At 37.8% G+C, this 288358-nt stretch overlaps 8 protein-coding genes and 1 long non-coding RNA gene across 10 annotated transcripts; 3 read left to right on the forward strand and 6 right to left on the reverse strand.

The window, feature by feature from the left end:
- Nucleotides 1-18554: 18554 nt before the first annotated feature.
- LOC119767130 lies at nt 18555-19085 on the reverse strand. Its single transcript, XR_005277342.1, has 2 exons — nt 19024-19085; nt 18555-18967 (listed from the first exon to the last, which is right to left on the reverse strand). It is a non-coding gene; the product is annotated as an uncharacterized LOC119767130 (long non-coding RNA).
- An 8181-nt stretch (nt 19086-27266) lies between these two features.
- Nucleotides 27267-88648, forward strand: LOC6036904 (calpain-C). The gene is made up of 11 exons (XM_038254857.1): nt 27267-27386; nt 27547-28310; nt 64470-64509; nt 85276-85932; nt 85988-86255; nt 86312-86795; nt 86854-87235; nt 87743-87854; nt 87918-88108; nt 88170-88302; nt 88359-88648. The coding sequence occupies exons 4-11, from the start codon at nt 85469-85471 to the stop codon at nt 88383-88385; spliced, it is 2061 nt and encodes a 686-aa protein (XP_038110785.1). The 5' UTR covers nt 27267-27386; nt 27547-28310; nt 64470-64509; nt 85276-85468; the 3' UTR covers nt 88386-88648.
- Nucleotides 88649-97833: 9185 nt separating this feature from the next.
- Nucleotides 97834-122364, reverse strand: LOC6036903 (glycosyltransferase 25 family member). The gene is made up of 5 exons (XM_038254646.1): nt 122045-122364; nt 121759-121987; nt 99035-99564; nt 98777-98980; nt 97834-98726 (listed from the first exon to the last, which is right to left on the reverse strand). Exons 1-5 carry the CDS (start codon nt 122230-122232, stop codon nt 98048-98050), a joined length of 1830 nt encoding a protein of 609 aa, XP_038110574.1. The 5' UTR covers nt 122233-122364; the 3' UTR covers nt 97834-98047.
- On the reverse strand, nt 105480-107156 carry LOC6036902 (zinc finger protein 675). The gene has a single exon (XM_001846826.2). The coding sequence runs from the start codon at nt 107038-107040 to the stop codon at nt 105658-105660; it is 1383 nt and encodes a 460-aa protein (XP_001846878.2). The 5' UTR covers nt 107041-107156; the 3' UTR covers nt 105480-105657.
- Nucleotides 122365-122561: 197 nt separating the features above from the next.
- On the reverse strand, nt 122562-123443 carry LOC6036900 (uncharacterized protein C16orf52 homolog A). Its single transcript, XM_001846824.2, has 3 exons — nt 123234-123443; nt 122966-123178; nt 122562-122908 (listed from the first exon to the last, which is right to left on the reverse strand). Exons 1-3 carry the CDS (start codon nt 123334-123336, stop codon nt 122721-122723), a joined length of 504 nt encoding a protein of 167 aa, XP_001846876.1. The 5' UTR covers nt 123337-123443; the 3' UTR covers nt 122562-122720.
- Nucleotides 123444-123568: 125 nt separating this feature from the next.
- Nucleotides 123569-126923, forward strand: LOC6036899. Its single transcript, XM_001846823.2, has 2 exons — nt 123569-125136; nt 126110-126923. The coding sequence occupies exons 1-2, from the start codon at nt 123796-123798 to the stop codon at nt 126308-126310; spliced, it is 1542 nt and encodes a 513-aa protein (XP_001846875.2). The 5' UTR covers nt 123569-123795; the 3' UTR covers nt 126311-126923.
- A 35-nt stretch (nt 126924-126958) lies between these two features.
- Nucleotides 126959-133277, reverse strand: LOC6036898 (H/ACA ribonucleoprotein complex subunit 2-like protein). The gene is made up of 3 exons (XM_001846822.2): nt 133013-133277; nt 132874-132946; nt 126959-127363 (listed from the first exon to the last, which is right to left on the reverse strand). Exons 1-3 carry the CDS (start codon nt 133173-133175, stop codon nt 127132-127134), a joined length of 468 nt encoding a protein of 155 aa, XP_001846874.1. The 5' UTR covers nt 133176-133277; the 3' UTR covers nt 126959-127131.
- Nucleotides 133278-137775: 4498 nt separating this feature from the next.
- LOC6036897 (membrane-bound transcription factor site-1 protease) lies at nt 137776-150546 on the forward strand. 2 transcript variants are annotated; one of them, XM_038253675.1, is made up of 4 exons: nt 137776-138590; nt 144423-147402; nt 147465-147755; nt 149811-150546. In XM_038253675.1, the coding sequence occupies exons 1-4, from the start codon at nt 138219-138221 to the stop codon at nt 150233-150235; spliced, it is 4068 nt and encodes a 1355-aa protein (XP_038109603.1). In that variant the 5' UTR covers nt 137776-138218; the 3' UTR covers nt 150236-150546. The 2 variants fall into 2 exon arrangements, with proteins under 2 accessions (XP_038109603.1, XP_038109604.1); XM_038253676.1 differs by having other exon boundaries at nt 147465-147760; nt 149811-149954.
- Nucleotides 150547-150600: 54 nt separating this feature from the next.
- On the reverse strand, nt 150601-181598 carry LOC6053225 (sodium channel protein Nach). Its single transcript, XM_038250500.1, has 7 exons — nt 181449-181598; nt 176611-177071; nt 176121-176556; nt 175288-175639; nt 175115-175229; nt 174946-175055; nt 150601-150794 (listed from the first exon to the last, which is right to left on the reverse strand). The coding sequence occupies exons 1-7, from the start codon at nt 181596-181598 to the stop codon at nt 150601-150603; spliced, it is 1818 nt and encodes a 605-aa protein (XP_038106428.1).
- Nucleotides 181599-288358: the final 106760 nt, after the last annotated feature.

Raw genomic sequence — 288358 nt, forward strand, 5'->3', positions numbered from 1 at the left:
TTCATACGCAAATCGACTGATAATGGGTCTGACTTGTGCGCCATTATTTATCATCACGACGTCGGCTGCTATTTGCAAATTGTGGAAGGAAACAACAAGACGGCAAAAAAAGTGCATTCCATTGTCATCAGGAATGTTTCCGAGACATTCCTCGGTCGGAACGGAATTGACGACTCCGATAGTAGCAGGTACATAAGGAAGTGGGACCCTTAATTCGCTTAGGGTTTGTTAGGAGATATCTAAAGAGGAATCTCGTTAAGGTTTGTCAGACATAAAAAATGCCTGCAATTTGCAAACTAACCCAAATTAGGCCCCTCCACCCTATGATTGCCTCAAAGGAGCTGCAAAACCACGAGAAGGACTCATGAATGTCAAGTATTCATTCTCGATTCTATCGGGGGAATTGAATGGTGACGAGTTGTGTGGAGCTAGTGGTTCTGCCATAGAAGGGAGATTGATGGAGATTAGTATCGCTTCATGCGGCTTTGAGGAGCTCCGAGAGGGACGATCTTTTATTTATTTTTTCGCGCTTTGTGTGTAACGAAATGGGTGGACCTGGCTGGACGTGTGCGCTCAAGTGCAGGTTTTGGAATGTGCGCGATGCGATTATGCAAATATTTGACTGGTGTGAAGAATTAGTAATTAGTTGATTGGCACCTCCCAGTGCACATTTTTACACATTATTAATTTGAGCACTTTCTAATCAATCAGTTAGGTTTGAACAATAAGATGAATCATATTGAAAATTCAATAAAACATCTTTTTGTTCAATGCACTACAATTGCACTAAACTTTTATATGATTTGCTAGCGGAATTAATGTAAATTTTCTATTTATAGTTGAAACTAGAGTAATGCATATGACCTTTTAGCTGTACAATGATTTTTTTTTGTATTTGTGGAATAATAAATAAACGTTACCGTTAGTTGGTGCCTTCCTCACGTTCTTATATTACATTTCTGGCTTATTGGGTGTAAAACTAGCATCTGGCCAAAATATGAGCACTCTAGGTCAACGGGAAGTGGTTTTTGAAGGTTCAAAAACGTCAAAAATCTTAAAAAGGCTAGAACTCAGGCAAAATTCAATTTAATTTCAAAATTCAAAATGCATCTGAAAGGGCTTAAAAAAGACGAGATTTGTCTGATCACGCCTTCCGTCGGACAGGAAAGTAAATGTTGGCCCCGGTCTAACCTAGAGGTTAGGTCGTTAGCTCGGTGGAGTCGCTGGTAGGCAGTTGGACTAACAATCCAAAGGTCGTCAGTTCGAATCCCGGAGTGGATGAAAGCGAAGGTGTAAAAAGAGGATTGCAATTGTCTCAACAATCAAGCCTTCGGACACTTAGTTTCGAGTAGGAATCTCGCAATCGAGAACGCCAAGGCAATGCTGTAGAGCGAACATTTGATTTTTTTTTGGTGAGGTCCAAACGACGTCCCATACAAAGGGGTATGCCCTGTTCGTGGACTCGCTCTTAACAATAAAGTGCCAATAACTGTTGGTAGGGTTGTCAAATCATCAATCTTTCTGTCTTATCGAAAAACTCTTTTAATTACCCATTAGGGTGCCAAGAAAAAATAAAAAAATTGGAAAATCATTAGAGATACCCCTGGCTCTATTCTTTAGGTAAAAATAAGTAATTTGCAAATTTAGAGCCAAATCGGTTAAGGCATAAGGGTCGCTTATGTGCTTAAAATCGCTTAAAAATGTATGGGGAAAAGCAAAAATTACAAAATTCCACCAAAAGGTGGCGTTTAATGTGAGAGATTCTTGTGTAAAATTTTACAACAAACAACTTTGTCGGAGACCGCAAAACGTTCCGAGTTATCCCTGTGCACCATGAAAAATTCATAACTTTTGACAGATTTTTCAGACCTTTAACCCTTTACAACCCAACCCCGCCTCTAGACGGGCTCACGGTGCTCAAAATACCGTTATTATTAGGGCTAGTGATTTTACGCGGTCTCAGCTACCGGTCCCTCTTTTTCTTATCGAAGCGTGCTAGAGAGAGAAAGTGATGACAACACGACGCCGCGTAAAATCACTAGCCCTAGTTATTATGAAAATAAATACCGTAAACCGGGGTGACTTTGATAGGATTTCAATTTGTTTTTAGAATATTTTCCAACAGGTAAGATTTTTCTCAAGATTATTATTTTTAAAACATGTACTGGGGTAGGCCACACAAAGTCCATGCACTATTTTAGAAAAAAAAGTTTTTTCAATAGTGTTTAGAAAAAAAGTTACGTTGAAAATTCTTAGTTTTAATTCCGGGGTGACTTTGATAGTCATAGTTTTTCTTGTTAAAATCATATTTAAGATGTTCAAACTTTATTTGTACGTTAAATGAACCATCACTAAAGTAGCTGATATAGTTTTTTAAGAAAAAAATCAATGTTTATATTTAGTGAACTAAGTTTATAAGCTTTTTAACAAAATAAATATAAATTTTAGGTAAAATTGTTAAAAAGTCGAAATTTTGCCTGAAATTTGTTATAACTGGTTTAGTTTATAAAATTATCGATTTATATTGCATTTTATACTGAACTGCCGTTCTACGCATAATTGTCCCATGTCAGTTTTGGACAATTTTGACTTTATGACATTTTTAAGTTAAGTGTGATGTGTACTTTAAGAAAAACACATAAAATCTGGTACTTTGTTCGGAAACTCATTAAAAACAACACCAAGTCTGTTTGTCCCATCGTTAAACTTCTACGCATAATTGTCCCACCAAGTATTTTCTTACACGGAATCATTAGTTTTACGAAGCATTATGTCTTGTTTACCTGTTGTATAGCAAGAGAATCACAAATAAGGACGATAGAATGCTAACTGGGACGATTAGGGACACATAGGGCGAATAGGAACCCACGGGACAATTATGCGTAGAAACACAAAAATCGATCGAAAAATTTCAATCGCGTTTTTCTCAGTTGCACTTTTTTGAACATGGGACAATTATGCGTAGAACGGCAGTGAATTCAAAGCACGAATCACAAGTTTTCACATTTTACATGAAATTTGTTCAACTGAAATTGCCTTTAAATTTGGAGATTTTTTTGAATTGTGTTTCAAAAACACATATTATTTATTATTTACAAACTTATTTAACCTTCTCCTAGTGGAAAATTGTCCAAAGAATCCGAAAATGCATTCCGTTTTCCGATTAAAAATCATGTTCATTGAGAAAATCATGACACTTTGAGAAGTTTAAAATAATGACTTCCATCAACATTTCCTTTACCTATGGTTAACTAACTTTATAAACCTTTCAAAAATTTATGAAAAGTTCTTCTTGAGGTACTTCGAACATCTCTACCATGGTCAGTATGTTTCTGAACCATTCCTTACGAATTTTAATTGTAATCTTCATTTTGCGGAAAAATCGCAAACCTATCAAAGTCACCCCGGCTATCAAAGTCACCCCGTTTTACGGTATGCAATCCGAGATTTTGGGGTCTATCGATTCCTTACACCATAGGGCACCTCTGTGCAAAAAAAAAAAAAAAACATTCGCTGATGTAGTTTTCGAGAGCCCTTTTAAGATGTAACATCCGATATTCAATAAGAAAACCAAAACAATCTATACAATTTTAGCACATTAAAGAATTTCAATTTAGAGATAATGATGAATTTTGCTCCATATGACTGTCAAGTATCTCTGGGCAAAGTTTCAGAAAGTTTGCTGATATAGTTCTCAAGATACAGCCATTTTAAAATGTTATTTCCGACTTTTTCTAAGAAAATCTATAGAATCAATACAATTTCAGCACTTTAAAGGATATGCATTTCGAGATAATGATGAATTTTGCTTCATATGACTGTCAAGTATCTCAAGTATCTAGCCCGGGCTACGATCTAAAAATTCGCCAAAAACCCATTTTCAACCAATTTTTTGATCTCTAAAAATTATGGGAAATTAGAACTCTTAAATTTTTTGAAAATTTTAGGGTTGGAGGTTTGACTTGTTTTACGCGACTATGCCAATGTTTTTAAAATTGTAGTTTTTTTTTTTGGTTAACTTTGACTGTATTTTTTTACTAACATTTCCTAAATTTTAAGTAAAAAGCAGTATGCAGTAATTTTTGTAGTGTCCCAGACTATGCCTAATGGTGCCATTCTATAGAAAAACAAGCAAAAAATTGAAAAAGTTACTGTAAAAATATAAAGGCAAATTGTAATGATAGGAGGTAGTAGAATAGGCCAAATACTACCAAAAACAAACATAAGCTAAACATGATAAAAGCAAATTAAAATACTAAAAATAAAACAAGAAAACATAAAACAAGGAAAGTAAAGTTTTTCGTAGAACAAAAGTTGCTTAAATCGACCTGCTGAACACGGGTCTGATGGGGTCCTAAATTGGACTGGGGGTAATTTTAGATGATTTTTGCAAAAAATACATTTGTCTAAAAATACATAACTCAGCCCTATTGCGAATGATTTCAGCTATCTTCGACGCTTATGATAATTTCACGTTTCAAATTAATCACGATATTGTACACTTTGCACCAAATTTTCCACCCTTGCAAATAATATCTGCACACCAAATATTTGCACACTTGAAGTGTTACCCCTTTCCCCCCCCCCCCCTCTCGCCTAGAGTGCTGCGTGTCTCGATTGAGCTTTGTTTCTTTCGACCACTTTAGAACAGTTTGAAACTAGGGTGTGTGTCTTGAATAGTTTTTTTCTGCTGTAGTTTGAGGTGTGCACTTTGTTGGAGAGCTTTCCACAAATTGCACGATTGTCTAAAAATCTCTGAAATCCGCAATAGGCTTTTAGAGAAAAATAGTTCAAAGTTTCAAAAATATAGACTAATATTTGAAAAGGTCGCATGAAAACTAAAAATGCGATAGTGGAGGACGTGGGAGCAAAGAGTTCAAATATACTTGAGAATATTTTTATCATATTATTTACAAAAAATAGGTACACAAAACCTATTTTTAAGTACAGTCCAAACTCGATTATCCGAAGGCATTGGAAAATTTTCACTTCGGGTAATCAAAACTTCGGATAGTCGAATCATTGAAAAAAATATTTGTCTTATTTTTGATTGTCAAACTTAAATCAGATCTTCAGAATTTTGCACTCGTTAAGAATCGTTTTCGATTACCTATCCCACGAAAGTTCGGATGATGGATCCGGACATGGTTTTTTTTTTATACAGATAAGTTAGATCCGGCTTCATAAAAGTACATAAAATATCACTGAAGTGGTCATAGCTTGAGACAGGGTTGCCAGTTCATAGAAATTTCATACTAATCTAGTTTATCTTGAAAAAAAAATTAACAATAGTCCTACGAAAAATTCAATATACAATAATTCTTTTTTTATTTTCTGAAAGGCATACTCTATTTCCATGCTTTTTTATGGTATACGAAATGAATCATGCAAACAGCAGACTTAAAATTGTATCGCATTGCTATGCTATGACTTCCAAGAAACATCGAAACGTTAAAGCTGTCGTGCCATAATATTATAGCCCCAACCCGCGGGCGAGCTTTCAAGGCATGAAACATTCAGTAAAGCTTTCAAAGCTTGTTTCAGAGAGGAATTTTGTTCTCTCTGCAAGCTCTCTCCCATCTCTAGTTGCGTTAATTTGATAGCTTTTTATGTTACGCGAGGATTAATGTCGTTTTTTAGCAATGAGCAGTTCTCTCAGATTTTTTTTTTCAACCTCATTTTTCGATGTAAAATCAAATTTGCAATCAAAAAGTACTTTAGTGAAATTTTGATAAAGTGCACCGTTTTCAAGTAAAATCCATATTAAGGTGACTTTTTTGAAAATAGTCGCAGTTATTAATTTTTTAAATTTAGTGCATATGTTTGCCCACTTTTGAAAAAAATATTTTTTATTCTCTATATTTTGCTTTTTTGAACTTTGTTGATACGACCCTTAGTTGCTGAGATATAGCATGCAAAGGTTTAAAAACATGAAAATTGATTTTTTCACCGTGTATCATTTTTTTCCAGTGTAGTCCGTATCCATACCTACAACTTTGCCGAAGACACCAAATCGATCAAAAAATTCCTTCAAAAGATACAGATTTTTGAATTTTCATACATCATTTTTGTATGGACAGCTGCCAAATTTGTATGGAAAATTATATGGACAAACTAATGATGCAAAATAGCTTCTTTGGGAATACCGAAGGCACCAAAAAAGTTTTGATCGGATTAAAAAATACAAAAATTAAAATTCTAAAAAAAGACCGATTTCGTAGAGAATTGCTCCAATATAGACTATTCAGTGTGAAGATAATCTTAAATTTTGTGAAAACGCCATAAAACGGAATTTCGAATCAAATTTGAATCGAATATGAATCCAATACGAAAAAATATTTAACTTATTAGGAAAACAGAAGGTATGTTTGGCTATTTATTCCTATTTCCATCTTTTAAGCATATTGACAAATAATTATGTGCTTACGAGTCAGCATAAGATTTTAGATATCTGATTAGATGACTGTTAAGTTAAATTATATTGCAAAAACTTTTGAAAAAAAAAAACAAAACGTTTACCGTGCCCAAGTTTTTTCTACAAAAAATAATTTGCAGGTGATTTTGAATATGCTGTTTCAAAAATTTACATAAATAAGCATTTTTGTTCAATATTTGCCTTAAAAAAAAGTCAATTCCAATTGATGTGAACAAAGCCATCAAAATATATCCAAAAACCTTGACCGACGACTTTCTAACGCACAACATAACTGCGTAACTTTGCCAAAATTCCTCAAAATGCGCTCACTACGGGAAAGGAGATAAAAGAAGCCAATTTGTCATATCCGGTAAAGAAAGACGAAAAAAAACTTCTTTTTATCCATTTCTGTTTCTGCTCTGGAATGTTGAAAACGAAAGTGGCCCCCAAACAGGACCGACCACCTTTCGCAAAGCCACGGTCTAAACCTGGCCCAGCCTGGCCAGATCGCGTATCAGATGTCAGCCGTCTAACACTATATTAATTTAGTATTAATATTTCGCTGATTTGGGTACACCGCGGCCACGCTCATCTGCATATTACGTAAAACGAAAGGTGGAGGCCGATGCCGAAGGGGGTCGGGTTGATTTTCCTCTTAATTATCCATTTGGTGAATGGGTTTCGCTTTGAAAGCTTACGAAGGTGTTTTCAAGCTTACGCTATGTTTGACTAATATCTAACTTTCATATTAGCTATCTTGATGTCTCTGTTTGTTGAATGTTTGTTATCTGAAAACAAACCTGCTTCATGCGGCTTGCACAACAACAAGTTAAAACTTATTCAATCACGGAATACTTTGTCTAAATAACGACTAAGTTATTTATTTCAAATTCATAGCCTACTAACTTTGTTTATGCCCAACTTAAACTATTAATAGCGATTTAAAAGAAAATCTGGAAATGCCTTGAGGGTTTTAATAACTTTGAATGCAATTATTTTAATTTAGAATTTAAAACGAACTGATCATGCAAATTATGGCTTTTGCTTTGCTCACTTTACCAATAATGCTCGTTTATGCAATCCAAACAAAACTGAACCATGCTTCTAGACCAAGACGCGCATGAGTGAGATATAAATGTTAAGTAATGGTCAATTCACGATATAAACGCTTCCATCGCGTCAATTATCATTAAATGCTGAAGCCGAAAGCAATTGTATCGATCGGAGGTTCAAAAAATCATTCAAACTCGATTCGTTGATTCGATCTGGTTGCTCGAGAAACTCCGAACATTTCGATGGACAAGTGATCCGATCCTCAAATCTCTTCATCACGACACACTATATCAACCGTTTAAGATCTGGGTGATGTCTCATGTGAGCACGCAATCTCAAAGCGGAACACAGTTTGTCGCCATTTCACCTACTTAGTCGCAGAACCTTGCCAAACCTCATTCACCAGCCAACATAACCTGAATCTAGAGCGTCCAATTTCCCGGGGTTACAAAATTCCCGGGAAACGGGAAATTTTTAACAAATTTCCCGGGAAATCCCGGGAATTCCCGGGAAATTTGAAATTTATCGAAAATTGATCATATCCTGCTTCTGATTGATATTTTGCAACAAAATTGTATAGAACTGCAACTTTAATGTTCAAAATGAGTGTAGGGGTCAATTAATGGCTTGACTGCTTATAAAAATCATACAAAAGCATGCAGAAATTGTGTTTTTCATGGCAAATAACTTGTTCTAGACCGTAATTTTATCAACAAAACTCATTTTAAGGACTTTTAGGCAAAATTTTGACTTTTTATCAATTTCACCAAAAATTTATAGGTATATTGTTAAAAAACTTATAAGGCCGATGCAAATATTTAAAAAAGTTTTTGTCCCTCGGCCCTGGCCGAGGTCAAGGGGGCAAAAAAATAAAAACATATAAAAATTTAAATAACGAGCCATAGTCTTCACATTTAAATGAAAAAAGTGTTTTAAAATGCATTTTACACTAGTTCAGTTGTTTTGCAATAATTAGTTTTCAAAAAATCTAAGATCTGACAAAAACAAAAATTGTATCGAAAAAAAAAGATTTTGCATCGAAAATTTTCAAAAAATCTTAAGATGTTTTAATAAACCCAAAAATGCTAAAAATGATTTTAAACGCAGGAGAATGTATTTTAATTTGATTTCAGCTGGTTGCACTTGAATTTTCATTGAAATTTTGAAGTTTATTGTAAAAAATTTTTTTTTGCCTCCTGATTTTTCGGGCCAATTTTGAAGGGGGGGGGGGGGTGACAAATACTTTTAAAAATATTTGTACCAGCCTAAACTATGTTAAGTAAAATTTTCACATTGATTTTCTTTTTCTTCTTAAAAACTTATCAGCAACCTTAGTGATTGTGTAAAATTTGAACACATCAAATCTGATTTAAACAACAAATATTTTGTACAAAGTCACCCCAATATGCTAAATACAATTTTCATCGCCACTAGTTTTCAAATACTATTGAAAAACATTTTTTTCCAACAATAGTGCGTGGCCTACCCCAGTACATGTTTTACAAAATAATAATCTTGAGACAAACCTTACCAGTTGGAAAAAAAATATAAAAACAGAATGAAATCCTATCATTGATACCCCGTTTTTCTTATAAGTTCAATATGCACAGTAGATTAAAATGAATAAAATTAAGTTAGGTTCTCTTATCAATATTTTTTCAAATTAAAAAAAAATTAGGACCAAAAAGTTAGGAAAATGCATACTTCCGCTTGAATTTCGGGAATTCCCGGGAAATTAAAAAAATTCCCGGGAAACGGGAAATATTATTTTTCGGGAAATCCCGGGAATTCCCGGGAAATTTTTTCCCGGGACGGGAAATTGGACGCTCTACCTGAATCTCTTTTCATCGATGTTGTAGGCATCGCGACAACACCAATTACCTTCGAATGGAATAGAAAGATTCGCGCCAAAAAAACCGTTCGTCGCGGTTCCATGCGTCACGATAATTACTAAATAACACCACGGTGATCTAATTTTGTAACTTCCGCGTATGTGTGTGTGCGTTTGTGTGGCGCAGATCTAAGATCGTAGATCGTTGTCATAGTTTTGTCTTGTGGTGGAGCAGCAAGCTCACGTGTGGCTGAAACATGATGAAGGAATTAGGCTTCTTTCTCGGTGTCTAGAAAAAACTTAATTTCTTGGTGTTTCTGCATATAATTGGTTTGACAGCATGGTTTAGGGCGGTTCATCGATTTCAAGGCAAAGTTAAAAAAAATAAGTTCTAAGTTTAAAAAAAATGGGGACGGTAATGAAAAAATATTTGTGAAGATGATTAAATGTTTGTATTAGGGTGGTCCGAATCCGGGCTTACTTGGGACTGCCCCCTTGAAATCGCAAATTGACTCTGACCACGGGAACCCCTCCATGAAGTTTGTATGGGAAAAATTGTCAAAATGTATGGAGAAAAACAACTGTTTAAGTTTTTTACCTGTGGATGGCGCAATGGTTTACCAAACTTTATCATTTCTCAGATGTAGGTCCTTAATTAAATTTTGATCAACTTTTATGATTTTTTGATGAAAATTCATTAGCTTCTGAAAATGATCATTTTTGCGTAGCCGGCTCGTTTCATAGCCCGTTTGCTTTCTAAATTTTTAAGGAGAATTGAGCTGACATCCTAAAAATTGACAATGTTGGTTAAATTCGTATGAACCCCAATGTATTATTTGTTTCCAGAAAAAATATTTGTAAGATTGTCTTTTTTGTGTGACCAATAGTTTTTTATTATTTAACTAAAGTATTTATCTGAATTCAAAGAGCAATGTTAAACATCTTTGAGATGCTACTTTACAAGGTTCTTTCTAAAACTTTTTGGCAATAAAAGATAGCTCGAATAACCACCGATATCTGGATGCATCCAGAAATATTCAATTGATATTTGAAACAAAAAAAAAACAAATTACCATGTATTATGGCTCCCTTTAAAATAGGCTTGAAAAATCAAAGGACACTTTTTCAAAAATACATTAAAAAATCATTGAAAAACAACTGAAAACAATTTAAAATGAAATAATTCCTGCGTGGTTATCATTTTTTACACGTTTGAATTATGGTGAATGTAATTTACAGAACTTTAAAAGTTTTTTTCGCAAAAAAAATCTAATTAAAACTTTTTTGTGAGACAAATTATTGCAAAACAACTGTATACAATGCATTTTACAACATTTTTTCCATCAACATGCTGTTTTTTTTTATGTGTAACTGAACCGGTCTATGTTTCGCAGTCTTTCTTTTGTACCATCGAAAAGGGCATGAAACATCAAAATTACTAAACTAATAATCTAACATGAACATCTGAGTAAAAATGTTTTTATGGTTACGATTTTACAAACCCGCCAAAAATGCAAAAAAAAGGATGAGACACATTCACTGGGCTAATCTACCTTCATAGTTTCAGGCATCTAAAACCAACTTTTACAAACTTTAAAAGATTTATAAACTCGATTATCCGAAGGCCTCGGAAAAATTACACTTCGGATTATCAAAACTTCGGATAATCGAATCACGAAAAAAATTATTCGTTGTCTAATTTTTGATTGTCGAGCTTAGGTATGACCCCTCAGCTACGCTTAAATGATTTACAATTTTTAAATCCACGATGGCGGCCAAAATGGCAGAGATGCAATATTGAAAAAAAAAACTCAAAGCATCGGATTTTTTGCTGTGTGGGGTCGTAGAACTAAAATTTTATGTTAAAAACAAGAAAATGAAAAAATACGAAAACCTTTTTTTTTTGTTTGTGATTCGATTATCCGAAGTCCCATACAAACCTTCGGAAACCTTTGGATAATCGAGGCTTCGGATAATCGAGTCTGGACTGTCTAGTAACTTTATTCATGCTTGAATCTTGATGTTAAGTATCAATGTTAAGCAAACTTCATGTGGATTTTTTTTAAATTTTATTTAAAATAAATTTTTTCCCTGACAACACTCGCCCTAAAACAGTCACTCACACGCCTCAGCGTTCAACCTCCAAAAGGGCGAACCTAAAATGCACGCGTCAGCAGCAGTGCCGAGGCGGCATAATTCGCTTCGCATTGATTTATCGCGGACTGTTGGCTGTCGGGAAACAGGTTCTGCTTCCTTTGGCGTGGACACACAACACAAGTACACAAGTGCATAGCATGTTGGTAGCACTGTTTATTTTTTTTTTCTTTTCAGCAATTGGCAGTTGGTAGCTCGCTTTCATGACCCATATAGGATGATTTTGTTGTGTTTTGTTCCACGGTGTTTAACGACACAAGAGAAATAATGTGAAGAAATTGCGCAAATTCCTGCAGAGAATTGCATTTAAATCACAGTAAAAATAACATGTTTTTTACCTACAAAATCAATACAAAACAATCAAGGCACTTCGATAAATGGATTTTAAATAAGTTTTACTCGTTTTTTTTCTGTGAACTGCGAATTCAAAACGGCCTCACAATCACCGCCGTAAGGTCTCTTGGACTCTGGAAAGCAACCGCGCCACCTGCCTCGAAACCTCGGCCATGGCTGGACAAAATTAAAATGCGCCGCCTTTCTAAATAAATATTTGGCATTTTGATTGACACAATAGGCATCGCGGACGATTTTGGATATTCGTTTCGCGGTTTTTTTTCTTTTTCGATCCAAAACCCGTTATAAGTTTATACTTGTCGACTGCGCATATTATTTTTCGATTTTGTCGATGCTTGTTTTAAATATTTTCTTCATAAATGGACAACGAGGTGTGGATAAGCAAAAATAATAAGAAAATGGCCGACGGCGACTAAAGGCACGTTCCGCCGCCACATTCCGGTTCGCACATTGGCCGCCTCTTCTTGGGTCGCGCAGTCAGGTCCACGAATGGTGAACTTTCATTTGGACATCATGCCACCACATTGTCGTCATCGCGGTCGTTGGAGCGTAGATTAATATTCCAAGCATATGTGCATACGGGAATTCCATTTTTGGGCTGGAAGATATGAATTGGAAATTTCACCTTGATCATTTTTTTTAAATAAATGTTATTAATAAAGATTGTCGAGAACTTATACCGTCATCAGGGGTGACATTGGGTCGGGGGTGAGATTGGGTCATACAAAAATGCTGAAATTTGTATGACCCAATCTCACCCCCAGACCCAATGTCACCCCTGATGACGGTACCTCCTAAAATTATGGTCATTTCGATTCAAAAATGATTCGGTTGTGAGTGAGGTTTTCGAAATATCCACGAATCTAACAAATAAAAGAGATACTTTTTTGCAAATCGACTTTTCTTAGTATTTTTGAATTGGATGAAACTTTGTCCATGCATTTCCTATGTCAAAGATAGGAATATATCATATCATTATCAGCGATGGAAAAATCTTCATCAAAAGACAATCTTCTGACGCTCACCGAGAGAAAAAATCAGAAGGGAACTTGGCTCTCCTTTCTGGCACACGAAAAATCGGTAAAATAAAACATAAAAATCATCATCAGGATTATTCGCCGGAACATCGATTTCACTACTACATTTGCAGGTGTAATGTCACACGTCCAAAAATTACCTGACACTCTTCGTAGATGAACAATGTTTGTAAACAAAACGAAATAAATGGATTAAAGTGGTGCTAACAACGAGAATCACAAAAAAAAATCATCTACTGATTGATTTTTCCAAAAGTTCGGGAGCGATTTTCTTTTGCGTGTTTTGTCTCCTAGTGGGTGAAAAAAGTTTTTTTGTGATCACTCCATCCCTGATCATTAGTTTTTGTATACAAATATCTTTTGAATATTGTGGGTTGAAACATTCAAAATGGGCAAAAACTTATTTGAAAATCTGTACCTTTAGACGGTAATTTCGGATTGATTTGGTGTCTCCGGCAAAGTTGTAGGTTATGATTTCAAACCAGGGCTGCGGAGTCGGGTCATATTTCAAGCGACTCCGACTCCGGCTTTCTGAGATTAGCCGACTCCGGCTCCGACTCCGACTTTCTGTTTCAACCGACTCCGACTCCGACTCAAACTCCGGCCTACCAACTCTAGCCGACTCCATGGGTTAATCACATCGAGTATACTACATACGCGTGTCAAACGCACATAATATTCTCATTGTCTGCATGCCGTATTGACGATATAGACCCCATATTCGTCGCATATGAGGTCATATCTACCCAAATATCAGCGTGAATATCATACGCGCATAATACTCGCGCAGTATTCCTAGGTTGCATACCGTATCGACTCCAATATTGGCTTCATATTGGTGCAGTATCAGAAGTGAATTGCCCTTTGAGCCGACTCCGACTCCGACTCCTCGTAACTTTTTTCCTGAAAATTGATTTACTTAAAACCTCCAAGACATTCGCAATCGGGGTATAAGATGATTTTTTCAGAAAGAACTGTATTAAATTTTGTCAAATTTGAATTAAAGGAAACATAAATATAGGCAGTTAAGAATCAATTAAATATTTCTGACTACAAAACTAATAAAAAAAAAATCAAATTATTCGCTCTACAGCATTGCCTTGGTGTTCTCGATTGCGAGATTCCTACTCGAAACTAGGTGTTGTTGAGGCAATTGCAAACCTCTTTTTACACCTTAGCTTCCATCCACCCCGGGATTCGAACTGACGACCTTTGGATTATTAGTCCAACTGCCTACAAGCGACTCCACCGAGACAGGACCGAGGGAGACGACTCCTACACCTGGACTGAGCTAACGACCTAACCTTTAGGTTAGTCCGGGGCCAACATTTACTTCCCTTCCGACGGAAGGCGTGATCAGACAAATCTCGTCTCGAAAAATGCCACCGGGACCGTCTGGGATAGAACCCAAGCCGACTGGGTGAGAGGCAATCACGCTTACCCCTACACCACGGTGCCAGGAGAAAAAACTAATATTGTTTAATTTTTTTGAATTATGATGATACTACATACTTAGGTAAGAGTGGATTAACAGGTTATCATTTAGTGATCATAGATCTCTAAAAAATTAAAAATGTCAACGCAGCGCATGCGACTTGAAAAACAATTCAAAATATAAGAAGTTTTGTAAATTAAGCTGTTTTATAGCAAATACTGAAAAATGAAATAATTTTTTTTTTGTTGAATTTACGATAACTCCGACTCCGACTCCAACTCCGGGTTATCAGAAATTTTCGGCTCCGACTCCGACTCCAGCTAATAAAATTTAGCCGACTCCGGCTCCGACTCCGACTCCAGCTCTTCGAGTTTTGACGACTCCGACTCCGATTCCAGGTCCCCAAAAAGACCCGACTCCACCGACTCCGGCTCCGACTCCGACTCCACAGCCCTGGTTCAAACATTACTATTAGTTATTCTTTTTAAATTCCTTACAAAACAATTTATCCAATAAAATATCAAAGAGCTTTCAAAAGCTTGTGAAAACCTGTGTAAATCTGAATTAACAATTTTTCTCGTATACACACTCAGAGCAATACTACTCGCAAAAGCAAACTTGACAATTCGTGAACTTTGAAATGTTTAACAATCCTATTTTAGCTGTCTTAGACGCAAAAAAAGGTGGTTAGTTTGGCATTTTGGGAAAAATAGTAAGAAGATTTAAAAATATAGCTTAACATTTCAAAAGTTTGTATGAAAACTTAAAATGCTGTTTTGAAGGTCTCGGGACCAAAGAGCCTATGTCTGAAAATATGTTTACCTGATTTCTCGGAAAATTTTACATAACATATCAAAAAATGGTGTAGTTATGTTTTCAATTTTCTGAAATACGATTTTTTTAAATAAAAAAAATCGACGCGCCACGCGCAAAAATGGGAAAATGACGAAAACGGCAAAAAACAGCTGTTTTCACTAAAACTGCGACAACTAGAAAATTTTAGCGATGACCTATACATGTTAGGGTACCAACAGTTGCGTATTTCAATTACGGCCAAGGAACCCCCAGAAAAATTTTGAACCCAATCGGAGAACTTTTTTTTTCGAATCATGCTGTTTCAGTGGGTAATTGCTGAAAAAGTTAAATTTGATCAACTTTAAAAAACTTCGATAATCTCAGTTCCATAGCGCTACAAAAAAGTCGTGGGAGAAGTTATTGCTTCCCATGGTCGCAAATAATTCGCAAACACGTTTGCACTCTGTATCACTCTCGGCAAATGAGTGCGGAGCAGCAGCATACAGAGGAAATGGAAAGAATTTGTAGCATGAAAAAAAAATGATTGCATTGCAGCTGCGTACACCTTTTACAGTTAGGAGAATTGCCATTACTTCTCAGTGTTGCTGACTGCGGTTTGTGTTGGTTTGTATTTCATACTTTTCAAATTAATATGATTATTTTCAATGCACTTGATATTTTCAGAATTATAATCCAATTTTCTGAACATTTAAAAAAATGCAAGTTCATCGTCAGATTCCCACACTGAAAACCACACTCCAGTCTAATCTACAGAAATATGCAACACATTCAAACATTAATTATGCTCTCATTTTCTGCGGGACTCGATCGTGCACTCAACCACCAGCGCGATCCGCGATCCGACGTGAGTTGGGAGAGCGAGAAACAACTTGAACTAAATTGGGCTTAAGTGAGAGCGGCTCTTTTTTTGTGCTCTTTGGTCTTAAAAATTTAAAAAGTCGCGACCAAAAGCGAACGCGTTTTCATTTTGCCTCCCAGCGATAATCTGTGAATGAAGGCTGAGCGCGCGGTTATTAATGCTACTATTGTGTGGTTGTTGCTTTAGTTGTTGTTGTTGTTGAGGTGTAGTAAGTAGCAAACAGGCAGAGCGATCAATAAATTTAAATACATTCTTCAGCAACATGTTGGTGGTTGGAATTCGCAATGGTACTTAAATTTTATTGCCGGTAAAGTTTGAGCTTGGTACTCAATTACTGATATTGCACTAATAATTTTAAATTACAGTTATTTATGAAGATGTAGAACCAATTTCACTTAGCTGAGAATTTTCCTAAACTAGAACTAGAATGACTCTTTTCAAGTATCAACATGATTTCAAATTATTCTGATTTATGCTTGCTTACATAAATAACATTGTATGAAAAATCAGTACTGAATAAGTCAATCAAAATTTGAACTTTTTACCAACACAGCAACTAAAACAAGCCGTCCGTCACAACTTTCTTACACTCCTTGTGCTCTCCCCAAGTGTGGCTCCCCAAGCCAAATCAAAAGAGAGAAGAGAAAAAAGAATCCGCTACGGGTGTAGTTAGTCACTTACAATACAGAAATGTGTGCGCGCGCCCGCGATCAGCCACCAAGTCCAAGCAAAAGCAAAGGCCAGCAAAAACGCGAAGGAGAAAAAAAAACGTCGACTTCCAACTCTTTGCGATATGAAAGTTGCGGCTCTCACGTGAACGATCGCGAGTCAGGCTATCGCTCGCGCTCTCAGGGTGAATTTTGAAGAAGGGGGAAGTCGAAAAATTACGTTCAAACGCTAGAAAAAATTGGCATATTTTTAGAAAATTATTTGACTTCAAGGCTTCAAGTTGAATATCTGACGAATGGGAAGAAAAAAAAATTTCTGAGGTACATGATGGCGAGGTCAAATCTTAAAATTGAATGTCAATGTGAAAATTAAGCAACAAGGTTTCAATTGCACAACATAAATGAACCTATGAGAATAACTCTTCCGTTATCTCTGTTATGTCAAATAACTAGATTTTTTGGTTTTTTTTTTTAGTTTGTAATAAGTTTGAAAAATTTAGTTCAACAATTATTTTATCATAAAATTCTTAAATACACATGTTGTCAAACCTTTTCCTAAATCTATTCAGGGTTTCTTTCCATAGCAACAAAACTAAAATTTTCAAAATTCAGTGCTAATCACTTCGAGTACAGACTTGTTTAGTTCGGATCAGTGTTGAGCAATTCTCTGAGATTTCGGTCATTCGATTTTTTTTTTTGATTTTTTAATCCGGCTGAAACTGTTTTGGTACCTTCGGTATGCACAAAGAAGCCATTTTGCATCATTAGTTTGTCCATATAATTTTCCATACAAATTTGGCAGTTTTCCATACAAAAATGATATGTGAAAATTCAAAAATCTGTATCTTTTGAAGCAATTTTCTGATTGATTTGGTATCTTCGGCAAAGTTGTAGGTATGGATATGGACTACACTGAAAAAATGATACACGGTAAAATTTCTTTTGGTGATTTTTAATTTCACTTTTTGTCACTAAAACTTGATTTGCAAAAAAAAAACACTTTTTGCCTTCCTCACCTTACTGAGGAAAGGCTTTAAAATCACTCGAAAAATGAACTTCTTAATTAGACCTCGTAGACCCACCTTCATGTATACCTATCGACTCAGAATCAAATTCTGAGCAAATGTCTGTGCGTGTGTCTGGATGTGAGTCCGTGCACCGAAAAATATGCACTCGATTATCTCGGCACTGGCTGAACCGATTTGGACCGTTTTGGTCTCATTCGATTCGTCTTGGGGTCCCATAAGACCCTAGTTAATATCATAATGTTTAGTAAAGTACTTCAAAAGTTATGCTAAAAAAACGATTCTGGCTAAAGTTTGAAAGATTGTAAAAAGGGTGGTTTTTGTAAGAAAACCCGTCTGATCATACATTTTTAGAAAGGTATTTCAAAGACCTTTCTAATGAGCCCAAAACATTGAGGATCTGATATCCCTATGAAAAGTTATGAGCACTTAAGTGTCATTTGTACACATTTCAGAGGCCGGACCTCAAATATTTTGAAGAAAAAGTTGTCTAGCATGCGACTCGTCGTTAGTTGGATAATTGAAAGACCTTTCTAAAGAGCCCAATACATTGAAGATCTGATAACCCTATCAAAAGTTATGAGCACTTAAGTGTTATTTATACACTTTTTTGAGGCCGGATCTCAAATATTTTGATGAAAACGATGTCCGGATCCATCATGCGACCTGTCGTTGGATAGGTAATTGAAATATAAATCGAAAATATTGAAGATCTGATAACCCTATCAAAAGTTATGAGCACTTATGTGTTATTTATACAATTTTTGGAGGCTCAGATCTTAGATATTTAGATGAAAATGATAACCGGATCCATCATGAGCCCCTTAGTTAGTTGGATATTTTAACTCACCAAAAAACGTGTTATTTTGTGTCTTATCATTCTACAATTTATTTAAAATACAGCAAATGTTGTTGAAAATCTTTATTATGCATTAACCTTAACCTGATAAAAAGTTGTAATCTAACAGGCTCTCGTCACAAATAATCAATCAATTGTACATTAAAACTTTCTTCACAAAATTGCTCAAAATCCAATTTTTCACAAAATAACCACAAAGCAATTACTTTGTCCGAGTAAAATTCATTCTCCTGAAGGCAAATTCCTTTCACGATCCGGAACAACCTGGTTTTTTTCCGGAAATATTGCTGATAGATTCTAAAACTCCAGATGCCGACGAAGTCTTCACTCTGGCTCCAGCGTATTGTCACTGGGTTACATCTCTTCAGTGCGGATTGCACCAGGGCCTTCCGGATACCATATTCCTGAAGGTGACTGCGGACGGTGTTTCCCGGATCCTGCAGGGATTTGCATTTCTGAAACTAAAGAGAAACGTTTTTTTTAGATCGAAATTCCACCAACAAACACCTACACATACCTCTGTTCGAACTCTGCTCCGTGGTTCTGGCAAATTCCAGTATTTTTCGTTTGAACTTGCAACATTTTTTTTTTTTTTTTTTTTTTTTTTTGTTTCTGTCATACGACTGCTGAGACCATAGTTGGTCCATCTCGCAATGTCGGTTTTCACATGTTGCTGTTTTGTTTCCTTTTTTATATTTGTATTTTTGCTTCTTCCAGGAACTGTGCTATCTGCGACATACTCATGTCGCATTCTTGCTCGAAAATTTCCTTGAGTGGTTTGCAGTATTCTAACGCGTCGAATTTGCTTCTTAAATTGTTGAATCGGGGACATACATATAAAATGTGCTCGATGTTCTCCGTTTCTTCGCACACCTCACATAGTCCGCTTTCCTCCCACCTCCAACTAGCTCTGCGGTCCTTGGTTAGCATGTGTCCAGATCTTATCCTGTTTAGTGTTCTTATCTCCTTTACCGTCAGAATCAGGTTTTTGAACCAGATCTTTTTTCTTGGCTGTTGTTGTATGTGTTTGTACCACTTTCCTTTTTCCTCACTAGTTTTTTCGAACTCTCTCTCCCATTCATCCCATGACTCATTTTCTGCTACTTTGATTGCGTCGTCCATCGTCAAGGTGTTAAATATGTTCTGCGGTCCACTCGCACATTCTTTAGCTTTCTCGTCTGCCTTCTCGTTTCCTTTTATCCCTTGGTGGCTTGGTATCCATTGGATCCTTGTGTGTTTGTGTTCTTCTTTGGATAGCACTTTGTAAATCTCACTTGCCACACTGTTGTTCACTATCTTCTTGGTGTTTCTTAGTATCGCGCATCCACTCGCCGAGTCCGTTAGGATTAGTGTTTTGTCATATTTCTGCTTGCTGGACCAGTCTACTGCCTCCTTGATCGCCATGAGTTCTGCGTTCGTGATGGTCGTGTTGTTGTTGACTTTTCCTCCTTGGCTTAAATCCTTCCTTTCGTCGTAAAAAGCTAAAGCTGTCCCTTCTGCGATCTTGCTGCCATCCGTGTAGATCTTCGTGTACTCCCTGTACTTGTTGTTCGTTAATTCCGCTACCACTGCTCGCCATTGTTCCGCCGCCATGTCCTCTTTCCGTTGGTCCATTCCTTCGAGCTTAGCTTTGATTACCTGATGTAGATCGATTCCTCCAAACCTTCTTCTCCTTAGTAGCTCCGCCATGCTCTTGTCTTTTGGATACGTTTGCGCTACTATGTCAGCATTTTCCCAGGCTGTTGTCGAAAGAAATGAACCGTTGCTTTCGTCCGTGTCCAGAGTTTTTTGGATGAACCTTGCCAAAGGATCTTGGTGAAACACGCTTTTGATCATCTCTCGCTTCGTCAGCGCTTTCCTTCGCACGGCCATCGAGACCTGGCCCGTCTCGGAGATCATCACGTGCACCGGTGTTGTTTTCAGGTACCCCATTGCTGCTCTAATCGCTGCGTTTTGGACAACTTGGATTTTCCGTAGGTTTGTTTCTGCTGCACTGCCGTACACTGTTGCCCCGTAGTCCAGTCTGCTCCTCACAATGGCGTTTCCGATTTTCATTACCGTGAGTGGATTTGCTTCGCTTCGTTTCCCCGCAAGCATCTTGAGAAGAGGGATCTTCTTAGCTGCTTGCCTCACCACTTCCTCGATGTGTTTCCTGTGAGTCAGTTCTCTGTCCAGCGTAAATCCGAGGTATTTGTGCGTGTTGACCAGCTCCAGCTTGTGACCTTTCAGCTTGATTCTAAGGTGGTCAGTCCTCTTTCTGGTGAACGGTATCACCGCGCATTTCGCTGGGTTCACCTTCAGCTCGAGTTCTTCCAGCAGCAAGACCAACTTGTCCAAGAAGGCGTTGAGGTTGGCTTCGGCTTCTTCCAGTGATCTTCCGGTAGCTATAACTGCAAGATCATCCGCGAACTGAACCATTTCGCAATTTTCATTGTTCAGAGTGTGCAGTCCCGCCGTGTAGCAGTTGAAGAAGGTGGGGGATGTTGAACAGCCTTGCGCGAGCCCTTCGCTGACTTCCATCTCGATCTGCCCATCTTGTGTGTCCAGCACCAGTACTCTCCTCTTAAGAAAGGTATGGCACCAGCTCACGAGTTTTTGTGGGAAACCCATTTTGGCTAGAATCTCCAGCAGTTTGGTCGTGTTAACGCAGTCAAAGGCTTTGGAAATGTCCAGAAAGGTTACCAAACACTCCAGTTTTGCAGCCTTAGCTTCTTTAACTGAGTTAACTACGTAGTTCACGCAAGTCGAAGCTGATCTGTTCTTCCTGAAACCGAAGGAGCCTTCAGGAAGCACTCCCTTGATTTCCACAATTTCCTCCATCCTCTCCTTAACTACTGCGTTGATGATCTTGAGATTAACGTTCATCAGGCTGATCGGACGTTTTGCGCTTACCAACTCTGGATCCGCGTTCTGCTTGGGGATAGGTTTTATCCTCGTTTTCCGCCACCTTTCCGGGATCTCCTCCGTCAGGAACACTTCGTTGAGCATTTCTGCAACTTTGGCCTTCATGTCCAGATTTAGTCCCTTCAATATTCTGTAAGACATTCCGTCTTCCCCGGGAGCCGAGTGCAGCTTTTTCTTCTTTAGGACCTTGAACACCTCCGCCTCCTGAATCGCCTCTCCGTACGCCTCGAACTCCTCCGCCATGCTGGTTTCCGGACAGTTGACCTCTTTTTTCTTGTCTCCAAAGTAGAAGTCCATGAACTCTTGACCTTTCTCCGTTGACAACGAAATGTTTATTCGGCTTTCTCCAGATAGCGCAGTGTCTATCCCCTTGACAATGTTCCACATGTGTTTTGCAGGGGTGTTTTCATCTATGTTTCTGCTGAGCTCCGTAGTGTATCTCCTCTTCTCTTTCCTAGCCTCTCTCTTGTAGATCGCTCTTTTCTTTTTCCACTCCAGCTGCGCCGATCTTGACTTGTGCGCGTTGAAATTTCTCAGTGCTTCCCTTTTTTCATCGTACAGCTCTCCGATCTTGGGTGTCCACCATTTCTTCAGATAGTTCGCCTTCTTGTTCTTCACCACGTAGCTTGCCTCCTCTAACGCTCCCTCGAAGATTTCCTGCATTTCTTGCGGATTGTACAGAAACTGTGGCCTGATGTCGTTGAGCGCTTCGATCACTTTTTCACTATTTATCATCTTCTTTTTACTTAACACCACTGGGATCTTCGTATCAACATCAATTTCCACTGTTAGATGTGCACTTCCAAATTCTTCTTGTACCACTTTCCACTTTGTTTTCCTTGCTATTCCGCTCGTAGCCAGTGTTAGGTCGATGGCTGATCTTCTCTCGTCTACCCTTGCCACCATCGTGGGACTCCCGTCGTTCAGCAGTATCAGCTTCGAATCCATAATCAGCTCAAGAAGTCGCCGCCCCCTCGCGCAGTCCTTGAATTCTGGACTCCAGCTAGTGTTGTGTGCGTTGAAGTCGCCTCCCACAACAATTTCGCCGTTGACCTGATCCAACCACCCGAAAAGGGTTTCCAGCTCCGCGATTGCCGTTCTGTTGTTCTTGTCGGGGATGTACACCGAGAAAATCGACACTGGAACAGAACCGTCCACAATCCTCACTCCTACCGCTTCGATCCATTCCAAATCCGGCATCTTTATCTGCTTTCCTTTGAGGTCTGCTCTCACCAACACTCCTACTCCACCGTGACCTTCTGCTCTTCTCTTTGAAAACATTGAAAAGTTTTTCAATTTGAACGTTTCCTTCTCCTTCAGCCAAATTTCTTGCAAAATCGCTACTTGTATGTTCTGGGTCGCCATGTAATATTGTAATCCTTCCCTGGTATCGCTTGGTCTGATACTCTGAATGTTGTGCTGCATCATTTTCAGATGTTTACTGGCCATTTTGAGGTCCTTCTTCTATTCTGGGGTGTTGTGTTCTTTTTTTTGCGGCGGTGTTTTGTATGATGTTCTTGATTTCGTCGTAAACCTGTAGAATCAGCTGATCGGAGTCAATCTCGGAGCCCGACCCACTCAGCTTGCGTTCAATCTCCTCCTTCAGATCGGTCAGCGGCTTGAGCCACGTTTTTTCTCTCAGCTGCCTCAGCAGATCCTGCCGGAACTGAGACACAATCTCTTCTACCACCTTCACGCTCAGCATACACTCCGACCGTCCTCCTTCCTGTGTCATGCCCTCCGATTCCTCATTCCTCCGCTTGCTCCCATCCGCTAGCACATCCGAGTAGCTCGTCCTTCTCCTGTTACTGCTTCCGCTTGCCTCCTTGTCATCGTCACGTAGGCCTCCGTTCATCTCCGGAAAATCCTCCTGCGACAGCAGCTCGAATCTGTTCCCGGATGATCTAGGAAATTGCTCCGCCGCCTCCTTGAAGGACTGTCCCTTTTCCATCATTGTTTGTCTTATCTTCATTCTCCTCTTCCGCTCCGGACAATCCATGCTTCCTGCCACATGATCCTTCTTGCAGTTCGGACACTTTGGTTGATCCTCGCACTCCTCTTCCTTGTGTCCTCCTCCGCAGCGTTTGCATTTGGGCTTACCTCGGCAGCTCTTGGTACCATGCCCGTATTTCCAACACTTTGTGCAGAGCTTCACCGGAAACACATACATCTCGGCTTTGAACGGACATCCATAGATTTTCAAGGACTGCGGCACCAGGGTTCCTTTGACCGTAACTTTGATGTTGTTCGTATCGATCAACTCGTCCTCTCCTGGGCCTCGCCGCTTGATCCTCTCCACCTTCAGTACTTCCGTTCCAGCCTGGATGTTGAGCTTGATTTCCTTCTCGTTGTACTCCTTGGGGACACCTTTCACGAAGCAGATAGTCTCCGTGCTACTTTTCGGCATGAAGACCTTGAGGTTGTGCGGCTCGAAGTTGATCTTCGTGAATTCAGCGTAGTTCTCCTTCTTCTCCAACTCAATCTTGTACCGCATCCTTCCGACCATCGTGATCTCCTTAGCCTTTGCGAACTTGGCATCCTTCAGGATTTTCCCAACCGCCACGGGCTGTTTCGGGAATTCCTTTTCGAAGTCGATCGGTTCCAAAAAAGCCGTCAGGAAACACTCTTTCTGCTTCCTGTTCTGTTCGCTGCTTCTTCCTGTTCCGCTGCCTCCAGCAGTCACTCCCCCAGCTGCAGCACTTCCGGTCGCCGAACCTCCTCTTCCTCTTAATCGCATGTTACTCATCTCTTCTTACTCTACAGAAATCACTTATCACTTAAAATTTTTCTCTTTCCTTAAAACTATATTTACAACTTAAACATATTTTTTCTCTATGGTTTTCTTATACAATATTTAATCTTCTTCTTTTCCAAATGGCGGATCACGATTCCCAACTTCCTCTTGCACTCAGTTTCTCGTAGAACTTCCCAACGCCAAATGCTGCAACTTCCGGCCAACTGTCGGTTTCGGCACCGTTCTCTGCCACTCGCGCCGGATTTTCACTCCGAAAACGGTTTTTCTTGCGACAATTTTTGCTCCGAAAAAAAGCACGCGTCGTCTCACGTCGAGTTTCCCGCTGCGAGTGAAATCTGGAAATTTCCCGAAGAGCTGCACAAAAGTAACTTGAGCTGTGGATGCGAAAAAGTTGTTGTGTCAACAGAGCAAGGAAGGTGCAATGCTTGCAACATTTTAGTGCACTTGCAAGTTATTTAAATTTTTAGGTGACACCCCCTGATGACACATCAACAATTAATGACAACAAAACAGTTTGGATCATATTTCCAATACGTTCCCTTTCCGCTCGTTCCTGCATGCACTTTGTGGGTCGTATTTTTTACACTGAGAAAAAAAGAACACTTCTTGGACAACAAAATATACTATATCTATTCGTACCCATTATTGGGTAACTATTGAGTTACGCGTGTTACGTAATAAAATAATAATTAACCCACCGGAGGTCGCGTACGTGTACTTTGTACACAGTTTGTAAGGGCACTTGTAAGAAAGGCGAAAACACGCGACTTCCCGAAGGTTAAGGGAGCGAACAGATGTTTTGACAGACAGTTTAATTAATTAAATAGTAGTAAATTAACAAATAGTGAAGAAAAATTGGTGTGCATTGCTTTTATTTTCATGGATGCTTGTGAACACAAACCACACGCTTTAGTCGGTATTCTCGGTTTGGCATTCGATCACAATATTTACCTTTGATGATAGCAGTGGCTGTGTGTCAACCCATTTGCCTACGGCAATACAACACCGCTACTATAGTAAAAGCGGATTAATAATATTATTTTGTTCGGATTAGTAGACGATTAGCCGATTTTCAAATTAAGAGCAGTAAAGATCTCAGATATTTTGGTAAAATGTTGTCCAGTTCTATCACGTGACCCTTCGATGAGCCTGAAAATTCAAGATATTGCTGTCTTTATCAAAACTTATGAGTAAAGTAAAACATAAGAGATCATTAAACGGTGGACGATGCTATTTAGATGAATAATTCATCTAAATTATTCCACCTATAAAGGTGGATTAAGAAATGTTTTTTATATATGTTTTAGAGGACATCAAATGCCAACTTTTCAGATATTTCCAGAATGGGCTAAAAATCTTAGACCGAGTTATGATTTTTTGAATCAATATCAAAAAATCGAAATATTGGTAGTCAATCAAAAAATCGGATAATCGAAAAATCGAAATATTGGTCGCAAATTTTTCAATTTCATTTTTCGATGTAAAATCGAATTTGCAATCAAAAAGTACTTCAGTGAAATTTGGATAAACTGCGCCGTTTCCAAGTTATAGCCATGTTTGCCCACTTTTGAAAAACAATATTTTTGAAAAGCTGTTTACAATGTTAAAATATGAAACATTCGGGAAATTTTTCGATCTTTTCGAAAACAATATTTTCAAAAATGTGAAATCAAGACTAACATTTCAAAAGGACCAAACATTCAATATTACGCTCTTTTGAAATGTCGATTTCACATTTTTGAAAATATTGTTTTCGAATAGATCGGAAATTTCACGAATTTTTCATATTTTAACATTGTAAATCGGACTATTTATTGCTCATAACTGAAAACATAATATTTTTTCAGTGTTACTATACTACCTGGATAGTAAATTAGCTTATATCTGTAAGCCCATACATCTAATTGAAATGTGGTCAGAGCCAAACTAATGGGAAATTGGACGAGCTTTCCGGTAAAAATATTTTTGAGACTGAAAAATCAAGTCTGTCATATAGAAATTGCCAAAAACCATAAAAAAAAACAATTTTTTCAACATTTTTATTTTTAAAACAGCTGTAACTTCACAATTGTCTGGAGAATCGATTCCCGTATTCGGCTTTTGAAAATGTTGACGTTTAGAGCACTTAAAAAAAAAACAGTTTCAGTAAATGATTTTTGTTTTTTTAGGTGAGTTGCTCCATCCTGTATCCATCCCGTGAGTCTTTTTGTAACATCTAAGGCTATTTTCACAAAATTTTTGAACGAAAAAAATCGTGGGCTCACCTTTAAATTTGACTTTTAAACTTAAAAACCAAAAAATATCATGAATGTAGAGTGTTTTTTTTGTTTAAGTGTATTTTTTTCGGAAAGCCCGTCAAATTTTCTACAAGTTTGTCTTTGACCACTTTTTGATACGTTGCAACGGCTTCGAGATACAGCAATATTTAAATTACGAAATACAAAAATATTTAAAACACTTACGCCCTTCTCAAATGTCATTATCGAGTGTAACTGGCTCCATATACACAAAAATGGCTTATATATGCCTGGGATAACATGTCTACAAAGTTTCATTGAAATCGGAGAGGGTCGGGTACAACCGATTCCCTATTTGGCATGGAATTGCTCTATACTTATAACTATTGAATAGACAAGAGTAAGAAAAAGTTTTCAAAAAACTTACAGAAGTGCAATGAGGAAAGGATAGATAAAGAGAAAGCTTAACACTAGATCACAAAAAAGATGTTCATTTTTCGAGTGATTTTATAGCCTTTCAGTCACACAGTCAGTCAGGAAGGCAAAACATTGTTATAAGGCTAGGTTGAAACTTGAAACTTGAAACTGAAATTATTGGTAAAAAAAAGTTCATTAGATCGAGAAAATTAAAACCACATGAATTTGCTCAGTGATCATCATTTCCGTACGACCCCCAACCAAACCCCACAACTCTCAGTTCAAATCTTGAGAGCGCACGGCGGCCGCACCAGCAAGTTCCTCGGCAAAGCTCTCAATGTCTTGCACTTGGCCAGCCAACAGACCCGGTTTACCGCAGCCGCTCCTCACATCGGTAGCCCCCCAAGAGTCGCGATCGTACGGGGGTACGGTTTCTCCTCGAAACGGCATTCACTCAGTTCGCTGGGAACGTTCGTCGGGGACCGTCGCAGACCTTTTCGTAGAGTGCCGTTTCGTTTCGGATTTCTTTGTTGGTGGACACTTCAGTGGTTGGAATCGGTTCACCAGGTGGATGCCAAGGGCACAAACAGCAGTCGGAATTCCTGGCGGTTTCAGTCGCGCTGGCTCGTGGGCATTTTTGTGGCTTGCGAGGGAACTTCGTGTGAAATCGATAGCTGTTTGAGCTTTTGGAGGAACAGGAAAATTTAACGGATACTTTATAATTAAGCTGCGAGCGCGAGAAAAGCGGTCAAATCGGCGCTGTTCAACGGTGCACGAAAGATTCCAGGAAGAAGGCTAGGAAAACAACAAAAAACGGCAAGTGACGAACCCGCAAACCCCGTTGGCAAACACAGTGAATTCGAGTGTGACCGGAAGAAAGGTTTCCCAGAGTTGCCAAATTGGGCGAAATTTATGCGTCGCGACAAAGTGCGAAAAAAAAGAGTGGCGGTGACATCATCTACAACCTGTTTAACCAGAAGTGTTGAAAAATCGACAGTCGAAGCTTAGAAGTGTGTCCAAACTAACTTGTTTAAATCTCAGTGGGTGAAAGATAACGCATCGTTGAGCTTTCAAAGTGAAAATTTTCCTCCCCCACTCGTCAATTCTGTTGAAAGCTTAGCAAAAAAAGTAAAATTGTTGTGAAGGTGTTCATCAGTTTTTTGCAACTACTGAAAACAGAAAGTATTAGTGCAGTGAAATTCGTTCGCAATCGGTGAGAATTGATAACAAGATTTTTTGCTGAAACAAAAAAAGAAGAAAAAGTTTTGACGACTTGTGAAGCTGCCAGCATAAAAAAGTGTCGAAAAACCTGTTTTATTAAATCTGCCAACGGAAAAGAAGAAAAGATTTTAAAAAGTGCAGCAATCGAGCTTCTCTTCTCTGTGGCGTGGAATTTCTTTGGCTGAACGGATTTTATTCATCGGTAGGAGTGGAAGTGGGAGAGCCTGGCGATCGATTCACGCACACATTTTTTAACCGTTTTATTCATTGGTAAGTACACAACGGGAGGAGGAGCAGATCTCATAACCGATTTGCATCTTTTGATGTTTGCCTCCCACGTACAGCTGCCCGTGGTGGGCGATGTTCTTGAGAGAGGGATTTTCAAGGCAATCGTGATCTTCTTTCAATTATTGATCTGTTAAATTCGGATTGAATGTGGGTTATTGCTTGCTGAAGCAAATTCAATGAGTTCATAGCAATATCGACGTCGTCGTGCATGTCACACCCGCCATTTTGACGTTCCGAGAAAAACGCGTTTTAATGTTTGACCTTGAATAAACAAAAACGAAAGCACGCAATGTAAACAATAACAAACACGTTTTGTTTGGCTGACCATTCTGTGCATTGTCCCAAAGTTTGGTTGAATTTTGGTCGCTGGAGTCCCGAGTTATAATTACAAATGTTTACGGTAGTCTTACTTGTACGTGCGGCAAACGCATCCTGACTTTCTTGGCCTGAAATCCCTTTGGCCTTTTGTCGCACTTACATCAATTTTCAGGGAGCGACAAGATAGCACGACAAGATTGAAACTACTTTCATATGTAAAGTGACAAAAATGCACGGAGTTTTTTCGGTTTTTGTTGAATATCTCAGGATTGAAATCGAATTTTGGGGATCTGTGAAGGTCAAAAGGTGATGCATTGTGAGCTGCACAAAATGGCGTTCTTAACTCAATTTGGCCCAAAATGCACGTACGACAAGTTAGCACGACGGCGACGATATGGGAAATCGATTCAGCTGAGATTAAATAATGACTTGAACTTTTGTCCCTCGGCCATTGTCAGAAATTAGCTGGAACAAAAATCAAATTTTTAGACTTATTTAAAAAAAAATAAGCAAAAAGCATCACATAACTGATAAGGTATGATGATAGCTATACTCCCGCAATAAATTTGAAATACCGTCATCTGGGGTTTATCGGGACTACAGTTTGAAAAAAAAACAGCAGTTTTTGGAGCACTTAAAAGCCTGACATTTGGAAAAAGATGCTCTATTTTTGTTGTTCTGTGTCTGTTTTACTTAGTTTTAAGTCTATTTCCGATCTGTAATCACAAAATTGATATTTATTTTTTAACTTAAAATAGTCTCATGGGATTGAAATTTTAAATATAACCGATTTCAAATGTACTCTTAATAGTTTACAATTAATTGTACAAGTTTTCCCAATGTAAATTCACATGTTTAGCGAAAATTTATACTTTTTGTTTGTTTTTTTTTTTTGCAGAAGGAGGAGAAAAATACAATTTTGTATTACAAACAAATATTGACGTTTCAAATAAACATGTTAGAATTCGTATGAATTTGGTTGCCAGAGTAAAGAAATTCATAAAAACTGCCTTTGATGTAATCACCTTAAGGTGAAGCCGTTGATCATTTTCGATGAAAATTGATCATCACTATAAAATATTCTGTATTAAATTCAATTTAACGAATTTCAGCACCAAAATGAATCAGCATGTGCCGGTTGTTGCCTACTTGAAGCCACAGAAAGAATTTTTGATCTAAATCATTTGTGCTTCAAAATTTATATAATTTTGTGGCACAGTCATTGAAGTCCTAATTGGCAATCATTGATTGATGACGATTTCCATAACTTCACAAGGAATGGGATAATCGTTACCAAAAGGAATCAGCATGTGTAGGGCACTATTCTAAACAACTTGTTGAAGGAATTTTGTCAAAATATTGAAAGCGACGCAAAATTTATATCTTTGAACGAAAAATCATGACAATGATGGAAGTCTTCACGTTAAAGAAATGTCAAACAATTGTCTCGTGTGACAAGGAAGCAAAAGCGATTTCGATTCATGAAAAAAAAATTACGAGAAAGTTAACTAAAAAGTTAAACTATTTGGGATTTTTTTATTACCAAAATCACTTATTAAGTAATGTTCTAACTTACCTCGCAGATCTCAAATTCCATTGAATATTTTTTAGATTCATTTAATTACAAATGGCATGAAAGTTTTTTTTATAACTCTTTACGAACAATTTAATATTACTGAAAAGTAAACCGGACATAGTTTTCATAAAGTTAAGTGAGATCCGACTTTGAAAAAAGTACATAAATATCTCTTTAGTGGTCATATTATGTGACAGGGTTGCCAGATCGTCAACATTTTGGACTCGTTAGAAAAGTCTTTCAATTACCCTTTCAATCTATAGATAAATCAACAAAATTTTACGTTGAATCAAACTTAATTCTTCTCAATTACACAAAGGTGCCTGGACGTTTAGCGTTGATTCGACACAAATCTTGTTTTTTTTCTATCATAACACGTTTTAATAATTCAAATATGCCTTCATTTTCTGCGTAATCAAGTCTAACCCAGGGCCAATGTGTCGACTCGAAAAATGAGGTAAACGGAAAAATATCAACTCCCGAAATAGTGAATTGTGTTCACGAATTTGAGAACCACTAAGAAATATAATTACGTTTATAGTGCAAATGCACCATATTCAAGAATAAATCTCTTCTTGGTTCTCAAATTCATGAACACAATTCACGATTACGGGAATTGTTTTTTATTCTGTTTAGAAGAATGCATTCTAATTTTGTAGTAAACAGTTTCAGATTACAGTTGATATCACTTCCATCAAAATCTTTAAATTTTGTTTTTTTGTATTGTACTCTGTTTGTTTTTTTATTTTGTTGAATTTAAGTTTTGCTATAAATCTTTTTTCTTGTTTCAAAAGATGAATACAATCTCTTGTTTGTAAAAGACTCATGTTTAATGAAACAGGTTAAATCTGAAGTTTTTTTAAAGGTCCAATAAACCAAATTTCCAGTTTTTTGGGTGTTTTTGAAGCCGCTTTTAATCGGGGTATGAAAAAAACACCCAAAAAATAAAAAAAAACTGAAAATTTGGTTTATTAGACCTTTTAAAAAAAGTCCAGAAATAAACTTCAACAACTTAAAAATCCTGTTTACTATAAAATAAACAATTTTAAGCTGAAACTGCTTCTAACATTTTTCCAATTTAAATTAAAGCAGATAAGAAAAAACCAGCAACTCACACATTTTATTTCCTGCTCAAATTCCACCCACATTTAAATAACCACACACCCACTCACTCCAGTTAAGCATAAACGGGTGCATGGGTATGCCGGTCGAAAAGATTAGCAACGTGACGTCTTCCCCAACCCCACCAACCGAGCAGAGCAGAGCAGAGGTCAACAACAACAAGTAATAAAAGAAGAAGAAACCCTCCACAATCCCGGCAGTTATAAGTTATAAGATTGTTGCCAGTGCGAGCATCATCAACACATGGATAGAAAAGAGAGCGAGAGCTGTACAGTTATGTTGCTACATTTCTTTGTGGCTCCCCTCGCCAACCCAACTCCGATTACACACCACCAAGGCGGGTGAGCTTTATATCTGCAGAGTTTTTTTTTGTAGAAAAAAGCGAATAAAATATAAAAGTGTACGAGATACCGGGTTTTGGTCGTTTGTTGTGAATTGCTTGAAGTTGAGAAGCTTCAAATGTTTTGCGTTTATTTTTTTTCGGATTTTTTTTTGTTTTAATAATTTTTCATAACTATTTTCTTCAGTGTAACAATTTTCTTAAAAGTTGTAGAGAAAATAGAGCAAAAATAAGATATGAAGATTTGCTTGCATTTTTAATCCAACTCAGCAAGTCTTGTTTTGAAAAATGACTCTTCATTTTCAAAATTTTCAAAAAATCATCAATTCATTTGGTGCCTGAAAAGGGCATCGTTTTCTTCAACAACTGTGGCTTTTTCTAATTCAAAAATCATTCATTTCTTGCACGTGATTGCAACACACACATTCCAACCTTCAAAAACAAACGTGAGATTGAGATGTGCGCTCACGAATCTTGCAGGGCGGCACCCAAGGCCTGCGCACAAAAAGTTAAATTGAATATTTTGCAATCAACGCCCCCTCCCAGACCCAAAAGGAAGGTAGCAACTTGCGATTCTCAATTACGGTACCAGCAATTTCACACCTTAATTGCTGCTACTCTGCTGCTTCAGCTAAGTTGAGCCAAAGTGAACGCATATACGTGTGGACCTAATACAAACCAATCGCGGGGTTTTGCCCTTCAACCTTTCAATACCACCACGAGTGGTTGCCTTTTTGTTCGTGAAAAGCTCGTTCTTGCCGCGCTGTCAAATAGTTTTACGAGCCTGTCAGCATCTCAACACCAGCCGCGGATTGCCTTTCGTAATGGAAATGCCAATATTTGCCAAGTGGCCAGCTCTGGGTTGAAAAGAGAAGAGTTGAAAAAAAAACCTTTTCAAGGTTGATGAAACCACTTAACAAACTAGCCAAGGAAAAGTACCTACTAAGTGACCTGCCTCCTTTGGCTGGTGGTTTGCGAGGAATCCTGACATTCCATTAACAAGTTGCGGGTTATAACAGCTTGCATTTTTGTTGCATAAGGTCAGCTGAGATTTAATCTCTTGTAACAATGCAGGTGATAGTAGATCGTTTTAAGCTGAATTAGAGCTAATTTAAAGTTGACTCAACTTTAGTCATTGAGTAATTTGGCCAGATTAAAGATCACTACCATGTTACTGTCATTCTAATTAAAGTCACTGTGCTAAGTATTATTATTATTTTTTGCTCAGCTGTAGTAACTCTTCACTTGAAAGAGGTTTGTCAATGCAGAAAAATGTTAATGATCGCGTGCCCCCTTCCCCCTTCGTCAATGAGTGTTTCAGTTAACCCTGCAACGGTTTATGCTGAGTCACGCGCGTTGTCTCGATAACTTGGTCACCTGTGCCGTCCGTGTCGAAGTTGAAGTGTGTGCGATCGCATCGTTGACGAGCTGCCAATCGGAAAGTGACACCATTTGGACTCCCCCCCCCACACGTTCAACGAGTGGAGCTTACTTGTAATGACTGGTGATTATTTTCTTGCGTTTAAAAATTTGTATTAATTAAAAAACAAACTTGTTAACTATCAAGAATTTTTGTAAATTATAAATTTCCACCGATTGGTAAAAGACGAAAAACTTTAGGAAATAAGAATTTTTCATCAATTCATTGAAACTGTAAAACTAAATATAGCAAAGCTTACTTTTCAATTATTTTTATATTGGGCTTGACTTTTTAAATTTAATTTTTGTACTAACTTTGACTTTAACTTAAATTCAATTTTGTACTAAGGTTTGATACATTGCTTTATTTTAGGTGAATCACATTGAAGACTATAAAATGTGTTTTTTTTTGCCTTTCTAACTAAAGAAAAGTATAGGGTATGTTTTTTGTTTTAAAGTTAAACATTTAGTTAAATTTAGTTATTCAAAAAATGTGCATTCAAATCATATGCATTTTTCACGGTACTATTTTTTGCAACGGCCTTAGCAAATATTTTTCAAAGATTATGTCGCCCCCCCTTCAAAATTGGTCCGAAATATCAGGGGGCAAAAAAAATATTTTTTCAAAAATCTTCAAAATTTTAATGAAACTAGAATTAAAATCAACTTAAACAATCTAAAACGCATTTTTCTGCATTGATAATCATATTAATCATGTTTGGGTTGGATTAAAAATATTTTGAATTTTTATGAAATTCCAATGTACAGCACCGCAAAAACTTTTTTTTTGCAAAAAAAATAAATTTTCGTCAATACTTAGGTATTTTGAAAACAAATGATTGCAAAACAACTGGCCAGGTGTAAAATGCATTTTTAAACACTTTTTTCATTCAAGTGTTGAAACCATGACTTGTAAATTCAATTTTTAAAGTTTTTTATTTTTTTGCCCCCCCCCCCCCCTCGACTTTGGTCAGAGTCGAGGGTAGAGCGTCCAATTTCCCGGGGTCACACAATTCCCGGGAAACGGGAAATTTTCAACAAATTTCCCGGGAAATCCCGGGAATTCCCGGGAAATTTAAAATTTATCGAAAATTGTTCTGATCTTGGTTCTGATTATTATTTTGCAATCTAATTGAACAGACTAGCAACTTAAGTATTGAAAATAAGAGTTGGGATCAATTAATGCTTTCACTGCTTTAAAAAAACATATAACTTAAAGAAAATACAGAAATTTTCTAAATTTATAAGCTGTTTTGAAAATTCGCACAAAATATCAAAAAATAATCAGTCGTGTTTTTTGTGTTAAGAAGTATTATTTTTCTAATCACAGTGAATAGTATGAGAGAATTTGGTCAAGCATAATATTGACACATTAAGTTGAAATAAAAACAAAAACCATGCAAAAAATATGTTTTTCTTTGCAAATCTTTTTTCCAGAACAAATCTTACTTGTTTAAGTTCAAGCTCATCATTCATAGATTAGCATTGAATTTACATTAAAAATCTGCTTTTTCACTTGAAATACCATTTTTATTAAATCACATCTCAAAGTTTTCATAAATTTGGAGCGAGTTTCTGAAACATGAATTCATTTTTGGGCACCATTCTTTTCTTAGGCTTGGTAGCTCCATGGCCCTTAAAATTTCCAACTTTAAACTGTAATTTATTGAACACATTTAATCAAATTAAAAAAAAATTCTTGCGCAACCTTTTTTGAGACATTTTATGATACCAATTTAATTTTCATCCAATTTGGTCATGGTAAACAAAAACGTAAAAAAAACTCAATTTTGATCTTGGCGGTAAGGGGTACCTTATTTTCAAATCAAATAAAAACAATTTTCGTTTAAAATCTTACCAAAATTATAAAAGTTTAGTTTCATTCAATCAAATCGTAATTTTTGTTGCCCACAAATAAACAAGAAATATTCCCAGTTGTGAATAGTTCACAAATTAATATTATTTGAAATAAACCTTGACAGGAAATTTTAAGTAGAATTGATAAGTTCAATAATTACACAAAATAAAATAAAATTGAGCTCTTTAATTATTTTTTGATAAATTTGAAAAAGTGCCAAAAAGTTTAGAAAATGTAAATTCCGCTTGAATTTCGGGAATTCCCGGGAAATTTACAAATTTCCCGGGAAACGGGAAATATTTTTTTTTCGGGAAATCCCGGGAATTCCCGGGATTTTTTTTCCCGGGACGGGAAATTGGACGCTCTAGTCGAGGGACATAAACTTAAAAAAATATTTGCAACGGCCTAATTGAAAAAAAAACTGAATTAAGGAGGATTAAATCAAAAGATTTATTATGTAGGTGATGGCAATCGGTTTTCAATGTGTAGAAAATTATTTAAAACTCATAAAGCTAATTGCCGGTTCCACTACGTAAACAAATAAAACAATAATCTCTACACCAAACGATATGCACCATGGTTTCAAATTGCGTCGTTCAAAAAGCCCTTATTGCGTACATCATTTTACGTGATTTGACAATTAAAACGTAAGTGTCTGTGCACGTTAATTTTCGCAAAATGGCGCAAAAATTACATCGAAACGGTTCGACACACTTTGGGCACGGCTGGTGTACATTTGCACACCAATGCTCCACATAAACACACGTTCACTGTCGCACAATCTCTTTCCAGTTCTTTTTTTTTTTTTTCAATTCGCCAAAGTGCCTTTTCAGCAAAAAGCCACCGCGAAAAAAGAACACGTGTAACGTGTACAAAAATATAACGTTTTATAACCGACGTAATTGCTTTATTTACATTTTTGCCGAGAAGTTTGTGTGTTTTCTAACCAGCAAGCGACACGCACTCACAATAAGCGACGAACCCCCCTCGAGTTTCGATTGAGTGCAATTGAAAGAAGCTTGGCATTAAGGACAGGAATGCCATTAGCACGTAACGCGCCGGTGATGGCAGCCCTCGGTCGTTGTAACGCGCGACTTATGTAAATCAGGTGTGTGTGTGTGTTCAAAGTCGTCGGCGATGAATTTCGAACCGTTCCTCGTTCAAGTCTAGGTCTAGTCGATTAAAACCATGCCATTATCGCATGCCATCGCGCAGCAGGGCTTCGATATGTTGTCAGTGCAGTGTCAAATTGAGGATGCCGAACGTGACACATTTGTTTGTGGGTCACACAGTATTGAGCTGGTCTTGTTTGGGGAATACTTCTTTAATCAGGTTTTGTAAAATTTTATCACGAATTCAATTTTGAACATAATCAAGAAACCCGGTTTGAAATAATTTTAATTTAACAGCTGATTGTTGACAAATTTGGAATACTATTCATCTTTTTTAAAACGTTTGAGAATGAGTTTATATAATAGGCATTAGGTCATTATTTAACTAAGCTTTGAAAAATCTGATTAAAACGAATTGATGTCAGCAAACATCAATTTAACTCAACTTCAATTTCCTTTTTTCTCTGATTTTGTCAGGCTCCCAGTTTTAAAATATTTTAGAATGTTTTGCCATGCCTGACAATATCGAAAATGATTTTTTCAAAAATAATCGATTAAAACGCAATTGATAAAACGTAACGTTCTACACAGTAATAAAATGTTTAAATTTGGAAGTTGAGCAATTCTCCACCAATTTTTAAATTGACTCAAACCTTTTGGGAGTCTTTCCTGTGACCAAAGAAATCATTTTGTGTCATTGGTTCACCCATACAAGAATCGATACAATTTTGGCAGCTGTACATACAAAAATAGTTCATAAATATTGGAAAATCTGTATCTTTTGAAAGATTTTTTTAATCGGTTTGGTGTTTCGGTATTGAAGGTATTGAAGAGGAACTTTCAGGCAACTACAACTTTGCCGAAGACACCAAATCGATTAGAAAGTTCTTACAAAAGATACAGATTTTCGTACCATTTTTGCACCCCAATGGACAGCTGCCAAAATTGTTTGGAGACTTTTATGAGTAAAAAATAACCTTCGAAATAGCTAATTGATGAAAGATAGTTTTAGTAAAGGAGGATAAATATACAATTAATAAAAACGTACGAAATTGGCCGATTTCGTAGCAAATTGCTTAGTTGTCATATTGGTTGGTGTAATATTATCTCTTTAACAGAGTAATGTTATATCAATTATGCTTGAAAAAGAGGCATAACACCCAACAACATTTATATTAAGGCAATTTTTAGATAAAAATTGCACTTTTTCAAATTAAAAAAACGTGCCCATTTTCTGGTGCAATATTACCATGAATGTATATGTAAATTTGGTTGATGTAAACTTGACACACGGCACAATTGTCTGAAACACACTTATAATCATTCACAGTAAAAAAATGTGTAAAATTGGAAGGTGTAATTTTGGAAGGTTCAATATTACCTTTTTTATGATGTAATTTTACCTTAATTTAGACTGAAAAAGAGACATTACACCAGAAAAGTGGTAAAATCACACATTTTCAGAGGTAAAATTACACATTATTTCTGACTTAAAAGATGCATTCCTTTCCAGAAGTAATATTGCCACGATTTTTTTTATTGTGTTGTTACATTTATTGATAAATTATATCACAATGTATTTGAATTTAAATCACATTATTAATTATTCTTGTGGCAGTGCGTTGATTTTTTTTTATTTTGATTAATTATTAAAACATAAAGACTTGTACACAGGAAATATATGAGCAATTCTCTACGAAATCGGTCTTTTTTCTTCAATTTTAATTTTTGTGTTTTTTAATCCGACTGAAACTTTTTTGGTGCTTTGGTGCCATTTTGCATCATTAGTTTGTCCATATAATTTTCCATACAAATTTGGCAGCTGTCCATACAAAAATGATGTATGAAAATTAAAAAATCTGTATCTTTTGAAGGAATTTTTTGATCGATTTGGTGTCTTCGGCAAAGTTATGAATACACCGGAAAAAATGATACACGGTAAAAAAAATCTTGGTGATTTTTTATCTAACTTTTTGTCACTAAAACTTGATTTGCAAAAAAAACTATTATTTTAAAACTAATTTAATAAAATGAAAACTGCTACTATTTTCAAAAAAGTCACCTAAAAATGGATTTAACTTGAAAACGGTGCACTTTATCAAAATTTCACTAAAGTACTTTTTGATTGCAAATTTGATTTTACATCGCAAAATTAAGCTCAAAAATTTTTGCGACCAATATTTCGATTTTTTGAAAAAATCAGTATTGATTCAAAAATTCATAACACGGTTAAAGATTTTTTGCACAACCTGGAATTTCTGAAAAGTTGGCATTTGATGTCCTCTAAAACATATCAAAAAATAAAAAAAATTAAAAATAGTGTTTTTTTGCAAATCAAGTTTTAGTGACAAAAAGTTAAATAAAAAATCACCAAAAAATTTTTTACAGTGCATCATTTTTTTCTAGTATAGAATTTTGTGATTTTTTTATGTTTTTGTATGTAATTTATTTATATTGTTTAAAAAAAAAAAGATAAATTTACGCTTTAAAAATTTCAACTCGCAGTTTTTCCACAATTTTTCTTTTTTAGTAATTTTAAAGCATTAAAATGCATTTGAGCAAATGTTTTTATTATTTAAAATCTCAATAAATCACATGTCAGCAATACTGGTATAGATTTAAAGCAAATTTTGGCTTCGAATCAAATCCAAAAATTTCTAGGGTAATGTAATTAGAACGCTTTTTAAACATTGTTCAAGCTTATGAAAACAGAGGGTGAAGTTTTTTCTAACAAAATTCTGAGTTAGTCTGTAATCGAGAAAAATGTTACAATACTGGTTCAAATTCATGGAAAATTTAGAACTATCAATTAAGATTTTTTATAATTTTCGCATCCCTCGTGCCTTAAACCAACAATCTCCTCAAGAAAAAAAAAATATTGCGAATTTCCAATCCCCTATTCGCAGTGAGAAACTTGCCTGTGGGAAATTCATTCACGAAATATCCAAAATAGAGCCTTCCGATTGCAACTCATTCGCAAAATAGCAAAAGCTGTGTAAATTCCTTTATTGATCCCATCAGCAGGAAAAAAAAACACACTAAAATACCGGTGAAAACGAAATCGCCAACAGCAGCTGTTGGCTGCATTTGTTTTACCAATCTCAAGAGATCTATCGACTCCACTACCTTCACCACAACGCTCCATCCGTTCATTGGCGTATGGATGGATCGCGCGGATGGTACTTTCCTTGAGCGCCAAGAGCGCTGCTAAGCCATCGACTTTATCCAGTCTCGCCAATCCGGCAGAGGAAAAGCTTCATAAAGGCACGAGAGACTAAGTGATCTCAGGTATTTCCACTAGAGGAGCCAAAGTCGTCGACGACGTTCGAAGTGAAAACTGGAAATTGATGTCAGATTTCAAGGTTGAGATCACGGGAAGAGATGCCATCAACACGCCGATCGATTGAGCTTTCTTCACCTCGGCCTGTTTTGTTCGGATCAGGGTTTATTGCGTTTGGAAAAAAGCTAATTTGAGGTCAATCAATTAAACCACTAAACGACACACACTGATTGTTGAAATCGATAAGGCACTGATTGTTTCGGAAAACGAAAGCCCCTCGCTTAAAATAACCCCAAAACGACTTGCAGCAACAACTTCAAACGGTTGCTCAGTGATATGAATAAAAGATTTCCCCCCGAAAAAACGAGGTTAAACGACTTGGGCCCAAAATTGAGTGGCCCAACCTGGGTTGAGCTGCGCATCAGGTCGTCGCGGTCTTCGGTCTGGTGGTGACATTGAAACGTGAAGAAGAAAGACGATCCACGGAGTTGACGGAGCGTGTAGCGTTGAGTCTCTAGAGGTTGAGGGCACTTTAGGACGGGACCGACTACCAGATTGACGCACGTCGCCGTGGCCAGTTTGGCCGCCATGTTAGAATGAAACGGGGAGGGGGGGTTGGGCCTGCGCAGGGAAAACGAGACTTTGTGTGTTTTTCGTTTTTTTTCAGCTGGTCATACAAGGTGTGGAATGTTGTCTCTTTTCGAGGAAGAACAATGGCCAATTGTTGCGGATGCAATAACAACCTGAATTACCTGAGCTGAGGGGATGGGTAAGCAGTACAATTTTGGAGGTTACCTTAAACAATTTAAACCACCACACCAGGAAAGTGGAATTTAATTAGCCTATTACTAAACCAAGTCAGAATAATTAACTCAGCAAACTGTACTCACGAGTCACATGGGCCATTTGGCCAGTACTCAGAACTCCAACTCCAACGCATTCTTCTGGACCTGCAGAACTAGTTGCGAAGTTGAGTCATTTCCTCCACAACTTGTGTGCTAGTTGAGTGTATTGCAAACTCATGTGGGAGAGTCACAAATCAATTCCAGTTGAGCGTACAAATCTGTGTGATCTACAACTTTGAGACTTGAACTATTCCAATTTTTATTTCACCGAAAAAAAAAAACAGATGGAGTTTTGTCGCGTAGAAAACCGGTCTTCCTTTGTATGTCTTTACCTAAAAATAGAAACATCCGACAGTGTTGCAAAAAAAAAAAAAGAAGTGGATCGTGTCATTGGCATTATAACCAGATCCAACAGAGCAATAAAGTTTTCAGCAAAGCCTTGGTCAGCCCACTTCTGCTCTGCTCTAGTCGTAGGGGGGACTGAATCATCACTAAGACCTCCAAGAACTATACTCAGGCACATGAAAGCTGTGATAATCTCCCTAATAGTAGTTTATGCAACAAGTTGCAAAAAGAGGAATTTTTTCAGCACGAGTCATACATTTATCCAACGAGGTTCACCTCGTTGGATAAATACGAAGAGTGCTGAAAAAATCAAGTTTTGCAACGAGTTCCATACAACATTTTTTGCAATTCCGAAAAACACCCATTGAGTGAAATTGTAAGTCAAATTTTCATGTATTTTGTCAATAAATTTCTTAAATCAAAAAAAGGTTGAAAAGTGTTACTTTTCGAAACAAGTGCTGAAAAGTTCAACTTTTCAGCACTCATTTCAGTGTTGAAAAGTAGAACTTTTCAGCATTTATTTTGAAAAGTGTTGCTATTCGATTCTGTTATTTTTGGTACAGAAAAGTAGGCTTTTTCGTCGTTCAAGAACGACAGGAAAAGTAAGTAGTTACACGACGGAATTGCAAAAAATAGATTTTTGACAAACTTTATGCCTAATAATGAGAATAATGTGCTTTTCGAGCTAAAATTTTCGTTAGCTTATTCTTGTTTATGTTTATTGTTTTTTTTATTGTTTATGTTTATGAAGTATGATATTTTAACATGAATTTAAAATCTTCTTATATTTGGAATGGCAAGAATCCCACATTTTTTAAATCCAAGAGGGCTTTGTTTTTTTTATATTCAGATAAATTTAATTGTGGACTTTCACTTATTTTCGTTACGAAATTTAAAAAAATATTTCTTCAAATTTCAAGGTTAATATTAGGATGTAACAAAAACTGACTTTTTGGCGGGCATTCAGGGGTTTGTTCCGGTGGGCATACTAAGCCCAAATCCAAAATATGAGCTTGCTTTGACGTAACAGGAGCTGGCGCTCCGCCCTTCAATTTTAAATGGGATTTAACCCGTAAAAAACGATTTTTTCAAAAATGTCACTTTTTGAGGCATTTTGGCCACTGAAGCGTTTATTTTCAACATCATTGGCGTGTAGGCCAGATCCTTGCGCATCTTTTGGTATATATAACATTGCAATTTGGAGCACCCTGGAGCTCGGTACAGACCTTCAAAGTTTGGCATTTTTTCGAAAAATCGGCCCCGGCAAAATCAAATGGCGTCTAGGGCGTCGCGAGGCGCGACGCATATCTTTTATGCCAAACTTTGAAGGCCTGTACCGAGCTCCAGGGTGCTCCAAATTTCAATGTTATATATACCAAAAGATGCGCAAGGATCTGGCCTACACGCCAATGATGTTGAAAATAAACGCTTCAGTGGCCAAAATGCCTCAAAAAGTGACATTTTTGAAAAAATCTTGTTTTACGGGTTAAATCCCATTTAAAATTGAAGGGCGGAGCGCCAGCTCCTGTTACGTCCAATCAAGCTCATATTTTGAATTTGGGCTTAGTATGCCCACCGGAACAAACCCCTGAATGCCCGCCAAAAAGTCATTTTTGTTACATCCTAGTTAATATATTGTAAAAAAAATGGATTTGTAAAACATTTGCTAAGCAATGCAGGACTTTCCAACTTAGAAACGTGATATATCGAGAATTATTCAATTCACTCTGAGTTTTTAATAAATTTATTGTAAAAATCTCTCAGCTATCGAACAAAATTGTCAGTTTTCCCGTTAGTGCTGGTTCAAATGGTTAAAAATACATTAAAAACTTAAAACGCAAAATTTTCATATCTGGCAACACTGTACGCAAATTTTGAGTATGCCATTGGATTCTACGTCAAAAATCCATTCAATTTGCTTACCCAAAGTTGACATTTTGTTAACTTTTCTCGTAATAAAATGCATTAATAATGTTTTTCAAAAATCAAAAACAAAAAAGAGGAGGTTGCCCGGGCGCGGAGGTGGACCAAATGTCACCAAACATTGGATTCTTTGTTTTGAGGCAATAACAACCCCCAAGCCAATATGAGCAGATTTGAAGGTCGACGTCGGATGCGGGTCACTTGGGAAAGAATATGTATGTAAATTATATTTTTTCATGAAAAAGCGGTTTTCAACCATTTTTTTTAAATTAAAGTGTGGTTTTAGTGTAAATGTTTTTCTTCCTCGTGGCGCTAACATCACATAGTTAAATCAATGAAAATGGTTATTTATGCATTGTAAATTATTGTAGCTGTAAAACAATTCAAATAGTTTAGAAATATAAACCTTTTGGCATTAGCTGAAACTGTGATGTAAGTGATAAAATTGAGGTTTCATAAGGACTTTAGAATATTCCCCATTTTTATTTTACAAAAAGCTAAATTATGGCAAAATGTGTTTAGTTGGTTTTCAGAGAAAAAATCGTAAAAAGTTTAGGCAAAAGATATAATGTTTTCATTTTTTTAACAAGTTGCTAATGAAAAATGACGACTTTCTGGACCAATATGAATACAATACATGATTTAGAACAAAATATCATATTTGCTAATAAAACAGGCAATTATTCAGTAAATCGCAAATCGCGAGTTCTTAACGATTTTTTGGAATCCGGTTGAGCCTGAAGGTTTTCGAAACATGGCGATTTATTGGGTCACACTAATAGTCACAGTAAATTTGGACATTTTGTTATAGAAAAAGCGTTTTTTTTTAAATTAGAATTGTTTTTTTTTTTTTCATAGAGTTCAACGAAAGACTTTGTTTCATTCGTTTATGTTATTTGTTTAAAATAATAAATTACAAAATATTTTTCGTTATCTTTAAAAACTTCAAAACAAACCTTTTAAGATGTCCACAAACCTATTATAAGCCTTTCTTTCAAAACTAAAGTCAGCAATGCGAGATAAATCTAAAGAACTGAATAAATTATAGTTGGTGAAGCTCAGTGCCACATTGTAATCCCAACAGAATTGAGAAACACCTCTCCACTGTGATATTGTCCAACGTGATGCTTCTCGCGCGATTATCCCAACCTCCCTCCGTTCATTTATTCAGCCACCAGAAGCAGCAGAAGAAAAATATAAAATCTTGCGCAATGACAACTATTCTTACAGAGTTGACCCACCCTAACAGAGGGTAAAGGTGGTCCGCAGAGGTGGGGCAATTATTCAGATCACGAAGACTGTTGGCAATGATGATGGTGGCGGCGGTGGCGATGCCATCTCACAGGTCGCTGAGCACAATTTGTCGAACCCTCTCCACAGAAGAGACCCCTTGCGAGGAACAATGCCAATGATTTTCCGAGGAACTTCACCAGCCGCACAAGTGACAAACCTTGGTCGCGTGCAGGCCACTTGCCACACCGTGGGCCAATTTAAATGGCATCGCACTCACTGGATTTAATGCACTTTAGTAAAGGGTAAGTGCAGGTAAAATTGGATTGGTTATTGAACATTTTCATGTTTAGAATTGTTTTTGATGCAATTTTCAGAATTGTTGTCAAAAATGACAAATTATTTTTCCTTAAAATTCAAAACAATGATTAACCTAAACCAAACTTAGGTCTCATGACCATAAAGCTCCACCAGAAACGCAAAGAAGCTACACATAGTGAAATAACATAGAGAAATAAAGATCAAACCACACAGAGATTCATCGATAAGCTCGCGTGCGCACAAGTGACTGCTTACACTTTTGGCGGGAAGAGAAATTATTTTAATTGCGGAAAATGCCGCAACCTCAAAAAAGTTAACCACTTAATGGATTAAGACAGGGGTTTTCAAATGAATCAAATATTTTTAAAATGTTATCTTAAGCTTGGTTTAACCAAAATCAATAGAATCTTTAACAAAAGTTTTCATTTACACAGACAACCAGTCGTATTTTGTTATCGATCCATCAGCAATTCAACGACCAATTTGAATAATCAAAAACTCACCACGATAAATCTGAATTCACCACTGCTTATTTACACGAGTTTGACAGTTTATGTTGAAATTCTCAAAGACTAACTTCTGTTCGCAAGTGACTCTACGTTTGAAGTCTTGAAAAAATAAAAAAAATAGCTTTGGCACCCCTGACCACGGTGCTGGCACTGAGAAAAACGAAACAAAACGATGTCACTTGGATAACCGTAATTTTCGCATAAGAGTTCCTGTTCGGCAAAAAAAGAGAAGGAAACCCGCTCGAAAGATGTGGCTCAGATAAGCTCGCCGGGGACGTCGTTCCAAGGCGGTGTCATATAAGGTCTGGAAGAGGCTTAGAACGCCGCGCTCAGTTCAACGATCTCCGGACCCACAACAGCAGCAGCCGGTAGCCACAAACCGGGGAATATTTCATAGCAACATCACGCCCGAGCCACACAGAGTGAACGTTACGGGACTGTTGATGAGCGAAGTGAGATACCAACCTCGGTCGGTCGTAGTTATATGGGGGGATCTGCCAGAAGCAGCGCGATTACAACCGATATCACATTATGCTTTTGTATTATTCACGTCACGACGACGGTGTAAATTTATGTGCAAATGTCTGGTTTTGCCTGGAGGGTTCAGTTTGTATGCTTGTGGTGAAGATATGTCGTCAGGTTTAGACTCTTGACAAAGAATTTCAGATATAAAGATTGAATACCTACTCAAAATTGTGCTGATCTGAAGATATGAGACTTGAATACTTAGAGACTAGAAGACGAGAAGACTAGAAGAGTTGAAGACTTGAAGACGTTTGAAGACGATTGAAGACCTTGAAGACTTTCAAGAGTTTTCAAGACTTTTGTAGACTTTTGAAGACTTTTGAAGACTTTTGAAGACTTTTTAAGACATTTGAAGACTTTTGTAGACTTCTGAAGACTTTGGAAGCACTTTGAAGACTTTTTTAAGACGTTTGAAGACTTTATTAAGACTTTTGAAGACTTTTGAAGACTTTTGAAGTCTTTGGAAGACTTTTGAAGACTTTTGAAGACTTTTGAAAATTTTTGAAGACTTGAAGATTTTTGGAGATTTTTGAAGACCTTTGAAGACTTTTGAAGACCTTTGAATACTTTTGAAGACTTTTGAAGGCTTTTGAAGGTTTTTGAAGACTTTTGAAGACTTTTGAAGACGTTTGAAGATGTTTGAAGACGTTTACTTTTGAAGACTGTTGAATACTTTCGAAAACTTTTGAAGATTTTTGAAGACCTTTGAAGACTTTTGGAGACTTTTGAAGACTTACGAAGGCTTTTCTTTGAAGACTTTTGAAGACTTTTGAAATTTTTTGAAAGCTTGAAGACTTTTGAAGCCATTTGAAACCTTTTAAAGACTTTTGAAGACTTTTGGAGACTTTTGAAGACTTTTGAAGAGTTTTGAAGACGTTTGAAGATGTTTGAAGACGTTTACTTTTGAAGACTGTTGAATACTTTCGAAAACTTTTGAAGATTTTTGAAGACCTTTGAAGACTTTTGGAGACTTTTGAAGACCTTTGAAGACTTTTGAAGACTTTCGAAGACTTTTCTTTGAAGACTTTTGAAGACTTTTGAAAACTTGAAGACTTTTAAAGCCCTTTGAAACCTTTTAAAGACTTTGAAGACTTTTGAAGTCTTTTCTTTGAAGACTTTTGAAGACTTTTGAAGAACTTTGAAGACTTTTTTAAGACTTTTGAAACCTTTTGAAACCTTTTGAAGACTTTTGAAGCCTTTGGGAGACTTTTTAAGACTTTTGTAGACTTCTGAAGACTTTTGAAGACTTCTGAAGACTTCTGAAGACTTTTGAAGACTTTTGAAGACTTTTGAAGAACTTTGAAGACTTTTGAAAACTGTTGAAAACTATTGAAGACTTTTGAAGACTTGCGATTTTTTTTTTTAAATTTTTGAAGACCTTTGAAGACTTTTGACGACTTTAAGACTTTTAAAGATACGAAGACTGGAAGAGTTGAAGAGTTCAAGACATCAACTGAAATCAATCCTCAAACATTCTTTCAAGTTCAAACGACCAGGTGTTTGCAACGAAGGTTGTAGCCGCGCAGTTTGGCGCGTTGGCGATTAAAAAATTCGATTGCAAAAGCAGCCAGCATATAATGGCTCCCCCGGACTGGTTACACAGTGCCGCACAGAGAAACCAGTTTCGAACGCTTTCTTCTATTTACGGTATGCAAAAATCATTGTTATCCGAGCATTCGTTGGAGAAGGTTGTCTGATTCAACATGACTCGTCGCGTTCCGGCGCAAAACGCCGGCAATATCGCCCTACCTGCGGCTCAAGCAGGCAAAAAAGTGGGAATTTCCAAAAGGAAGGTTGAGGCCTCAACTGATGGCCAAAAACCGGGGAAAAAGAGCGAACAGGACGAAAAAGAGCGACGGTACTGTACCGATGGATGAGGAGGAGGAGAACTCTTCGTCGCACGAGGAGCAGCTATTGAAGAACAACAAGTTTGCTGGACTGCCTGACGAGGACCAGGTAGCGGAAGCAAAGGAGAATGAAGTGAAACAGCGAAAGGAGAAACTGCCTCCTTTTTATGTGCGGCAATCAGCAGCAACGATCGACTTTCGAGCGGGGCTGGTTGAACTCATCAAGTCTGGGAAAGTCCTAGGCAACATTCGTCTGTGTCAGGACGGATTTAAGGTGCTGGTGCAATCCAGGCAGCACTATCAACTGGTCAAGGATTACTTGACCGAAAACGAGGCGGAGTACTTTACCCATGATGTCGTCATGGATAAGCCGTACAAAATCGTCGTCAGAGGTCTGTACGACATGCCAGTGGAGGAATTAGCTGCCGAGCTAAAAGTTTTGAAACTGGATGTGTTGGCCGTGCACAAAATGAGCCGACGCAACAAAGACATCAAGTACCGTGACCAGCTCTACCTGCTGCATTTGGCTAAGGGATCGACGACGCTTCCTGAGCTGAAGGCAATCCGAGCGGTTTTCAACATTATCGTGTCGTGGGAGCGATACCGACCAGTGCATCGTGACGTCACACAATGCTTCAACTGCCTGGGCTTCGGGCACGGAGGTAAGAACTGCCACCTGAAGCGTCGTTGCGCCAAATGTGGTACCGATGCGCACATCACATCCCAGTGCATCCAAGATTCGCTGGTGAAGTGCCTCAACTGCAACGGTGAGCACTCGTCAACCGACCGAAAGTGCCCCAAGAGAGCTGAGTTCGTGAAAATTCGGCAGCAAGCATCGACGAAGAATCAGCCTCAGCGTCGTAGAACTCCTCCAGCCCTGGTGGAGCAAAATTTTCCACCTCTTCAACCGCGACGCCAGGTCCCGAACTTGGCACCGTTGCCGTTGGATCCCAGGAAGAGAGCTGAGATGAATCATCCACGGCCGGGTTCCAGCCAGGAGCCGAGACCGCCACCACCGGGCTTCAGCCAGGAGCCAAGACCAACCCAAGAACCAGCAGTTGAGGAAAATGGTAATGATCTTTACACCTCAACCGAACTCCTCAATATTTTCAAACAGATGTCCGCTGCACTGCGTGGATGCAAAACCAAGACCCAGCAGATTGAAGTGCTGACCTCGTTCGTCATCCAGTATGGATCGTAGGTCCCTCAAGCTGCTGAATTGGAACGCTTGCTCCATTAGGAGGAAGAACTTAGAGCTGGTGGATTTTCTTCGCGAGAAGGAGATCGACGTAGCTGCCATCACGGAAACTCATCTGAAGCCCGGTGAAAAAGTTTATCTGCAAAACTACAAGATCGCGACGCAGCTCGATAGGACCACCTCTGGAGGAGGAGGTGTGCTTGTCGCTGTTCATCGTGATCTCAAGCCACGCCGGCTGCCACACTTCAAGCTGGACATCATCGAGGCCGTTGGGGTGGAAATTCCCACTTCGGTTGGCCCAGTACTCTTCATTGCTGCATACTGCCCACGTCAGGTGAATGCCAGAGATGGTTCAGCAGCAAAACTGAAGAGCGATATCCAGAAGCTGACACGGCGGAGCGCAAAGTACATCATCGCTGGTGACCTCAACGCGAAGCATGAAGTTTGGGGCAACAGCAGGAGGAATCGGAACGGAGTGATTCTGCACAACGATCTGCAAAACGGATACTACAACGTTGTGAGTCCGGATCGTCCAACGAGGGTGGCTCGGTCTGGGAATCACTCAATCATCGACTTCTTCATTACCAATATGGCTGAGAACGTGGCTCATCCTGAGGTGTTTGAAGAGTTGAGTTCTGATCACTATCCGGTGGTTGTGGAGGTTGGAGCTTCCGTTACTCCGCAGCGGCAACCAACCCGGAAAGATTACCACAACGTTGACTGGCAGCAGTTTCAGCAAGTGGTCGACAGCAACATCGACTATGATCAACACCCGGAAACTTCTGCCGATATTGATCGTTCGCTGGAGGTGATCCAGCAGGCTATCAACCAAGCAGAGGCTGCCAACGTTCGGGAGGTTCCTGTTAATTTTAAGGTAACTGATATTGACGTAGATACTAAACACTTGATTAGACTTAGGAATGTTTATAGGAGACAATATCAACGGACTGGGGACTATGACAAAAGATTTCAGTGAACAATTTGAACAAAATCATACAAGACCGACTTGACAATATCAGAAATCAAGAATTTTCAAAACATGTAAGCCAGCTTGGGAATTATTCAAAACCATTTTGGAAACTTTCAAAAGTTCTTAAAAACAAACCAAAGCCTATTCCTCCTCTTATTGTTGAGGATTCTCCTTTGATTACATCCGAGGAAAAGGCAAATGCACTTGGGCTTCATTTTGTTAGTTCTCATAATCTTGGCGCTTCCATGACCAGCCGTAAAGAAACATCAGTTGCCAATAGTATTTCAACAATCAATGACTCTACCTTTGAATTTCCTGCAGATTCCCATGTTTCTGGTGAGGAAGTCAAAGTTGCAGTTAAACAAATGAAAAATATGAAAGCTCCTGGCTTTGATAACATTTTAATCTAGTGTTGAAAAAACAGAGTGATCAGTTCTTTCAACATCTAGCCAATATTTTCAATAAATGTTTGCAACTTGGTTACTTCCCCACCAATTGGAAACTGGGCAAAGTCATACCAATTTTGAAGCCTCAAAAGATCCAACATCGCCAACAAGTTATCGTCCCATTAGTCTTTTGAGTAGTCTGTCCAAACTCTTTGAGAAGGTCATCTATTCAAGGCTTTTGGATTTTACCAACGATAATAATATAATTTTGAATGAGCAGTTTGGCTTCCGAAAGGGACATAATACTGCTCATCAGCTTACGAGAGTAACTAAAATCATCAAGCAGAACAAGCTTGAGTCTAAATCAACTGCTATGGCTTTGTTGGATGTTGAGAAGGCTTTTGACAATGTTTGGCATGATGGTTTGATACATAAACTGTATTTATACGGTTTTCCAATGTATCTTATCAAAATTATCCAGCACTATCTTTCGGAGAGATCGTTCAGGGTTTTTCTGAATGGGATTGCTTCTGGATTATTCAACATTGATGCTGGGGTTCCCAAGGAAGTATTCTTGGCCCACTTCTGTACAATATTTTTACATCTGATTTGCCTACTCTTCCTGGTAATGGTGTGTTGTCACTTTTGCTGATGACACTGCCGTTATTTATAAGGGTAAAATAACCAGATATTTAGTTGGCCGTCTTCAGAAGGGTCTTGACGTTCTTTCCGAATACTTTGGCGACTGGAAAATTCGCATAAATGCAGCCAAAACTCAAACCATCATTTTTCCACTTTCCAAATCGGCCAGATTTGTCCCAAAGGATGATGTTTTGATTAAAATGAATGATGTTTCGATACCCTGGTCAAAGGAAGTTGTCTATTTAGGTCTCATACTTGACTCGAAACTTTGTTTCGGCAGCATGTAGACAAAATATTGAACAAGTGCAGCATTCTCATCAGGTGTTTGTATCCTTTAATTAACAGAAAATCAAAGCTATCTTTGAAAAATAAGCTAGCAGTTTACAAACAAATAATTTACCCCGTTATTGAGTATGCAGTACCTGTTTGGGAGTGTTGCGCTAGAACTCATAAATTGAAGCTCCAGCGTGTCCAAAACAAGGTACTCAAAATGGTTTTGAATGTTCCTGGCTGGACAAGATCAAGTGAGGTTCATGAATTAGCAGAAGTAAAAATGTTGGATCAGAAGATTCAAGAAAAATGTTTGAAATTCAGGGAAAAATGTGCTATTTCTGAATACCCCTTGATTCAAGGATTGGTTTAGTTTATTGTAAGTTTAAGTTAGTTTTAGGTTAGGTTATGTTTTCTTAACATTTTTTTTTTCCTCATTGTACCTAGTGTTACAAAAATGATAAATCATATATTTTTAAAGTTATGGAAATGAACAGTGTTTAAATCACGAAAAGCAAATTAAAGCTGAAGAGCCACAGCTGATCACTTATTATGTAAACCAAATGTAATTATTATAAGAAAGATTCAATAAAGTATATTTAATTCAAAAAAAAAAATACGGTATGCAAAAATCAGCTACTTAATTTCGACAGCCCGCCTCGGTTCGAACGCTCACACGTTGTTGTTCCAATCGAGCCACTAATTCCGTTCGCTAGTAAAGCCTCGTACGAGAGTATGTGTCTGGTAAATCCCAGGGCAAAATGGATTACTCAAAGTGTCGGTGGACTGGCAACAATGGGACATTTCTCACCAAATTTGGCAAAAATAGAATTACTCATTTTGTGAAGTTAAACTTTGAAATACGAAAAAAATTTATTCAAATATAAAAAAACAATTTTGCCTAGATTTTCCCGCAAATCTTACCCACTGTGCGACGGCGCGACACCCAGCAAGTTGAGAGCGACGAAATTAGCATTCATGCCCGTAATAAAGCTAAATTATGACCTTGCCTGTCTGTTGCTCTGTGAAGTTGCAGCAGCAGCAGGTTTATTCTGCACTGAACTGCGGGAAAATAACACCCACGCCGCAAACACCTGGGATCGCGAGACTGCAGTCTTCTGGTGGGTTTATAGATCTGTGTTCTACAGATTTGCACAAGAATGCAGCACTTTGTTACGATAATTGGGCTCACCTAGGGATATAGCTAGGAGAGCTGGTGAGGTTAGGAAGTTCTAGAAACGGTTGTTTAGAACTTTTTTTTATTTTACAAATATTTTCAATCTTGATAGAAATAGAAATTATATTTAAACGTTTGGTACAGCATTGTTCCGAAGTTTCCAAAAGAATCGACAACATTTTTGTTTCTTTTGGAAGTAGACCGGTCAAAAAATCAAACAGTTCCGGCAAACAACCGAAATTCTTTTAAAACATAAATGCTGAAACAGATAACGATAGCCATTACCTGACTCAGTTATTAATGTGGGTCGTCCGGGGCAAACCCGTCACACCGGATAACCCACTCTCTATTGGTCACGGTTATAACCGATGATCTTCTTCCCCATAAAGACACACACACACACACACCGGATGTCATTTCTCGTCACCATTACGAAACCCAGCCATCCTGCGAGGTCTACCCCTAATGTGGACCATGACCACAACAGCCGTTTATCGTAACCAGATCTCGCGCGATGTTACTCAACTTGTTTTAGCAGACCTGCCCTCTCTCGCGAGGTGGACTAATTACCGAGTGTAACACAACAGCAGGGCTGCTTAACGCTCACTTTTATTCAAAGTTCCACGAATCTGACTTAATCTTGACCACGTGGAAAGGGTTGAGCGGGGTTAACCCTCTTCAAGCCATCTGAATCAAAATTTTTGTACCAAAAAGTTTTTTCGAACAAAACATGGCAACCGAGGGTTAACCTACCATCTGCTACGAAAAAAAAGACGGAAATCAATGCGATAAGACCTTCCTCCAACGAGGCAAAACAAAAAATGCATTTCAACCCTTAATTTCCATTTGCAACGAAAACCGTGGAGAAAGTTGTACAACATTTCCCGAAAGTTCGTGACCACGCGCGGCCAAGGCACTACCGTCACTCTTTTAATGTTTAAATCGCACCTCATCAACGCATCACCGAAAACGGTTTAGCCGTTTCATTAGACATATTTGGATTCACTCGCGATGCGCGCAAATTAAGGTGACAAATTTTGGACCAGTGTGCCCAAAAAAAAAGTGAAAGGAAATTACTTATTTGCGCCCTGAAAGCTAATGAGCTTTTGATGAGTCACTTTGGGGGTTTCATTTGGGCGCCAAATTTGGTGGTAATTAATCGTTGGCGGATTTTGGAGCTTTGAATTGATTGGATTGGTGCCAGCTTGCAAGCTGATCTATGCAATTGTTTTAAATTGATGCGTTATAACTTATGCTTAGTTAACAACAGTCCCGTCCCGTCCGTGTGGATCAATCGGACCGCGCACTTGACTCACAATCCAGAGGTCGCCGGATCGAATCCCGCGGCGGGCGCTCTAAAATTCTTTGTGTAAATATGGGTATTCGGCGCCGTCGCTCCGTGCCATACTTTCATACACTGAGGAGCCCAGGGCGGCGAAGTCCTTGTAGATCAAAAGGAAGACACTAGTGGTTGATACTAGCAATGGTGGCCGACAGCTATAAAGTCAACTTCGTTTTAGTTAACAACACCCGGATAAAAAATTACCATTTGATGACCATATTGGATCATACAATGACACTTTGAGAAATGGTAACTATTTGTGAAATCGTTTTTTCAATTTCCCAAAATTAAAATTTAACTATATTAAACTATTTGTGAACTATTTGATTTAAGGTTACTTTTTGCCAAATAGTACTTAAACCATTTATTTACCATACAACAAACAGTTTTTTGACGAAAATAGTACTGAGTTTTTTAAGGTTACCATTGCTAACCACCCTTATGCCAGATGGTTAAACCATTTGTGAGATAGTAAAAATTCATGCCAACCATATAATTACCATTTTTAAAATAGTAGTCAAACATTTTTGGAAATGGTAGTAACAATATAGTTTAAAGTTCAATTACCATATGAAAAAAAGTTTTTATATGGTACTTTTTTATGCGGGCAGTTAACAGTTGAATTCTGACCCAATTTGTATTTCAAAAGGCTGTTGTCAGATTTCCATAATGTCTTTCAAATATCTATAATCTGATATCTAATAAGGTCTAAATTTGACTACATTAAAGGTCAAAGATTCATAAATTCGATTGAACTGGCAATATATAAGAAAAGGGTTGCAAGATCTCCAAACATCACAATAAACTGTATATTGATTGGGGAAACATTTTTAATTTCAGTGTACTATATCTGGAAGAACTAATCATGTTTGATAGATTTGTAAAGTGGCGCTATTTCATGACAGGGTTGCAATATCTTTCAAGCTTATGATAAATCAACACTTTTCCACTGATGACAGTACAATGGTTCTAAGAGTCATGGTCTTTAAATTTTATCAAATTCGACATTGAACAACTTCTACTAAGTTAAGATTTCTCATGGCATCCTGCCGTCAGATTTTCGAAGTTTCTGAATTTTTGGATAAATATTTCAAATGCATTCCAACAAATAGAATTATTGAAGCTCGGTATTTTTAGTAAGATAATAAAGATACAAAAACTAATTTTTAAATGCAGATCTCTGTGTTCATAAAAAAATCTTTTATGTATGGTAGAGCGTCCAATTTCCCGGGGTTACAAATTTCACGGGAAACGGGAAATTTTCTACCAATTTCCCGGGAAATCCTGGGAATTCCTGGGAAATTTTTAATTTATTGAAAATTGTTCTGATCTTGGCTCTGATTGATACTGTGCAACAAAACTATATTAGACAGCGACTTTTATAAATGTGAAGATCAATTGATAGCTTGACTGCATGGAAAAAATCATGCAACAACAATTAAATGTATATTTTTTCTAATTTTATTAGCTCAAATCTTACAATAAATAAAAAAATAGCTTTTTGTTGAGAAGTATTTTTTTATCAAAGCAGTAGTAGTAATAGTAAAATGTGTTTGTTTTACAACTCGCAGTTTTCAAATATTTGGATTAAGTTTTTAAAATATGTTTGCAATTTTTGGGCAGTTTTTAGGTTTATATTTGGCTTTGGTTGAATGTTTTTTCATAGCACAAAAAAATGATTTAAATAATTCGATAAATTAACATCATTTCACAATCAGTCTTCCATTTTTTCACATTTAACCCGCTCACACCCATTATTACACCGGTGCTCCATAATTCTTTTACTTAAAATTTAAAATTTGGTTAACATTTTAGTTTCATAGTTATGTTACCGTTGCGGGTAATCGCTCGATTTTGCCATTTAACTTCGCCCATGGCAAATAGGAGCACGTCTATTAATTTGAAGTTTAATTTAATTTTGTAGGGAATAAGGCTTTTGTTTTGTATTGTTTTCATTTATTGTATTAATGTTTAAATGTAACTTAGACAGAGCACAGTTAGGAAATAAATAATAAACTACACTTAACGAACCGTAGGCCCAATATCTGTCCACACACTTTACCTACTAACCCAGCGGTTGTGGTGCTATACAACGGAGATCATTGGGATCGTTACTTGCAAAGAGAACAGCTAGAGAACCACGAAAGGGAATAAAAGAGAATACGATTACGCGGATGAGAGGGTTAGATTGACCATGAAAACGACTGATAAGATCTTTCCTACAAGTACAGTCAAACAAGCCAGATCGTCCAGCAACACAAAGACAGTGCAAGAATTTGACCGAAGGTCACGGTCAGCCAAAGTGATACCACGTTGTGGTAATTTGTGGGAAAGTACAGATTGGATCAAGAATCGTCACATCAGGTAGCATTGTGGTTAAAATTTGGATATGCTGAGAGCCAACGGCGATACGTGATCTGTCTAACCTTATCGTTTCCCCAAATTGTGTTTATTCACCCGGAAGGACCCGTAATTACCAACTAAGATCGCTTCCGGACGATCGCCAGTCTGGTGGCCAAGATGTGTCCATCCTGGAGAGGACAACCCGCCCACCGGCGCACTTCGGTGGTTTGGCACGTGGTTGGAGTCCACGAAGCCGGGTTTCTACCGCAGCAAGTTCGAGAAGCACGTGTGTCCAGGATCGCCGCACGAGTTTCGGAGGTGAATCCGAAATCGGGCACGCGCACGGGAGCCCCCAAGGAGTAGGCCGAGAACGGCCACGTATGGCCCGGTGGCCCCCTGTGCCTCACCGGCCGTCCAGCACCCGTAGCAGCCCAAGCAGCGAGAACAACTCCTAGCAGCAGCACCAGCAGCAAGGCCGGCCCACCGCACTAACCACACACACACTCACACACCGTAAGTTTAAATACAAAAAGTTAAAAAGTAATTCCTAGGTCTTGTGTCCTTGATTCGGCTTCGAGCCGACCTTGATGAGAAGGCTCTTTGCTTTAGCTAGTCCCGCCAGCGCGCAAAAGAGGCCCAGAGCCCACCCCAGTCGGCCGTGGCTCTAAGACCAACCGGCTGGGGCGTCTTAAGGCCTCCTGGCCTAGAGGGTACGATGTCCCGACCAGTAACAAATGGCGCCCAACTTAAAGTGTAATTAACAAAGCTAATCAAGGATACAAGTTCTGTTTGATTAAGTGTGGTTTTGGTAGTTAGGGAAGTTTTGCGAAGTCTCTGTACGAGTTTTTTAGCCAAGACAGTGCACAACTCTCATTTTTTCTAAAAAGGCAAAAATCAATTGAACGCTCGCTTGGTGCGCGAACGTATTTGAAGACTAGCATTCTGCTTTGATGAAAAAGCAAATGGCGGGAGAAATTAACAGAAGCAAGATGGCGAATTTTCAATAACTGGGTCTTGATGTGACTAACCATTCCGAACAATTCAATTGTTCAGGATTTTACTGAATTTTAAAGATATTTGTGATTAAATGTTTTCAAATTTTTAGATTTCAAGCACTTTACTAATGAGAAGTTTCTTTCCTTTTTTCTAGGTAAAAATTTAATCAAATATGATGAATAATCAAAAGAACATAAAGTTCATTAAGGTAATCAGTGAAAAAAAAGTGATATTATGTTGTTAAATTGTAAAAAAAAGCAATTTGTGTGCAATCTCTGCATTAAATGAAATAAAATTTATTCTTCAAGTGAAATTAATCCCGTACTACAGTTCTTTTGATTTGAAATGCGATAATTGTAGTTTATTGCGTCTATTTTCTTTATATTTCACGGTTTTGAAACGTGAATAGTATTCGTGAATAATCCCCTCAAACTGTGACCAGCAAAGTGGAAAAAACGTTTAGTATTGGTGAAAATTGGCAAACGAATTGCGAGTACAAAGAAGAGAAAAGAAGGAGGGAAGAAAGGGGAAAATTTGGAAGATTTCCAAAAGAAAGTGATGATTTTAGCAGTGCTTATTCGAGAATTTCTCTACATCGCATGCAACTTATTTATTTTCATGAAATTATTCCAAGAAAGTGCTACAAATTCGAGATTTGGCGAGAATTTTGGGAAGTTTTCTCGACTCTGATAACGTTGAATATTTGAGAGGGATATTGAAACCCGATATCAAGCTGAAAATGAATTTGTATAGTTTGCATGCCATAGATTCAAAGAGTTTAGAATTTGTTTGTGTTATTTATTTATTTATTTTTTATTTTAAAGTGTTTTTGTAAGTGTAATATGCATTATTAGGGAAATTTCCACTACAATCAAGTTGTTTGATCCAACTGTTCAAAGTTTAGGATACAATAAAGCCAGTTTTACGACAGCTAAGCAATTTTTTTTCTAGTCATGTGTTGTTTCAGTTGTACTTAGCCAAATATTTACAAATTTGTTAAACTTTAGTTCACTCCGTACTTCAATCAAATCATTTAAGTTTAGCAAAGTGCTTTTCAGGAAGTTCTCACACAAATCAATTAAATTTCACAAAACTGAACAACAAATTTGGCAGAACTGAGATGATCCTTTTTTCAAATCTTGTCTCGATATCCAGCTGTTTTGTGCGTCCAATTCGGTCAGCAAGTAATAAATGAATAAAGAATAGCATGCTTTGATATAAGCTACTGCTCGTAGTAGCTTATACATAGAAAAACTGTGATAGAATTTGTGATAACAAGTGATTACAAATATTAACAAAATATTTTAATGTAGTGGTGTTTGTAAACCTATTTATATCTGGATGATAAGAAGAATTTAGAAGAGATCGAGAGAGCGATGAAGAGCAACCACAGACTCAGGTTATTTTTTCCAATGCGAATACAATTTGTTATTGTTTTCAGGGCATCCAAGACAAGACTAGTGCATGATAAGTTTTACCAAGTTTAAGCATGATTGAAGGAAAAAAAATTGGAAATTGGTTTTTGGCAAGCTGACATGAAAATTAATCAAGGAGTTTGGATAGATTCCCAGTGTTTCTACTGATCGGTTGTTTTGTTGATGTAGAATCATAGAATGTGTTCAGGAAAAGTAGTGGTGAGATTCTCTGGTCAAAACACACAATAATTTTCATCTATAGATACGAATTATGACTGTGAAACTAATAAAAAAAGAGTTTTGGTAGTGGTGATTCTTCTGTTCTCATCAATACCAAAGTCGTTGAATGTTTTGTTGTTTAAAACTTTATTGTGGTGATCGTTAGCATAGTACGAAAATATTAGAAGAATAATTTAAACAAGAGAAAAGCCGAAATAACAACCACAAATTTTGTTATGTATAGCTGATAAAGGTGCCTGTGCATAAATGTTAATACACAGTATTTTAACGTGTTTACGTGTATTGTGCAGAGTCAACAATATTTATTAAAATTTTATGAGTGTTGTAATCAACTTGTAAAAATTATGTGAATTTGTAATCAGGAAAAAGAACAGCAAGGCAATGCAAAGAATGATTTTTACCCAAATTAATGCAAAGAGGGAAAATATCCAGTACAGTACCGAGTTTTCTAGAGAACGAGCATGTTGTAGGTCATGAAAAGAGTAAGCGAGAGGGTTGTACTGTTTCGAAAACTTACTAACATATTGTAGGTGGAACAGTTACAAAAGGGACAAGAGGAAAAGTGATTTCCACGATCAACAGCTGAGTTTTAGATGTATTTGTATACTTCTTCAGATGTTTTGGTCTGTGCAGCAGGAAGAGAATGGGTTAGATGATTTGTAGCAAGAAAAATACTTTAGGTACGAAGGCATGACGAGCAAGAGAACTTTAATAACCAATATTATGAACTTTCAGTGCATTCATCTTTATAACAATTTAAAACAGAGTTTTCATTGAGAAAGTAGAGCAGGAGTAAACCAGAGCGAGATTGGCGAGTGAAAATTTGAGAACCTACCACACAGAACTGATATCTGGGCAATTGTTGTTCCTAGATAATCAGGTGATTTGTTCAAAACAAGAAAATCGAAAAATGAAACGTAAAAGTTTCGGCATTTTGTAAACAAGATTGGTTTGTTTCGCTTACAAAATGTCCAGCCAAGAGAATTGTATACACAAACTGTTTAATGTTTGTGGTTTTGTCTAGAAAAGTGTACACAAATACAAGAGCAGTCTTTTCAAACTATTGTTCTGTACCGTTGTGTCAGACATAGTATTTGTACAATATGATCATGTCCAAGATGAGTAAATAATGTCCAGTGCGAGTCTGAAGATGTTGTCGTGTGTTAGCCTGTTTTTTTGTACGAAAGAGAAGAGGGTTAAAATAACTGGAAAGAGAACTAGCCTCAAATATTTTGGCAAAGTGGTCGCGAAAGAGGGATTAAACAGATTAAGGAAAACTAAAATGAAAAATGAAAAATTCTGAATCGCAATGAGTGGATGGTATGACGTCACCATCTACCCTGCGGAGTTGATTTATTTTTGAAAGCTTGATTTTCACCAGAAAATTTGCCCGATTCCTATTTGCTGAATTTATTTCAGGGGCTTTGGAAACATTCGATCTGCATCATCAGGAAAATTCGCGGTTATTCCAGAGAGAGAAAATCTTCTCTCCCTATGAACAAGGTTTGTTCGGAAATGTTGGGAGCAGAAAGATTGAGTAATTGATTTGAAGTAGCTCGTTGTAAACAGACTTCTCATTATGAGGAGCAACTGTTTGGTTCTTCAACGGGAGGATGGTAGTTTTCAAATGAGCCCGTCCTAATTCCTGGGCAAGTTTTGATTTGATCTAGCCTGAACAAAAAAATTAATAAATGTTTCACATTTTTAATTTTTTCAGGAGGGAGTGAGAGGTAGTGTTACCGTTGCGGGTAATCGCTCGATTTTGCCATTTAACTTCGCCCATGGCAAATAGGAGCACGTCTATTAATTTGAAGTTTAATTTAATTTTGTAGGGAATAAGGCTTTTGTTTTGTATTGTTTTCATTTATTGTATTAATGTTTAAATGTAACTTAGACAGAGCACAGTTAGGGAAATAAATAATAAACTACACTTAACGAACCGTAGGCCCAATATCTGTCCACACACTTTACCTACTAACCCAGCGGTTGTGGTGCTATACAACGGAGATCATTGGGATCGTTACTTGCAAAGAGAACAGCTAGAGAACCACGAAAGGGAATAAAAGAGAATACGATTACGCGGATGAGAGGGTTAGATTGACCATGAAAACGACTGATAAGATCTTTCCTACAAGTACAGTCAAACAAGCCAGATCGTCCAGCAACACAAAGACAGTGCAAGAATTTGACCGAAGGTCACGGTCAGCCCAAAAGTGATACCACGTTGTGGTAATTTGTGGGAAAGTACAGATTGGATCAAGAATCGTCACATCAGGTAGCATTGTGGTTAAAATTTGGATATGCTGAGAGCCAACGGCGATACGTGATCTGTCTAACCTTATCGTTTCCCCAAATTGTGTTTATTCACCCGGAAGGACCCGTAATTACCAACTAAGATCGCTTCCGGACGATCGCCAGTCTGGTGGCCAAGATGTGTCCATCCTGGAGAGGACAACCCGCCCACCGGCGCACTTCGGTGGTTTGGCACGTGGTTGGAGTCCACGAAGCCGGGTTTCTACCGCAGCAAGTTCGAGAAGCACGTGTGTCCAGGATCGCCGCACGAGTTTCGGAGGTGAATCCGAAATCGGGCACGCGCACGGGAGCCCCCAAGGAGTAGGCCGAGAACGGCCACGTATGGCCCGGTGGCCCCCTGTGCCTCACCGGCCGTCCAGCACCCCGTAGCAGCCCAAGCAGCGAGAACAACTCCTAGCAGCAGCACCAGCAGCAAGGCCGGCCCACCGCACTAACCACACACACACTCACACACCGTAAGTTTAAATACAAAAAGTTAAAAAGTAATTCCTAGGTCTTGTGTCCTTGATTCGGCTTCGAGCCGACCTTGATGAGAAGGCTCTTTGCTTTAGCTAGTCCCGCCAGCGCGCAAAAGAGGCCCAGAGCCCACCCCAGTCGGCCGTGGCTCTAAGACCAACCGGCTGGGGCGTCTTAAGGCCTCCTGGCCTAGAGGGTACGATGTCCCAACAAGTAACAGTTACTAAATTAATTTAAATAGTTATTCTTGCACAAACCTATTTGCAGTATTTAATAATACCAATTCAATTTTCATTTCGTTTGATCATGGTAATCAAAAACGTAAAAAATACTAAATTTTCTTTTGGTTGGAAAGGGTTAATTTTTTTTAAATAAAATAGTACCAATTATTCCTTTAAAAGCTGTAATAGTAATAGTTTATTTTCATGAGGATAGATCTATTCCCAGATGCTTCAGAAATTAATCATGAAAAATCTTGATTTTAACATTTTTGATCATCTGATTAATTAAAAAAAAATAAAAAATAAATGCTCTAAAGTGATTTATAATTTTTAAATTCAAAATGGCGGTCAAAATGGTGGTAGTAGAATATTAAGAGGCAATCAACCACTCACATTTGGAATCGCAGAACTAAAATTTAATATTAAAAATTAGAAAATTGAAAACATATTTATTTTTGTTCATGATTTGATTATTTAATGTCCCATACAACATTCAGATAATCGAGGCTTCTGATAATCGATTCTGGACTGTAATACCAATCTAAAAATGCACAGAATGACGATTCCGAAAGTTATTTTTCAATCATAGTCAATGTCTTCAGTCTTTTAAACAACGGATAAAATTTTTACAAAAGTTGAAGGGTGTGAAAATGATTGATTTCTCGAAAATTTTAGTCTTTAATAATAATTTATGTTGATCATAAAATAGTTTTAATTTATTGAAAAGAACAAGAGTCTAAACCGTATTTAGACTATGACAAACAAAAAAAACTCACACTTTTTTGTTTTTGACAAATTGCCAAACTCGCAGACAAACTGTCAAGTTTGTTTGTTGGTTTGCCGTAGTCTAATACATCCTTTACACATTTGTTATGTATTTTTAGTGAATTGGGCTGCGTTTTTAACAAACTCGACATTTATGACTGAAAAACGGTCACCATAAGATAAGATACCAAGTTATGGGCTATCTACAACCACTTCAATTAGAAAATAGCACTTAGCTTAGGAATTTGAATCAATGGAAATGAATCTGATCTTCTACAATGAAAGCGTAATCAATTTAGAAACTTGACATCAAAATTTCAAAATCTACGGTAAGTTGACGTTTCCATATCAAAGGTAAACAAACAACTACATAGCAAGGTATATTAGCCAAGCAAGTTTTCTAAGTTAATTGTGGATGACAGCCGTAAGTTTCGTACATTCCTGAATCTAATCTAATCTAACACAAACGCAGCCAGTCCGATGAAAGCATGCTGGAAAGTCTTGTGATTAGATTACGTCCCAAGCACTTTTCTTGTCAATATTAATAATTGCGGTACATCCGAGAACACTCGAAAATGAATTGCAAAAATTAAAAAAATTACTGCGTTGTGTTTACCGCAGAAAGGATTCTGTGAACGGATCACATTTCACAGAATCTACAGAGGAGGAAGGATGCGTAGACATACCGTACCAAACGCTCCGAATCAATTGTGGTTGGGTGTGTAAGTGTAAATTAGTAAAATGGAAGATGGAGAAGGGATAGGAATGATAGTTCATTGAATCAATAGAATATAATTTATATTGGTATGGTATGGAAAAAATAGAAAGATCTCACAAAAACCTGGATATCTTCAATAAGCAGCTTCAATCTTTATTTTCCTGCAACCGGAATTGGACACAGCCTGACGGCGTGACGATCGTCACCTTCTCTAGGTTCTTGATAGTTTTAGGTCGACGAACCGAATCAAATAGAATCTGCTTCCATTTAGGGGCTGTTTAAGTGAAGGGACAGGCTCCGCAGGTTGCAAACAGCTTCTGGCTTTGCCGGAAAGACTCTAACCATCAGGAAATCTTCACCGTTCCGCCATACGAAAAGGTTCACGGAGAGCTTCACTTTTGTCTTCAGCCACAGACAGATTCTCTTACAGAATAAAGTCATCCGAAGAACAAATACGAAACAGTCGTGGAATTTTGTAAAAATTGGCCAAAAGATGCAAACGAGAAATAACTTGAAAACAAAACCGGAGAAAACGTCAAATTTACGGCACCGAACAAATTTTACGTCCATGGCTACTTCGATCTTTTCCAATCCTCACCTTGAGTTTCGTACTTTCCCGAGTAACTTATCTATTTTACTTTACTCAGATGTTCTAAACTAAGTGATTGTAGATAGCCCATTAACCCCATAGTATTAAGTTTAAGGAGAATTGGATAGTCATCAGACCAATCAGGTGAAAATGAAATTACTCATTCATATATTTCTACTAAATTGATTGAAGCGATAATAAACGCGACCAAATCACACAAAAGACCCACTTAAGGTGACATTTTCACAGCTCCCATTGCGTAACGCTAATTTCCCGCCATTTTCCAAAATTAAACGCCATTAGTTGCGACTTGAAAACAATGGCCGTCATCTCCCCCACGTTATGCCCACCTTACGTAATCCGTCATCTTGGGCTCCACCGAAATTAGTGGCGCCATTATTTCAAGCCGGCAAAATTTTAATCAATTAATCAGCGAATAATTATCCAAAGTGTACCTTAAATTCATAATTATCATCGCCGAAAAGTGGCGGTTTGAACACTTCCGAGAGAGAGAGAGAGCACGCCGTCGGTAAACAAAAAGTCGTTTGATTATTTGGTGGGGTAGGTGAAGAAAATCATTGCTGATTACAGAGCGCAGCTGAAAAAGTGGCGATCAAAATTGACGGAATGTAAATTTGTTGGTAGGCACACTCAACGCGGTGAAAATGACGAATAATTATGGTAAACGTTGGAGGAAATTCAATTTTGAGTGAATTTTTGTTTTGGTCTATGAGATGAGAATGAGATGAGAATGAGATGAGAATGAGATGAGACTTAGATGAAAATGAGACGAGAATGTTTGAAGATTCAAATTTGAAATTCAAATGAAGACTCAATCAACTTACATCATGCATCAGTTTAAGTGTCAACAATGTAGCACTTGATGAATGTCCACTGCGTAAAAAATTCGTTCAACTCACTTTTCACTCTCAACTTATTCCAAACCTGGGAACTTAATTGCCGTACCTTTCCCGGCAAAATCGATGCTGCCGTTGCCTTTGTAGAAATGATCAAAACTCGTTCGAGGAAGACAGTCGTCGTCGTTTTACACATTTTTCAACAAGTGACCACAACATGCTCGATCTCTCGCTGTGGCAACATAAAAAAATGGCCATCAAGGAGAAAGTGAAAATTCAACATTGGAAGACTCGTGTCGACAACAAAAAATGCCCACGTTTTGTCGTTTCTCGTGCTATTGGACATGATTTATTTATCTTGTTTTGGACCTGGGCCCGGGGGAACCGGCCTCGGCGGCGATGACGAAATCGGACGAAGCCCAGCCTATACAGCCGGTGTCGTCGTTTTGTGTGCAAAAGTGGCAGCAGATAAAAGTTCAAGTGCCCCTTGGGCAGTGCTTTTGCCCACCTTGGCATATCTGGTGATGGTCACTTCAGGTGGGGGGTTTATCTGAGGGGAACAACACATAACATGTATTTCGAGAAAGTTTTCTCCAAAGTTCGCCTGGATTGATGGGTTTTGAGGCTCGAAATTATGCTTATCATATTTTTTGTTTTCTTTGTTTCCTTTCAGGATTTGGGACGACACGTGATGGATCTTTTGCACGAATAACGTAAGTAGTTGAATGAGTTGAATCTTTAATAAAATGTTGTTAAAGTATTTGTATTTTACACTCCAAACAACAGAACAAAATTCAATTTCAACCTTCCGTTCGTTACTTCCTGCCTTTCATTTTTTTTTTGTTTGCCGTGCCCAGTTCGCATCAATTGGAGCTTTCTTATGTTTTAATTTCCGGAACGTACTGTTCAAGTATTGAACCTTCAACGTAAGTCTCATGACAAACCTGTAAATTGAATTAAATCTTCAGACTCTTAATGAAAATGATTGATAGAAACAAATATCATCTTATAATTCCTACACCAAAATATCAGAGAGTATTGCAACTGTCACAGTAGCTTGCGAGATCTCTTCCAAGCAAAGGAATTCTCTATCTATCACGCCTACTCTTTTCTTCGACCACACGCTGATTCTTTCATTCTCTCAGAAAATCGAAATGAAAGAGCGCGGAAGGACCATGGAATCTTGTGTATTTTCACTCTTAGCTAGAGCGTCCAATTTCCCGGGGTTACAATATTCCCGGGAAACGGGAAATTTTCAACAAATTTCCCGGGAAATCCCGGGAATTCCCGGGAAATCTGAAATTTTACGAAAATTATTCTGATCCTGTTTCTGATCAATAAATGGCTTGACTACTTGTAAATAAATCATCCAACTTTGAGAAAATATATAAATTATCTAATTTTTTATGCTGTCATAAACATAATAAGTGTTTTTTGTTGCGAAGTATTTTTTCAATCAAAGTCTTTGAACAGTGAAAATCTATGCTCCACAACCATAAAAGTGCTTTTAAATTTGTCACAGTGACCATAAAGTTGAAATGAAAAAAAAAGTCATGCTGAAATCATGTTTGCCATGGCAAATAACTTATACAAGAACAAAAATTTCAAACATGTGAATAAATAGATAATCAAAATAATCGCTTTTTTACTTGAAACACTATTTCATGAAATCACAACTCAAAGTTTTCAAATAAATGATGCGAGTTTGCGAAATATGGTTGCATTCATTGGGAAAATTTTATATTATACGAAGTTGTTTTTAACGATTTTTCATGGTTTCATTTATAGTATGATTTTAGTTAAGTTAAGTAATTTTCATAGTGTAGAAGTGGTTGAAATTAAACGATATTTTTTTCATATTTAACCCTCTTACGCCCATGGTTGCTCACGTGCTTTATAAATTTATAACTTCAAACTGTAATTTCACGAATACTTCAAAACAAATTTCCATCCAATTTGGTCAACGTAATCAAAATGGTTGAACAAATCTCAAATTTAATCTTAGCCGGAAGAGGTAAATATCATATTTTAAAATTATAAAACAAAAAAAAATCGTTAGAATAGGTTATCAAAAATAAATTAGTTAATATTCATTCCGTAAAAGCGTAATCAATATTCTTAATTGTGAAAGCTTCAAAAATATATATTAAATAAACATGAAATTAACAGACAAGCTGATTAGTTCATTATGAACAGTAGATTGAAATGAATAAGATAAGTCAGGTTTTCAAATTATTATTTTTTGTATAATTTCAAAACTAAAACTTGCTTGTAAACTTGTAAAATATGTAGGAAAATGTATACTTCCGCTTGTATTTCGGGAATTCCCGGAAAAGTATCCAAAATACTTGGCAAATTTTGTAAAGATTTTGAAGAACTGATATATTTTTTTGATTGTAATTATAAGCAATTGAGAGAAATAACCATGACCTCTTTTGACAGGTTAAGGCTTTTAGGATGAGTCAAAAAGCAAATCTGTTAGAAAATTCATGCGAAATTTTTTGATTGAAATTAATATAAAATATGAAGAAAGCTCAACCAATCCTTCCAGCCAGAGTCAATGTTCCCTAATGAAATGTTTGACTTGATTTATTGAAAACACTGTAATTTTAAACTCCACTGAACTCCACTGTGATGATATTAGTAAAACACACCTGCCAAACATCTTGAGGCAATCTGTTCACGGCCCCCGTAGATCATCGAATCACTGTATCTCTCAATGGCAATATTTCAAGACCATATTTCATCTGGTTGCTGTTGCTGTTGAAAGCTCTTCTTCGTCCATCCATCCAGCAAACGTGGTGAGCCTTCATCGCCGCTGATCCGCCACCAACCGTGGTGTGTAAACAGTATCCGCGATCGTCAGATGTTCACAAAAGTGGAAGTTATGATAAATAACTGCATTTCATTAACCCACTTAACGGATGTTGGAGTTCTGCACTGCACTGCTCCACACTCGGCTCAGCTGGTGATGATGTTAGTTTTTTTTTTTAGTTTTTGCTTCAACTTGTGTTTGCTCGAAAGGAAATCGACAGGTTGCGAGAAATCATAAACCAACACACACACTTGTAGGCAATAGCTTATTTGTACGCTAAGAGCTCTGTTTATCAAATCGGAAAGGCCTTCGAAAACTGAAGGTTGCACTTTATCACGGCACGTTTTCTTCAGGCGCTGCAAGGTCGATCCGCAGAGATGAATTGGTGGTGGTTTTATAGCTGGGGTCATAATTATATTTTATGGTGGGTATTGTTTCTCGCACCTCGGCGCTGTTTGTCGAGGCTCTTCTGGTGGAATTTTAGGACCGTACCGTAGGTACCAAATGAAAAATCGAAAGTTGCTGTCAAGCTGACTGATTTCCTCTGAGGATGTTGAAATCGGTCGACTGTGTGTTACGAAATTAAACTGTAGTCATAACTCAATCTTATCCTTATCCTATTTAACTGGAATAGACTTAAACAACTGAATTAAACTACACCTAAAGTTAAAGAACGAGGGGATAGTATTTTGCGAGAGTATAGTCCTCTCGCGTGTTCATTCACGGATAGAAATCCTGTCCGGGAAATCGACAACATTGTTCTCGATTCGTTCTGAAATTCGTTTCAGAATGTTATCGACCAGTCGTCCGGTAACATTTGCAACAAAATCGAGAACAATGTTGTTGATTTTGAGTCGTCACGGTTGGTGACGCCTGGCAAAACAAAAAGCACGCAGCCATCCTGAACGAAGGGTGGCGGTTTAATCGATTTTTGAATTGACCGTTGCTTTTGGTTTTTGAATTGACCGTTGGATATTTCTTTTGGTTCAGTAAAACAGTTGATTCGTTTTTTTTTATTTATTGAGGCAAAAAATACATCATTAATTATAAAACTAATCTTTGTGTGAGTGTGTGTGTGTGTGTGTGTGTGTGTGTGTGTGTGTGTGTTTGGAATATGGGAATACAAGAAATTAGTGTTATGACAATCAAAAAATATGGGAATCTGGGGATTAAAGAATGTGGAGTTTTTGGGAATTTGGGATTTTCTGAATCTGGGAATCCCGAATCAAAATTAGGAATTTGGGAATTTGAGAATGTAAGAATTTGGGAATTTGTGAATTTGGGAATTAAGGAATTTGAGAATATAAGAATTTTGGAATTTGTGAATTTGGGATTTTGGGAATTTGAGAATTTTGGAATATGAGAATTTGGGAATTTAAGAATTTGGGAATTTTGGAATTTAGGAATTTAGGAATATAAGAATTTAGGAATTAAGGAATTTGAGAATTTGGGAATTTGGAAATTTGGAAATTTGGGAATTTCGGAATTTGGGAATTTGAGAAATTGGGAATTTTGGAATTTGGGAATTTAAGAATTTGTGAATTTGTGAATTTGGGATTTTGGTAATTTAAGAATTTGGGAATTTGGGATTTTGGGAATTTGGGAATTTGGGAATTTGGGAATTTGGGAATTTAGGAATTTAGGAATTTGGGAATTTAAGAATATGGGAATTTAAGAATTTGGGAATTTAAGAATTTTAAATTTAAGAATTAAGGAATTTGAGAATTTAGGAATTTGGGAATTCGGGAATTTTAGAATTTGGTTATTTGGGAATTTAAGAATTTGGGAATTTAAGAACATGGGAATTTTAGAATTGGGGAATTTTAGAATTTGGTTATTTGGGAATTTAAGAATTTGGGAATTTAAGAACATGGGAATTTTAGAATTGGGGAATTTGGGAATTTGGGAATTTGTGAATTTGGGAATTTGTGAATTTGGGAATTTAAGAATTTGGGAATTTGAGAATTTGGGAATTTAGGAATTATGGAATATGGGAATTTAAGAATTTGGGAATTTGTGAATTTGTGAATTTGAGATTTTGAGAATTTGGGAATTTGTGAATTAAAGAATTTGTGAATTTAGGAATTTGCGAATTAAAGAATTTGGAAATTTGTGAATTTGGGAATTTGAGAATTTAGGAATTTGGCAATTCGGGAATTTGGGAATTTAAGAATTTGGGAATTTGGGATTTTAGGAATTTGGGAATTTAAGAATTTGGGAATTTAAGAATTTGTGAATTTGGGAATTTGGGATTTTGAGAATTTGGGAATTTGGGAATTAAAGAATTTGTGAATTTAGGAATTTGGGAATTTAAGAATTTGGAAATTTGTGAATTTGGGAATTTGTGAATTTAGGAATTTAGGAATTTGTGAATTTGTGAATTTGTGAATTTGTGAATTTGGGAATTTAAGAATTTGGGAATTATTGGGAATTTAGGAATTAAGGAATATGGGAATTTGGGAATTAAAGAATTTGTGAATTTAGGATTTTGAGAATTTGGGAATTTGGGAATTTAGAAATTTAGGAAATTGGGAAATTAAGAATTTGGGAATTTGGGAATTTGTGAATTTGTGAATTTGGGAATTTAGAAATTTGAGAATTTAGGAATTTGGCAATTCGGGAATTTGGGAATTTTAGAATTTGGGAATTTGGTTATTTGGGAATTTAAGAATTTAAGAATTTAAGAATTTGGGAATTTGGGAATTTGAGAATTTGGGAATTTGGGAATTTAAGAATTTAGGAATTTGGAAATTTAAGAATTTGGGAATTGGAGTATTTGGGAATTTGGGAATAATTGGGAATTTTGGAATTTAGGAACATGGGAATTTGGAAATTATTAGGATTTTGGAATTTAGGAATATGGGAATTTGGGAATTTAGGAATTTAGGAATAAAGGAATTAAGGAATTAAGGAATTAAGGAATTAAGGAATTAAGGAATTAAGGAATTAAGGAATTAAGGAATTAAGGAATTAAGGAATTAAGGAATTAAGGAATTAAGGAATTAAGGAATTAAGGAATTAAGGAATTAGGAATTAGGAATTAAGGAATTAAGGAATTAAGGAATTAAGGAATTAAGGAATTAAGAATTAAGGAATTAAGAATTAAGAAATTAAGAAATTAGGAATTAAGGAATTAGGAATTAAGGAATTAGGAATTAGGAATTAGGAATTAAGGAATTAAGGAATTAAGGAATTAAGGAATTAAGGAATTAAGGAATTAAGGAATTAAGGAATTAAGGAATTAAGGAATTAAGGAATTAAGGAATTAAGGAATTAAGGAATTAAGGAATTAAGGAATTAAGGAATTAAGGAATTAAGGAATTAAGGAATTAAGGAATTAAGGAATTAAGGAATTAAGGAATTAAGGAATTGAGGAATTGAAGAATTGAGGAAATAAGGAATTAAGGAATTAAGGAATTTTGGAATTTAGGAATTCAGGAATTTGGGAATTTAGGAATTTAGGAATATAGGAATTTAGGAATTTAAGAATTTAGGAATTTAGGAATTTAGGAATTTAGGAATTTAGGAATTTAGGAATTTAGGAATTTAGGAATTTAGGAATTTAGGAATTTAGGAATTTAAGAATTTAGGAATTTAAAAATTTTTAGAATTTTTGAATTTTAGAATTTTAGAATTTTAGAATTTTAGAATTTTAGAATTTTAGAATTTTAGAATTTTTGAATTTTTGAATTTTAGAATTTTAGAATTTTAGAATTTTAGAATTTTAGAATTTTAGAATTTTAGAATTTTAGAATTTTAGAATTTTAGAATTTTAGAATTTTAATTTTAGAATTTTAAAGAATTTTAGAATTTTAGAATTTTAAATTTTAGAATTTTAGAAATTTTGAATTTTTGAATTTTAGAATTTTAGAATTTTAGAATTTTAGAATTTTAGAATTTTAGAATTTTAGAATTTTAGAATTTTAGAATTTTAGAATTTTAGAATTTTAGAATTTTAGAATTTTAGAATTTTAGAATTTTAGAATTTTAGAATTTTAGAATTTTAGAATTTTAAATTTTAAATTTTGATTTTTGAATTTTTGAATTTTTGAATTTTGAATTTTTGAATTTTGAATTTTGAATTTTAGAATTTTAAATTTTAGAATTTTAGAATCTTAGAATTTTAGAATTTTAGAATTTTCGAATTTTAGAATTTTAGAATTTTAGAATTTTAGAATTTTAGAATTTTAGAATTTTGAATTTTGAATTTTGAATTTTGAATTTTAGAATTTTAGAATTTTAGAATTTTAGAATTTTAGAATTTTAAATTTTAGAATTTTAGAATTTTAGAATTTTAGAATTTTAAATTTTAGAATTTTAGAATTTTAGAATTTTAAATTTTAAATTTTAGAATTTTAGAATTTTAGAATTTTGAATTTTGAATTTTAGAATTTTAGAATTTTAGAATTTTAGAATTTTAGAATTTTAAATTTTAGAATTTTAGAATTTTAGAATTTTAGAATTTTAGAATTTTAGAATTTTAGAATTTTAGAATTTTAGAATTTTAGAATTTTAGAATTTTAGAATTTTAGAATTTTAGAATTTTAGAATTTTAGAATTTTAGAATTTTAGAATTTTAGAATTTTAGAATTTTAGAATTTTAGAATTTTAGAATTTTAGAATTTTAGAATTTTAGAATTTTAGAATTTTAGAATTTTAGAATTTTAGAAAGATCGGAAGAGCACACGTCTGAATTTTAGAATTTTAAATTTTAGAATTTTAAATTTTAGAATTTTAAATTTTAGAATTTTAGAATTTTAGAATTTTAGAATTTTAGAATTTTAGAATTTTAGAATTTTAGAATTTTAGAATTTTAGAATTTTAGAATTTTAGAATTTTAGAATTTTAGAATTTTAGAATTTTAGAATTTTAGAATTTTAGAATTTTAGAATTTTAGAATTTTAGAATTTTAGAATTTTAGAATTTTTGAATATTAGAATTTTTGAATTTTTGAATTTTAGAATTTTAGAAGTTTAGAATTTTAGAATTTTAGAATTTTAGAATTTTAGAATTTTAGAATTTTAGAATTTTTAAATTTTTGATTTTTTGAATTTTTGAATTTTTGAATTTTTGAATTTATGAATTTTAGAATTTTAGAATTTTAGAATTTTTAAATTTTGAATTTTAGAATTTTAGAATTTTAGAATTTTAGAATTTTAGAATTTTAGAATTTTAGAATTTTAGAATTTTAGAATTTTAGAATTTTAGAATTTTAGAATTTTAGAATTTTAGAATTTTAGAATTTTAGAATTTTAGAAATTTTAAATTTTTGATTTTTTGAATTTTTAAATTTTTGAATTTTTGAATTTTTGAATTTTTGAATTTTTGAATTTTAGAATTTTAGAATTTTAGAATTTTAGAATTTTAGAATTTTAGAATTTTAGAATTTTAGAATTTTAGAATTTTAGAATTTTAGAATTTTAGAACTTTAGAATTTTAGAATTTTAGAATTTTAGAATTTTTGAATTTTTGAATTTTAGAATTTTAGAATTTTAAAACTTTAGAATTTTAGAATTTTGAATTTAAGAATCTTTGAATAGTTGAATTTAGAATTTTACAATTTAATAAATTTAAAGTTTTTGAATTTTTGAATTTTAGAATTTTAGAATTTTAGAACTTTAGAATTTTAGAATTTTAGAATTTTAGAATTTTAGAATTTTAGAATTTTAGAATTTTAGAATTTTTGAATTTTAGAATTTTAGAATTTTTGAATTTTAAAATTTTAGAATTTTAGAATTTTACAACTCAAGAATTTTGAATTTTAGAATCTTTGAATTGTTGAATTTAGAATTTTACAATTTAATAAATTTAAAATTTCAGAAGTTTTGAATCTCAGAATTTTGAATTTTAGAATTGTAGAATTTTTGGAATTTTTATATTTAATAAATTTGAAATTTCAGAATTTTAGATTATAAAAATTTTGAATTGCAGAATTTGAAATTTTATAAAGCAATAAATAAATTTGAAATTTTTAGAATTTTAGAGTTTTAGAACTTTAAAATTTCAAAATTTTTGAATTCAAGAATTTTGAATTAAATTTTAAATTTCAGAATTTTAGAATATAAGAATTTTAGAATTTAACTATTTCAAAATTTTAAAATTTATTTAGAAGTTTTAAATTTTTGGATTCCAATTTAACTTAAGAATCCTAGAATTTTTGAATTAAAGGTATTGTGTGTTTAAAAATTTAGAACTTTAGATTTTAAGAATTTTTTGAATTAGAATTGTAGAATTGAAGAATGTAAGATTACAGTTTTGTGGTGGTAGAGTGTAATGTAGTGTGTGATTGTGGGTATTCAGCGCCTTCTGCACAACCGAAGCTTGACCGCGATCGGCTCCAGGATGCCGACGGAGCCCGAGTTCGGTTGATGCGCCTTGTCCCGGGTCGCTTTTGTTGTCGTCGTGGTTCAATTTGAGGTGGCTGCAGATCTGGAAGAGGACGGCGTCGCAGCCTATGGAGGGAGGAAGGTCGATTAGATCGATCTATTGCGAGTTTGGGGAAAATTATTCATTCAAATCTTATCAAGTTTCTGAGGGTATCAACGTTGATGATTTCCTCCCGCTGGACAACACCTTCGTATCGGTGGTCCTGGAGGAGGAGGAGGAGGAGGAGGAGGAGGAGGAGGAGGAGGAGGAGGAGGAGGAGGAGGAGGAGGAGGAGGAGGAGGAGGAGGAGGAGGAGGAGGAGGAGGAGGAGGAGGAGGAGGAGGAGGAGGAGGAGGAGGAGGAGGAGGAGGAGGAGGAGGAGGAGGAGGAGGAGGAGGAGGAGGAGGAGGAGGAGGAGGAGGAGGAGGAGGAGGAGGAGGAGGAGGAGGAGGAGGAGGAGGAGGAGGAGGAGGAGGAGGAGGAGGAGGAGGAGGAGGAGGGAGGAGGAGGAGGAGGAGGAGGAGGAGGAGGAGGAGGAGGAGGAGGAGGAGGAGGAGGAGGAGGAGGAGGAGGAGGAGGAGGAGGAGGAGGAGGAGGAGGAGGAGGAGGAGGAGGAGGAGGAGGAGGAGGAGGAGGAGGAGTGGCCAGTTGAGGCTACGGTTGTAGATGGTCCCTAAGGTTCCGTTCCACTCGGCGCTGGCCGTACAGTTGGGTGAAGAGGTCTGCTGTACGGCGTTCGGGTTCTCCACGGACGGAACAGGGAAGTGCCGCAACGCCGACCGGAGGTTTGTTCTCCGTTTGCTCGCCGCCGACGTACTTGTTCTGCTTCTCGATCTTCTTGCGCTCCGACTAGGTGATGCACTCGGACATGGCAAACGACTGCGCGAACACCGCCGACGAGATGACGCTCCGCGTGTCGTCCCCAAATTCGCTCGGTGGTTCCTCCCCAGCAGGCGTTACCGGAGGAACCTTCGGAGTTCCAGCCTTGCCCCCGCTCCCTCCCACAACCGGATTCTGATCGTCGAACAGTGGCAACTGATTGCCTGTTATCCGCCGCCTTCTTCTAAATCCCAAAGATCTCCCGGATCGTTTCCGCCTCGGAAAAGCCCAATCTCAATCTTCCGTCGCGTCGTGCCCCGTTGCTGCTCTGGCCGTCTTCTTGCGGTTGCCGTCCTCGTGGGTGAACTTGGTGTTGAGCGAGCTGAAAGCCGAGCTCCTCACACTGTTGTTGATCCGACGACTGCCGCGTCTGGCCTTGGCCTTGCTGCTGCGGCGGGGTCACTCCGGTGGAGGTGGAGGAGGACGCCTTGCCGGCAAAAAACAAAAAAAAAACTTGGCTAAAACACAAACTGCCACGATCGCTCGGTTGACGTTTTGATTAATTTAGGCTGCGTTTTGACAGTTGTTACGCTCGGGGGAATCGTAGGGGACGGTTGCCAATTTTGAGAACAAAATGTTTCAAAATCGAAGAAAATGTTGTCGATTTTGAAAACATTGTCGATGAAATCGAAAACAATCGTTGTTTTCGATTTTATCGCAACTTGTTTTCGGTTATGCGGACCGGATTTCTATCCGTGTTCGTTCATTGGAACAGTTCATCCTATTGAGTGGCTTTTATGGACAAATAACCGCCACTTAGTCACCGAACCATGGTGGCCCATACGGCAAAGGCACGGATCAACATGCCGAAGGTCTTGGGTTCGAGTCTCGGTACCGGTTTTTTTTTTTTTTTGATGGATGAACTTGTTTTGAAGATGAACCCATGAGTAAAGTACTCTCGTTAATTTCGGGATTTATCCTCTCCGTCCGCACACAGTACCATTTTACTACCGAATCGTGCTCTTTATCCTCTCGTATGCCGATGCCCAGTTTTGGGTGTAGCTTTTTGTGATTCTAGTTGAGCGATTTATTCAACTGGCCTGCTTGTCCCCAATTGGTGCAACTAGACTGCAATGTTGCACAACAGCACTCACCTCAGCTGCTCTATCAACGCAATTGGCCCAGATTTCTCACACACACAATCTGAGAGATCATCATTTCATAATCTCCGCCACACACCATTATCAGCTCAGCAAATTAACTCGCTGCAGTTTCAATCGAGTATCACCAATTTCTATTGGCCAGACCCACAAACAAACGACGAACAACAACCGAGTTCATTGTGCCCGACGTCGTCGTCATTTTCTCACATTCGCAGTGAATTGCACGATTTGAGCTGAACTGGAGGTTTCTTTGTTCTACGCGGGCAAGTCACCGGCGCGGTCGCTCCAGTTTCCATCCATTCCGTGGAGTTCATCGCATTCTTCTTCATTATGTTGTTTTCTGAAGAAGACGTAGAAGAAGCCACTAATCCGAGGTGCAACACGTGGTCTGGGGTCGGTCGTGTGGCCATTGTAAATATTTATCATAATTTTAGCTTGTAAACCGTGTGTTCTTCTTTTTCTTCTTTCCCCCACTGTCGGGTGTTGTATTTGCGTGGTTACTTAACGACGAACGCTCTGTTTTTGTTTTCCCGCTTGCGTAATGTCACGATGAGAGAGGAGGCTGATGGAAGTGTGCGAACAATGTAAATAAAAATTTTGTGAAACACGATGCCATCACATATTTATCGGTCAGTGGAATGTCGCGACGTGAGTGGACATTGTTAGAGAATGAGTGGAGACAAAAAAAAACACTTGCTGGGTTATATTTTCAAACACAGACATTTTGTTCACTACATGAAGTTTGACTTTAAAAAAATAAAATGTGTATGAGATGTTTTTGCATTCATAGCGCACCAACAATAGACGAGCGAGAGAGTAACTCTACCAAAGATTACTGGCAGAATAATGCTCATTGCGAGAGGATAACCCTCTCACCAACACAAAAATCACAACCAATAAATGACAAAAACATTAAATGACTTAATGCAATTATGTGGTTGGTGCCTTCCTCACTTTTTACTTATAATGGATCACCTAAAAGATCCGGAAACAATCGACAACTGACAGTCAACATTTCTAATTGCATCATGTTCGTTTTGAGAAAAACGCATTGAAACAAACAACATTTTGGATTGCAATTTCAGCAACGCGTTGAACGCGTTGCAGCAGTAAAAACTTTTACTGAAATTCGGCACTGAAAAAAAATCATTTCTGAAAAATTAATTTCAATTCAATTGGTGTTTATTAGAATTTAACAGTTCTGATCAAGGATGTTACATTTGCAATTGCACTCTTTTAGGGAAAATAAATTTTGCGAAAAACCCTAGTTCTGAAAAATTAATAAAAAGTAAATCTGCATGAAATCTGTCAAACTGAAATGTGACTTACTGTTTGGACGCTGCCGAGTAAAATAGTAGTTTATGCAACAAGTTGCAAAAAGAGGATTTTTTCAGCACGAGTCGTACATTTATCGAGGTTCACCGAGTTGGATAAATACGTCGAGTGCTGAAAAAATCAAGTTTTGCAACGAGTTCCATACAACATTTTTTGCAATTCCGAAAAACACCCATTGAGTGAAATTTTAAGTAAAATTTTCTTGTATTTTGTCAATAAATCGTTTAAATCAAAAAAATGTTGAAAAGTGTTACTTTTCGAAACAAGTGCTGAAAAGTTCAACTTTTCAGCACCCATTTCAGTGCTGAAAAGCAGAACTTTTCAGCATTTATTTTGAAAAGTGTTGCTATTCGATTCTTTTATTTTTGGTACAGAAAAGTAGGCTATTTCGTCGTTCAAGAATGACAGGAAAAGTAAGTACCCTGTTAGACAGAAGTCCCGCGGTCGTGCGATTCGAAGCGTTATCTACTCGAAATCGATCTTGTCCTGCCATCTTCGAGCGTTTGTCTTGCGTTTGATCGGCGTAGGGGAGAGTGGGGAGACTTGATCCCCTTTTTTTGTATCGCACATAACTCTGTCAATTTCTCACAAAACTATAAACTTTTTGCATGAATTGAAAGCTTAAACATTCATCTATGTTTGGCTAATAAGGATATTTCATCAGATGAACTCTTCGAATCATGCCAAGCGTTTTAAAAAAATATTTTAAACCGGCATTTTAAAAATGTTAGGGGTAACTTGATCCCCCTTTCAACATTTTGAAGAAATCTTAAGCAAAATGTTTCTTATTCATCCAAACTTTTAATTTTCTATAAGTTACAGTAATTTCACATAAAACCTGTACGTTTGTGTTCAAAATATAACAAGTTTATTATGTTCAATATTTAAAAACATAAAATATTATTTTTCAGACCAAAATTAAGCATGTTTACAAAAGCTGGAAATTTTTGTTTACGAAACTTTTGAAAAATGGTTCAAACTGCAGTAAGTTTTGTACAACTATACTAAAGGAAACTATGTATGAAAACCCAGCTCAATTAATTAATCTTGAGGTTGATTCCAGTGACTGTAAAAATGCAGGGATCAAGTCTCCCTAAACGCACTTTTTTAAACAATTGATTGTAAAAATAGTATAACGATAAATTTAACATCAAATGCGTAAGGGTTTTGGAGTTGATAAGTTTATCAAACAATTCATGTATAAAAAATATTTTTTTGAATAATTTTTGAGTGTTTTCTATACATATCAATACAAAGAAAAAAAGATCTCTTGGAAGTTTTTTGCAGCTCGTTTTAGAAAAATGTGTGTAACTGAATCTAAACATTTTTTAATTTTTTTCTTTGTTTTCTACAATGAGTTTTAGTTAATTTCGCACAACTTTCTAGAACAAAGCTATTTTTTTACCCACATGCTGACGAGATACAGGCTTGGGATCAAGTGTCCCCGGGGATCAAGTCTCCCCACTCTCCCCTATAGAAAATTAGCAGGCGGTGATAAAATTTATGACAGATCATTGTTTTTCACTAAGTGGATTCTTCAACAGTTTTTCTTTTCACCAAATCCATTAAATTTTATTTAAAATCATACTAGTGGGAACAAGTCAAACAAACATGTTTTTCTCTGGACGTAATCCGGCCGCGGTGGACAAATTGATCTCTCCGGAGGAACCACCAGGGAACTTTAATCGGCGTGGATTCGGCCATCATCAGGCATAAGCAGCTGTCAGTCAATTAGGTGATGCGGTGGAGAAAGAGGTAAATTCTTAATCTGCTTGTTTTTTTTCTTCATATTTTCTTAAATTACCTTTTCTCTTAGGCAAAGACAAAAATAAAACATGCCAGAGCTGCTTCTTTGGATCAAAACAGGCTTTCAAGAACACACCGAAGACAAAAATACATCAATTATCGATATTTATAAAGAAAAATAAAGTTATTTGCAATAAAGTTTACTTTTCTATCTATTAAATCATTAAATTAACCCCTAAAAACGAAACGTGAGCGTCCGACAATGGCAGGACAACCTGAACAACAAAAGCGCCCGAAAACGGCCCGACAACGGCCCGTCAACGTCGCTTTTCTCAAACGTCGATTTCGACGATCGTCGGACAAAGTGTTGCATATAGGCACGAAAAGGGCCCGAATTCCGTCGGACAAACCGACGGAATTCGGGCCGTTTTGTCGAGCCGTCCGGCCGTTTTCGGGCCGTTGTCGGCCCCGTCCGTCAGTCAGGGTAGTTTCACGACGGAATTGCAAAAAACAACTTTTAGATGTGTTGTGTTTGATTTTGCAATATGAAAAACAAATGTCTCGATGCATTTCTGTACTTTTATTTTAAGGTTTGGCATAAAATGGCATAAAAATCAAATCATTATATCTGAAAACCCAGCAACGATTGCTGAATCTTCAGCAAATGATCTGTTGAACTGACAGAAGAATTTTTCAGAATTGAAAACAAAACAAACTGACAATTTGTTTGCTTAAATTTAAGTTTTTTGTTGACAGCCATTTTACTGAAATTTTGGTCAATCATCTGTCAAAATGACAAATGTCAATCATTTAAGAATTCAGTAAAAAATCTAAATTGCTCAAATTTCAGTCGATGAAAATTCAGTTTAACTTCACTGAATTTTAGCGAAAAAAAATAGTGTAAATGTCTGAATTGTTTTCAATTCTCATTTTAACACAAAAGCAAAAAAATGTGTTGTAATGATGACAAACGATATTTAAGGAAAATAAACACAACTCCTCTTGAAATTACAAAGGTATATCACCTTGATGCCATTGCACAGTGGTCCAGATCGCAAATGGAAATGGAAAATGGATTTTACGAAAAATTGTAAAGTTTTGGAGCTTTGGTGTCTTCAGAAGCGTTGTTACAAATGAGAAGGGGCTTGGTTGAAAATTTAGGGTGCTTCACGATAAGGGTTTTTTTTTCTCTTCCAGAAAGTTGCTGGCCAATTCAACCAACTTTGTCGAAGACTCCAAAATGTTTTCACGTAATCTACGACTGATTTTGTCAATAGCTTCAAAGGAACCACTAAATCAGTTTTTTAGGTTAATTCAGAGAAAAATCGCGAAAAACGAGAAAAATCAACTTTTTTTCACTAAAACTGCGATAACTTAAAAAAAATTCAGCGATGACCTATACTTTCTGCGTCTTTCAATTACACAAATTTTGGTACCAAAAGAAGTATAGATCATCGTTGAAATTTTAAAGTTATCGCAGTTTTTGTGAAAAAAGTAATTTTTTCCCTTTTCTGACATTTTTTCGTTTAGGCGCGTGGCGCGTCGGAAATCCCAGATTTTATTTTCAAAAAATCATACCTCAGAATCATGTTAATGAACCTCGTTCATTTTTGAGTATGTTTCGTTTCTAGAGGAATCCGATAAAAAAAATCAGATAAGGCTCTTTGGTCAAAACATCGTCAAAATGGCATTTGAAGTTTTTTTTAAACTTTTTCAAATATTAGGCTAGATTTTTCGAACTCTTAACAATTTTTCCTTAAAAATCCAACTAATGACCATTCATTTGCATCCAAGACAATTGGAATCGGTTGAAATGGAGCGAAGTTTTTTTTTCTTGAAAAATGTGGTTTTTGTGAAAACCGACGAAAATTGCAAATTTTCGGACCACCCTAACACGGCGTAGGTCACACTAATCGCCAAACAAAAATACGGGTCTAATTATTTGGGCCAAAAAACCCCACTCCAATTTTGAGCCAAAATTCTCACTGAGTTTTCTCAGCTTTTTGATTTTGATCAAACCAGTCGCATTCGACATGGTTTAGGGTCGTTCGAAAGTTACCTATGTATAAAAATGGATTTTCACATAAATCTGGATCTCACTTAAATATATGTAAACTATGTCCGAATCCATCATCCGAACCATCGTTGGTTAGTCAATAGAGGAACCTTTCCAATTTGTATAAAAATTTGAAGATCTGGCAACCCTGTTTGAAGTAATCACCACTTAAGCAATATTTCTGTACTTTTTTTATTCCTGATAAAAAAATAGAAGTAATTTATTTCCAAAAGGATGGGTTTGGGATCAGCCATTATTGGTTTTTTTTCCACTGAATCGGAATCTGCCTTCTGAGTTGGACCAAATTGTCAAAATATCCCATTTAAATTGACCGTTCTGAATTTCCAAAAAAAAAATGTTTTTGTCTGTTTCACTATGCTTTTTGTATGAAAATATAACAATATATGTATCTGTTTGGTTTTGCATTAACTTTCTCGTCATCCAGGTATTAATGGATCGAACAAAATTGACCAAAAGACATTTCTCTGTTTGTTCTCATACACATCCCCTGACAGCTAATCTGTTTCAAACCAACCCAGCTAGTTAGTGAATCAATTGAAGCAATTAACTCAGCCATCAAGTAGCATAAGCGAATGCAAAAAAGACTCGTTTTGTAAAAGAAAAGCGGAGGAAAAAAAACAATAGCCGCCGCCGGGTCTGATGAACCACAACCACCACACTCAATCCTCACGTGGGATAGATAAGCGCAATTTTAAATTCAAAATTTTTCCTCCATTACCAAAGCCGGCCCTCACACTCACACACACACACCCTAACAGTTTGGTTTGGGTCGAAAAGGGAAAGTGCCAAGTTGTGGCAGCACCATGCTGAGTGCGCCATGCTGACTGGCGGAGGCATGTTGGATGAGCGCGCGCCGAAGAAGATTACTTAATGAGAGAGCTTAAGCTGCTAGTACGCGCCGTGTGCCATTCAATGAACGTGAAAGTTCTCACGATTGCTAGTACACTTACTCAGAGAAAAAAAAAATGAAAACAAACAAATCATCGCCGTTGGACGGTTAGGCGGGAGGGGGCCTGCTGGTTAAAGTTGGGCTTCGTGTGGCTTTTTGGGCGAGTTAAATTTGGAGCTGGTGCGGAAATGCGGTGAAATTAATTGGGCTCATTTTAAACAAACGGACACGAAGCTTAGGGAAGCCGGTATTACAACGGAAATAAATCAAAACGTAAGTAAATTACCTCAATCGGCATTTGGTTTCAATTATTTTGATCGTAATAACCATTTTTTCATCAAATTGTTTGAAACTTCGGTAGACGGTCACTACTTACATAATTTTTCTCATATTCACGATGTAATTTTGGGCAACTACGAAAATGAACAAACTTCTTTTTTATTATCAATTTTAGCAGTTATTACATGCATTTTACTTATTCAATTTTTGCTTTACATTCTTCGGCGATTCCACGTCAAATCAGCAGGATCCGATTCAAAAGTGCTCCAATTTAGCTTAAATTTTACGTTGGTGTTCTTTGGCCAAATATAACGCCAAAAGAGGACGGCAAAAAGTACGTTTTCGGACTATCTATTGAAAAAAAAAACACATTTTTCAAAAGATCTCCGTCTCCGGAATGGCTAAACCAAATTTAACTTAGTTTTATTTTATTTATTTTTTTATTATTATAATTTTTTTTTTTGAATAGGTCCTATAAACATTTTAAAGACAATAGAGCAATTCTCTGAGATTTCGGTCCTTCGTTTTTTTTTTGTATTCGTTAATCGGACTGAAACTTTTTCGGTGCATTCGGTATGCCCAAAGAAGCCATTTTCCATCATTAGTTTGTCCATATAATTTTTCATACAAATTTGGCAGCTGCCCATACAAAAATGACTTAAGAAAATTCGAAAATCTGTATCAAAAAATCGAAATATTGGTCGCAAAAAATTTTCAATTTCACTTTTCGATGAAAAATCAAATTTGCAATCAAAGAGTGCTCTAGTGAAGTTTTGATAAAGTGCACCGTTTTCAAGTTAAAGAAATTTTTAAAAAACTTTATTGAAAATAGTAGCAGTTATTCTTTTTTTTAAATTGGTGCCCATGTTTACCCATTCTTTAAAAAAAATATTTGAATAGCTGAGAAAATTCTCTATATTTTGCTTTTTTAGACTTTGTTGATACGATCCTTAGTTACTGAGATATTGATGTTTTCTGAGTCTCATCCAAACAACCCACCATTTTCTTATGTCGGTATCTCAGCAACTAATGGTTCGATTTGCAATGTTAAAATATGAAACATTCGTGAAATTTTCTGATCTCTTAAAAAAAATCCTTTTTTTTAAACAAGACTAACATTTCAAACGGGCCAAACTTTCAATATTACGCCCTTTTGAAATATTAGTCTTGATTTAAAAATTTTGAAAATCAAAAAATTTCACTAATGTTTCATATTTTAACATTGAAAATCGAACCATTAGTTGCTGTGATATCGACATTAGAAAATGGTGGGTTGTTTGGATGAGAGATGAGACTCAGAAAACATCAATTTTTCTACATGGCAATATCTCAGTAACTAAGGGTCGTATCAACAAAGTTTGAAAAAGCAAAATATAGAGAATTTTCTCAGCTTTTCAAAAATATTTTTTTCAAGAATGGGCAAACATTGGCACTAATTATAAAAAATAAATAACTGCTACTGTTTTCAAAAAAGTTACATAAAAAAGGCTATAACTTGAATACGGTGCACTTGATCAAAACATCACTAAAGTACTTTTTGATTGCAAATTTGATTTTTTGCGACCAATATTTCGATTTTTTGAAAAAATAGTATTGATTTTTGATTTCCCCTAAAACATATCAAAAAATTAAAATAATTAAAATAGCGTTTTTTTTTAAATCAAGTTTTAATGACAAGTGAAATAAAAAATCACCCAATTATTTTTAACGTGTATCATATGTTTTCAGTGTAGTCTTTATCCATACCTACAACTTTGCCGAAGACACCAAATCGATCAAAAATTTCCTTTCAAAGATACAGATTTTCGAAATAATGTTTGTATGGGCAGCTGCCAAATTTGTATTGAAAATTATATGGGCTTCTTTGGGCATACCGAAGGCACCAAAAAACTTTCAGCCCGATTAAAAAATACAAAAATTAAAATTAAAGAAAAAAGACCGATTTTGTAGAGAATTGCTCAATAGTTTATAGGACCTTTTTTTTAAAAAAAAAATCTCTAGAGTTTAATTATTTTGTCGCATGACTTCCCATACCAAGTTTGAGCCAAATCGAAGTACTTATGATTTGGATTCTGCTGGTTTGACGTGGAATCGATGTCTTTTAGTAACAGGCCTCTTTGACAACCTTCAATCATATTATTTCCATTTTTTCTTTATTGTGTTTGCATATTTTTCCCACAGCTTTTCATTTTATTTTTTTGCATAATTTTGATTCTTAAATTATTTGTACCGTAAACCCGGGTGACATTGATAGAACTTCAATTTATTTTTGGAATATTTTCCGAATGGTAAGGTTTTTCTCAAGCTTAATATTTTTAAAACATGAACTGGGGTAGGCCGCACAAGGTCCATGCACTATTTTTGAAAAAAAAGTTTTTTCGATAGTGTTTGAACAAATTGAAGATTCTTATTTTGATTTCCGGGGTGACTTTGATATTGTGGTTTGGTTTGTCATAGTTTTTCTTGTTACAATCAGATCTAAGGTGTTCAAATTTTATTTTACGTCAAATGTACCACCACTAAAGTTGCTGATATAGTTTGAAAAAAAAAACAATGTTTATGTTTAGTTTACAAAATTTATATAAGCATTTAACAAAATACACATAAATTATAGGTAAAATTGTTGAAAAGTCAGAATTTTGCCTGATATTCGTTAAAATTAGTATTGTTCATGACATTGTTGATTCATATTGCATTTTAAACTGAATTCGAAGCAGGAATAAAGAAAATTACATTTTATATGAAATTTGTTCTACAGAAAATGCATACAAATGTTGAGATTTTTTTGAATTGTTTCAAAAACACATAAAATTTCTTATTTACAAACTCTAGTGGAAAGTTATCCAAAGAATCCAAAAATGCATTCCGCTAACCGATTCGAAATCATATTCATTGAACAAATACTTTCGTTGTCCATTCATTTAATTCTGTTCAAATTTTTGTCAATGTTTTTTTGGTTGATGAAAAAAAATCAGTTGGAATCCATGTGTCTGACTTTTATTACGGGCTCAATCGATGTTACATCAAAATGATTTTGTCGTGAACGTGCATTCTTTACTCCCATCCATTTTGGGTCAAAAATCAAAGAGGTCAGCTTATCAATTTTCTGTATATTCCTGATTGCTGTATAATTGGTTTTATTCTGTGAACATACTGGAACGCGATTAAAAAAAAACTTCTAAAAGCGACAAGATAGCGCACGATGAAGGTGATTCGAGATCAACATAAATTCTTGATTTTGTAGTAAAGTAAGGGTAATCAAATTTGTAAACGAGGAAACCATTGAATGATACAGCCAAATTTTAGAAATCAACTTAGAACCTTTAAACAAAAAAGCAATATTTAAAAAAAATGGATGCAATATCTGCCAACCATGTTAAAGATGTTGTCTATCTGCTACAGTGATCGATCGGAGGACAAAAAACTTGACAAAGACACATCTTGACGCCATCAAAATAAACGAGTACACATTAGGCTACAGATCATCCTCTAAAACACTTTTTCATGATCACGGGACATAGCCACATGAAAAATACAGGCTATCCTTTTCTCACAAGTTTCGACAAAATACGCGACATAGGTTAGCAAATGAAATCCGATTTGAAACCTTCACCTAAATTTCATTACCAAGGTAATTGAAACATTACGTCCGTATTTGAAAAGCTATCTTCTACACTTGACAAATATTTGCCTTTGCAGTAAGAAAGAGCAATCTTGAACAATAAGGCGTTACATAAAGCTTGAATACTCAATTAATTACTCATATAAAGCAATCAACCATCACAATGTCATACAAACCCAGCAATTAAACGTGTATATGAGATTAACTCAATTTACTGAATTAAAGCAATACACCGAAAAAACGACAAAATGTGTGGGAAATAATTGCCCGAAAAGCCACAGACAAACAAAGAGATCCATAATAAACCACTTCTGATTGTATCGTTTCCTTACCTTTCGTTTGTTTGTTTCTTTCTGCTTCCTTTCCAGAAACAAAGCCCACGCGCCCCTCATTGCCATCCGTGGTCACCGTCGTCGTCTTCCGTGCTCCCCATTCGCCGCCACGAGATGAGATGATCGTGTGTGGCGCCCGGGCTAGGTTAGACGACCTTCACCATTCCACTGCAGCAGCATCCCCACCAACGGCATCGCGACGGCGCACTCAACGGAACACGGATCTGCCATGACTTCGTCGTACGAGCGAATCAAGGCCGAGTGCAAGCAGAAGAATGTCCTCTGGGAGGACGAGGACTTCCCGGCGACCCAGTCGTCGGTGTTTTACCACCAAACCCCGCCCTTCACCTTCCAGTGGAAGCGCCCGCACGAGATTACCCAGAACCCGGTCTTTGTCAACGATTCGACGGCGCAGTTCGACATCGTGCCGGGCAAGATGGGCGACCGGTGGCTCGTCAGCTGCCTGGGAGTGCTGTACCTTTCGAAGGGCCTGTTCTACCGGGTCGTGCCCGCCGACCAAAACTTCGACAAGCCATACTACGGGATGTTCCGCTTCCGGCTTTGGTGGTGTGGCGAGTGGTTGGAGGTTCTAGTCGACGATAGATTACCAACGATCAACGGCAAGCTGGCCTTCCTGCAGGCCCAGAACTCCAACTCATTCTGGCCGGGGCTGCTGGAGAAGGCTTACGCCAAGTATGTGCACTGTGAGAGCGTTTAGGACTTCTTTAACCTCTACCTTTCCTTACAGATTACACGGGTCCTACGAAGCTTTAAAGTACGGCACACTGCTGGACGGCCTGGCGGATCTCACCGGCGGCATCACCGAGTCGATATCGATCAAAACCGACAGCAATATCCTGATACGACCACCGCTGCTACACTCGCTACTAGACACGACCAGCATCGTGACCTGTACGGTGAACAACGGCACGACGACGCAGATCCGGAACGCGACAGAGGCACTGCCAAACGGTCTCCACGTGGGGATCAACTACCGGTTATGTTCACTGGATAAGGTAGGTTCATCGAGTCTATTGGGAGTGAAGACCCCCACAATCCCCTTTCATTCCAGGCCGAAACCGTAATGGGCGACACGGTCCAGCTGGTCCGGTTGCGGAACCCGCTCGCCCAAACCATCAGCAAAACCGCCAGCTTCAACGGCGACTGGTCCTCCTTTTCCAACTCCTGGGAGCGCGTCACCATGAACGAACGCAACCGGCTCATCGAACAGCTCGAAGTGGGCGAGTTCTGGATGTCCTTCTTCGACATGACGCAAACCTTCACCCACCTCGAGTGCGTCCACCTGGACTCGGACACGGCCCGGGACGAACCACAGCTCTCGGACAAGAACCGACGCTGGCTGATGCGGCTGTACCAGGGCGCCTGGAAGCGCGGCGTCACGGCCGGCGGCTGCCGCAACAATCCGGACTCGTTCCACATCAACCCCCAACTGCAGCTCTTCCTAAGCGAAAAAGAGGATGTGATAATCTCGGTCAACCAGCACAGCGTGCTGGAACCCAAAGTGATCGGCTTTACGGTGTATAATCTTAACAATGGTGAGTTCTAGTAAACCCGCATGGTCACGATCAACTACTAACTTCCTCCCCTTTTCAGTTCAAAACATCAACGGTTGCCTCTCGAAGAACTTTTTCAAGAAGCACAAGAGCTTAGTCAACTCCCAGTATACCAACTCGCGCCAGATAAGCCACCGCTGCACGCTGGACACCGGCCGGTACCTGATCATGGCGACGACCTTCGAGCCGGCCGAGGAGGCGTCCTTTAGTGTGCGCGTGCTCGGATCGACGATCCGGCTCGCCCTTCTCGAGACACAAACCATGCTGCTGCTGGATCCGTTTCCGCTGCTCAACTCCAGCGCCAAGATATCGATGGACTCGGCGAACAACAACGTGAACAACAACAACAACAACAGCGTGTCGGCGACGACGAGTACGGCGCAGTACGAGCCGGTGTTTATGCAGCTGGCGGACGATCAGAGGTGGGTGTAATTCAAGGAGGTCGGCCAGAATGTCCTGCTCCGTATCCGTGTCGTCAACGGTGATCAAAATCTAGCACAGTATTTGCCAATTGAATTTGGATGTTAAGTTAACTTTGCGTCTTCCCTCTCTTCTTTGCTGTGTCTGGTCTTCATTTTTTGGATTTGCTTTACAAACGTTAATTTATCACAAAATGCACTGCTTTTGTACAAGTAGGCGTAATCTTTTCACTGTGAACATTTTTTTCCTCAACTTACCTACTTCTGAATCGGGGAAATTTTTCTTTATTTGCATTTGTTTACGTCACGCGCGCTCAACTGGTGGGGGTTCGGACTTTTTTTTACCGAATGTCAACTTCTTGCAGAATGCGTTGCCGGTTGAGCCGTGTCAACAAATTGCATTTGTTGGATATCACAAATGGAACCCTAAAAAAAATCTCCAATAAAATGTACTTTTTATGTTTTAATTAAATTATTGAGCTCTAAACCCCATTTCGAAACCCATTCCAGGACATTAAACTGCTTCGACCTGCAAGAACTGCTGGAGGCGTGCCTACCCAACGACTACATCCGAAGCTGTGCCAGTCTAGAAGTGTGCCGACAGGTTGTCTGCCTGATGGACGTAAGTGCGCCTCAACCTCATATTTCAGGAAACACCAATGAAAAAAATAAATATATGTTTCAGAAAACCAACCGCGGCCGAATAAATTTCAACGATTTCAACAAGTTCATGGTGAACCTGAAGACCTGGTGGGGCGTGTTCAAGATGCACACGAAGGAAAAGTCCGGCATCCTGCGGGCGGAACGGTTCCGCGATGCGCTGTACGACGTCGGCTTCCAGCTTAGCACGGACATTCTGTCGATTTTGATTCTGAGGTTGGTAGTTTGAGAGGGGTTTTGATTTGATGAAATAATTACCAAAAATTGTTAATTTTAGATACATGAGGAGGGACGGAACACTCCGGTTATCGGACTTTATATCGGCCATCCTGCATCTGACGATGGCGTTCGAGCTGTTCAAGGCCAAGGACACCAACCAGGATGGGGTCATCAGCATGGGAATGACGGAGGTATGCTTAGTTGTTTCAGGTTGCAGGAATTTCAACTAATGTTTTACATTTTTCAGTTTATCAAATCGGTGTTCATGTGTTGACCGCCTGAACCGCCCAACTGCGAAGACAACGTAGTTTCGAAAACCGTTAACGATAGAAGATTTAAGAGAGTACCACTCGTGTATAGTTTATAACTTGTTTAACATTTGTTTTAATCGAATCGAGACGTATGAACAACCTAGCCTGTAAATGTTTTCAGCGCTTGTGCAAACAATTAGAAACAAATTTGCTCATTAACATTACTAGTAATAGTTGTTTTGTAAACTGATTAGTTGATAAATAAAACGCAAAATTTGTACATAATTAAAATTGGTATTGTGTTAATTTCTTTTTCTTACTCCACAGTAGAATAATCAAAAAATGCAGTCGATCCTCCGTTTCTGTATTCTGAGAGGATCAAATTTAGAGACAATCATTCCTCAATCACGGACGTAACATTCAATGCACTTTTAACATTGTTTCGTTGTACACAACGATGGCATTTAGATGATCGACGAAACCCCAAATTTCTTGTCCAGCGGCTTCAAAATCAACTAGTCTTCCTCTAACCGAATTGCTTATCCTTCCCTACAACTCATTATTCCTCTTCCGCTCAAAGTTCTGTACGTTGACAGTGGATCTTTATGTGTTAAAGTCGTTGAAGTTCACTTTTGGGATTAGCTTTACATAAGTTAATTTATCACGAAATGCACTGTCTTTGCACAAATTAATGATAATTTTGCACCACTTAATTACTTGTCCTCAACTCACTTCTAAAATTTGGAATTTTGACTTGTTTGTTCTTTGTTTACGCCTCGCGTGCACTTCTGTCACTTTTACTGACATTTCGGTGGGTTCGGACTTTCTACCGAAGTGCGTTCGGTCTTTTTACCGAATGTATTCTTCTTACTATTCTTGCTGTAATTGTTGCCGCTTGAGCCGTGTCAACAGATGACTTTATTGGCCGATGCCCCAAGTAATTTGTTTTCCTTTTTTGGTACCTGTCGTGATCGGGGACTTTCTTTTATAATAAAAACACAGATATTTTGCAATTAACAAACAACACGTCTTATTCCACAGAAATTAACCACAAAACTGATTTGAGTCAAATTTGACAATCTTCATTCTCTCTTTCGCCGGCCGCGCGCATCTCGTTGTTTCCACGCTCGTTGTTCTCTCTCGCAGCTCGCGCGCTCTCGCACTCAATCCACAATTAGCTAACAAGGCAATATTCATGAAGGTGCGCACTTTTGTTGCGCTCTTAACTCTTATTTATGAATTATATCAATCTTATAATAAATACTCATTTAATAATTTATTACATATTCAATCCTGCAACCCATAATCCCTACATTCTCCTCTTTTCTACTCTCTAGATGACGAATATCAATCATAATTCCTAACAGAAAAATTGCATGAATGCTAAATCAATCAATGTTTTTTTTTAATTTCCTAAAAGATTTTCGTCGGGTTCCTCGACTTTGTTTTCATGCTGATCTAAATACGAAAGCGCAGTCTTCGAAATGTTTCATCTATGTTGTCCAAGAGACTGACATCCGATCGCAGGAGTTGTAGCAAATGGAATGCGCTGATGAGGTTGAAAATTTATAACACCTGAAAATATAAGAAAAGAAAAAACGAGGAGAAAAACAAAAACCACAAATATTTCTCAAATAAACGCAGGTTTATCAATTTTTATGCAATACGAGATTAGTGATTTTTACCTGATTTTCTTTAAATTTTATGTAATTTAAAATTAAAAAGCAAATTTTACAAACATTGCTGAAACAACACAACACGATTTAAAAAAAAATAAAAATTCAAATTCAAAATCAATTTTTATTTTTTTTAACATTTCGAATTAAATGGAATCACATTATTTTTATTTATTATCATTTTGTGAATATGAAATATAAAACAATGTGTTCTAAATTCAAAAATCTAACATTTTGCTGACTTAAATAACAAATGAAGCATAATCCCGGCGTTTTAAAGTTTTAAATTTATGTGTACCATAAAAAAAAAGAATAAACATTTCTAAAAATATATACAATGTGGTAATTTATTTAACTTATTTAAAAAAAATCTGAAACAAAAATTATGACAGGCGCAGATATTGTTTTTACTCAAATTTACACTTTGAATTTATGTGCGCCTGCCACGGAGTTCAAACCGATCTATGAATTATGAGCCCAAGCCCAGTGCCACGTCCGATTGATCCACCAGACGGGACTTGAAGGTAAACATTAACTGATTTTAATATTAAATGCAGACGTGACGAAAAGTATATGTTTGTAATTAATACCCAAAAACACCCAAAATGGATCTACAAGCAAGCTTATTCCTTCCTCATTTTCAATATTTTTATCTGTACTTTTCTGTAATTTATTCCCAACCAAGCTGTACAGCTAAAACAAACAACATTTTTTTAAATAAAGGCTAGTATGGAGATCGGAAGGAAAGGGGTCAAGAAACAGCTTCACGAACAGCAGAACAAAGGAGAGGGAGCGTTTTCTTAGGGCTTTTCTTCACCCTATCTGGCTCGCTTTCGCTTCTACTGCTGCCCATTTGAATTTTTTCTTGACCGGTTCCTTCCGATGTGCGTACACCGCTCAACATTGTATCAAAAATTACCGCATTTTAACTAATTTTGAAACTGTTAGTAAATCATGGCAAAAATTACTAAAATGCAAAATCAGTAATATTTTCGAAGAATTTGTTTTCATCAGTACCGGTACACTTTTATAAAATAAAAAATAGTCCATATTTCAGTTTAAGATGATTTCTTGAAAAGCAATCTCAATAACTGAAGCAAATTGCAAAAATAATATAATTCAATTAATGCTCAAAATGTGCTTTGCTGCACAAAATACATTTTTTTATAAAAAAATAAAATCAAATGTTGTTTATTCATGCCACAAAAGCTTTCTTAAAAAAAATTACCGATTTAACGATTTTGTTCTGTAAATGCATGGTAGTATCAAAATTTTTCAACTTTTATATTAAAAATTTTGAACTTTCTATTAATATTCACTTACGTGATCTTTAAACCAGACAAACGATAGTTTTTACCGAAGAGTTTTTTTTTCTCTTTTCATAGTTCAGAAAATATTATTCTAATGAATAAAACAAAATCATGTGGTAAATTGTTGCAATAAAAATAAAATATATAAACTGAAATAAATGCCGTTCCGCTATATTCGATTTCTATTATATGTCAAATTAATTTTCTCTTCAAATTGTATTTATTGTAGCTAAAGGTATGGATTCAAGCACTTTTGATATTACCGTAGATTAGATTATTCAATGTTACATTTAATCATGATCAAAACAATGTTTAAGGTCATTTTATTTATAAATACCTTCAAAATGTACTGTGCTTATCAGATAACAACAAAAACATATTTTATTCAATTATTCTTGTAATGCATAGATGTATAGATTGCAATCTGACTACTTTCTCAAAGGGTTCCAGCTCAGGCGAAACATTTTTCAAACTACCACCGCAGAGGTCTGTCTGGCTTCAACACGGAGGATACAATACCCTAACCATAAATTCCTTCAAAACGTATCTTGCTTATCTAAAAACAGCTGAAAGATTTTTTAATGTTTTATTTTTAAATATTTTGTTTTATTTTTCTCGTAATGTAAAATGGGTTCCAAGCAACTTTGATATATTACTTGAGTAGATTGTTCACAGAAACTTAATTTTTTTAAATCACGATCTTTACGATCCCTGTCAATAATTTCTTTTCTTATTTAAAATTTTAACTTTTTCTTTGCTGATAAACTCCTGTTATGTAATTTGAAAAAGTTTGGTTTCATAATTAAGTACAATCGATTAAAGAACCCCAAAGTTTCTTTAATTCATTAAAAAAAAATTGAATTTTGATATATTTACTTTACTAAAATTCTGAAAGTTTTGTTTTTTTTTACTCAATTAAATGATACAGTGTTATATAATATAATTTCTATAAATATAATTTTTATATAAATATATTTTCTATCGAAATTAATGAATGATTTTGAACTATTTTGATACAAATAACAGATATTGCATTGAAAAATAAAAATAAATATAAATATTTCCTAGTTTTTTTTTAAATAATGTTTTTTTTTTCGTTGCTCAAATTGTCACTCATACTTCTCAATTCAAAATTAATATTTAAATATTTGTATTATTTTCTCTTGTGACGCAACGCTCTCACACTTTAAATTATATTTCAAGCATTTCTGTTGATTAATCATTCCTTTATTTATTATTTAAAAAAGCATCAAATTAATTATTAAGTGAATTATTTAACCTTTTTTAACTAATAATGTATTGTTCATGTTAACGATTACTTAAATTTTTTACTTCCCTGTGATATAATGTTGGGTTTCAAGCAACTTTTGTATCACAGCTGAGTAAATCGATTAAAGTAACAATTAACCATAACAACTATCAATATGGAATACTTAATCATTAACGTCTTTCAATTTAGAGGTTTATCTTTCAAGAGAGGACAACTCCAGTTTTAGTAATAGTGACAACCGTTTTAGTCCTATTCGATGAATTTAAAATCATTTTTTTAGGTAGTTCACAGACATAACGGAAAAATACATATTGCTTTATCTGTGGATACCAAAAGTGCTCACTTTCACATTTAAATTTATTTATTCATTTTCTTCGGTTAATTTCTTTTGTGATGTTAAAGACGGTCCTTAATTGAATGAAAAGATTTGCTGAACAATATATTTTTAAAATCCATAAGGCTCCTTCTGCGAAGTTATTAAAAAAAAATCATCACAAAAGTCTGTCGGGTTCCTTTATCGAGGAGATTGTTATCTGACTGCTTTCGCAAAGAACTCCAGCACAGATTATTCATCATTTTTTTTTTTTATCTGACTACCATCACAGAGGTCTGTCAGGCTCCAACACAGAGGAGACTTTTTTCTGACTACCATCGCAGAGGTCTGTCAGGCTCCAACACAGAGGAGACTTTTTTCTGACTACCATCGCAGAGGTCTGTCAGGCTCCAACACAGAGGAGACTTTTTTCTGACTACCATCGCAGAGGTCTGTCAGGCTCCAACACAGAGGAGACTTTTTCTGACTACCATCGCAGAGGTCTGTCAGGCTCCAACACAGAGGAGACTTTTTTCTGACTACCATCGCAGAGGTCTGTCAGGCTCCAACACAGAGGAGACTTTTTTCTGACTACCATCGCAGAGGTCTGTCAGGCTCCAACACAGAGGAGACTTTTTTTCTGACTACCATCGCAGAGGTCTGTCAGGCTCCAACACAGAGGAGACTTTTTTCTGACTACCATCGCAGGGGACTGTCAGGCTCCAACACAGAGGAGACTTTTTTTCTGACTACCATCGCAGAGGTCTGTCAGGCTCCAACACAGAGGAGACTTTTTCTGACTACCATCACAGAGGTTTGTCAGTCTCCAACACAGAAGAGACTTCAAAATTAACTATGACTAATCAATTATAACGGCAAAAACGTTGCTCAAATCAAATTTCAAAGCAAAACATTGTTTGTCAATTTCTAAAAATTTCATTAGAATTCTAAAACGATAGTTTTCAATTTCCACAGCATCAAGCAACAATCTAATATTGCATCAAATTCACAGTAAAAACTTCTCGTCAATAATAACAACAATCAAATCTTCATTCAAATGAGAACTAAACATTTTTCATTAACCATAAAATTAATAATCAAATTTTTTACCATATAAACAATCAAATATTGCGTCAAATTTAAAACTCAAAATTGCCCATCATAAAACAACAATCAAATATTGCATGAAATTTTAAACCGAATAAAAATACCGTTCTATAATAACAATACTCAAATTCAGAAAACAAATCTTGGCCTTCGATTGCCACAACAAAAAGCAAATCTTTCATCATATTCAAAATAATAACTGGTTTTCGATTACCACAATATCAATCAAACCTCGTATCTTACTCGAAACAAAATATTGGTTTTCATTTATCGCAAAAATAAGCAAATTTGTCATCTTATCATAACAAAACATTGGTTTATAATTCCCTCATCAACAATCAAATCTTTCAATCAAAAATAACCCTGTAAATTTTGTAATTTGTGATTTTATTGGACATTGCATCAAGTCATTGCCATAACAAGCATATCTTTCATTAAATTTAAAACAAAACTAACAAGAAGCAAATATTTATCTTATTCAAAAATAAACATTGGTCTTCAATTACCAAAGTAACCAGAATCCAATCCAAAATAAAAAATTAAAATAATGATCATGATCATCAATAATAACAACAATCCATAACAATCAAATTTTGCATCAAATTCAAAACAAAACATTGGTCGTCAATTATAATAACAACAATAAAATTCAAACAACAAATTTGATTTCAATTACCAAAACAATAACTAAATTAAAAACAAATTATCTACCTTCAATCGCAAACTAATCCTCCATCAAATTCAAAACGAAATATAAAAAAAAAACGAAGTTGACTTTATAGCTGTCGGCCACCATTTTTTTTTTTTTTTTTTGAAATTAAATATGTCTTTATTGAACATTCTTATAATAATAACATTTCTTTTACATGATAAGTGGTATGGCCTAATGCTCTTCATCTTTGTTGTATTTTTCGTTTTATTATTAACTGATCACATTTATTTATTTGCTTCAAATTGTTTTACATTATTGCATTGAATTGAATACATTTGGGTAAAAGAAGAAAAAATCACTTTAACAACTAATCCTAACCTAAAACTAAACAAATAAATCCATTGAAATATTCAAAATCACTAGAACGAGTAAACTACGAACTGTATTTTAAGATGAATGCTCCAAGAGTTCTTACTTGTTCCTGGCGAGTTTTGCACCCACGCAGAGTTGTTGTCATCTCGATGAAAATGTTCAGAAGTTCTTGTGGTGAAAACAGGTCACTACTGCCTTCACCCGTTGATATTGGTTGGTTTTCCCTCGTTTGCTGACTGAAGCCTGGAGGAGTTGTATTCTCTGCAACTTTTTGCCGCTGATTCAACGGCAATGGCTGAAGATTTGGAACCACTCGAGTAGATCCTGCTCCTGGTGACGCCAAAGCAGGAAAATCCACGTCCGTGTATGCTGGTGGTGTTTTGCGACGATTTGGTTGGTGCCTCGTCGTCGCTTGCTGCCGAATTTTTACAAACTCAGCACGTTTTGGGCAGCTTCGATTCTTGGTCGAATGGTCGCCGCCGCAATTGAAGCATTTCGCTTCGATGTTCTCGTTGATTGTTTCGCAAGCTTGAGTTTTGTGCTCACCTCCGCAGGTTGCACAACGACTCTTGATGAAACAGTTCCTTCCACCATGTCCAAACTGCAAGCAATTCGAACATTGCGTCACGTCACGGTGCACTGGACGATAACGTTCCCAAGTCACGATGATGTTGAAAATTGCCCGAACTGCTTTCAGCTCAGACGGCGTTGTCGATCCTTTCTCGAGATGAACCAGGTACAGTTGATCACGATACTTGATGTCCTTGTTGTGCCTCGTCATCTTGAAGACTTCGATCACGTTCAACTTAAGAGTTTTGAGCTCTTCTTTCAGCACACTCACATCCATGTCGTACAGGCCACGGAGGACCTGTTTCATGGGGCGTTTACCTGGATCGTCATGGCTGTAGTATTCAATCTTTGTGTTGTTCAGGAAATCCCGAACGTAGTTGTAATCCTTTCTGGTAGGTAGCAGAATTTTGAGTCCATCAGCACACAAGCGAATGGAAGCTCGTAAAGCACCAGATTTGATAAACCCGGTCAGCCACTTTCGCACCGAATCCGATGACGATGTTTTCACAAAAATGGGTGGCAACTTTTCCCGTCGTTCAAATTCTTCCTTCTCGCTCACGTCCACAGGAGGGTAGCGAACTGGTTTCAGACAATTTTGAGCGTCCTTGCTCAAACTGCCTGGCTTTGCAGGAAGCGCTTCGGCATTCTTTAGCTTCTTCAAATCTGCCGATCCTGCTGGTGAGGACCGCCTCTTTTTCTTGCCCTGAGGCATTTTTGCACTTTTTAAGCACTTTTCAGGAGCTAAAATCCAGGAGTACCTCACTGAATGATGGTCCACAAGGGAATCGTCGGCCACCATTGCTAGTACCAACCACTAGTGTCTTCCTTTTTATCTACAAGGACTTCGCCGCCCTGGGCTCCTAAGTGTATGAAAGTATGGCACGGAGCGACGGCGCCGAATACCCATATTTACACAAAGAATTTTAGAGCGCCCGCCGCGGGATTCGAACCGGCGACCTCTGGATTGTGAGTCCAGTGCGCGGTCCGATTGATCCACACGGGCGGACATTCAAAACGAAATATTGATTTTCAATTTCCACAATCTTGTCAAATCTTTTGTCAAATTATAAACAAAATATTGATTTTCATCAATCACAAAAATAAGAAAAAAATTGAAGTCTAATTCGTAACAAAACATTGGAGTTTAATTTCCACAACAACGATTAAACATTGCATCAAATTAAAAACAAAACATTGGTCGTCAATCCAAACAACAACAATCAAATCTAAAGCAAAAATGTGATTGTACAAAAACAATCAAATTTTGAGCAAATTATTTGCCTTCAAATTCCACCATAAACTTAGAATAAAACATGGTTTTCAATTATCACAACGAAAAGCCAAACTTACTACTTCAAAACAAAACATTCGTTCCCAATATCACAACAACAAGCAAATCATTCATTAAATTCAAGACCGTCAATTATCGCAGATAGTTTTATGCCTTTTATCAATTTCAAATAACAAGTTCAAACAAAAATCTACCTGTTTCAAAACACAGGCAAAACAACAAAGCGAAACTTTGGACCTGCATCTTGGCAGGTAAACAAAACTGTTGGATTTCACAACACAACAATTCAAGCAAAACAAATGATCTTTCATGAATCAAAAGGTTCGACTTACCGGACTGTGCCATTGTCGTGATCGGGGACTTTCTTTTATAATAAAAACACAGATATTTTGCAATTAACAAACAACACGTCTTATTCCACAGAAATTAACCACAAAACTGATTTGAGTCAAATTTGGCAATCTTCATTCTCTCTTTCGCCGGCCGCGCGCATCTCGTTGTTTCCACGCTCGTTGTTCTCTCTCGCAGCTCGCTAGCGCGCTCTCGCACTCAATCCACAATTAGCTAACAAGGCAATATTCATGAAGGTGCGCACTTTTTGTTGCGCTCTTAACTCTTATTTATGAATTATATCAATCTTATAATAAATACTCATTTAATAATTTATTACATATTCAATCCTGCAACCCATAATCCCTACAGTACCCTCCGCAAACGTCAAACCAAACAAAATTGCTGCCGGATCTTTTACGAGAGAGATCCGGAAAAAGATCCGGCAGCAATTTGTATTGATTTGACGTTTGCTGAGGGTGCCGAAAAGTTTTGTTTTGTTCTGATCGCATAACTTGTCAAATTTAGTATGGTTTAACTAGGGTATTAATTTCTTTCTCGTAACAAAAACCAAATTCCGTATCGTAGAAAATATCATTTGGGCAGTTTTAATTCAAACATAAATGCAGTTTGCGCGATTACATGCAGTCGCAGATTCACTTAACACTTAATAAGGCACATTCTAAATTTTGGTAGTAGTTTCATTGCTTCACGATTCCATGTTTCCTAAGCCTAACGTGAGTTTCGTTTGATTATATCTCATTTTGTATTACGTTGCATTACGACTTCTTTCGCTATAGCTCAATCCGTCGATTCTTTGCGTCCAGCTCGTCCTCGTTGCGGGCGTTGACGGCCGATTCCACCAGCACCTTACTGCTCAACAGCTGCTCTTTGTCACCCTTCTTTTCCGCCGCGGAACTATCCAACGTGTCATTGGTCAGCTTTATCACTTTGTCAATTTGGGCGGAGTCTTCCGTGTCGGAGATGTACCCGTCGTCTCCGGTGTAGTGCGTTGGGTAGAGCAGCAAGGGGGCGGCACTCCAAGCGACCAGGTTCCGGTTGTGGAACTGGTTGAGCCACGTTTCGTTGGGGTGATTGTTGAACATGATCGGGATGTACTCATCCACTGGGACTAGTTTCTTGAGGGGGTTTTCGGCTAGTAGTTTCTTCGCTCCTTGTAGGTTGATGAGGTAGCCCAGTGTCCAGTAGGAGTAACCAGCTTGAACTAGAGCATCGCTACCTTCAATCCACTTTTCGTCGTCTTCTTGGAGTCGCTTGCGACCAAAGTAGATCAGATCCCAACCCCCAATACTGCGAGCATCATTCAACACCTGATAGACTCGCCTCTTGAAGTATGGTTCGAACCGAATGTCATCCTCGAGGACAAGTACTTCTTCCTGGCCAAGCTCAACCATCCTCTCCCATATGTAGTAATGACTTAGAAAGCAACCAATTTCGCCCATGGTCATCGGTCTGAAAAATTTCAAATTAGCTGAAAATAATCAAGAATTAAAATCATTTACCTCTTATGATACGGATCCGTATAACCGGGCAGGAACTCTACACCAATCTCGCGCAGAACATTGTCGTTCAGCTTCTTCCCATCAACCGCCGGGAAGTACTCCACCTCCAGCCCCAACGCGTCAAAGTTGTTCACCATCTTCAACCTCCGCTCAGGTCTCCGCTCCAGGTTGATCATGTAGATGTGCGACAGGCTTAACTTATCTCTGAAATTACCAATCATTAGTAACATAACTTCAACCCCCCTCAAATATTCTTACTTCGGAACCTCCGCCACATAACCCCTCAAATCATCCTTCAAGCCCAACGACCCATACTCATTCACCGCGTACACCTTAACATTCGTCAGCTGCTCATGATCCTTCTCCACCGTTTCGCCCTGCTCCAGCGGCATCAAAATGTACCCGTACAGCAGCGAGTTCGAAATGGCCATCGGAATGCCGCTGTAATTCGCCGACATGGCAAAAATGATAATGTCATCCTGCGGTCCCCCGTACCGTCCCGGTGGCAGCCGTTTCGTCTCGAACGCCAGATTCTTCGCCTCCAGCAGGTTGATGTTGACCATGACGGCGCTGTGCACCATCGGCACGGTAAACTCGCCCGTTTTGCCGTAGTTTAGGATTTCCTTGTACTCTTCGGTGCGCTCGTAGTAGTAGTCCGGAGTCATGCCGCACCAGAAGTTCGAGTACAGACCGTCCGAGAGCAGCATCGGGGCCACGATGGGCAGACTGAGGCTGACCAGTTTGGTGAGCGTTTTGGGGTTCGTGAGGAAGACGTCGGCGTCCAGGAACTGTGGATTGAAGAAGGCGTAATTTCAAGTGATTTTAATTTCGACAAGTACACAGCAAAAAATCCGATGGTAAAATCGCATGCAAAAGCATGCACATCACCTTCGTCAAAATAAACACTTAATATTACACACTGCATGTACAATTTTTGCAAACACAAAAAAAAGTTGCAACCGACGGGATTCAAACCCAGCACCATCAGTAAGGACTGGCGCCTTAGCCCACTCGGCCATCAGACCGATGAAAAGCTGAAAGGATAAACGCATATATGAGCTTGACATTTCGGTCAAGTAGGTTTCCCATACTGATGGGCTACATATTTCAGGGTGTAAAATCACATAAAATTGCATAAAATAATGCAATATTTATTTTACACCCAAGCCTTTTACACGCAGCAGGATTACTACTTTTTTAGCTGTGTAGGCCATGGTTTAAATTGCATTGATTTGCACCGTGTTTTGGTGAGTTTCTGACAGCTGAACACAAAATTCAAACGCAGGCAGTTCCGCTAAAGTTTACGCAGTCAACAAGCGATTTTGCGAAAGCAAATATGAATCAACAAGCTGCATCGAATATAAGTTGAAAGACAGTGTGATGTTTCTTTTGGAATTTCAGTTTAGTATTGTTTTATTTTTACTATAGATAAACTATCAAAGTGGTTTCTGGCGGAAAGTAGAAGCTGAGATGGGGCTCGCGACGGAAACTCTTAAGATGTTCCTAAACTTTTTAGGAATCAGCGCCAGCACCAGCTTGAGCAGTTGTGACAACGAGGTCACCTTCAACGAGATGAAGAAAGTTCTCCAGGTCAAGAAGGAGAGTTTCCGGAAGTATTCGGAAGTCGCCGCTTGCGCTGGACTTCGATGACTTCCAATGATCGCTGCTCGGATAAGAAGCGTCGGTACCTACCGGAGTATCCCGCCAAAATGCGGCAAAAGAAATCGAAGCTATTAAGCTGTAGCTTCTCGAGATGTCAAAGGACAAGTAAGTCAATTTCTACAACCGAACATGGGGCCATCTCCGCTGTACTCGATCTGGTCTTAGGTGACAACGGCTTATCCTGCACCTGGAAACTCCGCCCTCACTGCGACCAGGTTAATTAAGATTAACCAAGCATGTTCTCTTTGCTAAACATCTAAGAGAAGAATGACTGATGTTGCAGACCGAGACGGAAAGTTGATGAAATTTCCTCAGGGTTTTCACCACTCCATGCATACATGAGAACAATGGAACAACTTTTGAAGCTGGCATACAGGATGACATTGGCTGTACGATGGAAAAAAAATCACAGAGCCTAAAAATGTGCGACATGCGAGTTGTTACGTATGGTGAAATCTTAAATGCGTTGATAGAATAGCTGGACTAATTGAAAAGGTCTTGAACAGCAGAGAACGCATTGAAGTTATACACGCAGGCTTTTGTTGATAAAAGCGACGAGTTAAATTACATGGCAAATAGGTGCAGTCAAATTTTGTGCACAATTTCAACCATCTCTAAGTTAGTTACAGGCTTGATGATAGTTGACAAGACACAAAGATACTTTGAAACGCACGTCCCAAGAAGGGAAGGCCTAAGTTTTATTCTCTTCGCAAACAGAAGCAACCGCGTGGTTCTTCGAATAAAATCCGGATCTAGGTGTTCGTTTCCTGCCTGATCTAAAAACTGGAACTCTCGTCGACGACCGCCTCTTCCAGTTGCAGCCGGTAAAGCCGTACTCTTGTACTGGAATTAATATCAATCTATTGTTAAGCCTTCTCGAAACATCCCTCGCGCGGTGTGACAATCCTCGCCGAACTAGAGGCACCCAATAACCATGGAATGTTTTAGAAGATTTTGTCTCCCACGGAAATATAAAAGTTTCGATTTGTAGTGCCATAAAAGTCAAAAGAAGAGGCTATGGAAAGTTTGTGTATTTTTTTTATAATTTTTTTGGCATTTTTTCGAAAAATCGGTCCCGGCAAAATCAAATGGCGTCTAGGGCGTCGCGAGGCGCGACGCATATCTTTTTTGCCGGGACCGATTTTTCGAAAAAATGCCAAACTTTGAAGGCCTGTACCGAGCTCCAGGGTGCTCCAAATTTCAATGTTATATACACCAAAAGATGCGCAAGGATCTGGCCTACACGCCAATGATGTTGAAAATATACGGCCAAAATGCCTCAAAAAGTGACATTTTCGAAAAAATCTTTTTTTACGGGTTAAATCCCATTTAAAATTGAAGGGCGGAGCGCCAGCTCCTGTTACGTCCAATCAAGCTCATATTTTGGATTTGGGCCAAGCCAAGCCCTTGAATGCCCGCCAAAAAGTCATTTTTGTTACATCCTAATGTTCAAGCTTTCAATACATGCAAAAAGATCATAGTTTTGTGAGGAATTGACAGAGTTATGTGCGATACAAAAAAAGGGGATCAAGTCTCCCCACTCTACCCTACATATCGACTCTTACACTTAAGTGTTATTTATACACGTTTTTAAGGCCGGATCTGAAAAACTTTAATGAAAAAGTTGTCGTGATCTATCATACGACCTATCGTTGGATAGATAATCAAGAAACCTTTCCAAAAAGCCCAAAAGATTGAAGATCTGGCAACTCTATCAAAAGTTATGAGCAATTCTAGATTAAATTTTCAAAACAACCTATCCCTCATGGGTTTCCTATGCAGATAGGGCCTTTTGAAAATTTAATCGAGAATTGTCCTAAAACATAATTTCAAAGGATACAAAACAGGGTGAACATTGTAAAAGAACTGGCTAAAGCAGCACTAAGCTTTATGGCAGGGGTGCCCAAAGTATGGCCCGCGGGCCAAACGTGGCCCGCGAGGTGATATTTTGTGGCCCGCGGACCCATTTTGAATGATCATGTAAAATGGCCCGTTGACCACTTGTAAAGTGATTTTATACTTTTTCAAAATTATGGTTTATGTTATGCTTTTATATGCTAATCTTTTTTATTTTTTGTTAATAAAAAGAAACTTATGATTTATCAATATTTTGATCTCCACTTTAGGATACAAATAATTTGTTCAAAATATTTTATAATTAAAAAATTTCACACGTTTCAATGTGAGTGAAACTAGTAAATATCGTCAGAACTTTCATCAAACATTGTTAGAAATATCAAAAAAAACGTTCAAGTTTGACTTAGGTACAATTCTGTAATAGTTGCAAAAATAAAATTTGTCTTTATTAATTTGCAAGTCATATTGACCCTTTTATGAACTGACCCTCAAACTTACATTGCACTTCCTTAGGGATTCGAACTCATTACAGTTAGATAACGAATCTAATTGACTATCAACTGATTCAGGCAGATTAAATGTGGAAACCGGAGGATCAAGTTTGCAGCAAATATTTCACAAAGCTTTCGTTGATCAACCCACCCCTCTATTATTATTAAAAAATTGACTCGAAAAACCAGAAGTAAAAATATATTTAAAAAAAAACTTAAAAAAATAAAATTTAAGTGCATTCAGCTGAAATTAATTAAATGTGCATTCCTTTGCATTTAAAATCATTTGAGCATGCTTGGGATTATTAGAAATAATTTGAATTTCAGTGAATTTTCGATGAAATAAATAAATGTTGTTTCGCTTTTTTTTTTTTTTGTTGAAAATAATGATTGCAGGTTAACTATACGGAAGCTTAAAACATTTTCTTAAAGTTTTTTTTTTCATTGAATTGTTGAAATTCTGGATCTCAACGATTTTTCATGAGCCACAGTTAAATTATAGAAGAATTGTTCAAAATGTCATGTCACCACCATTTTCGAAATATAAAAACAAAACTTTTTTTTTTTTAAACACAGGTACTTTCAGCTAAGAACTTTTTTTTCAAATACCAGAAACAACAAAATCAACAATACCGATAGAAACCCGTTATTTTGTGGTTTCTATTATTTTGAAAAGACATTTTTTTAAAAAAACAGAAATGTAATCTTTTACAATAAAATAACGTTATTTATTTTTTTAACAACCTTTTTTTTTTTGTAAATTTGGCCCGCAAGCTCATAGGGGGATGGCGTCGCTATTTTTAGACCACGTTTTCCACTTTTTCTCATTGAAATCGACTACTTTATCGACTTCATTTTGCTGGGCGAGATAGGACGCCGTCTATTTTTAGACGATGACTCAGCACTTTTACACTCTTGCGCTTAAAAACCCGCCCGTGTGGATCAATCGGACCGCGCACTGGACTCACAATCCAGAGGTCGACGGTTCGAATCCCGCGGCGGGCGCTCTACAATTCTTTGTGTAAATATGGGTATTCGGCGCCGTCGCTCCGTGCCATACTTTCATACACTTAGGAGCCCAGGGCGGCGAAGTCCTTGTAGATAAAAAGGAAGACACTAGTGGTTGGTAGTAGCAATGGTGGCCGACAGCTATAAAGTCAACTTCGTTTTTTTTTCGCTTAAAAAAACCAGGTGGCAGCACGATGTAACGCCACGTCCCTATTTGAGCTTTAAATTTGGCCCGGCCTCCAAAAACTTTGAGCACCCCTGCTTTATGGAATTAGCCTCGTTAGCCCAATCTATCCTCATGTTATGGTGTTTATGGCAGAAACGGAAGTAACGCTTTTATAGCATTTTCTTTGCATGTTTTCAGGGGCAATTGAATACAAACAGAAAGCTTTTGAAAGAAATGTATTTCTTCTGGGGTCAACTCTCGCTGTGTTTCTTATGAACATTTCCTCACCATTATGTAAAAAAAGGTATGCAGTAATTTTTTAGTGTACCAGACTATGCCTCTAAGCATAGTCAAAAAGAACTAAACAAGATAAATGCAAATTAGAATACCAAAATGAAACAAGAGAAATATAAAACAAGAGAAGTAAAGTGTGCCGTGGAACAAAAGTTGCTCAAAATGACCTCCTAAACACGGGAAAAATAAAAAAAATCGAAAAAATGGGCGGTAGAGGGTAAATTTTCACATTGAGAGCATATTTTAAATACAGTTTTGACCTCAACATCGTGTTCCTGAGAAAATTTTACACAGGTTTTATAATTGAATTCAAAGTTTTTTTTTCACGAGACATAATTTTTTGTTACAATCCTGCGAAATCTTTTATGCTAGTACAGACGCGCGACCAACCAGTAAAATTGACATATTTATGAGTCTGTAACATTCAAATTTTTATTTCTAGTGAACATTGAGCTGAATTGAATAACATATTTAAAATTTACTCCGGAACACGATGATGGTGTCAAAACTTTACTTAATATATGCTCTCAATGTAAAAGTTTAGCAACAAGTTTTCATTTGCGCAACATGCACTGAAAAAAAAGCCGAAACATTGGTATGGTATTAAAAAGGAGGGATGGTCCGATTTGGACGAAATTCGAGTTTCTGGCTAGATTTGAAGGCATCTACAGCCTCACCAAATTTAACCTTGATCAGAAAATGTTGATTTCGATTGCTGTGTTCGTTTGAGGTGAAATTACCCATGTATGAAGCCCCTTTAGCAATGAAAGTCTTTAAAAGTAGGTTTCTCTGTTGGTCGCTTTCTAAAATCCAGTGTATCTTTTGGAGTCCCTACTAAACGCATTCCAGAAAAGCTTTCAAAAGCTTGTGCACATACCAGCGCATACCCCTGAAGACTATGCAAATAGCCGAACGTTGCATACCTGCCGGGCGCTATACATTGACGAATAAAACGTTGGCTTTGATGTGTGCGCCTGGTGAGTATGCTTTCAACCACAGTTTGGACTCCCACCAATAGGTTTGATTAGCATTCCCAATACACAAACCACATATTAATAAAGAACGATTTTCCCGATTTTCCGCTTGAATACCTTAGAACAGCGATTCTCAACGGCGGTACCGAGCCTACTTGATTTACACGGTAGGGGGTACCAGCCTAGAAGAAGGTTGAGAATGGCTGCGCTTAGAAGAAAGACTGTTTAAAAAAAATCAAAAGACGATTTAGTAGAAATAATAGAAACGTTTATTGTACCAATAGGAATACTTTGCAAGGGGTCAAACAATTCACTTTTCCGCGCCCCTTACAATTGACTTAGACACTTTTTGATTAATCTCGTATACGATTCCGCCCACTCCTCCACTCCACACTAATCTTCTTGACTCTGAAAATAACAAATTCGCTTTTAATGATCTGCTTTGTCAGAACCTGCCTCCCGCAGCGTGTGCCTCTTCACGTGCACCGACAGGTGGTCACTGCGGGCGAAGGTCGAGCGGCAGATGTGGCATATGAACTTTTTCTCGCCGGTGTGCTGCCGTCGATGGCGTGAAAGTTCAAACGAACGGGCGAACGACCGCTCGCAGTCTTCCCACGGACAGCGGAACGGGAGCGCCTTGCCGTGGAGGATTTCGTGCGCTTTCAGGTGACTCGCCCGGGTGTAGGTTTTGTCGCAATCGGGGAAAGAACAGGCGTAATTTCGGGGGAGTCCGGAAGCCGGCGTTGAGGGCTTTCGTTTCCGCTTGGATTTGTTGGCGGTGCGGGTTGAGATTGCGGAGAGCTTCGAGGACATTGTGGTGTTGACGGGTGGTGGTGGTGTTGAGGTGGGTTTGAGTTTGTCCTGCGGACCGGCTTTGATGACGCGTTCGATGACGAATTCGTCGATTTTGTGGCGCTTCATGTGACCCCGCAAGTGGTCACTGCGGGCGAAGGTTGCGTTACACTGAGGGCAGACATAGTTCCGTTCGCCGGAATGTCTCCGGTAGTGACGGGAGAGAGTTTCTGCCCGAGCGAACCTGTCTTCACAACCTTCCCACGGGCAGGCAAATGGCAGCTCTCCTGTGTGGACACGCATGTGAGCAGTTACGTGGGACGATTTGGTGTAGGCTCGTTCGCAACCGTCCCAGGGACAGACATACTTCCGCACTTTCGTCGAAGTGGTCCGCATCGGTTGGTTTTGATTAAGGTTGATCTGCACGTACTCGTCAGGATCTTCCTCCAGGACGATGAAGTCATTGGCCAGCACTTCCGCGTCGAAAACTTGAACAACCTGCCGGGAATCGCCCGGTGAATCCGGAGCAATCGAAAAATCGACCACATCGTCATCATCCTCTTCAAAATCCGAAGTATCAACGTCCTCCTCCTCCCTCGACGATTCCTTCCCCCCATCATCCCCTTCCTCACCCTCGTAAACGAGCTCCAGATTTTCGTTCTGCAGCAAAAATCGCAGCCCACTTTCGCCACCGTGGGCCACGCCCTCGTCAACCCGTTCCGTCTCCCAGTTGCAAACCAACTGGCCCGAATGAATCCGCTCGTGGGCCTTCAGATGGTCCAACTGCAGATACTGCTTGCCACACCCCGCCACGGGACACTCGTGCACCGTAATCGGCGGTTCCGCCGCCCTCCCGGACGGTTTACTCTTTGTCGTTCGGGCAACGCCCGTCGTCGACGATTTGGTTGCTGCGGCGGCCGCCGTTCCGGCATCGTTTTCCAGCAGGTACTGAAGAATCGTCACGTTGGTCGGGAAGGGTTCATCTTCGCCGGCGGTGCCGGCACCGCCCTTCGAGGACATCACGAAGGATTCGCGATTTTACGAGACAATTTTTATCGGAGCAGATCAGAAAATTGAAAACACTTTTTTTTGTCTGAAGAACTGTCAAACAAAAGAAAAGGTAAACAAATGCCCCTGTGACTGAACTTGCGAAGTTGCGCGTTTTTGGGATACACGATGAAAGAATATACGGTAGATTTAAACTTCCGACTGAGTAAAATTTAAGCAAAATAACACTCTTTGGTTCCCAGTTAGAACAAGTAGACCCTAAGACCGGAAACGGTGGATATTCTTAAGTTATTTAGCTATTTTTGTTATTCTCGATGCGTCCCGATATTTTCAGAATCTCAAAGGAAAAATCTCGGTTTGATGTTTTACAGAGCGAATTTGCCAATCCTAGCTCGGTAATTGGAACAAGCTGTGAAAAGGACGATACCACGTGCTATGAAATCGTCGAGAAAGCGGTTTCAATGTTGTCAGGGATGGAATAATCGCAAAAAAATCTTTATTGCTTGCGAACTTTCATCACCCGCGAGCTAGCGAATCACGCAACAAAAATCGCTCCCAAACTTCGCGAAGAAAAATAATCAGTTAAAGATTTTCTTGTGAATTTCCTTGTTGGCACCCCTTTAATTAATTTATTTCGTTTTGTTTACACACATTGCCCGTCTAGAATAACGAATAATCAAAATGATGATTTTTAAAGATTTCTTCTACCGATTTCTCGTGCGCGAGAGAGGTGAGCCATGTTCCTATCCGAGTTTTTCTATTGATGATGATTCTTCCGTCGCTGCCGCTGTGTCTCTCTTTCTTTTGTTCCGCTGTTCGTAAATTCTTATATTCTTAAATTTTCAAATTCTTAATTTTTATAATTCTCAAATCAAATCCTAGTATTAAAATTCTGAAAAATCAGATAATGTTAATTGGCAAGTACTTCAAAAAATCGAGTACGAACTGTTCTCGATTTTTTGATATCCCGAGATTTTTTAACTGTTTAATTTTGTTATACATTCCTTTTATATTTTTTTACAAAAACTTTAAATAAAATTTGTACCAGCCTTATTTTGCAAGGAATATTTTTTGTGACTCTACCCTCTCAACCAAATCCAACCTTTTTTAATTTTCGGCTTTTTTTTGTATATTCTGAGTTTATGAAAGCTGTCTTCAACTATTTTAATTTGCCCGATGAAATTCCCCTTACCCCATCCCAATCCATCAAAACAAAATCCGTTTACTTTTAAAAGTCGCATGGGTTCCCCGCACCAGTACATACACAAAAAAAACTTCCCTCTCAAATCCCCCTGTTGTAAGGGCGTAGCCTTGGAACACAGTGTGGAAATTGTCGTTCTCAGATATTTTTGATGGTACCGATACAATAAAATCATATCAAACTATCTATTACACACTTTGCACCAAATTCTCCCCCTGTGCAAATCATAACTGCACACCAAATATTTGCACACTTGAAAACCTACCCCACACGGCGCAAGCTGGTCCAAGCTGTGATAGTGCCTAAGGGCAGATCACTTCTGATACTGAGGTGTGTATGGAGTGTGTATGTAGCGAGTATCGTACTAGATATCGTGCGTATGATACTGGGTCGCGTATTGACCATTATCTATGAAGATTTATTTCAGTGTTGAAACTTTTGACATTTCTCAACGTCAAACTTTTGTGCTGCTTTTGTTGTTAGCTGGATTCAGTTGGCTGGATGTGAACATGAAGATGAAAGAACTCAATTTTGAAGAAATGCAGATTTCCCACAAGGCTAGATTTTGCGGTTCAAATTCCTCTTTGACGAGAAAAAGCTTACCTCCACTTGTTGGCTGAGGGAATTCATTAGCGAGCTGTAAGATGTTGTTGCAAAATTCGTCGGAGCTTCCACACACATAGAGCTGTACAGTTGGGGCAGATTCTAGATCGGGGAAGCGGTTCTGAGGGGGTTCCCAACACGGCGTGTTTCGTTGTACTGTACCATCCCTGGAGGATGGTAGTAGAGGACGGACCACACGCTAGGTGACCCCTGCCGGAATAGGGCGAAGACACCTCGACGAAGCCAGTGGACAATGTTGGGGGGCAGTTTCAGTAACGGGTAGTTTGTAGGCTTTTGCGCACCCCTGGGTTGCATTTCCGCTAGGTTGACAGATTTGACAGATCGCTCATTCCAAAAGTATCGCTCGCCCAATAAACATCGTTTTTCGTTTCGCTCTGTAAAACCGCGTGTTTTCCGTTTACCTCTGGCCGAAATCCCATTCCCATTAGGTTATGGGCCCAGAGTGCGCGAGTGCCGGATTGTAAATCGGGAAAATCGGTTCGTCGTGATGGACTCGGAAAAGTCCGAGACGCGAGTGCCGTTGTTGAACGGATTCAACTACCTTTCGTGGAAGATCCGGATGCTCACGCTGCTTGATGAGCATGAGTTGATGGAGTGTATCGAACGGGAGTTGGAGCAGGACCCCGCCCTGACTCCGGTCCGGGGGGATGACGAGGCCCGGCGCGAGGCCAAGTTGAAGGCACTGGAGAAACGCCGGCGGCGTAACAAAAAGTGCAAATCCATGCTCATCGAAAGGATCCACGACAACCAACTGGAGCACGTGGCCGATTGCAAGACGCCGAAGGACATTTGGGACAAGCTCCTGAAGGTGTTCGAGCGGAAGAGTGCAGCAAGCCGGATGAGCTTGAAGATGCAGCTGCTCGATTTGCGCTACAAGGGCGGCAGCTTGCGGGAGCATTTCCTAACCTTTGATCGCATCGTCCGTGCGCTGAAGGGGACCGGATCCAAGATGGACGACCTCGACGTCGTGTGCCATTTGTTGCTGACGATGAGGTCGACGGCTTACGCGACGGTTGTGACGACCTTGGAAACAATGGCGGAGGAGCAGCTGTCGTTGGAGTTCGTCCAGTGTCGTCTCCTTGACGAAGAGATCAAGCGCGGAGGAAAAGGTGTGGAGTTGGTTACCCCAAGCGGGAGCCGGCTGCCTTCGTTGGAAAGCCGTCAGTGAAAAAGTGGAAGTGCTTCGCGTGCGGGCAGGTGGGCCACAAGGCGGCCGAATGCCCAGAGAAGGAGGAAAAGCAGTGTGCGAAGAAGAGTGCAGTGAAGAAAGAGAAGAAGAAAGGCAACGCCAACATGACGGAGGAGAAGAAGGAAGAGAAGAGAACTGTGTGCTTTGTTGCTGACGAGTGCGGAGAAAGCAAAAACAAAGTGTTGTGGTTTGCCGACTCTGGTGCTTCAGAGCACATGTCAAACGATAGAAGCCTCTTCGAATCGATGGAACTGTTGGCTGAGCCAATCGAAATCGCTGTGGCACTGAGCGGCAAGACCGCGACTGCGAAGTATTCGGGAACGATCAAGATGATCGCTGTGGCCAATGGCGAAGAGTGTGAGTGTGTCCTGAAGAAAGTGCTGTACGCGCCGAGTCTCCGTTGCAACCTGTTCTCGATCCGCAAAGTTGAAATGGCGGGAATGGAGGTTGTGTTCAAAAGCGGTGCGGTGAAAGTGCTTGAGGGCTCTGAAGTGGTCGCGTGTGGAAAGCGCAAGGGTTGCCAGTACGAGATGGAGTTCTACCCGCCGAGTGAGCCAACGTCGTCGATGTACTCGTGCGGTAAGATCAAGAAGAACTTCGAGCTCTGGCACCGGCGCTTCGGCCACCTGGGTGCGAAGAATCTCGAGAAGATAGTGCATCAGGAAATGGTCGAAGGAATGAAAAAGTGCGAAAGTGGAGACGAGACCATCTACTGCGAGCCCTGCATCGAAGCGAAGCAGACCCGGAAGCCGTTCGAGGATGGCCCCGGGAGGCGGTCCAAGCGCGTGCTGGAGATCGTGCACACGGACGTGTGCGGGCCAATAACACCGGCGGGGCACGACGGATGCCGATATTACGTCAGCTTCATCGACGACTGGAGCCGTTTTGCGATGTTGTACACGATGCAATCGAAGGACCAGGTCTTCGAGTACTTCCAGCTGTATGAAGCGATGGTTACAGCGAAGTTCGGTGTCAAGATCTCGCGCCTTCGCTGCGACAATGGCGGTGAGTACCACAACAAGAACTTCGAGGAGTTTTGCCGACAGAAGGGTATCCAGATGCAGTTCACCGTGCCGTACACGCCAGAGCAGAACGGCATAAGTGAACGGTTCAATCGCACGGCGATGGAGAAGGCTCGGTCGATGCTGTTCGACGCACAAGTGAATACGAAGTTCTGGGGCGAGGCCGTCGAGACTGCTGCGTACCTGGTAAACCGCAGCCCAGCGAGCGCCATCGAAGAAGGTAAGACACCATTTGAACTGTGGGAGGGCCGCAAACCTGACGTGTCCGCCATGAAAGTCTGGGGTAGCCCTGCGTACTGCCACGTACCGAAGGAGAACCGTAAAAAGCTAGACCGCAAAACGTGGAAGGGGATTTTTCTGGGCTACCACTGCAACGGCTACAGAGTCTGGGACCCCGAAAGCTCAACGGTGGTTGCGATGAGAGACGTCGTCGTGGATGAGTCGGTCAAGATTGCTACTATCCAGGAGAGCGATGCCGAGACGCCGGAAGACGGCGTGATCTCGCTCAGAAGATACGAAAGCGACGACGAAGACGACGAGCCGGATCGAGGTCCGGATGTGGAGCTTGACCGCAGTGTTCGTGAAGCGGACGAGACTTCAGCAGGGGAGGCAGCACCACCAGCGGTTGTTCCTGCCAGTCCCGCCGGAAGAACACCGGGAAGACCAGTGCGCTCGAAGGCGGCTCCACAGTGGCACCAGGACTACGAGATGAACTACGCTGCCTACGCACTGAATGCGTCCAGTTTCGTCGACAACTTTCCGGATACGCTGGAAGCCTTGAGAAAGCGGGACGACTGGCAGCACTGGCAGGCGGCGGTTCACGAGGAGATGCTGTCGCACCAGAAGAACAAGACGTGGACGCTCACCAAGCTCCCTGAAGGCAGAAAACCGATCACGTGCAAGTGGATCTTCAAGATCAAGGGGAGTGGAAGCGGTGACCCGGTTCGGTACAAGGCGCGTCTGGTGGCGCGCGGGTTCACGCAACGGTACGGATTTGATTACCTGGAGACGTACTCACCGGTTGCGAGAATGGATACGGTGCGGATGCTGCTGGCGGTGGCGAACCAACAACGCTTCGAGGTCCACCAGATGGACGTGAAAACTGCTTTCCTGAACGGAACGCTACAGGAAGAGATCTACATGGTTCCGCCCGAGGGTCTCCAAGTGAAGCCAGGTCTCGTCTGTCGTCTTAACCGTGCCCTGTACGGTTTGAAGCAGGCATCCCGGACGTGGAACGAAAGGTTCCACAAGTTTGTGCTCGAACTCGGGTTCTCCAGAAGCGAGAACGACCCGTGCCTGTACGTCAAAGGAGAGGAAGGTCGCCAACTGTTCCTCCTACTGTACGTGGATGATATTCTCATCGGAAGCAAGCACAAACAAGCGATTCTCCAAGTGAAGGCAAAGCTAGCGAAGGAGTTCGAGATGTCCGACCTCGGCGAGGTGAGCAGCTTCCTCGGGATGACCATCGAGAGGAACGTGGAGAAGCGCGCCATGAGAATCTCGCAGAAGCAGTACCTTGAAGGTCTTCTCCAGCGGTTTGCAATGGACGACTGCAAGCCGGCAGCGACACCCTCGAGTGCCATCTGAAGCTGAACAAAGGAGAAGAAGCAGAGAGGACGAGCAAGCCATACCGGGAGCTGGTGGGTTGCTTGAACTACGTCAGCCAGACAACGCGTCCGGATCTCTGCGCTGCCGTGAATCTGTTCAGCCAGTACCAGAACTGCCCGACGGACCAGCATTGGAGCTATCTGAAGCGAGTTCTACGGTACGTGAAAGGAACTTTGGACGTCGGTCTGGAGTTCAACGGCGGCGACGACGAGAAGGAGCTGTTGGCGTACTGCGACGCGGATTGGGGGAATGACGTCAACGACCGTCGTTCCATCTCCGGCTACGCTTTCCGAGTCTTCGGAGGCACTGTGGCCTGGCAGACGCGCAAGCAGCAAAGTGTGGCGTTGTCTTCAACTGAAGCGGAGTTTGTGGCTCTGTGTAACGCTGCGTGTGAAGGAGTGTGGCTACGCAGATTGTTGGAGGACTTCGGAGTAGTTATCGGCGGCGCCGTGACTTACTTTGAGGACAACCAGTCGTGCATCAGGTTGGCTGAAGAGCCACGTGACAGTCGACGCATGAAGCACGTGGATATAAAGTTCAACTTTATCCGCGAGCTGGTTCAGGAGGAGAAGATTTCGGTAAAGTACATCCCAACTGATCAACAACTAGCCGATATCATGACAAAAGGGTTGCCTTCTGCAGCTTTTGCACGACTTCGGGACGAGCTGGGACTGAAGAGTTCCAGAAACTGAGCAGGGGTGTTGGGGGGCAGTTTCAGTAACGGGTAGTTTGTAGGCTTTTGCGCACCCCTGGGTTGCATTTCCGCTAGGTTGACAGATTTGACAGATCGCTCATTCCAAAAGTATCGCTCGCCCAATAAACATCGTTTTTCGTTTCGCTCTGTAAAACCGCGTGTTTTCCGTTTACCTCTGGCCGAAATCCCATTCCCATTAGACAAAAGAGTCGCCCACCGGAGGGAGGTGGCACGCTTCGGCATCCAGCTCGGAGTCACCCCGGACGCGTTACCCGCGCGTTGTGTGTGTGTGTGTGAGCGCGCGCGTGGGGAAGGGGGGGGGGGGGTGGAGAACTCCCTGATACGCACTCGGAACTAACAAATCCAACAGAATCAACGAGTAGCAAAAGAAGGTCTCGTCCGAAAGGAATTAAAACAGTACCGCCCCGAAACAACTGTTGCCATGATGTCACAGAAAAACGCAGGCAGCATTTCCAATATTCTCGTCCGGCTGTAACATCTCAGAGCACTGTGGATCAACTCGTAGTATTTAGACAAGCCGTCTATCTTGGTCAAACCCGAGGTCAAAACGATGAACGACGCTAATTTCCCGGATCTTTGCGTTCAGATCAGCATTCTTTCTAATTATTCATTTTAATTAATAAAGTTATAACCATTTGGCCGCCGCTGCTCGATTCCGTTCCCAAATGTGGATGAATTTCTAACAGATCTAACACATTCTTTTCCAGAACCTGGTCTAGAACTCAAAATATCCCAATTTATTTTTCTTATGTTGCCGAAAAAACATATTTTGTGTATGCAATCTACTTTGTTTATTATTTTGACCGATTTTGACAACTACACTGATATAAATCGTATCAAAAAGTTGACCATACCATGCCAGTTTATGCGCGTATGGTACGCGCGTATGGTATGCTGCCATACACAGTATGCGGTATACTCGAAGTGCTTAACCCTTAGGATAGTGCCGATGTTTACCTACTGTGACATTGTCTACTATCACGGGCTGTCTGCGGCGCTTAAGGAGCAACTCCACCGGTGCTTCAAGTCGGCAGTGCGCTTTGTATACAACCTGCGCCGTCGAGATACAACCGCAGCAGTGCGACACACCCTACTTGGACACGAATTGCCGATCAACTACCAGCTTCGGACAAGCTGTTTCATGAAGAAGGGGTACGATGGAAACTTGCCGGAGTACCTCCAACAATATCTGGTGAGAGGACAGTTAGAACGGACCCGCTCGTTCATAATCCCGAAACACACAACGATGAGCGGAAAAAGTGTGCTCGTCGCCGGAACCACGTGCTGGAACAACCTCCCTGCGGAGCTAAAAGGTCAACCGTTGTTGGCCTTCAAAAATGCATTTAAAAGAACCATTCGAAATTAATTTTGTGAGCCTTCGAGTTAGAGTAGGGGAAATCTACCCATTTTAATCCTAATAAGCGGTCGTGTTTGAATGATGCTGGATAATCTAGAGTCTCCCTTGAATTTTACTAAAACCAAGTACACCAACGAGTAGAGCAAGTTTTTGTGAACATTTCTGTTTATTTTCACTTTCACTAAAAGTTATTCTATTTCTTTACCAAGCATTTAACAAAAAAAATTCCCAATTAGGTTTTACACCGTGACGTCATTTGACAGCTCGTGTGCACTGTTTACATGGTCTTCGTCGATTGTCGACGAATTTCCCCGAACAAAATCGATGACCGCATCGAACTGTGCTAAGTCCATGTAAACAGTGCACTCCTTTCTAACCTCCAAATCGAGTCGGCGTAAAACCTAATTAGGTTTTACACCGTGACGTCATTTGACAGCTCGTGTGCACTGTTTACATGGTCTTCGTCGATTGTCGACGAATTTCCCAGAACAAAATCGACGACCGCATCGAACTTTGCTAAGTCCATGTAAACAGTGCACTCCTTTCTAACCTCCAAATCGAGTCGGCGTAAAACCTAATTAGGTTTTACGCCGTCGCGGCTAACCTCAATCGTGTTTTTCTGTTTGACAGCTCGCGTGCACTGTTTACATAGACTTGGTCGTGTTCGAAATGAAAAGTGCTGGGTATTTTTTTTATTCAAAGTCGGTCGAAATTGCAAAGCTAAGCGGTATGTACATTGTTAGTGAATTTATTTGCAATATTTCAAGTATTTTTTAATAATATGCAGGAAACCGAAGGCGAAGTGGGCGGCAAACTTGTTTACATGACCTGCTCGCTGAACCCGAACGAAAACGAATCCGTGCTGCTGGCGGAAATGGTCGAGCAATGCCTCGTTCCGACGTTCAAGCAAAGCCCTGGGAACCGACCACCAATGACATGCAAATCCCGGAAAACTACCGCACCGTCTTCCGACCGCTTATGCTCCAGCTCCAGCTCCCGAGGACGTAGTCAAATTTAACCTCGAGCGCTGCAACCTCGCCCTCCTCTACCAACAAAACACCGGCAGATTCTTCATCGTCCTGTTTGAGAAGAAAAACCATCAAAAACCGCCGTCGAAGGCCTGCGAAGCGGAACCACCCCAAAAGAAGCTAAAACGCTACCACCGCAACCCGCTCAACCTCCTGACTCGGTGCCGCGAAGACAAAAAGAAGAACTGGCCCAGGAGGGTGGAGACCAAGACCTTTTTGCATTTCGGATTGGCCGTACTTCGGGTGCTGGTCAACTACAGTCTAGCGGACCATGTCGTCAGGGTTGTTACGGAGAAGCCGAAAACAAAATCCGGGCGAACTCCGCGCCACATAAAAAAAATACGCGACAAACACAGTCTCATAATTTTTTTTCTGAGATAAAAAAAAAGTTCAAGAACAAAAAATAAACACGTTCTACGTTTAAGACCTATTAAAAAAAAACTCTAGAGTTGTATTCAATCAATACAATTTTAAAATCATTAAACGGAACAAAATTATTTTCGCTCGGATGAAGTGAACCAGAAGGAAAATCCATAACAAAAATTATGGCCAAAAAATGAAATCCAAAATAGAAATTAAAACAGGAATATTAAAGTAAATTAAATTAAAAAAATGTAAACAGGTTTAAACAATATAAAATATATGATTTTGAAAATCTTAAAAATTTATAAATCTATTTAAAGAAATTAAATACAGTTCGTACCCGATGATACACACCAAAGAGTCACTCAGAAAAATCGAAAAACGAAACTTGTATTATTTTTTTCTCAAAATTTTTCTAACCTGAAATATGACTCCAAAGTTGTTAGATTTTCTGTAATCTAAGATGGTGAAAAATTGGAAGCATTTAAGAATTGTACATTTTTGGATTTTTGGTATGTCCACAATTTAAGAACTCTGCAGTTCTTTTTTTTCAAGGGGTTGAACTTAAAAATTGAGGAATTAAGTAATCAAGGAATCAAGGAATTACTGAATTAAAGAACTAAGAAATGTAAGAATTTAATAATATAAGAATTCAAGGATTTAAGAATTTAAGAAATTAAGCATTTAAACATTTAAGCGTTTAAAACATGTTAACCATTGAGAATTAGGGAATTATTAATTTTTTGTTCACTTGATTGTTTTTAATTTTCATTTGTCTAGAATTTTTAAATTTTGACTTTATAAATTCTTGCATTAAATTTGAATTATTTTTTTCTTAAATTTTTGGAGTATTGAATGTAGATGTTTTTTGAATTATGAATTTAAGAAATGTAGGGTATTTTTTAATTTGTGTATATTTAAAAAACGAAATTTTTAAATTTTTGGATACAAAAAAAATTTAAAATTATAAAAGTTTGGAATTTTGGAGCTTCTGAATTTTTAAATACTAGAGCTTTTTTTTGTTTTGATCTATTATTTTTTAACCCAAGAATGTTAAGATTTAGAAAAAAATGTACGGGTTAAAACCCATAAAAAATTTAAAAGCGGAGAGGCAGCTTCAGTTACGTCCAATCAAGCTCATATTTGGGATTTGAGCACAGCGCGCCCACCCAAACAAGCTCCAATAATCTTTTTTGTTATATTCTAATGTCTATATTTTCGGGAAAAGTTTGAAATATGATTCACAAAATTAAAAACGGAATGTCTCCAGTGTAAAGCAAACAAAAAATATGGTTAAAAGTTATCAAAACTCAAAAGAAATTATTTTTTAGAATCAGTAAGCAGATGTTTAAAAATGAGTTGAGTGTAGTAATAAATTTAATTGAGAAATCCTCAACATCACATAAAAAATTTCCTCTTGCAGATTTTTTGGACGTTTCTTATTAAGAAAATACTAGCAAATATTTGCGGAAGAAAATTCTAGATTTTTTTAAAAGGTCCTATAAGCTTTTGTTTTTCATATGTTCCTAAGACCTATTAAAAAAACTCTTGAATTTAATTTTATTCCATTAACAACTTCTAAGAAATCGAAGCTTTATCCTAATTCCTGGTACTAGTTTGGACCAAGGACAAACTGTCCTTTTCCGTCAGGCCCACGTCAAGAATCGCCTACGAGGAGGATAATAGTTCCGCACCGCAAACGGATCCGCCGATACTCCGACACACATCTGCACAGTTCCAACTCCTTCCTCGCCCAGCCCTTCGATTTCCGGCGGCTTCTCCGGATCATTTTTAAACAGCAGCTTGATCAAGTCGTCCTCCATCCTGCACCGGTACATCCGTTAACAATCTGGAGACCCTCCTTGGCCAGCAAATGTTCTTCTTTTTGTCTTCGCGGCACCGAGTCAGGAGGTTGAGCGGGTTGCGGTGGTAGCGTTTTAGCTTCTTTTGGGGTGGTTCCGCTTCGCAGGCCTTCGACGGCGGTTTTTGATGGAAAACCTCCGAGAGCAGCTTATTTTTCTTCTCAAACAGGACGATGAAGAATCTGCCGGTGTTTTGTTGGTAGAGGAGGGCGAGGTTGCAGCGCTCGAGGTTAAATTTGACTACGTCCTCGGGAGCTGGAGCTGGAGCATAAGCGGTCGGAAGACGGTGCGGTAGTTTTCCGGGATTTGCATGTCATTGGTGGTCGGTTCCCAGGGCTTTGCTTGAACGTCGGAACGAGGCATTGCTCGACCATCTCCGCCAGCAGCACGGATTCCTTTTCGTTCGGGTTCAGCGAGCAGGTCATGTAAACAAGTTTGCCGCCCACTTCGCCTTCGGTTTCCTGCATATTATTAAAAAATACTTGAAATATTGCAAATAAATTCACTAGCAATGTACATACCGCTTAGCTTTGCAATTTCGACCGACTTTGAATAAAAAAAATACCCAGCACTTTTCGTTTCGAACACGACTAAGTCTATGTAAACAGTGCACGCGAGCTGTCAAATGACGTCACGGTGTAAAACCTAATGGTATTCTAATCGAGGCGAATGCATTGGGCCACGCCCATTTTTCTAATATCGGCTTAGTTCTTTTTTCTTCCAACACTCTGTCGAGTGTTGCCATTTGCGCTGACAGTTCAAACGAACACTCACGAAAAGTGGCATTTATAGGGAAAGTTTCCTGGCATCGCTGGCTGTGCTGCTGGTGGTGTTGACGGCCAGCCTTTGTTCTTTTTTGCCTTCGTCTCTCGCTCGGTTTTCTTCAGCCTTCGATTAGAATGCAAAGTGAAAATTGAAACGTCAAACGACTTGGCGCGTTTGTTTTTTTGATGGCGCTTGCTAATGTATTACATTTTTCGGGATTATTCTTCAAGTGAGTGCCTTACTAATGATCAAAAGAACATGTTGCCGGTAGTTGGAAGCAATTTCATATCTTAAGCGCCGTGAAAAAGTAAGCGAAAGTGAAAAGGTAATTTTGGCGATATTCAATAAGCGTTTGAGGGATTCTCGTGTGTGTCACTGTGTGTGCCAACAAAATGATGAGAAGTGGTCTCGCAAAATACAAATTATGATCAAAAGTGCATTAAATGTGATCTTTTTGGCCAGTAAGTGGCATACATTTGCGTGCTTACTCGAGGCGGTGCTGTTGCTGGTAAGTTTATAGCCCAAATAGTATTTTTGGAGCTTTAATCGAGCATCAAACTCTCCATATGACGAAGATAGGTGTTTGATTGGAAAGGGTAGATTTCCCCTACTTTGTCAAGTTTATTTTGAATCCTTTGTAATTTTCCTATTTCCTAAAGTGTCTTCCTTGACCTGATCAAACGTGTTAACTAACAAGTTATCGTACCCAATAAATCAACAAATTACAAATTATGTAAAACGGTAAAAAAACATGATTAAAAACAATTTCTGATCATTTTTTTTTTTCATTTTAATGCAAAATCAACTATGGTCCCCTTGGAACGAGCTGTCACCCAGTCACGACGTTCTAGCAGGATTCTAGCAGAGTTCTTACAGAGCTGGTTATTCTGACAGCATTCTAGTAGAAACGTTCCACCGTTCTAACAGGATTCTGACAGAACCAGCTCTGCTAGAATATTTCGTGACTGGGCAAGTAGAAGCTTTTCTGTCAAGAAGGACCGCGAGGTTAATTTTTCAAAATTGATTTAAAAATTAATTTTAAACTCTTTGTGGTCGTACTCAGAAAAATAAGCTTTATCGGTGCAAACAATAATATCAGCAATCTAAGCTTCATTTTAGGACCCAATTGTCAATATTATTATATCGAACACAAAATTATTTAACGTATGTTGCAAAAGTAGCAAATTCGAACTATTTGATTTTATCATCGAAACATATTGCAAACAACAAACGTCACACTGCTTGCATTTTTTTGGTTGATATTCGGGCCTCGAGTAAAAGGAAAGTTAATGGAGCATTTCTATTCGAGCAGTTTTTGCTTTTTTCTACAATGTATTTCTTATGGAGCGAACTGTCAAAAACTGCTCGACTGCGGGTACTCCATTTCCAGAGTTTTTTTTTTTTGAATAGTTGGTCCTATAAACTAGTGTCTTTCATATGTTTACAGGACGTATTCAAAAAAATCTAGATTTCAACATAGCGGTAGATCGGGGTTCAAATCCCGGCTCGGACCAACACAGCTGGTGATCTTTTCCCTTCTGGATTCGATTGCTTAGTAAAGGGAAGGTAGTGCACCGTCACAAGCTGGACCTTATCAACGACACCTTAGGGACAGCCATGCCAGATATACAGATAAATCTGTATTTTACAGATTTTTCGATCCCAAAAATCACAAAAATCTGTATATACAGATTTTTTTAAAATGGTTATATTTGAAAGTTTCAACAATTTAGTATTTAATTTATGCTTTAATATGATTAAAAAGCTTAAATCTGTTGTTATAAATTTTAAGATGTCTTCTATGGCTTCAAATTCGACAAAATACAGATAAAATACAGATTTATTTTTAAGAAAATACAGATCTCCCACAAAATAATCTGGCAACGTTGCTTAGGGAACGCGACCTTTGGAATGTTAACATTAACATTAATACATAGCCACATAATCCGCTTTGTAAATGCGGTCACGATACTCTTCATGTGTCATGAGAAAAAATTACTTTTACTCACGAAAAAGCAGTCCAAACATGATTACCTTAGGATTATCGAAATGCTGATAATCGAGTCTGTGGTTTAGTGCTTTTGGACTAACCAAGATTGGCGAGCATTATTATGGTACGTCTCCGTATAACTTATTTTCAAATGTTATTTAGCTAACTAAAACTAAGATCGGATAAAATCGACGAATCCCAATCTTTCCTACATTCGATATTCCAATTCGAGCTTCAAGATTGTTACTGAAAACAAATCCATGCAACAACCGACATTGCCATGAACAATTCTTAAACGCAATCGATCACGACAACATTCCACTACAAAGGTAGCTTAAATCAGAGACATCTTAAACACAACTACTTTGATGCAAAAGAGACTATAAAGACGAGCGGCGGAGGCAGGCTCAAAATAAAATGTTTGAACTCAAAAAAAAAAATAAGCTCGAAAATAGTGAACTGGATAGAAGAAGTGCGTACAGTTGCATGTATGAAACCAAGAAATCAAATGGTTGCGTTGAAACTTGACATCGTAACCAAGATGTACCGGTATAGTTTTTCTGGGGAATGTTGTCGTCCCATTGTTTGCTAGAGCTCTGAAAAGATCACACCTAGTTATTATTGTAGCGCGCGCTGCCTATAATGCCTACCGCTTCAGGCAAGATCATATCTGGCATTGAAGGCATGGCATCGAACGTTCAACAATCCACAAAAAATCATTGGAGCAATTTTTCTATGGCTGATAACACACTATTGAAGTCCGCAATAGAACAAATTAACTTAGGCAATTTAGTTGACTGGTACACGGAGTCATAGGAAGGATGAAATTTACATATCAATATACAACAACAATTGAAATTTAAATAACATTGTAAAAATTACAACAAAAAAATATGTTTGAAAAATTATTTTAAATAATAATCCTAAATTACCGTCTAAGAATAAATGTATTCTTATAAGAATGATTTCAATTATTTATAGTAAAAAAAGAAAAATCTCTACTCACAAACACGAAATCCGCCCACATCTTCCGGCCCTTCTCCAGCGCTTCCTGCTTCAGCCGGATAACATCCGCGAACCGCTCCTCGGACCAGTGCGTGCTGCTGCGCTCGTCCGGCCGACGTTCCACGTCGCTACGGTAGCCAAAATCAACGCTGTGATAAAGGCGCGAGGTGCGCTTGAGCCACGCTTTCGTGATCTCGATGCTGCGATCCTCGTTGTGGTCCGACCGGATCCTACAGAGATCGAATTTTGTGATGGTTCGTTGAACTTTAAAAGTTGCTTTTAATTACCACAGCGCGATGCGATCTTTCGGGTAGTCCAAGCTTTCCAGATAAGAGAAAAAGTACGGCAGAGTATGTTCCTTGTTTCGGATTAACGTGACGATCAGAATCTTGGGCCTTTGGTAGCTGAGATCGCACCGGGTGAGACGGGCCGCGACGGCCAGCAGGAGCAGCAAAGTTATCGAGTAGATCCGCATTGTTCCGTGGTGCGTCTGGAATCCACGAAGTTCTAATTTCTACACATTTGATGACGATGTGATGCACTTCTGTAATGTCGATTTACATCCTGTGCCTTCGTTTGACAGAACATAACAAACACGAAAAGAACATCCGCTTTTTGCTTACTAATACAAATGCGGAGCACGGAATGTTCTGTGTAAACAGATTTGTTTATGTTTTGATTGCTCCACTTTATTTATAGCATTCGTACTCCAGACGAGAAGCTGCGCGACTGTGTTGCCTGCAGCTGTCAAAATGAGTCCAGAGATGTTGATGTGATATATGAGAATATAAAAAATCATGAAAATCATACAATATCACACATTTATTCCCGAATATTACGACTATCATGCTTATACTAAACGAAGAATTCAAATAAAATCAATTCCACTTACTAGAAACTATAGATCACCCGGCTAATGAGAAATACTGTGCACAATTTGATTTGGTATCATCCCCCGCGACTCTAAAACTGTGGCAGACAAACCTTCTCCGCAAACAGTTCCGATATCACCGTAATCCAGAGCGCCAGCACAAACATGATGTAGGAGATCCCGACCTGGTGCGAGTGGGGCAGGTGGTACGGCTGACCTCCAATCTCGTCCACATGGAAGCCCAGCGGGAAGATGACGGCGGCCAGGCAGAACAGAACCACTGAAAGAAATTACTTTTAAGTTGCTTCACTCAAAAATATCAACCTCCGGATCTTACTGGCAGTGAATCCAACCCATCGCGCGTACGGGATCACGTTCCGGTCCCAGTTGCTGGACGCGAGCAGAATTATCGTCGTCGTAATGCAGATACACCCCACGAAGATGCAGATCAGTGCGATTAGCCACTCCGGTTGGAGTTCCGGCGTGAAGCAGACCTGCGGCCGGTTGTACAGCGTCATGCAGGTCCACATCAGACCGAGTCGGGTTTCGCCTGGAAGAAACGTTTTCGCTTGTAGTGGAGCTTTAGCGGATGGGGAGCGACCTACCTCCAACGCTGGTCACGATCCAATCCGGCATGGCCAGGCTGACGATGGCGCACACGTCGGCCGCCATGAAGAGCGCCGCGCTGATTGTGGTCAGTTTGTCCATGTTTGAGCCTCTTTTTTCACGGGAATCGATGTTTAGGGAAACATTTTGCTAGCTGGAAGGAACTCGGACAAAGGTAGACTGTGAGAAAGTTTGACGTTTCTTTGTTTTGATTCGCTGCTTTTGACAGCGCATCCTACCTGGTTGTTCCGCCTATGAATCGAATTCATGGCCTGCTCATCAAATGATGCATGAAATTTAGCTTTCATTCATACAAGAATGCGAGAATGAAGAGTTTTTCACAGAATCTCAAGAACCACGACGCTGACATCCGGCGAGACAAGGCGGTGAAAATGTAGTAAACTTTTCTACTAGACTGAAGAATTTTCTCTGCGTAGGCTAAGTTTTCTGTGATTTATTGTGTTTGTAAGGCAGCTCCTCTTTCGATGGATCCATCCGGAAGTATGATATTAAGCGGCGAATCTGAGGAATACTAAGCGTCGAACAGGATATTAGGCAGTGATGAGCGATCAGGATGATCCGCTGGCTCAGCCCCAGACTACACCTCGCAGTTCACTCGGGTCGGGTGTGCTATCGTTTAGCAATTCTTCCATATCACCTTCGACGAGCTCGAGCGGCTCGCAAGGATCGGCCAAATCCGCCGTGAGCGAATGTCTGGGAGCATGGCTGAACTACTTGCAGATCATGAACAACCTGTGCGCCGCCGGATATCGCCTCGCCCAGACCATAGCGGCCTTGGAACCATGGGCAACACTGGACCAGGCTGGTCAACAACAGCAACAACAACAGCCCTTTATTGCCTCGCAGATACCCTCGCACATGGCCTTCCAGTTCATCACGGCCTGGGATGATCTGGCACGGGCCTCGGTGGTCGCCACCAGTACCGTCAAGTCCCACATCGTAAGCGTCCTGCAGGATTTCAAAACTCAGCCACCCGGATCCGTCGAGCATGAAGGCGAACTCCAACATATCAGAGAATACAACCAGCTGATCCTGCAGGACAACGCTCAAACAATGATCAACCTCCAGCACCAGTTCTGCGTCGCTTCCTGTGACTCCTTCGCCCAGCTCATGTGCTGCTACCAGTGTCAAACTCAAGTCGGGTTCCCGCACGATCCGGAATGTCCGATGATCCAACATCCAATGTCCGCGGCAGCCGCCATAGCTCGCAGTGACCAGCGATCGCAAACCCCTTCGCCCCATTTCGGCATGAAGATGCAGGAGAATCGCCTGTACGATCGGGGCTCAGTCTCAACCCAAGGATCCTCCGACCACGGCACCACCGCTTACGAGCAAACCCGCGGACCTTCACCGCACGACATCCGTGGACCAAGCCCCATCCAGGGCTACCTTGACAACATCCGTGGACCCCTCCCGAACCCGGGACACCTCTCCGGCATGAAGGCTCCCTTCTACCGAGGCTCGCGCAGTCCCCTCAACTTCCCACTCTTCACGCTGAACGGACAACGCCGCTGGTCGGAAGCGGCCGCCGGCGAGGTCAACTCCGAATCTGCGCTGGACGCCGAAAGTCAGATGCGCCGTTGGTCGATGCCGTGGGAAGCCAAGGCGGACAAGACGACCGTGCACTGGAACCAAACGCGCATCATGCCCATCTCGAAGCTGGCCGTTCCGCAGCAGTCCGCAGGGCAGAAGTCATCTACGGGCGATCGGAGCCAAAGTACTACGCCGGACTCGACGTGGCACTCGTCGGTCACCAGCCAAGACGGGTTGGTGGAGGCCATCCAGTTGCTGTCTTGCCGGCCCATCTACCGGCTGCCGCCGATGCCTCCGGCATGCATTGGACCGCCGTTCGTGGAGGAGCCGTCGAGCAGCATGTCGCCGGTAAGTAGCTACAGTGGACTCTCTGGCTGTCGATCTTCTCGATATCAATATTGCTCCAGCTGTCAATAAAATTTTCAGTCCCTTCAAGAAGATTGCATTGATTTTCCGTTCTATAATTTGATAACTCCCTCTCTCGACGGTCCCTTCAATATCGACATCGAGAGAGTCCACTGTAGTTTCGATGCGCTTCCCGAACACGGACGTGAATTTCAAGTTCCAAAGGTTCGTCCAGTACATAATTCGATCATAATATTTACCATTTTGACGGTAGTGGCGCAATCAATTTGTTCACGACAAAACCAAATTGGCACTACTGTCAAAAAAGGTAAACATTATGATCGGATTACTAGACGAATTGTTATTATTTCCAAGAACAAGCGTAGGTACTTACTGGCGTGGTTGTCAAAACAAGACGCATTTTTCTACAATGCTCAATCGTAGTCTACTATGATGGGAGAAGGTTAGGGAAGGCACAAAAGAGTTGATTTTGTTCCGGAAGTTGGATAAAATGATGACGTCTTAATCCAGCAGCTGTAACTGGATTTCCGTGAAGGAAAAGATGTTGATGTGTTCTCCAACGGTAAAGGTAAAAAAAATACACCGAAGATCAAACGACGTCAGAGCGAAAGTCGTACCACTTCGATGTTGAGTTCGCTCCGGGCGGACAATTCGAGTACCGACACAGAAAAGTAACCTCAGGAGGAGGGCCACGAGCATGTAATAACCGGCACGATAAAATGGTGCGCAGAAGTCAGTTTTGCGAATAAAGTAACAAAAATGGTTGGCAAATGATAAAAGAGAGAGCAGTTAAAACCGTTAGTTCGGCAAGGACTTGTCGTGTAGTCTTTCAGTAGCAACTAAGGCGAGGTACTTGAAGTTCACATCCGTGCTTGGGAAGCGCATCATAATTGGAAGTTATCGATTTCCGACCATGAACAAAGGGAATATCCTGATAATTCTTACCCACTTCCAGAACGCCCAACAGCAACCACCCCAGCAGCAACCCCAACAGCCCGGCCTGTACGGCATCTGGACCCAGCAGAACCCGCCGAGCGCCATGTTCCGCCAGCAGTCGATGCAGGAGCAGCAGCAGCAGCAACGTGGAATGGTTCCCCCCTTCATGCAGTACATCCGCGAGCAGGAAGGATCGCTCGACGAAAACCCACCGCCTTAGACTGGATAAGGATCACAAAAAAAAAACTTGACAAGCTTAATCTCACAATGAACTCGCTATGATATGACCATACTAGACGATATTCGGTGCATTCTCTCATACTCAGTGTAGTAGCTTTGTTGCTAGTCAACAGATTGAAGGAAAAATCTCGTAACAATTACCAGTTTGACTCTTCAAACGAACAAAAATTAAGCTAGTTTGCGAGGATTGTTTAATGTTTTGATGTTAAATCTCAAATTGAATTCAAGTAAGCCAAAGCACAAATCCATGATAGTAGTCACTTATCGTAAAATGTAAAATCTATACATATTAATGAAATCATTGTTATCAATTTGTTTGAAATTTATGTAAATTTTCGGTTCTATAATATTTTTCATTAGGGGTAACTCATGTGGTGTAGTGTTTTTGCTGGACTCTCTCAAGCTGTTAAATAATTTCATCTTACTAAAAAAAATACCGTGATTTTCCATTCCCCTTGAGCGTAAATAAAACCGTTAAAAATATGTTGCGTGTAGTAGATGTAGTGTCCTCTCGTGTAGAATTTTTAGCAAGGAATTTCGGTAGTTTAAGAAATCACACCTTTTTTGTACGGAATTTGGTGTTCGTCGCAAAACAAAAAAAATATCACGAAAATAATAAACCATCTGCATTGAAAAGATACACTCTTTTTCATTTTAAAGGTTCCACTTATATGTATTAAACTGAATTCATGTTAAAACTAGGTTGATTCTTTGCGTAAAACTTCACTCCTCGTACATTTCGCTGCAACGTACTCAAAAATTCTGTCATCAAACAAAAAATTCTCTTACCACCACCCCCGCTTACGAAGGAATCGGCAGCGCCGACAGCTCCACCTTCAGCTTGTCAAACAGGTCCTGGTAGTCGGGATGTTCGCGCACCATCATCGCCACCGTGCCACGCTTGACGCCCATGGCCGCGCCCAGGTCCTTCCGGCTCGGCGTGTAGCAGTACGGAATGTTGCGCTCCTCGCAGACGGCCGGCAGGTGGCACATGATCTCGACCGGGGTGACGTCGCCGGCGAAGATGACCAGCCTGGAAGGGGAGGTGGGAATAAGGGTGGACAAGTTAGATAGATCAGCTCATACTCAAACTCTGAACGCGTTGGAAGCACAACTCAATACCAATAGTTGGGTAGGGTAGTCATCAAAAGGACACTTTTGGTTTTTAACATTCGACGATTTTTGTATTTTTTTCATCAGCATGTTTTAACGAGCTTTTTGCTGCATTTTCTTTCTTTTAATGTGTTCTAACATTGACCAAAATATGAGATCGATCTGACGTCCACAGCCAGAGTTATTCTACTGTCTCATTGTAGACGCACTTGACAGCAACAATGAGACAGCTGGGGAACAATGAGAAACTCTACAAAAATCAATACTTTTCTAGTAAAACATATTTTTTTCTATAGTGTTCCATAGCAGGTGACTTACTTTGAACATTTTCAAGCAATTTTGTCAACATGAAACTTCAATTAACAAAAGTTATACTAAAAAGTATTTAAATTTTGTTAAATCCTTATATTGTACCAAATAACTTTATATTTTTGGTTAAATGAAGTTCAAACTCAATAAATATGCCAAAAATCACATCCAATTGGGTCCTAAAATGAAGCTTAGATTGGTGATATTATTGTTTACAGTGATAAAGCTTATTTTTCTGAGTACAATGACTCTTTGTACGACCACAAAGAGTTAAAATGGATTTTTAAATCAATTTTAAAAAATAACCTCGCGGTCCTTCTTGACAGAAAAGCTCCTACTTGACAGCTTGTTCCAAGGGAACCATAGTTGATCCATCGAAAAAAAAGTTGTCTTGTCAAAAAAAAAATTTTGCATTCAAATGAAAAAAGTGATAAGAAATGATTTTTAATCGTGTTTTTACCGTTGTACATAAAAATTTACATAGGACTTTATACCCAATTCATGTTTTGAAAGATTTCCATAGATTTTGAAAAGTTTAATGAAGAAAAACCAAAGTGTCTCATTGTTACCCATGGGCCAAAAAAAGGGTGAACAATGAGACAGCCCTGGATTCTGGGTATATTTTAAATATTGGTCAAATCTAATGAAAGGACATTGTAGCCCAACTCACAGGGCATAAAATGACGAAAGAAATCTGGAGAAATATTAGTTTTTTTTTTGTTAATGGCAGCCTATGAGCGAAAATGTAATTTTTAGTCATAGGGGGAGAGGGGGTAATATGCACCCCCGGGGCAAAATGCACCCCCTGCTTTTCTCGGCATTTGGAAGAATTTTCCGGGAAAAAATCATAGAAATTGGAAGCTTAACATTGCTAAACCATGCTGGAAAAAATTTAGCATCGTAGTATAAAAACAGCTTAAGTTATTTGCAAAACTTTAAAATGTTGTGTTTTCATCTAATTTTCATTGAACTTTCATTATGATTTTTGGACAATTTAAAAAGCATTTATTGATATTGTAAGTGTTGAGGTATATAGTTAGTGCCATAATCTTCGTTATTCTGTAGATAGATGAGTCCAAAAACATCAAAAAATGCATTTTTAATTAAATTTTCTGCAAAAAGCGTGGTCGGGGCAAATTGCACCGCTGTGAAGCTCCATTGTAAAAACAGCTGACTAGTGAAAACTGCTTTTACCCGGTGCATTTTGCCCCATGTTGTGATGCATTTTGCCCCGTTGTTGTAGTGCATTTTGCCCCAATGTTGCGGTGCATATTGCCCCGCATGCTTGTTTGAAATGAATCAAAAATGTTTTTAGAAATTTGATATTTTCGAACAATTTTGAGGTTTTTAAAGACTTTTTTCAAATGGATGACGAAGAATAATAGTTGTTTTAGAACATCGAACAAAAGTCACAGTAATGCTGTAATGGTTGAGAAATGACAGTTTTGCCTTAGGGGGTGCATATTACCCCCTCTCCCCCTAATTTACTTTTACGCCCCAGAATCAAACATGTATGAATAACTTTGCAAGGGAGCATCCATAATCAAAGCCACTTTTATGGCAGACGTGTATCTGATAGACACACCTTTCCCCCAAATATGAGCCTAATTGGTTGAAACTACGTCTTGTGAGAGCCATTTTATCATTGTTCCCCGTGTCTCATTGATGGCTACTCTACCCTAATCAGGTTAACAATCGAATAAGATTTCAATGCAACCAAAACAAGCATTTCCCTAACACCGACGTACACTTCAAGTACCTACAATAAATAATTTTCCAACTATCATATAAAGTGTACTTAGTGCGACAGAGCGACTGCTTGGCAAGTCTATCCAGATTTTTAAGCGAAGATGGCGTTACGAATGGTGAACGCCCGAAATGTCAAAATCACGCAGTGGTACCAACATTACAAAAAAGTGTGCCATGGCATGACAGCCAAACTTTTTTTCTAATGTTGGTACCACTGCGCGATTTTGACATTTCGGGCGTTCATCAATCGTAACGCCATCTTCGTTTAAAAATCTGGATACTGAACTAACGTATTCTTTTCGTTTTCAAATCATTTTAGTTACTCTATTCGCTGGTTCACAGTGGTTATCCAGGCACGCACTAGGTCCTCGTTGACGAATGCGACACCGCTTGTCGTCCAAATCCTTCTTGGTAACGGAGGTGTCTACTACGACAGGCTTATGGCCTATCTACAATCACTTAGCTTAGAAAATTTCACTTAGCTTAGGAATTTGAATCAATGGAAATGAAGCCGAGCTTCTACAATGGAAAAGTAATCAAATTAGAAACTGACGTATGGTTTGAAAAATTTCAAAATCTACGGTAAGTTGACGTTTCAATATCAAAGGTAAACAAACAACTGCATAGCAACGTATATCAGCCCAGCAAAATTTCTAAGTTGATTGTGGATGACGGCCGTAAGTTGCGTACTTTCCTAAGTAACTACTTTACTTAGATGTTCTAAGCTAAGTGATTGTAGATAGCCCATTACGCTTCCGCTGCCTGCAGAACATCCGTCGTCAAACGTTTTAGGCGGTCCATCCTGCCGTGCCGATTCGGCTTTCACACAGCAGCGTACCGTTTTTTCGCTTTGACGCCGTTAATCATTCAAATCTTCAACAATCACAACGAATTACAAGTTCTCATCAAACTATGAGAGGGGAGTAGGCCAAACTCTAAAGAGAGAGTCCGCGGCGATGTCTAACGTGACTTCGAAACCTACAGTGCACTGACTTGGGTTGGATGGGGTTTGAAATGCATATAAGCAACTCATAAGCAGAGTTCGGAAAATTACTCACACTCAAATTCGAATAGGCTACCTCACAGAAAATATCCTCATTACTCACCGTGAGCATGAGGGATGAGTAATTTTACTCATATATGAGTAAAATGGGTATGGTGAGTAGGCGCTGTAACCTCAACCGTTTCCAAGTTAAATAAAACTGAAAGGACTTCCGAAACGGTTGAAAAATTGAAACGTCTTCCTTTATTCCAGTCCACTGATGAATTCGAAGTGGACAAAGTCGCAAAAATGTCTACATGCCGTGCTTGCCAGAAGGTTCTGGCCGGTAAGATAGTGTATATTTTTAAAATGAAAATCGAACATTTTTTTAAATGTAGGGACTCAAAAATTCAACTACTTCCGACACTTGCAACTTGTCCACAAGGAATTGGGCGCGAAATATGACCAACAGGAAGCCAGCACAAGTAACAAGCGTCTTGGAAGCCAGTTGAAAAAAACCCGCAAAATTTGTCAAGGTTCAACTTGAATTGAATGAGCAAGAATTTAAGAGAACCTGCGTCGAGATGGTGTCCACAGAAGCGTGCGCTTATCGCCTAATGGATAGGCCCACCTTCAAACGACTTGTTGCACCATATGAAAAGGCCTTCGGAGTGAAAGTTAATTCAAAACGTTACTTAATCTAACTTTAGGTAATTGGTGCCTTCCTCGCATTCATGAAGTGAATACATACAGCTTCAAAAAAGTGTATAAATAACACTTTTTTTATCAAAATATCTGAGATCCGGCCTCAAAAAAGTGTATTAAAAACACTAAAGTACTTATAACTTTTGATAGGTTGATAGGTCAGATCTCCAATCTTTCGGGCTTGTTGGAAAGGTCTTTTGATTACCTATCCAACTATGGGTCGCATGATAGATCCGGACTACTTTTTCATCAAAATATTTGAGATTAGGCCTCAAAAAAGTGTATAAATAGCACTTAACTGCCCATGTTCGTAAAAAAGTCCCATATGCAAAAACAGCAAGCTGAGAAAAAGGCATTTGAAGTTTGTCCCATACATAAGGCTACGTGTTAAGTTTTCGCGAAAAAACTGGATTCCCTCTTGATTTCTAGACTCAAGTACTGGATGTTATGGGCTCTTTTGAAAGAGCACACAATTTTGAACCAAACTGCATCAATAACTCGAAATCGATGAAAAAGCATATGGGACATTTATGCGATCAGGGGCAGTTAAGTGGTCATAACTTTTGATGGGGTTGTCAGATCTTCAATCTTTTAAACGCATTGGAAAGGAAAACTTTCAAATACCTTTCTAACAATATATAGCATGACCGGTTTTCTTACAAAAAACACCCTTTTTACAATCTTCCGAAGTTTAGCTAAAATCGTTTTTTCCGTTTTTTCAGCATAACTTGTACAATTGTGTGCATATTTTTCGGTGCACGGACTTACAGACATACACACGCACAGACATTTATTCAGAATTTGATTCTGAGTCGATAGGTATACGTAAAGGTGGGTTTACGAAGTTTAATAAAGAAGTTCATTTTTCGAGTGATTTTATAGCCTTTCCTCATTGAATTGAGGAAGGCAAAAAACGCAAAAGTGTGGGTGCGAGAACGTCCGTGAACTTATCGGCAACGAGTTCAAGAATAAAATGAAAAAAAAGAGAGAAAGAGAAACAAATTCAATCAGGGAAAATTACTCCCGGGCCCTCAAAGCCCTCTTTGTGAGAAATGAGGAAAGCCCTCACCCTCACCTGAGAGTGATGAATAAGTTTCTCGCAGGCAACTTAGTTTTTCCTGTTTTGATGATGAGCAACTCGCGAGTGAGTTTCCGAACTCTGCTCAGAAGTGTTTGATTGCTGGTAGTGAAACCAGGAAGGTGCACCATGAACGAAATCTGTGTTAAGCTAAGCACAATTCGATTGTGAACGTTTTGCGAAAAGAGATAAATCACGCGAAAAAATAATTAAACTTCATAAGCATCGTCATATGCTAGGATTAGACTGGAATCTAGTCCATCATCGTAAATGGAAATGAATCAAGAAGTTATTTTCAGTGGTTTCAAACATGGCTATTAATGATCTTGAAGGACTTTGTTATATGCAAGGAACATTGAGTCGCTTCTCAGGTTTTATTGTGCTTTTCTTTACCTAAACTCGTTTAATACATGATTCTCACGTCGGTGTTCGGGAAGTGCACATCAAAGTTCTCAGGAATCCCAGGCTTTAGGCCTTGAGTAACCAGAATCAGAGTCGTCAAAGAATATCGAAGCGACATTTAGCCTTCAAATTCATAAACTTTTAAAGGTACAATACATTTGATTTTCTCGGAAGAAAGGAAACTTAAAAATAAACGTAAACTTACCCAGTTTCTCCCTTGCGCAGCCGAACTTGGACATCCTTCAATCCGTTACGCAGGTACGACTTTTGTTTGGCGGCTACAAAATAAAATATAAACCAATTTAACCAAACAAAATCAGACAAACCAACCAAATTTCACCCACCTTTCTCGATCAGTTTGTGGATCTTTTTCGTCAGCTTCTTGGAGGCCATCGGCTGCGAGATGGCGTTGGCATTTTTCAGCTTTTCGTCGTACGTGTCCTCTTCCTTCACGACCGAGGTGTCCACGTCGGCGGCGTCTGGCTTCTCGACCTTTATTTTGCCCATTTTATCGCGAGATTTAGATTTAAAATTACCGAAATGAAGCTAACGCGAGAAATGCACGTGTTTCGCGTGGTGCCGCTGCGGAGGTAAATAAAACGGCGTGAGCTTGGGATGAAAACAAGTGTGAGTTCAGTCGCAGGGGGAGAGCTGTCAATAGTTTTTGTTTCTTCATGTTGGCAGCGCGAACCACATGGTATAATGATGGGTTAGTCTTAAAAAGACTAGTTTCGTTTTAGTACAAAAAAGGCTAAATTTTAGGCTTAATGTTATCGTCAAAAAGCCTAAATTTTAGTCTTTTTCGAGAATGCGAGGGGATCAGAGCGGACAAAATCCAAGATGGCGGAACTTGATTAAGACTTATTTTTAGGCCTTAAAAGACTTATTTATAGGTTTAAAAGACTATTTTTTAGGCTTTTGCAAGAAACGGTAGGGGTCCAAGCGGACACAATTCAAGATGACGGAACTTGATTAAGACTTATTTTTAGGCCTAAAAAGACTTATTTTAAGGTTTAAAAGACTAAATTTTAGGCTTTTTCAGGGAATGCGAGGGGTCAAAGCGGACATAATCCAAGATGGCGGAACTTGATTAAGACTTACTTTTAGGCCTAAAAAGACTTATTTTAAGGTTTAAAAGACTAATTTTTAGGCTTTTGCAGGGAATGGGAGGGGTCAAAGCGGAAATAATCCAAGATGGCGGAACTTGATTAAGACTTATTTTTATGCCTAAAAAGACTTATTTTAAGGTTTAAAAGACTAATTTTTAGGCTTTTGCAGGGAATGGGAGGGGTCAAAGCGGAAATAATCCAAGATGGCGGAACTTGATTAAGACTTATTTTTAGGCCTAAAAAGACTTATTTTAAGGTTTAAAAGACTAATTTTTAGGCTTTTGCAGGGAATGGGAGGGGTCAAAGCGGAAATAATCCAAGATGGCGGAACTTGATTAAGACTAAATTTTAGGCCTAAAAAGGCTTATTTTAAGGTTTAAAAGACTAAATTTTAGGTTTTTTCAGGGAATGCGAGGGGTCAAAGCGGACATAATCCAAGATGGCGGAACTTGATTAAGACTTATTTTTAGGCCTAAAAAGACTTATTTAAAGGTTTAAAAGACTAATTTTTAGACTTTTGCAGGAAATGGGAGAGGATCAAAGCGGACATAATCCAAGATGGCGGAACTTGATTAAGACTTATTTTATGCCTGAAATGCCTAGGGGATCAAAATGGCGGGAATAAACGGTAGAAAATAAAATATTGTTATATATTATCTAATTTTTAATAAAAAAATGTGTTTATTCGGTGATTCGGTAATTTCGGAATACGACAGATTCACGGATGAGTACAGCTTTTACCTGAAAATAAAAAATCAATATTTTGAAGATGAGTTGTGAGAGTTTAATAGTTATTTAAAAATTGGGTTATTTCATTTAGGAGTTTAGCTCAGAACTGGATTGGCGTAGTTTGACAAGTTCAATTTTTCGAAGATCTGACTTTAAGAATTTAAGAATTTAAGAATTTAAGAATTTAAGAATTTAAGAATTTAAGAATTTAAGAATTTAAGAATTTAAGAATTTAAGAATTTAAGAATTTAAGAATTTAAGAATTTTTGAATTTTTGAATTTTTGAATTTTTGAATTTTTGAATTTTGAATCCCTTGAATTTTGAATTTTGAATTTTGAATCTTTGAATCCTTTGAACCTTTGAATCCTTGAACCTTTGAATCCTTGAATTTTGAATTTTGAATCCCTTTGAACTTTGAACCCTTGAATCCCTTGAACTTTGAATCCTTTGAATCTTGAATTTTGAATCCTTTGAATCCTTGAACTTTGAATCCCTGAATTTTGAATTTTGAACCTTGAACCCTTGAATTTTGAATTTTGAACTTTTGAATTTTGAATCCCTTGAACTTTGAACTTTGAACCCTTGAATTTGAATTTTGAATTTTGAATCTTTGAATCCTTTGAACCTTTGAATCTTTGAACCTTTGAACTCTTGAACCTTGAACTTTGAACCTTTGAATCCTTGAACCTTGAATTTTGAATCCTTTGAATCCCTTTGAACCTTTGAACTCCCTTTGAACCTTGAACCTTGAATCTTTGAACTTTTGAACTTTTGAATCCTTTGAACCTTTGAATCCTTTGAATCTTTGAATCCCTTGAATCCTTTGAATCCCTTGAATCCTTTGAATTTTGAATCCTTGAATTTTGAATTTTGAACCTTTGAATTTTGAACCTTGAATCCCTTGAATTTTGAACCCTTGAATCCTTTGAATTTTGAATTTTGAATTTTGAATCCTTTGAACTTTGAACCTTTGAACCCTTGAACCCTTTGAACTTTTGAACTTTGAATCCCTTGAACTTTGAACCTTTGAATTTGAACTTTGAACCTTGAATCCCTGAACTCTTGAATCCCTTTGAACTTTTGAATTTTGAACTCCTTGAATCCCTTGAACTTTGAATCCTTTGAATCTTTGAACCTTTGAATCTTTAAATCCTTTGAATCTTTGAATCCTTTGAATTTTGAATTTTGAATCCTTGAAGTTTTGAATTTTGAATTTTGAACTTTTGAATCCCTTTGAACCTTTGAATCCTTGAACCCTTTGAATTTTGAATTTTGAATCCTTTAAATTTTAAACCTTTGAATTTTGAATTTTTAACTTTTGAATCCTTGAATTTTGAACCTTGAACCTTTGAATCTTTGAATTTTGAATTTTGAATTTTGAACATTTGAATTTTTGAATCTTTGAATTTTGAAATTGTGAATTTTGAATCTTTGAACCTTTGAATTTTAAATTTTAAATTTTTAAATTCTGAATCCTTGAATTGTTGAATTTTGAATTTTGAATTTTGAATTTGAATTTTTGAATTTTGATTTTTGAATTTTAAATTTTAAATTTTAAATTTTAAATTTTTAAATTTTAATCCTTAAATTTTAAATTTAAATCCTTTGAATCCCTTTGAATTTTGAATCCTTTGAATCTTTGAATTTTGAATCCCTTTGAATCCTTTGAACCCTTTGAACCTTGAATTTTGAATTTTGAATTTTGAATCCTTGAACCTTTGAACCTTGAATTTTGAACCTTTGAATTTTTGAATCCTTTGAATCTTTTAAACTTTAAATTTTAACCTTTGAATTTTAGAATTTTGAATTTTGAATCCTTGAATTTTGAATTTTTGAATTTTTGAATTTTTGAATTTTGAACTTTGAATTTTGAATCCCTTTGAATTTTGAATTTTGAATTTTGAACTTTGAACCTTTGAATTTTTGAATCCTTTGAATCCTTGAATTTTAGAATTTTTGAATTTTTGAATTTTTGAATTTTAGAATTTTAGAATTTTAGAATTTTAGAATTTTAGAATTTTAGAATTTTAGAATTTTATAATTTTAGAATTTTAGAATTTTTGAATTTGTGAATTTTTGAATTTTTGAATTTTTGAATATTTAAATTTTTAAATTTCTAAATTTTTGAATTTTTGAATTTTTGAATTTTTGAATTTTTGAATTTTTGAATTTTTGAATTCTTGAATTTTTGAATTTTTGAATTTTTGAATTTTTGATTTTTTGAATTTTTGATTTTTTGAATTTTTAAATTTTTAAATTTTTAATTTTTTGAATTTTTGAATTTTTAAATTTTTGAATCCTTTGAATCCTTTGAATCCTTTGAATCCTTGAATTTTGAATTTTGAACTTTGAACTTTGAATCCTTTGAATCCTTTGAATTTTTGAATTTTTGAATTTTTGAATTTTTGAATTTTTGAATTTTTGAATTTTTGAATTTTTAAATTTTTAAATTGTTGAATTTTTGAATTTTTGAATTTTTGAATTTTTGAATGTTTGAATTTTTGAATTTTTGAATTTTTGATTGAATTTTTAATTTTTTGAACACACACACACACACACACACAAACACAAACACGCGCGCGCACGCAAGCACGCACAACACATTCACACACCATTACCTCCACCATCACCGTAACCACTTCTGACGCTTGTGCTCTCCCACTTCCCTTGTCCTTTTGAACTACCACTTTGTTTTTTTTTTCAATCTCCGGCGGATTGATTCCGAAATGTTCCGCCGTCTCTTACCGCACTCAAAATTCACCTCCTCCAGCAGGCGACACCACGATGCGCCACTGCCGCCGGGAGTTGAATTCAACACCCGGCTTTTAATCCGCCTCCTCTCCCTCCTTTACTGGTGGACCGCTATCCACCGCGGAAACACTTATCCGCTAGCTCGTTCACTTTGACCGGTTCTTCCGGCAGATAAGGCACCACAACTTACCTTGCACCTGGCCTACCTGGTCGAATTCCTCCCGCACTCCAACAAGCACCAACAACAACCGACCTGGATCAAAAAAAAATCTGATTTGACATGTCAAATCGTGCACCAAAGTTTAATAGTACAGAAAAGCCTATATTTTAGCCTTTTTCTTACTTCCCCACATTGTTCTAAAAAAAGCCTAAAATTTAGGCCCAAAAAAAGACTAATTTTTAGGCCTTTTTCTGACAATACTGACCGAACTTCAAAAAAGGCTAAAAATAAGTCTTTAAAGACTAATGCCGGTTTTCCGTGCAAATCTGGCACCCCTTCCCCTCGCTGTCAAATCCGTTTTGACAGGTTGCAATTTTCATCAGTGTTTGTGCGTGAAAAACAATAATTTGTAACAAAAGTCGACTAAATTTAGCCCTATAAAGGGGTGTTTGCGAAATTTTTATCATTTCCCGCGAGTAATTCCCGTTAAGCAACTATTCGAAACGTTCCGGGTGATGTAATCGCCGTCGTGGCCGCGAATAAAAACGAAATACAATGCCGCGGACCTTCCAGGAACCGTGTTTGGCGCAGAGAAAGTCGACGTAATTTTGTGCTCTGCGTTTGAAAGGGTTAAAAATGGCGAAAAAGAAATTACGCCTCGCTAATTTGTGGTTGGCGCGGAATTTGGCCGGGCGGGAGGATTGAGAGCGGGGTGTCACCCCGGAAGTTGGACGTTTTGTGGGGGAGTTTGGAGAAAAAGCAACCCGGAAGTAGCAGAGGAAAAGGGCGCGGGGGGGAAGATGAGAGCTCCGGCCGGAAGTTTCCTCTCGAAATGTATCTTAACCGTGGTCCTGTTGCTGTTCAGTGATTGTACAAATTTAACCAATAGCTTTAGCAATAGTAGCAATAATTACAACAACGCAGATCATCATCAAAATGTTAGTAGCGTAAGCAGTTTAGCCAATTGCTGTGATAATTTAAACAGTTCTACTAGCAATAGCAGTAGTAGCAGTAGCAATAGTAACAACAATGGAACGCGCCGAGCGCTCCACCGGATCGAGATCCAGTTTTCGACGAATGTGGTCCAGAACGAGTACATCGTGCAGTACGATGGATATTATCGGAGGGCGGCGCGGGAAAAGTACATCCAGGCGGCGCTCAACGGATCAAAGGTAAACAAATCGATGATAATGAAAAGCAATGTGTGTGCGATCTAATCAGGAAACGATTGTAATCACACAATGGAACTGATAAGATTGCAAGTGAATTGATTGGGTATCAAATTAGGTCGAATTACAATATTCTTTATTTGACTTTGTTAAGCAACAGAGAAACACTATTCAACATTAGGAAAAATTACAGGATTTTTTCCTTGTTCAAAAAAAAAGGAAAGGCCATAAAATCACTCAAAAATTTAACTTTTTAAATACACCTCCTAGATATATCTTCACGTATACATTAGGATGTAACAAAACGGGTAAATTTTGCGGGCATTCCAGGGTATGATTCACTAGGTTTACTGAGCCCGAATCCCAAATATCAGCTTGATTGGTTGCGAGAGGACCTGGCGCTTTGACAATGAATTTTAAATAGGATTTAAACCAAAAAATCGATGCGTTTTGAGCCCCTTAAGCCTGATCTACATCGGGAAACTGCTGCGATCCTACGCTGCGCCGCGATGACAGATGCGAACAATTTTCGTTTCAAATACGCACTTTCCTGCGAGTATATACAATGAGCTGCGTTGGTTGCTGTGATTTCCCATTTGGAACTGTCAACGCAGAAATCCTGCGAAAATTTTCATTTATTTCAAAATTTAGAACATGCGACCTGCGGTCTGCGATTTTAGTACAGAATCGCAGCACCGCAGCATTGTCATTGTAGAAGATCAGATTGATTTGCATGAGTTTAAAACTTGCGCTTGCATCTGCGATCCTGCGAGTTTCCTATTGTAGGCCGCTTTAGCCGATTTTTGCATTTTTCAAAAACTTTACGAGCTCATAGTTCGTAGTTGCATTGTTAATTTGATTTTGGTTAAGCGCGGTGAATTTTCTTGAAATAATTCGTTGGCGTCGAACTGTCAAAAATTGATCGCGGTGGATACATTTCTACCACAGTTATTTGGTAAATCGATTTTTTTTTTGTATTTTTTTAATCCGGCTGAAACTTTTTTGGTGCCTTCGGTATGCCCAAAGAAGCCATTTTGCATGGTTTGATTGTCCATATACTTTTCCATACAAATTTGGCAGCTGTCCATACAAAAAAGATTTATGAAAATTCAAAAATCTGTATCTTTTGAAGGTACGGTAAAAAAACTGGTGATTTTTTATTTTACTTTTTCTCACTAAAACTTGATTTGCAAAAAAAAAACACTATTTTTTTTCATTTTCTAATATGTTTTAGGGGACCAACTTTTCAGAAATTTCCAGAATGGGCAAAAAATCTATGACCGAGTTATGAATTTTTGAATCAATACTATTTTTTTTTTTCAAAAAATGGAAGTACCGGTCGCAAAAAAAAATCAACTTTATTTTTCGATGTTAAATCGAATTTTCATCAAAAAAGTACTTTACTGAAATTGTGATATAGTAAACAGTTTTCAAGTTATAGCCATTTTTAGGTAACTTTTTTGAAAAAAGTTATTCATTTTTTTAAATTAGTGCCCATGTTTGCCCACTCGAAAAAAATAGTTTTGAAAAGCTGAGGAAATTCTCTATATTTTGCTTTTTTGAACTATGTTGATACGACCCTTAGTTGCAGAGATATTGCCATGCAAATTAAAAACATTATGCCAAAAAATGGCTTAAATAGCTGTATTTAATCGATACATTTGTGGTGAAAAATAAATAAATATGATTTTTCCAAATTTAAATCCATAAATATAAGTAAATGATTTACCCAGTCTTTAAAAAATATATTAAATGTATAAAGCGCTGAGCATTTTGCGGATCAGTAAAGGGACCATCCATAAACCACGTGGACACTTTTTTGGGATCCCGGGAATTCCCGAAATTCCAAAAACATTTTTTCCGTTTCCCGGGAAATTCAAAACCTGGGAAAATTGGACGCCCTAATTTGTTAATTTTTTCGATCTTTTCGAAAACAATAACAATCATTTTTTTTAATCAAGACTAACATTTTAAAAGGGTCATTTGTGCCTTTTTATGGAAATTACTTTCAAAAAGTGTTCTTTCCCGTGTTTTTATACCATTCTTAATTCAATAATCAAATTTTGTTTCATTTGAATTTAGCAGACATCCAGCCGGGTCCGGTGGTTTAGTGGTTAGCGTGGTAGCCTCCAACCCCAGTATGGCCTGGGTTCAATCCCAGACGGACCCGGTGGCATTTTTCGAGACGAGATTTGCCTGATCACGCCTTCTATCGGATGGGGAAGCAAAACGTCGGTCCATTTGCGTAAAAAGAGGCTATGGGTGACTCACCACACATAACCTTCGGACGCCTAGAAATGAGCAGAAACTTGCAACAGAGCCCACAAAAGACCCGGGGGTCGTTAAAGTGGATTGCTTTGCCATCATTTCATACACTTTTCGGAAAATTTTTAAACAAACGTGGACAAATCAATACGAAGTTGTATTGTTATTTTGTATGTTATCACCTCAAATTATTTAATATATCAAAGCTAAGGGGTCGGAACACGTGAACAGGGTGACCACTCAAATCCCATTTTCAAATTCCCGACTTTTTCCCGACTTTTTTTCCAGACTTTTTCAGAATGCTCAAACAATACGCATTTCTTATCGAAAGAATGATTTCATACAAAAAACTTTCTATAAGAAATGTCAATATTAACCACAAAAAAAAATTAAATGAATTTAAAAATAATCCAAATAAAGGCATTTTTTGTAAATACAAAAACTAAACAACAATTTAAAAAAGCTTCAAAAATGGAATTAAATTATTATGATTCAGAGTAGAAACACAAACAATAATTGTTTGTGTTTCTACTCTGAATCATAATAATTCAAAGACTAATTATTAGACTTTGAAAAAAATATCGAAAGTTCAACAATACTTACAATTTCCTTGTTATTTTTTAAATTGGCAAAAGTATAGTTTTTGATACTTCGTTTCATCTGGTTCGTTTCATCAAAAGGTCAAAGATAACTGAACTTAAATTTTTTTTCTATTTTTTTAAACTTCATCATTATTTTAAATCAAAGAATGATTAAAACATAATTGCTGATATTATTCATTCAAAGGATTTAGAAAAATGTCAAGGAATTTATAAAAAAAATGTTTCTGCCAAGTTCCCTTTTTAATTTTGTAATTTTTGATATATATTTTTTCAATTTTAGTTTATCTAGTGGTCAGTATTTAACTGTTTTTTTTTTTCAATGAACATTCAGTTTGATATGATTTCATGTTTTACCACTTATTTTAAGCAAAATGTTTGAAGAGACAATTTTTTTAACAGTTTTGCAATAAATCTAACTTTCTTGGATTATTTTTTTGCAATTTCCAAATTTTCTTTATATTTTCAAAACGTAAAAAAAGTTTTTAAATTTTGGATTTTATTCGATATTTAAATTTTCCGAAAGCTGAAAATCAAGCTTTTTGTATGATAGGTAATTTACCCATACTCTCAAAAAAAGTTAAAAGGCAACATTTGAAAAAAAAAATATTTTTAATTACTTAATGAATTTAGTTAAACAATTAAAAATATTTACCAAAAAAAAACCATTGCCAAACTCAAGTTGGAATCTGTTTTCAAATATTCAATCTATGTGACAAAATGAAATAGAATCATAACTCTAAGCTGGCCATTAGGCTCTATTTTTATATTAGTTTATCATTAACTTAACCTCTTGTTTGATAAACAAAAAAAAAGAGATCATATGATTTATGAAAAATATTATGAAGATCTGTGTCAAAGACTCCAATATAAATTAAGATTTTGAATGTTTTAAACAGCTTTTCCATACTCAAATATATTGAATTAGTGAAAAGAACCTTAAATTTTAAGTAAGTTACTAAAGTAGAATTGAGCGAATTCAATTTGAAAATTGCACAAATTATTACAAAATTATTCAAGAGTTAAAAAATAATTTTCAAACAAGTATGCTTAGAATTCCCGACTTTTCCCGACTTTTTGACAAAAAATCATAAATTCCCGACTTTTTCCCGTTTTTTTGCGGATTTTGGCGAATTCCCGACTTTTTCCCGACTTTCCCGATTTCCCGACTGAATGGCCACCCTGCGTGAAGTCGGGACTTTTTGGTGCGCTGGAATAGGATTCGACGGATGATGAGAAGATGCAGTAGAAGTCGTTGAAATATGTGCAGTCGGAGTCGTAGCAGATTTATTTTTATCAAATTTGTTGTTGTTGGAGTCAGAGAAGGATTCTAAGTTGAGCTTTTTTGGAGTGCTGGAGTCGTTAAATTTCCAGATGCAGGAGTTGAAGTCGGTATCGCTTTAAAACTGTGTAGCCTTAAATGATTTCTTGTTTTATACGTATTTTGGAGTAGATGTTTTAAAAAACGTGAATTATATTTTTTTACTATTTTATTGGTTGGAGTACTTTGAAAAAGGTACATTTTTGTGTTGTGACTTCTGATATATTCTTTGCGTGGAAGGATAGTCTTGCAATATTTACGAAGCCGGATTGTCATGAAACAGTCAATCACTTGAGAAATAAACTTCTGGAAATGGTTCTCGTCGCTGTTTTTCTAAGTTATTTTTTTTTTTGAAATATATTGCTCATTTACCGGTGCAGCAAAACTGTAACAGACGGGACACAATTCGGAATAATACAACGCATTTTACATTTGGAAGCAGCAACTAACACTCAATTTACTTTTTGAATCAAGAAAAAACTATATGTTTACAAAACGTACTGTTTATAAACAAACGCCGCCATATTGCCAATAATGTTGGGTAGCGCATACCAGCCCGTCGCCGCTAGATGCCTAAAATTGGCTACCGAATAGGCGCTTCCCTAACACGGATGTGAGTCTTCAAGTACCTAGTATGCGTTTACGAAGCCCGCCATTTAACGAGAACTAGGTTGTTCATACTTTCTTTCCTTCGTCTTAAGGAGGTTCAATTCAGTGCGTAGTTCTGCAGATGTAATATTACAAATTGTCGCCGCAGTTTTCGTTTTTTGTTGCTCCAGAAGCTTGTTTTTTTTAACACGCTGCAGGATTTTTGTTGATCGCTGTTCGAATCTTTCATCGATTGCTGCTTTCATCCTGTTGAATGTTGAATTCTCTGGTTTCCTTGGAGACAGAGCCAAAATAGTCACCGGTTGTCATGCACAGTAGATACGCATTTAACAAACTGTCTTCATCGACGTATAAAAGTTCACGTTTGGACTTTGCTGACGTTTTTCTTAGACATCTGGGAAGTTGTACGTTGTGAAACCTTGTGGTCGAGAGATATATTGCTTGAATATAGCGAGACTCCCTGCAATAAAGGCATACAAACACTGAATAACACTGACAAAGTCGAAAGCGATCGTGTTGCCATTTAATATGTAACGCGGCTTCAAGCAAAACTAAGGCAGTGTGCCTAACAGTGCACAAACCGATGGTTCACCCTTTTGTATCGCATTTAAACACTGTGTTGGTTTCCGGGCATAGTGGCAGCGCTATCTAAACAACCATCTCACAAATTTTCATCAAGATTGACGCAGCATCCTGAATTTCGCAGTTCCTCGCAGTTTCTATTTGAGAGTTTTCGGGAGGTTCGAAACAGAGTTTTTCGGACCATTTTCAATGTGGGGTTTCAGTAACGTATGGTATCAGTAAGCTCAAGGAAGAGTCCCTTTTCCTGACATTCTTCGTGCTCCAAGGGGCCACGACAGGGTTCGCCTGCTTTTTTATAGAACCACGTTGCAATAATGTAAACTGTGCACCTGTCAAAATCCCAACCTCGACGTCGACGTAAAACAGACGTTTAGGAGGAATGTCAACAGCACGAACAATAATTTGAAAACCTCACCAACGAAACCAATATCTGATTAAAATTTTCTCCCTCTTTCACAGATCAAAAACTGGAAGGTGCTCGCGCGCTCGAACGCGATGAGCGACTTCCCGAGCGACTTTGACGTGCTGACGCTGGACGAGGCGCCCGACCCCGACGGATCCGCCTCCGGAATCGACCTGCTTAGATCGCACCCGTCCATCAAGTCTGTTTCGCCGCAGCGCATGGTCCACCGGACGCTCAAATACGTTCCGATTGATCCGGCGGTGGATGGTGATGACGGGGGTGAAGTTGAGCGGGATGATTTTGGCGAGGACGCTGAACAGGACGAGGAGGTGGCCGAGCTGATCGAGACGTATGAGAATTTTAAACGAAAACTTTCGACGGATGTTAACGAGTTGAACGAAACGCAGCAGCAGGTGGTTCCGAGGCATACGAATAGGAGGCTGTTGAGGGCGATTCCGAGGCAGATTACTTCGTTGTTGAAGGCGGACGTCCTGTGGGGGATGGGAATTACAGGGAAAGGGGTAAAGGTGGCGGTTTTTGACACGGGGTTGTCGAAGAACCATCCTCACTTCAAGTCGGTTAAGGAGCGGACGAATTGGACCAACGAGAAGACGCTGGATGACGGGGTTAGTCACGGGACGTTCGTGGCGGGGATCATCGCTTCGTCGAAGGAGTGTTTAGGCTTTGCGCCGGACTCGGAGCTGCACATCTTCCGGGTGTTTACGAACAATCAGGTTTCGTACACGTCGTGGTTTCTGGACGCGTTTAATTACGCGATCTTGAAGAAGATCAACGTGCTGAATTTGAGTATTGGCGGGCCGGACTTTTTGGATCAACCGTTTGTGGAGAAGGTGCTGGAGTTGTCGGCGAACAAGGTGATCATGGTGTCGGCTATTGGGAATGATGGACCGCTGTACGGGACGTTGAACAATCCTGGGGATCAGATGGACGTGATCGGGGTTGGTGGGATGGACTACAACGATAACATCGCCAAGTTCAGCTCGAGGGGCATGACGACGTGGGAGTTGCCGAACGGGTACGGCCGGTTGAAGCCGGATATTGTGACGTACGGGAGTCAGGTAAAGGGGAGTAATCTGAACGGGGGATGCAAGTCTTTGTCCGGAACTTCAGTAGCTTCGCCGGTCGTAGCTGGAGCGGTGACCTTGTTGGCAAGTGGCGTGATAAACCGACTTGATCACGTCAACCCGGCTTCGATGAAGCAGTCGTTGATCGAGGGCGCGCAGCGTCTTCAGGAGAATAATATGTTTGAGCAAGGTCACGGCAAGTTGAACATCCTGAAGAGCATGAAGATCTTGTCCACGTACAAACCGAAGGTCACACTCTCACCCGCTTATCTGGACTTTACCGAGGACTACATGTGGCCGTACACGACGCAGAGTCTGTACCACACGAGCGCTCCGGTGATCGCGAACGTAACGATCCTCAACGGGATGGGCGTTATTGGGAGGGTCATCAACCGACCAACCTGGCATCCGTACACCAATGAAAACGGTCAAATGCTCAACATATCGGTCACGTTTTCCGAGCAGTTGTGGCCGTGGGCCGGCTGGATGGCAGTTCAAATTGGGGTTAACGAAGCGGGACAGAAGTTTGAAGGGGTAGCGCAGGGTCATGTAACGTTGACCGTGCAGAGTCCCGCCGGTCCGGGGGAGAACGAACCCCGCAACGGGACCGTCAGCTTCCCGATCAAGGTGAACATAATTCCGCAACCTCCGAGACATAAACGGATCCTGTGGGATCAGTACCACAGCTTGAGGTACCCACCGGGTTATCTACCTCGCGACAACCTGAAGATCAAGTCGGATCCACTGGATTGGCGCGCAGATCACATCCACACCAACTTCAAGGACATGTACACGCACCTCAGGAATGCCGGCTATTACGTAGAGGTTCTGGGCGCCCCGTACACCTGCTTCAACGCTAGTCACTACGGAACGCTACTCCTCGTAGATCCGGAAGAGGAATACTTCCACGAGGAGATCATCAAGCTGAAGAACGACATTCTGGAGCGCGACCTCAGCGTGATCGTGTTTGCCGACTGGTACAACACGACCGTGATGCGCAAGATCAAGTTCTACGACGAAAACACGCGCCAGTGGTGGATGCCGGACACCGGTGGAGCCAACGTTCCGGCGTTGAACGAACTGCTCCGGGATTTCGACATCATCCTCGGGGATAAGGTCTCCGAGGGGTACTTTGACATGCGCGATCACCGTATGTACTACGCCTCCGGGTGTAACATCCTAAAGTTTCCCACCGGGAACAACACGATCCTCATCGAGCGCGATCTCTTCGATCAGGGCTTCGACATCCTGTCTCCGGACGAAAAGCGGCAGAAGACCCGCGCCAAAACCGCAATTCTCGGCCTGCTCCAAACCGATCACACCTACTCGAAAGTCCAACCCGCCACCCCGAACCCCGACCCGTTCAACGGCTTCAATCTGGATCTGGACGCGGATCGCAGCGAGGAACGCCAGATCGATCGCGACTCGATTATCAACAAGCGCATCCTGCTCGGCGGCGTCAAGTCCTTCCCGGACGACTTTGACGACAACATCCCGAACGAGGGTGGCGAGCAGCGGCTGGACTTTGAGAGCGGGAACGCGATCGGTAATCCGGACTTTGATCTGCTGCGCAATATGGCCGAGGATGACGCCGATCAGGACGACATCAAGAAGATCCAGCACCCGGAGGAGATCAGCCAACTGTTGCTGGAGAAGAAGCAGAACTTTACCGGCGAGAAGATCATCATGGTGGAGGTGCCGAAGACGCTGCTCAAGCTGGAGCCGGATCAACCCAAGCCGGTCAAGTTTAATGACAGTTCCGCTGGAGGGAAGGGTCGCAAGATCGGTGGTCGCATCGCGATCTACGGCGACTCGAACTGCCTGGACTCGACCCACCTGGATAAGCCGTGCTTCTGGCTGCTGGATTCATTGCTGGAGTACACGATGACCTCGCACGTGACGAATCTCCTACGGGATTTGAACAGCAGTCGGCGCAACGAAATCCTCAGCGGTAAGTTCCCTCCTTCCCTCTCCTCCAAAAAACAACCACTAACCGAAATCTCCCCTTTTCAGACGCCAAACCCCCAACCCGTCTCGCCACCAACAACCTGCACCTCTACTCCAAGGTGCTGCAGGGGCCGGGCAACGAGAAGCGCGACCTGCCGCTCTGTCGGCCGCTCCGCTGGGAGCAACCCGTCTCGCTGAACATGTCCTCGCTCAGCGGGTACGGCCTGAACGAGCGGCTGATGCTCCAGCAGCAGCAGGAACTGCTGGCGCGGCAGGCCCAGATCCCGGCGGGTGGCCTGCTCGGCAACGAGATCGACAACAGCGTCAACCTGTTTCGCAAGCTCGAGAGTCAAAAAGGTGAGGTAGGTGTGGGGGTTGGATATTTTGACTCTTAAATTTAAGAACGAGTATTCAACTCCTTTTGCGTACGCTTAGCGTGGCTTCGGTTCTCCTGCTCTTAGAATGGATACGGCTACGATCATCCTGCGTTTATCCGCTTTCATCATTGGATGACCTGATTGCTGGAAATTTTCTCCATAGCTGTCGCTACATCCTGGTGTCAATTACGTTTTAACAGCTTTGTAGTTGTGCCTGCTCTCGTTTTTAACTGTCTCAGTAGAAACCTCAGATCTGTATATTCAGACAGTTCGATCAGAGAGAAGGGGCCGGGCGCACGGAAATAGTTCACAGCAGCGTTTGTTGGTTTCTTCAAAAAATGTGCCCAATAGTCTTAACCGTGAACAAAAATGCATATTGGTATGGACACATTAGATTTCGATTTCAAACTGTCTAATTGTCAAACAACTTTTTTTTTGCAACGATTGCTACGATGCTGGAAAGCAGCGGAAAATTGTTCCGAGTTTAAATACTCTTTGGTTCGATGTTATTCAGGTGACGGATATAACCGGATTTGCGAAAAAAACTTCATAGCTGTTGCTTGGTGATGGGTACTCGTCGTCTGGTCAATGAAAACAAGCTACGTTGAGCGATGTTCGTATTTTTATATCACTTTTGTAAATAGCAGAAACGCTATCAGAATAGAAAGCGTTTCCCTAACACGGACTTCAACATTGTGTACTTTAAGTGCACTCGACAAAAAAAATTGATTTTAAAGAGCGAACTCATCTAAATCTCCTCAATTATAGAGCGAGCATTCAACTCCTTTTGCTTTCGCTAAACGGCTTCGGCTTCTGGCTTCATTCCGAAGCGCCGAGTGGCTGCGGCTACGATTATCCTACGTTAGCGTTGCTATGCTGTATATGCCGGATTTTTTCTCCATGTATGTCGCTATCTCCTGGTGACAACAACTCTTTTTAGGTTTCGAATGGTGCCTGCATGCTTATGTCCCTGATTTCGAATGACAGTGCAGTGCGGTCTAGGTGACGGATAGAAATGGCCAGTGAACTCTATTTTGTTCGTCAGTCTTTGGGACAATGACCACCATACCTTTTTTAGAGGTTGTATAAAGGATTACGATGTTAGCGATGTTTGGTGTTATCTTCGCTAGCTTATTTTTCATGTTGGTTGTTGCTTTTTGCATGTTGCTTCAATATAAATTACTTTAAAGTCTCTAAAAGACAGGAGTAGTTGCTGTGCAACATCAATTACAGCAAGCTCTAGTCACTTAGTTTCAAAACAGTTCCGTCAAGGTTAATTGTTTGCTTCTGTTCTGGATCATTACTGACTTTATTCCGACACGTTATAGAGCCTTCAAGCAGTCGATGCACAATCCGGCCTGTTGTTGATATTGAATATTACTGAGATTCTGGTGAGGAGTAAGTTCAAGTCGTGGCATGTCAGCTTGAAGAAAATTTTCCTGAATGAGCTTTTCGCGCCCCGGCTACTGCGATCGACTACAAATCTGGCAATCATTTCAGTCCTCTTTAGTATATACGATCTAGTGGGAAAGAGGTTCATGCTTCATAGGTTCATTTCCAGCAAGCTTGCAGTTTTGAGGTGTCCAGTTTGCAAAAGAACCTGCATGACTTTGACTTTGCTATCAGATCATCTGGACGGATCTCGAGTTGATAATTTAGACTTAGGTAACTGGAAATGAAAGCAGATCAACAAACAAGTCCGAGTTGGTTGGTGGTTAGCAGTAGAAGAGACAGCGTTTTATTACTCACTTGAGCTTATCGACTTTGTTAAATATATGTATGTCTTTGCCATAACAGCGTTTTAGAATCTCTCCTAATTTGTGTGGTTAATAAAACTAGATTAAATATTACACCAATTGTCATTATATCGAAAACCCATGGTTACTACGATCCTACAAGCGTCATAACGGCAACTTGGTGGCAAAGTTATCCAACACAAATTAGATTTTTTTTAATTATTGTGGTGTGGTTCAACTAACCTGCTCGCTAGTGTACAACTGAACTAATCCCTCTCTTTCCCTCTTCCATATTTCAGCAACCGTAATCAGCGCCAACGACGAGCCGGACGTCCCGGGCTGGCGCAACAAAAAGACGGACAAGATTCCGCCGAACGCGCCGCCCAACGGCTTCGCCAACCCGACCGCGGCTCATCCTTCGGTGGGTTCGGTCGGCGTCAAAGTGCCCATCGCCGGAGGAGATTCCCGTATTGCCGGAGGTCAGCAACAGCAGCAGCAGCAGAATCAGAAGCAGCAGCCTTACGCACGGTACGCGGATTCCGGCGACTTTGCGTTGAGTCCAAACGATGGAGGTGGTGGAAGTGGGTTCAGCTGGACTTCGAACTGGTTCGTGACGGTTTCGTTGGTTTTGCTGCTGCTGTTACTGCTCAACTGGATCCGGAAGACCAAGGGACTAACTATCAAGCGGAGGTTTAATTATGTTTTTAAGAAGATTGGTTTCTAAAGTTTCGGGAACCGCGTGCGGTTCACAATTGGCTTGGAGTCTTGCAAATCATCTTTTTTTTTGTTTAAGTTTTTACTAATTTGGGACCCAAAGATTTTGTTGCTTGTATATAGTTTCTATTTAACGCAGTAAACAAAGGCATATATGTTTTATACTTAATTTAAGAGTATAACAAATTGTACTGGTTAAGTGCTAATTCAGAGAATTTTGCATACATTATGTAGAATAATCTCACCAGCGGCAGCAGCTGCTAGAGCGAAGCTGGGATGTACCAATAAACACGAACGACACTGTCTATTTTTATATGGAAACGCTTAAATCTCAATATTACTTCATCCGAAAGTCCCGAAAAAACCTCCAAACCACTACTGATGCTGTGGCTGGGCGGGGAATGTCTGCAGTCGGGTGAAGGCCGCCACCACCTTGACTTCGCTTTCCCTCTGCTGTTGCTGGAGTTGCTGGTGGATGCGAGGAATTCTGAAGAATAGGTAGAACAGTACTTCGAACAGCGAAATGATGCTCATTCCGAGACACAGGCTGAAGACGCCACCGAGGTTGGCTGGAATGAGAAGGTAAGTTAAATTGGAAAATTTTGGCGTTTTGCCTTTCTTACAAAAGAAAGGTTTAAGGTTTGCTTTTGGAAAAATGCTTTTATCAGAAATCTTAAAAAAACGTGCACGGCGAGGAATCGTCCCATAAAAAAATCCTATTACTAAATTGAAGGTTTAGATGCGGTCTTTCGATTGAATTTTGGCCCAAAACCCGGAACTCAAAGTCTGATTTTTTAGAGCTCTTTTTCTGAAATACTTGAGCGATGTCTGTATCCGCTCTTAAAAGTTTGTGTCTTCCATCACTGGAAAACCGCTCGTAAAAGCCACATTTTTTATATCTCAGATTTGTAGCCGTGGGGTCGGAGACGAACATTTTATTTTTCGATTCACAATTTTCGACCAGTAAATGTCGAACAGATAACACACTAAATTAAAAGAATTCAACTTCAAACAAAAAGCCATTCAAAGACATGCGCTATTATCTGCTTCGGCCTAAAATTTGAAGCTTTTCCAAAATGTATTTCCAGAGATATAGCCATATTAGTGTTTTACGTGTTTTTTTTACCCTATTTTTCCTTTTAAATTTTTGGTTTTATACAGAATCATATACTTAACATCAAATTCGAAGTCCCGACTCGTTCTCGCTCGAAAGATCGACAAGTCGTCAAATCGAAGCATAAACGCCAGCACATTTACGCTTGCGCGTTTTACGCTGTGCATGAAAGTGTTCTTTCTGGCTTCTCATAATAGATCGACAAAGTGCAATATCGATACAGGAAGGGATGTTCCAAAGTGAGTAAACAGTTGGTGGTATCGTTACAAATCGACCGTGCTCTGCTAGTTTTTATCCGCGTTGGACTCTTTAACTAGTCTAGAACGAAGCATTAGTGAGTGCTACAGCTGTGAATAGTGAAGGTTGAGCCTGACTTTTTAAATCGACCCGCAAAACGGAACAAATTAAGTTACTCAGATTATGAAAGCTAGAACTGAACAACAATCTGTGTAATTTTTTTAAACAGATCTGTGTTATCTGGATTTTGCGTGTAAGGCTTCCGCCTCGTAAATGGGAGTTCAGAACCCGGTGCGGACCAACATAGCTGGTGATCGTTTTCCTTCTGGATACGATTTCTAAGTAAAGGAAAGGTAGTTTATCGTCACAAGCTGTACATTATCTCCTTGGAATGTTGACATTTAACCTCATTTAACACTAAAATATGTTAATAAAGTTAACATTAAAAAATGTGAACGATTGAATTCGTCCTCAAAAGGCTGGATAATATTTTTTCTAGTTATTTATTTTTCGACAAAACATATTCAAGATTATTCATCAAAACACACAATTGGAAATATTTCTTCACAAAAAAAAAACTTTTTTTCAATTGCACATTTGCTGGCTCTTTTACCCTATATTTAGCGTCAGAGGGGTAAAGCGACCAAATAGCGGGGTCCACGGTCCAACCAATGTGAGTATCGCGGCCCATACATACAATTTGACAATCTTGCCATCAGGCTGGTACCTACCCTTTATTTTTTTCTAAGAGCATCATTACCGGTGCGTTGCGGAAATCGTTGCTATTTTATTAACCCGTAACGCTTCTATTTTAGTTTAGTCACCCACTCGCACACCGGTCGTTGCCAAATTAGGTTGTCAATTTACTACCCGGCAACCTTACCGGTGGTTACTGAATTATTTTGTTTGGTGATTTTAATAAAAGTTTTCCCATATATTTGATCACGAAAATAAAATGTTTTTCAGTATTTTAACCTAGCCATGGCGAGGGGGATGACACTTCGCGATTTGGTTAAAATCGCACCAAATCGCATCAAATTCCACCTTATTCGCTCATCGCCCCTTCATCGTGGTTGTTTTTTGCTCATCGCGGCAAATCGCGCCAGATCGCGCTCATCGTGCTCATCGTGGTCAGATCGTGCTCGAATGAAAATTCTTGTTCATGCAGTCAGGGTTGCCATGAAATATTCTTTCTTGCAGTTTTCCGTCAAACTAGCTGCACTGTACAATTGTTTATTTTGATGTATTCGAGCAGTCAAAAATGAAAACAAACAAAGATGTATAAGCATTTTTTGAACTTTTTGGGTAAGTGGCCAATATAAATAACGAAAAAACCAAACTAACCCCAAGTTAATTGACGTTCTCTTCCACCGCCGCAGTCCGAGTCGTAGCACAACAGTCCACGGAGGTCAGCTTCATTGCGAACGGATTGGCCATTCGGTTTCATCCTCCCGTCGGAGCTGAGTTCAAAACCGCGAATAGCGACCCCTCCGCCAGCAATTAACGTGGGTTTGCTCACCGTGGACGGTGGTTCCCGGTTGATGGACCACGCCGCCGAGGATGGGTTGAACCCGGAGGTAGGTTGAGGGAGAGGACGCGTCGGTAACTGGCCAGGTTGAGGAGACGGATGATTGGCCGGAAACACCGAAATCTCGCGACGCCAATAGTTCCTGTTGTTTACCAGTCCTCTACACTCCGCTAGGTCTGGCTCGCAGTTTGTGCTTCCGGTCGACTACCCGGTTGAGTTCCTAGACGGATTCGCCAACAAAGGAAGCGACGATTTCATTATGGAAACAGTCCAGGCTTCGTTCCGCTGTCGGATGGACTTAAACTACTTAATCTAGAACTTCTCGGCCATCGCGAACAACCACGAAATCAAGCCCAGCCACGAGGCGACCATTTTGTACTTGTTTCCGTTGGAATCGTTCGCCGGACGTCCGTTCGGGCTTAACATTGCGCTGAACTACCGAGGTGCCAGCGGCAACCAGTTTTCGGAAGCCGTCTTCAACGAAACCGTCTCGATCATCAAGGTCGTCGAGGGCCTGGACGGCGAAACGTTCTTCCTGTACGTGTTCTTGGCCGCTGCTAGTCCTCAGCCAGCAGTTCCTCGGTTCGTACGGCAAGCGCAAGCAACCTCCGGCTGTGTGCAAGAAACCGGACCAACGCCAAGGACGTCGACTTCGTAGTGGATTCCCGCGGAGACGCTCAAGAAAATCCAAAACACCCCCAAACGGCGGCAAAGTGTTTCCGAGCAAAGCCCCCGGCTGCGAATAGCGAAGCGGGCCATCAGGGACGACTAAATCGCTATTCTCGCGCGCAACTCATCTCATCATCAACGGTTTGGATAAAACCGCAGCAGCAGCAACTGGTCTACATCGTGACGGATGCGTATGAAAGTGAAGATACACCCTGTGGGTCTGAAGATCCACCGGAAGCTAGCCCCGTTCAGGTGTGGTAACACAGTCAACTTAATTAGAATTCTTAAACGGAATTCAATTTGAATCGTTTACGAATTCCATTTTAAACGCAACAATCGGAACGTAAACGGAACTCTTTGTTGCGTTTAAAATGGAATTTGTAAACGATTTAAATTGAATCCCGTTTAAGAATTCTTATAAAGTTGACTGGGAACTCTGCCGAAACACCTGTTCAACGTGTTGCGAAAAGTAATTGCTCCAAGCTCCAAACAACATCTTACAAGCGTCGCTCCCTAGCCAAGAACCGCGTATCAGTTGCCGTTCCGTTCAACTTGATTTAACGCGACCAGTCCCTCCAGAGTGGCGCCATCGTGATACCACGGGGTCACCGACCGCAATATTTATTGAAAATAAATAATAATAACAAGTTGACAATAAATACACGAAATTAAAAGGTATCGCACAGATATTAATTCACGTTGAAGCCGACCCTCTTGCCGATGTTAGCGATTGATTCCATCCTGATGGTGCACAGTATTTGGGCGCTGCTATTCATGATGATTCCCTCGTCGGAAGTAATCTGAAGATGAAATAAATCAGGTTGAAGTCATTGTATAGATTTGCGCCAGCAGGTTACAGGTAAGACCTTTCATCTCGTTAAGAAGGGCGTACAAGACGGCAATCTTGTCGACATCCGGTCGATGGTGTAGGCCTTCGGTCCCAGTTAAGTCCATCTTCCACGACTAGAGGAGCTTCTTCTGTTTGCAATTATTTTACCTAAACAGTCGTTTGTCCTCTTTGGTACCAATAAGAATAAGCCTTGGGAGAGTTGGGTGTCATATTTGACCCAGATTTCGTGGCACCAATCGGGGATGTCTTCGAGGTAGTGGAGAAGGTCGCAGGAGAAGCTCTGGAAAACGGCCTCCGTGTAGACGGTGTTGATGCACTGCGCGAGCATCAGGAATTTTGTATTTGTATTTGTATTTGTATCTTTATTTCAAAAATATACATAAGGGCAAGCCTTTTATCGTATACAGAGACATCATTTAGTTCGAATATGATAAAACTACAAACAAAAAAAAACTTAAAACTAACTAAAAATTAGGTTAGAGTACATGAAATGATCATTGTATAAACAAAGAGAAATAACTTAACCTAAAAACAAATGAAAATGACTTCAACAAGAAGAATTTAGGTGAGAAAATAAACTAGTCAAGAAACTGTTTCTATCAAGTGTTCCTTAAATATTCCCTACACTGTTGCTTGAAATCACTAATAGAAGTAAGATTTTTCAGACGATGAGGCAAAGCGTTCCACAGGCGTGCGCCACGGACTACGAATGAATTCCCCAGATAATTAGTATGATGAGTTGGAATTAGAATGTTATGTGTACGTTGTGATCTACTAAAGGAAAGTTCTTCATATAGATAAGTTGGCTCTTTGAATTTAATAAGTTTAAACAAAAACAAGAAGCTGCAAATGAAAATATTTTTGTAAAGGTATGCCAAGAATTGACGACTGATATTGAGAAACATGGTCATATCTGCGTAAATTGTAAATGAATCTAATACAACTATTGAAACAAACTTTTAAATGACGTTCAGTTTCTGCTGACAAATGAGAGAAAATTACATTACCATAAATAAAGTGAGGTAAAAGAAGAGTTTTTACTAGTTTTGTTTTAGTATCAATTGATAAAGTGTTTCTATGTTGGTTTAAAATTCGTAAAGTTGTATAAACCTTCCTAATAATAAAAGATACATGATCGTTCCAGGTTAGGTGTTTGTTCATAACTATTCCAAGATTGTTTACTTTATCAACTATTTCAATTATATCGTTGTCTATTGTAATGGGCGGTAATACAGGTAGATCAGAATTAGGACGAGTAAAAATTATGGCTTTTGTTTTAGATGCGTTAAGTACTAGACCATTATTGCGACAAAAATTTAAAATGGATAAAAGATCAGCGTTTAGCAAAGAAATATAGTGAGGAAGTTCTGAAATAGGACAAGATAAATAAACTTGGGTGTCATCGGCAAAAGATTGTATACTGCAATAACGAACATGTCTTGGGAGATCATTAATTGACATTGTAAAGGCTAAGGGACCTCCAACGGATCCTTGTGGAACCCCTCGTTCGTTTTGTCTAAATTGTGACCGACTTCCATTGATTTCAACCAGTTGATGTCTTCCTCCTAAATAACTCTTAAACAAATTACAAGCTTCTGCTGAGAAATTATATTGCTTTTCCAGTTTAGCTACAAAAATGTTATGGTCAATCAGATCAAAAGCTTTCGTGAAATCTATAAGGACAAGTATTGTTGCCATGTTACTGTCTAAAGCTTTATTTATGTCCTGACAAACTTTAATAACGGTTGAAGATGTACTGTGATGTTCCCGGAAACCAGATTGAAAAGGGGTTATAAGCTTTTTGAATGTTAAATATTGTACTATTTGATCCTTAAAAAGATTCTCACATGCCTTCGATAATGTTGGTAAAATGGAAATTGGTCTGAGATCATTCGGTGTTGCTGGAAATTTAACTTTGGCTAAAGGTCTAACTATAGATAATTTGAAAACTAAAGGAAAAGAACTTGTAACAATGATTTTGTTGAAAATTAACGTAACATAAGGCAGTAATATATTAATGAACATTTTAACAAATTTAAGTGGGATGCCATCATAACCTATTGCATCAGATTTTATTTTTAATATGGCTTTATGAACTTCATCGGCTGAAACTGCTCTAAACTTAAATTTATCATCATCGTCATCATAAATGGGTGAGTTTGCAAGAGCTGCTTGTAGATTTCAGATGGGTAGCTGTTGACTTTATCAATAAAAAATTATTAACTAAATCTGAATTGAACTGATCGTCTAAAGGGCTGATTTCCTCTTTGTAGCCAAGTTTTTTAAAATTGTTCCAAAGTGCTTTTGCTGACAGGGAAGGGTCAAACATTTTTGCTGAATGACTAACTTTGGCATCTCTGATTAACTGGTTGGCTCTGTTACGAAAACGTCTGGAATTTGTTGTCCAGATCGTCGAGGTTGGTCAACGGCGAACGTTCCGCGGTTTGCTTCGGCGTACTGCTGAAAGTAGTTATGGGTTTGGCCCCGCTTAAAGTTTAATTTTTAAAACGCTTATTTGATAAAACAAATTTTATTTTAGATTTGACACAAACCTCTCGTAGTTGTAGATAGTTTGCTGCGAGCCGTCCGCCATCTTCGACGAACCATCCTCTCGTGCGACTCCGCAGCTAAAGCTTGTCCGAGATCTGATGGTTCGGGTCGAATGTCATCAGATGGCCAGCCGCGGCCGCTGCCTGCCAAAAATCACACTGTTCGGCGTAGGCCAGGTCTTCGATTGGCGACGACTTCCCTGACGTCACCAGCTGGTTCTGGATACCGGCCCATCTCGTCTTGCAGAACGAGTTCATGTCGATTAGGTTCACGTATGCATACGCGTACAGCTGAGATTACCCGCCATTTCCTGATGAATTTCAAAGGATCATTTTTAGATTTAGCAAGATTATTACAGTGTCGACTTGCTAACCTGCAGGGCAATCGGGATGTCAGTGCAACCGTTGAGCTCGACCCACTCGTAGTTGTAGATGGTTACCCGCGAGCCGTCCGGCGTCCTCCGGGCTGAAGTTCAAGTTCAAATAGGGTAGATTTCGCCGATGCACTCCGACATGGCTGCGTCCTCGAAGTCTTGTTGAACATCTGCAGATGCTCGTCCGAGCCGTCCTCCATGTCGTGCGCTGCAGCCTTGTGCTGAATGATATTGAACATGTGCTGGTGCATCTGGACAAACTCGGGCGTGGGAAGTAGGTCCAACCGGAAGTCGTGCATGACCTCGCAGAAGATTCCCGACAGATCGGCTACTTCGGCGTCTGAAAAGTGTGCAAGCAAGAAAAAGAGCGAGAATGTTAGTTACGGCTGTCGAGTGGCGCCGGGCTCGTAGCGACAGAGCACGCGTGAGTCCTCCTTGTTGGGAAGTCCTTTACCCCTGGGCGGTGGCGACGACGGTCCGTCCGGATAGGTGGCCGAGCAGCTGAGCGGTAACATATCCGGCGGGGTCTCGGGCGGGTCTATCATGAACCGTTGCACGATCCGCTGCAGGACATTTTGTTTGCAAGGCGTATTCAAGGTCGCTGGTTGAACAGATTATCGTGCCCGGAACTGGTGCTGCTGCTAATTCCACCAGTCGTGGCTCCAAGTGGTACAGCCGGACCACTTCTGTTGTTGGTCGTTGTCGTGATGCTGCCTCCACCTCCGCCACTCGAGCTCGAGCTGCTTCTGGCCGATCTGCTACTTCCGCCGGAAACCTTCTACTCTGGCTCCTCGAGGCACTGCTCGTGGCGATACTAGTTACGGTCATGGCCGCCGGCGTGGATGCAAAAGCACCGTCTCAACCGAGCAGCTCGAGCGATTATGTGTCCAGCTAACTGATTAGGTTGTTTGAAGTCTTGACGACGTTCGTCCGCACCGATGTGATGACCGTCGGCGGGTTGGACGAGGATGACGAAGGAATCATATTGTTGGCCGCTGCCGCCACCGTAGACTTGGATTTGTTTCTGGTCTGGGACATGGACGCTTCTGCGAAAACCATTACTTGGGAGGAAGGAGACATGGAAGGAAGGGGATCGGATTGGGTTTGGGTTCAGCGGCCACGGGTCCCTCAACGACTTCCGGCACAACCTGCGCCGGCAAACCTCAGCGACCCGGGCAGAGACCTCATCCTGCTTATCCTCCTCAACGGGTGCTGCAACCACTTTCTCCTTCTAGTATTCAGGGACCTTCTTTCTATTCGGTCTTCTTAACGATGGCAAATCGACAGCGGCAACTTCCGCGCAGCTTTCTCGCCTTTTACAGAGGTCACTCCGGCTTAAATCGTCGCCTTCGGCGGCGCTCTTCGGCGGTGCTCTTCGGGGTGGCAGCATCGTCGTTAAAAAAATCGTACTCCAAAAGAAAATTTTCCACGTGTTTTTGTTTTGTTTTCCTCTTCTTTTTCCTTTATTTTTCTTTTCCACTGCTCGAATAAAATTTCAGCAAGACCTGTCATTTGGTTGCTGTCAAACTCATTCGAGCAGTGCACAGCTGAAATCGCGCGATTTGTCTACATCGCGCTCACATCGCGATGAAATCGTGCCAGATCGCGCTCATTCTTGGCAATCGTGGCAAATCGCGTTCATCGAAGGTCATCGCATTTGAATCGCGAGCTCATCTCTGGAGTGTCATCCCCCTCGAGCCATGGTCTTCGTTTCGTACATACACTTATGGTACTCGGGTCTATATGACCCAGAAATGTTTTTGGCTGCCAAAATTTGGAATCTTGATCGATTTTGGATGTCTTGGCCGCAAATGAAACGTTAGAATGTCTACTTTGCGATTCCGACTGGCAGAACCGGTTTTGGGCACTGTGGCTACCGGGAACCTGCTACAACCGAAAAAAGTCCTTTTTGAGGCCCCGTCTTTGAGGACCTGTATCTCCGGAACGATAACACATAGCGGGTTGCTTCCAGTTGCATTTGACGGGCAATATCCTCAACTTTAAGCTCCTGTAGAGATGATCTGTCAAAAGTGGACACCGGTTCCGTTAACCCGGAACATCCGAAAAACATGATTTTTACAGCTTTTGTTATAAAATCAACACATTAGTAAATTTTTTCAACCGGATTTTTTGTAAATTATTACATACGTACACTACATACTACCCCTGACTGTTTGGGATCGTTCCGGCCAACTGTGGCCAATCCGGAACCGGTTCCAGGGTACCACCAAAACGGTTCCAATAATGGTATCGCTAGAAACCCATCATGTTGCATATCAAACTTCATGAAATTGAAAATTATGACCATCTAAGGTCATGCCGATATCCTCTGACCCAACCTGGTCACTCCGTAACCGGTTACCGGTGGCCAGTGGGGGACACTTCCGGAGAATTCAAGGAAACATATCAGGCGACGTACCAAACATCATGAAATTAAAAATTATCAGCATCTAAGGTCATACCGATATCCTATGACCCAACTTGGTCACTCCGGAACCGGATACGGGTTGCCACTGGGGGACACTTCCGGAGGGTCTGTAAGTTAGGTAATTTTGGAAGGTTCAACTAAATTTATCTACTACAGAAAATTCAATCCGCCATCAATGAAATGGTTCCGGAATGGTAATCGGGCTCGGTTGTGTAGCTGCTAGTGTGATTGCTCTCACCCAGCCGGCCTGGGTTCGATCCCAGTCCCCGACCCCGTTCACATTTCTTAAGACGAGTAATGTGTCATCACGCCTTTTATCGGATGGGGAAGTAGAACGTCGGTTCCAGCCTCAGTTGTTGTACGGTCATTTGATCATTCCAGATATAGGAGTTTTCTCCCTGCTATAAGTACAAACAACACTCCAAACCAAGCCTCCTCCGGTGGAGTCGCTAGCGGCGGTTGGACTCCCAATCCAAAGGTCGTCAGTCCGAACCCTGAGATGGAGGGTTCCTTGGAAAATAAAAAGGATTTGGTGCTCTCCCCATTGAAACCTTTTAAATCTTAGGTTCGAGAAGAAACTTCACTTGGTTCTTTGCATATTCCACAAATTTCCTCCATTCCCAACCCATTTTCGGTTCCAAATTAATCAGGATGGGACGGAGGACATCACCATCAGCAATTGTCTCCCAGTGGCCAGGTTGGATTAAAAGACGTGGGCAAGACCTTTGGTGGTCATAATTTGCAATTTCATGAAGTTTGATGTGTCACATGATATGCTTCCTTGCATACTCCGGAATTGTCCCCCAGTGGCCAGCGGCAACCGGTTCCAGCGTAACCAGGCTGGGTCAGAGGATAGCGGCTTGACCTCAGATGGTCATTATTTGCTATTTCATGAAGTTTGATATGTCGCATGATTTGCTTCCCTGTATACTCCGGAAGTGTCCCCCAGTGGCCACCGGTAACCGATTCCGGCGTGACCAGGTTGGGTCATAGGATATCGGCATGACCTCAGATCGTCGTATTTTTCAATTTCATGAAGTTTGATATGTCGCATGATATGCTTCCCTGCATACTCCGGAAGTGTCCCCCCGTGGCCACCGGTAACCGGTTCCGGCGTGACCAGGTTGGGTCATAGGATATCGGCATGACCTCAGATGGTCGTATTTTTCAATTTCATGAAGTTTGCTATGTCGCATGATATGCTCCCCTGCATACTCCGGAAGTGTCCCCCCGTGGCCACCGGTAACCGGTTCCGGCGTGAACAGGTTGGGTCAGAGGATAGCGGCATGACCTTAGATGGTCATAATTTTCAATTTCATGAAGTTTGATACGTCGCATGGTAGGGTTCTTTGCATACTCCGGAAGTGTCCCCCACTGACCACCGTAACCGGTTCCGGAGTGACCAGGTTGGGTCGGAGGATATTGGTATGACCTCAGATGGTCGTAATTTGCTATTTCATGAAGTTTGGTATGTCGCATGATATGCTTCCTTGCATACTCCGGAAGTGTCCCCCGTGGCCTCCGGTAACCGGTTCCGACGTGACCAGATTGGGTCATAGGATATTGGCATGACCTTAGATGGTCATAATTTGCTATTTCATGAAGTTTGATATGTCGCATGATATGCTTTCTTGCATACTCCGGAAGTGACCTTTCATTTGCGGCCAAAACATCCAAAATCGGTCAAAATTCCGAATTTTGGCAGCCAAAAACATTTCTGGGTCATAGAAATCTGGAACGATCTGGAATCTGGAAGCAAACTCGCGTTTCACGTCCAAGATGGCATTCGTCCAAATCTGCTCCGGTCGGAGCAAACTCTAACGTTGCGGCCAGTACCGGTCCCGACCGCCGTACCTCCAGATGTTTTCGTCGGCGTACGTACCCCACCTCTGCGGTCCTTCATTCTGCGCTGCGTGGCCATTATTGTGTTCAACTCGCTGCGTGATTTGAAAACACGGAAGTGCCCTGCCAGGTGAGAAGTTGAATCCGCTGCGGCCGGTTCAAAATAGCTGCTTACTCCACCTCATCCTGTTGGTTCCAGGAGCTGGGGCCACCAAAGTCACGCGCGGACAATTCAAACTGCATATTCCGTCGAACCAAGTAATATTTTTCCGACGGAACACTTCAATCCGCAATCACCGACAAAACCCAAAAAAATCAAGCCAAACTCTATAGATATATCTAGTTTGTTTTGAACTTTGACAGTTCAAAGTTTTAGTTGCGTTGCTAGCGCGTTGCCAAATTTGGTAACTCGCTCCCAACCAAGGCGTTACGTTTTAGTTTAGCAACGCATTTGGCAACGACCGGTGTGGGAGCAAAGTTACTATCACGCGTTACAAAACCTTAAAACCTGCCTAATACTCACGCTGGTAAGGTTGCTCTAAGAGCATCATTACCGGTGCGTTGCGGAAATTGTTGCTATTTTATTAACCCGTAACGCTTCTATTTTAGATTAGTCACCCGGTCCCACACCGGTCGTTGCTAAATTGGGTTAGCAATTTACTACCCGGCAACCTTACCGGTGGTTGCTGTATGGCAGTTTCATGAAAATGATTCGAAATCATTGTTTGAAGAAAATATAAAAGCTTTCACCATTTTAAATTATATTTTTTTATTGATACATAAAACATACTACAAAAACAGAAGGCGCCTTCCAGAACCACTTTGGATGCTTATTGGCCAAATGGCCAGTTAGCATGGAAACGGATACCAGAAAAATGGCCAACTTGATTATTTTTATGAAACCTTGTCATGTTGGATATTAAACTTTATGGAATTGAAAGATATGTAAATCTACGGTTATGCCGATGTTTGCTGACCCATTCTGGCCAATCTGGAACAGGTTACCGGTGGCCCCTGGGGACACTTCCGGAATATGAGAGAAATCCTATCATCCGACATATCAAACTTCATGAAATTGAAAGATATGTCAATCTACGGTCATGCCGTTGTTCACTGACCCATTCTGGCCAATCTGGAACAGGTTACCGGTGGCCCCTGGGGACACTTCCGGAATATGAGAGAAATCCTATCATCCGACATATCAAACTTCATGAAATTGATAGTTATGTCAATCTACGGTCATGCCGTTGTTCGCTGACCCATTCTGGCCATTCTGGAACCGGTTACCGGTGGCCTCTTGGGGACACTTCCAGAATATGAGAGAAATCCTATCATCCGACATATCAAACTTCATGAAATTGAAAGATACCCATTTTGAATGATCATGTGAAATGGCCCGTTGATCACTTGTAAAGTGATTTTATACTTTTTCAAAATTATGGTTTATTTTAAGCTTTTATATGCTTATCTTTTTTTTTTTTTTTTGTTAGTAAAAAAAATTTATGATTTATCAATATTTTGATCCCCACTTTAGGATACAAATAATATGTTCAAAATATTTTATTATTAAAACAATGTCACACGTTTCAATGTGAGTGAAACTAGTAAATGTCGTCAAAACTTTCATCAAACATTTTTAGAAATATCAAAAAGACGTTCAAGTTTGCCTTTGGTAGAATTCTGTAATAGATGCAAAAAAAAGTTTTCTTTATTAATTTGCAAGTCACCCTCAATCTTACATTGCACTTCATTAGGGATTCGAACTCATTACAGTTAGATAACGAATCTGATTGACTATCAACTGATTCAGGCAGACAAAATGTGGAAATCGGAGGATCAAGTTTGCAGCAAATATTTTACAAAGCTTTCGTCGATCAACCCACCCTCCACCATTATTAAAAATTGACTCGAAAACCAGGAGCAAAATATATTTTCAAAAACCTAAAAAAATAAATTTAAGAGCATTCAGCTGAAATTAATTAAATATGCATTCCTTTGCATTTAAAATCATTTGAGCATGTTTGGGTTTATTAAAATCAATATGAATTTTAGTGAATTTTCGATGAAATAAATAAATGTTGTTTCGCTTTTTTTGAAAATAATGATTGCAGGTTAACTATACGGAAGCTTAAAACATTTTCAAAAAAATTCATTGAAATGTTGAAATTCTGGATCTCAACGATTCTTCATTAGCCACACTTAACTTATAGAAGAATTGTTCAACATGTAATGTCACCACAATTTTCGAAATATAAAAACAAAACATTTTTTTTTGAAGATGCAAGTACATTGAGCTAAGAACTTTTTTTTCAAATACCAGAAACAACAATACCGATAGAAACTCGTTATTTTGCGGTTCCTATTATTTTAAAAAGTTTTTATTTAAATAACAGAAATGTCTGATTATTTACATTAAAATAGCGTAATTAATTTTTTTAACAACATTTTTTTTGTTGTAAATTTGGCCCGCAAGCTCATTTGAGCTTAAAATTTGGCCCGGCCTTCAAAAACTTTGAGCACCCCTGATCTACGGTCATGCCGCTGTTCGCAGACCCATCCTGGCCATTCTGGAACCAGTTACCGGTGGCCTCTTGGGGACACTTCCAGAATATGAGAGAAATCCTATCATCCGACATATCAAAATTCATGAAATTGAAAACTACCTTAATCTACGGTTATGCAATTGATCGCTGACCGTTGGTTGAAATATCTATGAATTTCATGAAGTTTGATACATCGGATGATAGGGTTTCTCTCATATTCTGGAAGTGTTCCCAAGAGGCCACCGGGAACTAGTTCCAGAATTGCCAGAATGAATAAGCGTACAATGGCATGACCGTAGATTGACACATCCTTCCAGAAGTGTAGCCAGAATTTAGGTCCGGGGGCTTGAACATGATATTTTCTTCTTTTTCTTCTTCTTCCTCTCTCCCATATGTCTTCCAAAAATTCAGGGGTTTGCCCGAAGCCCACCCCCTTAGCTAGGTGCCTGCATCCTTCAATTCCATGAAGTTTGATATGTCAGATGATAGGATTTTCTCATATTCCGGGATTGTCCCAAAGGGGCCACTGGTAACCGGTTCAGGATTGGCCAAGATTGGTCAACGATCAACGGCATGACCAAAGATTGGCATATCTATCAATTTCATGAAGTTTGATATGTCGGATAATGGGGTTTCTCTCATATTCCGAGAGTGTCCCCTAGGGGCCACCGGTAACCTGTTCCAGATTGGCAAGAATGGGTCACATCGGCGAACATCGGCAAGACCGTAGATTGACAAATCTTTCAATTTCATGAAGTTTGATATGTCGGATGGTACTTTCATATTCCAGGAGTGTACCCAAGGGGCCACCGGTAACCGGTTACAGAATGGCCAGAATGGGTCAGCGAACAACGGCATGACCGTAAATTGACATATCTTTCAATTGGGTCCTAAAATGAAGCTTAGATTGCTGATATTATTGTTTACAGCGATAAAGCTTATTTTTCTGAGTACAATGACCCTTTGTACGACAACAAAAAGTTTAAAATGGATTTTTAAATCAATTTTGAAAAATTTACCTCGCGGTCCTTCTTGACAGAACAGCTCCTACTTGACAGCTCGTTCCAAGGGGAACATAGTTGATCCATCGAAAAAATGTTGTCATGTCAAAAAAAAAAATTGCATTAAAATGAAAAAAAGTGATCAGAAATGTTTTTAAGCGTGTTTTTTTACCGTTGTACATAAAAATTGACATAGGGCTGTAGTACCCAATTTCATAAAGTTTGATATGTCGATGTTTATTTACATATCTATCAATTTCATGAAGTTTGATATGTAAGATGATAGGGTTTCTCTCATATTCCGGAAGTATCCCCAAGGAGCCACCGGGAACCGGTTCCAAAATGGCCAGAATGGGTCAGCGAACAACGGCAAGACCGTACATTGTCATATCTATCAATTTCATGAAGTTTGACATGTCGGATGATAGGATTTCTCTCATATTCCGGAAGGGTCCCCAAGGGGCCACCGGTAACCTGTTCCAGATTGGCCAGAATGGGTCAGTGAACAACGGCATGACCGTAGATTGACATATCTTTCAATTTTATGAAGTTTGATATATCGGATGATAGGGTTTCTCTCATATTTCGGAAGTGTCCCCAAGGGGCCACCGGCAACCGGTTCCAGATTGGCCAGGATGGCTCAGCTAATAACGGCATTACCAAAGATGAACATATCTTTCAATTTCATGGAGTTTGAAGTGCAACATGATGAGTTTTCACCAAAAAAGTCAAGTTGGCCGTTCATCGGGTACCCGGGAACCGGTTCCAGGATACCCGGAAGTGGCCACTTGCACTCCAGAGTGGTTCTGGCAATCGTGTATTGTATTTTTAGTAAGTTTTATGGATCAATTTCAACCATTGTGAGAGTATTTGTATCACATATATGTGTAAAACATTAAAACATGAACTTTTCGGATGTTCCGGATTTCCGGAACCGGTAGGTCACCTGGCCCTGATATTAATATTTGTGGTCAAAGTACAGGTAAATACCTGTCTAATGCAACCCGGAGCATCCTGATTGGCTGAAATTTACCGGAGATACAGGTCGTCAAAGTTGGGGTCTCAAAAGGTCTTTTATTGGTTGTAGCCGATTCCCGTGGCCACCGGTGTCCAAATCCGGTTTTCCATGTCGGTTTTGAAAAGGGGACGTCCTAAGCTTTCATTTGTGACCAAAAGAACCGGAATCGGTCAAAAACTGGATTTATGACGATTTTTTAAAGTTTGGAGTCGACGGACCCCAATACCTTATGAGGGAACCAGCAAAAAAGAAGCATCCTCCCTGATGTAGAGGAACTCCTTCCGGATGTTTTTGCCGGCTCTGACTATCGGAAGTCCAAACAGCATCCTCCCTCTTGCACAGGGAACTCGTTCCGGATGGTTACGAAACCAGCAAACATCATCCGGAAGGAGTTCCTGCGCATGAGATAATGCTGCCGGATTTTTGCCAGCTCCGTGATCATCCGGAAGGAGTTCCTGCGCTAGAGGAAGGATGCTGTTTTCAGAAAACTGGGAAAACCATTCTCATGAACAGTCAATCCTTCAGTAGCCGGTTCCGTGGCCAGTAAACCCGGAATCCAGGCCATTTTTCACGATACTTACCGGATTTTATATTGCCGCAATCCAACTCCTTCTTAATTTTTGCGCGGTTTGGTCACTTCGACCGACAAAAGACGAAAAAAAACACATAAACAACATTCGAACATAAAAACTGAACAAACTTTGTTTTGAACTTTGACAGTTCCAAGTTTTAGTTGCGTTGCTAGCGCGTTGCTAGATTTGGTAACTCGCTCCCAACCGACGCGTTACGTTTTAGTTTAGCAACCCATTTAGCAACGACCGGTGTGGGAGCAAAGTTACTAACACGCGTTACAAAACGCTAAAACCGGCCTAATACTCACGCTGGTAAGGTTGCTCTAATAATGTCAATCCAATATGTTTTTCTTAATTAAATATAATTATCTTGCGACCCATAATGTACCTCTGAAATTAAAAAAAATGGCATTGGAGGTTTAGCCTAAAAAGATTCGAAGCTTTACATAGGTCAAATTCTCACTGATACCACCATTATGTTTCTGAAAAATTAATTGCACCAATATTGTCGGAGTTTCATCATTTTGTAAGAAAGGCTCTATTTCACCTCTGTTGATATTAAATCAGGTATTTTCAGCGCCGTACCTAGGGGTTGGCGCAGTTGGCGACCGCCAAGGGCGCCAGCCTTTGGGGGCGCCAATATCGATGATTGTACACAATTTTCAAGTCAGCTATAACATCCTCATTAGGTATTTGAAACAGAAAGGGCGCCAAATTATAAAATACAATTACAAAACACTAAATATTTTTTTATAAATATTAAAAAACTAATATTTAGGGACGCCAAAATCAATTGTATGAATATTTCTACCGAAGTGTTTTGAAAATTCATACCTAATGCTAAATTTATTTTCTCATCAAAAAAGGGGCGCTCAAGTGGCAGAAAGTTAAAGGAGTTCTAGAAGAGCTTCTCAAAATAAATACACGTTAAAGTTTGGACCGTTGTATAATGAAGTTTAAGTCATACCTTGCAGACTAAAAAAATGTCCAACTATATATTATTTTCAAGTTAATTCGGCTGTGAATCACAATCAGCCAAATTGTGAAAAAAATATGGTCATATTTTGAACTTCATTGAAATAGGAATTATTTTAAAATTAAAACATATGCCTTTCTTTTGAAATTATTACATTCTCGAGTTAAAAAATGGCCTTTGTAATATTTTCAGCTCGATTTCCCCTTTAATAATCAACTTCGTGCATTAAAATTTGCATACCCTTTTTAAAAAAATAGAGTTTTTAGATTGGAAAACTGCTGTAAATTTTCACCAATAAGACCAACATTATTTGTTCAAGAAAAAAAAATGTTTTTCAGAGCACATCACTTTTTCAGTTTTAGCTTAACTAGTGTTGTTTACTTTTTAAATCTTCCAAAAAGCTTTGGTAATGAAAAAAATCAATTAAAAACAAAAACATAATATATTATCAAGGTTTGAAAACATTTATAGAGTTTTGAGCAAAGAATATTTTTTTAGAATATAAAATTTAATTTTACAAGTTAAAAATAAATAAATATACACTGATGAAAATAAAATCAATACAAAACATAATTAGAAATATAAATTTATGAAATATATTCTCAAGCATCTTATGGGCAAATTACTCAATATTAATAAAAATTTCTTATCTTTATATTTTTTTTTAACTTTTTTTCTTAAAAAAAATATCGTCAATACTTAAAAATTTAGGAAGCTTATGATTGCAAAACAACTGGACAGGTGTATACTGCCCCAGATCGCATAAATGTCCCATATGCAAGTTACGGAAATTGCTTTCCGCATAATTGATCGACGCCACCAACATCGTCAGCACAGCCGACAACAGTAACCCAAACTGCGAACAAAGCTAAACTTCGTTTACCTCGCCGCGATTAAAGCAAGTAGCTCGATTAATGCTCAGTAAGCAAAACCTCAGTACCTCGTGTGTGAGGCTCTGGGGAACTTTTCGATCACAATAAAATCAGAACGTTTTGGACAGTCTAACACAACGCGTCGGCGTTATTTATTTCGAAACTTCCCCCCTTTCATAATGGGATCTTTATAACTGGCGCAGTCGAGTCTTCGCCGGAAGGTGGCTGTGCCCAGTGATTGAAGTGGTCGTTCGCGAAAATCTCGGTAGTGAGACCGAAAGTGCAAGTTAATGCGAAAAACACGGCAGTTGTTCATTCAGCAGAAATTCGTCACCAACGGCTCTGGAGATCAGGAGTGAAGCAGCCAAGGAAATTACCTGGTGAAGCAGCTACCGACCGAAGAAGATGAACCAACGTTATCCGCTGGATACTTCGGCAAGAGGCGTGATACCATCGTGTGCACATCGCGAAAAACTCAGAACCGAGTTCATGAGCGCAGCACGACGTGGACTTCAACACCTTCGACGAGGAGGACAAAGGGACAGCGTTACCCGGATTCAACAAGCAACAAAATTTAAAGTGAAAAAAAATCTAAATTCAAAATTCAAAAATATTTTTCCAAATTTGATAAGTTAAGTGAGTGTGTGTGAGAGTAAAAACAAAATCAGCAATTCGGAAATCATTTAAATAATTCAGCATGATCAGATTAACTAATTTGACAAAAGGAAAAAAACACGATTCAAAATTTATTTTTTTAGAAGGTGTGTGAGTGATAAAAAAAACAAAGAAAACCATTTCAAAATTATGTAGCAAAAAAAAAAAATTAAGTTAATCGAGTGTGTTTGAAATTGTTAAGAGGAAACATTACAATGAAATAATAGTTTGTTTGTAATAGCTAATTACAAGTCTCAATTTGTAATTCAGAGTTACAGAAATTTAACAAACGAAGATGTAATTAAGGATTACGTAATCTTTGATTACAAATATTTGTAACACTTAATTACAAAACAGCATCAACTATAATGTTTCAAACATCACCAAAGAAGCTTGCTAAGTGACCTGTTTGGTAGTTCTTTCCGATGGAAAATTTATGTGCAGTCGATACGGATCGGGACGATCCTTTCTTTTTTTTTTTTAATTGTTTAATTGTTTATTTACATTCATCTGACAATGTTTGTCTTAATGAATAAAAGTTTGAGTACGGTTGATTTTATCACGAAAACGGACAGACGATTCACCAAATTCAAACAAATCTTCTACTGCTGTGAAGGCTCGGATCATGCTGGAAACTGGTTCGTTGAAACCATAGGCTGTACGGTGGAATCTGCGGGCTAGTAGCGTTGAGTCACGAAGCGTTCTTTGCGGTGTGCGGAAGTTGATAAGAGAGCAGATTCGGAGAGTCAACTTCACCGTTCAACAACTTAGCAACAAAAGTTGCCTGCTGCGTTGTACGCCTGGACTGAAGGGTTGGATGTTCAGCAGCCGACATCGAGCTGGATACGGAGGCAAATTAACTGGATCCCTCCAGGGCAAGCTTCTCAGGGCCCTCCGGATGAACCGCTTCTGCACACGTTCGATTCGCAAAATCCACGTTAGCTGGTAGGGCAACCACACAATGGCAGCGTACTCTAGGATGGGCCGAACGAGGGAGCAGTACAGTGATTTCAAGCAGTACGGATCTCGAAAATCCTTCGAAATTTTGGAAATGAATCCAAGCTGCCGATTGGCCTTGGAAATCACCGAAACTCGTTGGAGGTCAAATGTCAGCTTAGGATCCATCAAAACTCCAAGATCTCTCACTTGGTCAACCTTTTGCAGGACGACTCCATCGATGCTGTAGTCAAACGGGATCATCCGTTTGCTACGTGTGAATGACATGACCAAGCACTTGGAAATGTTTACGACGAGCTTGTTGCGCCGACACCAGGAGACGAACATGTCCAGAAGAGCTTGTAATCGACAGCAATCATCTGTTGTTTTGATCGGCAGGAATAGCTTTAGGTCATCAGCGTACACAAGGGCGCAACCAGGTCCTAGCAAAAACAGCACGTCGTTGAAAAACAGGATAAATAGAAGCGGTCCCAAATTGCTTCCTTGCGGTACTCCCGAATTGTTCACAAAAACAGCTGAAACACTCGTCCCTAGACGAACCCGAAGCGAACGACCCACCAAGTAAGACCGTAGCCAGTTTACCAGTTGTACAGACAAGCCGAGGCGAGAAAGCTTACGCAGCAGGACGTTGTGGTCGATGCGGTCAAATGCGGCCTTGAGATCGGTGTATATCACGTCGACTTGCGCTTTGTTCTCCAAGTGGCCGATGCATGTTGAGGTAAATTCCAAAAGATTCGTGGTCACCGAACGCTTCGGGATGAAACCATGCTGATCATCGGACAGGTAGCGCATAGCTTGACGCTGGATCACTTTGCTGACGATGATCTCGAACAATTTGGAGGCTGCGGACAGGTTCGTCACTCCTCGATAGTTTCTGACGTTTCTTTTGTCACCACTCTTGTGCACAGGCACGATGAATGACTGCTTCAAGTTGACGGGAACGTTTGCTGGGAAAACGACTTGTTGAAAATGGCCAAAGAGGAGCAACTAACGCATCAGCACACCGGCGGTAGACCACGGAAGGGATACCATCTGGCCCTGGGGAGAAAGACGACTTTAGCTTTGCTAGCGCTTGCTTTACCATATCAGCTGACACGTCGAATGTTGAAAGGTCAAGAAGGTTCTCGGGAACGTTGTTTGCAGCAACCGCAGCTTCCTCGTCAGTGGCGCAACCTGCAGCAAAAACACTTTTGAAATGCTGTGCAAACAGATCACAGGACAACTCTGGAGATCCAGACTCGTGTTGGTCAAGAAAACACTGTCAGGGATGTCATTGCTCTTTCTTTTCGCGTTCACAAAGCTCCAAAACCCGCGGGGATTACGCCGAAGGTTCGTCTGGACACGCAACACGTACGACTTATACAGTGTAGAGTTGAGTTTCCTGTATGCATCGCTTGATCTCCTAAACTTCATCTTGTTGACAACAGAGCGACGACGGCGCAGCGCTCGCTGACATGCGTTCTTAAGTCGTTTCATTTGCCTCAGACGGCTGTTGCTCCAAGCGGGGGACACGCGGGGCTTTACTGTAGGCACGTGTTGATTCATCCAGTTCCGAATAATGCTGCAAAGGTGTTAGCCATCTCATCAACACCAAGGTTTGTCAAACATAGACTCCAGTCTACGCTGAGCAAGAATGTCGTCATAGCAGCGAAATCGATTTTGCGGAAATTTAGCAGGCGCAGCGCTGGGTTCGCCGAGTTGCCTCTGCGTTCCTGAGGTCGCTTGAAGATGGGAAAGTGGCAGACTAGGGGAGGATGATGCGAATCAACCGGTAGCGCCAGAGCAGATGCAGCCACATCCACAGCGACGGATCTCTGCGACGAGCAAAAGACGAGGTCTAGAATCCGCCCAAAGCAATTATGTACCAGATTAGTTTGACACAGGTTGAGATAATCCATTCCATCGACCAAAGCCATGGCGGATACGGCAGTCAGGGGGCTCGTTGGGCGAGCTGTGCTGCCAATCAGCGACCACTGAACATGGGATTGATTATAGTCGCCACAGACAACGGTTGTGTGGTCTGCGCACCTCGTACCTCGCAACTCATCGATGGTCGCAATGTGCTCATTGATAAGATTAACATCAGATCTCTTCTCAGGTGGAACATAAATGGCACAGAATAGAAAATTTTCGCCCTGAATGCTCGCTGCTACACACAATTGCTCAAGTTCATTGCCCCGAGCTGTTTCGACTTCGTGTGCATTGCTGTAGTGTTTAGATACTGCGATCAAGACTCCGCCAAAGCTCTGCTTCTCGCTGTTCTTCCGGCTCCGGTCGCAACGAAACACGTCTTGGTGAGGGAGCAGTTACGGAAATTGCTTTCCGCATAATTGATCGACGCCACCAACATCGTCAGCACAGCCGACAACAGTAACCCAAACTGCGAACAAAGCTAAACTTCGTTTACCTCGCCGCGATTAAAGCAAGTAGCTCGATTAATGCTCAGTAAGCAAAACCTCAGTACCTCGTGTGTGAGGCTCTGGGGAACTTTTCGATCACAATAAAATCAGAACGTTTTGGACAGTCTAACACAACGCGTCGGCGTTATTTATTTCGAAACTTCCCCCCTTTCATAATGGGATCTTTATAACTTGCATTTTCATAGCTTTTGAATTTTATTGATGCAGTTTGGTTCAAAATGTGCTCTTTCTAAAGAGCCTATAACATCCAGTATTTTGTTCTAGAAATCAGGAGGAAATCCAGTTTTATTGTGAAAACTTAACACGTAGCCTTATGTGTGGGACAAACTTCAAATGCGTTTTTCTCAGCTTGCTGTTTTTGCATTTGGGACATTTATGCGAACATGGGCAGTATAATGCATTTTAAAACACATTTTTCATTCAAATGTTGAAACCGTGGCCTGTAATTTAATTTTTTTTTACTTTTTTATTTTTTTGGTCAGAGTCGAGGGACATCAACTTCAAAAAATATTTGCAAAGGCCTAAATTGATTTTGACGAAATTTTGTTCTGCCGCTGCATGTTGAAAAATTATGCTTCGATGCCGGTGTGCTCTTTTGAACTAAGTTTGCTTGGATTCCTATCTAGATAAAACAAGAGAGCATACTGGCATCGAATTACAATTTTTTAAATTTTGAAGAAGATTTTTTTTTCTTTTTTTTGCGTTGTAATTAACGAAATGAAATCCAAAGCCAAATTAGCTAATTATATTACGAATCCGGGAAAGTTCTCTACTTATACAATTAAATTAATACTAGATCAGATCAAATATATGCAGGCTTAGAAATATAAAATTAGTTAACAAGTTATAGCAAAATTTAAAAATTGACCTTTTAATTCTGAGCATTAATCTGAAAAATAAATTCAAAAAAATACAAAAACCTGCTATCATTATCGATTTTATGAAATCTGAGAAAATATTCAGCCAACTAAACACCTTTAATAATTTTTTGAATTCAGCCTATCACATATTATTTGAAAAATAAAACATAAAATAACTATATTTCTGAATTTAACCATATTAAGGTCTCCAATTGCAATTATAAAATCAAAGCTCATATTGAAGCAATCATTGAGAATTAATATCAATTTATCAAAAAGCTTGTAAATTTGGGAGGGGCGCCAAATTGATGCTTCGCCAAGGGCGCCGTGGACCCAAGGAACGGCTCTGGGTATTTTCAAAGGGTTTTGAGGAATAGAGTTCAGAGTGGCCACTCAAGTCGGGAAATCCAGAAAATCTGCCAAAAATCGGGAAAAAGTCGGGAATTTGTGATTTTTTGTCAAAAAGTCGGGAAATGTCGGGAATCCCAAGCATACCTATTAAAAAATGTTTTGTAATTCTTGAATAATTTGTAGTATTAAAAATTGAAATTGTATTTATTGTTAGGCTTTTGGGTAATTTTTCAAAGACTAATTGTTTATATTTCTACTCTAAATCAAATAATGAGTGCTTACATTTTTGAATTATTTTTTAAGAAATTTGTGATAAGTTTAAGGTTTGCAATTGCCTCAACAATCAAGCCTTCGAACACCTAGTTTCGAGTAGGAATCTCGCAATCGAGAACGCCAAGGCAATGCTGTAGAGCGAATAATTTGATTTTTTTTGTGATAAGTTTCTGTTTTTAAAGAAAATTGTCAATATTTTGATATTTTTAAATTATTTTCTTTCGATGGTTAAAAATGACTTTTTTATGAAGAGTTTTTTGTTCGAAATCATTCTTTAGATAAAAAAAAACATTTTTTTTAGTTTCGGAAAAAGTCGGGAATTTGAAAATGGAATTTGAGTTGTTACCCTGAAACCGATAACCTGCGCAGCTGGTAATGCCCTGACCACTCAAGTCGGGAGATCAAGAAGTCAGGAAAAAGTCGAAAATTTTGTAGAAATCCGGGAATTTTCGATTTCTCGTTTGCCAGGATAAATCATTGCTCAGAATCAGAATTAAGCATACCAAAACCAAACCCAAAACTTTTTTAAAACAATTTGAAATGTACAATTTATAGTTTTAGTATGTAATTATGTGTAATGTGTAATTTCTGATAACGTGTAATTAGTTTCTATAACTTTTATAATAACTTACCCAAAAGATTAATCCAGGACACCACAACAATACGCCGATTAGCGGCAACCACTTGATTGGCCAAGTAAACGTGAAATATGAACTCGAAGTTGGTCAAATTAGTTTCTTTGCTGTGAAGAAATGGTGAAATTAATCTTGAAATTTACCAAATTATGATTACTTGACGTACTAAAACTTGTTGATGGAATAGTTCTGCGCTGAAAAATCCGTAACAACCGTCGACGTTTTGTAGGTCACATCACTGCAGGACGGCAGACACTTGCAGTCGGTCTTTTTGAACATATCTAATCGAAGATCAAGATCATCACTTGAAACTCTACACGATATTCAATATCGACTTACAGTAATTTTCAATCAAGCACATTGAATCCGTCACCGTACAATCGCGAACCAGTTTCCTCGCTTTGGTCGGCTGCTGCGACTGCCGGGGAAGGTGGTACGGATGGCAGCCACACTTCCGGTGGACCTCGTTCCGAACACACTCGAGCGTGCACGCCGGCTGGCGATAGTTCTCGATGGGTGGGTTGAAGTCCTTCCCCGTGACACAGGATCGCTGCGACGGAGGCAGTCCCAGAACCTGTTCGGAACAGCGCGAATCCGTTGGGGTTACACTCACGAAGGTCTCCGTCCCCAGCCGGAGCAGGGTCAAGGGGGCGGCCTCGACGGCGTAGTCGTGCGGATGGTGGATCATGAGCTGAGGTGGGATGAACAATTGTGAGTTGGGATTCGAAGAATAGACGAGTTGTACACCCAAAACTGGCAGCGCTAGTCCGAGAGAATGATGGTTTCGAGTCGAGAGAATAGTGGTACCATTCACGGGCGCAGAGAACACAGCTCGAGATGGGCGATAGAACTATTCTCTCGAGGTTCTTTTGCAAAAAAAGTTCATCCGTCAAACAAAAAACCAAAAGTGTCGACAACGGGAATCGAACCAGAGACCTTTGACAAACCAATCCAATGACTTAGCTGCCTCGGCCACCACAGCTTGGTGACCAAGGAGAAGTCAGAAGTCGATGTATGACACTTGTTGGAGATTTATTGATTCAACTAACGAATGAACTCATTTGTTATGATGGTGTGAGTTGGTACAATTATTCTATCGATTTTGGCACTGCGCCCTCAATAAATTTTGAGAGAACGATTCTCTCGACTCTGAATTTTGGGTGTATAGCTACCATGAATCCTTCGGAGTACAGCGCTCCGGACTTTCCGTCGGATGCCTGTGGAAATCCGGTCGCTACCACGCTTAGTCCACCGTGGATGCCGTAGGTATTGACGGCGAAGGGTACAAATGAGCCCTGGACACTTGGATGGTAGTTGAAGGAACAGCAAGCTCCGTAATGACTTGTTGATCCAATCCAGCTCAGGAATGGGTTGTTCTGGAAGCACGGGAACTTCGTCCCAGCCCAGTAGCAAACCACGATGAAGTCTTCGCAAATCGATCCCAACTCGTTGATGGCGTCTTCCACGGTCAGGTTGTTCAAGGTTAGGACGTTGTCTATCATCTTGAGGTTCTGAGATCGAGGAAAGGTCCACTGGTGCTCGTTGAAGTAGCCCAGAGAAGGTAGAGATTCCAGGACATTGGCTTTGGTAGCTCCTAGAGGAAACTTGCTAAATTGGAAGCATCAGGGTCAAAAACTTGCTGAACACTTTAGAATAACTCACATTTTCTCGACAAACTTCACCGCCTTATAATCCAGCACACTCTGCGGATGGCAGATCGTAATGCCCGGAAAGGGAACCTGCAAAATGCTCATATCGGAAGCGATGGTCATCCGCGTCGGCGAGTCCAGATACTTCTTCCACAGCAGAACCACCAAAAGCACTCCCAAACTGAACAGCGTGCTCAAAATGGTAGCCCACACGAACCGCGCGAATCCGGTTGTCACGTTCCGCCGCATGTAGTACATCCCGTTCACCTTGGTCATCAGCGCGTAATCGTAGAAGGTTTCCCGCAGGACGGCCCATGCGGTTACCTTTCGTCGCTGGGATGGGTTCGACCCGTCGCCATTGCGGAGGTGACCGAGCTGGGAAACGCGCACTGGACGGGGGATGAAGTTGCCCGGTTGGTGGTTCATGGTTGAATGGTGTTTGGTCTTAGCTCTTGGGTACTTGAAAGGCATGAGCTGGAATCAGCATGGTTAAGGCGACATTAATCCTAATTGTTGGATATTATTGGAACAAGACACATTTTTTCTTTTTTCCAATTAGCAAGAAAGTTTTCCAATTAGCAAGAATGTGACAATGTGTTCAAATGATCTCAAAATCGAAATATTACCAAGCATGTATTATTTTAACAGTTTTTTTTCCAGTTAATCTCAAAATTGATTTTTTTATTTATTAAACGAAATAACTCCAAGGTTTTCTAGCATTAAAAACTTCATTGACTTATTTTATAAAATGAAAAGATTTAAATTAAACTTCAGCATTTCTCTACTAAATCGGCCGATTACGCCCTTTTGAAATATTAATCTTGAATATTTTTTTTAAATATTGTTTTCGAACAGATCGGAAAATTTCATTAATGTTTAATTTTTTGAAAATCGGACCATTAGTTGCTGAGATATCGACATTAGAAAATGGAGGGTTGTATAGGAGAGATTAGAAAACTTAAATTTTAAAATTTTCAGAAATGGTTACACCATTTTTAAAAATCGAAAAACTGCAAATATTTCACTGAAATCATACTTTCGGTAGCTATATTTTGAAAACGAGACACTATAAAAAAATCTGTAAAGTACTTTTCGATTACAATTTCAATTTTATTTTAAAATAAATGGGGTCAAAAAAAAAATGTTGAAATTTCGATTTTTTCCAAGTATCTATTTTTTTTTTATTGCACGCCCATCTCCACCAAATACGACAAGATAGTACGATCACATGACTTGATTTTTTAGCATTAAAAATATTTTCACCGGAAGGCTTTGCAAATTTTCTATAATTTTGACCTGGATAGTAAATTAGGTCACATCAATAAATAAATGAGTTAAATTGAAATGCGACCAAATGCAGACTTATAGGAAATTGGAGAACTTTCCATTAAAAATATGTTCGAGAGTGAAAAATCAAGTCTCACATGTTATGTAAAATGGCCAAAATTCATGATTCCGCGATTGGTTTTCGAAAATTTTGACGTTTAGATCACTAAAAAACAGTTTTAATAATTGATTTATAAATTTTCTTAGGAGAGAAATTCTGCATTTTTTGCGATGCTTTTGCCACATCTTAGGCCATTTCAAAAAAAAAAAATTAAACGAAAAAAGAAATCTGAAAATCTTATAGAAATGGCGTGTATTTTTAATTCAGTGATTTTTTTATTCAGGAAACTCGTCAAATTTCCTACAAGTTTTTCTTCGACTACTTTTTGATACGATGCAACGGCTTCGAGCAATATTTATATTACGAAAAACCTAAATATTCTGATAACTTACGCATTTCTCAAGTGTCATTCTCGAGTGCAACTAGCTCCATAAACAAGAAAATGTTTTATTTAAGCCTAGGATAACAACAAAGTTTCATTGATATCTGAGATGGTCGAGTAAAATAATACCTGAAAAATTGCTGTTTTGAGCTGAATTAGTCTAAACACAAGTTTAATATTATCATAATTACTTGAAATGACAATTTTAAAGCAGCTTAGCTCAACCTCTTGTGAGTAAGCAATTTTGAAAATTATTATAAAGCTAATCGAGATCGCAACGGCATCGCTGATGAGCTCAGTTGAGGTGTAAATATTTAAAACACAATTTAAACTTACTCATTGAGTAAGCTAATTACTTTCCAAAGTTTTTCAAAGGGGTGTGCTTTCAGGTTAATTTCAATGGAGCACAATAATAATGAGAGAGAGCGAGCAATGAATGGGGCAAAAGTTCGCTCCATTAATTTTTAGAGTTGAAAGTCGGTTCGGCGATGTTTTGTCTTCTGGGTGATGGCAATTAAAGCTGTAAATAGCATTTGAAATTTCTCCGAAAATTATCTCGGATCAAGCGGAGTGGATGAGATGGTGGAAAGGTTAAGTACTGTTGGGCTTAATTTTTCATCTCAGATTATGCGGATAAGTTTTTGATGGCTTCTGAGTGCTTAATGATAATACAATTAACGGTGAGAAATGGAAATATTTCCAGACTTACGGAATTGTTTTGTTAAAAAGTGCTAAATAAATGCGTGACTAACAACAAACACCAACAGGCATTATCATCCTTAAACGAAATTCATTGCGAAAACTGTGAGGTCGAAAAAGTCCTGGCCTTTTCCGGAGAGGCAGCTTCATTAGTATTCTGATTCCATTGATTGCAAACCAACAAAAGGAGGTGGGTAAGTCCAAGCTGGCAAGAAAATTGCCTGTTTGTTGTTCGCCTGTGGCATTCGGGAAGGACGCGACAAAAATGTCACGTGCCAGAGTGATAAGAAACGGGAGAAAGGCTCGACCGCCACCGAAGGGAGCGTGAACCTGCCGAGTCAGGGACATTTATTACCCGCGCTTGAGTTTGAACTTTTTGGCCTGACTGTTGACTTTTTGGGGGTGTTTATTGACAGCACCGGAAGTGGGGGTTAGTTATTTTTAGTAGAGAGAAGATTGTGGAAAAAAAATGTCCAGGACCATGTACGGTGCTTAAAAAATGTTTTTTTATTTACAAGCATATTCTTTTGTTATTTTAGGTTCGATTTTAGAATCAAATTAATTAGGGAGCTGAAACAATGTCCTTAGATGTTTTTTCAACTTTCTTGTTCGGAGCTGAGATTCAGCCTCTTAAACGAACCACGAGGACTTTAATGGTAAAACGAATTACGCCAGATGACTACTTTTAACAATCTTGTACGAAAATGTATATACAGTGGACTCTCTGGCTGTCGATCTTCTCGATATCAATATTGCTCCAGCTTTCAATAAATTGTTCAGTCCCTTCAAATAGATTGCTTTGATTTTCCGTTCTATAATTTGATAACTCCCGCTCTCGATGGTCCCTTCAATATCGACAACGAGAGAGTCCACTTTACCTAAATAAAACAAATATGTAAAGTCGATTTTCGAAAACGCACATAATTATTCTTGTTGGACAAAAATATCAGTTGTCAGCAATCATGCGTCTCCATATTTTGATTCAAAGTACAAAACTATAATGGAGACTCGCGACTTTTCACTTGTGCACTTTGCTTTTCACGTTATTAAGTCAAAAAGTTTAATTTATTAATCTTTATTAAGGTGCCATGCCTTCATTCATAGTGTGTTTAGTTTATTTTTAAAAGCGCAATTATAGCTTTGTGTTTATAGAAGCTTTCTTTGACTTGGTAAAAAGAACAAAAACCGTCATCAGAAGTGACATTGGCTATGGGGGGTTAGATTGGGTCATACAAATTTCATTTTCATTTTTGTATGACACAATCTTACTCCCAATGTCTCCACTGATGACGGTAATACAAAAAAAATCGACTTACTTTATTTGAAACAAGACCTATAAATGCGTTGTATGTTATGCCCTGCTCGAAACCTGCCTAAAATATGTAATCTTCTTAACTTTTGATATTTTACTTCGGCTACGTGGTTCTGGTTACGCGATATCTGTTGTTTGATGAGTCCAATCCATTTTGCAGCCAGTTCAACGGAAAACACAATTCCACTGCAGCTCAATCCAACCAACAGTGCCATCCACGTCGGCAGTAGATCGTGAAACTTGAGATAGATTTGATTCTTTATATCACCTCGGGGACGCTTTCCAGAGTAAGTTCTGTAAATGGAATTTAAGCTTTCCGTTTCCCGTTTTTGCATTATACCGTTTTCGTTTAGAAGAGAGTGAATGTATGTTAACGCTTCCCGGAATGGGCTTCGGTATGTTGTCTTGAAGGTCGCGTAACTATCGATGATTTCGTCCTTGAGAAAAACGTACCACGGTTGCTGTTGTTCATAATAAAGATGATCTTCGACAGTACGGGGACCATGAATTTGGACTTCAAAATACCAAAGCCAGGGATGGTATCCGTGGGAAATTGATATCCGTTGACCACGTACTTTCCAATAACCGAGTGATTTGCAAGCCTAGGCAAACTTTTTTGGTCCACGTTAAATTTTATTCCACTTTTATCCAAATCCTCAAACGTTTTTTATGTTTTGCTTGGATGGTTTGCTGACCATAAGTGAGATAATTTTGGTTTCGAACGCACTGGACATGAAGAACATAATCACGATCAAAGAAAGGAAGATGGTTTTCTCCCATCGTCCGGCATGATGAAGACTGTGTCGCTCGAAGCCACAAACTACGAGCAACGCTGGATCGTTCTTGAATGTTGCCGGCATCAACTGTTTGAGCAATTCAGCTAGTCCGATGGTCAGACCCAGCAAACACCAAACAGGCCAACTAAAGGGTGTCATGATCAACTCTGCAGCGTTCAGGCGTCTCTCTCTCTCTGGGAACTCCTATCACCTGTGCAACAGGAATTTCCGTGAATAAAGTCGAGAAGTGTCTATCAATTTCATATATAAACTGGGGATAACAGAAAATATCGACCCTCTGGTAAGCTTTGGCCTGTTTCATGATGCATCTTTCGTACTCTCTTCCCCTATCAGTGCTACAATTGTGCAGATATTGTTGAGCTTCGGTGCCCAGATACTTGGCCGTTTCCGAGAACCATTGTACCACGTAGTTATCCTCATCCATCTCTATGGTTGACACGTAAGTGATGATTTGCCCTTTCAGATTTCGCTGAACCCAGTTGAAAATATACATCGGATGAGGTAAATTACGCAAATCTGTGTACGAAACCAAATTCATAAGTCGAAGCCGCAGCGAAGTTGTGTCAAAGAACACAATGTGACTGAAAATGCACATCATGAGCTTTACTTGAATCGATCTCTCAATCGCAGGATTTGAAGATTCCACCAAAACCAAAATTTTCGTTGTTGGATCCAGCAGCATCAAAACTCTACCAATCGCCGTTTGTAGCACTTTTCGTTCAAGATGGGCATAGCTATTTCCAGGATTGATCACAATTAGCGAAGGTTCACTCGGTAATTCATCCCGTCCACAATGGTAGGACACATTGACCACCACCTTAACAAAACTTTCCAACTGTGGGGAGGTCATAATGTCACCCATAATGTCGTCGTAAGGATGCATTCCGGACAGATCGTAGAACAAGCACGTTCCAGCTTTGTTGCCGGCTAGGTAGTCGATGGCCCACGTGGCATATTCCAGAGCCTTTGGGTTGTAGGCTGAAACAGCCAGTGAAGATCCTAGTACAAGCAGGGATATTTTTGTTGGCAGCTCCATGGTTGAAATGAGAGTGATTGCGAAACACCATTCGTATGGATGAGTGATATTTTTAATTATGGAATGGATCTAAAGATATTTATCTGTAGGAATTTATTAATATCATAGATTTAGATACGAGAGGAAAACTACAACGTCATGAATCAGAGAGAAAAGTTTGAAAGGTCAAAAGGTTGAATGTAAAAAATAAAAACATGTGAGCACATCTCCCCGAATTCTAGAAATGGATTTCATTTTTTTTTTTCAAATTTGGCTCATTTTTTGTGGGGGCAATTTTTGCAGCTGCCCTAACAAAACTGGTACCCTAACCAATAACTTTTCCTTGATTTCTGGATCAGTCGAGTTGCCAAACCAGCGAAAAAATAGCAATTCTAGGTAATTTTTCTGGAGGCTGAGAAAATAACGTTTTTCTACAGTTTTAGCAAACATTATCGCGTTTTGGCGATGGGATTCCGAGTATGGGAGCGTTCTTCGATAACGTAACGTATTTTAGGAGGAGGGGATTTTTTGTCTTTTAAGTGTTTTTGAAAACCCCTGACTCAAGGTGGTTCTAAAAACACCCAAATAGCAAAAATAGAAAATTTTGTTGGAAAGATATTTTCTCTCCCTTAAGCTCTTTTTTTTTATTTGCAAAAATGACATTTTGGGCGCCCTGGGGCTACCTGAGAGGGCGCTCTATCTTTTTCAAGAAGGCGCAGCACAAATCGGCAACTTGGAAAATTTGCAAAATGCGAAGTTTCTCTTGGGCCCTGCTAAGGGCGCCAAACTGTTTAAGGAGGGCGACCTTTTTGCTAATGAACTTGTTGTTTTCAGGGCTAGGGGAAATATACCCATTCTCAGCCATTTTCATCATCCATTATCTGATAAACCCAATTTTCTTACGGTTTGGTCTGCACGGTGTGCTACTTTTAGCCAAATATTCCTCAAAGTGAGATTCTTATTGAAAATTTAATGTTCTACACCTTTGTAGAACATACCAAAGCTGTTAAACTTAATCCTGAAAAGTTATCAGTGATTTTTTTAAAGTAATTTTTGTGGGAAAACATTTTTTCCACCAACTTTAGGCTCGAGTATCAATGGGTTAATCTTGACCAATTTCGCTCAAAATTTACCCAGTTGTTTAAAATAACCTAAAATAGCGTTTTCAGCTTGTGGAGCAGGGGGTCATTTTTTTCTGGACACCCTACTGCGCAGATTAAACTCGAGTCATGAAGCATGAAGTTTGGAGTCCCCAGAAACACGTGCACGTTGAATTTTGCAAAAAGATTTAGACAGGGCCGAATGATTTTCCTCCAAAGTTTGTATGAGGAATTAGTGATGTTCATTACTCCCATATATTGCATGCAATTTTTGCTTGTATGAAACAGCGAAGAACCGCCATAATTCTCCATACAAACTTTGGAGAAAAACCATTCGGCCCTGTCTAAATATTTGTGAAAAATTCAAAGTACATGTGTTTCTGGGGACCCCAAACTACATGCTTCCATAAATAGCTAAAAAAAAGTGAGCAAGCAACTTTCTGTTGTTGATTTATCAGAAAATGTCGTTTGAACAGAGGTTAACTGCAAAAGCTATGAAAATGGGTCAAAAAGCTTTGTTCGATGAAAATGGGTAAATTACCCCTAGTTGGATATAGCGCTTAGAAATGTACATCATTCCTTTTTTTCATTCTTTGAAAAGCCATATATTTGCAACCAAAGCAAAAGTCGAATGGTCAATGTCGAAATAAAATAATTAAAATTCGAATGGTTTCCGAGCTACATAGGGAGCGTTCTTTTATTACGTAACGAAAAAAAGAGTTGTTGGAAAAAATAATTTACAACTTTGTAGAACATTGTTACCCACTAAAAATTAATCCTGCAAAGTTACAAAAAACACGAAATTAAAAAAAAGGAAATTTTTTGTTCAATATGTAAAAAACTACCCTTCTAGGTTATTGCAGATTCAAAAAAAATAATAAAATTTCCCATAAAATAACATGTCTCAATAATTTTTACAACGAAGTTACGAAAAATGGCAGAATTTTAGAAACAATTTTAGAATTTTTTGATGAACTTTTTTTCCGGAATTCTCAAAACACCATCAAATCGGGCGTCCAATTTTACATAAAAGTCCCTTTGACACCAAATTTCCAAACCATCAACATTTCATGCTGCAAATTATTCATAAAAATTTTTGTTCAGAATGGAAGATCCCGTCCCTCCGTACAAGATATCGAAAAATTGAGTTCGGATTCGTATCAGGGACAAAAGTTACCCCTTAAGACAAAGTTTCACGCAAATCGAAGAGGGGTCGAGGCAACTGATGTATGAGTTGGCGGGGAATTGTGATGTGTCAATGAAAATAATAGTTATTAATATGTAAAATAATAATAAAAAAATGTGTTGATTCAATTCCGAATAATACAAAATTTAATAATTCATTTCTGCAATCAATAATCATTCATTAGAAATGTTACAGCAAATATAATGTGTATCATTTAAAAGTACGACTAGAACCTTTTTTCAAACAGCATGTTTTCATTAATGGCAGAGCAAAGGGACCTCATTACTATTAAGCTCGACCACAAATAATCATTAATGGGGCGTGTAAGGAGGGCACGGCAAACCACGAACTGTTCATTACAATGCGCATTTTTGTGGCTCTCGCCACTGACAAAGTGTGGTTCAAGGGGCTTTGTGTTGAGTGGTAATTGTGTGAGTGCTCAATTTATGCTCAATATAATTACATCGATGCAGTTGAATGAGTGAATGGTTGGTATTGATTCCGCGTTGCATTGTTCATTATGGTTATTAAAAATATATTCCAATGAGGTGTTTGTTTGAATTCTGATGTATGATTTTTAATTGAAAAAGCTGCTTTAGTTAAAACATTTAGAGCAACTTTAAAGTTAAAATTGTGGTTGCTGAATTTCTAACGAAGCTTCTGGTAGTAAACCCCTCAGAGTACAAAAACCACACGACATGTGTTCTCCATTTGGAATTGTCGGTCCACTCAGGACTAGTTTGCCTCTAGGTTAAAAGTTCCTAGAATTTATGAGTGAATGTTTTGGGGTTGTTTTTAATTACGAATGCTTGTTCCCCTTGTTGGAATCTACCCCAAACTGGGTTTAAATGGAATGTTATGGAATTCAATTTGCTTGAAAGTTTTTGGAAATAAGTTCTCATTAAGCAATTTAATTTCACGCAAATTGATAAAGTTTTATTCGATTTTTTATTTGCGAGTTGTGAATCTTTTTTTGCAATTATCTGTAATACCACGTAATTTTTCATTCCTTATTTCTCAAATTTTATTTTCCATAAACGTGCAAGCTGAACGGCACGTGAAAACGCCAAAAAAATATATGCCCCTGCAATCAACATAATTCTCGACCAGCACAACAACACCATCGTCACCATCACAGGGGGACGACTTTTGACGAAGCTCCTCCCCCTCCAACAATAAAAAAAGCAGGAACTCTTCACCCAAGTCACGATTTCCCGCCGAAAGGAAAAGTTTTGGCATTACGTGATTAGGTTAGAGCACGGAAAATTGTTCCAATTTATCTGCCGCACACACAATCGGTGGATAATTCTGTCAATTTGAGTTTAACAGAGGGACAAAATCGGGTTTTTGGAACTCGGGGGAAGGTGATGCTGCAGCAGAAATGTTAACCGAAAAAACTCAACCATCTGGAACAGGCAAATCCGGGAAAACGAACGACCAGCTTTCGTATTATTTATTTTTGAAAAAGTTTCACCCAGATTTGAGAGACACTCGATATATTTTTGCTCTCTAGATGCAAAACGGCGTGGGGGGTTGGTAGCTTTTGGTGGAGGTGAAAAACTCGTTAGAAGTTGGAAAAGTATCGTTGAGGGAAAAATGAGGCAAAGGGCGCAATAATTCTACGGTAGTCGAGTAAACTCGGTGCATAAAGGCGACTAAATGCTCATAGTTATTATCGAGATTTACTGGCATAAACCCTCTACCACAGACAAACGGCTGGAAATCTAAATTAATTGATTTTTTTTCTAATTATCCGTCAAACTGCTGTTGAATAGATTTAAAAATGTGCTTATGCTATTTTTTGTTTTGTTTAAATTCATAGTTTGCGATGATATGTTTTACAAATAATAGTAAGTTATGCAACAAGATACAAAAAGAAGACAATACAGTCGGTACAGTCGGTTTACCGAGTTGGATAAATACGAAGAGTGTTGAAAAAATCAAGTTTTGCTACAAGTTAATATTTTTTTACGTTCGTTACCTCGCTTGAATGTTATTTGTCGTCAGAAGGTTCAAACCCCAAAACAGTATCAAAACAGACACAGAACAACAAAAATAGTGTTTCGTTTTCCAAATTTCAAGATTTGCTCTAACGGAATTACAATAAATGTCATTACGATATTCAGAATTCAATTTAATTTTCAGTACAGAGGTTAGTTGGGTGAAGTGAAGTGAAAGGAATTGTGCATTTTCTTCAAATTTATGTGATAGAATCATTAATTCTTGGACCATAAATTTCTCCGAACATAACTCAAATTTGCAGCCGAATCCAGGCAAGAACCAAGTACATTCACTTGAGTGCACTCGCCGGTAGTGTCGTCCAGGCACACTGCAGCAGCTCTAATAGACCACACCTTCAACTCCATCGTGTTCATATTTTACCTGTACGACACATCCGGGCCATTATTCAAATAAATACCTCTTTATTTGCTCGAACTTTGCCAAAAACTTTATCACCAACGCCGTCTGAGCCAGAGTCCTTCCTCGTCGGGGTTGAACTTTTTGGTGTGTGGTTTCTTCCCTTGAAACTTGTTCTGCTTCTTCGTCTTCATTTGGCTGAAAGGTGTCTGGAAGTGTTACAGGTTACTGTCCTCGGTCAGTGATGCAAAAACCATTAAGCTTTGAATTGTTATACGAGACATTATTTCTGGTATGTTGCAACTCTTAATCCCTCGCAAATTAGCAAACATAACGACGATAGATTAGTCCACAGTGGAAATCACTGATCGATGCCGTTGTCGGATTAAGATGCACAACCGTTGCAAACAGCTTGTCATTCAACAATCCCAGCTTATTGTTCCTGCGGAGTCCGCAAACCGATGTCTAATCTCCGTTTTCCCCAAGTAGGTGGCATTCTCACGGCGGTAAATGCAATTGTGCAAAACTTTGAGCGAGCTCCTTTTGAGTCCAACCACCTACGAGAGACAGGCGAGAGACACATATACAGTATGTAAAAAAAGTATTTACACCCCTTGGGCACTATGCACATTTTGTGATGAAACATGTAAACAATTTAATGTTGACATAAACCTAGTACTACGTTTTGTTCAGAAACTCATGCCGAACATTTTGCTGCAAAAAGCTCATGAAAAGATGATTTCTATAAAAAGTTATATAACAAATACTATTACAAAAATAAAAAAGGTGCAAAAAAAGTTTGTACACCTTTCGAAAAATTAACATAAATAAAGTTATTAGTTGACAAATCACCATGAATCCAGTCTCCCAACTCCAAATAGGCATCCTTGACTGATTAAAAAAATAATTTGGATTGAATATAAAGTTTACTAATTACTAAGTATAAAAGTTTATATAACTCTGGAAATTCTATATAAAACTTATCTAAACTTAATTTTGCATACTTTCAATTTAACTAAATGTTAATATATTACCATAGAATTGCTAAATAAACATTCTGGAGTGGGTATAACACCGTTTTGGGGGTCTTTGTATCGCTAGAATAGATTTTTCGTTGGAATTTCGTACCAACCCGGAATTACGTCGTCGGAAAATCCGTCGGCATCCGAACCGGTCCACAATTCACAAGTTAACCTATATGGCATCGGAAAGGGCATACAATTTCCGATCTTTTGATACCCAGACATCTAGGTTTTCTATAAAACCCACGTATTTAAATACCTAGGCAAAAACGTTGTTATGGTTTCGTTTGAGCAACCTCCCAAAAATGTATGGAATTTCGTAATTTTTGTTCTCGTGGATCAAACTTACTTTTTGCCCAGGTATTTAAAAACGTGGGTTTTATAGAAAACCTAGATGTATGGTATCAAATCGGAAATTTTATGCCCTTTCCATGCCACATAGGTTGACTTGTTAATTGTGGACCGGTTTGGATGGCGGCGGATTTTCCGACGACGTAATTCCGGGTTGGTACGAAATTCCAACGAAAAATCTATTCTAGCGATACAAAGACCCCCAAAACGGTGTTATACCCACTCCAGAATGTTTATTGAGCAATTCTATGGTAATATATTAACATTTAGTTAAATTGAAAGTATGCAAAATTAAGTTTAGATAAGTTTTATATAGAATTTCCAGAGTTATATAAACTTTTATACTAAGTAATTAGTAAACTTTATATTCAATCCAAATTCTTTTAATCAGTCAAGGATGCCTATTTGCAGTTGGGAGACTGATGCATGGTGATTTGTCAACACATAACTTTATTTATGTTAATTTTCGAAAGGTGTACAAACTTTTTGCACCTTTTATTTTTGTAATAGTATTTGTTATATAACTTTTATAGAAAACATCTTTTCATGAGCTTTGCGGCAAATGTTCGGCATGAGTTTCTGAACAAAACGTAGTACTAGGTTTATGTCAACATTAAATTGTTTACATGTTTCATCACAAATGTGCATAGTGCCCAAGTGTAAATACTTTTACATACTGTATATGTGTCTCTCGCCTGTCTCTCGTAGGTGGTTGGACTCAAAAGGAGCTCGCTCAAAGTTTTGCACAATTGCATTTACCGCCGTGAGAATGCCACCTACTTGGGGAAAACGGAGATTAGACATCGGTTTGCGGACTCCGCAGGAACAATAAGCTGGGATTGTCATTTAGTTGGATCTGCCATTTAGTTGGATCTGCCCCATATCCGTGTCCGTTGTGCATTGAAGGACGTCTCCAATAGGGTGGTCGATGGTGACCTAACTCTACCTCTCCAAACAGTCAATTTTCAAGAGAAACTTATTTGGGGATACCGTGGAGAATTTCGCTTATTCCCTTAAAAAAGTGGATTCAAATCTCTTTCCTTGCCCTGGTTTGCGGTGGTGATGGGAGCGGCCAGCAATGGATGGCTGTCATGGTGATGTCTGTTCTGTCCTGGTAGAGTTGGTTTCAATTCTCTCTAGTCAATTCTTACGCAAATCCGGGGCTGGATAGTCAACACATACATGACGAAAGCCAGTTTGCAACCCGCTTAAATCAACGTCTCAAATGCGAAACATGAATTTAATTTGCTGTGTTGAGTTTCCCTATGATCAAAGAAGACGTTGTGCATAATTGGTTCGTCATTACAAGTCTCTATACAATTTTGACAGCTGTCTTTACAACAATTGTATGAAAATGTTCGAGAATCTGTATATCAGGGAGCGATTTTCTGATCTGTTTGGTGTACTGTACACAGTTGTAGGTTATGATGAGAATAATTCATACAACTTTATTTGCGATCTTAGCAATTTTCTTTTTATTCAATTGATTTTTTTCACAAAGTGAACTATTATCCGTCAGTATTTTTTTGAATATATTTTTTTATTGTGTTTTTAAGTTTAATAACATAAAAACAACAGCTTGGCCGATTTTCTAACACATTTGTTTCACAAAGGTATGATTAAAAAAAAACATGATTCAAATTAATATTGAAAATTTACCCAAACAAATAAAAAAAATATTTTCATAAGTAGAGACCCTCTCATAAGTAGAGGGGTCCAAAAGCGGAACCGTTTTTGAGCTTTCAAAGCGGAACCATTTTACTGTTTGCCAGCAAGTATTGTAATCGATCATTAGGGAAATTGAAAAGCAATTGGGTAATAAAGCCCTATGTAAATTTTTATTTACACGATTAAAAACCATTTCTGATCACTTTTTTTTCATTTTCATGCAAAAAAAAAAAAAAAATTGACAAGAAAACATTTTTTTTGATGGAGCAACTATGGTCTCCTTGGAACGAGCTGTCAAGTAGGAGCATTTCTGTCAAGAAGGACCGCGAGGTTAATTTTTCAAAATTGATTTAAAAATCCATTCTAAACTCTTTGTGGTCGTACAAAGGGCCATTGTACTCAGAAAAATAAGCTTTATCGCCGTAAATAATAATATCAGCAATCTAAGCTTCATTTAAGGACCCAATTGTGGTGTGTTGATTTTTTGTAAGGGATGTGAAGTTGGTGTACAGAATATTTATCGAGACTAGACGTTGGAAACGATAAATTTTAGATAGCTGGAGTTGAAGTTGACTTCTGGGAATTTTCTGTATTTTTTTTTTAGATACTTTCATACTGAACCGAAAACTTGAAAAAAATACGCACAACAGTTGACAAATTATTCAAGTGCAAGAGAAAAAGTCACGCTTGTGCTTGAACCTCCTCTTACTTTTTGCCTTCCTCATATACATTTTTAGAAAGGTATTTGAAAGACCTTTCCAACGAGCTCAAAACATTGAAAGTCTGACAACCCTATCAAAAGTAATAAGCACTTAAGAGTCATTTATGCACTTTTTTGAGGCCGGATCTCAGATATTATGATAAAAACGTTGTCCGGATCAACCATGCGACCCATCGTTTGATGTGTAATAAAAAAAACCTTTTCAAAGAGTCAAAAAGATTGAAAATCTGACAACCCTATCAAAAGTTATAAGCACTTAAGTGTATTTTGTACACTTTTTAGAGGCCGGATCTTAGATATTTTTTATAAAAATGATGTCCGAATCCATCATGAGACCCATCGTTGGATGGGTAATAAAGAGACCTTTCTAACGAACCCAAATTATTGAAGATCTGACCACCCTATCAAAAGTTCTAAGCACTTAAGTGTTATTTTAGACTCTTTAGATCACTTTATGAATGTGAGGAAGGCACCAACCACCTAAAGGTGGATTAAGTAACGTTTTTCATGTAAACAAAGTGGGATCATTCGAAAACCACGTTACGAATTCTCTCTTTTCACTCCCCTGCTAAAATCTAGTTTGCAATCGAAAAAAAATCTAGTTTGCAATTAGGAAAAGTGTCCATGAATTTTCTTTTTGGTAATATTTTGTTTCACAAATGTTTCACAAAATTCATGACGATCAAAATTATATTTATTGATCAAAAATAATTGAAAATGATTCCAACCTTATTTTTGCAAGGTTTTGTCACTCGATTGGAACCCAGGCATCTACATTAGATAAGGTAAGGTGAGTTTTCTAGCTGTGAAAAAATAGTTAGCAAGAAACCCAGATTTTATAAGGAGGTTTTTAGAAAAAAATGACTATTTTTCGGTCAAATTTTACCGGATTCTTTGCAGGGTTGTCATGCCAAACTTAACCAAAAAACGCTTTTAAACTACAAATATTAAAAACAAATTCCACTAAAACTGTTTTTTGGTTTAGTTTGGCATGCTAAACATCTCTACACAAAAAAAATCCGGTGAAATTTGCCAGAAAAAGCATAACATTTTCACTTTTCTGAAAATGTTCACGTGTTACCTTATCTAATCTATTTTATTTATTTATTTATTCATGTAACGTAAGATAAAATCTTTTTAATGGTGACAATTTGTGTGCTTGCGTGATTCAATAAAACTATTTAACACAGTGATAGGTTCTCTTAACCCTTTAAGGCAGGGGTGACCAAAGTATGGCCCGCGGGCCAAACGTGGCCCGCGAGGTGGTATTTTGCAGCCCGCGGACCCATTTTGAATGATCATGTAAAATGGCCCGTTGACCACTTGTAAAGTGATTTTATACTTTTTCAAAATTAAGGTTTATTTTAAACTTTAATAGGCTAATTTTTTTCATTTTTTGTTAATAAAAAAATTATGATTTATCAATATAATATTATTATTTATTTATCCTACTTTAGGATACAAATAATTTGTTGAAAAAATTTATAATTGAAACAATTTCACATGTTTCAATGTGAGTGAAACTAGTAAATATCGTCAAAACTTTAAACAAACATTTTTGGAAATGTTTACAAGTTTAAGTTTGACTTAGGTAGAATTCTGTAATAGTTGCAACAATATAAGTTTTCTTTATTAATTGCAAGTCATAAGGACCCTTTTATAAACTGAACCTCAAACTTATATTGCACTTCCTTCGGGATTCGAACCCATTACAGTTAGAGAATCTGATTGACTACCAACTGATTCAGGAGACAAAATGTGGAAATCGGAGGATCTAGTTAGTTGCAAATATTGTACAAGCCTTTTCAAAAAACTTCAAAAAATGAAATTTAAATGCATTCCTTTGCATTTAGAATCATTTGAGCATGTTTGTGTTTATTAAAAATAATTTGACTTTAGTGAATTTTCGATGAAATAAATAAATGTTTTTTTTTTGTCGAATCTTATTTTATTTAAATAATGATTGCAGTTTCACTATACGGAAGTTTAAAAAAATTTCTAAAAAAATGTGTTCATTGAAATGTTAAAATTACGGTTCTCATCGATTTTTCATTAGCCACACATAAAATAGATAAAATTAAGCCTTTAGGAGAATTGTTCATTATGTAATGTCACCATTTTCGAAATAAAAAAAACTAAACTATTTTTTTTTGAAAACCCATTCATTACATTCAGCAAGACATTCAGCTATAAACTTTTTTTTCAAATTCTTGAAACAATAAAATCAACAATACCGATAGAAAACCATTATTTTGCGGTTTCTATTATTTTGAATTGACTTTTTTTTGATAACAGAAATTGAATCTTTTAAATTAAAATAAAGTAATTTATTTTTTGTTATAACCTTGTTTAGTAAATTTGGCCCGCAAGCTCATTTGAGCTTCAAATTTGGCCCGGCCTCCAAAAACTTTGAGCACCCTTGCTTTAAGGCCTGAATTTTCAAAAAAATATTTTTTTAGTCAATGATGGGAAAATGATTCTTATGACCATACGAAAATTATAGGCTAGTAATGGAAATTTTGATATTTGGGTCATATATGACCCATCAGGCTCGAAAGGGTTAAACTAATTAATTATTCGTTACGCCGACTCGATTTGGAGGTTAGAAAGGAGTGCACTGTTTACATGGACCATGTAAACAGTGCACACGAGCTGTCAAATGACGTCACGGCTTAAAACCTAATTGTCTTTCGCAAGAAGTAACATAACCAAACTTTTCGGCACCCTCAGCAAACCTAAAATCAGTACAAATTGCTGCCGCATCTTTTCCGGATCTCTCCCGCAAAAGATCTGGCAGCAATTTTGTATGGTTTGACGTTTGCGAGGGTGACTGAGGTTGACGAAAAAAGGTAAACAAATCACTTCGGCAACAGCCAACAGGTTTTTTAAAGTAAATCACCTGAGTGACAGCAAAAGATACTTATTTTTAACTAATTTAGGTTATATTAAAAAAAACCTTCCTTCGAACTTAACATATGATAAAATTAGGTGCCATCCTAACAACAGAAATCTACTGTTCCGAACCATCGCAAGCGAAGCTTTTCTCTTGTAGTCTTAAAATAAAACTAAATGCCACCTATAGCATTGGTAAGAGTGGCCAAGAGAGTGACTGTGGGACAGGGGGGGTTCGGAAAGTTGACTACTAAATGGCTTTGTCTGGTCCACAGTCAGTCAGCATGTCAGGAGATGCATTAGCCAGCGCAGCCGAGCTTGGAGGATACTCGGACTTTACTCGAAAGCTTCAGGGTATCGTTTCATGTGGTTTTCGCTCGGTCCTTTTGTGTCGGGGCAGGAGGTAATTGTAGGAAGGAAGTGGTTCCAAGTTGAACAACTCACACTTTGGTTGGGTATTGTAAAAGTTGGTGAACACGAAAGGGGTAAATTGAATGCACATAAGCTGGACTTTCAGGCTGGATAATTTCGTTTCGTTGGCAGAGTGGCACTGGCTGGGGTGTGTATTTGTGTTGGAATCAATCGTGTGGAAACATTTCAGTTACGGATGCCATTTGTTGGATTTAGTTATACGAAACAAGTCAGTCAAAAATGTGTGACTTAGTTGTTGAAAACTATTTCCAAATTTGAGGTTACACCTTAGAACACCATCTGTGCCAAATTCCTAAAAGCGCTAATAACTTCCTTGAAATTCATATTCAACGTTCCATTAGGTAGTTGCACATTTTGCCACCCCAAAAGCATTCGCTCATTATCGTCTTCCCTAATAACGTGCTTTTGGTACTGGAACTACACGAGCTTCCGTGACTAGGCGAAACGTCCTCGCACCCTACCCCCGGCGTGGCAGCAGCAGATGCCACGTTTAGACTTACACATGTTTTGCTTGGAAATTACCAACCAAACCGTACCAACCTCCAAAATGGAATCACATTTGCGGTCCTCCTCCGTTAAGTTGCTTATGGTTGGTTATGATGGTTATGTTAACAGCCAGCCAGCGAGCATAGATTCGCATACTTTTACCCCATGGCAGAGGAGGTCTATTAAAAATATCCTTCTGGAAATTCTAATAGAAACCACTGAATACTTTTTTTATGCTTTTGAAATCAAACTATCAGTGATTAAAAATTAAATATAGAAAAACGGGAAGTATTTTTTCTTGGCTCTTTTTTTTAAGAGTTTAATTCAAGGCCTAGAACTTTCGTTTGTTTCTTTGTAATGAAAAAGACATCCTGACATCTTCATTCAGTTTAAGAGTCTGAGTCGATAGGTATAGGTGAAGGTGGGTCTACGAGTTTTTTGTTAAATTTAAAGTGAATTGTTTTAGCTGGATATCTGCCTTTTTTCAGTGAGAAAGCTAGATTTTTTATATGTAAAAAAAAGTCAGGATTTCCTATGAACCCAAACCAGTAAAAATGATAAAATACATCATATATAATTTAAATAATATTTGGATGGTAACCCAATACGTAACAGCGTCTTTTCTACCAGTATCTTTGTGACAACTAATTTCTTCTGTAAATTGAAACATCGCCCAGCTGTGAGTTGAATATCTTACGACACCACACCACTCTCACCAGCCTCACAGCGTCCACAACCTTGGACGCATACATTCGCCTCCGGTACGAACCAACAATATTCAATTTATTATTTCCTTACTCCATTAAATTCAATCACCCCAAGTCACGAATACAAGAAGCTCCGATGGTGGAAGAGCTACATATAAGAGCCCCGGCAGGATGTCTTCATCGTTTGGCCCACAGGCCGCAATGGATATTGCTTCCGAGTGAGGACGAGAAACGACCATCCTTGACTTGGCACACACACACAGCCTCCGGAATCATTCCTTCACGTGGTTCCATTAGCAATCTCCAGGTTGGATTCCGAGCTGTTTGAATGAATTTATTTGCATCCTTTTGCCCGGCCTGGTGTGACTGCTGCTCGTATCACTGAATTGGAATATTCATGCCTGTGATACTATATGCTGGTCCTGGTCCAATGTTCGGAACCACCTACGCCCCAGAAAACCCGGAGGAACGTCACCTCACCCCTAAGTCGTGTGCGTTTTCTCCAGCGCTCTGGTGCGGTTTTGTAGCTTAGTTAGAGCTACAACGAGCTGCTGAGCACTACAACAACATTATATCAAACCGAAACGCTCGGAGATCTGTGTCTAATTGCTGGAACCGGAAAACCAGATGGAAGCTGTTTTGTATAATTCAATTTAGTATTGTTCACTCGGTTGGGCTTTCTGATTAGGGAGGCGAATGGCAGGAAACGAAATTTATTGTTGGAATTTTATGTTTTAAATATAGTTTAAAAATAAAATTTATTATCGATGCCAATTAATTTGCGATAAGTATTGGTGTGTAGGGGTTTTCAAATTGCTTAAGTTTTTTTAGATTTTAGATTGTAGTAAAGTGACATATAAAAAAATTGTGCATTTGTTTCAACAGGATTCCGAGATACGTTTTTAAAAATAAAAACTGAGTTTCTGATCTTTTCAATAAAAATATTTCAAATATTTTATAATTTTGGTTTTAAATATGAAATAAGGGATATTATCTATTTTAGATCTTTTCAAAAGTTAATTTTGTTTTAAAATTTTGAATTTTTGTTTTTGTAAAAATCAGAAAATATCACAAAAGTTTAAATTTTTGAACATTGGAAATTTCTGGCTAATTAGATGACACTTAGAGAAATTTATTTTCATCGGTACGAATTCTTTGTGAGGCTGTATTGAAGAAACTAATTGCCGGATTTTCAAAGTTCCAGTAGAGAATTATAGTAAATTTTTCAGCTTTACAAAAATAGAAGGCGCTTTCCTTTCAAGAAGTCTTTCTAAAAGATATTTTCTAAAAAACACGATTCTAAAATTCATAACTCCTCAACCAGATTTGTCATTTGTTACGCACTATAGCTCCAACAATGTATTTTTGCAATTCCGTCGTGAAAATACTTCCTTTTCCTGTCATTCTTGAACGACGAAACAGCCTACTTTTCTGTACCAAAAATAATAGAATCGAATAGTAACACTTTTCAAAATAAATGCTGAAAAGTTCTACTTTTCAGCACTGAAATGGGTGCTGAAAAGTTGAACTTTTCATCACTTGTTTCGAAAAGTATCCTTTTCAACATTTTTTTGATTTGAACGATTTATTGACAAAATACATGAAAATTTGACTTAAAATTTCACTCAATGGGTGTTTTTCGGAATTGCAAAAAATGTTGTATGGAACTCGTTGCAAAACTTGATTTTTTCAGCACTCGTCGTATTTATCCAACTCGGTGAACCTCGTTGGATAAATGTACGACTCGTGCTGAAAAAATCCTCTTTTTGCAACTTGTTGCATAAACAACTATTTTAGTCCCCTAAAACGTTTAAAAAAAATCTAAAATAAGAAAACCGTTTTTTCGAAATTCAACTTTTAATGGTAAAATGTTATGTTGAAAAATCGGACTTTTTCTTCGGATGCTTTTTTCTGAGACGTCCTAATCATAACCTAAAACTTTTCCGTCCACAAATCGATCTGAAAATCTCTTCTCAAGAAAAATTTACTCCATTTTGTATGACCAGCCCCTAATGGAGACTTGTATGGAAAAACGAATAATGCAAAATGACTTTTTTGTGCATTGGAAATGCATAGACAAAGTTTCATCCCAATCAAAAACTAATCATTTAAAAATCGCAAAAAAAAATTCGAAATCGTGGAGAACTACTCTGAAACTTTGTTTTATATAAGTTTGTACAATAGAAGTAATGTTGGCGTTTTGGCGTGTTTTTTTTCTTAGAGATGTTAACAAACTTGGTTTTTCTCCAGATGTGCATATTTTCATCGAAATGAAGCCTACAAACGCTGACACCAACCAAAGTTTGGGTGTTCCGAATATGTAGGATTACTGTATATTGCTATACTATAAGTATTAGTATTAGTAGATTCTTGGATAAATTTCAGGTCAATTTTGGTGTTCTAAACTAATATTATCTACTTTGCATGTAAACATAAATATAAGTCTTTCCAGCTCTATCTAAACTATTACATTAATATATTTAAAATGAACTAATGAAAGTTCAGTTTGGCAAAAGCTGCTCGAATTAACCTTCTGAACACGTGAAAAACATAAAATCGAAAAATGGGTTGATAAGGATATTACCCTTATTTTTACATGTCCGATTATTTTAAACTTTTTCACTTATTATTATTAACTTATTCATCTTATTCACATTTTTTTTATTAATTTGCTTAATCATAAAAAGAGTTCGCTTCCATCACACAAGTTCCTTGCTTCACATGGGCGTGGAGTTATTTACATTTACAATTGGGACACTGTACGTTCTATTGAAGCCAAACCGAACAAGTAAAACTAGTCCTTTTCCCATTCTTCAAACTTCGCAAAACCGCCGAACATGGTTAAAACATTTAACTTCTTTCCAGAGGAGACTCTTCAAACCAGCACTACTGCGAAGCAGGAAACTGCGCTGTACCACAAAATTGATTCCGCCATTTTTTAAACTTTACCATGCTACCTTTCAACTTCCGCCGTTTTATAGCCGTTCAAAGTGCACCTCTCTCTATGCATTTTTTTTCTGCATGCATCAGCAAACGACCTCCAAAGTGGGGGTGGTGGTAAAACGGCTTTTGATATGTTAATATCTCGAGTGCGGTAAAAGTCGAATTTTCCAGCGCGCACGTTGGGAAACCCGGTAATAATTTCCTGTGTGCGCTCCGGCAAATTGAATTTGAATGAAAATTCTGCTTTTTTTGTGCATTCTGGGTGTGCAGAGTCAGCAAAAAATACCGGAACACAGTGCAGTGCAGTTGGAGGAAGTGAATTGTTCTGGAATTCACACAGCAGGGCATAGTTTATCAACGCGTTTGGTGTGGCATGGTTTGCCACGTGTGGTGGGTTGGATGTAATAAAAACTAAGTAAAGCTTGGGTTTTTCAGTCGTACTCGTAAATTGAATTTCAAAAGCTGGTGATCATGCGTCCTTTTTAACATTTGTGAGGACGCCAAGTATTTTGTAACCTCCTTTGTCTTCTCTATTTACAGTGTTTAGGTTTTATGAATCATTTTTTGAACGACAGTTCCATATATCTTGTTCCAATCACAAATTCCACACGCTAAAAGAAATCTCGACACGTCCCTGCTCCAATCTCTCCAGCTGTCATTTCCAGTTATAATCAGTTTTCTCGTGCTTGGTAATTTCACTTATTCCAGTACAATGTGCCAGGGCAGTTTTTTTTCTTCTTTTTACAAAAAAAAAATCCAGGGGAAAAATCCGATTGTGCTGAACTTCTATCACGGGTACAATCGCTGAACGTGACAGGGTGTCTTTCGATTTCTCGCTGCAGAGAAAAACCGATGGAATACAAATGAAATTCAATCAAAGTTGCGTCTCCTGGCTACTTTTTTTTCATAGCTTTGCCCGAACATCATTCATCATTCGTAAATGGTTGGAATTGACGAATGGGGGAATGTAATTTCGAGCAATTATATGCGGGAAAAGTTTTCTTTTTTTTATTGAAAATGATGACTTTTGCATTTATGCTTCGTCGATAAACTTCGTGATTGCGTGATCATGGTGGATTCAGATTACATCAAATATAAAGTGAACCTTCTGAATAATGTAATTGTGCTGTTTTTTCTGTGTTCTCGTTTTCTATTCTTCTATTGTTCAGGGTTTCTATAGTTTTGTGAAGTTGTTCTTCCATTGTACTTTTGTTTTATTTTTCGGATGTTTTAGTATTCTGCTCAACAGCTCGATACAATTATCGAATATTGACAACAATAGTTCTATCGGTAAAAAATCACTGTATTTTAAGAAAATTGTAGTATTTTACAAACAAGACTCTAATATACTAAAAATTCATACAAAATTTTACTTCGTTTGATACCCGTATTGCAAATTGTGAATATTTGAGTACCGTCACTTGGGGCGAATCGGGACATCTGTTTAAACCAGGTTCTTGCACAACATCTTTATATTTTTAATTGATTTCTGTTAGAACAGATACAGATAAACAAAATTAGTAAATACATCGATTTCCTTATTTCCTAACATGTCTCAAGATTTATATTTGAAAACCTGTACTGGGGTAGGCCTCACAATGTCCATGTACCGTAAACTGGGGTGACTTTGATAGCCCGGGGTAACTTTGATAGGTTTTTCAAATGCCCGTCAAATTAATATCTAAACATTTTTGAGAATTTTGAGTATGTAAGCATTAAGGGATAGCTTATTATCGAACATATTTGCAAAAATGTGACTGTTACATTGGATGTATCAAAATTAGTGGCCAAATCAAATTTCTATCAATGTCACCCCGGGCTATCAAAGTCACCCCAGTTTACGGTACTTATTACAGAAATCTTTATTTCAAAGGTACTTTAAAACATATTTTTATTGAAAATTGTTATTTTGAATACCGGTGCGTGTGTGTGTGTGTGTGTGTGTGTGTGTGTGTGTGTGTGTGTGTGTGTGTGTCCAATCCAATACCCGCTAACTGGTAGCGAAATTATGGGAAAGTATAATTTGTATCAGACTGTGTACATGCCGAATGCTGATACAACTTATCTCAGTCCCGGGTATTAGGTGGTGATAGCCCTCGCGCTGCTTCCAACGACCCATTTCAGAATGACAGAGCTCCTTGCGGTCCAATTCCGAGGTCGCTGGGCATTGTTTGGCCCCGCCTAAACATAGAAGCAAGCATCTGAAGGAAACTCGATCTATATTTAGACCTCTAATCCCCTCAGGCAAATCAGGGATCAGCGCGTATTTAATAATATGAGAAGAAGACTCACTGCTAGAGTGTAAACCTTCTGATGGCCGACTGCTTAGCGTCCCAGACCACCACCACCACCAAAGGTGTGAGTTCGAATCCCACCTGATTCATTTTAGTTTTTATTCATATTCAAATTCCTGTTTACAAATTTCAATGGTACCGACCGGGATTTGATCCCTGAACCTTCTGCTTGGGAGACAGAAGCCGTAACCATTAAGCCACGGAGCCGGTTCTGAGACGTGGTTCTCTGTATGGATTTTTGCGAGATGATTCAACGTTTCACTTTACCCGGGCTAACGACCGGCAGTTCCAGTTCACGATGATTTCCCTTCATATGTTAAAAACCACTTATGATTTTGGCACATATTCCGTTTGTCAACGTTTCCTGTCATTACTGGCGGGAAAAATCTACGTGGAATCAGCTGTGCAGACCTCATGTGTGACAGGAATGCAGGTTGAGCGACTCCCACGGGCTGTTATTTTGAATACCGGTGCGACTTTAAAATTCAAATCATTACGTCAATTTAGCCATTGGTAAGGTTATATCTAATGTTTAATTTAAAAAATTCACAATAAAATGTATGTTGAGCTAAGCTCAGTAACTTTTTATAAAAAATATATAAATTTTAGGTTAAGGTAATAAAAACTTTGAAATTGGATCAAAATTAATAAGAAATTGATTTTTTTATAAAAATATAAAAATTTGTTACCACAAGACCCAATTTTGAACCATTTTGAATTCTGTTTCAATAACAGTTAAACTTGTAACTTAAGAACTTATTTCAACTGTTCTTAGTGTAAAATTGTCCATAGAACCCGTTGATGCAGTGCGTTTTTCTATTTGAACTAATTTTCATAGAGAGAAACATGATACTTTGAGAGTATTAAAATAATGCTATTTATCAATGTTTCCATAATTATAGTCAACTCACTTTTTAAACTTTTCAAAATATGTTGAAAACATCTTCTTGTGAAACTTTGAACAGTTATCTGCGGATCAGTGTGCTTCCATAACATTCTATACGTTTTTTATTTGCATTCTTCATTTTGCGGAAATATCTCAAACTTATCAAAGTCACCCCGGTATCAAAGTAGCGAAATGTTACGGTATGAATTTTCACTTAATCAGAGTTTTGTTTGTAAAATACTAAAATTTTCACAAAATACCTTAATTTTACAAAAAATACTTAATGTTTACTGAATAATACGTAATTTCAAAAATATGTTCTTTTGTGAAATTAGGGGTGGGTGGTTTCTGAGAGTCGTGTGGTGTTCGTTGGATCGAGCGGAGTGTGAATCGGCGCGCGAGAACCCGCGAGAAGTAGTGGAAGCTTCGGGAAATCATTGAAAAAGAGATTTGAGTCGCCGCGTATTATATTTACATTTCATTCTGAAAGCCCATCCCATAGCATCGATGCTCAGATGGCACGCCGGCGGTAAGAAGTAAAAAATACGCGATTGATAAGTCCTTCTCATAGCGTCGTAGCTCGGAAGGCAACGATTGTTTCACTTTCTGGTCATATCATCTACCAAGATGAATCCTGACCTTCCTTTCCTTCCCTACTAACACAATTCCCCACTTCCGTGATGCTTGAAGGATATGCTGTGGATTCAACGGTCTCATGCGGTGTCAACAGGTATAGAGCGACAAACTCTGTGTCTGATGAGTCTGCAACTTCAACTATCGGACTAACATTCCTACCTTTGTTGAACTGCATCTCCTTGGGGGGGCGCCGGTATTGACTTAAAGCAGAGATCTTCAGGGGTTATACAGTGAGGATGGTTAGCTCCCACTACTCATCTGTTGGTTCATTGTGTAACTTCAGCTGATCCGTCAATAACGGAGTAGCAGCTCATTGGCAGTCAACCATGCTCATGCTCAATTAGGGGTGGGTGGTTTCTGAAATTTCCGGTTTATAAATGATCCCGAATTATTTTTGTTTGTATTTTCGAAACAAACAAAAAATCTTATGTTTTTATGGTTTTTTTACAAAAATAAAAAAATAGAATAAAGTGAAAATTCATTCAAAATTTCACATTCTTTGATACTAGTGTGCTCAGAACATGGGACTTTTTTTTTTCAAAACTTCGCCTCACAAGCTTATTATTATTTCTTGAGCAATTTTAAGACTCTGGGCCAAATATGAGCAAAATCGGTTAATTTTTACTTGAATTTGAGGTTTGCATGGGAAAAATCGATAAAATGTTTGAAAACCTCAATTTTCGTATGGTTTTGTCTGCAGCGTGCGCTACTTCCTTCCAAATATTCCTAAAAGTGAGATTCTCATTGGAAATGTAACGCTCTAAAGCTTTGTAGAACATACCAAAGCTGTAAAGTTCAATCCTGAAATCCAATTTCAAAAAATAAAAAAGAAATGGTATTTATTGGAAATTTTAGTATTTTACAACAAAATATTTAATAACGAGAAAGTGCATACGATATTTCCTTTCGTTTGATATCCGTATTGAAAATTATGAAAATTTGAGCATTTTCGAAAAAAACGGTATTTTCTCGACGATAACGATAAGCATTGTCGTTATCTTTAGACGCTAACACTTTTTAAGACCATTTTAACAATTAACAACCTTGATTCTGTTGTTTTGTTTCGTTGTTTCCCTGATATTCTGTTATCTTGTTGTTCTGTTTACCTTTTGGTCTGTTTACCTGTTTTTTTATTGTTCTGTTGTTCTATTGTTCAGGTTTTCTATTGTTCTGTTGTTCTGTGACTTTTTTATTCCATTGTTCTGTTGTTCTAGTTCTCGATTGTTTTTGTTATCAGATATTCTGTTCTCTTGGCCGGTAGGTACTTTGTTGTTCCCTTGTTCTATTATTTTGTAGTTGTCCTATTGTTTTGTTGTTTTATTGAACTGATCATACTTTTTTATGGTTTGCTTGTTTTCTATATTTTCAAAAATATATCTTTTTGTTTAGGTTTTCCCATTATCTCTCACTTTTCTCCCGTTATTGTAGCCAACTAGTTCAAACGAAAAAGTTTCGCGCTGGGTGAAGGTCTGCTGATTATCTTGTAATATCAGGACTAACCAACTTTTTCTCTCGCATCTCAAAACTGTTGCTCACATTATGGGCAGCACAACTTCTTTAATATGCAGGCCCTGGGACGGAACTATGCTTTCAACGTGATACTGATACCATCCTGCTTCCTGTTCAACCTCCTGGTATTCTTTTCTCTCTCTCTGGTGGCCTCCACCGGGGGTCGCTCTGATAATAATGAACCCTTGGCGAATGACTAGCATAAGACTGTCTTGGTTCGGTTATGTGTACATACATAAATATAGTAAAGGAAAGTGGTGCAAGCATCTTTTATGCATAGGACAGTTCAAGAGTTCATGATTTTCGTTTTAAGTAGACCCTTAACAGCTCGTTAATTTGCATATGGCTGTAACCTGTTGGACGATGGCTTAAGTTTTGGGATGTTGAAATTTGCCACAGTTTGGCAGTTTAAAAGTGTCATGATTTAAAAAAAAACTCCAATCATTTTCTCGACAACATTATTTCCCGGTCCTCTTGGCAAATTATAGTGTTTCCACGACAATCATCCGATATCACTGCGTCGCCATCGACGCCAGAGCCCTCCGACCGAGCAAAAGTCATTAATTAACGCTGACATCTGTCCCCGGGCTCTGTCCGCCGGATCCGGAAGACTTGAGACTGCGTGTCGCCGACATATTTCATCCTGAGTGGAAAAGAATAAACGAATTTCCCCCACTCTCGGTGTGTGTGTGTCCGCGTCGCAAAGAAAAACGAATCAAGTAATTAAAAAATGTTGAACGAATTAATTAGCTAAAGTGCTGCACAAATGTTCTGTCGCCCCGGGTTTGGCACTGGTGCACATCGAAGTGCTTTTTCTTGTGGGGTTTGGCGCATCACTTGACTTGGCACTGGTTTCGGCGCGATAAAGCTGTCGCAATTGGAGATGGTTTTCTGTGTGAATATACTCAGTATCATCAGATGATTATTTTCAAAATGAAAAAAAAAACATAACAATATGTTAAAACAGATCCCAACAGAACAACAGAACAACAGAACAACAGAACAACAGAACAACAGAACAACAGAACAACAGAACAACAGAACAACAGAACAACAGAACAACAGAACAACAGAACAACAGAACAACAGAACAACAGAACAACAGAACAACAGAACAACAGAACAACAGAACAACAGAACAACAGAGCAACAGAACAAAAAAGAACAGTTTTATTCGTCTCAAAAGTAACTTTTCAAACACCTTCTCAGTGCTGTGTTAAGACAGTGTAAGCATTTATTACTCGAGCACTTGAAACGCAGTAAAAAACAGTAAAAACTCAAGAAGGTCAAACGAGTACGTAACGTTAAATTGCTGTGATTATGCTGAATGTTTTCGAATAAAATAACCGTATTTTCCAGTGCTGGTTGGTATTTAAATGATGAGTGAGTGGCAAAGAAGGAGCTTCAGCTGTTGCTTGATTGCATCATGAAAAATTCACGAGCTCACGCCATGGTTTATTACGCGCTCTTCCGGCGACGGCGATGATCATCATCAGCAGCAGAACCATCCCGTCCAGAAGTAATGAGTTGAAACGTAATTCCACCCATCATCCGATCCGTTTTATTTGTCACCTTTGCAGCGTTTAATTGGCAAGCAGTTCCGGAGGAACTGGGGCACGGGAAATTTCCACAAACCGTCAGCTTATTTTACTGTTTGATATAAAGTTGGGCTCTAATTTAAACAAACACGAGAACAGCAAACTTGAGCCATGTTTCATGGAATTTGGACTATCGCTGCGTGGTTTTCGGCCCTACGCAGAGGGTGAACGATAAAAGTTGTGCATAAATTTTCCGATTTACCAAAACGTTCATATTTGCCTAAATTACCAACTTTGTCTGTAAATTTCGTTGCGAGTTTTCCCTCCAACTCTCGGTGCTCGTCACGGTGTATGATTGTCGAATGAGGGCACGGCACCTCCAACAGCAAGCAAGAATCTGGAACGATATGAATTTACATATTTGATTGATGGAATACCATGTGTACCTTTCGTTTCAACTGTTGTAACAAGTTTTGGAAATTAACATGAATCAAATCGGGAAAGTTTTTCATTATAGTTGAAGGTGATGTACTATGTTCTGAGTTTCAAAATCATAATTCTTTGATGAAATCAGTCAAATCCAATCCAATTATTTTTTAAATTCACTTGTGTCATAGATATCGTTACCCAGACTTCCAATTCAACATTCCTTGAAACAATAAATACACAAACTGACAAAAAGTCATCCGATGTCACTCATCCTGGCAGCCGCACTCGTCCTACTCACATCACATGAGGAGTGACAAATGAAGCGCACATGTAATGCTAAACGTCTGCCAGAGAGTGTATGCAGATGACATTCAACCGTCGGGATGATTGACGTCCATGGCGCTGGGTATTTATACTTGCAGCACAAACATTATTACGCTTGTGAAATTTGAGTTGAATAAATTACTAAATTAAATTCGCTCTCCATGCCAGCCCAAATGTGGGCTAGCCAAAAAACGAGAGGAAAAAGGATAAAAGTTTATTTTGGCTGATCCTGCTACAATTTTGACATTTACCCAAGCATATCAGAGCATGATGATAAAGCTATTAGGGAGTGTGGTCTTCGAAGAAGAAAAAAAAAAAGAGCAAGAAACGAGTCATAAACTGTTTCAGTCAGTTTACCGTCGAAAACGAACGACGCGAGGACAAAGCATGTGGAACTCACTTGTTACACTCATCGCACCTAGGTCGGGTTTTTTTTTTCGGGTCTCATGCATGAACCTATGGAACCCGTTCTGGCAGTACACGAGGACGACGACGACATGGTACAACATAAAACAAATCGGTCCCAACATTTTCGACATGCCTCAGAGCAAGTCTCTTTTTGCTCCTCGTACCGGAACACCCTCCAGACCGCTCGATGTTGTTGATTTCTGGTACAATGATGTTAGGGTGACATATTTGTTCTTATTATGAACACAAAATAGGACTTACTCATGTTTTTAGTTCATTTCTTGGATTTATTTATCAAAGGATAGTTTGCTCCTTCATCAATTTTTTTTATGTTTTAAAGATGTAAGCTTTCTTCTTGTTTGAGGTATTTTATGGACCAAATCTTCCTCTTCTACTACTCGTTTGAGAGAGTTCACTATCTATTCTCAATCTCATTACAATAGCGTTGTAACTGATTTGAAAAAGGTCATAATGCAATATGTTCTATTCAAAATGTTCTATCGGTGAAAATTGCGATTTCAGAAAAAAATGTTTCCCATAGGAGGAGGCGCATGGTGGATCACGTAAATTCTAATAATTTGTTAATAAGCCTTAATTATACATCGTGTTTCAAAATGTTTTACATTTCTTTTACAAATGATTAGCATTAAGTTTAGAAAAAAGTATTTTTTAATCAGTTTTTTAAATTTTTATTTAGGACCAAGCGTTAGCATGAAAAAACATTTTTTTTTTGTGAAACACGCAAAAAGATTAGCGCTTTTGCTATAAAATACACAAATTTTCACAAAACGTCGTACTTTTTGCATAATTTACATAATTAAGTACCGTCATAGGGGTGATATTGGCTCATAAAAATTTTCGCATTTTTGTATGACCCAATGACCTAAAGTATTAAAACTTAAAACTTATACAAAAATAATATTTTTCACTAACAATTCAAATACATTGAAAATTTAAAGCGTAAGAGTAATTCTCTACGATTTCGCATTTTTTTTTCGTGATTTTTCAATTTTCTGTTTTGATTTGGATGACACTTTGTCCATGCATTCCCTATGCCAAAAGACGCAATTTTGCATCATTGGAATTTTACAAGCAAGTCTTCCTATGTTTTTAAAGCTCGAAAATTGATGCAGACTTCGTTAATATTTAATGTGATCAAAGAATGCAACACACTTCAAAAAGTCGCCCAAAAGGCTGGTACAAATTTTATTTATAGTTTTTGTCTCTTCTCCCCCCCCCCTTCAAAGTAGGCCCGAAAAATCAGGGGACAATTTTTTTTTTCAATTTTTTTTTAAATTTCAGTCGAAGTTGAAGTGCAATCAGCTGAAATCAATTTTAATTCCCCTACGTTTAGAATCATTTTCAGCATGTTTGGGTTGATTTAAACATCTTTTGAATTTTTGAAAATTGTCGATGTTTATTATCGCAATGTGTTTTTTTTTCGCTAGAATTTTTGTTTTCGTTAAAATTTAGATTGTTTGAAAACTAATGATTGCAAAACAACTGAACTAGTGTAAAATACATTTTAAACCACTTTTTCCTTGCAAATGTTTAAACTATGCCTTGTTATTTCAATATTTTTATTATTGTTTGCCCCCCTCCCCTCGACCCCGGCCAAAGCCGAGGGACAAAAACTTTGAAAAATATTTGCATCGGCCTAATATTTTAGTTTGCTAATTGTGTTCTGAAATCAAGTTTAAATTGCTGAAATTATTGTTCACAACGATAAAGTTTATTTGTGTTAGCCTAATGAATCTTTGTACGACTGCAAAGCGTTTAAAATGAAGTTTTTAATCAGTTTTGAAAAACTTTCATCGCGGCTTTTCTTCAAACAAAGTATTATTTTGACAGCTCGGTCTAAGGGGACCTTGAACAAATATTTCTGGTTAGGGGTCACATTAGAAAATTATTCTATGTTTATTGTGTCACCCTATTGCCCACCAGGCAGAACCACCCTCCCGAAAAGCCACCAACACCCGGTCCCTGAAACGTTCAAGACTGCTGCTAGTGTGTGTGTGTGTGTTTGTGCGCTGACATGTGGGCAAAAGTGTGGCATTCTGGCTAGCAGCATTTGTCATACCGTCAGTGGGGGTGACTATGGGTCAAAAAACGATACACCTCTCGTAATTTTTTAATAACAAAAACAATTTAAACAACATCGAAAATCTTTCAACGTAGATTTGTTCTTAGATAGTTTACTGACATTTTCCCAAAATATGGTGGATTTTGATGGACTCTACCTTAAATGGCAATCGTTTGAAAATTGACCCAATCTCACCCCTTAGAGGGGGTGACATTAGGTCAAATGAAACTAAAATGATGCCGTAAACTGGGGTCAATCGGGACAGATGGGGCGAATTGGGACAGCAGTTTTAACCATGTTGGAGCACAATATTTTGATTTTTCTGGTTGGTTTCGAATAGAACAGACTCAGACCAACAAAATGTGTACATCCATTTCCAAATTTAAAAGCTTTAAGTGGTCTAAAAACTGCTGTCCCTATTCAGACTGTAGTCCCGATTCACCCCAGATTACGGTGCTCAAATAAAACGATATGGTAAAAACAAGTCATCCAACAGTGTTTCTTGTTCGAGGGAATCGTATTGACATGCTACAATGTTTGAAGTGGAGATTTTCAAACATTTGGGTAGTTTTTGAGCAATTCTAACAAAAGTATTAGAAAAATGATTTTTCGAGAGGTCATTTTTGGCCAAAAACGTACCTCAACTTTAGACAGCTGCCAAAATAACAGGATTTTTCTAGGAACGAGATTTTTTCAGCGAAGTCATCTTAAGATGTCCCCTACACAACCCTTTTAACAGAATTCAGTTTCAATGAGAAGAACCTGAGAAATAGTAAAATCCGTAAAAAATCACTTTGACCCAATCTCACCCCCCAGACCCAATGTCACCCCCACTGACGGTACTTTTTTTTTTGGTCTCACTTTTTCTCTAGGCTTGTTGGTTACATTGGACAGGCCGACATCAGTCGGAAAAAATGGCCCTGACCTGAAGTTGTCATCCTGGAGGAAAGGTGTGCGTTTGGTATGGAGAAACAACGTGGAACTTGTCGTGTCCCAAGGTGACAAATTTGGTTGTGTGTATGAAGAATAATGAAGGGAAATAGGATTGAGAATATAGTTTTTACAATTTCGAAACTATATTTAAAATTATTATTTTTCTCAAAAGAATCTGTTTTTATCTAAAGAATCTAAAAAACAGCATATTTGAAACTTGAATGCTTCAGAAGCTCTCAATCATGATTATTTTCACTTTGAGTATCGTCACAAAGCATTCAATCCGCTATGGTTCAGCAAAAATTCCTTCCCGTGCGTAAAAAACCCTTTTTTCTTACGCTTTCTTGGAGATAAACCCACGCTCCGATATCATTACTTTTGCCAAATTTAGGGTTATTGCCGCTTCGTGATTCTCGGCGAGCAAATTACGACGATCGGAGGGCATTAATCTAGAGCGAGTAAAGGCGAAGAAAATGAAAATTTTCACCGCCCCCCCCCCCCCCTTTCTTTTGGTTGTCCTTCCGATAAACAGGACCTGAAGATTTCTCAGTTGTGTACGCGAAATCCTGGAATCTCAAATAGAAGCACGTCGGTCTGGAATAAATTTGTTCCAATCAAACAAAACGCACGCAATAAATTGCCCGAAATGGTCATATGGAGATTTGGCGATTTGCGTGTGAAATTTCGATTTGTGAAATAAGTAGTTAGCATTCGGAAATTACGTTACTCAATTTTGGAAATTATTTTTCTGAATATCGTGAAATCGATGTAATGTAATTTCCAAATCTAACATTTGTCGAAATCACCTACGAATCATTATGTTGATTTTTTTCAATGTGTCCCTTTCTCCTTTTCCAGAAGGTGGCACGGAAAATGCGTGCTAACATCGCCATGTATCATTTCGATATGAAATTTTTATTTATGAGCCTCGGACCGGGCCCATATTTCACTCATCGTTTTATCCCGACCGGCGAATGCGTCAGGGTCTGTTTCTGTTTCCTGTGAGGCTTGAGGCCTTTCTTGGGATATTGAATTTGAATTATATACTTTTTTTGTTGAAATTTTCTTGAGTTTTTGTCCACCTAGAGAAAAAATTAATTGATACTTTTGTTGAAAATTCAATTTAATATCAAGTTTCTGTGAGTAATAAATCCGAAAAAAAATATGGAATGAATATTAAAATGGCCTCTGCCATTTTTAAAGCGATAAACCTTCTTGAAATTAGAAGATGTTGCCAAACATCAATCTCGATAAAAGATACTTATCAAAGATTGAAAAACGAAACTTCTTAATTATTTTTTATGGTATATTTACAGCATACAAACGCCTTGTTTTGTTCACTTTTTCTCATAAGTGCTTAATAGTTTGACAGTGTTGCCAGTTCTACAGTTTTGTTGAACAAATGGAAATACAGTTACCTAGACCTTATACCTTCCTAAAACTGCCCAAATTCAAGCGAAACTTACATGGGGATACCGTGGAGAATTTCCCTTATCCCCTTAAAAAAGTGGAGCATCGCCACTTCCCGTTTTCTAAATCCCATTCCTTGTCCCTGGGAGCGGCCAGCAATGGCTGTTATGGTGCTGAGAATCTGGTTCGGGTCGAATTGGTCTATTCCCAATCATCATTTCCTAGGCAACTTGGGCTTAGTCACATTACATGGTGAAATCCAGTCTGCAATCCGCTAAAATCACAATCTTATAGCGAAGCAGTTGCTTGAATTCATATAATTATTTCATGTAACCTGATGGAATTCACAATTTATAATGATTTAAGCCTCTTCTTAGTGAGAAAAGCAACTACAAAAACATTGAAAAGGTACGATCCCAGAATTGGTGCTACGTTCAACACATTACGATGTGATTGATTTTCTCTCCTTCCCTGCCATAACCTGGGAAAATTGAACTTTTTTTTTTGCGGGACCTGTTTGTGAGTGTAACCTTGCCTTTTTGATGAAATACTGACATGCTCGGAATACTAATCAGCTTAGAAGATAGATTCGACCAGTTTCCCCTCCTGTAATCTGGAGTTTGATCCGCTAAGAAGCCAGTAGTCAGTGTATCTACAGTACTGTGAAATTCACCGGATGACGAAATGTTCTACACCGCATGCAATTAGCTTAAAATGGAGAAACGTAAATTAAAATGAAAGAGAAATGGCCTCGCTTTTCGTCATGTAAACCATGTCGGTGCGACGACAGCGTGACTTTAATTACAATTAGTCCGCAAACCACGGCTGGGCGGTTTTTCCTTATGAAATCCACGGGGGAGCGAAGAGTCTGAGGTTGCACACGATGATGAAGATGATAAATTTCCCTAGAGTTGGTTGGTTGGGCAATAAATCTTCAGGGGGGTGCTGAAGTGATGAAACATTTATTTGTGTGCTAACAAAGCTTTACTTGACACCAAACGATAGATTAGCTTGGAGAAAATGAGGTTTAGAAGGTTTAGGTGAAGTTGTGAAGAAGTGAAGAAGTGAAGAAGTGAAGAAGTGAAGAAGAGAAGAAGAGAAGAAGTGAAGAAGTGAAGAAGTGAAGAAGTGAAGAAGTGAAGAAGTGAAGAAGTGAAGAAGTGAAGAAGTGAAGAAGTGAAGAAGTGAAGAAGAAGAGAAGAAGTGAAGAAGTGAAGAAGTGAAGAAGTGAAGAAGTGAAGAAGTGAAGAAGTGAGGAAGTGAAGAAGTGAAGAAGTGAAGAAGTGAAGAAGTGAAGAAGTGAAGAAGTGAAGAAGTGAAGAAGTGAAGAAGTGAAGAAGTGAAGAAGTGAAGAAGTGAAGAAGTGAAGAAGTGAAGAAGTGAAGAAGTGAAGAAGTGAAGAAGTGAAGAAGTGAAGAAGTGAAGAAGTGAAGGGAAGAAGTGAAGAAGTGAAGAAGTGAAGAAGTGAAGAAGTGAAGAAGTGAAGAAGTGAAGAAGTGAAGAAGTGAAGAAGTGAAGAAGTGAAGAAGTGAAGAAGTGAAGAAGTGAAGAAGTGAAGAAGTGAAGAAGTGAAGAAGTGAAGAAGTGAAGAAGTGAAGAAGTGAAGAAGTGAAGAAGTGAAGAAGTGAAGAAGTGAAGAAGTGAAGAAGTGAAGAAGTGAAGAAGTGAAGAAGTGAAGAAGTGAAGAAGTGAAGAAGTGAAGAAGTGAAGAAGTGAAGAAGTGAAGAAGTGAAGAAGTGAAGAAGTGAAGAAGTGAAGAAGTGAAGAAGTGAAGAAGTGAAGAAGTGAAGAAGTGAAGAAGTGAAGAAGTGAAGAAGTGAAGAAGTGAAGAAGTGAAAAGGTTAATGATGCAAAAATCAAATCAAATTATTCGCTCTACAGCATTGCCTTGGCGTTCTCGATTACGAGATTCCTACTCGAAACTAGGTGTTCGAAGGCTTGATTGTTGAGGCAATTGCAAACCTCTTTTTACACCTTAGCTTCCATCCACCCCGGGATTCGAACTGACGACCTTTGGATTGTTAGTCCAACTGCCTACCAGCGACTCCACCGAGGCAGGACCCAGGGAGACGACTCATACACCTGGACTGAGCTAACGACCTAACCTTTTTTAGGTTAGTCCGGGACCAACATTCACTTCCCTTCCGACGGAAGGCGTGATCAGACAAATCTCGTCTCGAAAAATGCCACCGGGACCGTCTGGGATCGAACCCAGGCCGACTGGGTGAGAGGCAACCACGCTTACCCCTACACCACGGCCCCGATGCCTTGTGTTTAAATAACCAAAGAAACTTTAATCAATCGCATAAAAAGTACCAGATGAAAATCTTGATCAATTTCGCTTGCATAAGTATCAAACTTTTCTGGCAGAATCAAATATCAAGAAAATGTAAATTTACACATCAAAGAGTTTTTTTTCTTCTTCTCATTACCCAGTAGACGGAAAATAAGTGTTTCAAGCTGTCCCCAAATTTATTCTGAAAGTAGAAGCAGGACCAAAGGGATTCAATTTCATCCCAGCTGTTTGTGTCCCATCCGGTGGCGATGTTTTCGTGGGAGAAAAAGCTCTCTTTTTCATGTCGGTGTTTGACCTGGCACTTGAAGGAAAGGGGAAAATAGAGGTCGGATTAAAATCACTCCAACTCGGGTTCATTACAAACCCCGTTCGAGGTAATTTTGTTTTCCCGTGTTTCAACGGAGCGAAATCAAAACGAGATCTGGAAAATACTTTTTGACTTGTGCTGGATAAATATTTTCATTTTAAGTTTTTTTATATTGGTTAGAAATGTACGATAATATTTTTTAAATGAAAAAAATCTAATTTAGATTTGAATTTGATACTAACTAAACAAATAATCTGGAACAGTAAGTTAAAAAAAATCAGCATCTGCTAAAACAAAAATAAAATCTGTCAAAAGTTGAAAGAAAAATTTCCCCTCAAAAACGAACCAAAAAGCAGAAACAACCTTCATTAGCAAAGCGGGTGAACCATTATTTCTCGCCGACCTTTTCCACTGATAATGCTTATCGCAAAATATGAAAAATATCGATGCTTCTTTCTCACACCAAGGTCGGAAGACAAAATGACAGCCCTAGGAGGGTGGGCAAAAAATGATCACCGAAAAATGGAAGCTGTCTTCGGTGGAGCGCACCGGGGGAAAGTGTGATAAGTGTGAAACGCAGGACATTTTTCGCTCGACTAACTTTCGAAGGAAAAACCTAAACGATGGACATTATCGTTACCATTTTCCTTCCTCCGAAAATGGGTCGTCCTTTCACCCTGAAACACTTTGTGTTGAGCGCGGTGGTTTTGAGGACTCGAAATGCGTTTTCAGGAACACGGATAATGGAGTCAATGTTTTAGTGTAATGTGGGTATTGAAGGCGATAACGGGGTCAGACTGACAGATTTTTGTGATGGAGATCCTAACTGTAATGGGAACACTTTAGCCTTTGTTAGGGGAATAGCTTGGGGGTTCGTAGCAATTGTATGTAGTGTGATTAGGAAGAACAACAACATGGAACAAAAAAAGCTGAAAACCACTGCAATAGACCATGTTTTCGTTATTTGTTGCAACATAAAAGTAAATTATCAGAATGATATAAGTATAAGTAATAAAGCAAAAACAAGCGCATGCATGCAAAATATGAGAAATATAAAATAGGAAATATGCTTGGAGGTTGTAGATAAGGTTTAATAGTATGAAATAAAAACTAGAAAACAAAAATGTGTATGGAAATGCTATACTAATTCAAATTGAATGATCTGTGATGTCTGTTTTTTGCCTTTCCTCACTGAGTGTAGTAAAACTTTACATACTTATTCGTACCATCAGTGGGGGTGACTTTGTGTGTGTGTGTGTGGTCCAATCCAATACCCGCTAACCGGTAGCGAAATTATGGGAAAGTATAATTTGTATCAGACATTGTACATGCCGAATGCTGATACAACTTATTTCAGTCCCGGGTATTAGGTGGTGATAGCCCTCGCGCTGCTTCCAACGACCCGTTTCAGAATGACAGAGCTCCTTGCGGTCCAATTCCGAGGTCGCTGGGCATTGTTCGGCCCCGCCTAAACATAGAAGCAAGCATCTGAAGGAAACTCGATCTATATTTAGACTTCCAATCCCGTCAGGCAAATCAGGGATCAGCGCGTATTTAATATGAGAAGATAACATGCTTCACCACTACGGATCATTTCACTGCTAGAGTGTAAACCTTCTGATGGCTGACTGCTTAGCGTCCCTGACCACCAATCCAAAGGTGTGAGTTCGAATTACACCTGATTCATTTTCGTTTTTGTTCATATTCAAAGTTCAAATTACTGAATCCAAATTTCAAAGGTACCAACCGGGATTTTATCCCTGAACCTTCTGCTTGTGAGGCAGAAGCCGTAACCATTAAGCCACGGAGCCGGCTTTTACCATCAGTGGGGGTGACTTTGGGTCAAAAACGATACACCTATCGCAATTTCTAAATCTAATCTAATCTAATCTAATCAGACCCTAGCGCAGCCAATCTTTCGAAGGGATCCTGGAGAGTGCCTTAGGATAGATAACGCCTAGCACTCTTCTTGTCATTTATTAACATTTGTAGTGCGCCATTGCATTAGAATGCATTGAAATATCACAAGCGTTAAAGCGGCCAGGCCTACTGCGTAAAGCCGTATCGCAGAGATGACTCGTAATTGGGTTGAGTTTGAGCACAGAGTGTTCGAACAACAACACAGTTCTGAATCGACAGGGGAGGAAGAAGCGTGGGGACACACCACCATACGCTCCGAGATTTGGTTGTATTCGTTGGGAGCACCATGCTAAGAAGGTTTGGTACTCCGGGACCCTCTGGGATGGGACATTGTATTTCCCCGAATGCCCTGGACACTATTTGCCGTGGTTATAGCGCCACAACCCGCTCTCTGTAATAGTATTCCTAATTCCAGTCCAAGCTCACCAAGTCGTCATGGCCTAGTGGTTAGCATTTTTGCTTACCAATCCAAAGGACGGGGGATCGAACCCCACCTCAAGCGACTTTGATTTTTCGTTCATATTCATCATTTCAAATTTATGTGTTCTTAACTTTCTCGTTGGGAGCAGATGGGAATCGAACCCAGAACCAGTCGCTTACAAAGCGAACACCGTAACCAGTCAGCCACGGCCGCTCCCTATACACCTATCGCAATTTCTAAATAACAAAAACAATTAAAATGATATTGAAAAACTTTTAACGTTAGATAGTGCTTAGATATTTTATCTACATTTTCCCAAAATATGGCGGAATTCGATGAATTCTATTATTAATGCCAATCATTTTAAAACTAACCCAATCTTACCCCTTAGAGGGAGTGACATTGAAACATTTCCAACCTTTACCCTGCTACCATAATGAGCAGATTTGTTTTAGAACGTGATTTTTTCAGCAAAGTTTCCTCTACTAGAGCGTCCAATTTCCCGACTTTATAAAAATCCTGGGAAATGGGAAATTTTCATCTAATTTCCAGGTAATTCTCGGGAAATTTGAAACTTATTGAGAATTATTCTTAATTTGGTTTTGATATATATTTTGCAACAAAATTGTATAGGACAGCAAATTGCATTGTTAAAATATGTTTGAGGGTCAATTAATGGCTTGGCTGCTTGGAAAAAAATCAAACAACTTCAAGGAAATATGCAATTGTAGAGTTTTTTTTAAATGTCCTATAAGCTATTGTGTTTCAATGTTTATAGGACCTTTTAGAAAAAAAAAAACTCTAGAATTTTCTAATTTCATTAGCTGTCTTTCGAATGTTACAATAAATCAAAAAATGATCATAGGTATTATTGATGAGGAGTATAATTTCAAATCAAAGTTTTTGGACAGTGCTCAACCCCTTCCCGTCCAGAGCAACATCGAGATTTTTTACGTTTCTCTAAATTACTCGTAATTGGATCAACCAAATGAGATGAAATTTTAATGGTTATGAGTTACCATTTCTTTTACCGTCAAGTCAAAGCTTTTCTAGTGACTTTGCGATTGATGTATCGACCGACTATTTTTTTCGACATTTTGTATCATGTTTTTAAAGAAAAAACATTGACCCTTGAAATCCATAAATTCGGAACCGTTCTTTCTTACGGATGTAAATAAACTTTGGTTATTTTCAGGAATACATTTTTTTTACAAAAAAAAATATTTCTCGCACTGAAACTAATGAAACTCAAGCTTAGTTGTGATTTATAATATTTTTTTGTGTGAAAATATTCAAATATAAGGAGCTTTGTTTTAATGTGTTTGCAATCTTTTGGTATCTTTCGAGATGTGAAAAAAAAAATTATTTCAATACTTTAAAATTTCAATGAAAATTCATGTTCAATTAGCTGAAATCAATTTAAAATGCTTTCCCCTGCGTTAAAAATCATTTTCAACATGTTTTGGTTTATTCAAAAATCTTTAGAATTTTTGAAAATATTCGATGTACAGTACCGCAAAAAGTTTTTTTTTCGTTATAATTTTATTTTTCGGCCAATCTTACATTTTTTCAAAACTAATGATTGCAAAACAACTGAACTAGTGTAAAATGCATTTTAAAACACTTTTTTTCATTCTAATGTTGAGATAATGGCTTGTTTAACCTCAATTTAGACTGAACAAGTGACATTACACTAGAAAAGTGGTAAATTTACACATTTCCAGAGGTAAAATAGTTCATTTTTCTGACATAATAGATGCACCCCTTCCCAGATGTAATACTACCATGATTTTTTTTTACTGTGTAGGCTTGGACTGCTCGAGATTCCAACGAATCGAGCTTATATACGGGATACGGGAAATATTGTAAAAATTCCATTTCTCAAAGAAGTTACACTTTTACTACTTTTCTGCTGTAATATCACATTTCAGTCTAAATTGAGGTAAAATTACATTATAAAAGAGTTAATTTTCATCCTTCCGAAATTAAAACTTCGAAATTTACACATTTTTTTACTGTGTACATTGTTGATCCATTGTTCTGCATTGTTGATCCTGCTTTATTTTAATTTTTATGTATGTTTCAGTTGTTCAGTATTAAATTGGTGAGAAAATCAATTTAAGCCAGAATTTTAACATGTTGGTAAAAAATGGTATTGTCAATGCATTATACAGCAGTACAGTCGTTTGTAATCATTTGTATGAAAAATCTCAGTTTTATCGAATATATTATTTTTAGCGAAAAAGACATTTGACGGACATGAACATCAAAAATTAGAATATTCATTGAAATTTCGAAAATATGTTTTTGCCCCTGATTTTTTAGGTTGTTTTTTAAGGGGTGAGACTAGATCATTAGAAATTATTGGCAACAGCCTAATAAAATGAAAAGTAAACAAAGCATTTATAAACCTTTAAATATCGTTTAAGATAAAAACATCTACTTATTAAAGCAAATACACTGCAAAGCACACAGAGCACAGAATTTTACCACACAACAAAAGTTACCCCATCTGCGCTCAACAATCAACCTGCTGATGTTTGTTGCTCCAACACACTTGCAAATGAACTTGCGAAAACATCAAAGTGCGCGAGCTCGCGAGACACAAAAAAAAGCTTTCACATTTTTGGGCATGGTGCGAATGAGACGAAAATGAGCGCTGCTACCAGCTACTACTGACTGTCATATAGCGAACAAAAAAGTAGTAAAAAGATGCCAACTTGACTGTCGAGCGCTGGCTGACGCGCGTAATGGAGAGTGGAGAAGAAAACTTTGTGATTTTTCCGTCGTCTTCTTTTTCGTTTCTCGTCTCTTTTGCGAGATATGGAAATCCCTTCGGAAAAAAGTGAGTGCTAAAAGTGCCTTTCATTTCTGGGACAGGGGTCGAGGGGTGAGAGATGTCCTGGGAGGGAAACTGAAACTTGACATAAACCAGCAATCAGCCAAAGTATGGAACAACCTGGCAAATGTGTGTGTGTGTGTGTGTTTGGGTTTTTTGGCTAAACTTTGGCGCCCTTCGGGATGTTGCCGCTCCATGTATGGTCGCATAAAAATGTACTTTGTGGCCCAAAACTTTGGCAGCATTTTTGCGAGGTTTTTTTTTTCTCCGGGAAAGTTTACATCTTAGAATATGATGAACCTTGTTTTAGGCGACGTTAATGATACTTTTGCCATGAAAAGTTTACAGGGTGGGAGTTCTTTGTATAATTTGATATCTTTTAGGATCCTTTCTTTGAATTTGGAAAGTAGGTTTTGACTGGGCTTTCTTTGGTCTTTGTTTGAACAAATGTTAGTTATGTGTTTAATTTTCTGTGTTATTAAATATCATCCTTGCTTAAACCTTTGGTATTTTATTATATTGCTAAAGAGTCATCCAGTTTCGTAACAAAGTCCTTAATGATATACAATCGATGTGAAATGGTGTGGATATTAAATGACACAGTGATCCATTAGGAAAAATTAAAAGAAATTCAAATGGTAAGCAAATATAAGAAATTTATGCAATTCTCTAAAAATTCGCTCATCGACTTTTATCTGTATCTCCGGGATGAATTTTCCGATCGATTTGGTTTATTTAGCAAAGTTGTAGGTTATGATTCGGATTATTTAGGAAAAAATACACTCTGATAATTTACCCATTTTATTAGGCTCTTGATTTCAAAGATAAGTCCAAAAAAATCAGGAGGCACAAAAAATCAAAATTTTCGTTACGGTAAAAGTCTAATCAACAGATCAACTGATATATATTTTTAAACACATTTGTCATCACATGTTGAATCCATGACTAGTAATTTCATTTGGTTTGCACCACTCCCCTCCTATCAAGTTAGCTCAGAGTCGATGTACATAATCTTAAACTAGTAGTTTATGCAACAAGTTGCCAAAATAGGATTTTTTCAGCACGAGTCGTACATTTATCAGACGAGGTTCACCGAGTTGGATAAATACGACGAGTGATGAAAAAATCAAGTTTTGCAACGAGTTTCATACAACATTTTTTGCAATTTCGCAAAACTCCCTTTAAACAGAATTAAAGGTCAAATGTCAATGCATTCAGTCAATGAATCGTTTAAATCAAAAAAATGTTGAAAAGTATTACTTTTCCAAACAAGTGCTGAAAAGTTCAACTTTTCAGCATCCATTTCTACTTTTCAGCATTGTTTTGAAAAGGGTTACTATTCGATTCTGTTATTTTTGGCAGCGAAAAGTAGGCTGTTTCGTCGTTCGAGAATGACAGGAAAAGTAAGTAGTTTCACGACGGAATTGCGAAAAAATATTTTTGCAATTCCGTCGTTATAATAATAACTTTTCTTGTCATTCTCGAACGACGAAACGGCCTACTTTTCCCTACCAAAAATAACAGAATGGATAATTAATACCTTTCAATACCTAGTATCGATAAGTAACATGTTTCAATATTATTTTCATTTGAACGGTGAATTTATGTTACACATGAATGTTTGACAAGAATTCCATTCAAAAAGCGTTTTTCGGAATTGCAAAAAAAAAAAGTTGTAACCTACTTGTTGCAAAACTTGTTTTTTTCAGCACTCGTCGTATTTATACATCGCGGTAAACCTCGTTGGATAAATGTACGACTCGTGCTGAAAAAATCTTCTTTTTGCAACTTGTTGCATAAGCTACTGTTCCAACGGCTTAAATTATTGTGGATTTAGCTCATAGCTGGATTTTCTGGCATCTGTATCAAGTAGGCGAATACGTGTTTTACCCATAATCCTACAAAATGCTAAATAATATTTAAATTAATTCTAAAAGGCATTTTTTTCCAATCAAATTCAAAATTCCAACACCTCAATCTAATGTAAAATTTTCTGAGGATTCCGAATATGTCAAAATCGAGACCAAAAAGTGCCGCTATGGAAGCCTACAGGGCAAAAACCAACGTTGTAAAATGTTTGTTATAGAAAAATCGAAAAACTATGAGAAAAACTGTGATTGGCCAAAAAGTTAATACCGTAGGCTTATAGTCCATGTAATTACCTAACTTTTGACCTGTAGGAGTATGGGTGTTGGAGGCTGTTGCAAAAAGATATTGAGGTTTTAAAAAAATCCATTTTTAACAGTAATTTGCAAAAGCTATGAGAAAAAGTTAAACCAATCCTGGATGTCTATGGCACATTTTAAAGTGCTTCAAAAGACCATTCGAATGCATCTAAGAGAGTTGGAATTGATGAAGTTTTACGGAAATGCGAACAATTTTAAGATTTTTCATGTTTTTTGGACCTCAAACATTCATGCCCATTTTACCCCACTTTCCTTTGTCGTAGAGTGCTCATATTTGGCATGAGTTCATCTCATGTATAGACAAACAAACCTTGAAAGTTTCATCCAAATCGGAGCACCTCGATACGACCTGTTTCACATCGGTGAAAAACTCGCTCTTAACCATACCTTCAACTTTGCCCAAGACACCAGATCAAAACTGGAGCAACTAAACCTTTACCAAATGAGCCCAAATTTCCAGACTTGCTTCTGGGGTCACAGTACTTTACATTTCCGGTTGATGCAAACGAAATTGAACACTTTTGTCTTTTTCATATATCCGTGAACCACGCTAGTATGAATGTTAATCTGAAACTTTGCACTTAATTATATGGGTACATGCTGAACCGTTTCTTATATTTTAGTCTTCAGGTCTTATATTTTAGCTAAGCGTTTTTGTAAAGCTGTATTTATCACGAGTACAACTGGTTTTGATTTTCAATGAGATTTAAACTATCTAAACAAAAAATGTGTCTTTTCTCGCTTACATCGCTTCCAAAAAAACACTCAGCTGTTCAAGTCGAAAAGTCGAAATGAGACGCTTGGCAGGAAACAAACGAAACATGTTTTTTCTTACCTCGATGATCTGCCTTCCTCATGTCAGGAATGGGGTGGGAGGGATTGCACGAACCAAGGTCCTTTCTGTTTCAACACAAATTATTGCCTTCATTTGCATAACGTCTTTTCCGCTTTTCCCGCGCCCGGGCCAGAGTCCCGTTCCGGGTTGTTTTTTTTTGCATCCTTACATATTTTCCCGTCGAAAGACAAACGGGGCGAAATATTAAGCTCGTTCTCTTGAGCGTTCTTCCCCCCCCCCATTCCTTATTTGCTGCCACTGATACTGAGGATGGATGCTGTACAATCGTTAAGAAAACGAGTTGTTGTAAGGAACTGCACTTGGGACGGAACAAACAAGTATATTAGATTTTTTTTGGTTCGGTTGCGCGGCACACGAGAAAAACGATATGTTTTGTAATCGGTTTAACTGATTGAACGTTTAAGTCGCTTTGCTATGTTGGGAAAGGGTATGATTTTTTTTGCATTACTGTTTTTCTTTTTTTGAAGGCTGAAGGCAAAGCCTAATTTTGAAATTATTTGAAACTCAAAACCATCAATTGTTTATTTTTTTGTGTATTTTTAATTTTAATCATGGTTAAATATATTAAACAATTGTTTATAATAAGAATAGATTAAATTAGAGGAAATCCTTTCTTGGGCCATTTCTATTATCGGCATATCAGAACTTTGAACATGAATTACTCTTTCATAAAGTGTTTTTGACTATTTTGAAGCAATAAAAAGCTAGCAAGCAACTCTGGATAAGTTGTTTAAATAGTGGCAGACTGCAAAAGTGACGAGAATAGGTCTAAAAGTTTATTGTGACGAAAATGAGTTTATTTTCCCTAGTGGAATTTGATTGATAACTTATCAACAAATATTTTTTTCTGCCGATGTATGATTAGATAAAAAAACATAAAACTTGAAATATAAAGAAGTTTATTATAGAGCAGTTCTCTAGGATTTCAGTCATTCGATTTTTTTTGGTATTTTTTAATCCGACTGAAACTTTTTTGGTGCCTTCGGTATGCCCAAAGAAGCCATTTTGCATCATCAGTTTGTCCATATAATTCAGTATTGATTAAAAAATTCATAACTCGCTCAATGATTTTTTGCACAACCTGGAAATTTCTGAAAAGTTGGCATTTTATGTCCTCTAAGACATTAGCATTAGCATTAGCATTAGCAATAAAGGTCGCACAATTCCGGATGGCTGCACAACGCTTATCTTGCTGTTTAACTGTAATTAAACGTATGATAGCACTAGACTCTCATCCGGTTACAATATTCCAACACGGGAGATACCATGTTTTCCTCTTTAGATGAGCGTGTAATACTATCCAGTAAGATAAGGGGCTCCTGGCCGGTACCTTGCTAACCTCGGGGATTGGAAGGTATGTTAGTAAACATCTATCTAGAATGCGCAGAGATCTCTACGTCACCTAGTGGTATAGATGTTTGTAGGGAGGTTTTGGACTCAATGTTAGTAAATTGAATGTTTGTTTTTTAACACCATCACCACCACCACCAAAACCATACCATCACCACAAAAAGCCATGCTAGATTTGAATAAAAAAACATTACAAAACGAACACAACAATAAAACCATCTTCCTGACCCTGCTGTCCACCCGATACTGACGCGCAATAATATTAATTACCACAATGACCCCCCACTGCATACATGACTCGAACATGAACACGAACATAACACAAAGTGAACACCACAAAAATCCACCTTCCCATCACCACTGCTTGAACGATACTGACGCGCAATAAATATCAATTACCACATAAACCCCCCACTGCATGCATGACTCGAACATGAATACGAACATAGCACAAAGTGAACACCACAAAAATCCACCTTCCCATCACCACTGCTTGCACGATACTGACGCGCAATAAATATCAATTACCACAATGACCCCCCACTGCATGCATGACTCGAACATGAATACGAACATAACACAAAGAGAACACCACAAAAATCCACCTTCCCATCACCACTGCTTGCACGATACTGACGCGCAATAAATATCAATTACCACAATGACCCCCCACTGCATGCATGACTCGAACATGAACACGAACATAACACAAAGAGAACACCACAAAAATCCACCTTCCCATCACCACTGCTTGCACGATACTGACGCGCAATAAATATCAATTACCACAATGAACCCCCACTGCATGCATGACTCGAACACGAACATAACACAAAGTGAACACCACAAAAATCCACCTTCCCATCACCACTGCTTGCACGATACTGACGCGCAATAAATATCAATTACCACAATGACCCCCCACTGCATGCATGACTCGAACATGAACACGAACATAACACAAAGAGAACACCACAAAAATCCACCTTCCCATCACCACTGCTTGCACGATACTGACGCGCAATAAATATCAATTACCACAATGACCCCCACTGCATGCATGACTCGAACATGAACACGAACATAACACAAAGAGAACACCACAAAAATCCACCTTCCCATCACCACTGCTTGCACGATACTGACGCGCAATAAATATCAATTACCACAATGACCCCCCACTGCATGCATGACTCGAACATGAACACGAACATAACACAAAGAGAACACCACAAAAATCCACCTTCCCATCACCACTGCTTGCACGATACTGACGCGCAATAAATATCAATTACCACAATGACCCCCCACTGCATGCATGACTCGAACATGAACACGAACATAACACAAAGAGAACACCACAAAAATCCACCTTCCCATCACCACTGCTTGCACGATACTGACGCGCAATAAATATCAATTACCACAATGACCCCCCACTGCATGCATGACTCGAACATGAACACGAACATAACACAAAGAGAACACCACAAAAATCCACCTTCCCATCACCACTGCTTGCACGATACTGACGCGCAATAAATATCAATTACCACAATGACCCCCCACTGCATGCATGACTCGAACATGAACACGAACATAACACAAAGAGAACACCACAAAAATCCACCTTCCCATCACCACTGCTTGCACGATACTGACGCGCAATAAATATCAATTACCACAATGACCCCCCACTGCATGCATGACTCGAACATGAACACGAACATAACACAAAGAGAACACCACAAAATCCACCTTCCCATCACCACTGCTTGCACGATACTGACGCGCAATAAATATCAATTACCACAATGACCCCACTGCATGCATGACTCGAACATGAACACGAACATAACACAAAGAGAACACCACAAAATCCACCTTCCCATCACCACTGCTTGCACGATACTGACGCGCAATAAATATCAATTACCACAATGACCCCCACTGCATGCATGACTCGAACATGAACACGAACATAACACAAAGAGAACACCACAAAATCCACCTTCCCATCACCACTGCTTGCACGATACTGACGCGCAATAAATATCAATTACCACAATGACCCCTGCATGCATGACTCGAACATGAACACGAACATAACACAAAGAGAACACCACAAAATCCACCTTCCCATCACCACTGCTTGCACGATACTGACGCGCAATAAATATCAATTACCACAATGACCCCCACTGCATGCATGACTCGAACATGAACACGAACATAACACAAAGAGAACACCACAAAATCCACCTTCCCATCACCACTGCTTGCACGATACTGACGCGCAATAAATATCAATTACCACAATGACCCCCACTGCATGCATGACTCGAACATGAACACGAACATAACACAAAGAGAACACCACAAAATCCACCTTCCCATCACCACTGCTTGCACGATACTGACGCGCAATAAATATCAATTACCACAATGACCCCCCACTGCATGCATGACTCGAACATGAACACGAACATAACACAAAGAGAACACCACAAAAATCCACCTTCCCATCACCACTGCTTGCACGATACTGACGCGCAATAAATATCAATTACCACAATGACCCCCCACTGCATGCATGACTCGAACATGAATACGAACATAGCACAAAGTGAACACCACAAAAATCCACCTTCCCATCACCACTGCTTGCACGATACTGACGCGCAATAAATATCAATTACCACAATGACCCCCCACTGCATGCATGACTCGAACATGAATACGAACATAGCACAAAGTGAACACCACAAAAATCCACCTTCCCATCACCACTGCTTGCACGATACTCGCATTTTATGTCCTCTAAGACATATATAAAAAAAATAAAGATATTGTTTTTTTTGCAAATCAAGTTTTAGTGATAAAAAGTTAAATAAAAAATCACCAATTTTGTTTTACCGTGTATCATTTTTTTCCAGTGTAGTCCTTATCTATACCTACAACTTTGCCGAAGACACCAAATCGATCAAAAAATTCCTTCAAAAGATACAGATTTTTGAATTTTCATACATCATTTTTGTATGGACAGCTGCCAAATTTGTATGGAAAATTATATGGACAAACTAATGATGCAAAATGGCTTCTTTGGGTATACCGAAGGCATCAAAAAAGTTTCAGTCGGATTAAAAACTACAAAAATTAAAATTGAAGAAAAAAGACCGATTTCGTAGAGAATTGCTCTATAGAGCAAAATACGAACAAAACAATTTGGGTTTTCATGAAAATATAATGGTGTGGTAAGTTTCCTGAGTCCTTCCCTTTTAAATAAATCTTCTCTAAATCGCTTGTACTTTTTTTTCGCCCCGCTCATCCTAAATCATACACCATAACGAATAATAAGCCTCATTTTCACAAAAAGTGTCTTCCTTGGGAAACAAGGACCTGAGGAATAAGAAGCAAAAACAAAAAAAAAACACCCAAAAAGAGTAAATACGGAAGATCGCCAAGCAGCCCGAAAACCACCGGAGCCAAAATCGGGCACCATAAACATTCGTTCCAATTTCCCGGAAAATCCTCCCCGAGGGCATTTTTGCTTCAAAGAACACAAGGAGAAAAAATAAAGGAGCCACCAACCGTGGCGCGGCAGCGTGACAAATATTGTTTAAAACAGCAGCAGCAACAGCAGTGCTGCCAGCCCCCGGCCAGTGACGCCAGAAAATAATAAAAATTTATTATCATTATTGAATATGCCCTTCGGCGGCTTGGTTCGGCTCGGCATCATCAGCTATAATGGCCACGGACAGAGTTACCGCAGTGAGCGCGAGTGTGATGGGACGCCTATTTATTGCACTATTTGTTATTTTATTGAATTTAATATTAATAAATGTGACCATAATGCCGCCTTTATGGCATCCACCCAATTTCCAACGGGGAACATGAGAGAGCGAGCAGAGAGAGTGAGTGCAAAAAGGCTATCGAGGTTAAGAAGGATGAGAATGATAATGGTGGGGCTTTATCATGTTTTTGGGGTGTTGTTCCTAGAATTCCGACCCGTTTTGGGGATGAAGAAGATTCATTCATTTCAATTTCTCTGGCTGAACCTTAGAGCGAGGTTCAGAATGTCTACAAAGCCTTCAAGCATAACTTGGTTTTTTGCATTAATTAAAACGTGTTAGCAGGTTAGCCCTATTTTTCTGATCACGAATTGATGTGAAAACTGGATAACAGCATATTCCCGAAGTTTGATTGAATTCAGTTGCAGGAGTTATAATTACAAATGTGTCAAACGTGTTCTGACCCGAAATCCCTTTGGCCAGTTGTCGCACTAACATCAATTTTCAGGGTGTGTATGAAGAGCAACAATAATGAACGATGTTTTTACAGTTTTTTTTGAATATCTCAGGATTTAAATTGAATTTTGGGGATCTGTGACGGTCAAATGGTGAGGCTTTGTATTCTTAACTCAATTTGGCCCAAAATACAAGAGTGTCAAATGAAAAAGTGACCATCTACCGAAGTTGAGTGTACTTTTTTACTTTGTAACAAATATAATACTAATTGGCGGGAGTGCAGTTTTAAATAAAAACGTTACTTAATCCACCCTTCGGTGGTTGGTGCCTTCCTCACATTCATAAAGTCAATACATTCAATAAAAATAGCAACATTCCCTTAACATGTTTAACATCATTTTAACTGAAATATCTGAGATCCGGCCTCCAAAAAGGGTATAAATAACACTTAAGTGCCAATAACTTTTGATAGAGTTGTCAAATCCTTGATGTTTTAGGCTCATATGAAAGGTCTTTCGATTCTCTAACTAACGATTAGTCGCATGATGGACCCGGATATCATTTTCATTGAAATATCTGAGATCCGGCCTCCAAAAAGTGTATAAATAACACTTAAGTGCTAACTTTTGATAGGGTTGTCAGATCTTCAATGTTTTGGGCTCATTGTAAAGGTCTTTTTAATACCTTTCTAAAAATGTATAACATGATAGAGTTTCTTGCAAAAACCACCCTTTTTACAATCTTCCGGACATACGCCAAAATCGTTTTTTTAGCATAACTTTTGAAGTACTTTACTAAACTTCATAATTTTCAATAGGGACTTATGGAACCCCAAGACGAATCGAATGAGACCAAAACGGTCCAAATTGGTTAAGCCAATGCTGAGATAATCGAGTGCATACTTTTTGGTGCACATACCCACATCCCTACACACACACACACACACACACACACAGACATTTGCTCAGAATTTGATTCTGAGTCGATATGTATACGTGAAGGTGGGTCTACGAGGTCGAATTAAGAAGTTCATTTTTCGAGTGATTTTATAGCCTTTCCTCAGTAAGGTGAGGAAGGCAAAAATATCGATTAAATATAACTTACTTATTAAACTTTTCAAAATTTTATGAAAACTTCCTCATGAAGTACTTTGTATACTACTCTATCAAGATCAGTATGATTCCATACTATTTCGTACGCATTTAATGTATACTCTTCATTTACGGAAAAATCTCAAACCTATCAAAATCATCGTGGCTATCAATGCCACCCTTGTTAACAGTATCGAAAAAATGTTATCAAAATCGTGATTAGGGAGCTATGCGTCCAAAGAGCTAAGTTTCAATAAAATCGAAGAGTTGTCGGGGCAAACTTTTCCGATTTCGTAGAGTTGGTAGAGAATAACCCCAAAAACATGACAAATGTTGAAAAAATAAATTGTTTCAGAATTTAGCAACGAAAGTTGGTTTCGTTTGAAGCATAAAATTTTCTGTATTTTTGCCTTCCTCACTGAGGCAAGGCTATAATGCTGCTCTAAAAATGAACTTTTTATTAAAAGCTCAAAGACCCACCTTCATGTATACATACCGACTCAGAATCGAAAACTGAATAAATGTCTGTGTGTGTGTATGTGTGTGTGTGTGTTTTTTTTTACAAGGTCGGAATCTGCTACCAGACACCTGAGAATTAATTTCTCAGGTATTGTGGGGTTGGGAAACAATGAATTTCCCGACCCACTAAACCAGTCCTTGGACGCCGTGCCCTTTTCCTCCCATACATCGGTATTGAATTGTTTGAAGTTTCGATAACTATAGTTCAAAAGTTATGTACAGTGGACTCTCTGGCTGTCGATCTTCTCGATATCAATATTGCTCCAGCTGTAAATAAATTTTTCAGTCCCTTCAAATAGATTGCTTTGATTTTCCGTTCTATAATTTGATAACTCCCGCTCTCGACGGTACCTTCAATATTGACAACGAGAGAGTCCACTGTATAAAAATGTGTTTTCACATAAATCCGGATCTCATTTATATGCATGTAAACGATGTCCGGATCCATCATTCGACACATCGTTGGTTAGATAATTGAGAGACCTTTCCAAAAAGTCCACAACATTAAAGATCTGGCATCCCTGTCTTGAGTTATGACCACTTAAGTGATATTTATGTACTTTTTTGAAGCCGGATCTCACTTAAATGTATGTAAACGATGTCCGGATCCATCATCTGACTCATCGTTGGTTAGGTAATCAAAAGAACTTTCCAATGAGTCCAAAACATTGCAGAACTGACAATCCTGTATCTAGTTATTACCACTTAAGTTATATCTGTGTAATTATTTTTCTGGATCTAAAAAAAATGCTGAGGTATGTATCCAAACCACTCATATTACCCATTGTTGGTAAAAAGTGAGGAAGGCATCAACCACATAGGTGGATTAAGTTAGTTTTTTATCTGATTTAAATTAATAAAATTAGAAAGAGCAATTCTCTACCAAAACCGGAAATGGATTTTATTTGTATTTTTTTATTTGGCTCAAAATTTGTGGGGTCCTTCCCTATCACCAAAGTAGCCATTTTGTGTCATTGGTTTACCAATACAAATCTCCATACAATTTTGACAGATGTCCATACAAAAATGGTACGTAAATATTCGAAAATCTGTAGCTTTTTAATGAATTTTCTGATCAATTTGGTGTCTTCGGCAAAGTTGTAGGTATTTTTGAGAACTATTAAAAAAAAGTATACAGAAATTTTTGTTTGCCAATTTTTTTTTTATTTTTTTACAAAAACTCATGTTTTTCAAAATCCGTATTTTTGTTATTTTCGAGATTTTTTGATATATTTTAGGGGGAAAAACCAACTTTTGCGCCATAGAGAAATATGATGCTGTATCTCAGCAACCAGAGATCCAATCTTCCATGTCATTAGACTATTTTCAAAAATCTAAAAACTGCAAATATTTCGCTGAGATCAAACTTTCGGCGGCTATATCTTGAAAACGGGGCAATTTATCAAAAAAAAACTGTAAATTACTTTTCGATTGAAAATTCAATTTTATATAAAAAATGAGGTAAAAAAAAATTAAGTTTAAAGTTTCGATTTTTTCCAAAAATCACTATTTTTCAAAAAATCACCATACTTCTGGCTCAGAAGTTGCGGGATTTGTCCCCTAAAACATATAAAAAAAATCTCGAAAATCAACTTTTTATTAAGTCGAGGATAAGCCACAAATAAAACTCATATCTAGTTTTCAGAAAAAAATGTTCGTTTTCAATAAAAGATTACATTATTTTTGTTAAGAATAGTCACTGACAAGATTGGTTCAAATCGAACATTTTTATTCTGTCACATTTAAATATTCTCCTCGTTATGCTATCTTTTTTGTTCACCACTGCAGCACAGAAACGCTCTAAACTATGCAATAATAGCCGGTGTGAGCCGTCGCCATCCACGAACCGTTTAAGAACCCGGAGAGGAAAATTTAAATTTAATGCTAATTTGATAAAATTTGGAAACTTCCTTCCTTCCTGTGTCGACGTGCTGATTTGTGATCCAGAAGCTGGCCATCTCCGCTGGTTCCGTCGCTGCTCGAATGGCATCAGGAACTTTGCCTATCGCAGTTGCAAAAGTTGGACAGCACGCCACCACCGGGGCCAAACGCCAACGACGACGACGACGACAACGTGGATAACAGGAAATTTAAATACGAAGAGACAATCTCCGTTTGGTTTCTCTGGCTGGCTGCTGCGCGGAGGAAGCACTAACGAACCAAAAGTTGTTAATGACTTTTAGCGCTTAATGAATAGGATTCGACCTGGCGTAGGCCAACAGCGTGAGCTGGAATTTGCAAAAAAAAAAAAATCGTTACGCAAACTGCCCAAACTTGTTGAGCCTGATTAGGGGATTATATTTTTGCTCTGCTCACTACAGTGGTATGATTTTTATTGAATTTGTTTAAAGCATACTTAAACAAAAGTTTTTGATTTTTCGCAAAACGTTTACAGTTCCTCGCTGTCGTGCTAACTTGTCGCACGTGCATTTTGGGCCAAATTGAGTTAAGAACGCAATTTTGTGCAGCTAACAATGCCTCACCTGTTGACCTCCACAGATCCTCGTAATTCGATTTCAATTCTGAGATATTCAATAAAAAACCGAAAAAAATCATGCATTGATGTCACTTTTATATGAAAGAAGTTTCAATGTTGTCGGGCTATCTTGACACAGCCTGAAAATTGATGTTAGTGCGACAATTGGCACGTACAAGTTAGACTACCGTAAACATTTGTAATTATAACTTTGAGTATTTTTGAAAAAAATACAGTATTTTGTGAAAATTTAAGTATTTTTCAAACAAAACAATAATAAGGTGAAAAAAAATCATACAAAATTTCTCATCGGGTCCCTTAAAGTTCTTTTAAAAATATAATAATGTTATTCTGTTAAAATTTCACTATGGGACCATCCACAAACCACGTGGACACTTTTTTGGTAATCTCACCCACCCCCCCCCCCCTCGTGGACAATTGTCCATACAAAAAAAAATCTTTTGTATGGAGCGTGGACAATCGCCATACCCCCTAAAGTGTCCACGTGGTTTATGGATGGTCCCTATTTTAGGAAAAAAAACTCTTATAAAGTGGAAATGTTACAAAATTTCGTTTTGTTCGTATGAAAATTATGAAAATTTGAGTATTTTAAAAAATACGGACTAGGTAAAGTCTCAAAACTTCGCTCCACAAACTGAATATTGTTCCTTGAGCTATTTTAGGACTCTGGGCCAAATATGAGCAAAATCGGTCATCATTTACCCATTGATACTCGAAGGTGAAGTTTGTATGGGAAAAATCGAAAAAAATGTATGGAAGACCCAAATTTCTTACGGTTTCGTCTGCAGAGTGCGCTACATTCATCCAAATATTCCCAAAAGTGAGATTCTCATTGGAAATTTAATGCTCTACAACTTTGTACAAAATACCAAAGCTGTAAAAATCGACCCTGAAAAGTTATTAGCGATTTAAAAAAGTAATTTTTGTATGAAAAATATTTTTTACGCCAGCTTTAGGCTCGGGTATCAAAAGGTTAATCGCAACCAATTTTGCTCAAAATTGGCACAGATGCTTAAAATAACCCAATAAACCGTTTTCCGCTTTTGGAGCAAAGTGTAATTTTTTCTGGGCACCAGGGGCGCCGACTCTGGGGGGGCACGGTACTTTTTGCCCCCCCTAAAATTTGGCTGGGGGGGCAGCCCATACATTGTGCCCCTCCAGACATTTTGGAAGAAAAATATTCTTATATCAAATATATAAAAAAGGAAATAATTGAAAATAATAACTAAAACTTAAATGGAACATTGTGTGTACAGACGGATAGAATTCTTGTAAGTTTTGAAAGAAATCGTTTACAATTTTCTGGATTTAGATGCTTTTTTCTAAATCGACAACGTTTTATCTATACCAATGTGCTCTCTAGGAAAATCAGTAAGCTTAGAACAAGAGCACAGAGGCATCGGTGAATGATTTGAGAGATGTCGTCAACATAGATTTTACGGATTTGCTCATAAGATTTCTATCTGTGCATGTTGTTCCAAAAACAAGACCAAGGTACTTTTCACATAGCTCTTCATCTACAATCAAACTTACGCAAACTCTTGCGAAAACAATCATCAAGTTTTCAAACGCAACATTCTAAAATTCTAAGGTTCTATAATTCTTAAATTCTTAAATTCTTAAATTCTTAAATTCTTAAATTCTTAAATTCTTAAATTCTTAAATTCTTAAATTCTTAAATTCTTAAATTCTTAAATTCTTAAATTCTTAAATTCTTAAATTCTTAAATTCTTAAATTCTTAAATTCTTAAATTCTTAAATTCTTAAATTCTTAAATTCTAAATTCTTAAATTCTTAAATTCTTAAATTCTTAAATTCTTAAATTCTTAAATTCTTAAATTCTTAAATTCTTAATTCTTAAATTCTTAAATTCTTAAATTCTTAAATTCTTAAATTTAAATTCTTAAATTCTTAATTCTTAAATTCTTAAATTCTTAAATTCTTAAATTCTTAAATTCTTAAATTCTTAAATTCTTAAATTCTTAAATTCTTAAATTCTTAAATTCTTAAATTCTTAATTCTTAATTCTTAAATTCTTAAATTCTTAAATTCTTAAATTCTAAATTCTTAAATTCTTAAATTCTTAAATTCTTAAATTCTTAAATTCTTAAATTCTTAAATTCTTAAATTCTTAAATTCTTAAATTCTTAAATTCTTAAATTCTTAAATTCTTAATTCTTAAATTCTTAAATTCTTAAATTCTTAAATTCTTAAATTCTTAAATTCTTAAATTCTTATTCTTAAATTCTTAAATTCTTAAATTCTTAATTCTTAAATTCTTAAATTCTTAATTCTTAAATTCTTAAATTCTTAAATTCTTAAATTCTTAAATTCTTAAATTCTTAAATTCTTAATTCTTAAATTCTTAAATTCTTAAATTCTTAAATTCTTAAATTCTTAAATTCTTAAATTCTTAAATTCTTAATTCTTAAATTCTTAATTCTTAAATTCTTAAATTCTTAAATTCTTAAATTCTTAAATTCTTAAATTCTTAAATTCTTAAATTCTTAAATTCTTAAATTCTTAAATTCTTAAATTCTTAAATTCTTAAATTCTTAAATTCTTAAATTCTTAAATTCTTAAATTCTTAAATTCTTAAATTCTTAAATTCTTAAATTCTTAAATTCTTAAATACTTAAATAAATTTTCGATTTATTTAAACATTGAATTTTATTGTTATTTCTAAATTACTGATTGTTTAAATTTCTGATTTCCTGCTTTTGATTTCTTAACATTTTCAAGCCATGAGTTTATTTAACCCTAGAATTTTTATACTATTATTTTTTTATGTTTGAATATTGAATTTTGTGTTTTTTTCTAAATTGCAGATTTGAAAAATGTATGTTTTTTAAAATGTGTATTTTTTTTTTCTGAAGATCTAAATTTTGGCTTTTTACTTTTATTTTTATTTTTAGAGTATTTGTATTGTTGAATTTCTAAATATCTGATTATTTTTATTATTGACTGTTACTTCTAGAAAATAAGTGACAATATGCCTACGAGAAGGAATTCGCCTTTCAAACATATAAAAAAATCCCCCTAATTAATATTCTCAATCACGTTTTAATAAATTATTATTTAAAAAAAAACAATAATTCCGTATGAAAAAAATCGTATCACATCGTAATAAAATTATCAAAATTCGTGATATACAAGAAACATTAACATCTAATCGCCACTCTTACTTATCGATTTCGGAAAACAACCGTGCCCCCCAACATTTTGGACTAGTCGGCGCCCCTGCTGGGCACCCTACTGTCCATACAAAAACGATGGTACGTAAATATTCGAAAATTTGGAACTCTTGAATGAATTTTCTAAACAATTTGGTGTCTTCGGCAAAGTTGTAGGTATTGTTGAGGAATATTCAGAAAAAATAGGCACACGGAAAAAAAGTCTGCTGATTATTTAATTAACTTTTTTTTTCACAAAGATTCAATTTCCCAAAAAAGGTATTTTTTGATTTTCGATATTTTTGAGCTATAGAGAAGTATGGACAAAAATGCGGCCACCAAGGTAATCAAAAATAGTGAATTTTGGAAAAAATCGAGAATGTTATTTGAAGTTTGACTGCGTATCGTAATCTGAACGAATAAATGAACTGTTTATATTTAACTTTTTTCAGCATACATTATTGAACAAGATCACCTTGCCCAACTCCGGACCACATTACTTTGTCCGAAATGCAGGTCTTCATTTTAAAGTTCATTAAGTAAAAAGTAGGTTAAATTTCTCAAGTTCATATGTTTTCTGCCCTGCAAAAGTGCCACTTGCCACGTGTAATTTCATCGTTCAGCATGCTGCAAAAGCCGGCAACAAACATTCCAGCCTCAACAACAATTGCAAACAAGATTTATGACCGAAACAGGCTCATGTGCGAGGTGGGAGCTTTTCAACTCTTTTCTACACCCACCGCTCTACGCTCTGCCTGGAATGAAATGTGTCTCTTTGTAAGAAGATATAAATACGATTGGATTTCCATGCTCTCCGAGGCAACATTCTGTCACACACGGAGCCTCGTTCATAAATCATGATAAATGTGGACGGAAAAAGCTTTAGTTTGTCTCTCTCTCTCGTTTCAGAAATCACCAGACGTTACCGAGTTCCATAAATTTCCCATTCGAGAATTGTGTTGAAGGTGGTTTTGTCAATCGTTAACCTCTTTTTGCCAGACACGTGGTAATTGATCCAAACGCAGTCAGGACAGGTTCATCGGCATCGTTTGCCAAACGTCCAAATCATTTATCAGGATCATCTTACAAACATTCCACCCCTCCCCACTTTTGGTACGCAAAACCACACTCACACAAGATAAATGTGACACCTCAAAATGTTGCCAGAGTCTGGAAGAAGTTGAACCAAACCTAACCTAACCCAACTGAAGAAGGGGGGCAGATGATTTCCGACCACTTGGGCTCCAGTTCTCTGTTCTGACTGTTGCGGGACTGATGGCAAAAGATAGACACACCACCGACCGGCAAGGCATTTAGTCAACTCTGGTTTCTGGTTCGGAATCACTTTTGTACAACTTCTTCACTCCTTGGATGATGGTACTCTAATAGTAGCAGCAGCAGCAGCGCCGACAGCAATGATCCCAGGATGGTGTGAACCCACATAAAACCCGACACCAGACGGATCCAGAGACAGACCTACAGTCAGACGATGGCATCGATCCAGGGTGACGAACCAACATTTAAAAATGCTATGCTTTGAGATATCACTGAGCCTGACTGCGCTCAATTTCTTCTTTTCAAGATTTTTTGATTCCGTTATCAGCTTTCTAGAAGATCCAACTGCATTCCCTACTTTGTGAATACTCGAACTCAGTCGCCACCCTGCCCTGCTCTGGAACTGATATCCCTCGGTTGGAGCCGGGATGACTCGGCTTCTCGATGTTTGCACAATTGCATTTGTCAATGTGAGGAATCAGTTTAGAGTGCTAGATTAGCATCGGTTTATCGTTCCAATCTCAACTGGGACTTTTGATGCTGCTGCTGCATTGCTGTGTGGTTTCCGTCCAAGAACCTTGGCTCATTTCCCAAGTGATGTGGTGGAATAACTTGACGCTTGCTAAGGATTTAAACTTGTCCATCGGCTGTTTGCTGATGCTGGAAACCCCGCAGAGAATTTGACTTCTCGCAAAACTGATTGAACCACGACTTGAGAGGTTGGGTGGTTTTCCACCCTCAGAAATGCCACAGAGTTTGTCTTTGCAGAGGGGAAAATCCTTCAAGGCCTTTGTTTGTAAAGCACTTCCTCTGTGAAGGAACTCCCCCCCGTCAAAATACTCCAACTTTATGGAAGCCAAAGTGTACCAAAGCAGATTAGCAACCCCGCCGACAGGCTTTGTTTTGATCCTCAGCTCAGTCCTAAATTTTACCCGAAGTAAATCGCGAGGAAAAGTAAACTTTATCCACTTTCAAAATGACACGTGAAAAAGCTTCTCCCGAAAGACAACATCAGCACCACCCCAGCACTGCTGCAGTCGGTATTCCGAAGGAATTTCTCATAAATCGCACAAAGCTCTTCTTAGCCCAGTTTTCCGGTTCTTCTAAGCTCACGGACGGTGAATTTACAGGCGAAGGATTTTCGGTGTGAGATGCTATAAAGAGATGCGGTACGTGAGCTGGAAAACGTGGGACCTCAGAAAGGTTTTGGGTTGCGATGTCGCAATTTCTGGTGTTCTTGGGAGAGTACAGTAAGGATTTCGATAGAATTTTGACATTGTCTGGTCAGGAATTTTATGTGAGTTGAATTGCAGTTCTCATAAATCCTTTGAATATGCTTAATTCCACAAGTTTCTGTCAAAAATGTTGGAGATTCTGAAAATTGTCACAGTTGACTGTAATTTGGTCTTTCAAAGTTAGTTCGTATTTTTCGTTGAAAGATAAATAAAAAATGCTCCAGTTCTGATTGCATCTCATATTAAAGTGATATTACAACTGAACTCTCAATTTCTTGCCCACCACCATTGATCACACTTCAACACAGGTCAGCCTGTATGAGCAAATAATTAATTTGCAATTCATTCACTGTATTCTATTATTGCGATTGTCGGCAATTATTTTTATCTATTACTCTGGTGCGAGCGTTCGTCCAGCACTCACCTAATAACATTTTGGGAAGAGGGGAGTGGTCGTTCGTTCGCCAGTGCATGTAATTAAAATTTGCCCCGGTGATAATTATGCAGCCATCATAATGAGCTTCCGTGGTGCAAAACTCGCATGCCAGACACGCTCTGCCCTGCTCTGCTATGCGGTACTGGGTAGATACTATAGCGGCTGCAAACACACATGCAAAACCATAAACTAATGAAATATCTGCGATGATGTGCCCGGGATATTGTGGCTGTGAAACCCTATCGTAATAATAATATGAAAGCTTGCTATTAAAATGTTCGATATACATACTGCAAACCACTGAGCTTTAACTAATTATATCGGGCCTTTATCTGATACCGCACAAATTTGTACCAGTTGTTATGCGATGCCACTACATTATTCAATTAACAAATCATTGAACAATTATTTACGATGATCACATTAGCGTGAAAAGAGAGATAGTTCCAATTTGCACATTTACTGCCTCGGATGTAATTATGCTATTTGAGAGGACCCGGGTTTACTAAAAAATTTAAAGAGCTAATTAAAAGAGACAATTAGGATACCTTGCAGATAAATCCAGTCCAGGAATACAAAAATTCAGAAATACAAAAATACAAAAATACAAAAATACAAAAATACAAAAATACAAAAATACAAAAATACAAAAATACAAAAATACAAAAATACAAAAATACAAAAATACAAAAATACAAAAATACAAAAATACAAAAATACAAAAATACAAAAATACAAAATAATACAAAAGTACAAAATACAAAAATACAAAAATACAAAGTACAAAATACAAAAATACAAAAATACAAAAATACAAAAATACAAAAATACAAAAATACAAAATACAAAAATACAAAATACAAAATACAAAAATACAAAAATACAAAATACAAATAATACAAAAATACAAAATACAAAAATAAAAATACAAAATACAAAAATACAAGTACAAAGTACAAAAATACAAAAATACAAAATACAAAATACAAAATACAAAAATACAAAATACAAAAATACAAAAATACAAAAATACAAAATACAAAAATACAAAAACAAAAATACAAAAATACAAAATAAAATACAAAATACAAAAATACAAAATACAAAAATACAAAATACAAAAATACAAAATGCAAAAATACAAAATACAAAATACAAAAATACAAAATACAAAAATACAAAATACAAAATACAAAATACAAAAATACAAAAAATACAAAAATACAAAAATACAAAAATACAAAAATACAAAAGTACAAAATACAAAAATACAAAATACAAAAATACAAAATACAAAAATACAAAAATACAAAATACAAAAATACAAAATACAAAAATGCAAAAATACAAAATACAAAAAATACAAAATACAAAATACAAAAATACAAAAATACAAAATACAAAGTACAAAATACAAAAATGCAAAAATACAAAATACAAAAATACAAAATACAAAATACAAAAATACAAAATACAAAAATACAAAATACAAAATACAAAATACAAAATACAAAATACAAAATACAAAAAAAATACAAAATACAAAAATACAAAAATACAAAATGCAAAAATACAAAAATACAAAAATACAAAAATACAAAAATACAAAAATACAAAAATACAAAAATACAAAAATACAAAAATACAAACAAAAATACAAAAATACAAAAATACAAAAATACAAAAATACAAAATACAAAAATACAAAAATACAAAATACAAAAATACAAAAATGTACAAATACAAAAATACAAAATACAAAAATACAAAATACAAAATACAAAAATACAAAATACAAAAATACAAAATACAAAATACAAAAATACAAAAATACAAAAATACAAAATACAAAATACAAAATACAAAAATACAAAATACAAAAATACAAAATACAAATACAAAAATACAAAAATACAAAATACAAAATACAAAAATACAAAAATACAAAATACAAAATACAAAAATACAAAAATACAAAAATACAAAAATACAAAATACAAAAATACAAAATACAAAATACAAAAATACAAAATACAAAATACAAAATACAAAAATACAAAAATACAAAATACAAAATACATACAAAAATACAAAATACAAAAATACAAAATACAAAATACAAAAATACAAAAATACAAAAATACAAAAATACAAAAATACAAAAATACAAAAATACAAAAATACAAAAATACAAAAATACAAAAATACAAAAATACAAAAATACAAAAATACAAAAATACAAAAATACAAAAATACAAAAATACAAAAATACAAAAATACAAAAATACAAAAATACAAAAATATTGTTTTTGTTTTTGTTTTTGTTTTTGTTTTTGTTTTTGTTTTTGTTTTTGTTTTTGTTTTTGTTTTTCATATTATTGCGACCACATTTTATGAAAAAATGTGAATTTTTACTACAAAACAAACATGATGCAAAAAATTAGTTTGTGTATTTTGATTAGAATAAGTAAATCAAAATTATGTAAACAATATTGAATTGACGATTTTATGAAAAGTTTGATAAGATTTCATACTATTCAATGAGTTTTGCTATATCACAGTAAAGAATGTTGTCGAAACAGTAGTTAACAGCATTTTGATTGAAAATGGATAGTTTTATTGAAAATGCTTTTCCTTATCTACAAATATGTCTTAATAGTAAAAAAAACGCAGAAAATATAACCTACATCAAATAAAATTTACAAATTACGGGTGGTCGTCTTGCCCCCAAATTAATTATTTTTCAAATTTTTTTTTGCAAATAGCTCATCGCATTTTTTAAACTTTTCCGATGGACATAATCTAGGGAATACTTCCATTTAACATGAAAAAAAAAATTGAAGACAGGAAAACATATTGTTTTCTAACAAAAATGCCTAAGTTGTAATTAATGAAAATTACATCCAGTTTCAAGTTCAAAAATTATTTGTTTATTTTGAGCTATTTTTATACTATTTCAAACAATATGTTTGGCAAAGGTGACTACATATGCATTATTTAGCATGAGGAACAGTATTGCTAAACGTTTTAGTAATATTCATTAGTATACTGATTAAAACAGTGGGGTGGCCGTCTTACCCCCAGCTCCCCTATTTTTAAAAACCTTTAAACAGTGTTGAGATTATTGTAAATATTACACTCGAAAATGTCATTCACCGAATTTGATTGTTCAATTTACGGTAGAGCTTTGTTCCGTATATGAACTTTGTTTAAAGTATCCAAACAAAATTTTCTCCACAATCTGTTTGCTCTGAAAACAATATTCTTCTCAACTGATTACTTCTAAAACACGTTAATTCAACCTTATGTACAATTCACCCAAGCAGAACAAGCATTTCGTGCACCTTTTTCTGTAGTATTCGCTGTTGAACATGAGCGAAAAAGGACCATGTTCGTTATCTCCGCAGTTGCAGTTCTGCTACACCGGTGTACGCGAAGCTGTTCTAAACCCATGTCGGGACAGTATGCTGCTACCTTTTCTATCCCCTTCCTCCCTCCCCACTCAAATGTAGTCGCTCTACTTGAGAGCCTCGCTTTAATTACGAGAAAAAACAACACCACCTCCACGACTGTGTAACACACCGCCGTGTAGCCCAAAATAAAGTGCCTACATCACACCTCTTGCCACCCCGCCACGGAATTCAATTTTCCGGATTACACCGGTATCCAGCTGGGCTGCACCACACATGCGAGGGTCTCTCTCTAGTACGACCGTGTCTGTACATTTGTGTACTTGCGGATGGTAGCCAGAATGTGTTATTCTTAATCTCCGCAAGCAATCATTGCTTTAGCCGCAGTATTTGCAGTATTTGCCCGGGACCCAACCACTCTGACTGCGAGCTGTATCCAGCTGTTTTGTGAACGATGATACTTTGTGTTGTGGGGCTGAGGGGGATGCTGTGCATGTAAGTTGGGTGTTTCCACAACATCCTGATTGTAGACGAATCAATTTTCCTTCTATCGAACGTATTATCAGCACATACAAAACACTTCTAAACGGGCAAGCAAAAAAGAAACTAAACACATTTAAATAGATTCCGGAAGGGAAAACTTTCTCATTCGCACTTTTCAAGTTTTGCCCCAGTCAGTAAATGCTCGTCAAGCTTCACACTTTCATCCCCGAACCCAACCCCAACTTGCACAACAACATATGTTATGTTTTCTCAGCACATCTCCATAAACTTGTTATTCGAGAGCTAGAATTTCGTCTCAGCACAGCTTGCAAGTTTTCCCATGTAAACGAGACTTGGACGCAGCCAGCACCCGGCAGGTAAGACGGTAGTTTTGAAGTGTTGAACACCATGTTTTGGCGGAAGGGAGAATTAGCTAACTTTGTGGGAGCAACTCGTTTGGTAAAATGAAAAAAAAAAACTCTTTTCGTTTGCATCGATTTTCAGGTCGAACTGAGTTGTACGGTGGAGTTTGATAACGATGAGCAACAAAGTGTGTGCTGAGTTGGCAAATCTTTCTGGAAGAAAGTTGGTAATCCATATGCAGTGACGATTGGATTATACTTCGTCTCAATTAATTGTTAGAAAGTTTATGGGACAATAGTCCACATCGACTTGATTCTTTTAAATCCATCTAAGTATTTCCGAGAAAATCTAGTGAGATTGAATGTATGGTTAAAGGTCGAATGACAAAAGGTCGAATGGACAAATGGTCGAATGGTCAAAACGTCAAATTTAAACATTTCACTCAAATTGTTGGAGACCCTCTTGAAAAGGGGAAAGGGAAGAGGTACGATCGTATTTTTTTTATTTTTACAGTCCAGACTCGATTATCCGAAGGCCTCCAAAAAAATTCACTCCGAAAAAAAAACAATCTTCGGATAATCGAATCACGAAAAAAAAAATTCGTTGTCTTATTTTTGATGGTCGAGCTATATGACTATGTATGATCCATTAACTACTCTAAAATGATTTGGAATTTTTAAATCCAAGATGGCGGCCCAAATGGCGATGATATCATATAGATTTATTTTTATTTTTTTTATCATATATTCAAATTTGACTAAATTGGGGTCACAGAACTAGAATTTAAGTCTTAATGTGAGAAAATAAAAAACAATTACGAAATTTTTTTTTGTCATTCTTTGATTATCCGAAATCCCTTACAAACTTTCGGATAATCGAACTTCGGATAAACGAAACTTCGGTTAATCGATGCTTCGGATAATCGAGTCTGGACTGTATAGTTATATACTTGAAGTCAGATTTTTCTAAGGATCTAAAAACCATGAAGGATAGATTGAAAAAGGATAGAAAACTTGCAACAATATTTATGAAGCAAATCCCCCTTGCTTTAAATTTATTGAAATTTTTGCTTTTATTCCAACATTTTTTTCTATAAATATAATAAAAAAAACTTAGAAAATATTTAAGAAGTAATATTTTTAAAAAGTACAGCTAATTTTTGAAAGAATTAAAAAAATCATTTCAAAATTACGACAGTCAAGAATATGTTTTTATAAATAAAATAAAAACCATAAAAATATTTTGCCGAACTTTTTTTGAAGAACTGCTCATATTTGAAAGAATGGAAATACTCACAAAAACGTTACGACAGTCAATAATAGCTTGTTTCTAAAACTAGAAATAAACTTCCAAAATATTATAGAAGTCGCACTTTTAGTTTTCAAAGAATGGAAAAATTCACAAAAACATTAAGACGAACGAGAATAGGTTATTTAATTTAAAAAAAAATATTATGAAAAAAAAAATTGCTCATGTTTGAAAGAATGGAAAAACTCACATATATTATACGGCAAACAAGTAAAAACTGTTTTTAAAAATAAAATAAATACTTAAACAATATGTCAGAAGTCGATTTTTGTATACAAAAAAAAAACCGCTCATATTTTAAAGAATGGACAAATTCACAAAGAATTCAACAGTCAAGAATAAGTTGTTTGAAAAAAAACTAAAAAAAAATAGAAGTCCTTTTTTTGTAGAAATGCTCATGTTTGAAAAAAATTAAAAACTTTCAAAAATATTACGACAATCAAGAACTGTCCTTGAATTTTTTTTAGAATTCCCCTTTTCCAAAGAACTGGTCATGTTTGAAAGAATGGGATAACTCACAATATTATAACATCTTTTCTAAAAGGATGGATAAACTCACAAAAAACGGATTTGTTTGTAAGAAAATATTTTTTCCAAGCATGTTTTAGAAGTTCATAATTATTATTATTTGTTTCATGTTTTCACAATCGATCTTTTGTCCACTTTCGACCTTTTGTCCATTCGACCTTTTGTCAATTCGACCTTCTGTCCTTTGACCTTTTGTCGCACATCCAGTGAGATTATTTTGGTGAATAAAAACGGGTTTTCAAGACCTTTCCATTTTTTTTAACAATTAAACGAGGTATTTCTCACGCATAATTAGATATATTTCAATGCTAACAAACACCTATTCCACAACCTAAACCAGAAAGAGAAACTGCTTCTCCGCCGAATTTAAAAGCGAAAGCTAAACCCACAGTAGATAAACCACACGTTTCGGGGGGAACCGAGTAATTCAAAGCGAGCAGGAGGACGATCCAATTTTCGGCCGAAAGGCTCACTCATGCACAAAATTGACGATAACGAGTACCTCCAACCTCCGACCACGACTTTCATACATTCATTCACTCTCTCCGAGCACTCCGACGATTCAGATGAAAAGGACATGACTTTTTACCGGGACGGGCGGCTTTTCTACCGGATCCCTTTCTTGCCTTGGCCACAGCCAGAATGGCAGTGTGTTGACTAAATTATCATACATATACATATTCTTGATGGCCGGAACGGGACCAGGCCATCACAGAAGGGGCTCGTCGAGAGATAGTGAGTGGCCTCCATTTTTTCATTCTTCGTGTCCGGTTCGAGGAGGGAAAAAAGGACCGGAAATTTATTTAAACAGAGATCGCTCTACAAATGCCTATGAATAAAATTAGAATTAGGTTGGGAGGTATTCTTCAGCCAAATAGTGGATGGAAATTGGACAAATTTTACCACATTTTGTAAGAACGCCTTTTCTGTTTGATTTGTATGTAATGTAGAACGCAAGAAGTAAGCTTAATTACCCCTTGAAGTGGTGACTTAAAGCTCATTATAGTCACATTCATAGTCCCGGCAGGTGGTTGAACTCCCAGAGCATCTTCAAGGAGCAACGTTCTCTACTCATTCCCCTTTTTCTCTCACTCCCGAAAAATCCTCGAGGGAATTTATCGTTTCGCACGGGCTCCGCGGGTTCATAATTAGTGTTGGTTGGTTGAGTTGAGGTGTGCGAAATTATCACCAACCCAGCCAGCCCCCAAAACCAGTCCCAGCTGATCTCAATGGTGGTGGGTAATGAATGCGCAAATTCACACGGATGGTTTCACCGCCTCTTACAACGCCTAGCACTGGTAGCGGTAGTTAACATAATCATCAAGCCGCTTCGCCACATTTGGGGCCAGATTGGGTGGATGTGAGGCTGGGTGTTTGTGTTTCTGTTTGTGGGACTTTCGTTTTAGTTTTACACCACATTTGTTACATTTATGAGCAGGGTTGAGAAATTTCCTAGACATTCTAAGGTATCGTTTACATTTTCAAAATGTCCTATCAAATCTTCAGCATCAACCTGGTACAAGAATCGAACTCACGACATCTGAATTGAAAACCTAGCACGCCACAAGTCGAAACCCATAGCCTACCGGTCAGGATTCCCAGTAAGCATTTTTTACTCTTTGAAGGGAAAAAAAGGAATTTACAATCATTTTGAGCGCATTTGGTTAAGGTTTAGTCCACTATTAACCTGAAGTTATAATGAAATTTAGAAAAAAATAATTTATTTATTTTTCACTTTTTAACTCTTCTTCGAGAAAGTGTTCCTATACCCTATGATTTTTTTTATTTCTCAAATTAGAGGTTTCTTATAGGTTTTGATCCGGGAACAACTTTGTAGAACATCACAAAGCGCTAGGTATTAATCTAGGAAAGATACAGGTTATTTTTTAGAGCACGTTTTAATTTTTTTCCATGCTCCACAAAATATCCTGTATTCTTTTCGTGAGCCACGCTACTTCAGAAGTAGCAGCTAGAACAAAATAATTTGAAAATCGTGTGTAAAATCATACACTAACGCCATCTCTTAGTCTACTGGCACTTGCAAGAATAAGCCTGAATGTAGACTGCAGTGCACCGCAGCTTTTTCAGGAGCCGCATTCTGATTTTCACCAACATGATGTTTATTATGCCAAGTTTTTTTTATTTACCTATTTGCTCTGAATTTAACTCAAACTTATCTGAAGCAATAATCAAAACAATTTTTTTGACATTTCAAAACTATTTTTAATATCTAATCTCTATCTATATAATAACTCTTCAGAGTTAACTCTGATCGTTTTTGGGTCTTTGACAAAGTTGTTTGTCATAAAATTTGAAATAAGAATCTCTTTTAGTGGAATTTTATTTTTGTTTTGGTTTTACTCATTTTAGCGTAAGGAATCGAGCCAGGGGGTATCTGCTAAGATTTTTCAAAACTGATCAATTTTTCTTGTCACCCTACTCCACATATTCGAAGGTTCAAATTCCTGATTCCAAATATCAAAGGGGGGAGGGGAACGGGATTTGATATCCCTGAACCTTCTGCTTGTGAGATAGAAGCCGCAACCTTTAAACCACGGAACCGGTCTTGTAAGTTTACCGCTAAAAGTGTGTACGGTTCCGCAAAAAGTTTTTTTTTCTGCAAATAAAAATATTGGTTGCAAACCGACTGTACATTATTTTTCATGCCTTTTTGCATTGAAATGTTGAATCTCTGACTTGTAATTTAAAATTTAGTATTGTTTATAGCTGGCCTTACTTTTAAAAACAATTGACATCGCATTTTCTATCGCTGTTAGAACTACACTTAATTTTAATTATAAATTTGTTTACTTTAACAAAAACATTTTTTTCCATTTTGCCTTTGCAAAAATCTAAGCAAAAAATTAAAGCCGCTGCGACTATTTTTAATCATTAATGAAAACTGTCCCAAAAGTCACAATAAAAGTTTTTTAAAGTATTAGAATCTTTGTGAAATGAGTAGATATCAACAAATTTGTTGCACACCTTGAAGTTTTTTTTTGAAAACTACGGAAATTATCGATATAATTTTGGATTTATCCCCTAATGTTCAAATTAATATTTACAAAATTTTACTATTTTTACAATCAGATTATTGCAGGATTGAGTCCGTAAGTTAGCCAAATTTGGAATAAGAATACAACAAGTTCTTTGGTTGCTGTGCACCCTTGAAGAAAATATTTATTTTTTAAACTTTTTGCGGTTCTGTCTAATAAAAATTCACAAAAACTCAAAATATTTTAAGATTGACTCAACCATGTTGGAAATGATTTTAAATGTAGGGGAATGCACTTTTTATTATTTTCAGCTGATTGCACTTAGAATTAATGAGTTTTTTCATATATTTTTTTCACCCCCTGATTTTTTAGACCGTTTATTCGTTTGTTATTTGTTATTTTTTTTTATTGTCCATCCGACATTTATCTGTCTTAATGGACTATAAATTTATCATTTACATTTTCGGAAATATTATAACAAGGTCAACGTTCTAACAGTTGTAAAAAAAGCAAAAAAAATAAATTCAATTTTTATTATGATTATTGAATTATTAAACTTTTTCTGATTTATTGTATTATTGCTGTTTTAGGTTTTTTGCTGTTTCAAGAACACACAAAAACTAAAAAATAAAAAGTTGGTATTTTGGGGGACATAAAAAAACTTAAGATTTATGCTATAAAGTTGTGTTTCGCCATTCCTGATTAAGAATTTCCATAACTTAATTGTAGCGACCCTAAGTCGCTTACCTACTATACATAGACTACAGTTATTGTTTGTCATGAACAATGTCAAGTTCACGACAACGGTAAATGGTCTAGCACACGCGGTGTGTTATACAAAACATTCAGGTAGCGGTAACGCTTGACACCTGATGTTTTGTATAACATTTTTCGACCACGACCTAGGGCACTGGTAGATCACAGTTCAGTGATCTTAGTATTTAACGGCCTGAGCTTGTTCAGTCGGTTCTTCTTTTTGTATTGTGCAGTCATTAGTCAGTGTTCCTTATGCTTGTGCTCTGTTATCAGTTGTGCAGCCAATAGTCTTGTGCTTGGGTTTGTGCTTGTGTTTGTGTCAGTCAGTACTCATGTCAATGTAATAAATAAAAGCAGTTAAAATCAATGTGCAAGTGTTATCTTAACCAGTGCATAATATCACAGTTATTCCGCTCGGACACTCGGTCCGATACATCTGGTGACAGCGGAAACTAACCGCTAGGAAAAAGGAAAACGCCATTTCTGACTGACTTAAGTAATAATTGTTACAGCACTCGATTTTGATTAGGAGATACAAGGAAGCAAAAGTGTGTGGGTGAACTAAGTATTGTTTGTGACCGTTTTTCGTGAATTTGTGTGTTGCTGTTTCGACGACTTTGACGATTTCATCCGTAAGCGAGGCAGGCCACCACGAGAGGATGATCATCATTCTACTGATAAGATGGTGAGTACTTTTTATTACTTTTTAGTTCTTGTTTTTGATGATTTGATGGAGAAGTCAGTACTTCAAAGCTATTTCGTTGAGTAAAAGTGTTTGAGTAAAATGTTCATTGTTATGCATCACTTATATATTTCACTTTAAATTTTAAAATAACAAAATGGTGTTTGATCTGAAAGAGGCAGTAATTTGCATTCCAAAATTTGATGGATCTCATGACCATCTACAAAATTTTATTGCATTTATAGACCTTTTTGCACAAGGCAATGAAAATAATGTCAACGTTAATTGGGAACATCAACTACTTGTAATAGTTCGCATGAAGTTTCATGGGAAAGCGCTAGATAAAGCTGACAATATAATTAAAGAAACTTGGAATGAAACCAAACTAGCTTTGAAAAATGCCTTTGAAGAAAAATTAAGTATTGAGCAGATTATCATGCAAGTTTATAGTTTAAAGCAATTGTATCATGAATCGTTTGAAGATTATAAAGAGAGGGCTGACAAAATTCATGCTTCTATTAAAAAGCTTGGGAATAACGTCTATGCAAATAGACAATTTAAATCAAATTTTATCTCAGGTTTGAGAGATTACAATGTTGTGAAACTTGCAGCAAATATCCAAGCTGATGATTATGAAGACTTAGTTGCAGAATTAGTCAAAAAGTGCAGATATATTGAAGCAATTAATACCAGTTCAGCAATGAAACAAAATTGTACAAATAACAATTACGATGATGCAATTCGTTATCACTCAGATGATTTCAACGGTGAATGTACATCATTTAACAAACGGCATTATAACTATAGCTCTAATTCAAACTCAAACAGTAGATCATATTATCATGAGAGGAAAAACAACAAATTTCAAAATTTTGAAAATCGCCCACATTGGCAAGACAGAAACCAGTCTCAAAATTTTAATGATAGCAATTTTGATAACCAGACTAAGGGTTCAGACTGGTTTGATAACAGAAATGCTAATTTCAATCAACAACAAATGCACAATCAGAATAATTTACTAAATTATTCAGATAATTGTTCAGTTTTTGTAACAGAAGAGTCAGAACTAGTGCATTGTTTTGACGATTTTAATCAAAACTATGAGTCTATAAATGTAATAGATATTTCAAATTCAAATTACGATGAGCACATCGAACTTGCTGAAAATAGTGAAACAAGATATGAATCTGATTTAGAATCTGAAGAAACAGAACCAGATCATTTGAGTGAAAATTTGAGTATTTTGCTAACTACTGCGGCATGGAAAGGTGACGATTTATTTGAAGAAAATACTGCGGTTGAACCAACTACACACAGTGAAATCGAAGTTCAAGTTTTGAATGTCAAAGAAGAATTAGATCAGTTGACCCAAATAAATGAAATAAATGATGATGTTGCAACTACGTCTGATTATTTAAAAGAAGAATATAATAAATCAGATGACAAAGAGATTATTTATGATTTAACAAAGATTTATGCTGAGACTAACGATTTAAACATAACTAATCCTCAATGGATGTTTAATCAGAAAACGTCTGAGGAATTCCAGAATGGAGTTCATCAAGAACAAGTTGTTGTATTGGAATTTGATCCTATAAAAGATACCGCTTATGAAAGTCTATTTAATCCAAAAGATGCCAAGAAGATCATAGAAAGTGATATTGCATGGGTTGAAACAACGAACCCGATTGCCTTAGAACAAGTCAGAACGTTTAAAACATTAAAACAATATCATACAGATAAATTCAACTCTCGGTCGATATCATCATTGAGTTATGGTGATAGAACAGAGAACTCAAATTCAATTGAAGAAATTAAACCTTTAATTTTAAATAGTCAAAATGTATTGCAATCCTCGCAAAAGCTTGAAGATTTAAAAAGATTTCGTATGAAAGGAAGCTAAATATGTTTTGATAATTTGGACTGGACACATTTTCGAAGAATATCGAATGAAAATTGAAATGAAAAGGATATTTATTTTAAAAAGAAGTGATTGGTTAAACTTAATGGTCGCTCAAGTGCAGTGCTCTTCATAACTTTATTCATGAGTGTGGACTCTTATTATCACGTTCACAATATGGATTTAAAAAAATAAATCTGTATTGTAGTAACTCACCCGCATAATGAAATGTGCATTTAAAGATTTGCCTATCGATGGTTTCATCATTAGGTTTAATCATCTACTAAAATGAAAAAAAAGGTCAATTAAAATTATCAAGGTACTAAAATACATACTCAATTGACCGACAATATTGGAAAGATTTTGTGATGCGAAGAAGCATAATAACCTGCTTCACTGTGCTTCTACGGAAGTTATGAAGCTTAATTATACAATGACATAGCGATCGCAACAGGCAGTTTGCTTCAATTATGCAGCGTTAGCAAAATGCTTTTCAAAGTATATTTTTACTTGATGACACACACGCTAATAATGCGTACGCTGTCAATGAAAACGATTACGATGTAAATTCGTTTAGTACTTTTAAGAAGAATTTGAGTTTAATCATGTAAAAAAAATAATAAAAAAAACATTGCATTTTATACTAATATGCTTGCATGCGAGAATTTCCCTTTGCTTGAGACTTTTCTTTTCAGCACACCTACTACCAACTTTTCGGGGTCATAGGGGGAATGATCGGTCGGATCATTTATGTAAGTATATAAATTGAATGATGCCAGTAAATGATTCGGACTATTCTATTCACCAAAATTTAATATCATTCAATTTAAACCTGTATGCATGCAAGATGAATGTAAGAGGTCTGTGAGAAGAGCGATAAATAAAATGATTGAAAAAAATTATATAAGTATGGTTTGAAAATAACCAATCATTTTGTTTATAAAATATTCAAAAAAAAAAAACAAATTGCGAGTCAATCAAAATTAAATGCCGCCTAGAAAATAAAATATGGGGCTTAGCCAATTCGTAGAGCTAATCATTATATTAAAATAATCATTATATTTAAAAAAAAAAAAACTTCTGCAAATTAAAAAAAATGCAGCTTAGCAATTCAAAGTATAAAAACAAAAAAAAAAACTTAGGGTTTAGAATTTTGAGCCAGTCCTTAGAGAGCGGAATCCACTCTGCTGGGGAGCAGAGGTAACTTCAAACTTCAACATTCGCAATCAATGACGCTGGGGTCTTCAAGATAGGACAACGAAGGGTCCTTGGCGTTACTCCAGATGTTGAAAATTGGTGATCTTCAATTTTTTTTTTTTTTTTTTTTTTAAATTTATATTTATTCAGTTTTTCTTTTCCATGTACATTCATTCAGTTAAAATATTATTGAGTGTCCAATCACAATTGATGACTTTTCACCTCAATTTTAAATATTAGCAACTTTCATTTATTCATGAAATATTGTAGCTTTCGCTATTCAGTGATTTCAAATGTAGGAGGTCCTACATGTACAAAAGGGAAAAGGGATACCTTAAAACTAACTTATAAACTATATAAAGAGCGGATCAATGCAGCTGAAGACTGCAATGATTTTTGTCGAAATGCATCAATTATCTTATTGGACATAACATCCAAAGTGTCAACTTCGGCTAATTGATGAAGTTCACTGGTGCTGAACCAGGGAGGAAGTTTCAGAATCATTTTCAGAATTTTGTTCTGAATCCTCTGAAGTTTTTCTTCCTGGTTAAGCAACAGCTTGTCCAGATCGGCACAGCATAAAGCATGGCAGGTCTGAAAATTTGTTTATAAATTAACAGTTTATTCTTGAGACAAAGTCTAGAATTCCTGTTTATAAGTGGATACAAACATTTAATATATTTGTTACATTTAACCTGGATACTTTCAATGTGATCCTTGTAAGTAAGGTTTTGTCAAAAGCAAGTCCAAGATATTTCACTTGATCCTCCCACTTTAAATTTACCTCATTCATCTTTATAATGTGATGACTTTTGGTTTAAGAAAATCAGCCCTTGGTTTGTGAGGGAAAATAATAAGTTGAGTTTTGCAGCATTTGGAGTAATTTTCCATTCTTTCAAATAAGAATTGAAAATATCCAAGCTTTTGTAATCTTCTTGTGATGACACGAAGGCTTCTACCTTTGGCGGAGATGCTTGTATCATCAGCAAAAGTGATTTCTGACATCCTGGGGCAAATCAGGCAAGTCAGAAGTAAAAATATTGTATAAAATTGGACCCAAAATGCTTCCTTGAGGGACGCCAGCACGTACAGGTAGTTGATCAGATTTGCTATTCTGATAACATACCTGCAGAGTACGATCCGTCAAATAATTTTGAATAATTTTCACGATATAAATCGGAAAATTAAACCTTTTCAATTTCGCAATCAAACCTTTATGCCAAACACTGTCAAATGCTTTTTCTATGTCTAGAAGAGCAGCGCCAGTAGAATAGCCCTCAGATTTGTTGCTTCGAATTAAATTTGAAACTCTCAACAACTGATGAGTAGTTGAATGCCCAAGGCGAAATCCAAACTGCTCATCAGCGAAAATTGAATTTTCATTAATGTGCGTCATCATTCTATTAAGAATTATTCTTTCGAATAATTTACTAATAGATGAAAGCAAACTAATGGGCCGATAGCTTGAGGCTTCAGCAGGATTTTATCCGGTTTCAAAATCGGAACTACTTTGGCATTTTTCCAACTACTGGGAAAATATGCCAAATCAAAACATTTGTTGAAAATTTTGACCAAGCTACTTAAAGTTGCTTCTGGTAATTTTTAATTAAAATGTAAAAATGCCATCCTCACCAGGGGCTTTCATATTTTTAAATTTTTTGATAATAGATTTTATTTCATTCAGATCCGTATTAAAAACTTCATCTGATGAAAATTCTTGTTCAACAATATTCTGAAATTCTATTGAAATTTGATTTTCAATAGGACTCAAAACATTTAAGTTGAAATTATGAGCACTCTCAAACTGCTGAGCAAGTTTTTGAGCTTTCTCCCCATTAGTTAATAGAATATTATCACCATCTTTTAAAGAAGGGATTGGTTTTGAGGTTTCTTAAGAACCTTTGAAAGTTTCCAAAAGGTTTGGAATAAGGTTTAATTTGTTCGACATCTCTTGCGAACTTTTCATTTCGCAGGAGAGTGAATCTGTGGTCAATAACCTTTTGCAAATCTTTTGAATTCGCTTCAGTGCAGGATCACGAGAACGTTGATACTGTCTTCGGCGAACATTTTCAGACGAATCAGAAGCTGAAGATCGTCATCAATAATGGGAGAATCAAATTTGACTTGGACTTTAGGAATAGCAATATTCCTAGCATCCAAAATTGCATTAGTTAAAGATTCCAAGGCTGAATCAATATCAGCTTTGGTTTCTAAAACAAAATCATGATTTAAATTATTCTCAATATGATGCTGATACCTGTCCCAATTAGCTTTGTGGTAATTAAACACAGAACTATTGGGTCTGGTAACTGCTTCATGAGAAAGTGAAAAAGTTACTGGAAGATGATCAGAATCAAAATCAGCATGAGTCACTAAAGGACCACAATACTGACTTTGATTTGTCAAAACCAAATCAATTGTTGATGGATTTCTAACAGAAGAAAAGCAAGTTGGCCCATTCGGGTATAAAACCGAATAAAGACCAGAAGTGCAATCTCTGAATAGAATTTTACCATTGGAATTTACTTTTGAATTATTCCAAGATTGGTGTTTGGCATTAAAATCACCGATGATCAAAAATCGAGATCTATGCCGAGTAAGTTTATTCAAATCCCCTTTGAAATAATTTTTATTTTCCCCAGTGCATTGGAAAGGCAAATATGCAGCTGCAATCATAATTTTCCCAAAAGAAGTTTCAAGTTCAATGCCCAAACTTTCAATAACTTTTAACTTAAAGTCACGTAACGTGCTATAAGTCATACTACGGTGGATAACTATTGCAACTCCACCGCCATTTCGATTCATTCTGTTATTGGTTATAACTTTATAATCTGGATCACTTTTCAAATAAGTGCCAGTTTTTAAAAATGTTTCGGTTATAACAGCAACATGCACGTTATGAACTCGTAAAAGTTGAAAAATTCATTTTCTTTCGCTTTTAAAGAGCGAGCATTAAAATTCATAATATTGATGGAATTACTTAGATCCATGATTAAACTTCAGGGTAAGAACAACATCATTCGCAAATTTTAATCCAATCTGGATTGCTTCCATCATGGATGTAGCATTACTCATTGTTTGAATCAAACCAAACAGTGAGTTTTGCAAAAAAGTCATTTTTTCAAACGTAACATCGCCGAGATCAGAAGATCCCAAAGCGTTGCCAGCAGAAACATTTTCAAATGAAATTTGAGGTACCTGCCCAATTTCAGGAATATTGGTAGAGGATAGAGGAACCCGAAACGACGTTGGCATAAGAAATACCATTAGTGTTACCTAACTTTTCCACGGTAGGGGTATTGTTCGAGTGAGACAGCACGAACGTTTGATTTAAAGATGCAGGTACAACCTGACTTTGAGAAAATTTCGGTTTGGATTTCGGCTGATGCTTAGCACGAGAATCCAAAACCTTTTTCTGATGGGGCAATCCCAGAAATTTGATTTGTGATTTCCACCACAATTTGCACATTTAAATTGGGTGACTTCTTTCACGGGACAATTGTCCTTGTCGTGAGAAGAATCCCCGCAAACCATGCATTTTGGAACCATGGCGCAATGATCAGTACCGTGACCGAATGCCTGGCAACGCCGGCACTGGGTCAGATTCTGGCCATTACCGCCATGTTTCTTAAAATGCTCCCACTTTACCCGTACATGGAACAAAAACTGAACTTTGTCCAAAAGTTTCAAATTGTTGATTTCATTTCTGTTGAAATGAATCAGATAAAATTGTGAAGTCAAACCAAAGCGAGAAATATTCCCGTTTGATTTTTTCTTCATTGGTATTACTTGGGATGGGGCAAAGCCAAGCAACACCTTAAGTTCGTTTTTGATCTCATCCACCGACAAGTCGTTGGAGAGACCTTTCAGGACCGCCTTGAATGGACGAGCATTCTTGGTCTCATACGTGTAGAAATTGTGTTTGTGGTTTTCAAATAACCAACAAAAGTTTGGTGATCTTGTAAAGATTCCGTCAACAAGCGACATTCTCCTCTTCGACCAAGCTGGAACGAAACCTTCAAATTGCAAGTTTCCTTGCAATTCTTCAGTTGCGTTCGAAAGCTGGCCAAATCGGAGACGGAAGTCACTACAATTGGCGGAGCCTTTACTCGTTTCTCGACGGCAGAAGGCTCAGTACGAGGAGAAGGATCCTTGTCACAGTTTCGGATAAAACACCGAAACTGTTTGTCAATGGAATTGGAGGATTGACCTCACTTTCAGAATCAGAATCAGACCTCAGAAGAGGCTGTTTTCTTTTTCTGTTTCCGTTAGCCGATTTAGCGTTCAAACGCTTCACCGACGTAACGACCAAATCTTCAGAAGATTTGCGTTTACCTTTGTTTTGACGCATTTTGCAAGCAAAGTTCTCTTAAAAAGATGGCTTCGTTTGTAAAATACAACAAAATTTCAGGTGGGGTTAGTCTTGAAAAGACTGTTTAGAATTTTGGAATGTAACTCAGGTAGTCTTTAAAAAGACTGTGAATTTTGTTTGAAATAACTCTGAGCTTAGGTAGTAAAAAATACCGCAGCTCTAGTGTCCGTTCACCACGAAGGTTCGCAAGACACTGATTGGTGATCTTCAATGTTACTCAATGTTGTATGGTGTTCTATTGATGTTGACGAAGCTGATGGTCTAAACTGTGGTAAGGAGAATGGCAAGATGAGAGATCGATGGAATCTCGTTGGAAAGACAAATATATACGGTATCAACATATGATTTAAACGACGGCGACTGGGAGATGATGTTCCTAGATTGCGCCTTATTCATTAATAACCGGAGTGTTATTAGCGGCTAAGCAATGAACTTAGACTGCATTTATTTTGGCAATGGTTGCCTGATCCAGATCTAATGAACTAATGGAAGTTCAATCATACCGTATCAAGCCAACGAGATACGAAAAGTTTAACAAGAGATGGCATCAACAACAGATTGAACACTTAACAGCGAAAAGTCAACGGTTGGAACAACAGAGTCAATATCGTCAACACAGCCCAGACGTACATCATCGATGCAGCCAGGACAACCGTGATTATCCCCGAAGACACCCCAGAGTCATATCGCGAGACAGAAGACATCCAAGAAGACATCCCTGAGGTAGCAAGGACCAACGTAAAGTTAGGAAAATAATATAATATTTTACCAAAAACCTACAACTATCTACTTGAAATCAATCTCTTCAAGTTTAATTTCAAGCTGTTAAGGAAGGGGAGATGTAGCGACCCTAAGTCGCTTACCTACTATACATAGACTACAGTTATTGTTTGTCATGAACAATGTCAAGTTCACGACAACGGTAAATGGTCTAGCACACGCGGTGTGTTATACAAAACATTCAGGTAGCGGTAACGCTTGACACCTGATGTTTTGTATAACATTTTCGACCACGACCTAGGGCACTGGTAGATCACAGTTCAGTGATCTTAGTATTTAACAGCCTGAGCTTGTTCAGTCGGTTCTTCTTTTTGTATTGTGCAGTCATTAGTCAGTGTTCCTTATGCTTGTGCTCTGTTATCAGTTGTGCAGCCAATAGTCTTGTGCTTGGGTTTGTGCTTGTGTTTGTGTCAGTCAGTACTCATGTCAATGTAATAAATAAAAGCAGTTAAAATCAATGTGCAAGTGTTATCTTAACCAGTGCATAATATCACAGTTATTCCGCTCGGACACTCGGTCCGATACATAATACATTCTATCAGTAAAAAATAGGTTTTCAGACAATTTTTTTTTACAACATACAGAAATTTTGAAAATGAAAAAGGGCTCATTCTCGGATTTTACATCATTCATCGTATTTATTGCATATTGATTGCATAATGATTAGCATTATTGCTATGAAATCTGAACAATAGAAGATTGATTTTATGTCCATATTCAGCAAACATTGTAAACATTTAGACTCTACTGTTCAAGCTATGTTGCGTTGAAAGAAGTTGATTGATCTAAATTAACTAACGATTATTTGATTAAATCGTTTTTTTTTTTAAATAAATGTTTTCATTTGCAAAAATTATAATGATTGCTTTATCATCTTTTCATAAAAGTGGCACCGCCAAAAACGCCATCAATAAAAGCCATTCAAACACCACTCTATTCCCTGCAAAAATGCTCACCCTCACATTCAGTGGTGTCATTTAGCTGCCCACTCTGCGGCAAGCTGTCGAGTGCAGAAATCCTGCGGTCTCATCGAGTCCAGCAGTCGTCATCATTCCAAAATTCCAGGCCTGGGTGGGGTCCTTGAATTGATTGTCATCGTTCGGGCATTTTGTGGAGCTCAAAGCCTCCACACGTGGCTGCCAGTTAATTGTTCTCCAGGTCACTCTCATTGGCACGTCGTCGTCGTGCTCACGTGACTACAAAATCAAACATGGAATTCAATTAGTGGGAGGTGGAAGTGGGCTTGCATATGTCACTCTTTGATTGCCATTGAGAAACTCCTGCCGTGCGTGTGCAGCGAAGTAATAATTAAATTTTTCAGCTCGATTGAAGTCAACCACGATGGCAACGCTGCGGGTGTTTGGAATGGTAATTTAAAAAATACTTAATTGGAAAACTTTTTTTTTATTGGGCGAATCAACCAGAAAGCGAGTTTTTTTAACTCCATGGTGTTTTGCCGTTAATAAAATCAAACAAAGACCACCCTTTGATTAAAGCCGGTTGAAAACGATGTCAAGATGCCATTGCAGTAACACGTCCGTCGAAAAATTTGTGTCATAAATTTAATTCTTGAATCCATAAAATATATTTTTTTATGAATTTTATGAAATGGCAAAGTTTTGAAAATAATGTTTAAATAAAAGTCTGAAAACTATTGATTCTGGAACCTACCGATCTAGGAACAGATATCCCTGATGTCGAACTAAAACCGACACTACTTGGTAGGTACCGCAATGCATTCATGGCATTTGATGCCACATTCACACACAAGGATCTGGGCTGCGAATACTGCAATCTTGCAATTGACACCTTTCTCGATGCGAACCCGATATAAATCGACGGCAAAATCTAAACCCAGAATGGCAGCTGCGAATAAAAGACAGATATCGAGCCATCAAAGAGAGAGAGAGAGCGCGGGGAGTTTGTGCATTTTAGATTGAATTCAGCTGTCAAGCAGAACTTGAGTCTTGAATGACGGTTTTGAAGTTAGGTCAAATGGACTGGAAACCGTCACTCAAAATTAAATCGCCGTCAATAAATATGACTAAATTTGCCTCAGTTTTGTAATTGGCAATCGCGCACGTCAATCGAAATGCAAATGAGGGCAAATAATCATTTATCATTATGGCCCAATGGTCTTTTGTTTGATGGGCTCGTTATCGAAATCAATTAGCATTTTGTTTACACGAACTGACCAACCACCGGGGCAGCATCGTATGATGTAAATATGAAGCGGTTTTGTGATTATTTATTTTCCAATTGATTATCACCCACCAGAATTCAATGAGCAGGAAAAATGATACGTAATGTGGGTTCATGTGTGTAACATTTTGGATGATTGATTTCAGGACAAAGTGATGCTTTGATATGTAAATACAAATTATGGGCAGCGGATGGCTTGGGAAGCTTGTTAATTAAAATAACCTTAATGATTTTAGAAAAAAAATATAAAAATGATAATCCGTATTACAAAATCATCAGAATTAAAGTATTGTTTAGATTGTTATGCTATCGTTAATCCTGAACTACATATTTTTCTATTTTTCCCGTTTGAGGAGGTCGTCTTGTGCAATTTTTAATGTAGCGGCATCAGGGGTGACATTGAGTCATACAATTTTTTACATTTTTGTATAACCCAATCTCATCCTCCTTCATGGACAATTGCCCATACAAAAAAAGTTTTTGTATGGATTAGGAGTTATAAAACAGATTTCCAGTATTTTAAGCGGTTGTGTCTGAATGATGCTGAATAATCTGGAGTGTTCGTTAAAATTTACTAAAACCAAGTATAGGGGAACAGCATCTAATTCCAGCGTGCCTCTAATGTTGCCATATCAGAACTTTGACGTTCAATTACAGCTCATCAAAAGCGTTTTAAACTGAAATCGAGTTATAAATAGCTCAATAAGAAGTGAGCAAGCAAGTTTTTATCAAAAGTTCTGCAAAATTAGTTGTTTAAATAGTGAAAATCAGCAAATAAGACGAAATTAGGAGCGAGTGCTTAACCTGCCAAACATACTAGAATTTCCCCTACTAACCAGTAGAGCAGCTTTTTGTGAACTTTTCTGTTTAATTTGACATTTACTAAAAGTTATTCGTATTCCTTTTACAAGCATTTTACAAAAATATTTCCCATGTGGGTAATTCTCCGCCAACTCAAACAGCAGTTGCCCCGACCCCTCTTCAATTTGCGTGAAACTTTGTCCGAAGGGGTAACTTTTGTCCCTGATCACGAATCCGAGGTCCGTTTTTTGATATCTCGTGACGGAGGACCCCTTTCATTTTTGAGCATGCGAAAAAAGAGGTGTTTTTCAATAATTTGCAGCCTGAAACGGTGATGAGATAGAAATTTGTTGTCAAAGGGACTTTTATTTAAAATTAGACGCCCGTTTTGATGGCGTACTCAAAATTCCAAAAAAACGTATTTTTCATCAAAAAAAAAAAACAATAAAAAAGTTTAAAAAACTCTGCCATTTTCCGTTACTCGACTGTAATTTTTTTGGAACATGTCATTTTATGGGAAATTTAATTTACTTTTCGAATCTACATTGACCCAGAAGGGTCATTATTTCATTTAGAACAAAATTTATCATTTTAAAATTTTGTGTTTTTTCTAACTTTGCAGGGTTATTTTTAAGAGTGTAATAATGTTCTACAAAATTGTAGAGCAGACAATTACAAAAAATTTGATATGAAAACATAAGGGGTTTGCTTGGAAACATCACGAGTTATCGTGATTTTACGAAAAAAAAAGTTTTGAAAAAGTTGGTCGTTGTCGATCATGGCCGTTCATCGTCACCTGCGACAGACACGGACGACGAAACAAAGAGAAACGCAAAAAGCAACTTTTTCAAAACTTTTTTTTCGTAAAATCGCGATAACTCGTGATGTTTATTAGCAAACCACTCATGTTTACATATATTTTGTTATTGTCTGCTCTACAACTTTGTAGAACATTATTACACTCTAAAAAATATCCCTGCAAAGTTAGAAAAAACACGAAATTTAAAAATGAAAATTTTTTGTTCTAAATGAAAAAATGACCCTTCTGGGTCAATGTAGATTCGAAAAGTACATTAAATTTCCCATAAAATGACATGTTCCAAAATTTTTTACAGTCGAGTAACGGAAAATGGGAGAATTTTTAAAACTTTTTTAATGTTTTTTTCAATGAAAAATACGTTTTTTTCGGAATTCTGAGTACGCCATTTAATCGGGCGACTAATTTTACATAAAAGTCCCTTTGGCACCAAATTTCCATCTCATCACCGTTTCAGGCTGTAAATTATTGGAAAGCACCTTTTTTTCACATGTTCAAAAATGGAAGGGGTCGTACCGCCCCTCCGTCATGAGATATCAAAAAACAGACCCCGGATTCGTGATCAGGGACAAAAGTTACCTCTTAGGACAAAGTTTCACGCAAATCGAAGAGGGGTCGGGGCAACTGTTGTGTGAGTTGGCGGAGAATTACCCATTTAAAAAAATGTGAATTATAAACAGGATTCTTGGAATTCTGCCGATTGTTTGAGTTATGTTCGAGAACCAGCGAGTAGAATTTACCGTTCCAACTTTTGAGGGCTGGGGAGTTGGAATGTTTATGTCTTGACAGCACCACCAACAAACCATAATTTCCACGTCTTTCCGTTTGCAAGAAACGTTTTTAACGAAACGATTAGACTATTAAAAGTAGGGCATTTTCAAACAACAAATCGTTTGAATTTTGTATATTTGACTGAGAAAACCAAAAAATCACCAAATATTCTTGTTGTTGAATGTTTATTCAGTACAATCAATTTTTGTGTTACACTAATTCCGCAATAAAAAAATAAAATATTTAAAACTACTTTCTATAGTTGAAGCAGTTGTAGAATTTGTTATAGAATGCATTCAGAATCATCCAAAGGGATGAAGTTTACACGAATCAACAGTTTACAAAAAAAAACAGCTCAAATAAAATCAATATTGATATTGCTCCGTCCATCATCATTTCAAAATCAGATTATGTAGCAAGTTACCTGCTACGAGAGATTTATTCCAAGAAACGCTAATTACTGACACGAAAATTCCCCCTCGTACCAGTGATGTTAGCTACCATTAGACAAACATTCCCCCACCTGGTCATCCGACCCTGCTCGGACCGTTTTTCCGATATTTCCTCGCCCAGAACCAACACAAACAGAAGCCCCATGGATTGTATTTGTTTGCGTTCATTCCGTATTTATGTTTCGCCTCTTTCCAATGTTTTTCCACATTCACTCATTCCTGGAACCAGCAAGCTGCCGTGGACCATCATCCGACATTGACCGGACCGTTTGGTGCTGCTGCTGGCCTTGGCCCTTTGGAGCTGCTCCCGGAGTGGTCCGAGGTCAGCAGAAAGCCAAGTGGCCGTTTTCTCCTGGTTGGCCAGCCAGTGCCAGGAGCTCATTCATATTTAATAGTGGCATACATTTTTAATTTCCCGAAATTGGCTTTCATGTCATCAACTGGAATTGGGACTGGGACTTGGGAGTTGAACCTTTTTACAGTTTTTAACGGAGCTGATTTAATGTACGGTAGCAGGTAAGTTTTGCTCTGCTCTAACAGGGGTAAACACCAACGGGAAGTGTGTGCTTTGTGTTTTATTTAAACCAAATTATTTAACCCTTGAAATAGTGTCTCAGAAAATTCCCACTAAAAATATAAAACCCGTAATTTTCAGAGTAGGGGAGAGTGGGGAGACTTGATCCCCCTTTTTTGTATCGCACATAACTCTGTCAATTTCTCACAAAACTATAAACTTTTTGCATGAATTGAAAGCTTAAACATTCATCTATGTTTGGCTAATAAGGATATTTCATCAGATGAACTCTTCGAATCATGCCAAGCGTTTTAAAAAAATATTTTAAACCGGCATTTTAAAAATGTTAGGGGTAACTTGATCCCCCTTTCAACATTTTGAAGAAATCTTAAGCAAAATGTTTCTTATACTTCCAAACTTTTAATTTTCTATAAGTTACAGCAATTTCACATAAAACCTGTACGTTTGTGTTCAAAATGTAACAAGTTTATTATGTTAAATATTTAAAAACTTAAAATATTATTTTTTAGACCAAAATTAAGCATGTTTACAAAAGCTGGAAATTTTTGTTTACGAAACTTTTGAAAAATGGTTCAAACTGCAGTAAGTTATGTACAACTATACTAAAGGAAACTATGTATGAAAACCCAGCTCAATTAATTAATCTTGAGGCTGATTCCAGTGACTGTAGAAATGCAGGGATCAAGTCTCCCTAAACGCACTTTTTTAAACAATTGATTGTAAAAATAGTATGACGATAAATTTAACATCAAATGCGTAAGGGTTTTGGAGTTGATAAGTTTATCAAACAATTCATGTATAAAAAATATTTTTTTAAATAATTTTTGAGTGTTTTCTATACATATCAATACAAAGAAAAAAAGATCTCTTGGAAGTTTTTTGCAGCTCGTTTTAGAAAAATGTGTGTAACTGAATCTAAACATTTTTTAATTTTTTTCTTTGTTTTCTACAATGAGTTTTAGTTAATTTCGCACAACTTTCTAGAACAAAGCTTATTGTTTTACCCACATGCTGACGAGATACAGGCTTGGGATCAAGTGTCCCCGGGGATCAAGTCTCCCCACTCTCCCCTATACGTAAACACTTCTGCACAAGAAAAATTTTGGATGAATTGAAAATTACAAAATTCAAAGAATCCATTGAAAACTGTAGAAAAGTGGAATGTGTTAAATTTTGTAATGTTAACTTACCTTCTATGTTGTCATTTCTATTTTTTATTAAAACAGGTAAACTACACATAAACAAAGTAAATTTAAACATTTGAGGTAAAATATCATAACTTTTTCACCACCATTTTATGGTGGAGACAAAATAGAATCGGACTTCTTATCACAGTGATGATTGTTCTGCACAGGAAAGTGTATCACCATCATCAATCAGTCGTGGGAGTTGCTTGTCAGAATGTACTGCATCTTGGTGATATGAGGAGGAGTAAAATCAACAAGAACACAAACCGGTGAAAGCTAACGACACATCCGATGGGTGGTATACTACTTGAATACTGTGTGCTGTAGCATTGACGCATATTGTAAGATTACTTTTATAGGGGATTATGAAAATCTTGAGGTTATATTTATTTTTGATACCTTAATTATTGTTAAAGCAATTAGTTTCTTTTGAAACAAACGTTTTTTTTCGGTAAATTTCAATCAAACTCTCCCTAAATTTGCCTCCTCGTGACATTTTCTGTTTCAGTGAGTCAACGAGTGTGTGCTTTTTGTCGAACGTGTACCCATCATGAATCTTGGTGCGTTCTGAATTATTTCAGTTGCTCCTTGCACACGTGCCCACCAACCAACAACCAACAGCGACAGTGTACGTACAAGGATGCGAACAACCCACGATGATGCCATTGCGACGAGACACAACACGTGAACCGGTTCGGTGTGTTTCACTTGGTTTCAGCTGAATTGATGCTCTCCACCCTTTGGGTCTCTCTTCAGATCTGCAAATCATGACGCAAAAAGTGCACTCTGGCAAAACAATAGTCTATTTTTTGGAGACTTTTTTAAATATTTTTTCAAAATTTCCAACTAGTGTTGCAATGTTTTTCTGTTTTGTCTCCCTTCATTCAATTTTTTTCAAACATCAGGAGACAAAATAAATAGTTTTATAAATTACGGATTTTATTGTATAACTTATGAATCCGATTAAAGCTGAGTCGAACATATTGAACAATGTTTGTAAATGCCATTGCAATTTTTATTTTATTTCATGCAACCACTATTCTTTCAAAATGTGTTTAAAGTAATCAAACAACAAACAACAAACAACAAACAACAAACAACAAACAACAAACAACAAACAACAAACAACAAACAACAAACAACAAACAACAAACAACAAACAACAAACAACAAACAACAAACAACAAACAACAAACAACAAACAACAAACAACAAACAACAAACAACAAACAACAAACAACAAACAACAAACAACAAACAACAAACAACAAACAACAAACAACAAACAACAAACAACAAACAACAAACAACAAACAACAAACAACAAACAACAAACAACAAACAACAAACAACAAACAACAAACAACAAACAACAAACAACAAACAACAAACAACAAACAACAAACAACAAACAACAAACAACAAACAACAAACAACAAACAACAAACAACAAACAACAAACAACAAACAACAAACAACAAACAACAAACAACAAACAACAAACAACAAACAACAAACAACAAACAACAAACAACAAACAACAAACAACAAACAACAAACAACAAACAACAAACAACAAACAACAAACAACAAACAACAAACAACAAACAACAAACAACAAACAACAAACAACAAACAAATATCTAACGGCTTTGTCGAAGACATGAAATCGATCAGTAAAATTCCTTCTCAAGATATAATGTAACATGACTTATTTTTAAAATATAAATAACTCATTCACCTTGTTTTTTTCTTATAAAAACTGTTACATTGTCTACGTACAAGTTTAAAAATTGTTATTAAACACAACAAATTGTAACTTTCAGAAAAAATGTTTTGTAGAGAACTTCTTCGAACCGAGATTTTCGCCGTGATCCTTACAGCATGCCGGTGAGCTGTCGACACACACAAAAACTGGTCGCTTAGTTTGGTCACGAACCAACTACAACGTCGACTCAACTCGATCCACAGACTCGCACACAAAACAGGAAACGACAGAGGCAGTACAACAACGGTAGCATCCGAAGAAAAGAAGAAAAAATGTCATCCAACTTCGTTCCTCGCCGGCACAAAACCAGGGATGAAGGAATAAATTATTGACAGTTCATTGCACATAAATTTATTTTACGAGAGCGTGTTCCATTGCGGAAACGAGCAGCAAGAAAATCTGCTACCGATTCCGGTTCCAGGTTCTGCCTCGGCATCTGCATCCGACACGAACAATACCGCCATGGAAGAAATGTAGGCCACTGGACTGAGATTTGAAATCGTGACGGAATGTGACAAATCCATGCCGAATTTGTTATCCCCAGACCTCTTTCCTCTCAATTCAGGAAGAGTTGGACCAGTTGAAAATGGAATTCGATTCTTCTATTGCCGTGACAATGTCCAGTTCAACCAGCAGCCAGCAAGTCAATTTCCGCTGTGGAAATCGCAAGAAAGCACGAATGATATGGGGAAAAAAGTTGGAATTCAAAATCACCCGCAGAGTCATTTATTGCATTCTTTGTTAAGGTTTGAGTTCCATCCTGCAAAAGAACTTGCAAAGGTTCTCAATAATGTATGAACATAAAACCATAATTTGAAACTCTTGAGTTTTTGTGTACGAGCAGATGTTAAACAAAACGTCACAGATATTGATTTTTTTTTCAAATGTTAAAATAAATTTTTCGAGATTGCAAAATTTTTCGAAATTGGGCAGTTACTTGTAATTTTTATAATATGTTTTATGTCTCATAAAGTTGGTATAAAAACATTTAAAAATTTACCTATTGTTGCTGAGAGACAGCATCTAAAAAAAATCGTTTTCGACAGTTAATAGTGAGTATTCTGTAACTTAAATGTAGAACTCGAAATGCAATTTTGCTAATATTACATGACTAATTTAAAAACAAGATTCACAATCAGATGCACTATTTTCATATTTCGTTATCATCCAACAACGCATCAACAATCACCTCTAGAAAAACACAGACACAGCTTTACAAGTAAAACTGACAAGAAACCACACAAAAACCATCAGCTGAACATCATGAACAGACTGCTGCTGCTGGTCTTGGGTTGGTGTTGTTTGCCCTCACCACAAAAACAACAACAACGCAACAATAAAGAGAAGAAAACCATACTCATTCATCATTGTGCTCTCCTCAACCAACATGCACTCATGAATGGATTCATTTGCAGTGATACTGGGTTTCCCTTCTTCACCTCATTTTTCTTATTTTCTTTCTCTCGAGTTGATGGATGCATTTCACCTGATGAGCTTTCCCATACATTGTCATTCTTTGCTTTAAATATGTATAATTCACAAATTTATGAATAAAACATATCATAAACTTACACTCATTCCAGCACTCATTGGCTGTTGCAATAAAAACACTCAACCGGACATTATGTCCAGCAAACTAAATCAACAACTACTCAAAACTATTTTTTTTGTTGCAAAAAGTTGACCAAAAAGCCATTACGCGTTTCGTGTTGCCAACAAGCTGAAAAAAAGCTTTGGTTTGTTAAACCGCGCCACCCCATAATCCGGTCCTTTTTTGTGTGCATAATTTAGCACACATTTTAAACGAGTTGACAGAAAAGTTAATTAAATATGTCTCCCACGTGGAGCGAAACCTCACAACATAATCCAACTTTTATTCCTCACACTACATTATTAGTGGGTTTGCTCTACGGCATGATATATTCGTTTTTTAATCGTGTTTTTGTGTTTTTTTTTTCTTTTTTTTTATTTCTTTTGAGAAAATAGTGGAATGAAACCTCTAGTTTCAAAAACAATAAGCCAAAATAATGATTTGTTGAGGTTTTTTTATATTCTTACATCAATAATCAAAATTAAGACAAAAATAATTTAGGGGAAGGTGGGGCAAGACGACCATATGGGGCCAGAGGAACAATCGCTCGTACGGCCGTAATTTTTACAATTTTGATCATTTTCAGTATTACAAATTGCTGCAACAACATATTTTATTGGGAAATAAATACATAAAAGTACTTAAAAACTGATAAACAATTTTTAGAAAAAATTTACCATACAAAATATAGTGATATTATGAAAATTTACTATTTATCATCTAAGTAATAGTTTTTATCGTAAAAACGATCAAGTAAAATATTATTATTTTATCTGAAAATGAAAGAAACGTTTCAAATACATTCTAATCTGATGTATTGTTCCTCTTGCCCCAACGGGTTGTTCGTGTTGCCCCACTAGTTGAGCAGAACGTACGGAAGATCAAAAATTTTTAAAATCATTTTTTTACATTGAAAAACAGGATTTTTAAAAAACTTGTTCTATCAAAGTCTTAGTCAAGACCTAGAAGAAGATGATTTTAACAAAAATCCGACAGATTTTTTCACGTTTTAATGGGTTATAACGAGCATTTCCTTAGCTTGTTACACTTGCCCCACTTTCCCATACTTTGATGAATTACCTAAATTGTGTGTACCAATTTATATTCGACGGAATGCATAAAAAATCATAAAGTTGAACCAGTTTTGATTTTTTCAAGGCGATTTTAAATATTCTTCTTTTGAAAATGGATTTTTAAAGCGACCATTCATAAACTACGTGGACACTTTTTTGGAAATCTCCATACGAAAAAAAGCGTCTACGTGGTTTATGGATATCCCCTAACTAAAAATGTCTTTAGCGTAAGAGCGAGTCCAGGGCATACCCATTGACTTCACTAATCTGTCATAAATTTTCAGAAGTTGCCAAATATGAGTCTTCTAGATTTAGAGAAGCGGGGCAAATCGGGATTCTAAGTTTGAAGATTTTAGACCGTGAAATATTTTAAAATATCTAAAACCTAGAAGAAATTTACCCAAACTTATCTTCGTCACTTTTGCAGTTTGCCGCTATTTAAACAACATTTCCAGATACTAGAGGTGGACAAAACCGCTCTTTTTTAGGAGCCGCTCAATTTCGTTCGCTCAAGAAAATGAGCCGCTCTTTTGAACGGCTTTTCCGCTCTTTTTCAAAATTTGGATGAAAAGATCGTGTGATTTTATAAGTTAGACACGGTCAAAACGCCATTTTAAGTTTTCATACGACCTTTTCAATTGTTAAGCTAGATTTTTGAAACTTCTTACTATTTTTCTCAAATAGCCAAACTAATCACCTTTCTTTTGCGTCTAAGACAGCTAAAATCAGATGAAATGACGCGGAGATATGATATTTGAAAAAAGTGGTTTTTGCGAAAAATGACGAAAATTGCCATTTTTTGAACCACCCTAGCACAATGTAGGTCACCCTAATGGCCAAACAAAAAAATACGGGTCTAATTATTTTGGCAAAGGAACCCCCAGAAAAAGTTTGAGCACGATCGGAGAACTTTTTTTCGAATTAGGCTCTTTTCAAATGGAATTGCTGTATATTTATAACATATAAATCATGCCATCTCGAAACGGTTCTTTTTTAAAAAAAACGAAGTTTAAAAAAGAACCGCGGTTCTTTTTTGTGAGCCACGGTTCGTTCGCTCTTTTCAGTGAACCGGCTCTTTGAGCGGCTCGCTCTTTTTTGGCCCACCTCTAATTTAAAGCAAATGTCGCCCCCTCCTTCAAAATCGTCCCAAAAATCAGGGGGCAAAAAAAATCAAAAAATTTCAGATTTTTAATTGAAAATAGGTTTAATTAACTGAAAGCAATTTTAAATGCATTTGCATGTTTTTATTTGGTGTTTTGATTTTTTTTTTAAAGTTCCGTTATACAGTACCGCAAAAAGTTTTTTTTTCGGTGATAAAAAAAGTCGTCTGTACTTAGATATTTTGTAAACAAAAGATTGCTAAAACAACGGGGCAGGTTAAACTTGCTTACTTTACTTTCCTTTATCAGCAACAGGTCTATCGACCCAACGATGAACAAATTGAAGAGGTGTAAAAAAGTGCATTTCATTCATTCAATGTTAATACCATGGCTTTTAATTTAAATTTGTATTATGTTTTTATTTATGTCAATGAATAAAATGAGATTGATACACCCGCCCGTGTGGATCAATCGGACCGCGCACTGGACTCACAATCCAGAAGTCGCCGGTTCGAATCCCGCGGCGGGCGCTCTAAAATTCTTTGTGTAAATATGGGTATTCGGCGCCGTCGCTCCGTGCCATACTTTCATACACTTAGAAGCCCAGGGCGGTGAAGTCCTTGTAGTTAAAAAGGAAGACACTAGTGGTTGGTACTAGCAATGGTGGCCGACAGCTATAAAGTCAACTTCGTTGATACACCCTAATATAAATGAATTGACAAACTCAAAAAAAAAATACCTGAAAAAAGCGAAGAAAGCTTTTTTTTTATAAACTTTGATCGAAACTGTGAAAAAAAAAATACTACTGGCTTAGTAAAAAAATCTAGTTAAAAAAAATTATGAAGCTGCTTTTTTCTGGTGTCATCTAGTATCCTTGGAAACGAGCTTAATTTTCAATGAATGTGAATCGAAGATTTTTTTTAACTTTTATTTTTTAAAGAGTTAAAATGCATCAAAATAAACATTTTTATGCATGTTTCTATTGTGAAACTGTCTCAGGAACACGAATACAGTGAGTCAAATATTTGTCCGTACCCCCCCGTACGGAAAATGTTTGTGATATAAAAGTACATAAAATTCGACTAAAGTGCCATGTTTTGTACATCAATCGACGCGGCAGAATGTCCTCTTTAGGACACTGTCATTGGATTTGCAAAAAACTTTTTCTTAAAAAATACAAAAATAGTTTACTGAAAAAAGTCAAAAAAGGGGTCAAATAATTGTCCGTAACCCTTGTAAAAGTACAAAATCTGATCGATTTAAGTGAATTTATTTATGAAATGTTGTTTCTGTGTCAAATACTAGTACCTCTAGCCAGTTTGTGACAACTTTGAACTTCTGATAACTTTGTTTAGTTAGTTTATATTAAAAATTGGTTTAAATTTAGTTTTTTAAAGCAAAACTTATCAAAACATAAGTTTATAAACAACTATTTTTATAAAATTGCTATTTTATGTTGTAAGAGTCCCTATTTAACAAGTTTTAACAATATTTGTTCGAAATATACATTGTTTTCATCTTTTTTATTGACATTTTTCGACCAAAAATACTGTTTCGGAACAATACCGTTAAACAATCCGGATTGTCCCGGAACCGGTTTAACCCTCGGAGAAATTTTGTGGTGGTCAGATAGAGGAAAAAAACCCACCTCTTGCAATTTAAAGCATCCAATTTCGTCCACTACAGCCCGATTACGAGTCCCTAGTCTGAAATTTGAAATTTTCAAATTCCCCAAGCAAAACATTCTGTCCCAGGACGGTACAGAAATTCTCAGTACGGAAAGTGAAAATTTCAAATTTCAGACTAGGGACTCGTAATCGGGCTGTAGTGGACGAAATTGGATGCTTTAAATTGCAAGAGGTGGGGTTTTGTGTCCTCTATCTGACCACCACAAAATTTCCCTCCGAGGGGTTGAACCGGTTCCGGGACAATCCGGATTGTGTAACGGTATTGTTCCGAAACAGTATTTTTGGTCGAAAAATGTCAATAAAAAAGATGAAAACAATGTATATTTCGAACAAATATTGTTAAAACTTGTTAAATAGAGACTCTTACAACATAAAATAGCAATTTTATAAAAATAGTTGTTTATAAACTAATATTTTGATAAGTTTTACATAAAAAAACTAAATTTAATCCAATTTTTAATATCATCTAACTTAACAAAGTTATCAGAAGTTCAAAGTTGTCACAAACTGGCTAGAGGTACTAGTATTTGACACAGAAACAACATTTCATAAATGAATTCACTTAAATCGATCAGATTTTGTACTTTTACAAGGGGTACGGACAATTATTTGACCCCTTTTTTGACTTTTTTCAGTAAACTATTTTTGTATTTTTTAAGAAAAAGTTTTTTTGCAGATCCAATGACAGTGTCTCAAAGATGACATTCTGCCGCGTCGATTGATGTATAAAACATGGCACTTTAGTCGAATTTTATGTACTTTTATATCACAAACATTTTCCGTACGGGGGGGGGGGGGGGGGTACGGACAAATATTTGACTCACTGTATGATAAAATTATCACCAGAAAATGGGATCTAAGGGGTCCCCCGAGCAAAAATTTACAGCCAAAAAAATCACTAAAAGTAAAAGTGTCTATTTAATATGTTAAACTGCCTTACCCAAAGCGTTCTCAGTCTCAGATGGTAGTCCCAGATGTCCCCTACAAGCTGCAGGTCAAACAGAGTTGATATCTGGATGGAACACTTTTTTATTTGAGTTTGAAAATTATGCTATTTTTTCACTAAAATGCCAATAACTCCCTTTAGGTTTAACCAATCGGGATGCTCTACCCTGCATTTTGTTGCATTTTTTGAGCCCTTTCAGATGCATTTTGAATTTTGAAAATAAATTGAATTGCCTAAGTTATAGCCTTTTTAAGATTTTTGACTCATATATTGGCCAGATGCTAGTTTTATATGTACAAACAACCCCTGAAAATTTGAGGCAGATTGGTGAGGTCCAAACGACGTCCCATACAAAGGGGTATGCCCTGTTCGTGGACTCGCTCTTAAGTCTGTCCATAACAGTGTTAATGAGAATTTAAGCTACCACTTACAGAGAAAACCTTCCAAAGTTCCACTTTTTTTTTTGCTTTGTACAATAGAATTTCTGCCAGAGTAGAAGAAAATTACGCTAAAACAACAAACAATTTTGCTAGATTTACTGCTGTCTGATATTTTTGGCAACAATTAGCGAAAACAAACCAGCAAAACTAAGTTACTTGTTTTGAATATACGTCGCTGCTGGTTTTAGTGAAACATTTAGCTAGTTTACCGAAAATGTCAGCAAATATCAGCAATACCAAATCATAAAAATATCTCTTATGATTTGGCGATAGATCTCCTATCCTTGTACATTACTCTTTAGTATGATCCGTGTCGATAGAATTTGTTTCTTTAAATAGCATAGCATGATATCATAATGAAGCAGCAACTTAATACTTCACAGTTTTAATTAGTTGACCCCGTTCTCTGCGAAAGGTCACCACCATTCACTCAACGTTGCAGCGAGTCCCCAGGAGTGATAAAAAAAGCTGGCGACACTCGGTCGTTTTCAAAGTCCACCCAAATGGAAACGGATGATTTCTATCTTTTCCAGTTTGAGATTATCAGAGTGTGTGTGTGTGTATGTGTGCTGAAGACTTAGCCCTGTTTCCGTTTCAAAGCAGATTCTTGCCAAGAATTATGTCAACAGAGATGTTGAAAGCACATAATGGTCTATGTGTGTGTGTGTGTATTTTTGAACCATGAGCTGAAATAAGTTTGGTCTTTCTTCTTCGTCATGGCACGTGGAAAATGATGGAAAATGTTTATGTGAGTTTGTGTGTGTGTATTTATATTATGTATGTGTGTGGATGTGATTATCGAAGAGCGTTTTAGCGAAACAAACGGAGGATTTTCCCATGAACCCAAGTTTGGCTATAAAATGGCAAAAACAAACAGCTACTTAAAAGTCGCTCCAAGTGAGTTTATAAGTTTTACGCCAGAATTTAAAAAAGGAAAAGAAAAACTGCTCTTGTGCTATGGGGTGTTTATAATAGGATATTATAATAACCATAAATAAAATTATGTGACAAAATGGTGAAGTTTACAGTCTGTCTTGAAATGAACCCTCGTAGATGTCATCTTTTCCAAATTTATCAGTATTGCGTTAAAGTCAAACAAACATTATTACATAAAGTTTAAAATAAAAGTTCTCATTGTGATTAATCATCATCTCAATCATTTGCCTCCGCGTTAATCTGATCATACTTTGTTCAACAAGTTTCGCACAACAAATATGGATACAACAGCAATCAATTTGCCTCTGCATTGTCAATCAATCAAGCAAACTTTTCCAGGCACGTGGTCAAAAGCTTTCTAGCTCAACTTGACGCGATAACAAAACAACATTTTCCAAACACACTCAAAAAGTTGCCTTTTTCTCCTCTGGACCCATCATTCAACCTAAATTATCGTCTCGATTCCAGATAATCCCGGGCATTCCCAGGAAAAGTTAATAAAATAAGTAATCAAAATTGTGTTTCTATGCTCACTCTCTCTCTAATCATATTACTAATATGTGTTTACTCGAGTGGTTTTCTTGGCTGATGGCTTTCTCATCCGCAACTCCTTGGCTGACTTCTTAAAGGGGGGGGTGGTGACGGGGGAAAATGTTGAATAATCAAATATCAATTTTATGGAAAAGCAAGCATCTGCAGACGCCATTTGGCTCAGACAGTCTTATATCAATGTGGGTGTGTGTATGTGTCTGTCTGTGTGTATCAACAATATTGAAGGCAGAATGATGCTGCTATTCTCTCCGCTCGGGTCGTTCAAATCCAGCAGCCAGCATCTCTGACAAAATAAAGTTGGATATTGATTGCCATCGTCCGACTATTATGTAATGGAATATGTGGCATGACTGAGGGAGGGAGTGAGGTGGAACACGTGAGATTGAGCGGGGGTGGGGACAGGTCCAACTTTCTTTGCCTCATTGATGGTGGATGAAGAACAAGAAACGAGTGCTTTTTCCCAGTAGGAGTACAGTAGGGGAGCTTTTCTAATGTGAACTGAACCTATGGTGCCCTGGTTCACTCAGCGGAAAACATTTTCCCTCGCCAGTTTCCCAAGGAAATTGCTGCAATGTAATTGAACTCACACAGATGATGATGACGATGATGAAGATGGCGATCAATACTCAATGCTGAACGAACGAAGATGTTCCGATGTATCGGACTATACGGCAGAGGAGATGGCGTGTCAAGATGCTATGACTCATTTTGATTTATTTGTGCCAGGCATGATTAGCAATTTCTCCTCCGCACGATAACGGATTGAGACGAGCCGTTATAGAATGGTTCTTTGCAAAATCGGTATTTTTTTTGGCTTCTACACTAAGGAGAGGTGCCTTTAATACCGAATTTTTGGCGCCATCCTTCAATTGCATCGCCTATCTGTAGAGTAGTTTTTGTCACAGAGCAACTTGTCAAAACCTTGTAATTTTGGGTACCTATCGCATTTGGTGTAGAGTTTTGCTCTTTTATACCATATAATAATTCGAGTTTATATGACCAAATTACTCTTTTTGTCAGCCCCATTTTAAAGTCGGCCCGAAAAATCATGGGGCAAACAATTTTTTTTCTAATTTTTAATGAAAATTTAAGTGCAATCAACTGATATCAATTTAAAATGCATTCCCCTGTGTTAAGAATCATTATTTGCATGTTTGAGTTAATTCAATTCAATCTATTGAATTTTTGGGAATTTTAGTTGAAATTTTAGTTGAAATTTTAGTTTTCGTCAAATTTTATATATAATGAAAACTAATGATTGCTTAACAACTGAAATAGTATACGATGCATTTCAAAACACTTTTTTCATGCAAATGTTGAAACCATGACTTGTTATTCCAACTATTATATTTTCTTTGCCCCTATCCCCTCGACTATAGTCAGAGCCGAAGGACAAAAAGTTTGAAAAGTATTCGCATCGATTAGCCATTTAAAAAATGTGATCAAATTATGACAGCTCTGCTGTCTTCCTCAAAAGTTCAGCTTTTAAATTAACGTATCAAAAAATTTTAAAGAATATGTTAAGGTACTATTTGAACTCCATACTTTTGTTCGTGAAATTAAATATAAATGAAAAACAATGTCAGAGTCATCCAATCAATCACTTTTGACGATTGGAGAAAGTCATGTTTCACGAATGATGAAAACCTGAATCTATTAGCTAAGAGTGGAAAATGGTTGAATTAGTATTTTTGAAATGTTTGAGATTACTTAATTCTCTTTCAGTATTTTATACAATCTCGTGAAAAATAACTCCATTTTTTTTGTTTTGTGAGTTATTGATTATTTTTTTGTATAAATTGTAAATTATAAATAAGCTTAAAACTTTAAATATTATAATTTTCATAAGTACGCTTCAGTATTCACAAGCTGATCAAATATTGTACAAATAAGTATACAGCAATTCCATTTGAAAAGAGCCTAAACCGAAAAAAAAGATCTCCGATTGGGCTCAAAATTTTTCTGGGGGTTAATTGACCAAAATAATTAGACCCGTTGTCTGCCTGTGTGGATCAATCGGACCGCGCACTGGACTCACAATCCAGAGGTTGCTGGTTCGAATCCCGAGGCAGACGCAAAAATTCTAAGTGGTATAGGTATTCGGTGCCCTCTCCCCGTGCCATACCTTCACACTTAGGAGACCCGGGAGGCGGAGTCTTGTCGCAAAAAGAACGATACACGCCTGTGGATCCGTTGAGGAAACCGCAAGGTTTAAGAGGGCCACATTATGAGGTGTTACGTCGATTCCGTTTCAATTAGACCCGTATTTTTTTTGTTTGGTCATCGTGCTAGGGTGGTTCAAAAAAAGGGCAATTTTCGTCATTTTTCGCAAAAATCACTTTTTTCAAAAAATTATATCTCCGCGTCATTTCATCCGATTTTAGCTGTCTTAGACGCAAAAGAAATGTGATGAGTTTGGCTATTTGGGAAAAATAGTAAGAAGTTTTAAAAATTTAGCTTAACATTTGAAAAAGTCGTATGAAAACTTAAAATGGCGTTTGGACCGTGTCTAGACCAAAGAGCCTATGTCTGAAAATATTTTTATCGGATTCCTCGGAAAATTTCACTTAACATATCAAAAACTTGGCGATGTCGAACTGTACGTTTCCGAGACATGTTTTTTCGAAAATAAAAACTGAGTTTTTCGACGCGCCATGCGCAAAAACAAGAAAATTACGAAATCGGCAAAAACACACCTTTTTTCACTAAAACTGCGATTACTTAAAAATTTCAGCGATGACCTATACAGTTGCCTACAAGTTGCGTACAAAAATTCGACATCGAAAAATTTTGAGCCCGATCGTAGAACTATTTTTTCGATTTAGGCTCTTTTCAAATGGAATTGCTGTATAGGCCCCCAAAACCAAAGCTAAAAACACGATTCGCCATCTACATTCGAGTAAGAGAACTTTGGTGGAAGGTTACGTTTACATTTTTGCGCGATAAGTGCTAAGGGGAGTGAAACCCCTTTTATGATTTTTTTATGAAAACTGATCTTTTGGATTAAAATAAAGTCAACAGAAGGTAAGATATAAAAAGTATTACCGATTGACGTTTTGAATTTTTTGCTAAGTTGCCATTTTCATTGAAAATTATGAGGTCCGGATTGAAAACGCGAGAGTAAGGTTAGATTGCTTATTTTGAAAATCAATCCAATTTAAATTTTTGAGACAGAGTCCTTTCTCAACTAATTAATTTTGTTTTGGTTGATTGTAAAATTTCCTAATTTTGAATCAAATAATGACCAGGTAAAATCGGCCATCACAAACATATTTTTGTTTGTATCAATCAACCTCTTTATTTCATACCTTTAAATGGTATAATGTTTTACAAATTTCGTTTTGACGATAAAATAAATCAATTTCAAATTTCAAACCGATTTGCTCTCTTTAGGATATAATGTAAACATCACCCCAAGTTTCAGCGCCCGCTAGTGGTGGGTAATTTTGACGTTTGATCGCCTATATCTTTCTTCTATACAGTCATCCCACATATTCGGAACACCCACAAATTCGGAACACTTTTGTGATAATTTATCAATAACATGGCAAATGCAGCTTTTTTGTCGACCCTACTATTTTTAGGACCTTTATTTGGACATTCTCTTGCTATTTCACTAGTAAAGTTAGTACTTTTTGAACAAAAAACCTAATTTCAAGACTATTTTATCCAGAGCAGCAAAACACTGCCTCCAAATTGCCTGTTCCATAATTGTGGGATGTTATTGTGCCTCCCACAATTGTGGAACACCTGAATTTAACTGATATTTTCACAAAAAAAGTTATCAGACCACTTATAAAACATCACTTAGCTTGAGTTTCGTTGGTTTCAGTGCGAGAAGTCATTTTTTTTAAAAAATTATGTACTTACGGAGAGAACCAAAGTTTGTTTACATCCGTAAGAAAAAAGTGTTCAGAATTTGTGGATTTCAAGGGTCAAAGTTTTTCTTCAAAAACTTGATATAAAAGTTAAAATTTGCTGTTGTTCGATACATCATTCGAAAGATCTCAAGATAAGCTTTCAAATGAAGGTAAAAGCGAATTATTAAGTTCAATGATCAATTTGCTATGATTTTTTGAGCATTGGCCGATCTGTAAACCGTTCCGAATATGTGGGATGGCTGTATATATAAAAAATTTCGACGGTTTTGTTCGAACGCGAATCAGTTCAATACGGAGTGTCGGATCGGGGTGCTTTTTGTTGCGTTGGGTTCGTATAAGTCCAGGGAAGGTTCTTACGCCAAAAAGTTACAACTTTGGCCACTCTGGAACCGATTCCGGAAAATTTACAGATTGTATGGGAAAAGTTACGTAAAATCAAATTTAGATCACAGGAGGCTGAATAAGCAAACAAGCAAGAAACGTCAGGAAACATTAAAAGGGCAGGACGAAGTTTGCCGGGAAGGGCTTGTAAAGCCATAAATAAATTGCATCAAGATTCAGCAAATTATTGTCTATAGTAGAATATGAAACATTATTTCACCAATTTATGATTTTTTTTATACACAAATTAAATCACAGCTTAGAATCGATTTTCAGAAGTTTCATTTTCCGATGGTTTCCTAGACTTCAACTAAAAGTTACAAACTTGAACCCACACAGAGAACCCATCTCGAGATGGGCAAGAGAATTCTTCTCTCGAGGTTCATTTGCAAAAAAAGTTCATCCGTCAAAACAAAAAAAAAAAAACAAAAAGTGTCAACCACAGGAATCGAACTAAAGAACTTTAATAGACTAACCCAACGACTTAACTTCCTCGTTCACCACAGCTTGGTGACTAAGGAGTGGTCAGATGTCGATGTATGACGCTTATTGGAAATTTATTGGTATTAAAATTAAAAATTGAATACGATTTGTTTTGATGGTGGAGTTGGTAGCATTATTCTTTCGATTTTGGCCCTGAGCCCTTCATAACTTTTGAGGGAACGAATCTCTCGACTCTGAATTCAGGGTGTGGGAATACAAGAAATGAATAAAACCAAAAAAATAATAATTTGCTAACCAGAATTCAGGAAAAACAATGCGTTTTCCATGAGAATTCATCTTTTGCAGATGTTGCGTACAATTGGACAATTCGGTTACGTTTTTCCCATATTCGTTTGATTGATCGATTGAAGCTCGCCTCACCAAGATGGATTGGGAAGAAAGTGGGCTCGAAATGAGCCCAATACGGAGTGCGTCTTTTTATATGTCACCTAGTCTCGGAGGAAAATTGTCCCGGTGGCATTTTCGTTTGATTGGAGCAAATTTATTTACGACTGCTACTTTTTTTTATTGCCTCCGCACGGAGTCGTCGTCTGGAGGATATTTTCTCGGTGATGAAAATGCTCTCAAGGTGGGCCAAAAGCGCTTCATAGCTTCATTTTATAGCTGCTCCCCTCCTCCTCCCCCATACGACGAAGCCCACGTGGATCTGGATGGATGGCACGTGGCTTAGGAGGCAGCGGCAGCAGCAGCACATGCTTGGAGCTGGTCACGAATCAGCAATAACCATTACTTATGAACCCAATAAGAGACCAACCGACACTGAGATTCGAAGGCAGTCCTTTTCCGCGCCCCGGATATGGCTTGCGTTGGCAATAAAAATGTCAGGATTCATCAGCGAAAAAGGGGATTCCCCGGCGTGGTAGCGTGGACGTGTTTCCGTTTAATAGAGCACCCAAAATGACAATTTATATTTGGCGCGGCTGCTTTGTTTTCCGCGTGTCACGCTCCGGACGCCATTAGATTGGACACATTCCAGAAAAATTGCTCTTTGTTTGAGGAGATGGTTGAATCGGCACTTGAAGGAAAAAAGGGAAAAACATCTTCGAAAAAAAATCGGGTCGTTTTAAGAGGGTGGAAATGATATATTTTTAACAGATTCAAGCGGGCATATTAAATTTCTTTTACAAATTTAGTAAAACGTCAAATATGGAACAGATTTAAATACTCTTTTAATAAAAGCACTTTGACGTTCAATTACAGCTCATTTAAGAAGTTTAAACTGAAATTGAGTGATAAATAACTCAATAGTAAGTGAGCAGGCATGTTTCCATCGAAAGTTTTGCAAAATAAATTGTTAAACAACATTGCAAACTTAGAAACAACATGAAATATTAAAATTAAAAAAAATGTTTTAAATGATAAAATGAGCCTTCAAATGCAGATTCGAAAAGTACGTTAAATTTCCCATTAAATGCCATGTCCCAAAAAAATGTGCAGTCAAGTAACGAAAAATAACAGAGTTTTTGAAACCATTTGTATTTTTCTGTTGACGAAAAATACGATTTTCCGAATTTTGAATACGCCATCAAATCAGACGTCCAATTAGACATCACCTTTGACCTTTAACGCCAAATTTCCAAACCATCACCATTTCAGGCTTCAAATTATTGAAAAATTGGAAGGGGTTGTACCGCCTCTCCGTCACGAGATATCAAAAAACAGACCTCGGATTAGTGATCAAGGACAAATGTTACTCCTTAGAACCAAGTTTCACGCAAATCGAAGAGAGGTTGGGGCAACTTTTTCTGATTTCGTGTATTTCGTGAATTACCCCTATATTTTTTGAATATTATTTTTAAAAAGGCCAATTTTCGAATTGAATCATGATTTGCTACGGTCACAAGCTCACAAGTCTGCAAATTATCGATGAATTTGTGAAAAAAAAATTCCCTAATCTTTTACCGAATTGTGGTCTCAAATATCGAAATTCGCAAAAAAAAAAAAAAAAAAAAAATCATATGCATTTATTCAGTCCTGCCAAACCTTTTTGGCTGCAGATTTTTCAAGATTTCTTTGATATGATTCGTACTTTCCATTTCATTAGGGCACAAAACTTTTGTAAACAATAGTGTATCCCTCTCACACCTTATGCAAACTGTCATTTGAGTGAAAGGGATACACTATTGTTTAGTTTTGTGCCCTTTTGAAATGTTAGGCTCCAATTAACCGATGAACATAATTTTGACAAAAGCTTGTAAAAATATTTTTGCAAGTCGTTCAACTAAAATGGTTAAATATTGTTGAAAACTATTAAAAATAAATTAAATGTTTGGGACATTCAAAGTTTTTCCTGGAATATGCGATGTTAAGCATAGTCTTGCGCACGGATCAGTAGCGAGGTATCGTTTGGATGATTTTCACAGCAATGTTAGTATTTTGATTTTTTAAGGTCGATACAGTTCTATCAGGTAGGTTTTTAGGGTTGTTTCTAAGAAAGTAAGACAAAATGGTTTTCTGTCGAACTTTAGAAACATATTTCTGAGAAATTGAACAGATACGTACATTTTTCCTTCTAGTTTTTGTGACATTTCTCAAAAAATATCTTTAAAAAAAAAAAAAAACATTCTTTATAAAAAATTGCAACAGTACAAAATATTTTGATCCGTGTCACAGAAAAAAGAAATGCAATATTTTTTCCTAGAAACTTGTTTGATTACTTCCTGTTGTGCTTTTTTCACATTATTTTGGTTATTAACTCTCTAAAGAAGCTGTAATCGGACTTCAAAGGGCTGGCGAGCCAAAATTCGTTGCCCGTTGAAAATAAAACTGTTTCAGAATTGTCTTATTATTGATCAATTTAAATTAATTATAATAGACTTTTTCCCAGTTTTAGATTTAGTTTTCATTGGATTTTAATAACTTCAAATTTCTAAGAAATCGTTTAACTTAATGTAGTTTTATTCATTCACCGTTCTTCACACACCATCTTGATTTTTTTTCATTGCCACTTGGAATCTGACCTTTCAACACAATGCTCAAATATTTTCCTGATTCTCCACAAATAATTCGTTCAGGGGACGCAATTTGAATACATCGCAATCTCGTCCACATTACACGTCACAACGGAAGCAGATTTCCCCGCTTTCCACCGCTTGTAAGTAATTTATGGGGTGTATCAAGTTAATTTTATGGTCGCACTTTGCATGCATGCATGAAGCCCCACACCCCCTCTCACTCTTCTTCTTCTTCCTCCTCTTTTTGGCTTAAGGTAAGGTACCATTTTCCTGGAAGCTCACCTGTCTGGTAGGAAGCTTTTCTGATATGTTGATTCTCTGTGGTTTAAGAAATTATTTTTAACAAACACTTTATTTTTCAATCATCATGGTTTGGAAATGAACAGTTTTTCACCTTTAAATTTTTTTTTAAGTTTTGCTCTGATCAAAATCAAGTTATTCGCTCTACAGCATTGCCTTGGCGTTCTCGATTGCGAGATTCCTACTCGAAACTAGGTGTTCGAAGGCTTGATTGTTGAGGCAATTGCAAACCTCTTTTTACACCTAAGCTTCCATCCACCCCGGGATTCGAACTGACGACCTTTGGATTGTTAGTCCAACTGCCTACCCGCGACTCCACCGAGACAGGATCCAGGGAGACGACTCCTACACCTGGACTGAGCTAACGACCTAACCTTTTAGGTTAGTCCGGGGCCAACATTTACTTCCCTGTCCGACGGAAGGCGTGATCAGACAAATCTCGTCTCGAAAAATGCCACCGGGACCGTCTGGGATCGAACCCAGGCCGACTGGGTGAGAGGCAATCACGCTTACCCCTACACCACGGTCCCGGCTCTGATTGCTCTGATCTGCCAAAATAATTTATATCTAAAGTTACAGTAACATTTAAAGCAATTTTAATTTTCACTCCTAAATATTTCAAAAAGCGTTTTCCAGGGAACTTCTCAGCAATAAAAAACATCAACAGCAACGAAATGGTGCGATGTGCGACCAAACTCCCAAACACAGCGAATGAGGTCCTTTTTCGGGGCTGGAAAGGACCCCCTTCCTCCCCCATCCACCAGCGTGAAGAGGACACTTTTATGGCAGGTTACTTTCGCACGTATGTGGAAACGACCGTCGTCGCGTGATGGCTCTTGAAATTTCGTAGAAAGAGACAGAGATGGAATCGTGTTCGACGAGAGTTGATGCGAGAACTCAGACCATCAGCCCAAGCTCCGGAAGGCTATTGCCCGGGATGTGTTGATGGCACACTTGAGTAAATGACCGACATTAGCATTTTTCCCCGCCGGGAGGATTGCGAGATCAAAAGGTACTTCAATTATAAGCATTTTCAAAAGGTGTGTTGTGATGTGCTTTTTGATCCATTGCAGTTTGAAGTACGGGGATTATGACTATATTTTTATTTCAAGTTCAAGAAACTACAGTGAGGTATGAACACCAACTACCTCTGGATTCAAAATTACATTCATTGTAACTTTTGTATGGAACTTGCACAATTTTAATGAACCGATGAATCAACCTTCCACTCTCTTCAAATTTTCTTTTTTCAACCTTTTCTAATACATCCCGAGAACAAAGGTCCTTCTGGAAATAGATCTTTGTGACGTACTTTCGTGGTTCAAACAGAAGCCCCAAGTCTAGTTCTCGGGGGCCGGCCAACCAACTTCACATGTGCGTTATCGTTTTCTTTTAATCTTCGACTGGAGAGCACAAGAACCAGCACACCACTAACATCCTGAGTGGAGATCCAACGGAAGGCCGTAGAAATTTATTGCTCCTTGGAGACTTGGGGTTTGGTGAACCCTCCTTTCGACCTGGAGGGTCTGCTAATACGTCCTCTTCTTCGTGGTAGTTGTTTTTGGAGTCCACACACACTCACGTGAAAGTGCAGTCAACCGCGTGGTCGTCCTCGCTGTTTTGTTCCTTTGATGACAAACACACAGCCGTGGCCGTGGAAGTGGAGGAGCTATTCGTTAGATGAGGAGGCCGAAGCACTTTTCCAGAGTGTCTCGCAGTTTGCTCGGTTCCAGCGGCATTATCGTGAGTAGCAGCCAGGCAGTTTTCACCGGCACCACCCCACCAAGATGGCCATTCATTCCGCGTGTAGCGACGCGACGCGCACTTTCCAGACAAGGTCCTGCGGTTCAAAGTTTTTGTTCTGGAGCACGGGAAAGCGAAAAACATTTTAAAATCTGAAATAGCCATCAACAAAAATAAATATCATAAATACAATATTTTATTTAACGAACAATTTATAGTGATGTTTGAAACTTGAAAGGACCGATTCTTAGCACTTGTATACCAAGCAGTCATTTTTCTAGTTGAACTTTGGATGGTTCTGATAATTTTCCATGTTTTCCAACTATTTGAACAACACAAAAAACATATTTCCACACCAAAGTTCCTATTCTAAACATAACTGTGAGCAAAAGTTGTAAAATGTATAAACGCTTGAATTTTTTAATTTTCCCAACTTTTTTAAATAATTGCTCAAATTAATGGACGAAATGCAGATATTTAATCATTCTAAACGGAATTTTATAAAAAAAATGACTCTTTTATAAGCCCTCTTATTGACAAAAGCAGATTCTGTAGATATAAAATCATACAGGACATTTAAAAAGGGGGTATAAAGAAGCGTTGTCCAGTCACGAAAAATGACAATTGTTTAATTTGCAATAGTTCGTGAAATCGGATTTGCATCATATTTTGGATTCTCTTCGTACTCGAAAAACCATTTGATATGCTTATTAGAAATCGTAAATTGGTCAAAAGGAACCAGAGTTACGACTGACGCAATGTTTTGGTCAAGGCACGAATTCAGAAAAAGATGCTCATTTCTCGTGTCTAGAAGCAAATCGCGTAACAGGCCAGTTATTGATCGATCTAGACTAAATCGACACTCCTGAATCCAAATTTTCCTGAGTCTCAAAGGGAAGCGAGCTATTCAAAATGGCGTCTAATATGGCGGCTAAATGGAAAAACCACCATGAAAGGATTTTTAAGTTCAATCAACTAGTCAAATTTAACTAATTTGGGGTCGCTGAACTTGAATATGAGCCATATAATACTCCAAAGTACTCAGGGAATGTACAATCCAAGATGGCGAACCTAGAATATTGGATTTTTTTATACAGAATATTCTAATGTTTTTTATAGAATATTCTAATGATTATATTCGAGTTCAGCATCCCAAAATTAATTTGACCTGTTGACTGCCTGTTACAACCCTGAAAAAAAAAAATTCTAGCTTCGTAATATTGGCCGCCATTTTGGATTGCTCATTACCTTAATACTTTGTAGTATTATATAAGCTGAACTTCAACGAACACATTGATTTCACCATTCGGAAAGCAGCACGAAAGTTTGGAGTCTTGTGTAGGATTAATCGCTACTTGACAGCAGAGACAAAGGTGTTGTTGTACAACTCGCTCATCGCCCCGAACTTCGATTACTGTTCATCAATTTTATTCTTGGCAACACAACGGCAACACAAAAGAATGCAAGTTCTACAGAGTAAGATCATGCGGCTCATCCTTAGATGTGATCGATTGACGCCACGACGGAGCATGCTCGGCTGTTTGCAGTGGATGTCGGTGAAGCAACGAATTGAGTACAACACCCTTGTTTTTGTTTTTCGTATGAAGGAATGGATGGCACCACAATACTTGACGGAAGCCATGGTACGCGGAAGGGATATCCATGAGCACGACACTAGAGGAGCTGACGATCTCAGGTTGCAGAATTGGAAAAAGGCATGCACGCAGAACTCGCTATTCTACAAAGGATTTAAGCTTTATAACCAGCTTCCGGAGGCTGCAAAGTTTTCGAGCAATATAAACGAGTTTAAAAGGAGCTGCAAGGAGTTTGTACGGCAACGGCCGTTGGAGTAGAGTGACCCACGATGGTACTGTGACGAAGAGCACGTTATGACGGTCGGCCATCTTCATTATCGGTACGCATTTGCATGGAATCACTATGGGCCGCATATGATAAATCTGATCAAAAGTAACGCGAATCTGGGCGCGGTTTAACCCTATGTGCTCATATGCGTGTGGAATAGTAAATGGTTCCAATACCCTAAATGGATAAATAATTACTGCAATCTGATTGATAAAAAAGACTCAACATAGGATTTGTAAGAGCGCCTTGTGATGAGAAAAGAGAGATATGGATGGGCATACACGGAAGTGGAGTAAGATTACAGGACACTCTCTAAACACGAACGAAGAATTATCGAAAGATATCTGCTCATAAACCTTCCATGCTACAAAAACTGTGTATGGGTAAGAGGTGGGCCATCCAAGGATAATTATATGGCTCATATTCAAGTTCAGCGACCCCAAATTAGTTAAATTTGATCCGTTGATTGCCTGTTAAATATCTGAAAAAAAAATCAAATTTTGTAGCTTCGCCATATTGGCCGCCATCTTGGATTGCACATTCCCTGAGTATTTTGGAATATTTTAGGGCTCATATTCGAGTTCAGCAAACCTTTGTTGAATTTGACCTGTTCATTGCCAGTTACATTTCTTTATTAAATATCGAATATTCTAGCACCGCCATATTGGCCGCCATCTTGGATTTCACATTCCCTGAATACTTTGGAGTATTCTAGGAGTCATATTCGAGCTCAGTGACCCTAAATTAGTAAAAGTTGACTAGTCAGTAGAGATTTTCACAATTGCTTCATTTCGTGACTGGACAACGCGAGCAAAACCCTTTTTTTTTTTCAAAATATCTGCGTTGTCCCGTCAAGAAACGAAGTACCTGTCAAATCAACAAAATTTGACGAAATTGGGTGATCCAGGAAGCAAATCTTCGTTTTTCATTTTAGAAACAACTGTAGAAAAAGGTTTTTCCAAAAACTTACTAGGAGAGCAGAGTTCTTCACTTTTGTGTATAAAAAACAAAATGATCCAATTGTACGATGTTGTCCCATCACGCTACATTTGTATCTCATTTGACTTAAACCTTGTGTTTTTAAATTTTTGCTGGAGTGAATCTTATTGGAAATTTAATGTACTTTCCAAATTTGTATAAATATTGGTACCTTTTCCCACAGATTTTATAGAACGATAAAATCTGAAAAAATAATTGATAAATGGAGCAATATTGATATATCGAGAAGATCGACTGTATAAAAATCAAGTTATAATTTTCAGCGTTTTCAAATCTCCCAAAAATGTAAAATTAGGCATTTTTCAATTGTTTGTATTGAGTTGAATATTGTTATTTTTTATTCTATATCGTAGAGATTTGACTTCATTTTATTTTTTTTTACATTGAAAATCGGATCATTAGTTGCTTTTTGTGTTATGTCTATAAAAATCAAATTTTTCTTGTTTCTATTCTTTTTGTGGCTGTGTTGCTGCAGCTAGAGGTCCAATCTTCAAAGTTGCTCTGACAAATTTACAGGATTTTTTTAACTTTTCACTCTTCATGGCCACTATTGAAAACCCCGAAACGTTGATAACTGTTGGTGGATATGCCTTGAAATGATGCAACTTATCTTCATTTCTGTAAAGTAGTTTTTTTTATTGAAAATCCAATTTTGCACCTTAAAATATTTTTTTTTTATGATTTTTTTAAGTTAAAAAAAACTCTATGTAATTGTGCTGGTGCTCTGCAGTGTACAACGGTAAAAAACCATGATCAAAAACCATTTCTGATCACTTTTTTTTTATTTTTTATGCAAACAAATAAATAGAAAAGACAACATTTTTTCGATAGATCTACTATGGTCCACTTGGAACGAGCTGTCATAAAGGGTCGCGAAGTTCTTCTTTAAATTGATTTCAAAATCTATTTTAAATCCTTTGCGGTCGTACAAAGGGTCATTGTACTCAGAAAAAATCTTTATCGTCGTGAACAATAATATCACAAATTTAAGCTTAATTTAGGGACCCAATTATTATTATTCTTCAAAAAATGGCAACGCTGCCAAATTATGTTTGCCATGCTGCCTCTAAAATATTTTTTAAAAAGAAAAATAATGTTTTTATGCAAATCGACTTTTTATTCATATTTTTTAGGGTTAACCTTTTTCCCGTAGTACTTTACAACTTTGCCGAAGACACAACAGAAATTACGTTTTTGATACAGGTTATAGAATATTTAGATCAGGGGTGACCAAAGTGTGGCCTACTGACTCGTTTTGAATTGACATGTAAAATAGCCCTTTGGTCTATCTGTAAAGTGATTTTGAAGTTCTTACAAATTATGATTTAGTTTAAATCAAGTTTAAATATGATTGAAAATAGTAATTTCATAAAAACTGCAAATTTTTTTATAGAATTGAGTTACAAAATGTTATTATGGGCTGAGCCTCTAACTTATTTTGCACTTAAAAATATTGAGCCTCGAGATTCAAACTCGTAAAATTTAGACGACTTATCTGAGTAACTAACATCTGTTTCGGCAGATCATAATTTGTTCAAGTTTTATTGAAATTGGAGGACTACTTTTTTCAACTATTGGTTACAATATAGTTGAACTTAATTTTTAATTTTTTTTGCCGATCTAAAAAAAAATTGTCACCCCTTAAAAAAATAAAATTTCCAAGAAAATATAGGTCCATTCAATTAGCTTAGCTTAGCTCAGCTTGGTTGACCGTACTCTAGCCGAGCATAAAGCTCGCAAAGCTAGGTTGGCGTCGATAAGGAAAATAAATGCGTCAGGAATGTGATGAATGACACATCACCATTCATTTGTTCTTTTGGTCGACTCCTCACGATCAACGGGGGAAGTGGGGGAGGGATGTGATGATTGGATACCCTATAGAGATGCCTAAGAACTTAGAGGACCTCCAAGATATCCGGATTTGGAAGGGGAAAGGGTTTGAAGGGATACTTCACCGACGAATGAAGTAGTGGGCATTGGTTGGTATATATCAGTAATTTGAAATGCAGTAATAAATGAGTACGAAATCAGAACGGGCTCACCAAATTGGAATCAGGTCCTGGTCTATTTCAGTTTTAGAACATTGTTACACTTTAAAAAATAACCCTTAAAAGTTTAAAAAAACACGGAAAATTTAAATTAAAATTGTTGTTCTAAAAAAAATAATGACCCTTCTGGGTTATTGCAGATTCGAAAAGAACATCAAATTTCCCATAAAATGACATGTCACAAATTTGTTACAGTTTAGTAACGAAGAATTTTGGAATTTTTTAAACGGGTTTTATATTATTTTAGATGAAAAATACGTTATTGCGGAAATCTGAGTACTCCATCAAATCGGGCGTCCAATGTTACATAAAAGTTTTAACACCAAACTTCATATAATCACAATTTCAGACTGCAAATTAGGTATTTGAAAACACGTATTTTTTCAAATGTTCACAAATGGAAGGAGTCGAACCGCCCCTCCGTAACGAGATATCGAAAAATGGTGCTCGGATTCGTAATCAAGGGTAAAAAATATCACTTAGGACAAAGTTTCACGCAAATCCAAGAGGGTCGAGGCAACTTTTTCCGATTTCGTGTGAGTTGGCGAAGAGTTACCGTTTTCTTTTTCTAAAATTTTAAAAAGAACATTAAATTTCTTAAAGACTTCAACGGATTGAAGCATGTGTTCGTTTTATAAGATTGAAATAAGATTTCAAAACAAATATAAAATTAATCGAAATTTTGCAGAATTGTTCAGCTCTGTTTCGTAAAAATGAGAAAAAACACATACTGAGAAACAGAAAGTATTTTTGGAGCAGATCGAATTCAAGAGACCATCGAGAAAGGGATTAATCGAGCTAGAAAGAATATTTAGGAAAAAATAGCATCAAAGTTCACAGTTTGAAGAAATTGAAGAAACCATCGATAAATGGAGCATTTTTTAGATAGGGAGGAATG

This window comes from Culex quinquefasciatus, chromosome 2 (genome assembly GCF_015732765.1).
Source record: "Culex quinquefasciatus strain JHB chromosome 2, VPISU_Cqui_1.0_pri_paternal, whole genome shotgun sequence".
NCBI classification, from domain to species: domain Eukaryota; kingdom Metazoa; phylum Arthropoda; class Insecta; order Diptera; family Culicidae; genus Culex; species Culex quinquefasciatus.

Bases quoted from the DNA above. Each gene is read 5' to 3' on its own strand.
- LOC6036904 (XM_038254857.1), top strand. From the start codon at position 85,469: ATGACTTCGTCGTACGAGCGAATCAAGGCCGAGTGCAAGCAGAAGAAT. The intron at 86,256-86,311 runs GTAGGTTCATCG...CTTTCATTCCAG, and splicing joins GGTTATGTTCACTGGATAAG to GCCGAAACCGTAATGGGCGA. The intron at 88,303-88,358 runs GTATGCTTAGTT...TACATTTTTCAG, and splicing joins TCAGCATGGGAATGACGGAG to TTTATCAAATCGGTGTTCAT.
- LOC6036902 (XM_001846826.2), bottom strand. From the start codon at position 107,040: ATGTCCTCGAAGGGCGGTGCCGGCACCGCCGGCGAAGATGAACCCTTC.
- LOC6036903 (XM_038254646.1), bottom strand. From the start codon at position 122,232: ATGCGGATCTACTCGATAACTTTGCTGCTCCTGCTGGCCGTCGCGGCC. The intron at 99,565-121,758 runs GTGAGTAGAGAT...TTCAATCCACAG, and splicing joins TGTGGGCGGATTTCGTGTTT to TTCCTGGACGCCGACGTCTT. The intron at 98,981-99,034 runs GTAAGAATATTT...TGGTAATTTCAG, and splicing joins TATGTGGCGGAGGTTCCGAA to AGATAAGTTAAGCCTGTCGC.
- LOC6036900 (XM_001846824.2), bottom strand. From the start codon at position 123,336: ATGGACAAACTGACCACAATCAGCGCGGCGCTCTTCATGGCGGCCGAC. The intron at 123,179-123,233 runs GTAGGTCGCTCC...CGTTTCTTCCAG, and splicing joins GATCGTGACCAGCGTTGGAG to GCGAAACCCGACTCGGTCTG. The intron at 122,909-122,965 runs GTAAGATCCGGA...AATTTCTTTCAG, and splicing joins ATGGGTTGGATTCACTGCCA to TGGTTCTGTTCTGCCTGGCC.
- LOC6036899 (XM_001846823.2), top strand. From the start codon at position 123,796: ATGAGCGATCAGGATGATCCGCTGGCTCAGCCCCAGACTACACCTCGC. The intron at 125,137-126,109 runs GTAAGTAGCTAC...ACCCACTTCCAG, and splicing joins CGTCGAGCAGCATGTCGCCG to AACGCCCAACAGCAACCACC.
- LOC6036898 (XM_001846822.2), bottom strand. From the start codon at position 133,175: ATGGGCAAAATAAAGGTCGAGAAGCCAGACGCCGCCGACGTGGACACC. The intron at 132,947-133,012 runs GTGGGTGAAATT...TTTATTTTGTAG, and splicing joins CCACAAACTGATCGAGAAAG to CCGCCAAACAAAAGTCGTAC. The intron at 127,364-132,873 runs GTAAGTTTACGT...CTCCCCTTCCAG, and splicing joins CTGCGCAAGGGAGAAACTGG to GCTGGTCATCTTCGCCGGCG.
- LOC6036897 (XM_038253675.1), top strand. From the start codon at position 138,219: ATGAGAGCTCCGGCCGGAAGTTTCCTCTCGAAATGTATCTTAACCGTG. The intron at 138,591-144,422 runs GTAAACAAATCG...CCTCTTTCACAG, and splicing joins CGGCGCTCAACGGATCAAAG to ATCAAAAACTGGAAGGTGCT. The intron at 147,403-147,464 runs GTAAGTTCCCTC...TCCCCTTTTCAG, and splicing joins GCGCAACGAAATCCTCAGCG to ACGCCAAACCCCCAACCCGT.
- LOC6053225 (XM_038250500.1), bottom strand. From the start codon at position 181,598: ATGGATGAGGATAACTACGTGGTACAATGGTTCTCGGAAACGGCCAAG. The intron at 176,557-176,610 runs GTGAGTTATTCT...CTTCCAATTTAG, and splicing joins GTGAAGTTTGTCGAGAAAAT to CAAGTTTCCTCTAGGAGCTA. The intron at 175,640-176,120 runs GTAGCTATACAC...ATCCCACCTCAG, and splicing joins TGTACTCCGAAGGATTCATG to CTCATGATCCACCATCCGCA.